Source organism: Leguminivora glycinivorella, chromosome 18 (assembly GCF_023078275.1).
Source record: "Leguminivora glycinivorella isolate SPB_JAAS2020 chromosome 18, LegGlyc_1.1, whole genome shotgun sequence".
NCBI classification, from domain to species: Eukaryota; Metazoa; Arthropoda; class Insecta; order Lepidoptera; family Tortricidae; genus Leguminivora; species Leguminivora glycinivorella.
Window position 1 is genome coordinate 25472 of NC_062988.1, and position 288358 is coordinate 313829.

General features: G+C 39.0%; 10 protein-coding genes and 1 long non-coding RNA gene across 14 annotated transcripts; 6 read left to right on the forward strand and 5 right to left on the reverse strand.

Moving 5' to 3' along the window:
* Window positions 1-4682: 4682 nt before the first annotated feature.
* LOC125236086 lies at window positions 4683-6482 on the reverse strand. Its single transcript, XM_048142780.1, has one exon. The coding sequence runs from the start codon at window positions 6480-6482 to the stop codon at window positions 4683-4685; it is 1800 nt and encodes a 599-aa protein (XP_047998737.1).
* A 29708-nt stretch (window positions 6483-36190) lies between these two features.
* LOC125235716 (mucin-2-like) lies at window positions 36191-123907 on the forward strand. Its single transcript, XM_048142287.1, has 9 exons — window positions 36191-36271; window positions 103805-103857; window positions 110447-110715; window positions 111752-111911; window positions 112301-112468; window positions 112741-112919; window positions 113353-113488; window positions 113675-122300; window positions 122677-123907. Exons 2-9 carry the CDS (start codon window positions 103825-103827, stop codon window positions 122880-122882), a joined length of 9777 nt encoding a protein of 3258 aa, XP_047998244.1. The 5' UTR covers window positions 36191-36271; window positions 103805-103824; the 3' UTR covers window positions 122883-123907.
* A 740-nt stretch (window positions 123908-124647) lies between these two features.
* LOC125235717 lies at window positions 124648-125764 on the reverse strand. Its single transcript, XR_007178125.1, has 2 exons — window positions 125639-125764; window positions 124648-124710 (listed from the first exon to the last, which is right to left on the reverse strand). It is a non-coding gene; the product is annotated as an uncharacterized LOC125235717 (long non-coding RNA).
* Window positions 125765-127785: 2021 nt separating this feature from the next.
* LOC125235875 (probable cytochrome P450 49a1) lies at window positions 127786-162899 on the reverse strand. The gene is made up of 13 exons (XM_048142497.1): window positions 162796-162899; window positions 155688-155915; window positions 154246-154428; window positions 133188-133353; window positions 132344-132433; window positions 131671-131787; window positions 131383-131459; window positions 130840-131035; window positions 130182-130326; window positions 129618-129781; window positions 129040-129118; window positions 128632-128835; window positions 127786-128262 (listed from the first exon to the last, which is right to left on the reverse strand). Exons 2-13 carry the CDS (start codon window positions 155899-155901, stop codon window positions 128146-128148), a joined length of 1752 nt encoding a protein of 583 aa, XP_047998454.1. The 5' UTR covers window positions 155902-155915; window positions 162796-162899; the 3' UTR covers window positions 127786-128145.
* Window positions 162900-170207: 7308 nt separating this feature from the next.
* Window positions 170208-190335, reverse strand: LOC125235876 (probable cytochrome P450 301a1, mitochondrial). The gene is made up of 8 exons (XM_048142498.1): window positions 189753-190335; window positions 175695-175888; window positions 174116-174317; window positions 173443-173605; window positions 172838-173007; window positions 172473-172551; window positions 171930-172127; window positions 170208-171676 (listed from the first exon to the last, which is right to left on the reverse strand). Exons 1-8 carry the CDS (start codon window positions 190217-190219, stop codon window positions 171569-171571), a joined length of 1581 nt encoding a protein of 526 aa, XP_047998455.1. The 5' UTR covers window positions 190220-190335; the 3' UTR covers window positions 170208-171568.
* A 1008-nt stretch (window positions 190336-191343) lies between these two features.
* LOC125235880 lies at window positions 191344-193116 on the forward strand. The gene is made up of 3 exons (XM_048142506.1): window positions 191344-191775; window positions 192277-192399; window positions 192794-193116. Exons 1-3 carry the CDS (start codon window positions 191500-191502, stop codon window positions 193109-193111), a joined length of 717 nt encoding a protein of 238 aa, XP_047998463.1. The 5' UTR covers window positions 191344-191499; the 3' UTR covers window positions 193112-193116.
* Window positions 193117-193650: 534 nt separating this feature from the next.
* LOC125235878 (GDP-D-glucose phosphorylase 1) lies at window positions 193651-211647 on the forward strand. Of its 3 annotated transcripts, none has more exons than XM_048142502.1 (7): window positions 193651-193901; window positions 195863-195998; window positions 196271-196421; window positions 196681-196783; window positions 197787-198282; window positions 201700-201809; window positions 211606-211647. In XM_048142502.1, the coding sequence occupies exons 1-6, from the start codon at window positions 193716-193718 to the stop codon at window positions 201807-201809; spliced, it is 1182 nt and encodes a 393-aa protein (XP_047998459.1). In that variant the 5' UTR covers window positions 193651-193715; the 3' UTR covers window positions 211606-211647. The 3 variants fall into 3 exon arrangements, with proteins under 3 accessions (XP_047998459.1, XP_047998460.1, XP_047998457.1); XM_048142503.1 differs by lacking the exon at window positions 211606-211647 and adding an exon at window positions 206723-207123; XM_048142500.1 differs by lacking the exon at window positions 211606-211647 and adding an exon at window positions 202126-202752.
* LOC125235877 (lipase 3-like) lies at window positions 203271-205114 on the forward strand. Its single transcript, XM_048142499.1, is given in 2 exon segments — window positions 203271-204661; window positions 204663-205114. Coding segments are annotated over 2 exon segments (1524 nt in total). The 5' UTR covers window positions 203271-203416; the 3' UTR covers window positions 204942-205114.
* Window positions 211648-216573: 4926 nt separating the features above from the next.
* Window positions 216574-217503, forward strand: LOC125235881 (small integral membrane protein 20). The gene is made up of 3 exons (XM_048142507.1): window positions 216574-216782; window positions 216987-217043; window positions 217375-217503. Exons 1-3 carry the CDS (start codon window positions 216668-216670, stop codon window positions 217425-217427), a joined length of 225 nt encoding a protein of 74 aa, XP_047998464.1. The 5' UTR covers window positions 216574-216667; the 3' UTR covers window positions 217428-217503.
* A 442-nt stretch (window positions 217504-217945) lies between these two features.
* LOC125235879 (WD repeat domain phosphoinositide-interacting protein 4) lies at window positions 217946-254132 on the reverse strand. 2 transcript variants are annotated; one of them, XM_048142504.1, is made up of 8 exons: window positions 253953-254132; window positions 252076-252150; window positions 241727-241904; window positions 237320-237491; window positions 236682-236893; window positions 236030-236190; window positions 220383-220468; window positions 217946-219985 (listed from the first exon to the last, which is right to left on the reverse strand). In XM_048142504.1, the coding sequence occupies exons 1-8, from the start codon at window positions 254005-254007 to the stop codon at window positions 219956-219958; spliced, it is 969 nt and encodes a 322-aa protein (XP_047998461.1). In that variant the 5' UTR covers window positions 254008-254132; the 3' UTR covers window positions 217946-219955. The 2 variants fall into 2 exon arrangements, with proteins under 2 accessions (XP_047998461.1, XP_047998462.1); XM_048142505.1 differs by lacking the exon at window positions 236030-236190.
* Window positions 254133-254337: 205 nt separating this feature from the next.
* On the forward strand, window positions 254338-270077 carry LOC125235917. The gene is made up of 6 exons (XM_048142553.1): window positions 254338-254475; window positions 254614-254696; window positions 263359-263527; window positions 267318-267411; window positions 268996-269231; window positions 269945-270077. Exons 2-6 carry the CDS (start codon window positions 254632-254634, stop codon window positions 270044-270046), a joined length of 666 nt encoding a protein of 221 aa, XP_047998510.1. The 5' UTR covers window positions 254338-254475; window positions 254614-254631; the 3' UTR covers window positions 270047-270077.
* The last annotated feature ends 18281 nt before the right edge of the window (window positions 270078-288358 follow it).

Genomic DNA, 288358 nt, shown 5'->3' on the forward strand with positions numbered 1-288358 from the left:
AAAGGAAAATCGTAACTCGGTCATGTTTTAATTTATCGCCACTCGTTTCTAATTTCCTTTCTTTCGCACTTATCATATATATATCATATATCATATATTACTTATATAAAAACGAAAAACCAGAAAGGGTTAAAAAACGAGGGAAGAAACGAGATGGCGCCTTACAAATTTTAAGAACTTTTGGACCACGTTTCTCGGATACAGCGCAAGTATCGTAATAGAAAACTATTTAAATCTATTGTCTAAATATAGGAATAGAAAATGAGAATAAAAACTGCCGCTTACGCTGCGTATTTATTTTACAATTAGCTAACGAAAATTTCATAAAATTTACCATTTCAAAACTTCGGCTATGTTCGAGATCCAATCGGCACTTACCCGGTCTTTTGGTTTCGCGAGTAGTTTCGGTTGATGAAAGTTTATTATGTTTTGTGAGTTTGTTATGTTGGTACACCTGCAGTAGTATCGGTGTTTATTTTGTTCGAAGTGACAGGAAATAAAACGTACTGTAGGCCTAGCACATGATGGCCGCGGGAGTATGTCGCCGCGAGATAGATGACACGTCTTTGTCTAATTGTATTAATGACATAAGGACAGGTAGTCTATCTCGCGGCGACATACTCCCGCGGCCATCATGTGCTAGGCCTGCTGGTCTATTTTGTTCTGTCGTGTAGTTACTGTCAAGTCAAGTGTCAAATCAACTGTGGAAAAAACATGGCAAAAGCTGAAAAATTTATGTGACGAATTTTGGTTAGGCAATGCCTAAAATTGTAAGTAAATAAATAACTTATAATTTGTAGGTTTGTTTTATATAAGGTTTATTTAGTAGGCATTAGTTTTTTTTGCCTTTTATGTTTTAGTAGGCCTAGCACATGATGGCCGCGGGAGTATGTCGCCGCGAGATAGATGCCACGTCTTCTTCTAACTGTATTAATGACATAAGGACGGGTAGTCTATCTCGCGGCGACATACTCCCGCGGCCATCATGTGCTAGGCCTATAGGTCTTTAAAACTTTAAAACTTTTCGACTCTTGGTGGGACCAGTGCCAAAATGTGGGAAGCCTCCCTCCACAAGGGTGGTTCGGCCGGAGGCAAAAAAGAAAGATCAACGTAGTATTTAAAATAAGTTAGGCCGGGGTTTTCTTGCGACCCTTAAGAGCGAAAATGAGGGGGGACTCGGGGGGCGTATCCCCTCCCGCATAATAAGAAACATCAACGTAGTATTTAAAATAGATTAGGGTTTTCTTCTGCCTCTTAAAAGCTAAAAAAGGCAGCCCACTTTGCGGGCTAGCGTCGATACGATTACAAAACAAAAATTGGTAACAAAACTAACAGGGGGGACGGGGGGCGAAGCAACCACAAGGGGGACAGGGCAAGGCAAGCATGATAGCTCTGTAGTTTTTATAAATTTTGTTAAATGCAGTAATTGCCATAAAAGGGTTTGAGTCGAGTGCCTATAGCGTGCGAGTATTATGTCGCTTGAAACTGTCACTGTCGTGATTTGACTGCGATAATCACTAAATATTTTTCAGTTTTGCGTTCTCTAAGCATGTCGCGAAGGTCTACAGCTCCCAGAGCCACTAGTTCTATTTTCTATATCAAGGTCAATCTTACACGTGACTGCACATGAACAAAGAACTTACATAGTATAAGGGAAACCGTTTACTTTAATAGAGGATTGTATACTGGACAATTACGGCTTTCACTACTGTCCCGTAACGTAACGTTGAATTTTTTTTCTATATATGAATAAATCTGTCCAGTTTGCGCCTTGCGGTCAGAAATGTCAAAAATACATCACCTAGCACCCAGAGGACAAGCATTGCTTAGTTTGGGGCTAGGTTAGGTTACACGCAACTCATAAAAATACATATTCTGCGATTTTTTAACTGATTTGGGGTAATTTTTCTCAACGGATCGTTTTGAAAAAAGAAACGATCGAACTTGGTCGTGTTTTGTGAAATGTCAGTTCTTCCAGCTAGTTACGGTGTCCAACACAACATAACAACCACGCGCTTCTTTGCTGCGAGTATCATTCATTGAAGCCTAGCATGTGATTATTAACACATTTGATCCCAAACAATGGATCTTACCTAAACATGCCCAAGGTTTTAATACATATTGTTTCTCAAAACTGGTCATTATCATATCGACACAGATCATATTATTATTTTATAGATAGGGCATAATAATCTATGTACCTAGTTAGTTCACGAACATTCACAATTGCAGATTGCACGGACGCTTGTCCTTAATTCTGGACAAAGTAGGAGTTAAATTTATTTTCACATCTCATTGCTGCTACCTATATTAAATATACTTGTAGCTAAATTAATAATTATAAGGTCAATCAAGAAATACTATAAAAGTATAAATAGCTTTATTTACATGTGTTTTTCAAACGAGCAAGCGCAGCGAATCGATTTTTTATCGTTTAGTATATGGGTCCAACTGATCGGTACATTAAATTAATATATGTATACTAGTACAGCCGCTGCGTCGCTAGTTCCACGTGCGTGGTTAACACGTGCGTGCGGCAACAGGGCGGCTCGATAGTGGATATTACGTTCGCAAGTGCCGCCCTAGCGCGCCGTGTACAGAAATGGGAGGTACTAGAGGGGGTCGAGACACTGTCGGATCACCGTTATGTCCGGTTTTGTGTCTCGGCGCCCACAGCGCCCCCCTTCCAAACGGGAGGGACCCGGCTGGAAACAGCCCTCGCTGGGCACTTAAAAAGCTGGACAAGGAGGCCCTTGAGCTGGCGGCCATTGTACAGAGCTGGGTAACGGAGCCTGAAGGAGCGATTGACGTCGAGGCCGAAGCCGAATGGTTCCGCCATTGCATGACCGAGGTCTGCGACGCGGCCATGCCCCGAGCCAAGGCGTTCTCTCCCAGGCGCGCCGTGTATTGGTGGTCTGCTGAACTTGCGCAGTTGCGTGATGTGTGCGTGCATGCCAGACGCCAATACACACGACACCGAAGGCGACCATTGCGAGATGAAGCAATGGAAGCGGCACTGTACGCCGAGTACAAGGACGCAAAAATGGCACTTACAACTGCCATTGGAGAGGCCAAGGACCGCTCGCGGGAGGAGTTCCTCAGAACGCTAAACGACGACCCGTGGGGGAGGCCGTACAAGCTAGTCAGGCAGAAACTTCGGCCCTGGGCTCCCCCACTCACACAGAGTCTGCAGCCACAACTAGTGGATGATGTAGTCGCGACTCTCTTCCCACACCGGCCACCTCAACGCCCACCACCTATGGCGATACCGGGTGCAGCTGAGAGGCAGCGGGAAGAGGAAACCGAGATACCACCGGTGACCGAGGCGGAACTGGGAGCTGCAGTTCTCAGACTCCGCGCAAAAAACACGGTGCCCGGGCTTGACGGAATACCGGGTCGAGCGTGGGTCATGGCGATGGGCGCCTTGGAGCCGAGGCTGCGGTGGTTATACAGCTCATGCCTCGAGCAGGGTCGCTTCCCTAGCAACTGGAAGATTGGTCGGCTGGTGTTGCTCAGGAAGGAGGGTCGTCCTGCTGACTCGCCGTCAGCCTATCGGCCCATTGTGTTGCTTGATGAGGTCGGCAAGCTCTTGGAGCGGATTATCGCCAATCGCCTCATCAAGCACCTAACAACGAAAGGGCCAAACTTGGCTGACTGCCAGTATGGCTTCCGCAGTGGCCGCTCAACAGTCCACGCGATCCTGCAGGTGAAGAGACTGGCGAACGAGGCAGTGTCCCAGGGGGAGGTGGTATTGGCGGTGTCCCTTGACATAGCCAATGCTTTTAATACCCTCCCCTGGGACTGTATAAATGAGGCCCTACTATTCCACCAAGTGCCTCATTACATGAGCCGAATAGTGAAGGCCTACCTGTCTCGAGTCGTGGCCTTCCCTGGGCAACGCGAGTGGGGAAGAAGAGAGATGGTGTGCGGTGTTCCACAGGGGTCGGTGCTGGGGCCCCTCCTGTGGAACATCGGATATGACTGGGTGCTGCGAGGAGCAGTCCTGCGTGGGGTCAACCTGATCTGTTACGCAGACGACACCCTGGTAGCGGCGCGGGGGGCCACCTTTAGGGAAGCCTCTATCCTAGCCACGGCGGCAGTAGCCCACGTCGTTGGAAAAATAAGACGGCTAGGCTTAGAGGTCGCCCTAGAGAAATCGGAGGCTATCTGCTTTCACGGGCCCCGCAGAGCGTTCCGGTGTTCGCGACGGCCAGATTCGTGGCTATCGACCACTCCAGGAGGGCACGTCCTCGTGGGTCCGTCACTGGGCTTCCCCACACCGGGTGTTTGGCGTTGAAGTCACCCGCTATAATGGTCGGTTTCGGATGCAGCCGACCTATTAAGGCACCGACCTCTGTGAGGAGCCCCTCAAAGTCCGCCAGGCTCTTGTTTGGGGAGAAGTAGATGCCGATGACTGCCATGTCCCCACAGACAGCTGCAAGTGCTGCAACGTAGCCGTGGCCTTTTACAACGCGACTAAATGGATTGGAGCCGGCAGCGCTCCGCGTTGTTAAGGCCACGGTGCCATCCAGATCCCCAACCCAGTCATCTCGGGCGGGCACTATGTAGGGCTCTGCCACTACGGCGATGTGAATGGACCACTGTGCCATACTCTGGTAAAGGAGATCCTGGGCCCTAGCACAGTGGTTGAGGTTCGCCTGTAGAAATTCCACGGTCGCCATTTATCCCACGACCATATCAGTTGGATCCTCCTCTGTCACAGCCTGTTCGATAGCTTGTGGTGGGACCAGCTGCGAGGGGACCCGGGGGACTTCGGCAGCTTTTGTCGTCTTCTTATTTTTGTACTTGGGCGCAGTGCACGCCTTGCTACTGATTCGATGCTCTGACGGCTTGCCAGCTGCTGCGCATTCAGCGCAGTGCGCAGGGGCACTGCACTGGGCCGCCTTGTGACCGTCCTTCCCGCACTGGAAGCAGCTTTGGGATCGGTCAGTAGCATTCTGACACTGCGCGCTAACATGCCCGTTCCTGAAGCACCTGTAGCATCGCAGCGGTCTTTTCTCCAGTAGTTTTACCTGGGCGGAGACCCAGCCGACTAGAAGGCGGCCCCCGGACACTACCTTTTGCGCAGCTCCAACAGGGCACTGCACCCATACTGCACCGAGTCCCGAGAAACTCTGCCGTGTTTCCCCGACTTTTATCGAGTCGGGGGTACAGCCTTCGGTGCGCGCTACGGCAGCAACTACCTCCTCCGTGGTGACGGATTCGTCCAGGCCTGTGACGCAGATCTCGGCACTTTTGGAGGGCCTGGATACTCGCACATTTTCCTCGCCAATCTGCTGCTTGATAGCTTCTGCCAGCTTATCAGCTTTATCCCCGCTGGATGCACCAGGAATTTCTAGGATGCAGGCTCCGGTGGCTGCTCGCCGGAAGCGCAGGCCACCCGAGATATCCAGATCCGCCAGCTGGACCTTGTTTTTCGCCTCTGACATCACCTCTTTGTAGGTGACGCCTCTATCCGCCGCTCCCGGTTGCAAGGTCAGTACTACAGCAGCTGACCGCGGGGGTTTGAGCTTTGAGGCTTTCGCTTTTCCCTTGGGCTGCGATGGGGTAGCTCCCTTCTTTTTGCTTCCCTTGCTCGCCACCACGTTCCAGCCCTCTTTCATGGAAGTGGGCGCAGGAGGTAGCTCGCGGGCCGCCGGTGTTTCTTTTTGTGGCTGGATCCCAGCCCCACCCTTGTTCTTTTTAGCCGCCCTGGCGGTTTTCTTCTTACCTCCAGTAGCTGGAGTGGACTGCGGTTTTTTAGTGGCATCAATGATTTTTGGCCCTCTAGAACCGGCAGTCGGTTTCGCCGCGGAAGAAGCTGTCGACGGTGCGGCCTGGTTCTTCTTATCCGCTGCCAGTGCCGGCCGTAGTTGTTTGGCTGGCAACAGCCGACCCTCGGCTTCCAGTCCTGCGAGTCGTGCGCTTACGATCGCACCCACCTGGAGAGACACTGCCCTGATGAATTCCTCGTCGTGAGAGTCTGGTGCGAGATGAGTCGCAGATTGACTCGCACGCGGTGGCTTTGCCACTGGAGGAGGTGTAGAGGGTCGTGTGTTTTGCGTCGTTTCCGGCATTTCCGTGTCCATCATGTGTACCGGTGACAGAGTCTCACGTGGGGGGCTCTCTCTCCGCTTTGTACTTTCCACCTCTTTTCTCAACCGCGCCAGCTCCTCTCTGAGGTCAGCCATTTCGGCTTGCAGGCGAGTATTTGCCGCCTGTAGTTGGCGAGTCTCGTCCGACGTCGTGCGCTCGCTCAGTTGCTCAAAAGCCTCTGCGATGTCCTTTGCTGCATGCTTGAGAGCCTTGACGTAAGTCCCTTTCAGGTTGCCGGACTTCGAGGTCGCCACCTGGGCCGCGACAGACTTGCTGAGGTCTGCCGCAGACCTATTGTGGTCTTCAGCTGCCGAAGACGACTCTGAGAGTCGACGGACGCGCACCCGTAGCTCCCTGGCCACTTTCGCCTGGCTCGCTAGGTCCATCTCCGCCTCAAGTTCTAGGGCCTCACGCTTCGCAGCGTTGAGGGCTCTTTGTGCCGCCGCTAAGCCGACGTATTGCCCTGTCGTCGGCGGGCGCCCTCTCGAACGCTGGGGCTCAGCTTCCGTCGTCGTTGGATTCTGGGAATCTTCTCCTTCCGACGAGACTGAGTGGCGTTCGGAATCCAACCTGTTCGCCCTTTTGGATCTGTTCCGGGCCCACAGCCGGCGTGTGCCAGAGTCTGCGGAGGAGACCGAGTTGGATCTCGATCTCGATCTCGACCTGACCGATACCAAGGTGCAGTCTGATTGGGCGCTCTCATCGGATCTCCTGCGAGCGCGACTGCAAGGCTTTCCGCCATTTTTTCAGCGCCTTCGCCAGTGTCAAGTGTCTTCCGGCTGCGCTTTCCTACCTTTTTACCCAATATTTTGGGTTTATCGCCTTTTTTGTAGTCTTTCGGCGTTGGGGGCGGGTTGCCTCCCCTCAGCCTCAAGATACCTGCATTCTCCTGCTTCTTCATCAATGTTTCGTTTGATCTCTTTTGTGACATAATTAATATTTTTCAACTTCACTCCCTGTGCTCCTCACCCACCACGGAGCCCACACTGGGGATGCACACAATGTGCACCAAGGCTGCCCAGGAAGTATAGATGCGAGAGGTTGGAATTGCTGCGCGACATCGGGAGCTGCAGACGTGTGGCTGGAAGAATCGATCTTATTCCTCCAGTTGTTCCACACGCCCTTGCCCCGTCAGCATGGCAGAATTCCACTGTCCCAGACAGCCCCCTCGCATCTAGCCTGCAACTCACGCCGTCTCATCCCATGATCGTTGCGTGTCCAAATACCCTGCAGTGGCTAGCTGCAGGGCTACCGTTTAGCGAGAAATAAGGGCCGAAGAGGGCGTGTTGCGTTGCGAGAGTAACTGACCCGACTCCGCTCGGCTCAACCCTCCAGGATCCCGTCTTCCCCACGTACGGCTCGCACTGTGCAGGACATACACAGGTAGGTGACTGAGATGGTAGAGGTCAACCTACTCCCTCCTGTGGTTTTTGAAGAGGTGTCCTTCCTCGCGATCCCTGTCCGGAGACAGCGACCGACGTGCCGGCCCCACGGGCCGGGTTACGAGTCGGCCGATGACTGACCTGAGTCAACCACCGCCCTCACAGAGGGTGACTTTTTATAGAGGTTTTCTTCCTCGCAGCCCCCACCCCGAGGAGAGGCGGCCCCCGCTCCTGGCAAAACGTGCCAAGTTTGCGGTATGAGCGACGCACACCCGGCATCGCATATTCGCCACCGTCTGCGTCCTCTATCATCTCAGGGTGGCTAGCCGAATGGCACAATCGCTCACGAAACGCTCACGAAACGAAGCGCTAGTAGATATCTATCTCTATCGCGCTTGCGTATTGGCGCGACAGAGCCAGCGGCGTATCGCTTTCGTTTGGCGTCGGAGAAATGCCATTCGGCTACGGGGCCTGATGAGCTGAGATATGATGGGAGCAGATTACCAACACGACACTGAAGTCAGCGCAGGAGCAACAAAGCTCAACTACAAGCACGCCCCACGACTGGTAGTTCGCAGAGGGAGAATAGCGAACGCGCAACTGAGCGGCTATCCTCCCCCTCCCAGGATGTATAACTTGGCGTCCAATTCGTGGAACTTCTATGGGAGGTCATCTATGCATATCGAAGATCTTAAGGCCGTAGGTAATGATAACTGAACCATTCATATTGATGATGAGGTAAGGATTTCAGTCGCAATCGTGACGGCGGGCTGGGGACCTTGTCTATCGCTCGGCATTCAGAAAGCTATTAGTGAGGCATCTTACGGTAAATACAGTTATTTCATCTAGCTTTGTGTTTCAATTGTTTTGGGGTTCCGTCCCTCAAGAGGAAAACGGTCTGCAAGTGCAAAGTGCGAGCCGAACTCGCTTTAGGTGGACTCCACTTTACAGGAATCTAATCTACTTTTAGCTTAAGTTATACTAGTTATAGCTTAAATCTAAAAAAACCATGAGACATTGTACCAAGGACGCTGGCGGCATTTCTCGCTGTATCACAATACTCATACATTGAGCGAGGAAGTTGCCAGACGTTTCGCGATTTCTGTAAAAGAACTTGTGGACGCTGCGTGCGACCCTATGTACCTAATAGTTAGTCTGATCAGGTTTTGATTTCAATTAGGAGTAGAGTACTAGATAATATCTGTGCTTTTAAATCAGTCGAACATTTCCATAGCCGCTAAACAGGTTAACATGTTGACAGTGGAACAAATGAATGTAGATGCTCACATTTGTGGCCATCCGGCTCGCGAGCCGCGCCGTCGCTCGTCGCGGGTCACGGCCGCTTTGATTGATTTAAAGTTTACGAGGCAGATAAAGAATACGCTAATTTCGATGAACACCGCTGGGAACGGGTCGGTAATTCGATGTATTGTTTTGGGTGCTCGTTAAAGCGCAGATTTTAAATATCTGCATAGTCTAGAATGCATGAATAGGATGCATGACTGCCGCAGGCAATACAAATACTTGCAAATACTTAAGCTATCAAGTGTTTTTGATCACACTTTATGCGAAGAAAAAATGAGCTAAATGCGAGTTGGTCTCGCTTACCGAGGGTTCCGTACAAATAGAACTTGTTTTATGTTGCCCACTACAACTCCCAAAACGAGTGATTTTTTTTACAACCTGTACTTCAAGCAAATTGGTGAATGCATTAGGACACGTCCGCACAGCAAGTAAGTATTTTGAATGAGTGAGAAAGCTACCTTAGATTTATTGTTGTTCCATCGTCAGTGGATAAAAAGAAATAGCATATTAAATATTAGTAGTCTATTACACTGTTGGGAATGTTCAGCATTTTTCCCACGGCGCGTCATCTATTTGTCATCAGAATATTTTAAAATGAACATCTTTGCCATAAATAGGCTTTATTAAAGTCACAATACAACCATGTATAAGTATGTAGCAATATACTGCAATAAATTGAATAACCAACGATGTTTTTATTTCTGAATATTATTTAGTAGAAATAAAATGTAAGTACTTAATAAATAGTCGATGTGTCAGACGGACGGGTGAGACCTGAACATGACACGTCCAATGATGGTTGTGTACGCTGCACGCTGCCCGTCACGTTAGATCACGACAAATTGGTCAGAGCGGTGACCTCCGGCCTGATGCGGCCCGATATGGCCGGCGCTCGACATGAGTCGGGCGGGCCATGCGCCGGGCCGTTGCCAAATAATCGCGAGTAACATTTCGCGAGCATGATCTTTTGCCAATGATGAAACGTCTGCAGAATAGAAACCTTATGGCGGATTTCGATTATTTTAAAATTGACGATGTTCCAACAGTCCTCACATGATAGATAGGTTGATTAAGGGCCAGTTGCATCAACCACAGTTAAACACGATATGTCGTCACGTCTATGGAAGTTCCCATACAAAAAAATAAGTTCAGTAACGGAGCGTTAGGTGTAACCGACAACCGACCCCGGCCGGGGGGTAGTCAAGATGACAATCGTCGAACGAAACAGAAATGTGTGTCGCACGTGACACTAATTTCATTTGACATTTATGCGGCAAGTTATTTAAATTATAGATTAATCCTTCTCCGTCTAGATCACATGGAAAGGTTGAAACATTTTAATTAAGATTTTAATTTTTAATCTAATTCAGTGTTTTATTTCCGGAATAAAATTAGCTCTTCATTATTCGCGGACGATATTGTAATTGGCACTAATTTTTAGGTAAAGTTTTATTTAAATGATCATAAATGGGCGATTCTCAGAGATGACGTTCGGTGCCTGATTTCGGTGCTGATTTTTATTTACTACTTTTTTGATATGTCAGTCTATTTACTAAAATCTAGCCTAAATATAAAAAATATTGGTGGTGGAGGCCTCCATTAGAACCTTATAGTTTGTAAGAAATCTGACATTGAAATTATGTATGGGCACTGTAATCAATTTGCGCCACCGAATTCAATTTTTTACACATTATTCCAAATTTTCATCTTTATATATAACTTATTATTCGATTTATTGATATTTCTCATTTTAATTCGATGACAGGTGATGTAAAAAGGCTCATAATCGCACAATTTTGCTAAATTTAACATGGTAATATACTAGTCATTATCGAGTAGTGAATTTTGTACCCATAGTATGGCTTAATTTGCTTACAAACGTAGTTTTATGTTTTTACAAAGTATTTCCTACTATTTAAGTATTAAATGTTAGAAAATAATGCACAATCAACTAGTTTACAACGTGGCAATCGAAGTCGGTGGCCACTTTTTTTGATATCGGTGGTCAAAAAATCCACCGAAACCACGGAAATCAACTCCACTGATATCAAATTTTATCGCTTTTTTGGAGATAACTGCAAAAGCATACATGATACAGAAGAGAGGTCACAATGACGAAATAACATACTTTCAAGGATTTATTTGTACCTTACATGACGACAAATGCACTAAAACTGTGGGAGTAAATTGAACCACCGAATCTTAAAAAACATGGGACCAAACCCACCGAATGACTGAGAAACCTTTAAAAAGTCCCCGTTATAAAATGGTACTGCATCTCCTCTACACTGAATGGTTAAAACATAGTTAAAACTTACTATATTTGTGCCACTATGTCCCTGATCTACTAATTTGTAACAGTACTGTCATGTTTAACAAATGACACCGAAATCAGTCACTAGCCCGGGACACATCGTAAATTTGTCTTTACTCGATGAGCTAAGCTAACATATTATTTTTATATAGAAAATATGATAGGTAAACTAATACTTTATACGTGAATATCTATAACAACTGCGATCAACAACTCCATCTTGAGTTATGATTTTTTGTTTCGCAAATTCTGGGTGCGGGACACGCCCACCGAAGGTCATTTTCCGCATTAAATATTTTATTACTTATATTATACAAATAATAAATAAATCATTTTATAGTGTACCAAATAGAACAAAGGCTAAATATTATGCCTGAATTAATTCAGATTTTTAGAACAGTCCGTTTTGACGTTTTTTGCCCCGGACACGTAAAAACGCGCCTCCTGAGAACTGCTCAAATATAAGCAGTAGAGACGTGACCTTGTATAAACATATTACCTACACGTGCAGTAGTTTTTAAAGTATGAAACTTGTAATATTTTTGGTATCATTTTTTTGCGATCCCAGAAATCACAATTCACATCACTGTTCGTACAACAACATGTCCAAAATGAGTACCTGCAATTCATGGATATATTGGATATAACTAGCCGGCTAAGACGGCTTTGCTTCACAACACGGAAGTGGAAAAATCATATTTTTACGTGTTCTTTATTTTTTTTTAAACAATAAACCACATCCTATGTTTTTTATCATGATTATCACCTCAATACACATTTTGATATGTAGTATAGCATATAAATATGTTGCCACGCCCTAATAGGGTCCATGAGCACGTATACCTACTTTGTAACATCTTGTAACACTATGGATGCAATAAATAAATATGAATATGAAAAGTAAAATGTAAGCCTCAGTGTAAGTACCTACTATTGATAGTCTTTAATATATGGCACGAACGTACAAGTTACGATGATAATTATTTATATTATAATTATCATCCTTGGTTGACCAATTCATTAATTTAACTATTTCTACGTGTTCACACTATAATGCCGTTTTCGATTAGAAATAATCCTACTGGGGACGATATCACTTCAATAAAACTCAATATCCTTCTAAAATAAATAAGCTATCGGTTGCATCTCATCTTTCAAACATCCCACGCACGGAGCCACGGATGCGTATGACACAACCGCCGATTGTTCAATCAATAAGCAGCCGAATTTATTAGTCAGATGACATAAAGCGATACTTAAAATGGACTCCACGTGACTTCAATAAAATAATATTACAGTACCTATACAGACAGATGTAACATATACTAAATCTAAACTTGTGAATCAGTGATTCATAACACTTATTTACTTTATTTATCTTTCTTCTTAAGTTAGGCTACTTATAATATGATTATAAAAGTAAAATACAAAACCACATACAAAACAATACAAAATATATAAACACATTATAAAAAACCTAACCTAGGGTGCCGCCAGCAGCGGGGCAGGGCCCAAGCTGCCGGTGGTTAGGGCTGCAGAGAGAGGAACCGTCGGACTATCCGCGCTGTGTCCAAGATCACTGCCTTCTGCATCTGGCCCTTGATCCATCCACCTAGCGAGAGTCTCTCGAGATGTTGGTCGAGACTCTTCGCTATGAGACCGTTCGCTGAAACGACTATCGGGACAATGATCGTCGAATTAACATCCCACATGGCGGTTATCTCGTAAGCCAAGTCTAGGTACTTACTGGACTTGTCCTTCTCGGCTTTCACGAGATTCTCATCATGGGGGATGGTGATGTCGACGAGCACGGCCCGGCGTTGCGATCGATCTATTATGACAATGTCAGGCTTATTGGCCACAATAGTCCTGTCAGTGATAATAGATCGATCCCAATAGAGCGTGGCACGACCATTTTCGAGAACTGGCGCAGGTATGTACTTGTAGTACGGTACTTCGCGTTCCACAAGGCCGTATTGAAGAGCAAGCTGCTGGTGAATGATCCTGGCTACGAGATTATGCCTGTGCAAGTACTCACCGTTAGCTAGATGAGAACAACCGGAGATGATATGCCTGAGTGACTCTCCGGGACGGCGGCATGCCCGACAAATGTCGACCGTACCGTCCTTCAGGATATATTTCCGGTAGTTGTTCGTCATCACAACTTCGTCGGCAATTGCACAGGCAAAACCCTCGGTTTCTCCGAAGAGGTCCCCGAATCGTAACCAGTTCACCGATGCGAGCAGGTGATGCGTGAGGGCCTTGTAGAACCGCCCGTGTAACTGCTTGCTCTCCCATACCGCCCTGCGGTCCGCAGTACTTAGTACCACAGGTTTGCGCCAGTTCTCTTTCGCCAAGGAGAGCGGCGTGAGGTTTCCGTCCACTGCCACCACATCACGATGCATCCCGCACTCGTTGTTAAGGAAGTAATTCCTGAGATTGTACACCTCACGGTTGTGGAGATTTTTGGCGTTTAGGAAGCCTCGACCTCCGCACTTCCGTGGGATGTACAATCTCATAACAGACGAGCGCGGGTGTAACATGCGGTGTGTGGTAAGCAGTGAGCGGACCCTCCGGTCCAGGGCGTCCAGCTCAGTCTGGGTCCACCTTAGTATGCCAAAGGAGTATGTGAGTAGAGGCATTACCCAGGCGTTAAAGGCGCGCACTTTGTTGCCTCCTGACAAAAGACTGTTAAGGACTTTTGTGAGCCGACTGAAAAAGCGCTCCTTCACCGACCGTCTAATGCCAACATCCTCAATACCCAACGACTGTGACATACCAAGGTACTTATAGGTTTCTGATTCAGAGATAGATCTGAACGACATCGTCTCAGAAAGTTGTAAATTTTCTGAATTTACAACCTCCCCCCGCTGTACATGCATAACCGCACACTTATCGACACCAAACTCCATTCTGATGGCGGTACTGAAAACTTCTGTGGTGTTCAATAGCACCATCAGGTCTTGGGTGTTCGGTGCAAATAGTTTGAGATCGTCCATGTACAGAAGGTGAGAGATGACTTCACCCTCTCTCCGAAGCCGGCAACCTAGCCCAGAATCCTTCAGCAGCGTGCTGAGGGGATTCAGAGCTAGGCAGAACCATAATGGACTCAAACTGTCACCCTGGAATATTCCTCGCTCAATCCTTATGAAGTCCTGCGGGCCAGGGGGGTCATCCCTGCCTCCTGGTTGACGAAGGACTGTGGTCCACTGCCTCATACATGCAGCCAGGAAGGATATTAAAGCTGCATCAAGTTTATACAGCTCCAATACCCTTCCCAGCCATGAATGAGGCACCGAATCATAGGCCTTCTTGTAGTCAATCCAAGCGGCCGAGATGGCCCCCTTGTTCCGCCGAACTTGTTGGAAAATGGTCATGTCTATGAGGAGGAGCTCTTTAGTACCACGGGACCCAACCTTACATCCATTTTGAGCGGGAGCCAGAATGTTGTTAGCGACAATATGCGCGTTAATTTTTGCTCTCAAAATGGATGTAAGGAGCTTGTAGAGTGTAGGCAAGCATGTAATGGGTCTGTAGTTTTTTGCTTCCGTGGTACTACCGGACTTATAGAGCAGGAAAGTAACACCAGTTGTTAGGGAAGGTGGAAGAGAACCAAGATCGAGGGCTTGTTGAAATTGCGTTGCCAAACGCGAGTGCGAGCATCGAAACCATTTTAGCCAGAAGTTGTGCAATCCGTCCAGTCCAGGACTTTTCCAGTTCTGGGCAGTACGGGTAGCACAACTTACGTCGTCGGGGCTGATGGTGATAGCCCCCATAGGTTCGATGTTCTCGCACTCGCGTTCGACAACGGTCATCCACTCACCCTCCGTGTGTTCGACGGGCACCGACCAGATGCTACGCCAGAAATCAGACATGGCAGTAGCATCCGGCAGCCGCACGTCAGACACACGAGGGTCGGTTTCCTCCCACCTTCGGTATACTTTCCTTTGGTCGCTTTGAAAAAGACGATTCTGCTGGAATCGGTCCACACGCTTTCTGTAGCGGCGAATACGGTTTGCCCATGCATAGACTTTCTGCTTCAGGAAGTCGATGCGCTCTGTGACATTGGCCAAATAGTCGCGGGGTCTGATGTCCGTCCCCGCGAACGCCTGGTTCACAAAGCGCATTACTCGGGGGCGATTATTACCCCCTCTGAAGCAGATCAGCTTTGCAATGAGAGTCCTAAATGAGTTGATACGTCGCTCGATCCGTACTTGCCATGCAGGGACACCTCCGACGGTCCTAGTTGCACGGTCAGCGACACTTATTTACTTATTATTAATGTTCATAGATACGGACCTAATCTAAAGTGCCCATACCTCTTTAGGGTTCCGTAGTTAGGTAAAATGGTATCCGCCCTAGCGAGTTGAGCGAACTTGCTGCGGGCGGACTCTTAAAAAATAAGCCGGAAAATCGATTGTTTTAAGTTCAACAAAATAAATAATTGTTAGATATTAGTGTGTGCATATTGAAGCATCATCCTTCGACCTAGTGTTGTGACAGCGAGTTGCGCATCAATGGGTTATTATATTAACACATTGGTGTCGGTGTCGGCGTTCGGTGCACGTTCGGTGCTAGTGACGTACCGTGGTTACGATATCGACACGTTACATCAAATATGCTCATTGTGATTGACGCTGGGAGGATTTAATTTGTTTTCAACTTTAGGTTCTGTTTCATCTATTTATGTTTTGTGTGTAAAGGCATCATTCCCATTTAAGCTAAACAAGAAAAATCTACGTTTCGTCTTGTTGCCACATAATAAGTCATAATCGGATCTGTCACGATCAATTGCATTGGTTTAAAAACATTATTATTATCTAGTCTTTTTTTTCAAAATGAATTAGTAAACTGTCGGGCAAAAAGAAGCAAAATCTAATATCTATTTAAATCTTAACATATTGTAATGACAATACTTTCGGCAGATACTCCTAGACCTCACTCACCTACTATTTAAGACGCTACGGGAGCGAAAATGTTAAAATGGAAAGGAGCCCCTTTCAATTTGGAAATTTCAGTTAAATATACTAGTGTTATTAACTAGATTTATCGAAACAAAAATGTCCATTAAGAACAACTCAGTTAAAAGATATTGCGAAAAAATCTTTAAAATCGAGGTTCCGCTCTCGACTGTTTCCTCCTTCAAAACTTATATAAACGGAACGAAATTTGAGAATCTGAATAACAATGAAATAATCTGTGTCGGACCGTTTAGATTTTTTGGCTAATTGTTACTGATCTTGAGTATCACACATTTTTTTGAGCCATATTGAAAAAGGCCGTTTTTAGAAATCTTTGATTGGCTCTAAGCGTCTTTTAAAATAAAAATAGCAAAAAAAATCAAAACGGTCCTACACAGATAAAAATAATAATAATCTGTGTTGGAAAAATCATTGCTCTTTCTTCAAAAACCGGAAAGAAATAGTCGAGAGCGTTTGTATGGAGAATTGACCTGACATCGTATCGTCTTAAATATAAAAGTAATTTGTCATATTATATTCTCTTATTTGAAATCTATGATATATTATGTTTGTTGCATGTGACTTATATTTATCTTTTAGGTATCTACTTATAGGTAAAGGATAATGATCGTATGCCATCGATGTGGGAGCATCACTACGCGGTGGCCGCGGTCAGCGCGGGCGCAGCGCAGCCGCAGCGGCAGCGGCCTTCACTCGCGCCCTTTCAACTCGCGGGAAAAAACAGTCGCACGCGCATCCGTACTCACACACCTGCGGCTGGAGACGAGCACGTCCGATCGGACTTACGGTTGCCATAGTAACCTTAGCTGTTGGGCAATAGCAACTTGTTATTATAATGATTGATAACGCTAATTTGATGTAGGTATAATTGCATGTTTGATCATTGTTAATTGATAGTAAATATTACGCAATACTAGCTGCGACCGCAGCTCCGCCTGCGCGGGATCGATGTGTCTCTAAAATATGTTTTACGTATCTTATGTAGATGAACATCAAAAATCAAAAGTATTTGTTAAGAAATGTTGTATCGGAAAGTCATTGATATGTTGATTTGATAGTTGATAGTAAAGCCTTGAATCTTCTCTATCTCTCGTCTGTCTGTGTGTTTCTGTGTGTATGTCTATTCAGTAGGTAGGTTAGGTAGGTCTTTTTGACTTATTGAGTTTACCGCGAACACACATATGTACATATGTACAGTACTGAACGGATTTTCATGCGGTTTTCACCTACGAGCTATATATATTATATATAGAGCTATATCAAAAGAATGTATGGCGAAGGCGTGTCTCTCTCATAGGTCTACAAAACAAATCCGCGATGGCATATGACTATCTTTTACGGATAACTTACTATGAATCAGACTAATAACATGCGTAGCCGGAGCGGGCCGCTAGTATGCAATAGTCCGAAGTAAATATTACATACGAAAATTACGAAAAGAAAAATACAAAGGAAATACGGAAAACACTATTTAGTTGACAAGTTCGATTCCGACTGGGCAGTTGGAAGCTTCTGAACTATATGAGTGTATATTTTTAAATTAAAGGAAAAATGGAAAAATTCACACCTCCGGCAGGACTCGAACCTGCGACCTTTGGCCTTGCCGGGGCCATCGCGCTTACCAACTGCGCCATGGAGGCCTGCTGGATGTGTGCGAATTTATCCATGCCTTCCTTCAATTCTCAACCGCCTTAGGGTGGCGTTATAACAAACATCTACCCGTAAGAATAGATCTTAACAGGGTAGATATAGAGATTTCTTACGGGTAGATGTTTGCTATAACACCCTAAGGCGGTTGAGAATTGATGGAAGGCATGGATAAATTCGCACACATCCAGCAGGCCTCCGTGGCGCAGTTGGTAAGCGCGATGGCCCCGGCAAGGCCAAAGGTCGCAGGTTCGAGTCCTGCCGGAGGTGTGAATTTTTCCATTTTTCCTTTAATTTAAAAATATGTAATATCGCTCGCAGACGTTTCGGCATGATAAAAAACAAAATTTATATGAGTGTAGTTGTGAGGTTTTAAGGAGGTAAATACCTGTACTTGATGACAGATTACATGATACAGATTCAAAACCAAATATTTTCATAATCTGTACCTATGACAATCAATCGATAACGCGAATCATTGGATCTACATTTACCTACAGGGGGCCGATTTTTGAGTCTCACTGTCACTAAAATACCGGTTGAAAACGGTGAATTGCCTATTATTTTCAGTGACAATTTTCTGAATTCGAACGCCGTGAGACTCAAAAATCGGCCCCCAGAGCTTACTTCCTTAATCAGGGTATCAATCAAACACCAAGATCGTGATTTTTCGTACTGTTTTTAGTTAATCCTCCACGAGCCGATGTTTTATCACGAGTTTGTATAACGAGCGTTAATCAGGTAAACACACAAAAACTGCAACTTTAACATACAATCACACACGACGCAATGAGATCATAATTGGCATTTGGCGTCATTATGTGCCTAAAAAATATTATTTGCAATAAAAACTAACTGTGCCACGAATACTTATAGATAAGGATTAAAAAAAAGGAAGTATATGTACACTAGGTGCGTAGCATATTACCTAATGCTTACCACTTCGAGAGCTTTTACGAAAGCCATTAACTTACTTATCTTAAAAACACTCTCAGATATATGTGAGATTTTACGAAGCAAAGTTATGTGTTGATCTAAATGACGCGATGAATATAAATCAAAGTCTCATAGGTTACAATACAAAAGATGGTTGATGGCTGTAACATCAGGCACAATGAGCCCATCAAGGATGCACCCTTCATACATACACATACGTAACGCCCGCACCCCGCACCGCACGACGCACACGAAAACTGAGAACACTGCTTGGTACTTACTAGTGAAGACATAGGGTTTTACGTAGTGACTTTACGCTATCGATTGCTCGATATCGCTATCGATTGGTTGGTATTCTAAAACATTAAAAAATTCATGGTAGTTTCTTATCTAGAGTCATATATCCTATTCTATGTTTATAGGAAATAAGGAATGTGATGTGGTGAGCAAAACTTGACGAGCGCAAGACGCTGTGCGAGAGACCGAAAGACGCAGGTATGCAGGATGCATGGTAACGATATACAATGGATAATAAATGAAAATGAGATTGAGCATAAGTGCGTTTTCACATTATCCGATCCGATATCGGATATCGGACCGATATCCCATACATTACAGGCGCCATCTTGGATTTTGCTATTGAAATCCTTCCGACATCCGATATCGGATCGGATAATGTGAAAACGGTCTAAGTCGTAAGAAAACACATAAGATCGCGGTAATCATGTACCTAGAACTCAAAGAAAATACATATTTAATCGTTCACGTTTAGTTTAATGTTTAGATTGAAGAATTTGACGTTCCATTATTATCCAAATGGATGCCACAACTTCTAGGACGTTTAGAAAAGTAGAAATTGTGAAAAATCTGGAGAAATCCGAAATAGCTGTTCTTATGTTAATAACCGCTGAGCCATACGCCATACTCATGAAATCTGGGGTTCTAATAGTTAGCTTTAAGGGTCTTATATATTTTTTAGTTTCGGCAAGGTTTCGAGTTACTATATTTTACATTAAAACTATTTTTGAGTGATACTACCTATAGATAGAACGCCAAGTCCGCAGCTCTTGTACTCGCCTGTCGATCTCGGTGGAATCCGCCTTTGTTTTGTGCACAAAAGGACATTAGATGCGTATCGAAGGAATGCCATTTTTCCAAGCGCAACCTGCTTCGCCGCTCCACCGGAACCGCTTCTTCTGCCTTGTGATTGTGAGTAGCGGTAACTAGATTAGGTTCTAATACGAGTAGACAACGAGGCATATTGAGGGTGGTGTGTGGTTGTAAGGTGTTCACTAATAAACATTATCAGGCACTCACAAATGCACACTTGCACATTTTTATCCCATTAAGATTATTAAGTATTTTAAAATATCATTAAATTCTTCCATTGAGATTGATAGGATATTCATTAATTACCTTTAGTTTATTAACTTTATATCGTATATAAATTCTTTCAGTGCCGTGCTGAAAACATTTAACTATATTATGCTGGTATAATGATGAAATGAGGCGCGACACACCTTTGACGAGCGGCGATAAAACTATTATTTATGGCCACATTTTTATGACATAATACTTAATACTCATTAAATATTCGTTTGAAACGCCGAACATATTTTGAAAGGTACCTATTAGGGTTTGCTCCCGGGAAATACCGGTACCGAAAGTACCGGGAATTCCCGGGATTTTTGGCCAAGCAAAGAACCGGGAAATCAACTTGAAAAATCCCGGGATTTTCGGTACTTTCGGGACTGGTCAAATTTTTTCGCTTTTTCAAATATAACAACATATTTTTTGGCATTTTACATCTTTTATTATTATATTTCCATAACCAAACCGCACCGGCTTCGCTCGGCGTATTATTTTATCTGCCTTTTTTATTACAATGAATTGGGAGTCGGAAGAGCAAGCAAAAAGTCCTGAAGAATTCCGCCTAAACCATAGGCACCAATGGTTACCGTTGCAATACATTGTTCCGATTAAGCGATCTGCCATTACTGGGAGATATTTAATCGCTTAATAAAAGAAATAAGACAAATACTATTAAAGAAATGTAATAATTGATTATAGACCGGCAGTAAAACCTCACAAATTTTCCCCACACATGTAATTTGAAGCAAAGAATTTAAACTAAAGGAAGCAAAACATTTGAGATGGTGCACTATTTTTTTGCTAGGCAGAGGGAACGTTCTCGAGAAAATTAGTCATTTTATTTGATTTTATTAGATTATTAAAACATGACGACATGTGCTAAAATCGGTCGGTAAAAATCACGCTGCTTAAGAGCTTCAATCGAAAACCCTGCCCATACGTACCGATCGACTTATAACAAAATAATGTATGGTGGAATTGTCGCTCTTATACATAAATGTAGATCTAGAAAAAAAGTCGAGGATGGCTTATGAGTTATGTCTAACTTTTAAGGATAGCTGTTATAAACATGCTTAACTTTAAAAAAATGTTTACATATAATGTGGTATTACGGTATTCCACAGAAATTTCCAGAAAATGACTAATTTTCTCGAGAACGTTCTCTCTGCCTAGCAAAAAAATAGTGCACCATCTCAAATGTTTTGCTTCCTTTAGTTTACATTTTTTGCTTCAAATTACATGTTTGGGGAAAATTTGTGAGGTTTTACTGCCGGTCTATAATCAATTATTACATTTCTTTAATAGTATTTGTCTTATTTCTTTTATTAAGTGATTAAATATCTCCCAGTAATGTCAGATCGCTTAATCGGAACAATGTATTGCAACGGTAACCATTAGTGCCTATGGTTTAGGCGGAATTCTTCAGGATTTTTTGCTTGCTCTTCCGACTCCCAATTCACTGTAACAATAAAAAAGGCAGATAAAATAATACGCCGAGCGAAGACGGTGCGGTTTGGTTATGGAAATATAATAATAAAAGATGAAAAATGCCAAAAAATATGTTGTTATATTTGAAAAAGCGAAAAAATTAAATCAGTCCCGAAAGTACCGAAAATCCCGGGAAATCCCGGTTCCACATTGCTCCGGTACCGAAAATCCCGGTTCTTTAAAACAGTACCGGTACTGCAATCCCTAGTACCTATGTCACCTACTGATACTGGTGACTGTACATTCGCCGTCAGATATATATCGGAGCTGCCCCAGCTCTCACTAATACCTGAACACGCACTCTCGTCTTGACAATAGAGGCGGGCTCTGATATTTTTGAGAGCTTTTATAATATACTAGCTTTTGCCCGCGGCATCGCTCGCGTTAGAAAGAGACAAAAAGTAGCCTATGTCGCTCTCCATCCCTTCAACTATCTCCACTTCAAAAATCACGTTAATTCTTCATTACGGACGGACAAACAAACAGACACACACATTTTCCCATTTATAATATTAGTATGGATTTGATGGTGATTGTACATAAGGTACACATAGCTAGTGTATAGACATTATGCTGAGAATACACAAGTGAAGTATATTAGAATCTCCAAGGATGAATATGCCAACATAAATTTCCCAAGAGCTTCACTGTGTATCCTCATCGTGACATTTAATATTATCACTTCATTATTTAAACTGGTATAATAATGTTATGTCAATACAACATGGCATTTAAAGCACTAAGGACACTACACTACGGCGTAAAGTAACATGATTCCAATCAACAATGTTAGGGCACCGTTGTGATCAGCCTTTATGTACTTCCAATGAAACTATAAAAATATCAATTAAAATCTGGGTGTGTAATGATTGGTATAACTTTTTTTCATATAGTAACATTTGATATAACAACATTTGGTATATATTTAAAGGATAATCACTCATTTGACATAATTAACATTTGGTATAACCACAAAATATCTACTTTTATTTTGTATAATCTTTATTTCGTATAACACTTATTTATAATAACCGTTATATGGTATAACTATCTATTGATATACGACGTATAATATAACTAGCAAACAGTATAAAACATTTCATGAATTAATTTTATTCTTTTTTGAAGGGATCACAGTTCTAACCTAACCTAACCTACTTTTCTGATAGCAGTACATAATTATGTTTAAGGGTCACAGTTCTAACCTAACCTATTTTTCCGGTAGCAGCGCGGTGTGTGTAGGGATCACAGTTCTAACCTAATTTACTTTTCTGGTAAATGATGGATTTAATTTATTGTACAATTTTTTTTGTTCTAACTGTGTTTAGAAAGAATTTGTGTTATATAATTTATTTATTATAGGAAATAACCATTATACTCAAAGTATGTTATGATAAATGTTATTCGAAAAAATGATCATTATATTAAATAAGAATTATACAATTTGTTAGTATATTATTTGTTGTTATATGTTTTAATAATTATATCAAATGGTCGTTATAACGACTAAAAATATATCAAAAAAAGTTATATCGATCGATACGCACCCCAGTTATATCACTCATATCTGTCTGTCGGGTGTTTAATAATTTGGATGCTATTTTATATGTCATAAAGATGCTTTGTTAAAGTGAGTGATGGAGCCATGTAAGAGTGTTTAAAAGTTACTCTTGAAAGTTGAGTAAGCAAAGTCATAGTTCATCATTATTTTGTAACCCGATGTTATAATACTTATAATTGTATATTATGGACAACAATCTTAATTATGAATCTGTCTTTTGTTATGTCACATGTGTTGTGTTGTGTTGTGTTGTGTTGCTTTGTGTCCCGTATGTGTAGACGAGTCTCGAGACGAGAAGAACAGTTTAATTGGAGGGTTGACAATCGATCCTTTCTGATTTATTAAGTGAAGACAAACAAAGTGGGTACCTAAAGTACATACATATAAGTAAATAATATGGTTAAATAAAGCTTTCGGGTCGCTACAGCCATTTGTGTTCTAAATTCCAAATAGGTAAACTTGCCCAAAATGATAGCCGTTGTGGATCCAAACAGATAACTTCCATAAAATAGTAGCAGAATAAAGTAAAGGCTAATCAAATGTAGAGGTAGGTGTTGTTCGCGGATAGTAGCAAGTATTTCGAAAGCGAGTCTGTTTTCGCTGCATTGTTTAGAAACAGCGCGGTTAACGTTCGGATGTTAATTGAAAACGCATTGACTGTCCGAGATCTTATCTTTGCCATAGAGTAAAACAGACCATTCAAATACGCATCCAACGACTACAATAAGTACCTACAATGATAGTACCTATTCATTCATATAATGGCCTTAGCGTCTATTTCAGACGATTTATGGTGCAATGTCCGAGAGACAGCATCGGTTTTGATGGCTAAACAGACCTATGCGAGAGCGACATATTTTGCCATAATAAATACATATCTTACACACACTTATTCTTACACAAATTCACTTGTAGCGTATAGTAAACATGATCGAAAGGGAAGACATGTTTTTTATTTTAGGTACAAGACAGTGGGTACCTAAAATTCTCTGTGGGTACCTAAGATTCAGGAGGCAACACCTGTGAGCAGGGCTACTATTTACTATTTACGAGTAGGTATGTACCTATGCGTTTAATTTAAGAAAGGTGTGTGGTGTGTGTGTGTATACAAAATGTATGCGTGTTAGTTTTTCCTATTATTTGTAACTCGGGTTTTGTTGCTTATTGCAAACTTGGACCTAAACTAAGAGCATAATTATGTTTAATAATAGACATAAGGTACCTATCTACTGGGCGTAGTTAGGGTGACCGAGTATCGTGCCTATTTTGAGTAGTTTGAGAACTCTCAGAAACATGTGTTCTTACTTACAGATATTCTCTGCTGAGCTAACGACTAATCTTTTGCTAGCTAAGCTGTGCGCCCGAATCTTACTCAATGCGGTATGTATTATGTGTTACTAATTTTATTGTTTCCCGGCGAAGCGCGGGTGGAGGCGTAATTGGCGTAATTATTTACGGATTAAAGTTCAATGTTTATTGAGATTGATATTCTTCCGATTTTGTGCCTTTTCAAGGTATTTATGTCGAGTTTATAGTGAAAAAAACCAACAAAATACTGTATATTTTGTCTACACAAATCGGAACAATATGTTCTGTTTGCACACATCGAAAAAAACGTATTGAGTTATGTTTATAATAAATACAGTAAAATAACAACAAGACCACGGAACGAACATAACATTCAAATGTCTATTAAACCTTTATAATTAATATAATAGTTCTTTAAACTCCAGTATAACTATGTATAATATGAGAATAAAATGACATTTTGACATGTTTTGATTTAAATAAAACTGTAGCTATTTAAATGTCAGCCGTCATAATTAAATCATCAATAAATAATGAAGGATCCATGAGCAGATCACTCATAATGAGGCTTCACGCGTATTGCAATAAATATGTAAAGGAGACTTTTTGATGCGCTTTATGCGAGACTAAGGTTACACTACATCCGCGTTTCAATGCCTTGTTGATCATGCATTATTGGCATTAGTAACAAATATTCTCAAATACGTGCGGAAATATTGCTAATGAAGTAACAAAATAACTGTGACTTAATTGTTGATAAAAAGTCTCCTTGCAGGCGCGTCACGTGCTACACTACACGCGGCACCAAAGTGCCCCGAGCGGTGCCCGATTGATATTCCGAAACAAAATACGCCGATTTTCGGTACGCCGGCAACGATTCGCCGACGTCTTTTTTGGTCGAATAACGATTGGAAGATTCTCATTTCGCATAATATTCGTTCGTAAACGGAGTCGGTAAGCAGAAATTTGATACGCCGATTGACTTTTCGTCGAATAATCATTTAGTAATTGTAAAAATTGGCCGACAAACAATTGGTCGAAGTACAATAGGTCGACTGATCATTTGGTTTTTTTTTGGTGAGTTGGCTGCGTACAAATTGTTCTGTGGATTCAAAAATCTAGTTATTAGATCGTTTATAAGAAACTCACATTTATTACGTGTCAAAATGTTCTGATTCTAAGGATTAATTTTAGTAAATTATGTATTGATATTTTCAACTCAACAAATTTTTACTTTTTAAATTTTTAGTTTTCCCATTCGGAAATTAGCACTTTTCTGTTCAAGAACTTAATGTTAATTGCCAGAATATGTAAATTATTACCGCAAGTAAGTATTAAGTTTACTTCTTCGAATTTGCTGACACCTACTGACATTATGTAAATTTATCAATTTCCGCTACCTTAAGGTTGTCTGGAAGAAATAGCTCTTTAGCGATAAGACCGCCTGTTGTTTACCTTTGTTCGTGTTGCTTGCATGTTTTGTATTGTTGTATTTTATCAAGGTGTGCAATAAAGAGTATTGTATGTATGTATTATTACCGCAACGCAAATTATACATTTAAAAAAAAAGTGTGTATTAAGTGCGTATTTTTTTTTACAATTACAATTCATTCATTCGAAAATATTTTAACAATGTATAAAATGTGAAACGTTATTCGACTAATCGCGGCCTAAACGAAAATATTACTTTGCTAAATGAAAAATGTCCAATAATAGTTCGGATAATTTGCACAGAAGCGAACTGAACTGTATGCGAACCAAGATTCTACGTAACGTTATTCGACCAAACGTGACAGCGATAGTTTGATTATTCGGCTAAATGACATTCGGCGAATTGTTGTCGGTGAATCAATAATCGGCTAAAAAATTGTCGGAGAATCATTAGGTAGCCGCCCCGAGCGGATATCAATGTAACGAAACGAGAATGGAACACTGCCGCGCCGCGGCCGTACCTGTACCTACAGGGTTTGATAGCCTCAACTGTTTATATTAGCAACCCGTACTTTTCTACTATTTTTTTAATACCACGTGGTGGCAAACAAGCATATTGGACCGCCTGATAGCAGTCACCATAGCCTATGCAAGCTCGCAATGAGAAATCTGTACACTTTTTGAGGAAAGCCCATTTGAGGATTGCATTTTGAGTATTGTAATTGCAATCAAATTCCTTAATTTGTATTTGTATTTATGAAAATGATTGTAATTTCAAAGAACGCGACATAGTATAATTGAATAGTATGGTAAGGTGCACTAGGGTAATTCCGAAAGTCGGCTAATTTCAAAAGTAGCACAAAAATCACCATTATTTTCATCATATCAAGATTCCCCTTTCGGAATTACCAGAGCATTTCTGTCATTCAGAATTACCCTAATGCACCTTATAAAGTTATCAGTCAAGATTTTCGAATGCATCTCTATCTATTATTAAGTCACGACAACTTTTCATGTGACTTTCTATTCCTAAAGGTTCCTTATAGCATATAAAGCATATACCTCTATATCATATATGGCGCGATGTTTAAATACGTTTGATGTAGGTACTTATTCACCAAGCAGTCACATAATAACTATTTCAATACGAACATATTTGCCAAAAAATAATTTAATTACATAAAATTATGAATGATGTCGTTCGCTAAATCGCTAGTTTACAGTAGCGACATCTAGCGAAAATTATTATAAATAATTTAATTGATAGATATCATGTTCTTTTCAGTTAAAAATAGCTGAACTTCACAAAAATCTCGTCAAATATAATAAAAATTAAAAATTATCTGTCTAATAAACAAGACAATAAAATTGTTAATAGTGAATCAATAATAATGTCAATATATTTCTGTACCTAATTTAAAATTACAACTTTACCAATTGGAATTTCAGTGCCCTTTCACAGGCATTTTAATTATTACGATAGATAGGTATTTGGGCAATCAAAAAGAAATAAACCTTTACCTTATTCCGATTATGCACGGTATTTATAATTTGTAGTTGATTACTGATCATTACTTGGCGGCAATCAACGGTACAAATTACTTCACCCGATATCTTCGTTAGCCACATTTTTGCCATCGATATATTGAAGGTCATGGAAAAATCTATTAATTGATGTGACCTAGAATTGCCCCGTGGAAATTCTATAAAAAATGACGTTTATTTTTTACAGTTTCAGTAATAAGTACTATATATGTTCGTATTGCTCACACTGTGTTCGCGGTAAATATGTATAAGGTACAGCGGTGCAAATGTAACTGGTCCATTTATTCCATGTTTACAATGTTTGCATTACCTATTAAATAGAGTGTCCACCGGTTATATATGGTAGGCGTCTTCAGTGGATACATGTAGAACTCAACACCATAGTGTAATAATGGAAAAAATAGATTAGTTACAATTGCCCCCCCAGTCGAGATTTTTCCCGCTGTACCTTAACGGAAGATAATACTTCTACTCACGGCAATATTTGTAGTTCATACCTTCTAACTATTTACCAGCGGAACTGTATTATCCATAAAGGCACAAACGTCGACTAAAATAACAAAAAACCGGCCAAGAGCGTGTCGGGCCACGCTCAGTGTAGGGTTCCGTAGTTTTCCGTATTTTTCTCAAAAACTACTGAACCTATCAAGTTCAAAACAATTTTCCTAGAAAGTCTTTATAATGTTCTACTTTTGTGATTTTTTTCATATTTTTTAAACATATGGTTCAAAAGTTAGAGGGGGGGGGGACGCACTTTTTTTCCTTTAGGAGCGATTATTTCCGAAAATATTAATAATATCAAAAAACGATCTTAGTAAACCCTTATTCATTTTTAAATACCTATCGAACAACATATCACACGTTGGGGTTGGAATGAAAAAAAATATCAGCCCCCACTTTACATGTACGGGGGTACCCTAATAAAACATTTTTTTCCATTTTTTATTTTTGCACTTTGTCGGCGTGATTCATATACATATTGGTACCAAATTTCAGCTTTCTAGTGCTAACGGTTACTGAGATTATCCGCGGACGGACGGACGGACGGACGGACGGACGGACGGACGGACGGACGGACGGACGGACGGACGGACGGACGGACAGACAGACAGACATGGCGAAACTATAAGGGTTCCTAGTTGACTACGGAACCCTAAAAAACCGGCCAAGAGCGTGTCGGGCCACGCTCAGTGTAGGGTTCCGTAGTGTTCCGTATTTTTCTCAAAAACTACTAAACCTATCAAGTTCAAAACAATTTTCCTAGAAAGTCTTTATAAAGTTCTACTTTTGTGATTTTTTTCATATTTTTTAAACATATGGTTCTAAAGTTAGAGGGGGGGGGGGGGGGGACGCACTTTTTTTCCTTTAGGAGCGATTATTTACGAAAATATTAATATTATCAAAAAACGGTCTTACTAAACCCTTATTCATTTTTTAATACCTATCCAACAATATATCACACGTTGGGGTTGGAATGAAAAAAAAAATCAGCCCCCACTTTACATGTAGGGGGGGTACCCTAATAAAACATTTTTTTCCACTTTTTATTTTTGCACTTTGTTGGCGTGATTGATATACATATTGGTACCAAATTTCAGCTTTCTAGTGCTAACGGTTACTGAGATTATCCGCGGACGGACGGACGGACGGACGGACGGACGGACGGACGGACGGACGGACGGACGGACGGACGGACGGACGGACGGACGGACGGACGGACGGACGGACGGACGGACGGACGGACGGACGGACGGACAGACAGACATGGCGAAACTATAAGGGTTGACTACGGAACCCTAAAAACAAACAATGCGGTTGTATGGATGGAGCTCCCATGAACATCAGTATACTCTTATTTTTTTATTTTATTTTTTAATACTACGTCGGTGGCAAACAAGCATACGGCCCCCCTGATGTAAAGCGGTCACCATAACCTATGGACGCCTGCATCTCAAACAGTGTCACATGCGCGTTGCCACCCCATTAGAAACTTGTAGATTCCCTTTTGCTGTGTTAAGTACACAGCAAAAAGGAGTGTACAAGTTCTAAGGAGGGTTCGGGTTGCCGACGACTCAAAGGACAATAGACGGAACAAGTTAGTTCCGTAAGTCCTCCCGTCATCAGCCCACCGCACCCTCGTTGAGCTCTGGCAGCCTTACCCACCGGCAGGAACACAACACTATGAGTAGGGTCTAGTGCTATTTGGCTGCGGTCTTCTGTAAGGCGGAGGTACTACTCCAGTTGGGCTCTGCTCTAGATTCGAGCGAGACGATATCCGCTGTGCTGTGCCCCATAGAGTATATTGAATCTGTACCCTACCACACAAAGCGGAATATCATTCGCTATGCCCTACCTCCTACAACCTCCTACCTCTTATGTTGGAAAGGGTGCAAAAACCTTTATACGCTTTCTTTTCCGTAAACTCTATGGGTACTATCCGCATCTGTATCCCACTCTTTACGTCCTTGGGATGGTAAATTACAATTCTCTAGAGTGTAGAAGAAATATAGCTCTCATAAAGTTCTTCTTACGTTTAATACGCGGCCAAATTACTAATACTAACCCTACCATGCTATCTCTGATTTCATTAAAAGTTCGCCCTATTACTGGCATAGAACTCAGCCCCCGTCCACAAACTCTATTCGCTATCCCGACAGCACGAACTCATGCTCTATCACACAGATCACACTCTCCGCTACACCATCATTCCTGAGAATTCGATTCTTGATGTCATTCCCTTGGCGTATTTTTTTTAAACAAATTTCTTTATAGTTGTATAAAAATATGAAATTATATTTAATCATAAGCATATTTATCGAATAGGCATCACTTTCAACTAATTTAGTTCAAAAAGCTTAGGAAAATTATCATTACCCTGTTTAAAATCCAAGGGAATGAGAAAAAAGTATGTTTTTTGTCGATTTTGCAGAAAGTGTCATTAATATGAAGATAGCTAAATAATCAATACATGCAGTCATCCATATACTATTATTATGACTAAAGACGCTAAACTTATTGCAAGTAATATATCTTATATAAAAATACAGGGTAATGATAATCACAGCGAACCACAGCCAGGGATATGATATATTTACCTTTATAGCTCAGAACCCCTACTTGCTTTGAAAAGTGTTTAAGTAGGGGTATGCATGTTGTTGTTGTAGTGAGGCACCAAGGGAATGATAGCTAAGCTCCGGAGTCTCCGGACAAACCTTTCATTACAGATGCTCAAGAAAATACAGTAAACACAAGAACCGTTTTTTTTTATTGAAATCATGAACTAATGCTGTAACGATTTGACTTAAAACTAAATATAGTTGATTTCAATCCCTGACTTATTCTTTTCGTGGTAGTTTACTCAAAAAAAGACGAATGGACGCACCAGGGTAATGATGTTTCAGGTGTTTGATTTTTAATTCTACTAACCTTAAATAAAAATGCATTCATGCCCCAGTTAGATTATGTGGTACTATAATGATAAAAAAAAGTTTCATGATTTATTTCAATGTTATGGGTACTTTCTTCACCAGGACGGGGAAAATTGTCACTTTCAAGAATCACCCATATTTAAAAATCTTAAATAATCACCAACAAAATACATTAAATGCATACATATTTTATTGATATCTCGCATCTACGAATTATGCGATATTTATATAAAAATAGAAGTCTGTTTTTACGATGTGACCTCCTCGAGCCCAAAATTGTTGCTTTCAAATGTCAGTGCAAATATTGCAGCAAGAAACAGTTTTAAATCTGCGAAGCAGTAAAATATGATAGTTATGGCAAATTATAAGTCTTCAACGACTTTAAGTTGTCTATTTGATTAGTTTTAACAGCAAAATATGAATTTAATATTAAAATGTTATTACACGACTCGATAGTAAACCGTAAACTAAAGTAATAATACCTTAGTATTCTCAGTCAGTATACCAATGCAGAATATAATAAAAAAACCGGCCAAGTGCGAGTCGGGCTCGCGCACAAAGGGTTCCGTAGCAGCAAATATAATAAACCAATAACTTAACCAAAATTACAGTTAAATCAACCTATCTCAAAAACTATAAGAGATACTTTGATCAAACCAAAAATCGTTGAAAGAGTTAATTAGCATGCATCACCTCTATTTTTTTTTTAGAATTTTATACCCCGTAGTTATAAAAATAGAGGGGGGGGGGACATACTTTTTACGACTTTGAGAGCTGATATCTCAAAAACCGTTCACTTTAAGAAAAATGTTTTTTAGAAAACTTTATATCATTTTAAAAGACCTTTCCATTGATACCCCACACGGGTATGTACATCGAAAAAAAAATTTTCATCCCTCAGTTACATGTATGGGGGGCCCCACCCCCAATTCTTTTTTTTACTATTTAGTGTCATAATTTTGTAGCGGTTCATACAACACATATTCCCATCAAATTTCATCACTGTAGTACTTATAGTTTCCGAGTAAATCGGCTGTGACAGACGGACAGACGGACAGACGGACAGACGGACAGACGGACATGACGAAACTATAAGGGTTCCGTTTTTGCCATTTTGGCTACGGAACCCTAAAAAACTCTTAATACGTTTTCAGGGTAACGGGTTTTTAGTTGACTAATATTGCACAACATGATCTGATGACAAAGGACCCAACTGTTAAGTAGAATCATTTAAAAGGTTCCATATTGAGAGGCTTCTCGATCAAAATAAAGTGGACATTGTATCGGCGGTCGGTGATGGGCTGATGGGTGACGGAGTGAGTCAGTGACGTCTGACGCGTGACCCACTACACTACGCGGCGGATTCGCATTAACATTATTACGTTTCGCAAACGGCCGAAGGTTTGTTCCTTCGCGAACTCCCAGGAGTCACAGGCAAGGATATCCTACATCCGATATAAGAGAGAATAATGTGAAAACGAGACAACTCCAAAAACCTCGAATTACACCCGTGTCGACCTCCTGTCTACATCAGTGTCTACCATAATATTCCATTGTCACCGGATTTATCTATGGTCAAATCTATGTCTGTAATATGATAGAATATATCACATACTTTAATTACCACCCCACGTGTTTGCCGCTAAAGTACCGCATGGGTACCGCGACCCAGCAAGACATTATATTTCAAACGTCGTGTAAAGAACAATGAGGTGGCGCGCAGCGGAGCACTCAGCCTGAAACATGTCGACCTTGCGAGCCCCCATCCAACCTGTTGTGTCTAAAATTAATTTACAACAGAAGAAAACAAGGAAAAATAGATATTTTATCAGTTTTATCTTTCCATTAGTCGAATGTTTACGACAAGGGCTGATCATTAATTAATCCGTTGGTTATTTATTTCATGCTCCTCTCGATGACGGTGAGACCGATCTGTATTTTTTTGCAGTATTAAACTTTGGGCGTATATTAAAACAGAAGTTATTCCTAGTATAACCTAACCACAAAATTAAAATTTTGAAAAAACCTCCGACCCCGACATTGGACCGGTTTTCATGAAACATGGCTCAGAACACTCCCGACTAACTCAGCTTTCAGACAAAAAAAAACTAAATCTAAATCGGGTCATCCGTTCAGGAGCTACGATGCCACAGACAGACACACACACAGACAGATAGACAAACAGACAGACAGACGGACAGACAGACAGACGGACAAACAGACAGACAGACAGACACGTCAAACTTATAACACCCCGTCGTTTTTGCGTCGGGGGTTAAAAAGCAAGGTTTTAGGTATTTTAAAAGATTACCTTTCTATTAGATAATCGTATTTTAATTTAGATTAAAATGCCTACAACTGCGAATATGGTAAGTTTATTTTCCACCCACGTGTTTACATAACGCGCCAGTGTCCGCCGCGCCGCGCCGGCCTATTGCCACACGAGCTGTAAGTTCCACGATTGTTATGTGGCCGGTTAGTTCCACCTGTCTATTATATGCAATTCACTATTTTTGGCAGGTGCATATTGTTGGAGTTTTTATCATGACCGGATGTTATTTAATAGCTCTTTCCACCGTTCAGGGGGGTGTCAGCCTTAAATAAGAGTCGGCAAGTCTGGAGCTACGCTACGTCTACGATACGTGTACGTCGTGGCAGTGGCACTTCGCCCTTAGTGTCGTCTGTCGTGGGACAAGTGTCCACGAGACTATCCCTGACGATACCTACTTCAAAAGAGTAAAATATACCGTTTATAAAATAATGTCATTATTTCGTTACTAAGCGTATAAAAGCTGCATTTATAACAAATGCTGAGTAAAAATATTACCATTTGTCACAAAAACTAATTTATATTTTAATTAAAACAGTCTCATCTCGTAATGAATTCATGTAACATTTAAATCCTGCCCGGACCGCGAGCTGCGAACGAAAGACAAATGGCCAATTCTTTCATTTGACGGCAATCTTTTGTCTTCTACTTAATCAACTAGTGTCGACTGACTATACTTTCAACTTGTGTCGTTCTAAACTGTCTTGTAAAGGAACAAGGTATATAATTGAATGTGTTTTCGCATGTATTACAACAAAATCAAACGCAGTGGGTGCCTATTCTCAGCTGCAACCTGCCGATGAGCAAATGTTCGGTTATTGTTCGACTGAGGAAATAGTTTCCGCGTGTGCAACTGCAACCGTTCAGTAGCTCGCCTTTCAGCTGTGAAATCTTACTACAAAGACACATAGTCGTTAAAAATCTACTAGTACCTAAGCGATTTCCCTGAACTGAGAACTCATATTCGTTGAAAACTACCAACGCACCCTTAGGTTTTGATGAGAATCTACCTCTATCGGCCGTAGAGAAGGATGATATTGATTTAAGTATAATAAAAAGAAAGTTAAAATATGTATTTAAACTCAAATATCTCTACAAAAATTATTGTTTCATAATACTTGAGATACCTGTAGCGATAGCGTCGAACTAAAGATTGATACATAGATAAGAAGGTTATGATTTCTGCAAATCTCTTGAATAAAATCGTATATTTTGTGAGCTCAGATAAGATCTTATTGCCAGTCTCATTATCATGATGATGGCTGTTTTTTTTATGTGATTGACCATTTTTTTTGTAAACTTAGATAGAATAGACGATACTATGCGGTAAAAGTTTGGCCAACTGGTGAAGCTTACACAAATGCACATTGTGGAAGGCCTACCGCGAATCTCGTTCGGCGTGTTGCCCCTGTGTAGCATTTGTAAATTCGCACAAGCCAAATATTTAAGAACCTCGGTTTAGTTTAGTTGAATAATCTTAATTCGGTAACTTTGGTTTAACTAAAGCTCATATTATGTGAATACCGCGTGGTGAACTCCCAAAACATATCTTGATAGAGCTCTAAAAATATATTCATGTAAAATGTTGCCAAGATAAGACCGAGCGAGGAGCGAGAAAAATTTGTGTGTATTTATTTATATTTATAAAAATCATGTCGAAGGGGTCGACACGGACAGGAGCGTCCAAGTGGGAGTCGGGGCGCTCGGGACAGAAGCGGTGTTTATTTACAATTTTTGTCAGGGTTAGCAAGAACTTTTTCTTAGATCCTGTTATACTGCCCTATTTACCCAATGGTGTGGCGCTCATGCTTTAGGAATGAACCTTTTTCGCATAAAAACTCTAAGGTGTCTATAAAAAAAATAGCTGACCGTGGAGACTGAACCAGGGAGAATAGAGGTAGACTGAACATTGACGTATTGATTGACAGATTGACAACTGACTTTAAAGAATTCATCGCACTGATACTATTATCGGGACGAAAATATGAATTATTCTTGTTGATTCCGCTCGGACAACTGCAACCCCGCTAAGGATTACAGCCGCCGCCGCCGCCGCCGCCCCTCCCGCCGACTACCGAACATGTGAACATATTTGTACAAAGACAAGGATAATATAACCTACTACGGGTAAGTCATCTACGAGCATACATTCATATTTAGATTTAAATCCAAACATAGTAGTATCGGTACCAGCTCCCGTTCAGTCCCTTTCCTGAAAATTCTGAACGTTTTCACAACCACTCTGTTAAAGTTGTGCAGGTAATACTACCCCAGCCTACACCCATCTCTGATGCGATAGGGTGTGATTGGATGTGTATCATATCCCCTAAATAATGTGGGTGGATCTAAGGGGAAATATGGCTAACACTGCTTATAATAAGGGTGCTTTTCCAGTTCTACTCGATATAATTACGCTACGTGTGTGTTTGATACCAATCAATCGTGTTCATTGGTACACATTGTAGCATAGCACGGGAGGGAACGGGTTCAACTAAGCTGGATTCTGTTTCGTTCCGGTGCCCGAGAACAAATATTTTATTGCAAAAAGTTGACTGGAAATAATAGTCCTTAGATGACACACCTCGGCCTGATGTACGAGTAAATAGATGACATGTATATTGAATTACATGTGATCTGATTGTTTCTTATTTGCGGACCGGAGCATGTAGAGGTATAATATTTCTGGGCTGAAACTTTGACGCTTTCCGTCTAACTGTATACCTGTGGTAAAGTGAGGGCCGGTCAATAAAGGATGCACCCTAGGGGGTTCATCACCGCCCTTGGGGTGTAGCGCTCTAGGGTAGTTGTCGGCTGGAGTGATCCTCGGTTCATCACCGCCCTTGGGGTGTAGCACTCTGGGGTAGTTGTCGGCTGGATTGATCCTCGGTTCCTCACCGCCCTTGGGGTGTAGCGCTCTGGGTTAGTTGTCGGCTGGAGCCATCCTCGGCTCATCACCGCCCTTGGGGTGTAGCACCCTAGGGTAGTTGTCGGCTTGAGTGATCCTCGGCTCATCTCGCGAACACGAAGCTATATAAGCACTTTCACTGCGTTGCCGCGCGAGTCTCGCGCCGAAGCCCCGAGAGCGCGCCGCGACCGCGACCCGAGAGGAGTCTAGTGCAGTGCAGTGAATTATTATTTTGTAATTAAGGTGAGTTGAGGATGATTTCGGATGAGTAGGTATTGATGGTGAAATTATCGGTTTTGAATTTAGGAGGTTTAATAAAAATTAATTAAATAAAAGAGCTTTAAAAACAATTCTGAATTATTAAAAAATATATAAAATAAAATTAATAGAAAATGGAAAAGAAATATATTATATGTGGTTAATTTTGCGTAAAAAAGAAAAAAAAAATTTTTTCGAAAAATAAAAATAACAGCAAAAATATACATTTAGATCATTTCTATAAATTACAGAAGTAAATACTTACGTTCCCTTGCTCAAAATCTTGCAAATATTGCATATTTTGACGAAATAATGTGAAGTCGTAAAATACGCAAAACAGTGCGTGAGAATGTCGGCGGCGCAACAGCGGTGCCGGCGCATCAAATAGACATCAACGCGTCCGTCATTGTGCCTATTTTATCTAATTTCGTACTCCATCTTACCCACTTTTGAGACTTACATAATATCTCATTCCCATTTTATTTACTTTAATTTATTTGTTTTTAGAATTAGGTCAAATGTGTTAGTAAATTGACAACACTTGGGCATGTCTTAAGCTTTTAATATCAGGCAGTAGGCACAAAATCTAATATAAATAACTAATCATATATGATCTTAATGTTTAAATTGCTAACAAATCGATATAAATGTAAAGTATGTGTACTTATTAATTTTTGATAGTTAACCATAAATTGACAGTACACATGTAACGTATGCAAATCGTCTCCAATTAGTTATGAAACGTGGTGACTGTTCGTTAAACATCGTTTATATTCTCCGACACAGATTACTTGACCGTCAGGAAACTGAATAAGTGCACAATAATTAAGACTTATTGTGTAACTAAAGTTTTCCTTTAGGTATTATTGTTATATTTGACGACCGGTCTGGCCTAGCGGGTAGTGACCCTGCCTGCTAAGCCGCGGTCCCGGGTTCGAATCCCGATAAGGGCATTTATTTGTATGATGAGCACAGATATTTGTTCCTGAGTCATGGATGTTTCCTATGTATGTAAGTATTTGTATATTATAAATATCGTTGTCTGAGTACCCACAACACAAGCCTTCTTGAGCTTACCGTGGGACTCAGGCAATCTGTGTAAGAATGTCCTATAATATTTTTTTTTTTTTTTTATGTTTATTATTACAAAAAAAAACAAAGTCAACGGATACTTTCGTACTTACGTGTAATTTTAGCAGCATTTTGCCGTACTTTTCAGAGCATATATTTTTGTGCCAATTTATGTTGGTAATACATAATACCTACCTACAACTAATAACAACTAGAGGTATAATGAAAAATAGTAATGTATATACACATGTTCAAAATATAACCGAAAATGTATGTACTTATTTTGTACACATTGTGCAACCCTTTGTTTCAATCCAGCCAATGCTAAATGTAACCACAATAAGTGTTTATGAGCTGCGCTGAGAGATGCGCACGCACTGACACATCGATCACCTATCACAAACTCATATCTTACTTGCAATCATCAGTCCAAAAACAACGTCACTCCCCGGTATTAAAGACTATATTCAAAAATACAACTATCGATACTTACGCGCTCGCTATGGTTACCGATTGATGCATTAGGTGTGGCTTAGTTAGCAAACTCGTATCACACATACCAGCGATTGAAAAACGTACTTTAAGATAAACCATTAAAGTAGAAATTGGCGGTAGACAAGTGAGATATGTGTTAGGGGCGCTTGAGTGACCTTTAGCCAGGGACGCCGCGAGTGCTGAATAACTGGATCCGTCTGCAGGTAAACTGATATTAAACTGTGACGTGGTCATTGTCGATGAGAATTAATTCAAGTCGAGCAGGATTCACTAATCAGATACTCCACTATCCATTACACACTTTGTTAAATATTCCTCTAAGTAAGTACCTATATGTTTAATTTGTTGTGTCATAAATTATGATTTTTATTAATAGTCTTATATTTCTTATGTTGATTGATTAATTTACGATTGTGTCCTTCAGCTATATTTTTACCTATTTGTTAATATTTAATTTATTAGGTACTTATTTAAGATACATATTCGTCACAACATTTTTCAATGGCACTCCTTCACATAGATTTAGTTTGTACCGTCGTTTTACCGTACCTCACCCTAGTCTGGATGAAAGGGAATGCAGAGGTCGCCAAACCGGTAGTCGACGAGTCACTGTCAAAGGTCGGGAAAGGAAAAGTGAGTTCGACGACTATCGACTATCTTCGCCATCTTTTAGATATACCTTTAAACTTACTGTTGGCATTCAGACTGCAACTGCGTTACTGCTGCCGACTAAATTGCTGCTACAAATGATAATCCGGATATCATCATTAATTTAGTAATAAGTGACTTTGAACAATAAAAACAAACACCATTTTATTAAGGTATACATAGTTCACCTTTATTAGTAATCAATACTGAATTTAACTACGGAATTAGGGAAAATTACCTATGAAAACAAAGCAAGAAACTTCAAAACGGGATCACTTGTTAAAGTTTAATCAAAAATAACATAAAATAATATGCTGTTTTTGGAAACTAACAAATTGAGAAAAACCCTAGAAACACGCGATCTCATTAAACGAAGACTAGTAGCGGGCCATTAGCATGAGGATGCGCGATGCGAGATACGGCTCGCAACACAATACCCCGCTCATACATCACCACAACGACATGCACGTAGTAAAGACTGACGTCTTCATACAAAGCCACTCGCATAACTGGCCAAGGTATTTCCGGACCAGTGCAGTAAAATTACCTTCAAATATTCAAGATAAAAAAAGCGTCCTTTATTACCTACCTTAAATGTAACACAGAAAGTTCCTCAAGTGTTATATGTATTATACCGGGTGCCCGGTAATTAATGGACAACAGTTTAACCACCAAGAGGGCACCTTATACTGATCCAGAAAATCGACATTTAAGGTTTAGTAAAAGTCGCCTGGTTTTCGAGATTTTCACACTTTTTAAAATTTTAGGTAGGTAGTATTAAAATTTTAAAAAGTGTGAAAATCTCGAAAACCAGCACGGGAAGCATGGTCGCGCGATAGACGATAAAATATCAGGCCGTCCCTATCGCACTTACAAATAGTGCGATAGGGACGGCCTGCTATTTTATCGTCTATCGCGCGACCATGCTTCCCGTGCAGGCGACTTTTACTAAACCTTAAAGTCGATTTTCTGGACCAGTATAAGGTGCCCTCTTGGTGGTTAAAAGGTTGTCCTTTAATTACCGGGCACCCTGTGTATGTATATTACTTAAGCATCCAAACGCGACAGTTCTTGATTGACATAAGATGACTTGTGTACTTAAGGCGATACGATACAGTTCAATTCTCCATACAAACGCTCTCGACTATTTTCTCCCTGGTTTTTGAAGATAGAGCAATGATTTTTTCAACATAGATTATTATTATTTTTATCTGTGTCGGACCGTTTTGATTTTTTTGCTATTTTTATTTTAAAAGACGCTAGAGCCAATCAAAAATTTCTAAAAACGGTCTTTTTCAATATGCGTCAAAAAAAGGTGTGATACTCAAGATTACCGATCTTAGATTACCAATTAGCCAAAAAATCTAAACGGTCCGACACAGATTATTTCGGCTACCTAAGTAATGATTCTCCGACAATTTTTTAGCCGATTATTGATTCGCCGACAACGATTCGCTGAATGTTATTTAGAATAATCAAACTGTCGCTGTCACTTTTGGTCGAATAACGTTACGTAGAATCTTGGTTCGCATAAAGTTCAGTTCGCTTCTGTGCAAATTATCCGAATTATAATTGGACATTTTTCATTTAGCAAAGTAATATTTTCTTTTAGGCCACGTTTTGTCGAATAACGTTTCACATTTTATACATTGTTAAAATAATTTCGAATGAATGAATTATCGCTGTTGTAAAAAAATTACGCACTTAATAGACACTTTTTTTCTTAAACAATGTATAATGTGAAATTCATTTCGTTGCGGTAATCATTTACATACACTGGCAACATTATGTTAGAAATAAAAAAAATTAAAGTAAAAATTTGGTGAGTTGAAAATAACAATACATATGTAATTTACTAAAATCAATCCTTAGAATCAGAACTTGATGATTAATATAAATAAGTAGTTGAAATAAATGTTACTCTATAAACGATCTAACTACTACATTTTTGAATCTGCAGAACAGTTTGTACGCAAGTTCCAGCCAACTCACCAAAAAAAAAATTACCAAATGATCACTCGACCTTTTGTGTTTCGACCAATTTTTTGTCGGCCAATTTTTACAATTATTAAATGATTATTCGATGAAAAGTAAATCGGCGTATGAAATTTTTACTTACCGACTCCGTTTCCGAATGAATATTATGCGAAATGAGAATCTTCCAATTGTTATTCGGCCAAAAAATACGTCGGCGAATCGTTGTCGGCGCGGCGTACCGAAAATCGGCGTATATTATTTCGGAATATCAATCGGGCACCGATTATTTCATTGCTATTCAGATTCTTAAATTTCGTTCCGTTTAAATAAGTTTTGAAGGAGGAATTTTTTCGAATATCTTTTAACTGAGTTGTTCTTAATTGACATTTTTTTTTTTCGATAAATCTAGTCAATAACACTAGTATATTTAACTGAAATTCCCATATTGAAAGGGGGACTCCTTTCCATTTTAGCATTTTCGCTCCCGTAACGTCTTAAAAAAAAAACAGATTTAATTGTATTCGGGGCTTCTTATAGACATATTATAACTGAAATTCATACAAGTTTGCCTGAATAAAAGCTCAAACTAAATTGTAACAAATAGAAACTAAATTAAGTAGCAAAAATGTTTACAAACAAAAGATCTAGAAATAACTTTCGGTTACCAATTATTTACTTACATACTCGTACCCGTGCCACTGCATGTTTATAAATAAACTGTTTATGTAATGAACTTGTCTCTGATGAGATGACTGCCGATGCCGAGTGCCGTGCCGATGCCGACCGATACAGAAAGCTTGAAGAGACGAATGGCTGCCAGCCTCGCAACGTGTAGGTCGGCGAACAGAGTGATGCATGCCATCTATGTATGAAATTACGTCTTAGGGAGAATCTATTCGGGTTCAAATATTTACAAAATGATATATGAAGTTGATCGTTTAATTTATTAAATATAATGTTGAGACGTACACCATGCCCTCATGTCGTGTCATTTCCTCATGTGCCATAGAAATTATAGGCATCAAACAGAGATTTACGATACATTGTGATCTAATGTCTGGGATCTAGGTTATGAGATTAATAAAGCACAAAAATATGAAATCAGCATTTCAATTAGCATTTTGTGTCGATTCTAGTAATTTCATCATTTATTTCTAATCTGCATAACAAATCGTGGGAAAACATTAAACTAGCATACCTGCGAGTATGCACATTTCATTAGGCAGTTAAATTAGTAGCGTAGCTTTAATGTTAAATTATAGGCATTTAATCAACGTAATTGATGTAAATCTTCAGATGTACAAATTCTTGCGACTGTGCATTAGAAGCCACTAACGAAGTAAGTAATACACAATCATTAAACTTACTTAGATGTAAGCTGTCTGGATATTTTAGGTACAACTGCCCCTCTAGCACAACTTGCCATGTCGCGGGCGAGTCCATACTTGAAGTCGCGCTTGATGTATGGACTCGCGCGCGACAAGGCAAGTTGTGCTAAAGGGTCTGGAAGAACTATCCATATCACTGACCTGACACAAGTTTTGAAAGTAATTCCCCATTATAGGAAGGATTAGAAGTATTCCTCAATAGAATAATACTTAGCCTCCACTCCATTGTGTCACGTGTTCGTATAAGACGTCGTCTGTGAATAGATATAACAACAAACAGGATTCAAATGTGTAAGCATTATGTAACTTAATATTACGGACCAAACCACAAACCAGTAGAATTTAAATAATATTCATATCGTTCACACAATTTATGTATAAAAGATTTAATTACCTAATAAGTATTAACCTTGTAACGAAAACAACAAAAAACACTAGTTTATTTAGTATCGGAATATCAAGAATTCTATAAATATTATTAAAGAAAAGACTTAAGTCCATTATGACTCGTCTAATAAGTTGGCCCCGATTGCTAAAATTGCTAAAAGTACCTATTAAGACCCTATTTTACTCATTGGTACTCGTAACTGCAATTGGTGCGGGCTGCGGGCGTGCAAGTGTTCATGGAAGTCCCATCGCATCTAAAACAATATTTGAATCGTCGCGTCGTGGTCGGGTCGGGTCGAATAGCTCGCTCTCCTAATCAGATAATTTGGCAGGAGCATAAATCTCGAACATCATTAAATAGACGTTGACATAGATGTTAACCTAGACGGCGAAGCGAAGTGGAAATGTCACGCGGTCGCGCCCACTCGCCCACTCGGCCACTCGGCCACTCCACATCCACACTCTGACCCTAATGACCATTTAAATTCAAATTAACTTGAGTCATCATTGTCACTCAAAAGAATTATGTGTAACTTTTGTCAACGTTGAATCCATCATGATGGATAAGGGTTTATTGGTTGGCTATCGCAACATTTGCTATAGTGATGTGTGGGAGAGCGTATAAATACTCAAAATTGCGCGTTTTCTCAAAAATACAATCTTGTTGGATAATTTTCTTATTTCTCCTAAATATATTTATAAAGGTTTTACCTTTTTTTTAATAATCTCAAGTATATTATAAAATGTGAAGATGTAGTGCCGAAGTACAAAAACGATTTCTACATACAGATAAGTCAATAGTATATTTATCAATAAGTCACAAATATTGAGATACCTAATCAAGTACATAACAATAGTACTCGAATAATGAATCATCATAACACTGGCATATAATAATGTAACGACTGTATACAAGCCGTCACATGTCACTCGGCCAGCGGCTATCTGCAGATAGCCGTAATTAAAACAAAGCGAAAGCATAGAGGAGAGCCAAGTGCCAAATGCGAAGTAGGAAGACAATATAGCACTAATTAAAAAAGAAACAACGAAGGCATTGTTATCATTTGTTTAGTAATTTAATTGTAATATCAAATTAAAAGTTACAACATATCCACCAGAAAATGCGAACCATTCCTTTTACCTAACTGTTGGTTGTGATGACTTAGCAAAATAAAACGAAAAGCACTTTATAGCAAAATAAAAACAAACAAACGGAACTTATCCTTAAGTTTGCAGACCTACAGACATATATTATTAAACATGAGGACACGGTGATAATTTCCAATTACGTCGGTACAATAACAACATAGATACAATATGTAAACATAAGCACTTTACATTATGTAAGGAAACATCAAACTTTACGCAACTCACGTCAAGTACTCAAATTTAGATAATTGCCTTTTAACATTTGTATAAAAACATACTTTCTGCTCTTCGACATTTAATTCTTGCGCCAACAAAAGCGCTATTGACCGAAGCGTCAGTGTAGGTCTATGGTTTGACTGGGGAAATTTGCTTTTGTGGTCTTTTCTACAATTAACTATTCTCAACAGTTTTTCGTAGATTTTCTTGCGTTAACTTCGATAAATGTATGTTGAGCATGTAATAAAAATAAATACAATACACTAGTACAATTTTAGGCCTAGCAACAAGAACTTCGATATATTCGCTTAACATTATATGCTAATAATACTCGTAAGCACCTACATACATAACATACATTAACTCACACCCGACCTCTAAAGGGGTAGTAGCTAGGTAAAGCACATGCAACTTCTCAGGTTTTGGTGGCAATACAATACAATAATAAAACTATACGTGTATTGTGTAATGTACATAAGTACAATACACACAAAATAGCACACAAGTGTAATTAAAAGTAAAACAGTCAGAGAGGCATAGATCATACCGATCTTAGCGCGAGTATGTCAGAGGTCGAGCGAAAGTGGAGATGTTGCGTGCGCTTGCGCAACGTGTCGCGTGGCCGCCGCACCGCCCGGTGGTGCATGCACTCTACCGCGTCGGCATGAGGCGCAATATCGGACAGGCTGGACTTGTGGGTCACTGGGTAAGGATGTGCCCGGGTTTTGTTTATCCTTTGTTCAGTGCTGGAGTTTCAGTCATTGACGTGTTTACTATTATTTATGGCGTGTCATACTTATTTCATGTTTGACATACATAAAGCATAAACTTATAATTTTACACTCTCAGGGGAATCAGGATGAATAATGGACTTCCCGTTGACCTAGAACAAAGAATTTTGGCAAATAATATCGTCTTCACTACATGCACTTACATACATACTTACAGGAAAACATCAAATAACTATATTTCAAAAAAATATAAAAATATACATACTATTATATTAGTACGGAAGTTTCAGTAGGCGAGTTGATCGGTTTATTGAACGCCAAATATTGTTTCCATTAGTACTTGCTGTTTATGAAACCAAATATCTAATTCCTATTAGTTAACATGATTGCGACATATATTGTCTTTAAACTTGTAGCAATAGGTAACCTAACCTAACCGAGTAACCACATAACATAGCGACTACATACACATATATTCAGCATGTGTATATGTCAAAATAACTAATTGTTATCCAATTTAATTTATAGATTTCCCTAATTAATATTCATAAAATGACTAGTAGAACATGGCTAATCAAGAGGCACGGAGTCCATTTCTTGTGCTTTTTGCTTGTTATTGCCCAATAAGTTTCAAAACGAATACATTACATAGGTAATAAAGGTTAAGTCTAGATGTCTGTGATCATATTGACCACTCCGCTACGTCTGCTAGCGGGTGGACGGTAAAAAGTAAGAGTCGTAGCGCAGCGCAGGTTGCACAGTAGCGCGAGTGAGACAAATGTGTAAGTGTGCCGCGCGCGCGCATCTTCCGTGAGAACTGTACTACAATATGTACAATAGCGCAGCGTAGCGACCCCGCACTCAGCCGGGGCCGGCTCCTACTTGATTGGCTCTCATCTCATTTTGGTCGCACGCGCATTACAGTCACTGCAACATCTAATAAGTGTATCTGTCTGGTTTTCGTTGACCGAAGCACAGCGTAGGTCTACGGTTTAAGCAGGGACATTGAGCTGTAGGCAGTCTAGGTCCAAACTCCACCATGGAGTTGTATTTCCGTTGTATTAAATTGAGATTATTAATTATAGCTATGTATTTTTAAAAGGCCACAGTAGCAGTAGCCTTTTTGTTAAATTTTACAAGAACTATGAGTTATTGCAAATTTCAATAGCCTCCTCATGAAATTGTCAGACATGAGTGTTGGCATTTAAAGTTCAGCCATAATGCGCCGTCAACATATTGATTGAAGAATTGATTTGACTAGTCAATATGCATTTATTAGATGGCTTATTTAATGGCCGTAGATAAACAACAATATACAAATTATTTCCAATGAGAGCAACTTTTAAATATTGCAACGATTAAACGCAAAATGTTTGTTAGCATAGAGTGTGGAAGGGTTATAAGAAATGTGAAATGACACATAGACATGCGAATAACTAAGTGCCTTTATCAACACGGCGGTTACGTGTTTACTGTAGGTCGAGAGATTCGCGCTGTGCTCGTTTGGTTTGTTTTGTTGTCAAAACAACGGTTGTCTATTGTTTGCCCGACAGTCATTTAACATAATATTCATTTGCCCGAATCTAACTTGCCTGAATTTCATTTGCCCGAATGATTTGTTTACCATAAAAATCATATGACATACTCGTTGTTTATCCGAATATTACCTTCCATAATCATACAATGCCATACTATTTGTTAGCCATATTATTAAGTGCAATAATATGGTTTCATAGAATATTCAAACGCCATAAGCAATTATTGCCATATTAATTATTGCCCATATTATTACCTAACCTAACCTACTTTCTGATAGCAGTTTCATTTTCCAGGGGTCACAGGTTCTAACCTAACCTAACCTACTTTTCCAGCAGTTTCATTCTCCAGGGGGTCACAGTTCTAACCTAACCTAACCTACTTTCTGATAGCAGTTTCATTTTCCAGGGGGTCGCAGTTCTAACCTAACCTAACCTACTGTCTGATAGTATTTTCATTTTCCGGGGGGTCACAGTTCTAACCTAACCTAACCTACTTTTCAAGCAGTTTCCTTTTCCAGAGGTTCACAGTTCTAACCTAACCTAACCTACTTTCTGATAGCAGTTTCATTTTCCAGGGGGTCACAGTTCTAACCTAACCTAACCTACTTTCTGATAGCAGTTTCATTCTCTAGTCCTTCTAGTACCTATTATAGTAGTTTTCGATTCTGCCAAAGCACATTATGGAAATTGACTTTTCTGGACGCTAATTTGTATGACAAATGATGGTATGGAATGTGGTAATTACGGATTTCGATGATTCTGACAAATGACATTATGGAAACTGACTTTATGGGAAACAAAGTTTCTGGCACTAGATTAATATAGTAAACAATGATTATGGCATAAGATGTTATGAGAAACAATATTATGATTGTTGAATAGGATGGCAAATAAAATTATGGCAAATGAAATTCTGGCAAATGGGGGTATCCCCAAAACAACAACAACAACGAAGGAACGCAAATACTAGGTTTCTGAGCGGGTTCTATACGTAAAAATAATTCAATTGTTAAGTTGTTCCGCATTTTAGGTACTCTGCAGCATCTTAATGCCATTAACGTTCATGTCATACACAAGGTCATGAGAAACATTGAATATTACCAAAGCTCCTTAGTTAATGAAGCAGGTAAGGTAACCTCCATTATTCAAGAATCAGCTTATTTTCCCACGAGCCTGATCTGAATTTAGTATTGTTAATGTTCATGTTGTCTTTTGTGTAAGTCTGTAAGTCTACCTGGGAGCTCGAGATAGGTAATTAGATTACAATTACTCAAATAATGACAAAACTTTAGACTGAAAGATAGAATTGCTTTGTCAACAATACAGTTTTAAGTTTTAAAACGATTCATTAAACAATACTTAGCTAGTACTTTTGTATTATTTAAAAGGAGAACCCGACGAATGGTGGGAATAAGTTGGGAGTCGAGCATTTTGCTATCTCGAAGGTTTAAACTTTTAAAGACATATGTGAGTGTGTTTAGTAAAACGTCCCTCTTTGTCGGTTACCATTAACGCGAAATTTACTTGTATATTTATATTAATAAACTGACAAAGCGGCTTTATAGCAATCGACATAGTGGGACGTTTCCCCGTGCACACTCACATACACTATGTAACATAATTGCCGAAGATAAATCCTACGGCTTATACATTACCTTCTATAGTACCTTTAATTTTCATGGTGTTTATTTAAAAAAAAGGAAGTGGTATTCGTAACCGCTATTCGATACCGGTTATGCTCTTAAATGGATCACCGGCATTAATGTTACATCCTGTATGCCGAAATGCCGTGCAGTGCAGTGGCCGACAATTTCCCTAATAAATATACTAAGTACACATGTACTCGTAAAATACCAATAATTACAGCATATTGCTTTGTACACCAAACCATCTGCATTGTTTTTATTGTGTGCACCTCATTTATAAATGATAAATTAGATCAATCACCATCAGAGCAGGTGAATGAACGTTAAACCACAGCCAATTATGTGCCGCAAACCATCTCCAACGAGTCTTTCAACAATGCACGCAGACACTTGACATTCACATAATCGTTACGTTTTGCAATCCAAATAACATGATTTATGCAATGGCTATCATAATAATTACAATTTAATCACAATGAAGCTTCATAAAAATTATTCGATTTCTCTAATCGATTAACAATCAGTGTTGGTATTTACGTATCTATCCTTTGACTTTTCAAATATAATAATATATAATGGTTATTCAATATTGATTGCTTGACTGTGATGTTGTCATTTATAAACGTTGTTATTTTACTCGCTAATAGTGAATTCGTGAAAAAGGTGTGTCAAAACTTACTGGAGCCCTTGGCCCTAAAAATGAAAAATTATCAGCCGTCAAATAAAACTGATGATTTTTTATAATTTAGTTAAATAATGTCCATAACAATTAGGTATGCTACTCTACATAGGGGTTAGCTTCGGAATCAATATAACTGTTGCTAATAAATATAATTTGTCGTAATATGACGATGTTTTCTCATGAAAAAACAAAAGATAGATGACACCTTAATTTTGCGATTTTAGAGTTGCTTGCCCTAAAACTATTCAATATTGTAGGAGTAAATTGGTTACAACAACCAGTAGCAACATTATCCAAGCAGCAGCAGAGCAGGCGAATACTAAACAAGCACCATCATTTGTCGGCTGGAAACATTGCCGCCACTCCGAGCTCCGGCCAGCGAGCACAATAGCTCATTGTTCATCTGTATTAGGGCTATTGAATCTTCCAATAAATTGCTTTAATAGACGGTTATGAGACAGGGAAATAACATTATACTCATTTAAGATTGATTACGTATTTTACGAAGAATTGTTTATACATTTTAGGTTATTTGAGTTCAATAGAAAGAGGCAGCTATCACGAAATAAAACGAAGTCTAACACATGCACATACATACATACATTTTACATCATGTCGTCTTTTGTCAAGAAAAAATCACTAGTTTATCATTTATGTTTAAATATAGAAATATACATAAAACCTAAACATTAATACTTTTGTCTTTTATTAAGTCGTATGCTCATTATGATAGATAAGATAATAAAGCCATCGTAGTTTCATTGGACGGGTAAAATGGTTCCGAAATACTTGACTTACCGGTAGAAGATGTCGCGCACTTTCTTCCCATTTTAGTAGTATGAAGTGCACAAGTCGATTACATATGTATTAACGCATTCACTACCTAATACCTACCGGGGGCGTGACTTGTAGCAGGTAAGCTTTGCTAGCATATTAGCAACCTTTGAGCACATCGTATTCGTATTTTTTAATAAGTTTACAAACTATCATGTACAAAAAAAATGCTCCCATTGCATATAATGTTCAATCAATAATGTTGATAATTTGTACGGCAGTAATATTGACGCCACCAATGACACACAGCACGGTGTAAGAGTGTTAGGAGATATGGTAATGATCTAATGATGGGCAGCTTTCGCGGCCTATGGCGCTTGCTCTTTCACGACTTCCCAGTCAACATGTGTTTGTGAGTTTTAAGTAAAAAATACTAAAATGAATATTATCAAACTGGTTTTTAAAAAAGAGTTAAGAAGGATAAAACAACGCAATTTTTAATCCGAAATAATTTTGGAAGTGAATTCTTGAATCGATTATAAACACTTGCACATCTTTTTAAACGTCGACTCCGCTAAAAACCATCTTCTGATTATTAAATTTCAACACTAATAGAACATGTGTGTTGCGTGTAATCATGGACCGATTGCATATGTAGGTAAATCAATATTTAGTACTTTATCGCCCACATTATTAACTGAATATTGAATCTAATTTCAACGGCATAAAGTCCACGGATGCCAGATGGGAAGACGAGACGTTTGCTTACATGAAATTAGTAAATACAATCAAGTTGGCGTCGATACTCGATGGGCCTTAAATTATAACCCGAGAACACGTGCTAATTACATTTAGTTATACGAATATTAAGTAGCGGGATATATTTCTGTAACTCATGTTTCACCATACAGTCATGTACAGTCGACTACAAAGAGATGTATCCATTTTTTCACCTTATTGCATTGTAATAAGGTGAAAAAGTGGATACATCTCTTTGTAGTCGACTGTACTATCAGCTGCAAAAGTGCATGGAGATATTATGAATGAATTCATTGATAAATTCGCCATGCACTTTTGCATCTGACAGTACCTACTGTCAACCAATTTGAATCAAGCTAGGCCACTGTAGAACTTTCTCACAGTGAATTGATGAATTCCATGGCAGCCCGCACGTAATCACGGTGTCTACAAGACAGGGTTCGAGAGTGGCCTAGGATTCGAATTGGTTGAGCGTAGGTAAACTGATGCTTGTTTTACCAAAAGGTGTGGTTAGATCACATGAAACCGCTCAAGTTGTGTGACACTTCTAATTAGCAATGTAGAAGTTTAAAGAAAATTAAATCGTAACAGTTTGCTAGCCCATCCTCACCCACGTCACAACGAGTCCCACTGCAGTCTTCTTCCACGACACCCACGGAAGAGAAGCGGGTGGTGCAATTCTCAACCCGTCACCATACAAATACTCAAAATACGCAAGATAATTATTAAATTTTCAGTCTTTTCGGTCCTGCCATAACTTGAGGCGTGGGAATATTTACCAGCTAAGACAAATTAAATCCTTTACTGATTCTGATTATTCATTACATATTATAATTGCATCTCAATTAAAGCACAGAACATAACACATTAATGAGATAGTATTTATAATGCGCGGACACTTGAAGGAGGAATGTTGGGAATGATTTAATTACGCGCATGTTCGTGTAACGAATGAGTTGTTGGTGGGATGCGATGCGAGCAACGCCGGGTCAATGGCTATAGGTCACAAGCCTGCCGCGAATTTAAATCTCGTTTGTGAATTATTACATTCATTCATTAAGTCTTCTTCTCTCGTCTTTGCATCCTGTTACCCTCTGCTGGGGTGTAGGGCTCGAATCATATTTCTCCATTTACTCCGGTCTTGGGCATTTATTAAGTACTAAGTTATTCTACAGGGTGGTTTTTTGAACGTGCAATATTTAAAGATGTGAATATTATTGGATGAATATACTTAACAGCTTTTAATGTGGTCTAAATCCAAATTCATGCGATATTATATGCTACATGTGTCATAACGGAGCAAATTTTTTTTAACGTTTATTGAACCCTGAGCTTAGGGAGGTATTCAAATGTTGACGTCCAAGGTGATCTCTTTGACCACTTGAGGTAGCCGCTTTGATCGTTTCTAGCTTTTATTTACTAACACAACGTCTATGTTGAGTTTGCGGTTCAAGTTTACACATAGGTATAATTCATCACCTATTTTTGTAGTGTATTGTATTGTATTCTATAAGTTCAGTACAAGTAGTTATTAGTTCGTAACTATGACATTTGAAGTTGTCGTCCCCCGCGATAATAGTTCAATGCACACATTGCAACACGCATCACATGCACGTGTTAACTGAACGCGCGGCTGAAAGGCCACTCACGCAAGGGGAGGAGGGAAGGGAGGGGGGGAGCTTTTACAGGTGCAATCATACTAAAATAGTTGACATTTTGTATGGCTTAGGACATATGTCATGCTGCAATATAAATATTAAAGTTGTAGTCAATAAAAACTTGCGTTCACTGACATATTGGCATAATAATATGACTGTATCTGTAAAGCCTGACCTGATATATAATATGATTATATTGGTACGAGCGCGATGTTACTCTCCTGTAGGTATGCGGTGACAGGTCAGTATATAGTATGTACGACCCGTGGTCATATGTCTACTTTTAGCCAGGCTTTACTTGTACGCCTTGTACCTGACTACCTGTTAAACAGGTTATAACATTTTGAGCAGATTACAAATTTAAATTCATTTCTTTTTAATCACTTTAATTTATAACTATACTAACTTATATTGTATAACTAGCTTTATTAATAGTGTGTGAACCTGCCTTAGAAATCTATATTATTTGTGGTCATGGTTCATTAATATTTCTTCTATGTGGGTAGCTTTTGCACATTGTAATTTTTCCTCAGTCACCCGTTGACCACGAACGCTGTAAAGAGTTCGAAACGTCGGGATGTATTTTAAATTCATTATACGCGATTTAATCCGTTTCCATAGTTTTATTTCATGAGTAACTATCGCGGTAACCGAAGACAATATCACTTTAATTTAGTTTACTTCAATGTTTATAATATTCGTATTATTTTATTATGACTTATAAATTCTAATCGAGAAGACATTGATGTTATGAGATGCGTATGTAAATACGAATACGTGTTAATATGCTAATAATTTGTAATGTAACTTATTGACAAAAATGAATAATGACGTACCAAAAAACCCATGAGAAACTCAACTGGCCATAGTGGCCATTGCATGTCAATCATGTAAATGGCCACAATAAAGGTCACACACCCACACATACATACACACATACATTTAGTTCCTTGTCATCGCAGCTCTCATACAACTTGACACCACGCCAGACCGCCAGAGCGTCTCAAAACGACATACTTCTCCTTACACACGTAAATAAAAGATAAGTGAACAATACAGATTGCTCATCTACATACCACGCGTCGCGTGACTGTTGTGTAGTATTTATGGCACCACAATTTGCTCTAAAGGTCGGATCTGCATGTTTCCTAAACAACTTTGACCGCGGAGGTCAACCTTAACACCATGTACGGATTATTAGTTATAGTTACCTACACCATGTACATTGTACACCGTAGGGCTTGATTGGGTGGGTTCAAATAAATTTTTGCTGTAGGCATAATAATGCAATTTTAAGATCCGAGACCTGACGAGGGACCGTGTAGTTTCATTTTCTACCCTCCTTATTCATAAACGTACACTAAAGTTATCAAGCCGATAAAGTTCGTTTGTCCCTTTCTATCACACCAATACGTCGGAAAGGGACAAACGAACTTTACCGGCTTGATAACTTTAGTGAACGTGTATGAATAAGGGGGTACATATTTATTGATATTTATGAACAATACTTGCACACTCGATAAATTTAATGAATATCATATCGAGATACATACCTATATCGAGCGTGTAATATTCGCCAATAAGAACGCGACTTGCCAGTCTTCAGTTACTAATCTCTGGTAAAGCCCAACTAATCGTTTTCAAACTATGACTCATTAGCAGCTGTACAGTAACGCACATGTAACTCTCTCACTCGCACCCAAAACGACGTATCTACCTCAAAATTCCAAGCATGTACGTCATTTTGCATATTAAACGTGTGCATAGTTGGCAAACTATCCGATTCGTCTCGCCTAAGCGAAAGTGAGTGGTAATATTTGTGTTTGTCTATAACACCCTGTATAGTTTATGCAATTGTTTAGGTCATAGGATGAGTGTACGGTTTGTGAATTGCGTAACTGTATACAATTAGTGTGATAGACAACATGGGAACTCATGGTAAAGTTCATGTAACCGAAGATGGTCTTATCGGATAACGTGAGGCAAATGTTTAGGCATTGTAGTTTAAATGCCTTTTTATTCAGCTGCTAGCTGATACGTTCGTGAACTTAACTATTTTTAATGATCATGGAATCTTTACGTTTGTAATCAATTGAACTACCGAAGTTTATACTCCGTGTGCTATTTATATCTATTTATACTTTTTCTGTCCACAACTTCGACTTTGCTTGAAACAGTGTCATTTTAACTAAGGACTAACATACCCGGTCCATTTTATTTGTTTATATTTTGAACATAGTTATCTGTTTTGAATGATTGTAACAATTAATTTGTTTTTTTCAGGTAATTATGCTGAATCCAATCTAAGCGACGAATCCTATACTAGAATCACCACTAACATTCCACTGGTTTTCCTAGACTTCCTAGAGGGTTTTGCAGTGAGTACTCAAAATAACACAGATACAAATAATGCCCCAGTAAACCAGTACAAGTCTGCAAAAAATCAAAAGTACCGGATTTGACGCATACTGCCAGGCCATACTTTCAGGCGACAAAGTTACTGTACTAGTACATAAACGTTAGCATTTATGTCAGTGTTGACACTGAAAGTAACTCGGTAGGGATACACTCAGCCAAATCAGTGGTTTACCACTTTTCGACCTTATGTGTTTCAAATAGAGTTGAAAAGTGGAAAACTATACTTTCGTGGCTGACCGTACCTTCAGAAGTACCTAATATTACCTACCTTTTGAATATGAAACTTTGATGACTTATTTCCTTGTTTATGAATTGTGAATATAAATATTGATATTCGTCATCAACTCAAGGCAATTCTAGTGTTTAGTAAATGACAAGTTTAGTGTAAATAAATTAAAAGTCTCAGTTTCTAGATGACATTTTGGAGACCAAGGTGACTCTATTAAAAGTAATTTAGTGTTATATGTAGAAGGAGTTTTGTTTTTATTGGACATGATTTTGTTCGAACGTTGAACAAAAATAATCTAAGTATTTTATTAAATAATATTACTTACAATGAGTACAAACACTTAGTAGAAACATATAATTGTTTTTTATTACCAAAGATCTATTTTTATTTCCTTGTAATCTCAATGTGTTTAATATTAATCTGGCTATTAAAATACGAGTACCTATATTACATAGTTCATGGTATATTCGTAAATTTGCTTTCTTTATAGTCTAGTAGCCATAAACCGGCATACTTATTTCCGGACGCTATAATATCCATACTTAGTATTTAAAATTATTACTTTTGATCATAAAATGCAACGGTGCAAGGACAAATTGCAAAAACCAATACAAAATAAAGACAACCATAAGTTTGTATGCAGTTGGCGAAATTTGGCAATCCCTAATACGCTTATTTCTCAAGCCGGCCCGGCCATTTGACCCGAGGCCGGCGATAATACACTGCACACAATGGCTAACTATGATAGGTTAACAATGTGTTCAAGTACCCGCTCAGCCGGCGTTTTGTTTCAAAGGAATTACTAATAATGTATCCCTACATTAATTACTAGCGTTAATTAAATGTGGATGAACATTTTTTTATTATTTCGACCATTAAGCTTTATATATGCTCTACATTATACGTACAGAGCCTAGAACCGTATTAGAATAGAATACCGTAGTAATATAATGACGCAGTTTCACCAACACTATGACTCCACCGACAAATATGACGATATGTTACTTTATACTTTTCCCAAACTCCCGATCCTCACGTGACCGCCTCATTTCACAAGAACACGATGTGTGGGCGTGAAACAAATGACTGCCTTCAAATAATAGCAACTGTTTGATCGCTGCTAATATACTAATTAATCGTTGATGAAATTATGATTTCACCTTTGACCTACTACCGGTAAGGTGTTCTCATATGTCATTGTTGTATTCTTTTACGATTTTCGCCTATCAAGAATGTTTTTTATAGTCTACCGACTTTTTTTATGGATTATTGACGTTGTTATTTTTCAAATAAGGACAACCTCAAAATGCTTATTATTCAATCGACTCTTTAACGTGTTCCTGAATCTCTGCAGAATATTAATTTGTCAGATTTACGTATATTCATAATATTTACATAATTATATTCTACCTTCAGCAGCCGCATCGTCAGAAATATCCGATTTCGTCAATTATAAATAGTGTAGGAGGCCGTTTGTCTTTGATTGGGTGACCATCTATGGACCCTGAGTCTGAAATAAATGATTTTTATTTTATTTTTATTTTTATTTTTTTATTTATTTAAAGTTGCCAGTAGCATCTGATATTATGACAACATTATGTTAGTGTCAGTAGGCCTAGCACATGATGGCCGCGAGATAGACTACCCGTTCTTATGTCATTAATACAGTTAGAAGAAGACGTGACATACGCTAGGACTACTGGTTATACATAGAAGTAAAGCCATATCGTATACATCTTTATTTTGCATAATAATGACATTTATGACAGGATGGAAAGGCAAATTAACCAACTCTAATATTTCTCGTTTATGTACAAGTATAGAGGAATGTGAAGTAAATGTCATCAACTGTTACAAATTGTAATAGATCCTAAATGGCCATTTCAAAATTTATAAAAAAACCAATTAAGATGTCATGCACGTTTGTTCGATAGTATGCAGGTTGTCTAATCGATTGTCTTCTTAAACAACATAGTATTTATTAGATAAATGCAAGATCCGTCTTTACTTGTCCCAGTGGGGTAAAAAACCATTAGCATAGTATCTTCTGGCAGGCGGTAATAGCAGCGCATCAGGAAGCAGCACTGTAAAGTATTGGATTGATGCGTTACTGACCTGCGCCTGCGCCTGCGGCTCGCTAAGCTTCCTACATCTTATATTATTCCAGTCGCAGGCGACTGCAAGGCTCAAACGAGATATAAGGGCTTCTCCCATTGTATAACGTATCGAAAAAAGGCAGAGAAACGTAACATGAAAAAAGGACACTAATTAGGGTCACTTGCACCAACGAGAATAGAGGGTTAACACGAGGGTTAACTAGTATATATGTAGGTAACTCGCCGGGTAGGTATCAGTACTTAAAGAAAACACACGCGTCTCGTTCCATAGATCGTTTATTACTGACGTGTGTGCGGCAGCGACACGCACACCACTGCACGCTGCATACATGCATACACAGCAATTCCTCCTCCTTTAGCTTCAAACTCTGTTAACAACAACATAATATATTGTTATATTTACCTAAATACTTATACTTACACCTTATAGTTAATGTTTTTGGTTCTTGGTCTCAGACGTTGTTCATGGGAATTGCGCAGTGGACCTTGGGTGGGTAAATTGTTATCGCTTTGCTCATTGGTCGATGTGGCCACTGTCTCCGCGGTCGCTTCTGAACCTATCTGCTCAGTTCCCATGACCGGACTGTCCGTGTCAACCATCGTTTCCTCTTCCACAGCTTCTTGCCATTCATCAGTTCCCTGGTCGCAAGAAGCTTCACTCCCCACCACTTGATTTTCCTCAACATTATCGAGAGGACTGTCGGGAGGCGACGATGGTAGACTGGTGGTATCAACAATATCTGGTTGAGGACCAGTACTGTCCTCATACGTCAACGATGAAGGGGACATTGTACATTCGTGATAAGGCATGTTGCCTGTGTATTTCAACAATTGGTCAATATGGCGCTTACAATTCACATTAAGTACTTTAACAATATATAATCGACATCCTACTCTTTTTACAATTGAACCTTTTGACCAGAAGGGTTTCCTGTTATGGAAACATTTAACCCATACCACTTCCCCAACCGAGAACGACCTAGCCTTGTTTACATTCTGAGGATCGGAACGATCCGCACTACTTATTCTCCTCCCCTTTCCTACGAGGCAGAATCAAATCTAGCCTGCATCGCAAATTACGGCCAAACATCATTTGAGCCGGCGACTTCCCCGTAAAGGAATGACTTGTATTGCGATACTCGAATAAATATTCCTGCAACTTCTCATGAATGGTATGACTACAAGTATATTGTTGAATTATACACTTAATCATTTTTTTACAAATTTTAACATAACCCTCAACTTGGCCGTTGCTACTAGGGTGGTATATTGGGGATGTAACGTGACAGATACCATTGCTTCTACAATATTCTTCAAACTCTCGTGAAGCAATTTTGGGGTCATTGTCAGAAACAATTGTTTGAGGTAATCCGAACCTTGAATTTAAGGTCTTAAGAGTTCTAATTAAATGTAATGTTGAAATACCAGTGCCCATATCTATACATTCTATCCACTTAGTCAGTGCGTCAACTACAACCAAATACGTCCTATTCCCTATAGACATATAATCAATATGTACTCTGCTCCACGGCTTATCTGGAGTCGGCCAGCTGGCGGGCGGCGCGCGCGGCGGGGAGGGCCGCAGTGCACTACAGACCTCGCACGCGCCGATCAGCTGTTCAATATCTAGGTCAATTCCCGGCCACCACATGCGCGCGCGGGCCCTGCTCTTAGACTTTACAATCCCTAAATGAGAATTATGTAATTCTAGCAATAACTTATTTCTATAACTCGATGGGATAACTACTCGATGCCCCCGGAGTAAACAGCCGTCCGCAATGTCATTTAAGGTTATGAACATCGCTAATCTTCCCGAAAAAATCTTCCAATCTTGAGTTTTATAATCAAAAGTCCCCAAGGTACCAACGTAGACACTCATTTTGAAATTCCGTGTGGATTCTTCCCTCGTCGTCGCCAAATAGTATATATGTAGGTAACTCGCCGGGTAGGTATCAGTACTTAAAGAAAACACACGCGTCTCGTTCCATAGATCGTTTATTACTGACGTGTGTGCGGCAGCGACACGCACACCACTGCACGCTGCATACATGCATACACAGCATTAACCCACCATTTTATATGGAATTTGACAGATGACAGCCCACTAACCTCGAGTTAAGTGGTGGTTGGTGCAAGTGGGCCTTATAAACATAGATTTTTATTTTTTTTACTGTACCGCAGTACAATTCGCAAATTATAAATGCAGATACATGTCAATCGCAATGAAAAAAATCAACAGTGATCAACTCTAGGTGATCCTCGTACCTAAATCTTTGGATTTGGACCGGTAATCTAAATGTCTTCCTGAACAAAAAAGCGAGTGTAATACTCCCATCTTAAAAGTCGGTAACGCACTTCAGACTTCTGGTGCCGTAGCCGAATGGCATTTCTGTGACGCGAAACGAAAATGAAACGCCGCGAAAAGTAGTATGGCTCTGTCGCACCAATACGCAAGACCGATAGAGATAAATATCTATTAGAAATAGACTGAATTCTGTTGTGCCAATAGATTGCCATTCAGCTAAGGGGGCTGGACACGCGTCGGCTTCTTTGTCTTTATCCCAAAAAAATGTAGTCCAGTGCTCGGTAATAGACGAGAATGTGCGATGTGCGCACGAGACGACTTTCTCACGCACTCGCCAAGAAAGCTTGGTTACATCCTCGGTGACAGCAGGTAATAGCTTTTGGATAATCCGCCTCGTCGCCACTTTATGGAGAATTGCATTAGCCGTATAGTGGTTTAAGCGGAATGCATAAGTCATTGCTTGTGTATTCTAAATTGCGTGCGTTTCTGTGTGCATGTGTGATTCGTCATGCCACGAGCCAACTCTGCACCGGAGTTCGATACATTTCACTTTGATACATTGTGAATTTTTTAGATCATGTAGGTACGTATTTTTGGCTTGTGTTTATCGTGACAAGAAGTAAATGGTTTCATTAGTCCTTTATACTGGGATTGATATTGGTGATTATTATTTGTTATTTTCGGTCGAAGTCAATATAAGTCTGATGAAGCTAACTATGAATCATTCAAAACTCTCATAGTAAATAGTTTATTAATAACTTAACCACAAAATTAAAATTTTGGAAAAACCCCCGACCGCGACATAGTGGACCGATTTTCATGAAACATGGCTAAGAACACTCCCGACTAACTCAGCTTTCAGACAAAAAAAACTAAATCAAAATCGGTTCATCCGTTCGAGAGCTACGATGCCACAGACAGACACACACACACAGACAGACAGACAGACAAACAGACAGACAAACAGACAGACAAACAGACAGACAGACAGACAGACAGACAGACATACACACAGACAGACACGTCAAACTTATAACACCCCGTCGTTTTTGCGTCGGGGGTTAAAAAAACGGAACTTGTTGAACTTCTTAAAGAGTAGAAACGTGTGATTTACAATATATTTAAAAGTGGAAAATTACTGCCCTGGGTGAAATTAGTACTCACAGCCTCTGCTGATCGATGCTCAAATTTCCGATCGTTTACAAAAGAGTGACGTATAAAACGTCGAATACTCGTGGTAGGGGGTAACTACGTTGCTACAAATGCAATAATAACCTTATATTTAACCGAACATCACCACTTCGCATCTAAACTAAAATTCACAATTCTGCGGACTAAATTGACAAATGACTGACAGATGAAATGTTACCAGGAACAGTGAAATAAAAATAGTGAAGGGTATATGTCGATAACAATATATCGACAAGTTGTAAAGTACAAATAACAGACTAGTTTAAATCAGAAAAATACGAATGTTACTTTTAAATACAAGGTAAACATTTTGGTTTGTTCGGTTTTCGAGGTAGTGGATGGATAAAATGCGTTTTTACCCACTAGTTTTATAGCATAAAAAGGTATCCGAACCAGTAAGTAAAAAAAATATGTTGTCCGACAATGAGTAGTCTTTATTATAAAATATTATTCATTTCCAAGCTCAACGTCATCTTCATCATCATCATCATCATCAGTTACATTTATAATAAAACGATTTGTCCACTAAATGGTCGAGTTGTAACATTTTGTCCTCGATTTTTATTATGTGATGTGATTTACACAATCTTTTCGTCTTTCGGCTGTAACACGATAATTATTGTAATAATTCATTTGTAAAGATTCAATTATCTATCATAATAAATATATAAATTTCATTTCCGTTATTGCTGGTTTGAAATTAACATTTTATATCTAATTAGGGGTCTACAGACCTTTCGATCTGTCGAAATCACAAAAAAAGTTGGTATATTTATTAAAATATCAAATTGCCAATTTGATTGTACCGTCTGGGTGCACCTTAAATCTACAGTGTAATAATAATTTTAATATCGATAAGAACGACACTGGCCAAACTCTGGCAACATTTGTTCACACTTACTTGTCAATTTGGTCCGTAGGATTATGAATTTTAGTTTAAAGTATTGGCCCATTGACCCCCCACATTAATAAATACTTACGTGTTGAAAACAGCAACGTATTACGAGCGCGAGCGCGAGCGCGAAGTGCTAAATCCGAATCCGTCACTTGCTCAATGTTTGCATACATTACAGGTTGCAACACTCATCAAATAGATCTAATGTCGCATGCCTTCGGTAGCTGAAATGTTAACATTATTATATTTGCTGACAGTTACGTGCGCAGAAAGAATTTCGAGGGGTAAGAGGTAAAACCCGATAAGTCATTTACATTCGAATAAAAACGTAGCGGAAATTACATAAAGTTCAAATTCCAAAAATCTTTTTCTCTACTTAGTTTGAGTTACGAGTTTCTTGTGAAAAAAGAGTTGCGGAGAGATCATTTAAACCTACGGAAGAAATTGACATCTTCAGCAGCCGCTCGAGTAACGAATTGCTAAGCATTTCTACAGCCCATTACGTCTTTATAAAAAGCAATCATATAGGCACATTAATAATGATGATAAGTATATTCAGATATTTGTTCCTGAGTCATGGATGTTTTCTATGTATATTATATATATCGTTGTCTGAGTACCCACAACACAAGCCTTCTTGAGCTTACCGTGGGGCTCATGACTGATGAGTGCTTTTTATCATCAGAATATATTAAACATTATTATATTATAGGATATTCTTACACAGATTGACTAATCTATATATTCTGATGATAAAAAGCACTCATCAGTTTATAATTTCAATTCCGCGTTAGTTATGTACCTGTATAAGTATTAAACATCTAAAAAACATAGTATCATAATGTTGTGAGCATCAAGATTCAAAAATTAGTTTTGTAGAAGAATAAACAGTGTTATAAATATTTGAATGAGGAAGTGTTGACATAATTATTGAGTTCTATCACCTTGATACTTGTTTCGATGATCCTTCACTTAGCAAGTTAGCAGTGGTAAATAGGTATATAGTCAAAAGCTCTTCAATAAAAAATATAGTTTTTATGACTTTTAATATATGCGGTTCGGATGAACTGAAACATATTTTTTAACTGAACTTTATGCGCACAAGAACTTCAAGGAATTTGATTATGTATTAGTATTACATACAAATATTGCAGATGTACAGATTATTATAATTATTACCTATACAAAATCATTTATTCAGCAAATAGGCCACAGGGGCACTTTTACATGTCAATATAAATATATACGTCACTGAAACACAGTGACACATATTTGTGACCTAAGATAGAAAACCCCCAAAAATTAAATAGGTACCTGAACGCTACGCAACCATCTTCTACCTTACAAACAAATAAATCAGTCAATTTAGCCATTTTAGCTTTTTAATTTGGCCCACAAGATTGAATTTCCATAACTTTGTTTATTTTCGCTAATCATGTCGTGAAGTGTCTCTCGGCCGTGTACCACGTTGTTGCCGCTTGACCTTTTCTTCGCGACTGACCGCAGCATCCGCTGACCTTGGTGTCTTTGCCAATTAATTATAGATATTCTGAGCTTCAAACGGACGCTATTAACGTGAATGGTGATGCTGATGATATTTAGTGTAATAGATACATTACATATTGTTAATTGTAAATAAAATAACCGGTTTAATGTTGATTTTTTTACGATAAATTAACCAGTACAAAACAACATGATGGGAAAATGGGGGATCAAGTTTGTGAACAATTGAACAGATAACTGAAGCTTACTAATTGTCTGCAAGATCATCCCATTTAGATCTTTGAACCACATTTTTTTCCTGATAAAATATTATTTTCACTTTGTGAAGTTCGGACGAGTTATTCTATAAGGCAGATTTTTGTCTAAACCTACGAGTAGTTGCGCGACTGTAGGAGGTTCATCGCTGCTGTTCACGCTTTCGCTGTTGCACCGACAGCGACAATTGCACTCATTTATTTAATTTTGCACAACGAATACTGGGGACGCTATTGCTATGTCTTGTATGGGAACCCTGCATTTTATGATTAAGCACTGAGACTTGGCACAGTTGTTCATTGGGTGGCCCTGAGTAGATAAAGATCGGGAGGCATCGAGAGCCCCCCTTAATTTAGGAGGGAGGAGGGGGGGAAGGCTGGCGCCTCCGCGCTTCCTTTGAAACCATATTTCTCTAAAACTATACAAAATAGGGCATGCGATATATCATTTTCGGATAAATGAAGGACGAGTAATTCATTTTTGCAACCAAAAATTGTATTTTAGAACAAAAATACAAAATAAAATGGGAAAATCTAAAAACGAGATTTTTTTTTATACATATTATTGCACATTTTATGAAAACTGTAATGGTTTTTTTTAAATAAAAAATATTATTTAATAGCTACATTTATCTAGTTTTAGAAAATGTATAATTTGTTATAGAAATATATTATAGAACGAGTGATAAAAAATAATTTACATCGCCCGATAGGGTGATTTGAATGCTCATTTCAATAAGTTTTGTCAATGATTTCAAGAATAATCACTATTTTTAACACACGAAAGCCGTATCATTGTAGTTTATGGCTATTTTAATGATTAATGTACTTAAAATAAAAAAAATACAAAAATTTAAAAAATAAAATAAAATGTGATAACTTTTTATAACATTATCCTATTTTGTTCTTTCTATACAATATATATCTAAAAGCAATAAATATGAATGAAAAGCCACATTTATGTAGTTTATAAAAATATATAGTTTGTTATTTAAATATATTACGAAATGCGAGATAAAAAATAATGAAAGTGACGTGGCAGGGCGATCTTGATGTACGGTACGGGTCAGCTTGTATGATTCGATGAGGTGAGGTAAAGGTACTCAAAGCTCTCAAAAAGTGTAGTTATTTAGAGTACTTCAAATTAAACAACATACTCCTATATAGTCTGAATTTAACTATTCATATCACATGAAATGATCGATTGATATGATAGGTCAGATATATAGGTACATCGGATCCTAATACATCTTGTGAAATAGTAGTTATCTATATGATTTGCATAATTTATGGATAATTCTTATTTGACATATTTATTATTCCAGATCTGCGTCCTGTACTTTGGTTAACGAGTGCCGAAAATAGTTATTAACCAAAAAAGACCGCCAAATTAACAGCATTTCACCGACAAAAGCTGCCTTACACCATTTTTGTAAGGGTTATAGGTATATCAAGGTATTCAAAATTTGCCATTATTTGCTACTTGTGGCTGGACAAAAGTCTGTAACAATTGGGATTTGGGAGCCTACTTGCTCGCAACGTTGCCTGTTGCTGCAGAAACATGCCTCGAAATTGTCGGATGCAGGTGTAAAAAACAGTGCCGCGTAAGGTGCAACCGTAAAAAAAGGCTTTTTAAATTAAATGTTCGCCTGTTCGGAGCTGATGTGCTTATGCAGTGGATGTTGTGATATATACATAGTTAAATTCAGACTGTTCATGTTGTTTTATTTGAATAACTCAAAACAGCTACACTTTTTGAGAGCCTTGAGTTAGTACTCAAGGCTCTCAAACCTAGTGCCCCGATACACATGTTTTCGTCTAGTCAGACCATTTTTTGAGGTTCTCCTTTGTACAAAAGCAATGTCTTAGTTAAAAAATCATTAATGTTTAATGCTAATACGAATCTAGTTCATTTTTTATGGCACTATTGCGCAATAACTAACTATCATTGATACTGAAAGGAAGAATATGACGATTTTTATTTTATCTTTTATGGATGGGTAAAACCGATTTAAGGGGGCCCAAAGGAAGTAACTAAGTTCTGCTAGTAAACTAAAAAATCTTTAAGCCTATGCATGCAGAACTGCTTTAGGAGAGGAGAACGACGTGATTAAGACATTTTTTTTACAATATAAGTCACATGCAATTTTATTTTACAATCAAAATAAACTATATTATAGTACTTTACAATTTTCTGTACTGGATCGTGATATACCTACATGTGTAAACGTTATTAGAATAAGTATATTTCTGTATTACTACACGAACTCCACTGCATAGGGGGTTTATCTCACCTCATCGAATAATGCAAGCTGACCCATACATTAAAATTTTCATTTTCATTATTTTTTATCTCGCGTTTCGTAATATTTTTATATAACAAAGTATATATTTTTATAAATGTGGCTTTTTATTGATATTTATTGCTTTTAGATATATATTGTGTAGAAAGAACAAAATAGGATAATATCTAAAAAAAATTTATCACATTTTTAATATTTTTTTAAATTTTTGTATTTTTTTTTTTATTTTAAGTACATTAATCACTAAAATAGCCATAAACTACAATGATTACGGCTTTCGTGTGTTAAAAATAGTGATTATACCTGAAATCATAGACAAAACTTATTGAAATGAGCATTCAAATCATTATCGGGCGATGTAAATTATTTTTTATCGCTCGTCTTATAATATATTTCTATAACAAATTATACATTTTCTAAAACTAGATAAATGGAGCTATTATATAATATTTTTTATTTTAAAATAACTGTTACGGTTTTTATAAAAAGTGCAATAATATGTATAAAAAAAATCTCGTTTTAAGATTTTCCCATTTTTTTTTGTATTTTTGTTCTAAAGTACATTTTTTTGTTCCAAAAATGAATTCCTCGTCCTTCATTTATCCGGAAAAGATATATCGCATGCCCTATTTTGTATAGTTTTAGAGAAATATGGTTTCAAAGGAAGCGCGGCGGCACCAGCCTTCCCCCCCTCTTTCCTCCTAAATTAAGGGGGGCTCTCGATGCCTCCCAATCTTTATCTACTCAGGGCCACCCAAGGAACAACCTGTGCCAAGTCTCAGTGCTTAATCATAAAATGCAGGGTGTTGTGCAATAGCGTCTCAGCTAGAACTGCAATTTTGTCGTTGACGCCATTATTATTTTACCTATCTTATAAATTTTCCCTAGAAACTTTTTGCTGCCTGCGAATTTTTACAAACTTTTACTGACGTGACTAAAATAAGCCAAGAAATAAAAAAGAAGCAATTCATTCATTTAAAAAACAAAACGCTTAGCAACAAAATTAACTATATTAAACGAAAACACCAAAATTTGCATTTAATTTTAATAAATCGCGAAATAATGTAAATAATTGTCCATCTCGTAACAAAAAAAAACTGCTTATCGATGATCAAATTATTATTCAAGTTTTGACATTAGTTGAGCAGAACAGTGGGTGGGTCAGCATCAGCATCCTTGACACGGCGGAGTCAAGCAATAAAGTTGTATTATGTGTCTGTTTTACGATTTTATTTGTATGCCTATGAAACTCTAGCCGGAATCGATCAGAGGTTTGGCACATCTTTAAACATGATTGTTTCAATAAAAAAAAGTCAAGGATTTTAATCAATTGACTCTGATATACCTACATGATACATGAAAAACAATTATCATGTTTTGACCTGACCTCCGATAGCACGGGTTTTATTACAGGTCATTTCCGGGTGTTTTACACTTATATTTGATAACATGGGAAGGATTTTCGTATTTTAGGTAGGTAGCTATATATGTATACTAGAAGGGTTATAAGACATAAGAATTTCACCACCCCCTTTTTTCCCGTGTGTATCGTGGAGCCCAACTGTGGATGTGGGTTTAATTTTTTTGCTGGTTTAATGGCAATCTGTCACTGCAATGTCACTATTTCGTATTCTTTCAACCCCTTAATTGCAAAAGTGGCGCTGAAATTACAGCTCCCATATACATATATGATGGCGACTGTACCAATACGATACCTACTGGTACAATAAAATAATTTATACAAATGCAAAGGAAGGTCGATGACGTGCTATTATAGGAATTTTAGTTACGCATCTTGAAGCAATATAAAATTATACATTTCATTAATCACTCATTAATGCATATTATAGTAATTACTGGAATATAAGTAAATAACACAATATTGAATATAAACACAAAAAAACGCTTCAGGTACGTATGTGTGTCTGTCTAAAACTTTCACAGAAAATGAAGCGTCTTAAGTATTTCTGTTCGCGATATAACAACAAATTCCAAAAAGAATAAAACATATAATTGCTTAAGCAGGATTTGTTCTCATACATGTTTATTTTGCCGATTTTATAAATAGTGTTACTGGCACTTACCAGTTTTGTTGTCCATGATTTCAGAAGTCTTGCATTAAACCAATTAAACTTGAACACTTGAATAAGGAAGCATGTTTACTGGCATTCCTTCCCCGAGGAGAGATCGAGAAGACAATGAGATGAGCATTTGATCGAGATGCAAATCGTTCGGGCACGAGGGGAAAGTGCACTTTCTGACTTAATGCACTTTTTGAGACCTAACTTTATTACTTATCACTTGAATCATCTTTCCTTTCATGATAGCTATACATTCTCACAGATTCGGTATTTGGTATAAATTACAGTTTGATACCTCCACGCGTTACTAAGAAAAAGGGCTGCACTCGTCAAACTAATCGAATGTAAAATAATTAAAAATAAAGTCTAAAAGAATTAAAAACAATGATTCAGGAAACAAGTGCTATACCTAAGTCTAAAATCCCCTGCGGCATCTCTGAAGATGAAACCAAAAGGTCAAACTGATTGGAGATCTTTTTATAGATTGACTCATGATTGGCTATCATGGAAACTAAAGTGTAAAGTTTATGTATATTGGGCATGTGACGTAACTCGAACTCCACATTTTTTAAACATTAGGTAACATTTATAACAAGAATTAACAAAGGATAGTTCTTCTATACCTACCGGTTATTTGACTAAAAACTGGATCCACTGTGTATATAATTATTATTTTGTCGTTTTCCCACTGACCTTTTTTATATTAATTAGATGTAGATTTAGATCTTGTAGTAGTAGAGATAAAGATTTTGATGGCGATTTTAAAGTCAATATCATTTTACGGTCTGAGTTAGATGAGCAGTAAAAACAAAAACATTAAATTGTAAGAAAAAATAAATAAATGAAGAGTAATCTGTAAAATATTGATACAAATTGGTTTAATATTGATACAAATTATTTATACCTCTATATATTTAGGTCGCCAAAAAAACTATTACAAAAAAACTTGACAAAGTCACATCAAAAAAGCAAAAAATATAATTAGAACTAAGTAACAGCAAGCTCAAAATATTAAATGGCATACTTATAATTTTTGGCAACATCGAATACGATGAATAATGCTGAACTTGGCAACATATTAACTCTCATCATTAAGATCGTAATCGCAGCGACACGATGACAATACTCGTCGCGTTGATCTCCAACCACCGCCGTGGGCCGCACGAGTATGTTCCCAAATGTCAATATGGAAAGCTAGCCTAGTGTGGCGCGGCGGTAGCCTGATCAAATGTACATTCACTTATTTATAACTTTATAAGGACGGGGCACACGTGCACCAAACATGGTGACGGCATAGTGGTGTCAGAAACATCCCTGTGGGTCTACCGGACGGATCGTTGACGCTAGATGCCAATTGAATCGCAGTCTGGCTCTACCACGCCAACACGAAACTGCAAAGGAGATAGTTTGGGCATTTGTCTACGTAGTACATACCGTGAGTAAGACTGCGAGCCAAGCGTGCAGTCTATGGACGCGTGATGCGAACTCATCGGATGAGCGGTGTAGTGTTCCATGATGCGCGACTGTTCAATAGATGTTATATTAAGTCCATTGCCTTATCCTTACTTTAAATATCTTTGATGTAGATACTGTTCCATTGATCGTGGATCCATTGTGCCGATACTTATGTAACTGTGATATAACGAGTGATCTATGGCTGTGTAGAGTAATCGGGTTTTTATAGTCCCGCTATCAGATCTGATTGTTCTCTATTACTCGGGCTTGATTGGGTATGTAAATATTGAATTGTGATTTGCGAATGAGCATGATTGCAATTTTGATGAGTGGTATGGTATAAGAGACTAGTGACCGTATTTTTTTATTATTTAATGAGTTACTCTCTTACGATGTGATACGGTACGATAGACTTCAATAAAACAGTTTGAAATAAGTTAGTTTAAGTAAATAATTACAATTAGTCGATTTTAGGCCTAATTTTGACTAGTAGGGTAGGATAGAACTGTAAACAAAAAGATATTTTTAAGCCGAGGCTAATTTTAGCAAGAAATGTATGATGAAACTGATCCTTTTTTACCAAAACTTACCGTTCTTGCTGCTACTAAAGTCAGAATACGCATGTTCTGCATTAATATCAAAAGCTTATGATTAAAATAAGGTAGACGTCCGAATGTTTGTCACAATACGCAATAGAGAGAGATACTGAGCACTTTACTTTACTTCAATGACACTAACACAACTCCATGTAAGATCTATATGTTTATAAATAAAATATTTATGATTATGTGCACATAATGTAGGTAAATGATAAAAACCACAACCAGATATAACCACCAAATTCACCGAAAACAATTCTGTGGTCACTGTTTTCAATAACCATAAACATGGCTTCTTCAACCGTGAACCCGTAACCTTCATAATTAATATACTCTTTATTGACGTGCCTGTTCACGTGCACTCATTATACAGTACTTAACACATGTTACACGATGTTTACTAATTGCTAATATAACGATTAGGCTAGCGGTGTGAACTGAACATAAGTAGTGTCTTTTAAAAAACCGTTAACTGCAATGGATGACTTGCAAGAACACCTTTGAACTTAAAAAGTGTTAAGGGTGCTACGGGACTAAACCAATCAGTATTTTTTTTACTTCTGTGGGAGTTCTCTATTTTTTTTAACTATTGACAGTGCGAAATAACGACCGGGTGCCACTTTTAGACTCTAACTTGCTTTGTTTTGCGAGACGTATGAATGGAAAATATTTTGTTTTGGTTCCAGTCCTAACCGTCTGGGGACGACGTGCATTGTCTCTAAAGCGGGCCACAGACCATCAGCTTTAACAGCACAGTTTTAACTGTTCAGTCAAAGTTTCAGTTAAAACGTACGTGTGTAGGCAAATCTTAGAACTGTGCAGTTGAACTGATGATCTATGGCCCGCTTAAAAAAATTCCCCAACCTAATTGTAAAACGTCAGAAAGTTTTGGTAGCGTCTCGTGCCTTTTGACATTAGCAGTTTGGACGGTTCAGCGGCGGCGGCCAGTGGGTTAATAGTTAATACCGAACTGCAGACGCGCAGTGATGTGATTACACACGGCCGAACGCGTCGTGGGAACTTGTAAATGTAAACGCTATCAAATGGCACCTCATTTGGGTTGCACTGGTCATTATTTTGTAATACGTTAATATAGATATGTAATGAACTGTACCGTTACCATGGGCTGCCCAAGTGAGAGCCGTATTACTTTACTCAGAAAGTAAGTGAGTTTACGTTTGTTTACAATATATTGTGCCTAACTTCACGCCAAAGAAGCTGCTTCTATCCCTTTCTAAGTTTATCAATAAACGGAGAAAGAACTATAGGCGAATGCTACGCCTCTGGTGTTTACGCGATGGAACTAAAATCATAAGTAAATGGTGAGTAAATGTAATTAACCTATCGAAATCTGTCAATATAGGGTCTACTGCAAATTTCAAAACATACGCACTGAGGGATTCTTCCTCTTTCACTTTATACTGATAAGAGTAAAAGAGACGCATGTCCACATTTCGATAACTTCGGTATTATTCCTCAAACTATCCTCAAACCATAGGCCAAGTCATTCTGACGTGACATTTCTGTCAAGTTATACAAAAATCACACGGAATTTTCAGGATTGTATTTGCAGTTTTAAATAAAATTATGACTAACATATTGCATTAATTTATAATATTACGTGAAATTCAAGATTAGCTAAAATTGAATAAAAAGATAAACCAGTGAACAAATCAAATAAGGTAATGAGTTATTTTTGGCCATCATATTGTACTATTTACAATTGAGATGATTATAATGCTCAAAGCAGTTTTGGTTTCAGAAAGATGACGGAAGCTATGATTGAAATCAATATTTCCGAACAAACCCGTATGGTATTCAGTCAACATTGAAGATGGTTCAATTGATATTAATAATACTGTGGCACTCTGGCAGTTACGCTACTCAAAACCTTAGGGCAGCAGAGGGGAGCAGTACCAATTTATATGTGTTTTTGTTCCGCGATGCACTTAATGGTATTATTGGCCATGATCATCTAAATATATAAAAGAAGAAGCTGACTGACTGACTGACTGACTGACTGACTGACTGACTGACTGACTGACATATCAACGCACAGCCGAAACCGCTGGTCCTAGAGATTTAGAATTTGGCACGTAGGTTCCTTATATAGTGTAGAGGAGCACTAAGAAAGGATTTTCCAAAATTCACCTCCTAAGGGGGTCAAATGGGGGTTCAAAGTTTGTATGGGGAAACAAGATTAGTTTGACTATTTTATTCGAAACTTCACAAGAAGACTCCTTAAGACATATGACTTAATACGTGTTTCAGATTTTTTGAAAATTTAACCCCTAAAAGGGTGAAAAGGGGGTGATAAAGTCAAAAAATCAATATGGGTAACGTTATTATGGTTTATCGGGTCGCTGATCACGATAAATACAACGTTTTTAAAATCTAACGAGGCTGAAGTGAAATACCTTCTCCCCTGTTGTGGTGCAATGGGGTTTAAATATCAAAAATATATATAAAAGAAGATATTGACTGACTGACTGACATATCAACACACAGCCGAAACCGCTGGTCCTAGAGATTTCAAATTTGGCACGTAGGTTCCTTATATAGTGTAGAGGAGCACTAAGAAAGGATTTTCCAAAATTCACCTCCTAAGGGGGTCAAATGGGGGTTCAAAGTTTGTATGGGGAAACAAGATTAGTTTGACTATTTTATTCCAAACTTCACAGGAAGATTCCTTAAGACATATGACTGAATACGTGTTTCAGGTTTTTTGAAAATTTAACCCCTAAAAGGGTGAAAAGGTGGTGATAAAGTCAAAAAATCAATATGGGTATCGTTTTTATGGTTTATCGGGTCGCTGATCACGATAAATACAACGTTTTTAAAATCTAACGAGGCGGAAGTGAAATACCTTCTCCCCTGTTGTGGTGCAATGGGGTTTAAATATATAAAAGAAGATATTGACTGACTGATTGACATATCAACACACAGCCGAAACCGCTGGTCCTAGAGATTTCAAATTTGGCACATAGGTTCCTTATATGGCGTAGAGGAGCACTAAGAAAGGATTTTTCAAAATTCTCCTCTTAAAAGGGTGAAATTGGGGTTCAAAGTTTGTATGGGGAAACAAGATTAGTTTGACTATTTTATTCGAAACTTCACAGGAGGATTCCTAAAGACATATGACTAAATACATGTTTCAGGTTTTTTGAAAATTTGACCCCTAAAGGGGTGCAAAGGGGGTAAAGTCAAAAACACAATATGGGTATCGTTTTTATGGTTTATCGGGTCTCTGATCAGGATAAATACAACGATTTTAAAATCTAATGAGGTGGAAAAGAAATTTTCTCCCCTGTTGTTGTGCAATGGGGTTATAATATCCAAAATAGCCATAAGTATAGCTTTAGTTTTTATCTTTACTTCTGGTCCAAGAGATTTCAAATTGACACGGAAGTTCCTTAGAGGAGCACTAAGAAAGGATTTTTCAAAGTTCACTTCCTAGCATGATAATTTGACAGGGGCAAGGACATGGACAGGGCCAGGGCCAGGGCCAGGGACAGGGACAGGGACAGGGACAGGGACAGGGACGGGGACGGGGACGGGGACGGGGACGGGGACGGGGACGGGGACGGGGACGGGGACGGGGACGGGGACGGATAGGGATAGGGATAGGGATAGGGATAGGGATAGGGATAGGGATAGGGATAGGGATAGGGATAGGGATCTGGATCTAGATCGGGATCGGGATCGGGATCGGGATGGGGATAGGGATAGGGATAGGGATAGGGATAAAAATAGGGGACGGGGATAGGGATAGGGGAGGGACGGGGACAGGGACGGGACGGGGACGGGGACGGGGACAAAGATAGAGATAGGGACGGGGATAAGAATAGGGATTGGGGTCGGAATAATCGGTCGGCAATCGATATCTAGGCAGTGTAAAATGCAGGTGGCTCAGTGGGAAGGTATTAGTAAGTAGGCATCGGCGAGTATCCTGCATCCGTAATAACTATTACGTCTATTACATTCAATGTGCTGTAAGAAGATCGTTGTTTGCTTGCCTTTTATATGTTTACGTTTGCAATAAGTATAAGCAAAATGGAAAAAATTGTAAGCGATAATGCAAGGAAGTACTTTTTACCCTACCGACCATAGCGTCGAGATATTTATACTGGGGAATCTTCATACAATATGTGGGTTGTATGAAGATTCCCCAGTATAAATATTTATATAGGTAAAATACATACATATTCGTACCTACTACCTACGCTGTGGTCGCTGTGTAACAATTCTACAATCATTGCAAGAATTTCTTTAAAAACAATAGTAATATGTGTAAGGTACAGTCAGCCAAAACCGGACCGTACAGCAAATAGATCAGTTACAATGGCCCTCCAGTCGAGAATTGCCCCGCTTTACCTTAATCGAAATAATCGCGGACAGATGTACCTACAAAAAAACCTACGGATCCAAATGAAAATCTTATTTTTTGTAAACGTTTCAATAAGAATACTTTTATTACGCGGGCGAAGCCGCGGGTAAAAGCTAGTCACAGGTATATGTATAGAGTGCTCCAATAAAGGAAAAAACCTCAACTCCAAGAAATAATCCTGGCCCCGTAGCCGAATGGCATTTCTCCGACGCCAAACGAAAGCGATACGCCGCTGGCTCTGTCGCGCCAATACGCAAGCGCGATAGAGATAGATATCTACTAGCGCTTCGTTTCGTGAGCGTTTCGTGAGCGATTGTGCCATTCGGCTAGCCACCCTGTTACTAAAATAAAGTATTTCATTAATTGACTTTGTTTATTTGTGATGTTCTCGAGTAGTAAAGAAATAGAAATATTTTTTACAGAAAAAGGGTACATAGCATCTTATATAGAATTAGCTTTTCCCCGCGGTTTCGCTCGCGTACTAAAAGAATTCTTATTCAAACATATACAAATAATAAAATTTTCATTTGGATCCGTAGGTTTCTATGCAGACATTTGTCTGCGTTTTTTTCGATTACTCATATTACTATTGTTTTTAAAAAAGAAATGCTTGCAGTGGTTATACAAATGTTACACAGCGACCACAGCGTAGGTAGTAGGTACGAGTAGGTATGTATTATATATACACTGAGGAAACTACATATTGTATACAACAGAACACACATAGCTCCGTATCTCGGCACTATTGTCGGTGGGTAAAAAGTACTTTCTCGCATTATCGCTTACAATTACTGATTGCCGACCGATTAACCCTATCCCTATCCCTAACCCTACCCCTATCCCTATCCCTATTAGCGTTTGCTCCCGGGAAATACCGGTACTGAAAGTACCGGGAATTCCCGGGATTTTCAGCCAAGCAAAGAACCGGGAAATGAACTTGAAGGCTGTTATAAACCCTATAATTTATGAATTTATTATGCACACTATTGGCGCTTTGTAAATAATTTGTAATTGTTCAAAAATACTTCTTTTCATTCATAAAACATTGTATTGTGTAGTTACTAAATAGTCATAAGTTTAGCATTTCAATATGTGCAATATTATTTTTATGATTTACAAAGTAATTGTTATTCCTGTAATTGTTTCTTCTGCTGTATGTTGTATTAAATATTGTATGTTTGCGCTGATGGCCAAGTTGCCAATGCTCCCAATAAATTAAAAAAAAAAATTAGCTTTGTCAATTTTGACACAAGGACTTAGCTGAAATGTCAATCGTTGACGCTAAACCATGGACTTTAAATCTATGCGCTAAACGCCGATCGAAATTCAGTCTAGCTCTGTCATGTCAATACGGAAAAGTGATAGAGATAGCTAAGCTACGATAACGATGTTATCATAATCGTTTGTGCATTTGGCTACGTGCCTTGCCAAAAAATTAGATACAATTTTTACTTGTTTCAAAATGCTTTTTCTACTCACTTTTGTATCAAATTATAATCTTCATATACACCCCATAATGGCCTAATCGCCTTCAAAAGTTCTATACCTTACCTTAGACTTTGTCGTTACCTATGTCGATGTCGTTGTAATTGATGTTTGATATGTACGTAAACGCTGAATTTTAGGTTTTTAGTTTTCGTTTCACGTCAATTTATTAAATACTTAGCCTGTTACTCAAGAATATTACAAAATAAACAAAGTCACAGAATGAAATACTTTATTTCAGTAATAGGATAATTTTTTTGAAGTTTTTTCCTTTGGTTCACTTCTAATATATACCCACGAGTTATGGTGACTATAAGTACAAGTATTGTGCATTGAGGAACTAACATGCCCATGAATTGGTACTGCCTGCTGCTGTAGGTAATCAGTTGATTCTTAACTGCCTCATTCATTATCAATTTGAACAATCTTCTACGTTGGGTTTGCTGAATACCATACGGCTGGCATGGAAATATTGTGTTCAATAATATCTTCTTTTTCTGAAAGCAACCAATATAATCATCTCAACTGTAGCTAGACAGTACAAAATGATGAATAATAAAGCTAACTCATTACCTTTGTAAAAGTATCAAGCACTGGTTTCATCACTGGTTTATCTTTTTATCGAACTACTGACTAACTGCTACATTTAAGCTGTTCTTTAATTTCACGTAATATTATACATTAATACATATTAGTCATAATTGCATTTAAAATTGCAAATATAATCGTGAAAATGTTGTGGGATTGTTATATAATTTGACAGTAATGACACATCAGAGTGAATTGGTGGTTTACTTTTACGTTAGTGACTGTCATGATTACTCACGTAAAGTATTGAGTTTTCACTAGAGACTGTCAAATAGTTCTGGTTCTATTGACTTCATACAATCAGAAAGAGAGCGCCTTAGCTGTAAAGTTAGGAACGTATTAAAAACTCGGAGTAAACACGTTAATAACTTATGGTACCGATGAAAATTTTAGTACGTGAGCGTTTCCGCTTGGAGCGCTGTTCAGTTTTTCCATACATTTTCCGTAACTCTCACTGAAAACGTAACGTATTTTTTCACTTAAAAAAGTCATGGTAAGGCTACTGTTTATGGGCGTTGATAAACCTTTTCGATTTTGAATAATAGTAGTTTTCCTTATTAACACATACTCGTATTTTAGTGAGTATAGCTATACTACTATTTACGTTAAAATAAATTCATGTACTTATTAAATATGACTAGTCCCACAAACAGTTCGAAGAAGTACACAATAGTACTGAACTAATTAGACAATAATAACATCGCTTGTTGTATGATATTTATAATCTAATATGTTTTTTTCTTCTTTACAGGTATGTGAAAGCGCCGTAACGTATAAATACAGGTTTCAGTAAAATACCTAAATGACAAGGGTTGCTAGATTTCTAGGTAAGGTTATTTTTTTTCTATTTTGATGATTTAGGTGAAATGATTTTTAATATTAATGTCTTTATATCATGTAACAAGATCCTTTGTTAACATAGTAGAAGTCAGCTCTATAAAAGACAATAGTTTTACTTCAGTTACCATGACTCGAATTACATATGATAACTTTTTTTTGTGTTTGTACTGACGTCCCATTTTCCTATTCAAAGTCCGTACATCAATACACATGTTGTAAAGTCTGATAAGTGAGTGTTCCATACAACGGTAATGGTGCTGGTAATGACTAGTGGACTCATGGCGATGATTCTCACAGCCTCCGGCCGTTGTTGCGTCACGCGCAGCCGCAGCCGCATCACTACCTTGACTTTAACGTAAACATTTACTCTAATAAAACCAATTTTGTGGGTGAATAGTCATTTTAACTGCGGTAATAATGCAACACAATACGGCAGCTCTGCTAGGAAGCAGTAAACGACTTCAGGCCCCGTAGCCGAATGTCATTAATACGACGCGAAACGAAAACGAAACGCCGCGAAAGGTAGTCTGGCTCTGTCGCGCCTATACGCAAGAGCGATAGAGATAGATAACGAGCGTTTCGTTTCGTGAGCATTTGTGCCATTCGGCTACGCACACAGTACATTTATCCAAGCTCGTAGGGCAGATCTTTAAGTCAATTTTTATAAGCTTTTATATGATTTAACTATAGTTAAAATAAAGTAGCCCTTGAAAGATTTCGTCGTAGTACGCTACGATCAAGTATTAGATATCAACGCGCTTTCATGTCTCTTACGTTTCGTGTGTATCATACATATGTATTTAAGGTGCCCGTTCGGAAACTTCTGTTGCCAATTAAATTTGACCCTTTACATATACAAATACGGTTCTTGGTGAACATAGTATGCCACATACCTATTGTGAAACATAATTAATCATAAATCAGTTATTAAAAAGATAAAACGTTAAATTCAAGTATTATTGCTAATTATTGACATAAGGACCTACTGTAAGTAAAAGAGTTTTAAGTGATAATACCACACAGAAAGCCTTAATTGTGTATTCATAATAAATGAGTTGTACAAATAGCACATTTGGCCGTCGTCACACTGCGGCTAATTTGGTTAACCTCCTATTGTATCTCAGTAATGTTGTCTAAACACTTTGGCGTTGAGCTGTCAAATCAATTAATACAATAATTAAGGGCCTAATATATATTTAATGAGTTGCTAATTGAATGAGTGGCATCAATATTTTGATGGCATTGAAGATTTTAAACATGTGTGCTTAAAAATGTTTACTACTCTTTTATTAATTAACCTATTTTTAACCCCCGACGCAAAAACGAAGGGGGTTATAAGTTTGACGTGTCTGTCTGTCTGTCTGTCTGTCCGTCTGTCCGTCTGTCCGTCTGTCCGTCTGTCTGTCCGTCTGTCTGTCTGTCTGTCTGTCCGTCTGTCCGTCTGTCTGTCTGTCTGTCTGTCTGTCTGTCTGTCTATCTGTCTGTCTGTCTGTTTGTCTGTCTGTGTGTGTGTCTGTCTGTGGCATCGTAGCTCCCGAACGGATGAACCGATTTAGATTTAGTTTTTTTTGTCTGAAAGCTGAGTTAGTCGGGAGTGTTCTTAGGCATGTTTTATGAAAATCGGTTCACTATGTCGTCGTCGGGGGTTTTTTCAAAATTTTAATTTTGTGCTACCGTAATTAGATGTCTACTCGTAATAGGTACTAGAACTTAAACCAAAAATATTAAACTTTTGATATGCTTGAGAAATGGCAGAAACCGTTCATTTGTTAACCAACCGGTTGTTATTGGTTTCCAAATTATATAGACTTGTACAGTCAGTTATAAAAGTATCTATTTACATAAACGTAACAAAATGATTAGAATAAAACAGGTGCTTTTAAATTAGTTTGTAGATATATATTTCTAGAGATTATTTAGTTTATTTGATAAGTAGTTCATCTTCATAAATAACCTTAACTTTAACTATCGGTGAAGATTCATAACTTGCAGCGCGTCAGGCAGCTCACGCTTGCGCATGCGCATACAACGTTTGGCATTACCTGCTAATTTCACGCTCAACTCTTGGTACATAGTGCATCGCATGTTAGGTACTCGCCTTTAACCTGCCACTTTTCACACTATACGCCTTTGTGGCCTTCCACTCCTCCTCCTTCCACCCTTTAAGTGCCAAAAGGACATTTTCATATGAAATTCTAAGAACATTTCTGATAAATGGTCCTTTATTTCATCCAAATACATTGACTGCCACAAATTATTACTTAAATAAGTAAGATGACATGGTGTATCTACAGAATACAATGTCTTTATCAATAAGTCAGCTACAGTTTCAGGCCTTCACATGGCAATGCTTAGTGCTTACCATCTTCGTAATAAAGTACTTATATTACCTATTCAGTTATGATGTAGTTTTCAAGAATACGACTTGCGACATATATACATATTTTATTTAGGTCGCATTTTTTAATGATCATAAACACCGGTATCATCTAATCTATCAATTGAGTACTAACGGGTCACGTTGCACCCAATAATTTGCTTTCTACGCCGAAATAACCCGTCGAAATAACCACTTTTAGCAGTTTTGGTCAATACCGCCCGGTCACGAACTCAGCGCGTCCAACCACATAAATCACTGTTTTGAGGCCTTTTACGAAATATTTTAATTGAGGCCGACAAACATATCTTAATAACTTGAAATTATCTTTATGCATGATTAAAAATCTTTAGATGTAAATGCGATGGACTTTTTTGTTATACCAATAAACTCTTACTAGAACTGTAAATTTGTAGATTAAGGGCTTTTATATGTAATAAGTATGACAAAGAACGACCAGTAGGTATTGTTCCCTTTACGGCAAATGACATAAAACATGGTTAACATGTGCATTTGAATAAAAACAAAGAAGTAGCATTGTCGTATGTCTTAAAGATTCTTCCCGTAGTTATTCGCAGGTATTTTTTATGTGTCTTCTTCGCTTTTTAAAACAAATCAAATTAAGGAAGACGCCAATTAGAAATTACAGTAATAAGGAATTCGTACACTCTTTCCGACTCGACTGACAGCATTCAGGAACGATTGTATAATAAAAATACAGAAGCTTTTAAGTATAACTGTCGTAGCGAAAGTAAGCACTAAAATATACCATTTTTGTGCCAAAGGTGTCAAAGAAATAATTAAAAGTTCAATATAATTAAAAACTACAATTAATAACGTCGTCAATCATGTAACACAATGATATCTCCGGTAGCCACCGCAGCCACTGCAGTGACATTCAATTGTTTCGGCGCAAAAACTCAGATCTAAGCTCCATGTGTTATTGTCAGCAGCTGCTCACACGACGTCATTGTTAACAAGTCCCGGCAAGGAAAGGACAGTCATATCCTTCACTTATAATATAACATTTTTATATAAAATTTTGCCTGGCGCGACGATTAGGGTCGCCTGTCAAAAAGGTTCACAGATCTCATGTAGAGCCAAGGTCTATAACTTTATAAGCTCTTCACCCTAGTTATAAATGTAATAATATAATTATACATTGGCTACAAGTATTGATGTACTTAATAGGAGGTCCCAACCCTTTCTTTGTAACACAACATCTGTGACCAATAAACGATTTTTTCATTTTCATTTTCAATTATGAAATTTTCGTTATACTTCTTGACTTACAGTGTTATAATTACGTGCTAAATGGGTCAAGGTACAATGGAAGATGGAAGAGATCAGAAAATAGGCACAAAACCTGCAAGCAAATAGTTTTCATCTTGCTACTGCTACCGGCAACTTCTAAGGGCTTACCGAAAACTTCAGCTACTCTCCATAACAAGCCCTAAACTTCTCACAGCGTATCATTTTCTGTCATATTTTCAAACGCAACCATTTTGGATGAGAACGTTGGTCAAGTTTTGCAATTGTTTTTACTTTTTAACTCTGTGAGAATGATTGTGCGTTTGAAAAATGACACCGCCTCCGTTACACAAGTGTTTCCATTGTTTCTCAGATAACAAATTAATGTATGAGCACGTGACCTTGAGATTTCATAATTAATACGCTGATTTCGATGTCTGAAATATTGAATGGTCTAAGTATGGAGATTAGATTGCCTAAAGTGTTTAGACATTCAGAACATGAAGTCTAGAAGGTTGCTAATGATTATTAAGTACTTATGACATGTTTTTGTTTTGTTTTCTGAGTTTCAGGTGGTCAACTTGGCCTTTCAGGTGTGACTCTATACGAGTAATGAATACTATTCAGGCGGCGGCTAAGGCGGGTGTTAGTGAAGTTTTACGGTTCAACTTTGGCAAAAAATCTTAAGTACACTTATGTCCGGAATCCGGATATTCTCCCCTGTAGGTGTAAAATATCACATAGCTATTAGTATTTACTTAAGTATCTATTTAATATACGATCATTTAGTTAGTAAAGTGTTTATTTCGACTCTTAAAGCCTATTTGCAAACCACCTCATTCAATTTTAAAGACTAACGCCGGCTATTATGCAAATATTGCCAACTTAATATAATATAAATATTATTTGTCTGCTAGTATAGAGTTCATTCATTTATGTATAAATATGGCTGCGAGAGTCGCACACGCACAATCTCGTGAGCTTGCAAACGGCGACAGTCATTGACAATTCTACAGCGACCTTAGCGTCTAATAAACATGAGGTCAGAGATTCCCATCACATTCTCAAGTGACTATGTTTATTCTACATAACAGTACTGAATATCTTTATATTAGCTTAAAGAATATATTATAAGTAAGCTTTATTGTATCAATTTCTTACTTTTTGGTATGACCTTGACGTTTTTGGCACGACACTCAGTCCGTCTAATGTGCGCCAAAAAAATTTGTGGTCCAGCGCATCGCTGTAAGTACACGATCAACGGAATGCAGGAAATACAACTACGCTTAGCGCTTATAACAATACATCATCATTCGTAAGATTATCTAAATGCCACATTATTTCCGACGCATCGCGTTTATCGCATAAAACAACCATGCACTTTATTTATTATATTATACTAGCGTTTGCCCGCGGCTGCGCTCGCGTTAAATTCTGAAATTGCTGAAAGTTACAAAAAGTGTCAGAAAGATACAAGTACAAACATGAACGCTGAAGACAATACACTCTTTTTTTGTGGCAGTCGTGTAAAAAGTAGCCTATGTCAATCTCCATCCCTTCAACTATCTCCACTTAAAAATTCACGACAATTCGTCGCTACGTTTTGCCGTGAAGGACGGACAAACAAACAGACACACACACTTTCCCATTTATAATATTAGTATGGATGAATGATTCAATCTACAATAGTTTATATTGACATCATGATTTATATACTAATATCATAGTTAGCTGTTGGCTCTCGCTGAAAATAAATATAGACGTATCGAAACTAAACCAATGCTTAAACAAATATGTAAATGAGAATCTCCCCGCGTGTCGATAGACTGTAGCCCTGCAAGTGTGTCAACGTCGACCTTTCCTGTCGACTGTCGAGTCGAGAGTCGAGACACTCGAGACAGCGCGGCGCCGTCTGCTCTCGTTTAAACAGCCGCCGCGAGGTGAACTCGATACGTACTATAATATCTACATATAATCAAACAATACGCTCGGACAATGCCACAAAATATGTTGCTTAAAAGTTGTACTGGACTTAAAAAAACACGCTTTTGATAAGTCCAGTACTTCAACTTTTGAAAAAAAACTTAAGTGTCAGTGCGTTTGCACATTATCCGATCCGATGTCGGAAGGATTTCAAAGGCAAAATCTAAGATGGCAGCTTAAATGTATGGGATATCGGTCCTATGTCCGATATCGGATCGGATAATGTGAAAACGCACTTACGTTGAGGCGGTTGAGGTCTCATTACCTTTTCAAAGGACTTAAGCTTAAAAGGCTTAAATATTTAAACTAATATTGATCTACCTAGGTACTATGTTTTGAAATCTTTGCCATAATTCAATATTAAAGCTGTGGACCTAGGTCACATAAATTAGGCTTCAACTTAAGGACGCTGCAAATGACAGATAGTCTAACAGCGGTTTCTGTGTAGATATTTGTTCAGTTGAGTCAACTGCTACAAAGACAAATACTTGCAAGACTCCAGCTTCACAATATGGCCTCTCAGAATTAACGCCATCTGTTGCATCAGACGTCAAATACTCCTCGCGACGCGACGCGACCCGAGGGAAATGTGAGATGCGAAACTTATTTCAATATTAGTGTTAAATGATGCTTCATAGTAATAAGTTGAACAAATAGCACAGTAGGTGGCGCTGATTTGTTCGCAACGATTCCTATATCACGCTGACATTTTTTTATCGACTTGATATGATACATTGAGTTCACCCATCCCTTATTTGTGTCTTAAGTTTTAATCGCATGATGTCCACATAAATAAGGACAGTCTTTTAATTCTCGATTGTAAATTTCCAATAACTATATAAATTATTACGTATGTTTATACATATTTCGTAATGATTATGTTACTCATCAAAAGCGTTGACCGCCTTTACCACTAACTATGGTGCAAATACTACTTCTAGGTCCAAAAAGATTTATCTAAACCTAACAGTTTAGCAACATAAGACTTTGTTCATCCAGCTTCGTTGCAGAGTTAGCTTGGCTAACGATTCACACGATACGCCTCGGGTGATGTTTAATTCAAATAATGCGGTTTGTTCCGGATGAGTAATTATTTCCTTTAAAGGTCGATGATTTATGTCTTCGTTGTAAACAATGAGCGTTTAATTCAATACAGATTATCAACATTCATATATAAAAAAAACTTGCCAGCCTTCCTGTTTATATCTACCTGATTAATATTGTATACTTTGTATATGCCACTTGATTCCCTCTTCACACAAAAGCTGTTGATCTAACTTTGATATAATACTTAAGACGCTACGAAGCGAAAATGCTAAAATGGAAAGGAGTCCCCCTTCAACAAAAAAAAAATCGGTTCATCCGTTCGGGAGCTACGATGCCACAGAAAGACATACACACACACACAGACAGACAGACACGTCAAACTTATAACACCCCGTCGTTTTTGCGTCGGGGGTTTAAAATAAAAAAAAATATAACTAGGACCTCTTAATAGATAACTGAGAACCTGTGTAAATGTTGCCGAGTTTTATGTAATATTAATTAAACCCGTAATTTTAAAATGAAATCGTTACTTCTATTAATAATTTCGTTTTAATTGAATCGTTTCATTGCTATAAATAGCCACATTAAATATTTTATTACCACATTAAATTCACTCAAATTACAGGTAAGGTAAAATACCCCATAATGGACGGTGATGCCATTATGGACAAAAAAACACAAATCCTTAAAAATAAGTATCTAAAATAAGTTTCTAAAAACTGACGGCTATGTACCATAAACTAGAGTTGTAGAGCTGTTTAATTTTGAAGTTTCAATTAATTCGGTTATTTCTGAAGAATTTGGAGACAAGATAAAATTCACCAGTTTAATGAAAAAAATATCAAGACGAATTCTTAGTAATGTTGCTAAGAGAGATGAGTTCATGTATAAAATAATAAAAAAATAACGCACGGTGTAATCTTGAATGCGTTTTACTTACTGCATTAAGCATGAGATAAGGTATAAAACATACTAGTTTGTTGCTCCAAAGATATAAAGAAATGACGTTATTTTGCGAGTGTCCATTACTGGACCCGAAAAACTGCCTACCTCCTATGATGGACAAGGAACAATTTACAAAACCAAAATTTACAAGAAACAATCCTATGTTAAAATAACCCAAACTAATTGTATTTATGGTGTATAAAATTGACTCATTGCGTATCAGTTGGCTTTAAAAGTAAAATTTTAAACTTATTTCACTGTCCATAATGGGGGATCCATTACTGGAGAACTGCCGTCCATAATTGGAGAAAAAACACCTAGTTTAAATTTGTTAACTATGAAGAAACCAATAGGAGTATCTATTCTGCAATACGCTTGAAATGTAGAAGAAGGATAGGACATTCAAAATTTAACACGCTTGGTGGTAGAAATTTTACATTTATCAGTGAAATATCAAAAACAGGCGAATTTTTTTCTTAAACTGTCCATGATTGGGTCCGTCACATAGCTCTTAAAATATTATTCAAATAATAAAAACTTCATTTCGTAAATAAATCGAAAAGATTCATTGATTTATAAACATTTTAATCTACTTATGATAGCATCTAAAGCCAGTTTATTTAATTTCATAGAAAAACTTGCAAATGTCACAGGTACTGGCATTTATCAAGTTTTAGTCTTATAAGAAAGGTCAAAGTAAATTAATTAATACCTATATCAGTATAATAAATATGTTTGTAGATTTAAATATCAATTTTTGATATGATGGGTTTTCTATCTCGTTTCAGCAGTTCTGTTTTGAACTACTTGTATCTTGTGTACTTATATTGTCAATGGCAGTAGATACACGTCTGAGAATCACGTCTAAAACCTTGAAATATTGCTACCTTTTCCGTGGCGATGATCGAGTAACGTAGTCTAACATATCACATACCCATGGTAGATATAGCCGGCCTAGCTGAATGACAAATTGACATCGTTGACGCTAATAGCCTCCGACCGACACGCAGTCCAGCTCGGTCGCGCCAATACGGAAGAGCGAAAGAGATAGCTAGCTGCGATAATGTTATTATAGTGAGCGTTTGTGCACTTGGCTACGTACCCTTTTCAGAAAAGCGGTCATATCACGAGTAGTCAGTGAACAAGTTACATTAGTACCTGGTGTGACCTACAGCTAGATTGATGGCGTCCCGGCTCCGGAGCGAGCGTGCGCGGCTATTTATGAGGTGATTTTACACTCGATCGTATCTCTCTGACCCTTGCGTTATTTAATCTACTACGTACCTTACAGTGTTGAAACAAGGTCTAAAGTATGTGTAAAAAGAAACGACTGTAAACTGAAAGTCCAAGATGCGCATAAGCGAATTAAGCATTACAGGTATTTATTATGGTACAATCATATTTATATCAGGACATAGCCATAAACTTCTACATATTTTCTGGACAGTCATTTACTTAGAAAAATCTAAAGCGCTTACTGATGTAGTGCATTTTATTTAATTATGTAGTTTTCCATTGTAATTTTTCGGAAACACTCGTATTAGGGTTCCGTAGTCAACTAGGAACCCTTATAGTTTCGCCATGTCTGTCTGTCTGTCCGTCCGTCCGTCCGTCCGTCCGTCCGTCCGTCCGTCCGTCCGCGGATAATCTCAGTAACCGTTAGCACTAGAAAGCTGAAATTTGGTACCAATATGTATATTAATCACGCCAACAAAGTGCAAAAATAAAAAATGGAAAAAAATGTTTTATTAGGGTACCCCCCCTACATGTAAAGTGGGGGCTGATATTTTTTTTCATTCCAACCCCAAAATGTGATATATTTTTGGATAGGTATTTAAAAATGAATAAGGGTTTACTAAGATCGTTTTTTGATAATATTAATATTTTCGGAAATAATCGCTCCTAAAGGAAAAAAAAGTGCGTCCCCCCCCCCCCTCTAACTTTTGAACCATATGTTTAAAAAATATGAAAAAAATCACAAAAGTAGAACTTTATAAAGACTTTCTAGGAAAATGATTTTGAACTTGATAGGTTCAGGAGTTTTTGAGAAAAATACGGAAAACTACGGAACCCTACACTGAGCGTGGCCCGACACGCTCTTGGCCGGTTTTTTTTCATGCTAGTTCAATCAATATCAGTAAACTTCATGTACTAAGACTGACTGAAATAGCATAACAAGTTCGCACGTTTCCATAAAAATACGAAGGAAAAACATTTCACACTTCATATGTGAAGCCCTTATTCAAAGAATTGAATTATAATTTATAAATAACAGAATGGAGATAAAATAAAGCTTCTAGTGGTTTTTTGAGGTTTCTAAAACCCTGATATTCGCCAAGTCGGGAGACAATTTAATGAGAGGTTTTATAAATTTTAATTTTAATTACACGACAAATAAAAAATATATTGAAATGATCAATTGAAATCTTGAGCTATCATTTAGATGCCTTATAATTCCTTCTCATCTCAATCATAGCATTTATTTTTAATCGTTATGGCATTGATATCGGTATAGATAACCGACCGTTTGAATCGTAACCCACAATTACTACACCTGACACACTTCGAACAACCAGAAACAGAATCTTCAACAACTGAATGGAAATACGAGCTTGCGAAGTTGTATTGAAAGAATAGTAATTAGTGTAATCACTATTAGTAGTGTACTATAATAACTGTTTGCATACGAAAACGTGATCGTTTTGAGTGTTTTACCTACAGTACTGATTCGTATGATTCGGTGATGGTGTTTTAATGTACTGACCGCATTTTATTGTTTATATAATTTTACTTGTTAGGATTCTATGTAAGTACATGTCATATAGTGAGAGTGTAGATAAATTATAAATATGTTTTACAATTTGTGTAAATTGTGCATTTTAGATTTCTTTCCTTTTGAACAGACTCTAGCCTTGTACTATTATATATTCTGTGCTCTAGCCGAGAATCAAACAAAGGTGTATCGCCATCTAGACGAACGTACAGTCAACAAAATTAGAATCTAAGTAATAGATTGTGTTCGGCTGCCTATGCTGTCAGAAAGATAAGACAAATTACGGATGAAGAAACAGCTAAATTAGTTTATTACAGTTATTTCCACAGTCTCATGTCATATGAAGTCCTCGTTTGGGGAAGATCTGCAGATTTTGACAGTATATTTGTTCTTCAGAAGCGAGCAGTGAGGGCAATATATAACCTAAGCCCGCTTACCTCGCTAAGAGACCGTTTTAGGGAAGTCAACATTATGATGTGTTATGACACTGCCCTCGCTTTTTATTTATGAAGTTATCATGTACGCCAGAAAAAATTATTCAAATTATAAAAAAATTAGCGACATACATAATTATAATACACGAAACAAAAATAAACTTGCAGTGCGCCGCATACGGTTGGCCAAAGTGAGGAAGTCGTTTATAGGCCAATCGATACATTATTACAATAAGATACCTAGTCACATTACAGACTTACCAGACAAAACTTTCAAAACAGTTGTAAAAGCACGATTAACTGAAAGATCTTACTATAATGTGTCAGACTATTTGAAGGACAAACTTGTTTGGGTGAATTGCAAAATTGTAACTTTAGAATAAATAGGCATTAGTGTACTAGTAATAAGTGTAGTAGTTATTAGTTATTAGTAAGTAATAACAGTTGTTTTAGTTGTATGGAAAAACCTGACGGACATAAGTGTATCTTGCATACCTATATGGGAAATAAATAAATAAAATAAAAAAAAAATCCTAGGCCACTAGAACCATGTCCTATTGACACCGTGCTTTATTTGCTATATCAGTCTCTTTGACTTCTTCTGTGAAAGGGTTCTACAGTGGCCTAAATCATTATTAGGATTCAGATTGGTTGACTGTACATTACTCTTGACGTACGTTTTTTCTTGGACTTTATCTGTCTATACGGAGCTATGTTTTATGTCTTTCATACATGCTGACACGTTAAATTACCCGCAGCATATTTGATCTTTGATGAATATTCATACACACTCGTGTGCACGTAACTGATGGATGAAACAAGTACCTTTTTATACTGCCACAGCTTTTTCCTCGTTCGGTCATAAAAGTGAATGTGTAGAGCTGTTACACCTGGCATTCGAATGAGTAAGTAATGGCATCTTTGGGAAACTGCTTTATAATTAGCAATATTACGATTAGGTCATTAGACGTAGGTATTTAAAACCTGATATATTCTGTCACATAACGTGGGATAAGGGTAAGGAGGAAGAAGAAGATACTCAAGTGCAATCTTACATACCTAAGATCGAAATGTCATTTGATATACCTCTATTTTTCTGTGAAGGAAAACATTATGAGGAAATCGGACTGATCCTAATAAGGCCTGATGTCAGTCGGGTTGGAAGGTCAGATGTCAGTCGCTTTCGTAAAAACTGGTGCCTACGTCAAATCTTGGTATTAGTTGTCAAAGCGAACCACTTGAGCAGGAGGATGACAATGCTTCAAGTAATCAAATCAAAATCAAAAATCAAAATAATTTATTCAGCAAATAGGCCACAGGGGCACTTTTACACGTCACATGTACATAGGTATTTAAAAAATATTTAAAATTGAGTTGAAATTACAATTGATATTATTATATACTAATTCTAAGTTCTAACTAAAGTTAACACTATACAATTAATGGTCATATGGCCAATTTGAGTCACTCCTACTCGTACCGCACTTGGTTCACGAAACGCAAAATGCAACTATTAACATGTGACTCGTAACATAACAAAAAATATGATAACTTCCGTACAACCTTATTTATAAGGGCCCATGTGAAAAATAAACGATTACAGCCACGTTTGAACCCTTTAGAGATACATCCGCCGCTGTAACAAATGTCGGGTCATAAGTCACAACCTGCGCTTACGCACGTGAGCGATCACTTGATCGCCAGTCAGCCCCATCACTTACTATTATCAGTATTAGGCAACTAACGTGGTGGTTACGTTACCAGTCTTTTAGTTTTATTATTGTTTGATCAACCAGTTCATAGGTAAGAGTTTGAAATGATTCACAGTTAGTTTTATAAGACATATGGACGGATATATGTAAGGATAATGACGGTTTATATCCCGGTCAATATAAGCCAGTTTATAGGTATTTATTATGTTTACTGAGTTCAATCAAAGTTAATAAAATGAAGGTATGTCTATGAAAGAAAAATCTTTCATTACTTTTTAATGCCCAATGTAAAAAAAAGGGTTGCATGTTGTATCCTTACCTTGTTACAAGCACATCTATAGATATACATCCCTCCCGATTAGCTATCGACTTGTACACATATAGAAGATGTTAACCTTTTTAATCTAATGAATTGTGGTCATTCAGTTTTTAGTGAGTATAGTTGTAATGATTCAAGTAAGCAGTAAGTATAGGCGCACTCTTCCCTACAAGGGTTTCCGGGTAACCTTTCAGTAATTGGTTGCTTTGCAAGAGTTTAGGTTTACGATTTACACAAGTCGCATTAAACAGTGATTTATTCTTGCACACAACACAACTTAATGCAAATTAGTTCAGAGACTGAGCACTTAGATAATTTGCTACTTTGAAAAATGCATCTTACAGACTCGTAGCCTACATAGTTGGTAGTGTTTCTCCCAATGAACTAACTTATAAATGATTTTCGGATTCAAATTCAGATTAGGCAGGCAAGTATGGTCGCGCGATAAATGATAAAACATCATGCCGTCCCTATCGCACTTACAAATTGTGCGACAGGGACGGCCTGATGTTTTATCATTTATCGCGCGACCATGCTTGCCTGCCTGGGCAATTATTGCTGTGATCATCATAAATATATATCGACTTCTGTTATTTGAATCTTTGTATTACATTTATGAGTTTAGTCATTTAGATATGAACTCATGATCGGTCTTAAATTTATAGTAAAAATGATATTAAAGTCGCAATGAGTCGTTAAACCTTGTGGTGGGCTCATTCTAAGCGAAGTGGGGTCAGGTCGGGTCAGGCAATCTGTGCGGTCTGGCTAACTGATCATTACACGGCGGGTCCTCCGGTGCGGCGTGGTGCGGTGCGGGCCAATTTATAGCGTACTACTCGCGGATACGGGACACGTGGGCTAATATACTGAACGTGTGTGTTTCAATAATTTATTCCGAAATGTATAGGTTATAGGTGTATAATTATAGGTTCGAAATTAAGTTGTGAAACAGTGTAAAATCTGAGAAGTTATAGTACCTAGTAGTAAAATACTGCACAAAAAAACCTAAAACAGGAAAAATAACACACATATCATTTGTAAAAAAGCTGTTACAGGGAACCCTGCATGTAGGATTTCACTACCGTTCCTTCTCAGTATCAGTACTTTCTGAACTTTAACCCGACTCATTTTCAGTTTCAGCTCTCCCCATGTCCTATGTCGAGACTCATTTCTAAACTGGAAATCGGATGGCACGTTCAGCAAATGCTGTGCTTATATTAGCACAACGACAGGAATTATTGAGATCAAGGGAAGTCAACATAAAAGCAATATTACACAAAGAGTTTATTTAATATTACACAAAGAGTTTATTTATTTATTTATTATTGTGTCCCACTGCCGGGCAAAGGTCACCCCCTTCTGCTTCCTTCCTTTACAGGCAGTTATGGCCCATTTAGACGGTACGAGAACTCGCATACGAGTTTTATAACATTACTGTTTTTGATGGCTGTGCAAAATTGTATGTAACCTCAACAGCCTGCAATGCAACTAAAATCGCATGCGAGTTCGCACGCCGTCTAAATAAGGCCTTACAAACAGTTACATTTATATGCCCTGCTCTTAATAAAGCAGGCTAGTTCAAAAACCAACCGCTGACTCTTGTAAAACACACTAAGTTTTATAAGAAAAAACTCCTCCAACGAAGATTTTTCCTCGTTACGTAAGACTGGCGCGATCCATCCCGCTCCCTTCATTATAATTACAGGCTTGCTGCGCGCGCGCAAGCATGGCGCAAGCTCGGATCAGAAACATGGCAGATCACTGCTGCGCTGCGTCTCAAGTCTCAACTGTCACTTTTAACATAATTATTCAATTTATTTTTTATACTTAAATACCTACTTCATTCATTGGCTCAGTGACAAGTCTTCGGCACTGCCCTGTCCTGCGCCACATTATATTGTATCAGCTGCAAAAGTGCAAGGCAATTTATTTGCAAAGTGCAATTTATCAATGAATTCATTCATAATTTCTTCATGCACTTTCGCAGTTGATAGTACATATTATTTATTTCTTTGTACACTAGATGTCACTAATTGAACACTATAAAAACAGTAAAATTTCAACAATTGCTCGTAAATTATTAATTTTTCTACGAACTCCTTAAAATACTTAAAATGTCTCATTTGAACTGCAAGTGTTTCAGTCAGAGAAAAATCTACTTACCTTGTTTTTGGACGAGTAATTTATAGCTTAATTCAGCTCCGTCCATTGTCTATTATAATCCCATAAATTAAACAGCCGGCCAGTACATCAGCCTGACGCTCGGCGCAAACTTACGAAAAACCGCATAAATCTTCAACTTTTTGTTAGAAATAATTAATGATAGTCGAGATAAGACCCTACACTTCCATCGCCTTGGAAAAACAATCACATGTATGTTAGAACTTTGTGTTCTTATAAAGTATGTGTGACGGGAGCCATATTTATATTGGTTCTTTATGTAGAGGCGATGGGTTTGGTTGCATGTGGTATTAGGTGTGTCTTAAATGGAGTTTATAATTTGTTAGGGCAAGTGACCTTTCACGCCAGTTTTTGTATTGTTGTGAATCTTTGAGGCAATAATGTAACATTAGCACAATAGGAGTACAATATGTTCATTAATTTGATACTAATAGACTTGCATATCTGAATCCTATAATGTGTCTGTCAGACATCGAGTGCTTCTTGAGTTTTAATACGACATTGCTATTCGACAAAGAAGCCATTTTAATACCTAGGTACTCCAATATCAATAAATCACATATTTAGAAGAAGAAAAAAACATTCTGGAAAATTCAATCTATCAGTGACGGTAAAGAAGGTGTACGAAAACTACATATTTTGTGTAAGTTGTTGTCAATGTTATCGATCATCCACTCAAGTGATAAAATGATTTTTAGTGGTTTTTCTCAGGTGACAGGTACTTTAAGAATCAATTTGCCGCTGTGTCTAAAGTATTGGTTACCTTGACTTTTGTTTTGCGTATTCGTCATTATTATTCATCGATTTAAACTTCTCTAGATACACTATCACCTACAAATTCGGCACTCAAAAGTGTCCGATCGCTTAGTTGCAAATGTGTGCGTCCAGTTGACAAACGAAAACTTCGCAATGTAGTAAAAACTACTTTCATTTTTTTACAAAAACAACGTTATTTCTTAGTACTTAAAGTTCAATTTCAAATGCAAGCAATTGGCGGTTATGACATTAATGAATGTGATCATCGCGAAAGCCATAAAATTTTATTACCGCAGATCGCAGGTGTGCATATTTTTAAAAAAATCTACGTCTTATTGCAACCAACTTAAGTTTAATTTCGTTTGCGCTGCAACAATCTAAACGCCATTTTTACATTGGGAACGAGGATGGACAGAGGCATCATGGGAGTCGCGCTATGAGATGAAAGGCGAGAATGAGGAAATTTGCGGTATTTTTGCGAAAAACTGTTTTAAAAAATCCTATTAGATAGAAAATTTCTTAAGGAACAAAACGTTTGGTATAACATTTTTCGAGATGTTGCGTATTTTAAGCGAAAAAAAAATGAGTTTTTACTGTACGATATTTTTATTGATATTATCTCAAACAAAAAAATATATAAGGTACGGCGGGACAATTTGGACTGGGGGACAATTGCAACTGAACTGATTAATATCTCCACGTTTTGCAATGTTTGCATTATTAAATAGAGTCAACTGAGGTATATATATATATATATATATATATATATATATATATATATATATGTGTGTGTGTGTGTGTGTGTGTGTAGGTATGTATATATATAACATATGTGTGTGTGTGTGTGAGTGTGTGTGTGCGTGTAGTGAGTGTATGTGTAGCGATTATGTGAAGGTAAACAGTTGAGGGATTGTATGTGGTGTGTGTGATGGTGCACTTGGAGAATATGAATTAAGTAGCTATTAAAACAAAGAAGAATTGAACGATGACATTAATCTATTATTCTACGTATAATTTCTTTCAAAGCTTTGTTTGGGTAAATCTTCTCTCCGCTCCTCAGCTATAATCTTGCGCCATTTTTCCCTTTCAACGTCTTGTTTTGGGAATCTGGAATAAAAAGCTTTTTTATTACTTAAAAACGAATTTGCTATTCCCGGGTTGTTTCTTTTTATAATTAAAGTAATTTATAAGATATGTATTAATATTATTGAATTGAAATCATTTATTTCAGACTTATTGGTCCATAATAATAAATAAATACATACATTATTAATATGAAATAGGCTTCTTTTACAAAAAATATAAATTAGCGACTCCATCATTCCATTTTTAACTATGTTCCACTTCATCCATCTTTTGTCGCCGTCCGCTCATTACTAGTATAGCGCGAGAGAAAGAGACAAACTGCGTAAGACCAAATCAAGGAATTTACTTTAATTATTCTAGAAAATAAATGTTTTTTAACCGACTTCAAAAAAGGAGGAGGTTCTCAATTCGACTGAATGTTTTTTTTTTTATTTTTTTTTTTATTTTTTTTTTGTATGTATGTTATTCGATATCTCCGAGAATCGTGGACCGATTTTCAAAATTTTTTTTTTATCGAACCGGTATAACCCCGAGATGGTCCCATTGGCACCAAGTCAGGGTCTGATGATGGGATCCTGGAGAAATCGAGGGAACTCTTCAAATGTTATAGGCACATGTAATGTTTTTAGTCTATTTTTCAAAGGTACACCAGTATTTACGTCTGATGGTAATAATTTTATGTGGCTGAGCTGATGATGGAAGGTCAACTCCTCAATGGTTAGGAGTTTAAGGATAATTCTTTCACTACTGTACATGTATTCGGACTGATACATATAATATCACTAGGAACCACTAAAAATCAACAAATAAATAAACTTTTTAACAAAAAATAAAACCGCCTTCAAAAATAAGCGCGTTACAAAACACGGAGAAACTAAAAAGCCAAAAATAATAAACCTTTCAATTCAGATTTCTTATCGTATTGCAATAAGCTAAACATCCAAATTATAAACAAATCAATTATTTTTGGAGTCGGTACCAGCCTGTGTATGGTTGGGTGGGGCAAACAGGCAATAGCAAGGCGACGAACAGGTCTGGTACCGACTACAAAAATAATTGATTTGTTTATAATTTGGATGTTTAGCTTATTGCAATACGATAAGAAATCTGAATTGAAAGGTTTATTATTTTTGGCTTTTTAGTTTCTCCGTGTTTTGTAACGCGCTTATTTTTGAAGGCGGTTTTATTTTTTGTTATTGGCTTTTTAGTTTCTCCGTGTTTTGTAACACGCTTTTTTTGAAGGCGGTTTTATTTTTTGTTAATTGTAAGTTAGGAAGCCATTTTGACCACAAATGCATAACATTATAAAATTATTAACAATTACTTACCGGAAATACGATACGTCATCCTTTTTCAACGTATATAAGGTGTTATTTTTGCACTTTTTTACGGAGCACTTAGGCATGTTGCCGACACGGCGGATGAAGCGCTACTGACCGCCCAATTGTGCTTAGAACATTTTCAAGCACAATTTGCTGCGGACACATTCTAAGCCGTGATGGTGCATCTAGGTAGTTTAGATCGATGTTATTATTATCCAAATCGTCGTGATCACGCCTGTTTTAGCATTTTAAGTCAAGGTACTGCCATATTTGTATTGTGGCTTGCAGTAAGCTGACATAATCCACTGCTGTGTGAAATATTTGTCCTTGGCGCAGGATGTGGCTAAAACTTCATTTTTAATTGCCTTTTTCAAGCGGTGAGGAGATCTGATGTTGTGATGAGACAAAGGTCAAGAATAGAGGATGTGGTCAACTCAGCCTTTTGTCAAAACTTTGCAAGTACCTGGATGTTTTTAACTTGGATTCTAACAGTAATTATAAAGTAATTTATGATTATGAGGAAAGATGCGAATGACGCAAAGCATGTTATTATGTTTCATGATAACATAATAAAATAATATACAAGTGTAGGTTATTTTTGATTGAGACAACATTTAGGACAGGCATTTATTTTTATTTTCAAGCACGCCGTCCGACCGAACCGACGCGACGGTCAGTGTTTATTGCAGTCGTTTGCATAAACCGGGTGAACCAAATATAGATGGCAGCATAATGAGATACGACGTTATTTTATTGCTTATCGGACGTAATAACTGCTCAGACACAATGGATGGCATCATGGATTAATACCTATACATACAATATACAAATATTATAACCATTATTTACTAGATGTCTAAATTTACTCAATTTTAAAACCTGCAAAGATCGATAAAGTTCTATGCCCCATTAAGGGTTCTTCGAGTTCTTTGTACTTAGTCTTAGATATTCATAGACCGCTAGCGCTTACCGTGATCTAATTTATTTCGACGATGAACATGCTCCAAATTTATTTCTATTAAGCAAGGACGATTATAAAGGACCAGCAGAGTCCATACTAAACACCGTACCCCGTTGGCAGCCGTAAATCTATGTCGCTAGATGTCACTAAGAGTGTCATTTGAATAAAAATGTCGTTTTTTTTTTAAAGTACGCACGCGGTAGTTCAACGGCATTACAAGTGATACAGTGAAAAGTACATAGATGACGCTAGGGGCCCGTGTCATGTTTCGGTCCCTGTTTACAACGCAAGCCATCGTTCTTATTTTGAATTATGACAATCATGCAAAAGAGTACCATACTGTCAAATTTTCTATCTCTTTCATTTCAGCGTGACGTCAATGATTAGTAATATTACTTTCAATATATTTAAAATTTAGATTTTAATGAGGCCATTTCGAACGGTGTTTATGATAGATATCATGTTGACAATCAATCTCCTGACCGTCTCGCTCACACCAATCCAATCCTATATTTGAACAAGTGCGACCGAAACAGTCGAGTATTATTGAAGATTTTTGAATGTCTAAAATCTTATTGGTAGTTGTCGAAAACCCGCTTTTTCCATAAAGTGTTGGCGCGACGTCAAGTGGGTGATAGGCGTACGAGCAAGTACGCGTTGGATGGTCGACTACTATGCGCGGCGGTTTTTACGCGTACTTAGACCGTTTTCACATTATCCGATCCGATATCGGATGTCGGAAGGATTTCAATAGAAACAATCCAAGATGGCGCCTGTAATGTATGGATGGATTATCGGTCCGATATCCGATATCGGATCGGATAATGTGAAAACGCACTTACGGTGACACATAATCGAAAAAGGTCGTCGAGCCATAAGTACGCATACTTGCTCGTATCGTACGTCTATCGCCCACTTCAGACTGCGTTTCGATCGGCGTTTAGCGTCAATGATTATCAGCTCGGCTTCATGGCTTTACGAACCTTAAGCTCGGACCATCGAATATGAAACTTATAAACTTCTTTGTACACAAGGATATAAAGAAGTTTATAACCAGGTGCTCCATGATACCATTGCACCAATCTGTCGCCAGCACCGCTACACTTCAACGGCCAAGTCACGTCAAGTATAAATGGGAAAGTGTGTGTGTCTGTTTGTTTGTCCATCTTTCACGGCAAAACGGAGCGACGTATTGACGTGATTTTTTAAGTGGAGATAGTTGAAGGGATGGAAAGTGACATAGGCTACTTTTTGTCTCTTTTTATATCCCCCCACTTCCTTGTAATGGAGGATGGAAGTTTGTGGAGAGATTTTCGAATTTAACGCGATCGAAGCCGCGGGCAAAGGCTATTTAACTATAATAATAAAGAAATCGCAGTAAGGAACTTTATGAGATTTCATTACTTTTTAGAGATAAACAAGCAGCTCCATCGAAACGGCTATTTTTTACAGAATGTTTTTGGTGGGATATACATAGGCATAGATATATAACACTAACAAGGTATCTATTGTCTTAGTCCGTTTTCACATTATCCGATCCGATATCGGATGTCGGAAGGATTTCATTGGAAAAAATCCAAGATAGCGCCTGTAATGTATGGGGTATCAGTCCTACATCCGATATCGGATCGGATAATGTGAAAACGCATTAAATTTAGTCTCATTAATTATTAATTATGTCAGAGTTTAGGTTTATACGAGTACCAAACGAGTAGTATACGAGTAGAAAATATATTACCAAAACAATACAAACTATCATTAATTTATTATAAAAACGTAATCCAAAGTGCCACACCTAGTCGGCCAGTGCATGGCCTACGCTGCCGATGGTCAGGGTGCTCGGAGTGACATACAAGAAACGCTGAACTATCCGCGTTGTGTCCAAGACGAAGCCTGACCGACGAAGCTAGCAAGTCTCTCTACATGTTAGCTGAAATACTGTCAAACCGTTCACTGTGATTACTCAGATTATTATAAGCAAAATGATCTTCGAATGAACTTTCTGGACAATTGAGATGCATGGGCGCAGTCGAAACCAGCTCGCCCCTTCAGCCGTGTCCCGTTGAAAATCGGAAAGATTCTTTTCCTTAGCACATTTAATGTTTAAAAATTGGATTCGCCTTCTGTCACCTAAACTGGTAAATTTATGTATGAGGTCATTGGTCATACAATTATTAATTTATACCGTTATTAATTCTGTATCTCTACTCGCATTGCTACTGCGATTCTAAAATATTTAATATCCATATTATGAATATTCAATAAATCATACAATGACATTTGTGATGTGACATGGATGTCAGATGTAACATCTGTTGGCACAATGATTGCGTTTTGTTGAACGTATTTGAGCACAACATATAGGTTTATTATCACTAAGTATATTATTAATGAACAACGAAACGGATGTGACATTTTCCTAGTCCACCAACGTCATCTAGTCATTTTATTTGGCAATAATTAGACAACATGTGAACAAACTTAGCCAGCGAAGCGATCACAACTACGTCGAGGCCGACCAAAAAATATAATTTGTAAAAATTGTGTTTTGAGCCAATATTTTGATATTAAAATAAAGTTTTTTGATAGTTATTCATAGTATAATATAAAAACAAGTAAAAATATGTGTGAAAATATGTTTTTTTCCACTCCCGGGTTACGAAACAACGCCATCTAGTTTTAAAGCAAAAACTAAGCTTTTTTCAGGGGTACGCTTTTTTGTATGGGCTATATCAGTCTAGTATTAAATGGTCCTTGCTATTAAGTATTCTATACAGGATAATTCAATTGGCCAACAACTATACATACTATATACCCACATTACGAGTAAAAATGACGAAATGTATCGACATGAAGTTCTCACCGGCCGGAGCCCGGTCATCGATAGTATCTGCTTCTCGTTTATTTTATTACTTCTGACACTCGCGACTTGTAATCATCTGCCGTAGTGGTGCAAGCGCTACATTGTTATGTTATGAACCGTCTTTATTGATAACGGCTGTTAAACATACACTTCAGCGTTTTGTTTCTTCACGCGGGTCAGGAATTGGGAAACCAGTTTGATTTTGTGAGACATTACTATGATTTTATACAATCGTGTAATTTTACGATCGATTACGGTAAACATTTAGAAAGCTGTCAGTATCTAGTTTACATTATGTTTCTAACCTTTTAACAATCAATCGAAATAGTTAACTAAGTGGGACTGGTAGTATCTACATATTCATTTTTTCACACCTCATGCTCGACAAAGTCGGATTATATGTCATTAGAACTTCACGGAAAGCATGACATTATATCTCTTGTCAACAACCGTGATATAATGTTGTATAAAAATTCATTATTACACACGGCGCAATAATGTAATTGCCAAATAATTGCACCTTATTGCTATGACGATAAAGTTTAATTTCGTTAAGCCGTAATGCCCGCGGCGGGCATGGCCAACTCGATTTTCAAAAACCGAAGCCGCGACCGACTCGATTTTCATTTGACGCACGATCTTCATTTGTTGAAATGCTGTCAGAAACGAGTTGTGACAAGTTGCGGCGGTATCAAATAAAAATATATCATTATCTTTCCATAATTGGACTAATGTCTCAAATATAAACTTGTATTTCTAAATTATAATTATTTTCTTAAATATATAAATATAAACACTATTAATTTGCTGTTTTTTCTTGTCTCGCATAAGGTGAGAAAAGTAGAGTATATACCTCGGGAATAAAACTGTTTTTGTTTTGGGCGCTTGAATCCCTCACTGCACTCAGGACTCAGTCTTAATTCCCGAGCGAAGCTACGCTCGGGAGTAAAACTGGCAGTCCTTCGTTACGTTCAGGATTCAGTGTCGCACCCGTGACATAAATCGGTGTATAATCTACTATTAATAGGCGGTTCGCCGTTCGTTGGTGTCTTTTATTCTAGCTTTTTATTCTGCGGTTATATTTAATTGTATACCGTTGACATTTTAACACATCTATAATCAATAAAATACCTAAATAAACTTCTAAACAATACAAAATAACAGGTATTAATATATTATAGGTAGCTCCTTGACCGGCCACATTTAGGCGGAGTACTTTATGAAGTCATACGAGATTATATTGCCTAATTAACATACATACGAAGGCTCTCAGCTCATCAACAGAAAGTCCAAGGTTTTCTAAATTTATTTTATGGTTTTCTATAATATGTTATGATTATCAATGTCAAAATATGTTGAACTTACTCAACCTATTGTTTCTGTCAGGGTATAATAGTTCACATTGTTTATTATTTGGGTTATAATACTATGATAAGTTTTTCGGTGTTCAGTCTATTCTTATTAAAATTCGATATCGTTGTCGTCGCCGTCACTTACATGGATGTGATTTATGGTTTGGACCAATGTCAAGACGCGAATGAAATAAATAAATAACGCTCCAAAAGTATCTATTGCCCTGAAATTAGTTATCAAATTGAGACATAATATATCTCTCTATTGTCTCTAAGACTGGTTTTAGTGTCACGCGGACCGTCCGTCCGCGACCAATTTGTATGAAGTTGAAGTTGATGTTGTCGTCCGTCCACTAAAACGCTCCCTGAAGTTAACACATGTTAGTCCAGCGCGGATCGCTCCGCGCGGTCGGTCCGCGTGACACCAAAACCAGCCTAAATAAATAAATATTGTTCGTGGTCTAAATATTTATTCTAAATAGGTACATATTATAGGGGGAATTTGACGCATAGCCGGGTGTGAGTGGCCCCTTCCGCGCTGGGCGCTGTGGGGGCTGTGTCGGGGCGCGCCCCATCCATGTGGGGCGGTCTGATGCCGTCATTTTGTGGACGGCTTAAGCACCTAAAAGCGTGCAGGTTTGGATATTGCTCTCTCGTATGTAGTACTAAAACCTTAAAAAAGGTGAAGTACGCGCACTTCAAACAAATTACCGTAAACAACAATATCCAGTTCATTAACACCGCGTACAAATTGAAGTTTTATCGTAAACCTGCGTACGGATTGTGGCCCAAGTGTGCCACGGTCGGCCGTGACAGCGCGGCGCGGCGCGGCGGGTGCGGACCGGTCCGACTGGTCGCGCGATCTGTCGCACGATTTGTCGGGCAGATGCGCGAACAAGGTGGGTATTATGTACATTATAATCTTACCGTACGATTATCGCATTCAAATGAGGAATGTCTTATCTTGTGTGTGTGTGAATTTTCATAGAGAATTAAGCTCTTTTGAAAATATACTCTACAAATACGAAGTTATTAATATTATGAAAGACAAGTCTAACTGAAACTGAACTAGTGCAATCTACCTGTATATAATTAGATAGACATTCATAGCTCGGAAAGGATGAACTATTTATTTGCCATATTAATATGACGTCACTCAAGACCTCTGCTATAATAAATGGCTTATGTGAATTATTATCACTGAATTGTAAAACGATATTTTTTTAAAACAGCCTAGAACTAGGCAAGAAAACTATGCCTTAACGGTTGTTTGAATCATTGAATGAAATGACAACTATGAGAAAAATCAACAAATTATTAGACATCGGAATAGTCCATTTTCACAGTAATTTCCTTCCGGACTGTGTTATGAATGTTATTATCCAATACATTACACAACAATGCGCAAATCCATAGAGCCGAGAACCACTCACAATCCAACCGATTATAGGTAATCGATATTAGACAAAGGGACAATGAAACGAGTGTTTTTGTTCATGTAGGCAGGGGTCGGGAAAAACTTGGGAGTTATGAGACAATGCACACAAAGCATTTACTTCGCGCCATACATAAGCGTACATTTTGGTGGAGTTTGTTTAAACTTGCACGGATTTGAATAACAAATCTGTGTCATAATACTAATAACGAAATTCACATTTCTAAATATGACATTACCATACGTTGTCGATGCAAATGCAATGAAGAATTAGTTTGGTCCGACCATGTAATGACACAAAATGTAATCTTTACAATGAAGTTTTCGTGCGTGTATGTAGATACTGCGCGTATTTGTAATATCACGTCTCACTTATTCGGCTTATTTTTCTAATTGCACTCAATTAGTTTTCTGTAGCCCTCTTCCTAGGCCAACAGTATAGAGAGCAACAGCCGCCAGATGTGTGGATGTGGAAACACGCGGAACCCGGGGGTCGCCCCGCGACCTCACGGACGGAGCCGTAAGGTGCTCAATTAAGCTCGTGATCGGCCATTTGCACTATTACGTGATTTGTTTTATATACGAGAGTGTTTATTTTATCATTATTGAATGAGACAACTTTATACGTTTCAAGTTTAACACAAACGTTAGTGACGAAACAGGGCAGTTTCACGTAACTGTAATGTAAGTGACCACATATATGTATTATAAATTTATGATTCAAATTGAAGTTTTAATATTGATGTCTTTAGATAAGCTTACTTAAACTTGCACCATAAATAAAGAAATACGCAAATAATTGGTCACTTGCATTACTCTGTTACATGAAATTACTCAAAAGGTCTCTGTAAATTATGCGTCCTGCACATCCGATAATGGGAATATCCGATTCGATATAGGATGTAGAAAGTATGTCAAAGACAAATCAAAGATCGCGTCCTTAATATAAAGATATCGGTCCTAAATACGCCCGATATCGAATCCGATAATGTGAAAACGTTGTCACTCACTTAAACACATTTGCATATACCACAGAAGAGGACTTAATTTTTTTATAACTTGTCTTAAACTTACACAAACAACACTTAGTAACGAGAAAAGTCAAAGGTTATATGAAATTATGCATCACTATTACACGCATCTGTGCACGCATCACAGAATAAATTCCACCATCACCATGCCGTCAAACAACAGTGCAAAGAAATTACAAGTGTTATAACATCCGCGTTGCACAAAGATAAGATGATTGCCCCTAACCCACACGCACATAAACTGTGTCCAATGTAAACACCGCAGGTTGCCTCACAGATTTGGGCAAGAAGGCTTTTATCGAAATGTTTTAACCTTTATAAGGGCACAATGGTGTATATCGTACTGGGATTCCGAGCTAGGTATGTCGGTATGTTGCAGACCTGACGCGTTTAGAATGGGCTTTACGACGTAAATGGAGCAGTTTTGCTACTTTAGTGATAGCAATGTTAAGTCTGTTATGGAATATATCGTAGTTATGTGTTTAATAAAGATCGATTAAGTAGATCTAACTTAGAATCTGTAAGACAATGTCACACAATTTCTACAAATGATAGTTGCTCACTAACTTTTCGGTGAAGGAAGAGATCGTGAGGACGATGAATCCTACGAAGGAATTCAAAGTTGTATGTGAAGTCCACAACCCACAACCCACATTGGGTCAGCGTGGGGAATCCCCACTGGAGACTACAGCCCCAGCCCTCTCATGCGTAAAAAAACAGGCGGAGGAAAATTAGCAATTAGGATACAAAGTCTTTGCTCGTAATTTTTTAAGAAGTTGAAGGTCGGAAGGGTATTTCGTCTTTAAAGTCACATAAGTACTAACAAAAGCCGTATCTTATTAATAAGACAGGATGAGCACTGCTACCCGGAAGAAATAGATTAAAAACGATTTAACGCTCATTTCCACAAAGAACCATCAGATCCGTCTACGAAATTAATTCTTCAAACCGCGCAGTTCAAGAACCACCAGGTCAAGGAATTAAAATAACATAACAATTAAAAAAATTACCACGGTTTCTCGGACAGTTTGTAATACTTATATTAAAAGGTATAAGGTTTATTGTTGGTCATAGTGTTTGGCCGTGTAGTAGCGTGACGGATTAGTTAATAGAATCATGCTGTACGCGTGTAACGGCTCACGACGGTGTCCATCCATGATCTCATCCGCTTCCGACATTTGAAAGCCATGAAATTGATAATGCAATTAAGATATTGCTAATTAACATATAACTTATAGTGTCGGGAATTGTGAGCGTAGCTTGAAGACAGCACGTTCGGACTTTCAATCGTGGTTCACGAAAGCTTTCGGTGAAACACGGTTCTCATCTCATAGTATTTCCTGAACAAAACTGATTACACGTCACAGCATGACGTTACATTTATTATCTCAAGAAAACTACTGGATTAGACCTTGGAACAGCCAGCAACGTCAAATTCTCGCGTTCTCTGTTTAGGAACAAAATAGGTACTTAGGTATGATTATGTTTACTTTGGATTTTATATCCATCAGAAATCAAATATACTCGTTAACTCTAAATTATACAATAACCGTTAAAACGATAATTTTATTGTTACTATAGTAACGTATACGAGCTACCATAAAATGGTCATGGTTCTAATGTTAATTCACTGAAGACGAACGAGTCATAAATACGAGTAGACAATTTATAATAAGGATTAAGTTTCTGTATATCATTTGGTGTTGAACTTTAGTTCCATGGAGACGGGTTGACATAGCTGGCGAATTCGTCGCACACTCGTTGACAACGAGGAAATGCCCCTATACTAGCATCCTTGATACGCCTCCAAGGCCTATGTGTTAGGTTTAAACTACCTACATATTAAGTTGTATGTTTAGCCTTAAACAGCTTCAAATTATATTGATTTCAATAAGTAATAGTGTATTTTGTATTGTTGCAGGGCCCCATGAAGCGGCTGTCATGCGCATAGCGGCACTGATTGCACTTGTGCAGGTAAGATAGCTCAATATTAATATACATATAATTGTGCATCATATTTCATCCACATATTTCGTAGACCCCCACGAATCCCATCATGAAAAACCATTGGGTATTCCGGACCTTTGGGAGGCATGTGCGGAACCGAAGCCAACACGTAGAGCCCCTTTTGAAACTGTAATAAGTTAGGAGGTGCATCAAGCGGTTGCTGCCACTTCCCGTGACATGGGACACACAGGCAGCACCCGCCAAGATGTGAGGACTATTTGAGAGTTGATAGAATCTAAAATGAACTACGCCAATGAGGGGGTATGATTTTGATTAGTAATATTAGTATCAATCATAGCAGTTCATTTGAAGTATGTTTATGGGCATTCTAAAACCGACTGAACCCATATTTTTGATTCTTTTCATATTTATTAAACCCGTAGTTTCTAACAATAAACATAGACGCCGAACTCAAGAGTTCATTGACCCGCCAAAAACCTAGTCACCACTTGAAAGGTGAAGCAACACTTGTCACATGGACACCACGTTACAAAACTCCTTTCGTTGCGCTAATCATGTCAATACTTCAACTCTGACCCCGCGCTCGTCGCGTTTCATAATTATAGCGAAATAGTGGAATCTACACTTTTAGATTGTATCACTTCTATGCAAATCAAATTATATAGCTTTACGTAACGTTTGTTTGATACTTTTGGCAACAAAGCTAAAAGTTTTTAAGTATCAAAAGTTCTAATTTTTCTAGGTAGTAGAACCCATTCGTAGAATCCGTAGGTACATTTGGCTATTTGTATATTTTGCTTACTACCGAATTAGGTACGTAACTCTTACATGCACATGAAAAATTACTACTTATAATTTGCTGCAAAAGCTTATTTTAAATTACATACCTTCTTGAAAAGTATTAGGTATTTACGTGGTTATTAGAAATAAATTTTTTTAAGAGCTTCTTGAAATTATTTTATTATTAGCCCCCGTGAACTCTAGTGGCCGATAAGGAAATCATTTGCTATGTAACTAGTCACCGTGAGATCATTTAATCTATTTTATTACATTTATTTTATTATACTCGTATCAATGATTACGTGTATTAGAGACGGGACTAATACTTAAAACTACTTTGTAATACAATACATAGTTGTCTAGCCCGGTCGGTAGCGATACATACGAATCACATCTTAGACGTGCTACAGTAACGGACAGTAGACATAATTATGATTATCCACCACAGGTGCTTTTACAAAACTTTTATTACAATAGATGACAATAGGTAATACCTATTACCTTATATACCTATTAGGTATATAAGGTAACGGACCCAATCATGGACAGTTTAAGATAAAATTTTGCCTGTTTTTGATATTTCACTGATACATGTAAAAATTCTACCGCTAAGCGTGTTAAAACTTGAATGTCCTATCCTTCTTTTACATTTCAAGCGTATTGCAGAATAGATACAGGCAGGCGATTTTTGAATCTAGCATACCTACTGGATTTTGTCACTAAAATACCGCTTGAAAACGGTGACTTGCTTGTTATTTTCAGTGACAATTTTCTGAATTCGAACGCGTGAGACTCAAAAATTGACCCGCTGCTATTGGTTTCCTCATAGTTAACAAATTAAAACGATACTCAATGAGTCAATTTTATATACTCCAATTAAAATTAGTTTTGGTTATTGTAACATAGGATTATTTCTCGTAAAATTCGGTTTCGTAAATGGTTCCTTCTCCATCATAGGAGGTAGGCAGTTTTCCGGTTCCAGTTATGGATACTCGCAAATTAACACTATTTCTTTATATCTTTTGAGTAACAAACTAGTAGTAGTAGGTAGTACCTTATCTCATGGTTAATGCAGTAAGTAAATAAAACTCATTCAAGTTTACATCGAGTATTATTTATTTAGTATTTTACATTATGTTATTTGTCACTTTTTGACATTTATCAATTCTTGTCCCATGTTCAGATCTTGTCCCATAGTTTTATTATCCACATCAAAAAAACATTTTACAATAAGTAATACATAACACGGTGATTGTTATTGCCAAATGGTATTAATTCTGAAACTACGCGAAATATAAAAAGTTTTATGACATTTTTAACCAACTTCAAAAAAGGAGGAGGTTCTCAATTCGACTCAATTTTTTTTGTATGTTACTCGATATCTCCGAGAATCGTGGACCGATTTCAATTTTTTGTTTTTGATCGAACGGGTATAATCCCGAGATGGTCCCATTGGCACCAAGTCGGGGTCTGATGATGGGATCTTGGAGAAATCGAGGGAACTCTTCAAATGTTATAGGCACATGTAATGTTTTTAGTGTATTTTTCAAAGGTACACCAGTATTTACGCCTGATGGTAATAATTGTATGTGGCTGAGCTGATGATGGAAGGTCAACTCCTCAATGGTTAGGAGTTAAAGGATAATTCTTTCACTACTGTACATATATTCGGACTGATACATATAATATCACTAGGAACCACTAAAAATCAACAAATAAATTAACTTTTTAACAAAAAATAAAACCTTCAAAAAAAGCGTGTTACAAAACACGGAGAAACTAAAAAGCCAAAAATAATAAACCTTCGAATTCAGATTTCTTATCGGATTGCAATAGTCTAAACATCCAAATTATAAACAAATCAATTAGTTTTGGAGTCGTGGCCAGCCTGCGTATGGTTGGGTGGGGCAAACAGGAAATAGCAAGGCGACGAACAGGTCTGGTACCGACAACAAAAATAATTGATTTGTTTATAATTTGGATGTTTAGACTATTGCAATCCGATAAGAAATCTGAATTCGAAGGTTTAGTATTTTTGGCTTTTTAGTTTCTCCGTGTTTTGTAACACGCTTTTTTTGAAGGCGGTTTTATTTTTTTAGTCTACAAATATGATCGAAAACGTTACTAAAAATTTTCCGGTTTCCTCATGTTCAGTTACGCCGTCTATTGGTCTATCAAAACCCTTACTCACTTTCGCTGGCTACGAGTAGGTTAAGGTGAGTGGGGCGCAGGGCCTGTGGATGTAGCCGTCCTTGTGATGCCAGCGGTCAAGGGTTCGGATCTCCGATTACTTCTGTAGATAAGCTACTTAATTCAATTTGATATTAAGGTAGCTCTTCAGAGTTATTTGTTTGACTCGCTGTTAGTAAGTTTTCACACTTTCCGATCCGATATCGGATGTAGGACCGATATCCCATACATTACAGGCGCCATCGCCATCTTGGATTTTTCCATAGAAATCCTACCGACATCCGATATCGGATCGGATAATGTGAAAACGGACATTCGAAAAACTGCGGGGCACTTCTGGATGAGATTAGCCCAGGACTCCAAGCCCAGAGATAAGTGGCGTACACGAAGGGAGGCCTACTGGGCGATTAATGGCTGAAATGATGATGTTGATGAATGTGAAAACGGATTTAGTGTACCTAAAGATTGATTGTGGATCCGTAAGTATATTTAAGAAAGTCCGTGCCTCTTTTGTTTTTGACTTTAACAAACGAACTAGATCCCGTTGTGTACGAGACAAGGCGCTAGATGCATGTTACGATCTAAGTATGACTGAAGTGGCTAACTGCACCTCTTAGCTGTCAACGTTCACGGTCTTTGCTACTGATGTGTCGACGGAAGGTTTCCAAAATTCTGAAATTTTTACATAGGAAAACTTTGGAAACTTTCCATACTCTGTACCGACAATTGTATGTATGGAAACCTTCCATTTCATACTTATATTTAAATTCCCTTTATTTTTCGTGAAAGTTTCATGAATTTTTCATGATTTTTAGGGTTCCGTAGTCAACTAGGAACCCTTATAGTTTCGCCATGTCTGTCTGTCCGTCCGTCCGTCCGTCCGTCCGTCCGTCCGTCCGTCCGTCCGTCCGTCCGTCCGTCCGTCCGCGGATAATCTCAGTAACCGTTAGCACTAGAAAGCTGAAATTTGGTACCAATATGTATATCAATCACGCCAACAAAGTGCAAAAATAAAAAATGGAAAAAAAATATTTATTAGGGTACTCCCCCTACATATAAAGTGGGGGCTGATATTTTTTTTCATTCAAACCCCAACGTGTGATATATTGTTGGATAGGTATTTAAAAATGAATAAGGGTTTACTAAGATCGTTTTTTGATAATATCAATATTTTCGGAAATAATCGCTCCTAAAGGAAAAAAAAGTGCGTCCCCCCCCCTCTAACTTTTGAACCATATGTTTAAAAAATATGAAAAAAATCACAAAAGTAGAACTTTATAAAGACTTTCTAGGAAAATTATTTTGAACTTGATAGGTTCAGTAGTTTTTGAGAAAAATACGGAAAACTACGGAACCCTACACTGAGCGTGGCCCGACACGCTCTTGGCCGGTTTTTTTTTTTTCTTAGCTGTCAACGTTCGCGCTCTTAGATTAACGTTCATGCTTTTAGCTGTCAACCTCTCCTATTTACTGTTAGGTGGCTAGTAAAGGGCCGTGGACACGCGTCAATTTCGTACATTAACCTTTTACTTGCAATCTGCATGTCACTCGCGCGCAATACGTAGTAACGTGGCCTGATAAAGGTCGGCCCACATCAGTGCATAGTGCGCGATAGACGGGTGCGCTTTTGTGGTATATGTCGGCAGCTGTCGTGTAATATAACCCAAGTATTAATCAAAGATATATTGATAATTTTCATCTACACACCTATAACTCGTATAAGATAAATACTTATTAGTTAGAAGATAAGATAAATACCTCGGAATCACCAAGAAATATTACCTACCCTGGTTTAGATGGCGCAACTGATCTAACAGTTTTGACGGATAGGGTCAGATTGTCAAAACTGAAGATCTAAAATGTCAAAAGATCTCTGTGTTGACTTGTCGAGAGATGGCAGTATGTAAATGCATGATGATTATTCGCATTTTATGTTGATTATTAGTCCTCTGTAATCATGTTAGTTGTTTACTTTCAATAAACAGTATAAACACTTTAGTACCTCTTTAATAGCTGCAGGCAGATAACATCAAGCAATAAAATAATGATTCATCTCACGTCATGCTTATGATAGTTACATATTTTATTGTGAATTATTATTATAGGTTTAATCGGATAATAGACCTAACTGGGTAGCTATGAATTTACAAGGTTACGCAGACTTCATCTTTACTAGGAGCTTTGTAACGCTTCGTAGCGTCTATAATTATATCACTACGATACGACCCATCCTAATCTATTGCGATCGATAAAGTCCCTACTCCCCGATTCAAACTTAACATTTGTCAAAAACTAGATATAGATACGATATGGATCGGATATGTATTAACAGTGTCAAACATGACGTTTTAAAAATAAAGTCTTTATTGCACACCTCAATACAGGAAACAACATAGTAAGTATAAACATCAACTTAAAAGAAGTAAACAAAATACCCTCTCATCACCGAATCTACAAATATATTTTGTAAGAAGTAACTCCTAGATGAAAATAGGGTATCAAATACTGTAATACTAATGAATAATCATAACTTGAATTAAAAAGCGAATGAATCCGAAATCTAGCTAAAAGCTATTTAGCCAAAAAAGGCTCGCTTACCCATTTTTGGCTTAACAGTGAAGATAATGAAAGTCTGCAAATAAATTTAAGTTTGAAGTACAATAATTTGAAATATTATTCGATTTTTTTACAAATACAAAATACATGTGTCTAATTGACAAATGATAATCTACGAGTCACCCTCTAAATGTGTCTAATACACAAATGATAATTATCAGATTGAGACATGAAAGTAAATACGTAGCGCACCTCTGAATAACCCTGTCAGTATTGAATTATTTATAGACCTTTGGGTACAAATGACTAAAGTCTGTACATGATGGAACAGTCTTGTGCCTACGACTCGAGAGTCAGTTCGCGGCTTATCGCGCATCTAATATTTTATTGTTCGCGCAGACAATGCTTTTTGCTCACAAGTGATACATATTTCTAAGTTATTGTTGTGTAAAACTGTCATTGGTGAATTTTATGTAGCTGTCGACAAGTTTTAATTAGGTCATCTTCCTATACCAAAAACGAATTTAATACCTACGTATCTATACTAGACAAATACTTACCTATGACACGCGTATTCAGTGGCTCCATAATGAGTCATATGACAGTCTTAGTTAATTATCTAAAATATGGAAAGTACAAGAAGTGTCGCGTTGCTATAGGACTGTATAGTCATCAACAGAGATGCAGGGGGGTTACCATGACGTACTAAAGACGTTCAGTTTAGGTTGAGAGAAAAGGACACAGCTATAGCAGTTACATAGCTCCGTCCCTCTCTCTCAACCTAAACTGAACGGCTTTAGCACGTCATGGTAACCCCCCAGAACCCCGTAAACTCACGAGCGCTGCAACAAACATCTACAACAGATGCTGTGGTCAATGATGATGGAAAATAATATTAATAAATATTGGGGGACTCCTCTTACACTGATCAACCTAGCCCCAGACTAAGCAAAGCTTGTACTGTACTATGGGTGCTAAGCGACGATTGTGATATTTGTTACTTACCTAATAAACATTTGAGATACTTAGGTTTCTTGAGTGTAAAGTAATTTGGTATATTTCCTTGCAGCTGTCGCTCGCTACAGCTTCCGATGGCGAGACGCTCACAGCCGCCGAGCTGAACTACCAGCTCTCCGGCAACGCTCTCTCGCCCTTCTACGAGTCCTCGGAGGAGCACGGGGTGACTTTCATCCGCGGCTCGCGAGCGGCCGACTCGCCCCAGGCGCCTGATATAGACGTGCAATGCTCTGGAGACTTCATAGATGTCACTGTGGAGTTCGCTGATGTCTACGATGGAATCATTTATAGTAAAGGGTTCTTGAATGACCCTAAATGCAAGTGAGTATTGTGGAACTCTTTTGTGATTTTCTTCTTACATTAATGATAGTGAGCAATTTCCGTAAGCTATGGTCGCCTAAAACACTAGAATTGATAAATGCGCGTAGCCGACCACTACTAATGACCACGCCACGACCACGCATTTGCGAATGAAAGATTCAAATGTAGTTCTTCAAATACTGCTGATGGTACCGATACTCCGCTTTGACAACTAATCCCAAGATTTGGCGTAAGTACCTAGGCAATAGTTTTACGAAAGCGACTGCCATCTGACCTTCCAACCCGAAGGGTAACACGAATTAGTCCGGTTTCCTCACGATGTTTTCCTTTACCGAAAAACAACTGGCAGTGGTAAATATCAAATGACATTTCGCACATAAGTTTCGAAAAACTCATTGGTACGTGCCGGGGTTCGAACCTGCGACCTCCGGAACGTAAGTCGCACGCTTTTACCACTAGGCCACCAGGGCTTTACCTACTGCAACTGATTACGAATAATTAGTATAATTAATACAGTATACATAAATACGTAATACAGTAATAACTAGTATTCTAGGTTTATGTGGTTTTGGCGGGTGAAGTGGGGCACACTGAGTGTAATAGGAAGAGCGTGGGAACCGCATATTACGATAATACAGTTCACAGCCCTTCACTCTATAATATGACTTATTAGTGCGTATGATAGAGATCTGGGCGACAAGTCTAATAGATTCTAATTAAGAATTAAATAGTTAAGAATACGAAACAAACAAAGTATTATGGAATACTCAGAAGAAGACCATCTTTACTCATATTTATTTGTGTGAAAATGGCTATAGCAAGATTATTTTACTAAAATTTAACTAAAAAATTTATAACCTTCCCGTGTGGTGACGGGTTAAGAATTTCACCACCCCTTTCTTTTGTTCTAAAAATACCATCGTACCCATTATTGTACCTCCCTTTCTACAAAGTATTTAGATATACTTGCCTAAAGTTGGAACTCCTACCCGGTACTACCTTAACGTCCACTTTACGCAGTATCCGATGTTTCCAGATACGTGTCGCTGGGCGGCAGCCAGTCGCGCTACTCGTTCCGAGTGCCGCTGACCGGCTGCGGCTCGCGCCCGCTCTGCCACGCGTGCGGCACCATCGACAACGTGCTCGTCTTCCAGGCTGATGACTTCGTGCAGGGACCACTTGATTTTGCCAGAAAGGTACCAAATTTGTAGTTATAACTTTGGTTGCCGCCCGTTTTGCCACGCGTCAGCGCGCCGCGTGCCGGTCTCCCAGGCTGATGACTTCGTACAGGGTCGCTGCACTCTGCCTACACTACACGACCCAAGCGAAATAATGAAATGAAATGAAATTCTTTATTCTTCAATTTAGGTTAAAATAATGCTCTTATGAAAGTCGAGGTTTCATTTGTACGAACATAAATAAATTTAATAGAGCTGATAACTAGAAAAACATGTAAACTCCATCAGCTCGTGCTGCTTAATTAGCTTATTATTTTTGTTTCATCAATGAACGCTTGTCGTCTTGAGCTAGGCTGACAGTAATGTTGTATGAATAAGTGTCCTGATTGGTTTTCTCTGTGTTCCAGGTGTCATGCGCGCGCACATCATACGAGCTGTCGACCGGGCAGCGCCAGGAGTCGCACACACTCAAGCTGAAGCCGTTTATGGTGGACATGCTGGACGTGGTGGCCGTGGAGGGCCCGGCTGGAGGCGTCGAGTGCTGGATGGACATACAGAAGGGCGTGTTCCCCAATGTGAGTACTGCAGCCTAAAGTCTGAAGCCAGTTTATGGACTTGCTGGACATTTTCATACCTTCAATGAAGACCAGATTATTATGTACCCATTCATTTGTCATATTCTGGAGTAGCTGAATATTTGTACTCAGTCACTCTTTATTAAGTTACCCGGCTACCTCGTTTCCCGCGGCCCTCGACACAGGAACCTCTGAAGACGTCTGGTATTATCTGTTGTTGAAACTCGAAATAAATGTTCTTTATACTTAACTTGATAAATCATTGTTCCCAGACGACCCCCCTGAAGGACTCCATCAAGATCGGCGAGTACCTGACGATCCTGGTGTACCTGAAGGACGTGCGGAACCAGTTCAACCTGAAGATCCACGACTGCTGGGCCTACGACGGCGAGGACTACGACAGCCCCAACACCAACAAGATTCAGCTCACGGACAAGGAGGGGTGCCCCAAGTAAGCACCTCTTTTTCTAAAAGAGCCCAGCATGCTCTTGAATTTGGATACCTAATGCGCTCTCAAATACTGCAATACGATTTACTACCAAATATTATATCTTCCAACCTAAAACGAAAACACGCCTCATTTCGACAAAGAGTATTAGTAAATATACATTTTACTAACTTAAAGAGTTTGAAGCCGCCATTTCTGTTTATTCAAAAATCAGCGCACTTGAATGTACCTACTTGGAAAGATGATTAGGGATTAGGAAACATGTTCACTGAATTTTACTATGACAGGATTCTTCCATGAAACGCACATCAGCACCTTTAGTATCCAGAGACCAACGTTAAAGGGAAACTAATATATTGTTGGTCAGGACACAGGGTCGTGATTTTCTGAAATTATTAATTTATATAATAAACTTTTTTCATTCTAATATTTTCAGGAAGAGGAAGCTCATAGACTTGTGGCAGAAGAGCACGAACACCGGCAAGAGCGGCGCCACCCTCATCGCCTACAGCAGAGTCAGCGCCTTCCGCTTCCCGGAGACCGACCAGGTCTTCCTCACATGCAACGTCGAGGTAATATTGTCATCTTCGTTCACCACTAGCTTTTGACCTTGTATAATGTAACTACCGCCATCTATAGTTGTAGGACAAAGTTACATCAATCGCAAATAAATTCATTGAACTCTCACCAAAGATTTAAAATTAATTCTAATCGTATAACTAACATTTTAACTAAAAATCTCATCCATTATTCTTCAGCTTTGCACGAGTAACTGCGATGGAGACTGCAAAGGAATCACGACCGAAATAACAACACGCCAACCGCAAGTCAAGTGTTACCCCGGGTCTACCGACCCCAGGTGTCCCAAGGCCATACCGCCTGCTCCCAATTGTTACCCTGGAAGCACGGATGCTAGGTGCCCTCAGATACAGACCACACCGCCGCCGACTTACGTACCAACGACCGGTCGACCAAATTGTTACCCAGGTTCAACCGACCCTAGGTGTCCGAGACCTACGACACCTTCACAACCCAACTGCTTCCCTGGCAGCAACGACCCTAGATGTCCTAGACCCACTACTCCATCAGCTCCTAACTGCTATCCGGGATCAACAGACCCCAGGTGTCCAAGGCCTACCACACCTTCGCAACCCAACTGCTTCCCAGGCAGCAACGACCCGAGGTGTCCAAGGCCTACTACGCCAGCGCCACCTAACTGTTTCCCCGGCTCTAACGACGCCAGGTGCCCCAAACCGAACACCACGCCGGCACAACCCAACTGTTACCCAGGAAGTCAAGATCCTCGCTGCCCAGTGGAAACACCAAAGTGTTATCCTGGCAGCACCAACCCAGCGTGCCCGAGAACGACGCAGCAACCTAACTGCTACCCAGGCAGCACTGATCCTAGATGCCCTAGGCCGACCACACCGGAGCCGAAGCCTGCGTGTTACCCTGGCTCGCCAGACCCCAACTGCCCTCAACCAACTCGTCCTTCAACATTGGCGCCGCCGACGTATTTACCACCGTCAACGACTGGGCAGCCCAAATGTTATCCTGGAAGTAATGATCCTCGTTGCCCGAGACCCACCACTCCAGCGCCCCCCAATTGCTACCCAGGCTCTACGGACCCTCGTTGCCCGATACCCACCACCCCCGCACCTACCACCACTGCTCGTCCCATCTGCTACCCTGGATCCACGGATCCACGCTGCCCTAGGCCCACCACGCCCGCCCCTCCAAACTGTTACCCTGGAAGCACGGATCCTCGATGCCCTAAACCTACTACGCCCTCTCCACCAAACTGCTATCCTGGATCTACGGACCCTCGTTGCCCGAGACCGACGACTCCTGCACCTACAACTACTGCTCGCCCTAACTGCTACCCTGGGTCTACTGACCCCCGTTGCCCACGTCCTACAACTCCAGCCCCCACAATAACAAGAAAGCCGGTTTGCTATCCTGGATCCCCCGACCCTAACTGCACTCAACCACCAAGACCTACTACTTCGTCACCACCAACTTATTTACCACCCTCAACTACTGGTCAGCCAAAATGCTACCCTGGAAGCGACGATCCTCGATGCCCGAGACCAACCACCCCCGCACCTACCACCACTGCTCGTCCTAATTGCTACCCCGGGTCTACTGACCCACGTTGCCCACGACCAACAACTCCTGCTCCACCAAACTGTTATCCTGGAAATACGGATCCGCGCTGTCCGAGGCCTACTACCCCTGTGCCTACCACCACTGCCCGGCCTAACTGCTATCCGGGAAGCACAGATCCTCGATGCCCAAGGCCTACTACCCCAGCCCCACCAAACTGTTACCCAGGAAACACAGACCCACGGTGTCCAAGACCTACTACCCCCACTCCCACCACGCCAAGGAAACCTGTGTGCTACCCTGGATCCCCCGACCCTAACTGCCCTCAACCACCAAGACCTACGACTTCTTCACCGCCAACTTACTTACCACCCTCAACGACTGGACAGCCAAAGTGCTACCCTGGAAGTAACGATCCTCGCTGCCCCAGACCAACTACTCCTGCCCCACCTAATTGTTATCCTGGATCAAGTGATCCTCGTTGCCCCAAACCTACCACACCTGCCCCACCTAATTGCTACCCTGGATCAAGTGATCCTCGTTGCCCCAAACCTACCACGCCTGCCCTACCTAATTGCTACCCGGGATCAAGTGATCCTCGTTGCCCCAAACCTACCACACCTGCTCCACCTAATTGCTATCCTGGATCCACAGATCCACGTTGCCCAAGGCCCACCACCCCAGCGCCTCCTAATTGCTACCCTGGATCCACGGACCCACGTTGTCCGCGACCAACGACCCCAGCGCCCCCTAACTGCTACCCTGGAAGCACGGATCCTCGATGCCCACGACCCACTACACCAGCTCCCACCACGCCGAGAAAACCTGTGTGCTACCCTGGATCCCCTGACCCTAACTGCCCTCAACCGACTCGACCTTCCACGCTGTCGCCACCGACATATTTACCGCCATCGACTACTGGTCAACCCAAATGCTACCCGGGCAGTAACGACCCACGGTGCCCGCGACCGACTACTCCTGCCCCTCCCAACTGTTATCCTGGATCTACGGATCCTCGTTGCCCAAGACCAACGACCCCTACACCTACAACCACCGCCCGTCCTAACTGCTACCCCGGATCCACGGATCCACGTTGCCCAAAACCTACCACGCCCGCCCCACCAAACTGTTATCCTGGATCTACTGATCCCCGCTGCCCGAAACCAACTACTCAGGCTCCACCTAACTGCTACCCAGGGTCCACAGACCCGCGTTGCCCGAGACCCACTACGCCAGCACCGCCTAATTGTTACCCTGGAAGCACCGACCCCCGATGCCCTAAGCCTACTACACAAAAACCAGTGTGCTACCCGGGATCCCCCGACCCCAACTGTCCACAGCCCCCAAGACCAACTACTTCATCGCCGCCAACTTACTTGCCTCCATCCACCACTGCACAGCCTAAATGCTATCCTGGAAGCAATGACCCACGATGCCCGAGGCCTACTACGCCAGCACCCCCTAACTGCTATCCCGGATCGACCGATCCCCGTTGTCCGAGACCCACTACCCCTGCTCCTACCACCACTGCCCGGCCTAATTGCTACCCCGGATCCACAGATCCACGATGCCCAAGGCCTACTACCCCAGCCCCACCAAACTGTTACCCTGGAAACACAGACCCACGTTGTCCAAGACCCACCACCCCCGCTCCTACCACCACTGCTCGTCCTAACTGCTACCCCGGATCCACAGATCCACGCTGTCCAAGACCGACCACACCAGCGCCCCCTAATTGCTACCCTGGAAGCACAGACCCTAGATGTCCAAAACCGACCACCCAAAAACCTGTGTGCTACCCTGGATCCCCTGATCCCAGCTGCCCGCAACCTACGAGACCAACTACGCTGTCACCACCTACTTACTTGCCCCCATCAACAACCGGACAGCCCAAATGCTATCCTGGAAGTAATGACCCTCGTTGTCCCAAACCGACCACACCAGCACCACCTAACTGCTACCCCGGAAACAATGACCCAAGGTGCCCCAGACCCACCACCCCAGCGCCTCCTAACTGTTATCCTGGATCCACGGACCCTCGTTGTCCAAGGCCCACAACTCCTGCCCCACCAAACTGCTACCCAGGATCAACTGATCCCCGCTGCCCCAAACCTACCACTCCTGCCCCACCAAAATGTTACCCTGGGTCCACAGATCCACGTTGTCCAAGACCGACTACTCCTGCTCCACCAAATTGCTTCCCAGGATCAACTGATCCTCGCTGCCCCAAACCCACTACTCCCGCTCCACCAAACTGTTACCCTGGAAACACGGATCCACGTTGTCCAAGGACTACTCCCGTGCCTCCAACTACTGCCCAACCCAATTGTTATCCTGGATCTACAGATCCACGATGCCCAAGACCCACCACTCCTGCCCCACCAAACTGCTACCCCGGATCAACAGATCCACGTTGTCCAAAACCGACTTCTCCTAAACCTGTTTGCTACCCTGGCTCTCCCGATCCTAACTGCCCACAGCCACCCAGACCCACTACCCTAACTCCTCCGACTTACTTACCTCCTGAACCGGAGAAGCCAAAGTGTTTCCCTGGTTTCACTGATGCGAAATGCCCCAGACCTTCGACGCCGGCACCTCCGAATTGTTACCCTGGCTCTACTGACCCTCGTTGCCCAAGGCCAACCACTCCTGCACAACCTAGATGTTATCCTGGAAGCACAGATCCGCGATGCCCTAAACCTACTACTCCTGCCAGACCTAATTGCTACCCTGGCTCTACAGATCCTCGTTGCCCGAGACCCACTACCCCCGCGCCTACAACTACCGCTCGCCCTAATTGCTACCCGGGATCCACAGATCCACGGTGCCCAAGGCCTACTACTCCAGCCCCACCGAACTGCTACCCTGGAAGCACAGATCCTCGTTGCCCTAAACCTACTACACAAAAACCAGTGTGCTATCCCGGATCCCCTGATCCTAACTGCCCTCAACCACCAAGACCCACCACATCTTCACCTCCCACTTATTTACCTCCATCGACCACCGGACAGCCTAAATGCTATCCAGGAAGTAACGATCCTAGGTGCCCAAGACCAACAACCCCAGCACCGCCTAACTGCTATCCTGGATCCACGGATCCCCGTTGTCCACGACCTACTACTCCTGTTCCGACAACTACTGCTCGTCCCAACTGTTATCCAGGAAGTAATGATCCTAGGTGCCCTAAGCCTACTACCCAGGCTCCACCGAATTGCTACCCAGGAAGTAATGACCCTAGGTGCCCAAAACCAACTACCCCTGCTCCTCCCAGATGCTTCCCTGGAAGCAACGACCCTCGCTGCCCTAAACCAACCACTCCGGCCCCTCCGAATTGCTACCCTGGCAACAGGGATCCTCGTTGCCCCCAAACGACTCCTAAACCCGCTTGTTATCCAGGCTCTCCTGACCCCAACTGCCCTCAACCACCAAGACCTACCACTTTAACCCCGCCGACATACCTTCCACCTTCAACTGCGGGTCCAAAATGCTACCCAGGTTCTAATGATCCACGTTGTCCAAGACCCACAACGCCAGAACCTCCTAAATGTTATCCCGGATCAAATGATCCTCGCTGCCCGAAGCCAACAACCCCGGCCGCGCCCAACTGTTACCCTGGGAGCACAGATCCAAGATGCCCAAAGCCCACAACTCCGGCTCCTCTCAAGTGTTTCCCCGGATCAACCGACCCTCGTTGCCCAAAACCAACTACTCCAGCCCCACCGAACTGTTATCCCGGATCAACCGACCCTCGTTGCCCAAAACCAACTACTCCAGCCCCACCGAACTGTTATCCCGGATCAACCGATCCCCGTTGTCCAAAACCAACTACTCCAGCCCCACCGAACTGTTATCCCGGATCAACCGATCCCCGTTGTCCAAAACCAACTACTCCAGCCCCACCGAACTGTTATCCCGGATCAACCGATCCCCGTTGTCCAAAACCCACTACCCCAGCGCCTACAACCACTGCTCGTCCTAATTGCTACCCCGGCTCCACGGATCCACGGTGCCCAAGGCCTACTACTCCGGCGCCACTGAACTGCTACCCTGGAAGCACAGATCCTAGGTGCCCCAGACCTACAGCGCCTCCTCAAATCAAATGTTACCCAGGATCAACCGATCCTAGATGTCCAAAACCAACAACTCCTAAGCCTGTTTGTTACCCCGGCTCTCCAGACCCTAGCTGCCCACAACCTCCAAGACCCACTACTTTGACGCCGCCTACCTACCTGCCACCTTCCACTCAAGCTCCTAGGTGTTATCCGGGCTCAAATGATCTTAGATGCCCGAAGCCCACTACCCAAGCTCCACCAAACTGCTACCCAGGATCTACTGACCCTAGATGTCCTAAACCAACCACCCAGGCACCTCCCAACTGCTACCCAGGGAATAATGATCCTAGGTGTCCTAAACCCACTCCACCACCAACGACTCAAGCTCCTAGATGTTACCCTGGCTCAAATGACCCTCGATGCCCTAAACCTACTACTCAGGCTCCTCCTAACTGTTACCCTGGCAGTAACGACCCCAGATGCCCAAGACCCACCACACAGGCCCCTCCCAACTGTTATCCTGGTAGTAATGACCCCAGATGTCCAAGGCCCACGACACAAGCCCCTCCCAACTGCTACCCGGGGAATAATGACCCTAGGTGTCCTAAACCCACTCCACCACCAACCACTCAAGCCCCCAGATGTTACCCAGGCAGCCAAGACCCTAGATGCCCTAAACCTACTACCCCTGCCCCTCCTAATTGTTACCCTGGATCCACTGATCCTAGGTGCCCTAAGCCAACCACCCAGGCACCTCCCAACTGTTACCCAGGAAATAATGACCCTAGGTGTCCTAAGCCCACTCCACCACCAACTACTCAAGCCCCAAGATGTTACCCAGGCAGCCAAGACCCTAGATGCCCTAAACCTACCACCCCCGCCCCTCCTAATTGCTTCCCTGGATCCACTGATCCTAGGTGCCCTAAGCCTACAACTCAAGCACAACCAAGGTGTTATCCCGGCAGCAATGATCCTAGGTGTCCTAAGCCCACAACACCTAAACCTGTCTGCTATCCAGGTTCTCCCGATCCGAACTGCCCTCAACCACCTCGGACCACAACGGTTGGACCCACGTACTTACCACCTTCTACTCAAGGACCTAGATGCTACCCCGGGTCTAACGACCCTAGGTGCCCTAAACCGACTACACAAGCACCACCTAATTGCTATCCAGGAAGCACAGATCCTAGATGCCCTAAACCCACTACGCAGGCCCCGCCTAACTGCTACCCAGGAAATAATGACCCTAGGTGCCCTAAGCCTACTACCCAGGCACCCCCTAATTGCTATCCAGGAAGCACAGATCCTAGATGCCCTAAGCCAACAACTTTAGCACCAACGACTCAAGCTCCTAGCTGTTACCCAGGCTCAAATGACCCACGATGCCCTAAACCTACTACTCAGGCTCCTCCTAACTGTTATCCTGGTAGTAACGACCCCAGATGCCCAAGGCCCACGACACAGGCTCCTCCCAATTGCTACCCAGGGAATAATGACCCTAGATGTCCTAAACCCACTCCTCCACCAACGACTCAAGCTCCTAGATGTTATCCTGGCTCAAATGACCCACGATGCCCTAAACCCACTACCCAAGCGCCACCCAATTGCTACCCCGGCAGTAATGACCCTAGGTGTCCTAGGCCTACTCCACCACCAACCACTCAAGCCCCGAGATGTTACCCTGGCTCAAATGACCCACGATGCCCAAAGCCAACCACCCAGGCACCTCCCAACTGCTACCCTGGCAGTAATGACCCTAGGTGCCCCCGCCCCACGCCCCCGCCGACCACAAGAAAACCCGCCTGCTACCCTGGCTCTCCCGACCCTAGCTGCCCTCAACCACCAAGACCTACAACATTAACTCCTCCTACTTATCTGCCACCTTCCACGCAAGGTCCAAGATGTTACCCTGGCTCAAATGACCCACGATGCCCTAAACCTACTACTCAGGCCCCACCCAACTGCTACCCAGGAAATAATGACCCTAGGTGTCCTAAACCCACTCCACCACCAACAACTCAAGCTCCTAGATGTTACCCAGGCTCAAATGACCCCAGATGCCCTAAGCCTACTACATTAGCACCAACTACCCAACCTGCTCCCAGATGCTACCCAGGCAGCCAAGACCCTAGGTGCCCTAAGCCCACTACCCAGGCCCCACCCAACTGCTACCCTGGAAGCACGGACCCCAGATGCCCTCGTCCTACTACTCAGGCCCCACCTAATTGCTACCCTGGAAGCACGGACCCTAGATGCCCCAAGCCTACCACCTTAGCACCAACAACCCAACCTGCACCTAGATGCTATCCAGGCAGCCAAGATCCTAGATGCCCTAAACCTACGACACCAAAACCCGTGTGCTATCCCGGGTCCCCCGATCCTAACTGCCCACAACCTCCGAGACCTACCACTTTAACGCCGCCTACTTACCTGCCACCTTCCACCCAAGGCCCTAGGTGTTACCCTGGCTCCAACGACCCTAGGTGTCCTAAGCCCACCACCCAAGCTCCGCCGAACTGCTATCCAGGTAGCACAGACCCTAGATGCCCGAGACCCACCACTCAGGCACCTCCGAGGTGTTACCCTGGCAGCACAGATCCTCGCTGTCCCAGACCTACCACCCCCGCACCGACCACCCCCGCCCCTACAACCCCCGCCCCGCCCAGGTGTTACCCCGGCAGCCAAGACCCTAGGTGCCCTAAGCCTACTACACAAAGGCCACGTTGTTACCCTGGTTCCCCCGACCCTAACTGTCCCCAACCTCCACGACCCACGACAGTGAGTCCTCCGACTTACTTGCCACCTTCCACGCAAGGGCCGAGATGCTACCCGGGATCAACCGATCCGCGATGCCCCAAACCGACCACCCAAGCTCCCCCCAACTGCTACCCTGGAAGCACCGATCCTCGTTGTCCCCAACCGACCACCCAAGGTCGTCCGCGATGCTACCCAGGCAGTACAGACCCTCGCTGCCCGAAGCCTACAGAACCCACAACCCAGGGCCCGAGGTGCTACCCCGGTTCTCAAGACCCTAGATGCCCGCAACCTACGACCCCCAGCTCTTGCTACCCAGGGTCGAAAGACCCGAGATGCCCGCAGCCCTTCAGACCCAGTAGCACCAACCCCCCGTCGACTTACCTCCCGCCTTTCCCCAGCGAAAACGAAATCAAGGGCGGAAGAACTGCCAAAAATATAGATTACGACGACGAAGCTCAGGCTGCTATAGGTAAGAATCATTTAAGTACATTTAAATACAGAGAAATTTAGAGAAACTGTACTTAGGTACTTATTTAGAAATTATTATTTGCACGATTAGAAATGTCAAAGTTGTGAAGGACGAGAAAAAATTAGATACTGCAAGGTAAAACCATATAAATCTTTTTAGAAATACTTCCAATACATTCCAATTCACATTTCAGAGTCGTATTAAATTCAATTGTTTATTTATTTATTGTTAAATTCAGATGTTTATTTTAAGATCTAAAGGATCCTATTTCAGTCTACCTTTTTGATTTGGAACCTAACACCTACCTTTTTAACATGTCGCAGTTCATTAGCATTGTCTATCTTCTCTGTAACACTTTTTTGTTTTTATTTTTCAGATAACTTCCAGTTCACGCGGACGAAGCCTCTGTCGCGAAAGGCCCGTGACGTCGGCGGCGTGGCGGAGGCCGCCGCGCAGGCCGGCAACAGCTCCGCGGTCATCTACGTCACCGTGGGCTCGGCGCTGCTCATGCTGCTGTCCGCCACGCTGGCGGTGTATGTGTACAGGCATAACAAGAAACCAGCCGCGCAGAGCACTTGCTAAATAACTGCTTGTCCTGACTGAACTAACAATATTATTGTATTTTCTGTCCTTCGGCCGAAACGCGTCAAATTCTCGAACGAAGTTACCGCTACCTCCGTCGAACAGAAAAATAGTGCACCATAGCCAGTAATAAGATCACATGTTTGTAAACCTAGGCTCTGCCGCGGCCGACTATTACATGTGACCTGAGACATTTCTTACTTTACTGTTAATGGCCTTGGTATATAATATAAGGATAAATACATAAGTAAATGGTATTATGTTTTAAATATTATATTGGTACCTTTTTGTTTTTGTCACTATAGCAGTGCATTTGTCAATTCAGTCAGGACTGTTAAGAGTAATCATGGGACATTGTGATACTAGTAAGATTTTTTTTATATTTGTAATATTTTTAATGCAAATGGCTGCTTTTGCGTTATTATTTGTATTAGTATCTACCACTGCCGTATATTAAGCTAAAGTCATAATACTCGGATGCCTATTTTATTTCTTATAAAATAGTGCCATAAAAACTCCGTTCTGATCGCATCCTCAGAAAATATGTACATAAATATATCAATGTTTATTTATTTGCCCTAGTCAAGATATATGTACTTTTATTTTGAAACCTTCAAATTTCAAGCTTGATTTTGTGATATTTACATATTTGTAAATAATGAATATATGCCAGTATTTGTTTGTGGCCATTCGATGTAAACATATGTATTTTAGTTATATTTTGTAGTCTGTCAAACAAGTTGACTAGCCCAGTTATGTACAAAAACAGTTATGCAGTCGGCGGCAATTATTCCTGCTCGGGCGTAGTGCTCAAGAAGGCCTACACAAGCTCGGAGGTAGTTGAGTCGTGTTGAGATCGTCTCGGGCGCTGCGGCTGCGGCTGCGGCTGCTGGCTGCACAAAGAGTTGTAAGAAATGTAAAAATGAGTTGTTTAATTTAAGGAGACCGCTTTTGTACATTTCAGGCGTTTTTAAGATTTGATGTTTTGTATCAAATAAAACATTCTATGAATGTAAATTTATAAAGTATTTTGTTTTATTTTTAAAATTGCAAGGGTATTCTTGTCTAATTTAACCTACATTTTGGGTACCTACTATAAATAGACAACGCCTTAGATTCCTCAGGCAATCCATTTTTTATCACCACTTTATTGGAGTTTATAAAATGAAACACAGTTTTATTTTTTATTTTATATTCAAACATAAAGTCTTATAATAATATAATACAATACAACCACATATAATTATGTATACAGTACAAAATATAAATTACAATAATAATATTACAATACTGAATACGAAGTAACCTTAGGTACATAAATTCGTGTATAGTTAGTTACATGTATCTCGTCCTCAACTAAAGTCTACAAGAGTTATTACAAAGTCGATTTTATAAATGACTATCCTTAATCTAGTCTGGAGTGACTTAGATTTGTAGGATTCAAAGGAGTCAAAGAGTCGATAAGTGGAGTCGGTACCGAACGCGAATCCGGATTTAGTGACTCAGATCCAATCGCGGAGTCGAGATTACCCATCTCTACCTTAATTAAGAGAGACCAACGAAAATGTTGAGGACTTAATTACTCTATCTACTTCATATACCTAACACGTACTTAGGTCGTTTTTATTAGGTGGTACATGTGGGTAACCGTTTAAAGAGAACTATTCTCTTTTTGATGAGAGTACCTACCTACATGATCACTTACCATCAGGTATGATCGTGGTCAAACGTCTACGTTCATACTAAAAAAAAAAACAACATTTTCATGGGCATATATCATGTACGTAATATTTTAAAGACCATTATAAGAGCTAGTCGGTAAATATACCTACGACTAGAGATGGGTAGTGAGTAAATACTCAAGAGTAAATATCGAGTAAATACTCAGTATTTACTCAAAATACCCGTATTTACTCGTTTTTACTCAAATTGGTGGGTATAAACTATTTAGCGTGCTGAAATGGAAATACAAATTAGAAATATTGGTGTATTTTGTTATCGGCTACTAAGTTAAGTAATCAAATTTATATGAATTTTATTTTAAAGACGTGCTCTCCATACATGTAACTATTTTTCACAAAAATAAAATTCAGAAATTACCAGTATATTATACATCATCTGATAGGTCTTTAAAAACTAATTGAATGTTTCTAAAAAAGTTTTTTAATAATATGAACAGTTTTGGAATAAAACGATAATTAAGGCCGAAATAATGTTTATACCTTTATAACTTTCGAATTCGTTGTTGGAAAAATATCCAGAAACCGTCAAATTATTGCCCATATAATACAAAACACAAAACTAGTACTTTAAACGTCATCAGCTGAGCCATTTTTGAGTTTTCTTTAGAAAAACCTTAATAAAAGGTCGTATCGTAAGTGCCACATTAACAATCACTTCCGAACGTCATGCCGTTATCTAGAACATCAATTTAATTTAAGTCTCATACTTTTACTGTAAATACCTGCTTTTTTAAAACAAAACTGCTAACTAAACATTATCACTATTTTTTTCTCACAATGTTGACCTCTTTTTCGACAAACTAAGACTCCCATAAGCTTCTAATAATATAAATCTCATTTAAACATGTCCACACAGTTAAAATAAACACGACTAAATACTTAAATCTCATTTTTTAAATTATTTTTAGGTAACAGTTTCTACTCACCCAAATGAGTAAATACGAGTATTTACTCGGTGCTTTGAGTAAATTACGGGTAAATACTCAGTATTTACTCACCCCTACCCATCTCTACCTACGACGATACTAAATGACAAGAATAACATTTTCATTAAAAACCCAGGCAAAAAACAATTTCGTAAATATTCAATTTAAGTAAAAATATTTATTTATTTATTTATTTAACCTTTATTGCACAACATAAAGTACAAATGGCGAACTCAATGCCTTAAGGCATTCTCTACCAGTCAACCATTGGACCAAACAGAAACTTACAATTGGTGCGGAAAATAAAACAGAAATTTAAATAGATATAAGTCACTATCTAAATACTATATGCATCATCAATATACATACATAAATAAGTACAATCATACACATACATAAACTTACTAAAATATATAACATACATATATGTAGTACCCATTTAACCATTACTGTCTAACAACGTTGGTGTACCTGCGAGAAGTGTTTACGTAATTGACGTTTGAAGGAAAACTTGCTCTGTGCTTGTCGTATTGCGAGAGGGAGATTTATGTTTATTATAAGCACTATTTTTTAATTTTAAACATCAAGATCAACATCAAATATGTACAATGAATAACAAATTCATATAAAATAAAATAAAATCGTAAAAAAAAACCTTTTTACATACAAACTTAATATAAGGTACGCAGTGACCGGCGCGATTGGTACAACATTTATATTAGCACCAAACTTCCATATCTAACACCTAACCCCAATAAAATGTTGGATGGATGGGATTATGAAACATTCTCATATTCCTCCAGTCTCGTGGTGGTAGGTGCCATCTTTACCGCTGAGGCCTATGTGAGCTAACTACACTCTACCTACTCTTTTGACCTGTGACCTAACTACACTAACTTTTAAATATATAGTAACATTAAATATTTTACAACTGAATATCCGCAACACATGCTTCGTCATGAGGTTAGGACTACAGGCGTCGTCCTTATTACACAAATAAAGCTATCCGCAAGAGGGTTCGTCATAGGGATTGCAATCCGGTCTGATATCCAATCCGGCCGGATGCGGCCGGATTTTGGTCCCAATCCGGCGGATCCGGCCGGATCCGGCCGGATTGGCCTTGAGGATTAAAAGTACCCAAATAGTAAATTTTTTTGTATGTTTTCAGCATAATATGAGAAATATGATGGTATTTTGCTTCACTATTAGTAAACAAAAGTTTAAAGCTTAGAAATCAACATTATTAGGTACCAGGTAACAAGTCGCAAATAAAATTCTTTCGTTCTTTTTAAACTTTCATAGGATAACAAAATTATTTTTACTGTATTGTTTTACAGTAATACCTATAGAGCTTGTATCTTAAACAATTAAGAACGGACATTAAACATTACCTACATGCATTATGAGATAACTATTTAAAAAAAGATAATTATGTTTTGTGTTATTTTACAGTTAACTTTTCTCACACGCAAAGAAGAACTAAAAAAAACTACAGTAGCTAAATTAAAGTCATTAAGAGTAATTGACCTTAGTATTATTTGCTATTGCTGAAAAAATATTCATATTTAAGCTTTGAATTGTTTTTTGTGATTCTTGTAGCAATGTGCCCTCATACTTCTTATATCATGCTGAAAACGTTGTTATTCTTGTAAGTAGTCCTACGTCAGCACAGAGATGCAAAGGGCCTTCTCAGGCTCGCGCCATGCCTTCCTATCTTCAGCTACCCTCGTGGCCTCGCTCCAGCTCGACCCGGTCGCTCGTAGTTCATCCTCAACGGACCGCTTCCATGAGTTTACAGGGCGCCCGGAGCCAAGGCTCCTTCCAGCGGCAGGCGATTTCCAGCCGAAAGAAATGGTTGCGTTATTTCGTTAGAGGGAACTCTTGGAATTGTGTGCTACCAATGTACTTTTTGTGTCGCGGTTTCCTCACTAATGGGTGTTTGCTGGCATATACTCAATTGGTCTTGATTTCGGATAGTGTTTGGCCAGAAAACGCGAAAGATCGACCTCAGTGACATGTTAACGAAAAGTTTTGTCGTATGGCCCTTTGTCACTCTCCACTATTCCACATTTTGCATCCAAGCAAACAATTGCACAGATTTCACTACAGATTCAAAGACGGAAAGTTTGACGCGTCACTTGTGCACATTATTTTACCTACTTCCAAACGGCCTAGTAATGCAAAAAAACGTACGTATTAAATTATTTTTTGATTGGAAATCAAACCGGATTGCAATCCCCTGTTGAGTTACGTTCAAATGTTATTTTTTAGCACTATTCCAACATATTAAATTACAATACCGGATCCGGTACCGGATCCGGCGAATTTCACCGGATCCGGTAGCATGAAAAAAGCACCGGATCCGGCCGGATTACCGGATCCGCCGGACCGGATTGCAATCCCTAGTTCGTCATTTACCCATATGTGGGTTAATAACATACGCGTAATTTAACTAGGACACGCCCGCGTCGTACCGGGCACAGCACCAGCATTTCCACGTTGTATGGCCAATGGAATCCGCTGCACCACATACGACCCGGAAGTGACCCGGAACGTGGATCGTAGAACGTATCCCTAAGTCGGCGGCCTACTACACTAAGTACTCTCCCGGTCGATGAGCTTGATCCGGATAGGCCCGTCCGGGGTGTACATGGGGTGAATGTGGTACTCCAGCGGTTCGTGGTGGTACTCCAGCTTGAACGCCTGCACCATCTGAAGAGCAACAAAGTTAATGATTTACAATTGCTGATAAACTGTTAGCAAGCATTGGTAAGGGCCATTAAAAATATGTAGATTGAAACCCTTACCTATTCACAAAAAAATTTGGTATATTTTATTTATTTGGTAAATTTTGGGTTCATTGTAGTTATCTATAGAATCAGCAGCATTCTAAGATGAGAGAAAACGGATGATACTTCACTTTACAAATGACGGTGTGTATCTCTAGCTTGGCGAATCTTCTTCCAAGACATATCCGTCTAAAAAAACCAAAGAGCAGGAAGCAAAAGCGCCGTGTTTGTCCAGGGGGAGCGCTTGACCCAGCTCCGGCCGGTGGAATAATGATGATGGTGGATAATTCACCTTGCAAATGACGGTGTGTATCTCCAGCTCAGCGAACCGTCTGCCGAGACACATCCGTCGACCAAACCCAAAAGGCAGCGAAGCGAAAGCGCTGTGCTTGTCCAACGGCGAGCGCTTGAGCCAGCGCTCCGGGCGGAACTCGGCGGCGGCGGTGAAGTTCTCCTCGCTGTTGCCCATCACGTAGTGCTGGAAGATCACCTGCGTCTGGAATGATGACAATGTGGTTTATGCAGGCTGTTATGTGTCTGTGAAATTGTGATGTGTCCTATTTGGTCACATCTTGTGCAATGTGTAGTTTCCTAGTACAAAAGGGTCCTTAACGATTACGATCACGATTCAAGAGCAATTAGAATTAGGAACGTTTTTATCTCACATTCTAACAGATTTCATGATTGTCATAAAGCTTACCCCTTTGGGGATGTTGTACCCGCAGATGGCGGTGTCCTTCGTAAGCTGCCGACCGTTCCCGATCACCACTGGATACATCCTGGAAACATAAGTCACGTTTTGGGGATTAATCATTACAAAATTTCATGTTTATGAGAGCTAGGTGTGTTTTTAAAAACCATAATTTTCATAATTTCTTACATTAATTTTGTACGAGTGGAGTAGGTATCATAATATACCAACGATTTGATTTAATTCCACATTTCGCAATTACATGTGTTTTTTTTCTGAGACCGCACTCACCTCAACACCTCCTTGACACAGGCCTTAACCATCTGGTTGACGTCCCCCGGCCTTAAGTCCCTCCCCTGCAGCACCTGTGAGACTTCCTAGTAGATTCTCTCTTGCACGTGTGGCCTCAGCCACAGCTGGCAGAGTGGTCACTCACCTCAACACCTCCTTGACACAAGCCTTAAGGTACGGCATCTGGTTGACGTCCCCCGGCCTTAAGTCCCTCCCCTGCAGCGCCTGTGAGACTTCCTCGTAGATTCTCTCTTGCACGTGTGGCCTCAGCCACAGCTAGCAGAGTGGTCACTCACCTCAACACCTCCTTGACACAGGCCTTAAGGTACGGCATCTGGTTGACGTCCCCCGGCCTTAAGTCCCTCCCCTGCAGCGCCTGTGAGACTTCCTCGTAGATTCTCTCTTGTACGTGTGGCCGAAGCGATAGCTGGTAGAGAGTTGAAGCTACAGCGTTTGAGGTCTGAAATGTTTTTAGGTAAATGCTTAGAAAAAATAATAATTAAAACTATTAAGGCGATAACCCTTACAATCTGTACCTACTAATATTATAAAAGGGAAAGTGTGTGTGTCTGTTTGTTTGTCCATCTTACACGGCAAAACGGAGCGACGAATTGACATGATTTTTTAAATGGAGATAGTTGAAGGGATGGAGAGTGACATAGGCTCTTTTTTTTCTCTTTCTAACGCGAGCAAAGCCGCGGGCAAAAGCTATTAGTGTATAAAAGAAACATTGGATTTAATTTTACCCTGTCGGTGCCTACGAGAAACATGTCCACAGCCGCCACGGCTGCCACCCTGGTGCAGCAGCCCGCAGGTCTTGCAGCAGACTTGTTTCAGCTTGTCTCTGACTAGTGTCTCACCGTGTCGATGCCCACGAGGAACATGTCAAGAGCCGCTACAGCTGCGACCCTGGTGCCGGCAGCCGCCACCAGGTCTTGCAGCAGGGACTTGTTGGAACTGGCCTTGCCCTCCTCCAGTGCTCTCTCCACGTGGCTTAGAGTTACACTGAAAAATAAAAACAAGATGGGTAAATCCAGAGTACCGAAGTTTCAGGCCCAAAGGTCTGAACTTCGCTGTCTGTTTTATTGCTTAAATAAGTGAAATTCTTTCGTAACGCCAAAAACTTACAGTAGAGTAGAAGCTCAAGTATTCGCTCAAGAGAGCTAAAAAAGTGAAGCTTTTTAACAAATGTCTAAGAATGCTCATTTGACATGGGCAGCTAAAATCTTACATGAGGATAGTGTCAAGAGCATTAACATATTGCTTGAACATCCTGGCCCCGTAGCCGAATGGCATTTCTCCGACGCGAAACGAAAACGAAACGCCGCGAAAGCTAGTCTGGCTCAGTCGCGCCAATACGCAAGAGAGATAGAGATAGATATCTACTAGCGTTTCCTTTCGTGAGCGTTTCGTCACCCTGGTGTTCCAGAGCCGCCACCAGGGCGCCTTGAGCTCGAGCTGCCCCACGCAGAGAAGCTTGTTTAAACGAATAATCTGCTAATTTGACGAAAGTTTTACCTGAGGATAGTGTCAAGAGCATTAACATATTGCTTGAACATCCTGGTGTTCCAGAGCCGCCACCAGGGCGCCTTGAGCTCGAGCTGCCCCACGCAGAGGAAGAAGGTGTTGACGGCGTCGATGAGGCGCTGGCTCTCGGAGCCCGAGCGCGCCTGGAAGCAGCCCAGCCGCGTGTCCAGGGCTATCAGACCCAGAGCTGGAAACAAGCATTCATCGTTAGGCTCCTAACATTAAGACAATTTCTAATTGCGATACTTTCAACGAGAGCTTACAATCACACTCGTATCCCATAAGAGGTGGGCAGAGAAAAATGCAACTACTCAAGTTTTAGGCAAATTAAGGTGTCGCAAGAAAACGAGAATTGTGATGACGCTTTCAAATTTTCCAAAAGAACAGGAAATTGTTATTAATCGGGATGATATTTGGCTATACAAGGCTTGTCTTGATTGCTTGCAATACTTCAAGCATTTTGATTTTGAATCCTTTAAATATACACTTGTTAATACTTCCAACAGGTGTAAATATATCAACACACCTACTTACATTCTAAAGACCACTTGTGAACTTCATTTAAAAAGTCCTCTGAAGTTTCGTTGTCCTCTTTTCTGATTCCACGCAATCTGGAAATAACCAAGTACAATTTAAATTTTAAATGACAATAATTTTATTTGATATTCATCGAAACACTATACAAGGCAGGTACTAAAAGGAAGGCCAAGGTTTGGGCGCCTGCGCTGAGCAGAAGTTCTCTGTTCCAAGGCATATATTATTAATCTACGAAGATCCCAGCGTTTCCAGCAGACATTTGTATATAATATAGATTGCTTTTACCTGTTTATGAAGTCGTCAGCGACTTCGCTGACGGCCACGGTGTACTGCGCGGCGGCACTGGTGCTCAGGGCCACTCGAGACACCTTTGTGCGAAACGCGGACCAAGAATCGCCATGCCTGTAACCAGAATCATAACGATACCATAAATACAATCCTTTTAATCTTTTCTCAAGAATTACTTGTACCTACTTCTCAAAATTGGAATATAATTACATCCATATTTCTCTGTTTTGCTTTTATTAAAAAAATAGATTATAATAAAACTTTGAATGCCTGTGGGTTTTGACGAGCAAATCGGTGAAGATAATAATTGTCGTTACTAGAGCCTACTCATAGTTTTGTGTTCCTGCCGGTAAGTGAGGTCGCCAGAGCTCAACGGACCCTCACGCCGAGTGGGGTCGACAACGCGTATGTATATAACTCTGTAGTTGGAGGCGTCGATAGGCAACGGAAACTGCTTGACATCAAGCGGGCAATATGCTTGTTTGCTACCGATGTAGTATATAACCGGATTAAAGAATATATAGAAACTATAAAAACTGGTTTACTGGTTTGGTTGGTTTAAAACTGGTTAGGATACATAAAAACTGTTATAGATCCCTTTTAATTATTATTTAAGAAGAGTTTCAGTCATACATGTTAACATAGAGTATTATCAGTCTTGATAACTTACACAGCAATGACTCCTGCGCAGTTTTCCTCGGCGCCAAAAAAGTCTTTCCTCAAAACGTGCTTGTAATAATTTAACGACGGCATGGATGGCCTGCAAAGTTACAAAAACAATCATTTATTAAATAAATAAATTTAGGAATATTTTACTATTGGAAGAGACATCGGGGACATCGTGAAATAATCAGGCCCTATAGGCAAGCGCTACGCTCCGGATCTTTTCGTAGTTTCCTCTCATTTACGACGACGAATTCAACGATTATACGATTACTCCGGCAGAGAAAAAGCGCAGATGTGAGATTTTTTAATTCCTTAGTATCCTTTTTCACCTACCTGTGTGGCGCACCGTCCTCCGATCTGAACACTCGCAGCACCTCCCCCGTGTCGAATACGAACAGCATGTCGGGGCGGCCGAGCAGCCCGGCTATCTTGCCGCACTCGCCGTCCTGCTCACACGCACCTGTGTGGAGCGCCGTCCTCGGCCCGGAACACTCGCTCCACCTCCCCCGCGTCGAACACGAACAGCATGTCGGGGCGGCCGAGCAGCCCGGCTATTTTGCCGCACTCACCGTCCTGCTCACACGCACCTGTGTGGAGCGCCGTCCTCAGCCCGGAACACTCGCTCCACCTCCCCCGCGTCGAACACGAACAGCATGTCGGGGCGGCCGAACAGCCCGGCTATCTTGACGCACTTGCCGTCCTGCTCACACGCACCTGTGTGGAGCCAGGAGCGCCGTCCTCGGCCCGGAACACTCGCTCCACCTCCCCCGCGTCGAACACGAACAGCATGTCGGGGCGGCCGAGCAGCCCGGCTATTTTGCCGCACTCACCGTCCTGCTCACACGCACCTGTGTGGAGCGCCGTCCTCAGCCCGGAACACTCGCTCCACCTCCCCCGCGTCGAACACGAACAGCATGTCGGGGCGGCCGAGCAGCCCGGCTATCTTGACGCACTTGCCGTACTGCGCGCGCAGCGACAGGCACACCTTGTCCACGTGCTCCACGGAGTAGTTGCCTGAAAAAAGGAAAATTAATAATTAAAAGTTGCAGTAACTAACAAAAGAAAACAAATGGTAACAACACCAATTGCATTTGCAAATTGGCATTTGAAAGGCCTAGGTACCGATGGACCGTTGAGGACCAGAACGACCTGTGTGACTAACTGCTAATGGCGATCTAGTGTCAAGTCGCTGAGCCAGCGCAGTAAGTAGTAAGTAACACCATAGATGTCTCTGTACCGTAGTCCTTAATCAATAGAAGTTTCAAGAACACAATGTTCAACCTTAAGGTTGGTAAACAGCGCTTTTTCAGGTAGCTTTTATTTACGAGTACGAGTAAGTAGATCAACCAGTTCAACCACTAACATGTATATTTGTTTTATCACAAAAAGCTTTGTGTTAATAAGGACTAAGGACGTTTTTATCTGTAATTCCCATTTAATTGTGATATAAACTTCCTTACTTTGTACGTATCGTAGAAAGTCACGCTTATTTGATTTTTTCGAAAAGTGGGCGGCTGTCAGTACGTACTTAGCTTTTACTCACGTATAGGAAACATGATATATTAGCTGAAACTAGTTTCGAAAGTCATCGCCTGACTCGTTATAGATAGCTGAATGATCGAACGGTCGCTATGATCTGCTCAATCATTAGGTAGATTACTTGTGACTTAGCAAAGATTAATACTGATATTCAATGACGAGGTTTGTATACAAATGCCTAATAAGTAATAGGTAGGTCTTATTGGAAAGTTGTAAGCGATGGTACCTACGCTCATTTTATGCTATGGGACAAAAATAATGCTGTAAAGAAAGGACCTAGCTGTCCCGGATAAAAAAAGGTAAGGGAAAACTACCATTGCCTACGATATCAGCTACATACAAAGAAACAGCAAACCCAAGACCGACTGGCTCAATGGTACTATAAAACGAAGAGGGTGGACCCCAGATATGGATCAACTATTGGCACATACGATTCTACCATCTTGTAAAATTAACATATATTCCACACAACTTGTAAATAAAAATAATATTATTTATAAGTAGCAAGTAGTAAATAATGTTACCTTGGCTCTTCCAGTCTTCATAAACCTAAGTAATAATTCTAATTTTGTTCGCACTCCAGGGTCCCAAGATACAGGCTCAGCCTAGTTTGGGGTCCGCCAGATGTACCAATATGTTTATTTTGTGTTTGCTTAATAAATACTTTTTACTTTTACTTGTTTTTTTTTATTAAGCCCTTAAAGTTAGCCTGATCGGGTCATTCCAAGATGAAGATCACAATAGTCAAATCTTACAGAATCAGGCAGATCAGGCAGGTACATTAAGTTTAGTATGAACCAAGCGCGTCATCGCGAATACAACGCTCTAAGGTAAACGCAGTTATTAACGCCCAATCGAAAATCGGAAGGTATTACCGATCTATTTTATTAATTCGATATACATGTATATGTATTGCGGTTGCCAGAAATATTGCAGTAGCGGGTAGATGATCTTTTGCAAGCACAGTTTCTTGAGTATCGAGTACAGGGTTACCTATCAAAAAGTCGAAAATTGTAATGTCGAATATTAGTAGCCCGAAAACGCTTCCCATTTTATTAATTGCCCTAAGTTTTGTTTGCCCGAAAGTACTTTTCCCCTATTATTATTTTCCCTATTCTTATTTCGCTGTAATTTTGTTTCGCTTATGATTCGAATCAACACTTATTAAAATGCCTAAGAATCATTTGACAACTACTTTTTGTCGCGTAAAGTTTTTAATCCGAAATATTATTTAGCCGCTATATCAAAACTTCGAAATTCGAATTCACACTTGTTAAAATTCCTAAGTATCATTTGACAGCTATTTTGTATGGCATATAGTTTTATAATTCGAAATATTACTAAGCCGCTATATCAAAAGTTCAGTAAATCCTTAATTTTCTAACAAAAGTTTGTTGCCGACCCTCACGGTCGCAGTTCTTACTTGACTTAAGAATCCTTGCCATAAGGGTTTATGGCAAAGGTTTTTTTCTGTATGATCGCAGTTCTAACCTAACCTAACCCACTTTTCTAGCACAAGTTTGTTTCTGTATGGTCGCAGTTCTAACCTAACCTAACCCACTTTTCTAGCACAAGTTTGTTTCTGTATGGTCGCAGTTCTAACCTAACCTAACCCACTTTTCTAGCAAATGTTTGTTTCCGTGACGTAACCTAACCAATTTTTTTGTATTTTTTTTTACAATGATATTAGGGAACATGACATTTCGATGTCGCGTTAGCATCGGATTTATGAAAAGGTGGTTAACGAAACGGTTGTCAAGTGATAAGATTGGCAACCGTTCTTCTGGTTATTGAGTTTCTATAAAATGGTATTAGGGAAAATGACATTTCGATGTTACGTAGCATGGGATTTATAAAAAGGTGGTTAACAAATCGGTTGTCAAATGATAAAGTTGGCAACCGTTCTTCTGGATATTGAATTTCGGGAAAACGATAATGTGGGATAGCAAACTAGCGACATATTGAAAGTATGGTAAACAATGTATTTGGATTATAAAAATTCTGTCAACCGTTTTCGGACAAGTGATAATCGGACAAAGGATTTTCGAAACATCGATAGGTTACCCGAGTACAGTTACATTACTTTGAGGGGTACTTCGATAAAAGGATTATTTACTCTAATAAAGACCCAAGTGGCGAGAACGCAGGTCATCTCATAGTAACGCTTATGCTTTTAAGTAAGCATGTAACATATCTTGTTAAGATATTTATTTGAAAAATTGAGTACTGAGAGTTACCTTTTAATTTATTTTATTTTTATTTATTATGAGCCTATTGTGTCCCATTGCTGGGCAAAGGCCTCCCCCTTCTTTTTCCATTCTTCTCGATCTTGAGCTAAAACTGGCCAGTCTGTCAAAAAGGAGTCCAAGTTATCCCGCCATCGCCGGCGAGGTCTGCCGGATCCTCTGTTCGACTCATGGGGCTCCCATTCCGTGGCTATCTTGGCCCACAAGTCATTCGGCATACGGCAGACATGTCCAGCCCAGTCTCACTTTAACTTGGCCGCTTTTCGAGCTACATCAATGATCCGAGTTTTTGAGCGCAGCGTGGTGTTTCGGATTCGATCCCTTAGTTTCACCCCTAATTCCGGCAAACCCCGAGTTTGGACTTCTGAGCTTCCGTCAAAGACCAAGTCTGTGCACCGTAAGTGAGGACTGGAAGTATACACATGTCCATGAGCCTACGTTTAAGTGACAGAGGTAGGTTTCCCTGCATGAGGTGTTTCATTGACCAATAGCTCTTCCAGGCGTTCTCGGTCCGTCTGTGAACCTCTTTTTCTTGTCGCGCCTGGAAAGAGACTATTTGGCCCAAATAAAGGTATTCATGGACATATGCAATGCATATGCGTTCTCCGTTTACCTCAATCTTACGTTCTGTGCTGTTAGACATGACTTTGGTCTTTGACATATTCATCTTCAGTATAACCTCGAGGCTTGCGTTGCTGAGGTCTTCTAGCATTTGATGTAGCTCGGATGCCGTTGAGGAAAACAGGACTATGTCGTCAGCGAAACGAAGATTGGTCAACCTTTTCTCGCCGACAACCAGCCCCTTGTCTTCCCAACGCGGCGCAAGTTTCCGGAAGAGATGTTCTAATGTGCTGGTGAAAAGTTTAGGCAACAGCGGATCTCCTTGTTTTATTCCTCTTTGTACTTCGAAGGACTGGCCAGAAGACTGTAATTTTATAGCGGCTGTGCTATGTTTGTATATAGTGCTTAGGATTTGGATGTAGTTAGGTGCTATTTCTTGGTGACGCAGAGCTGTGAAGATGGCATGGTGTGATATACTGTCGAACGCTTTAGAATAGTCCACAAACGCTAAATAAAGGGGAGGTGGTGTTCGTGGCATTTTTCGATAATTTGGTTTAACGTTTAATTTTATATGAGAATATATAAGAAAAAAGTTATTTACAACCGTAAAACATGAAATTAACAACAACGCGGTGATAGCTTCACCGTTTCTAGTTGTAGCAGCTATCAACGACCCGTGAGTCGGCAATAACATCAACGTTATGTTTAGTTTTTCTGTCTTTTATATTATTATATTATATCAAAAGAAGTGTTTTTATGGACTTTTACAAATCCAAACAGGCTAATCTTATGAAAAAACGATGACGAAACGACCTACGCTTTGTCATCACATTTTCTTTTTCTGATGTTGTAAAGTTGACGAAAGTTCTAATATTTTCCAAGCAACTATGTTGAAAACACCAAAGTTTATGATAAGTTTTTATTATTTAAAACCAAGTATAATGTGCTTCTTACTTAAAATGTAAAAAAAAATATCAAACGTTTTTATAAATGGAAGGTCACTAAAATAAATAAAACATATTTTTTTATAAGTCGGTAATAGATTTTCCGTCTGTACTTAGACATTTTATTACCGACTCATAGGAATCGCTAACAACAGCCATATGAATGTATTGCGGATCATTTATATTCATACCATTAAAAAATATAAAATCAATCACTTTTTCCTGAAATCATGGAATTAAATAAGTTGATGCGAAGTACAATGTTACAAACAAACAAAAAATAGCACTGTAGGTATACAACTACAATGTATTATTAAGTATTGAATATAATAATTTATACGTAAGCAAATACATATTTTAATTCATATTAATTTGGGGTTACTAATGTATTACCGAAAGTTATTTGCCAGATTTTCACATCCCAAACAATGTATCCCAAAAATTTTAAAGGCAACTCATTATTTCCCAACTTATCGTGTGACATATACATATTTGCCAAAATAATGATATCCAAATAAGTATTTAGACTTTTCCTTACTTTGGCAATGTTCATTTTACCAAACTTCAATTAATCAAAATGATTAATTGCCAACCAATATTATCCCAAAAGAAAAAAAGCCAAATCTAACATTTGGTAAAACATTTCTTGGGCATTTTTTATTTTAACAAACCTTGTTTACTCAAACCGAGTAGTTGACAAAAATATAAATAAACCACATTTACTTTGACATTTTTTTATATTACCAAATCTTAATGTATTCGAAATAAACTTACTTTTTAGCAACATTTTGTGTGGGGGTCGCAGTTCTAACCTAACCTAAACCTACTTTCTTCGCAACAGTTTTGTGTGGGGGTCGCAATTCTAACCTAACCTAAACCTACTTTCTTAGCAAAGTTTTGTGTGGGGGTCGCAGTTCCAACCTAACCTACACCCACTTTCTTAGCAACAGTTTTGTGTGGGGGTCGCAGTTCTAACCTAACCTAAACCTACTTTCTTAGCAACAGTTTTGTGTGGGGGTCGCAGTTCTAACCTAACCTAAACCTACTTTTTTTAGCAAAATTTTGTGTGGGGGTCGCAGTTCTAACCTAACCTAAACCTACTTTCTTAGCAACAGTTTTGTGTGGGGATCGCAGTTCTAACCTAACCTAAACCTACTTTCTTCGCAACAGTTTTGTGTGGGGGTCGCAGTTCTAATCTAACCTAACTTAAACCTACTTTCTTAGCAACAGTTTTGTGTGGGGGTCGCAGTTCGAACCTAACCTAAACCTACATTCTTAGCAAAGTTTTGTGTGGGGGTCGCAGTTCTAACCTAACCTAAACCTACTTTCTTAGCAACAGTTTTGTGTGGGGGTCGCAGTTCTAACCTAACCTAAACCTACTGTCTTAGCAACAGTTTTGTGTGATGGTCGCAGTTCCAACCTAACCTAAACCTACTTTCTTAGCAAGAGTTTTGTGTGGGGTTCGCAGTTCCAACCTAACATAAACCTACTTTCTTAGCAAAGTTTTGTGTGGGGGTCGCAGTTCTAACCTAACCTAAACCTACTTAGCAACAGTTTTGTGTGGGGGTCGCAGTTCTAACCTAACCTAAACCTACTTTCTTCGCAACAGTTCTGTGTGAGGGTCGCAGTTCTAACCTAACCTAAACCTACTTTTTTAGCAACATTTTGTGTGGGGGTCGCAGTTCCATCCTAATCTAAACCTACTTTTAGGTTTTTAGGCTATGTTTAGGTTTTTAAAGATTATTTGACTCGTCATAATTATGGTATTTTCGTCAAAAGTGTTTGTGGGAAGCAAACGTGTAAGTAGTTGTTAAAATCTGTTTGGGAAATGAAATTCGGTAAATGAAAACAATCATGTTAAAACACTTGTCAAAAAGTGGTTTTACATGGTGTGTTTTTAAGGAAAAATTTTTTTACTAAACAAATTATTTGACTAAATAATTTTGTCCAGTAATTAATTTGACGAAAGTAAAGTTGAGCAAACTTTTCTAGTCAAAGTGAAACATTTGCGAAATTAACAGTTGGGGTTATAAAAGTTGCATTACAACAGTTTGGGAAATTATCATTTGACGGATTTTAACGTTATCAAATGTTATTATGGGAAAGATTGAGTTGACAAACGTGTAGTTGGCAAAATTCGTTTGGGAAATGAAATTCGACAAAAAAATCTTCGGTAAATTAAAAGGATCCCATTAATTTGTTTTGATGATGATCGGTATCATTATCACCGACAATTTCATACAATAGATTTTTTTGTGCAGCTTACTGAAGTTATTACATGGGAGATATATTAAAGTATTTTAGTTGTCCCGCTGTTTCACTTACCCACCCTTACAGTATTTTTTAAACGTGAAAAATAAGCTATTTATCCATAAGTAGGTATAACAGTTATATAAATGGGTTACTATATGCCACCTACAGGTACACAGGTAAGTATATACGACTTACACTGAACACAAATACCTTTTTAACCGACTTCAAAAAAGGAGGAGGTTCTCAATTCGACTGAATGTTTTTTTTTTTTTTTTTGTATGTATGTTACTCGATATCTCCGAGAATCGTGGATCGATTTTCAAAATTTTTTCTTGATCGAACGGGTATAACCCCGAGATGGTCCCATTGGCACCAAGTCAGGGTCTGATGATGGGATCATGGAGAAATCGAGGGAACTCTTCAAATGTTATAGGCACATGTAATGTTTTTAGTGTATTTTTCAAAGGTACACCAGTATTTACGCCTGACGGTAGTAATTTTATGTGGCTGAGCTGATGATGGAAGGTCAACTCCTCAATGGTTAGGAGTTAAAGGATAATTCTTTCACTACTGTACATATATTCGGACTGATACATATAATATCACTAGGAACCACTAAAAATCAACAAATAAATTAACTTTTTAACAAAAAATAAAACCGCCTTCAAAAATAAGCGCGTAACAAAACACGAAGAAACTAAAAAGCAAAAAATAATAAACCTTTGAATTCAGATTTCTTATCGTATTGCAATAATCTAAACATCCAAATTATAAACAAATCAATTATTTTTGGAGTCGGTACCAGCCTGTGTATGGTTGGGTGGGGCAAACAGGCAATAGCAAGGTGACGAACAGGTCTGGTACCGACTACAAAAATAATTGATTTGTTTATAATTTGGATGTTTAGATTATTGCAATACGATAAGAAATCTGAATTCAAAGGTTTATTATTTTTTGCTTTTTAGTTTCTCCGTGTTTTGTTACGCGCTTATTTTTGAAGGCGGTTTTATTTTTTGTTATCTCACATACGGTCGGAAATAGCTGCTTAAAAATCGTTAATAGCCTCACGTCCATTATAATTTCCATTTAATTCCGTCCATTTAATTATGAATTCTCCTTATTATTTTTTCTTTTTATGAACTATTGACTCAAACTAAATAAGAAATAAATAAAACTAACTGTTACTCATTTCAATTATTTAATAAAATTGTAATAGAACTATTAATTAGATAATATATTGTATAAGTCATAAGTTAAGTATAGCTTTAAGAATATTGTGTGTCCTTACAGGGCGTCATGTACCTACCTATATATACTTGTAACACCTACTGTATCATGCACATGACTACAATGAAATAAAGAACAAAGAATAAAGAATAATGGGGCGGTAATAGTAACAATCGACTCTTTAACTTTATAGTATGTTTTTTACATCTAAATCTACGATTTGAGCACAGGTCACTTAATATTTATCTTCCATAAACTTTCAATTAGCATATAAAATTAAAAAACAATATTTTAGGGCAATCTGTATACTTAAAAATAAGGGTTGATTGAAAAATTGCCTTAAGGGGGGCGTTAATAGCTGCGTTTACCTTACATTGTATAAATGAGCAATTCCCGTTAAGTTTGTACATTTGGATCACGTCTCCGATTTTGATAAAAATTGGTAGGCTGATAGAGTCCATGATGCTGAGCAAGATCCACTAGGTTTCCCAAAATGTCCTATGTAGTTTATATGAGACCTTCCTTTTTTGTTACCAGATTTCTATATATTTTCGGTAACAAAAAAGGAAAGTTTCATACAATCAACCTAGGTCATTTTGGGAAACCTAGTGAATCTTGCTCAGTATCATGGACTCGATCAGCCTACCAATTTTTATCCAAATCGGAGACGTGATCCAAATGTACAAACTTAACGGGAATTGCTGAAATACATTCATCAGTGATTTAAATCATAATCAATATGAATGCGGCATGTTTCCCTTGCGCGTGCGCGTGCACATGCTTGAAAGTGAGAGTGCGCAGCGCTTGCTGATCGCTGGTAGATGGACTGGTTGACTGCTCGTTGCGATGATGCGAACCATTTCACTTATTAATTACGGTAACACCCGCGGCATGCTAAGGTATTAGGGTATTTAGGGTATACGGCACATTAGTAGGGTACCACGAGATTTTGACGTTTTAGAAGACGTTACCCCAAACGGTTATAATTGACTGAAGAGATTCTGCACTGGGTGCGTAGCCGAATGGCACAAACGCTCACGACACTCTCACGAAACGAAATGCTCGTAGATATCTATCTCTATCGCTCGTGCGTATGTGCGCGACAGAGTCAGACTACCTTTCGCGGCGTTTCGTTTTCGTTTTGCGTCGCAGAAATGCCATTCGGCTACGGCACCTGCTAATGTCGAAAACACAAAAAAATCTACAGTCATTCCTACAAAAGCGCCTACGGAAATGATTCGCAACAAAAGGCTAAATGATGCCCCGATGCCAGAACATAAGCTTAATAAAACCGGAGCTAACTTCTGAGTATGCTTCTGAGCATTAAAAATCAATCTAAAAACTATTAGTGCGTCAAACACTAAGTACAGGGAATCTGAAGCGCTTTTCTCTGTGAAGATTTAGGTTTCACCCTATAATGAGCTTTTTTCATTATGCCATAGAAATAAATTTATAGTTTAAAAAACTCTAGAAAAACACGCTTTTATAAATGCACGTAAAAGCCAAAAATAAATTATGGATCGTTCAAGTTGTCTCTATTTCTGGGATGAAGAGTAAACTATGTGCTTTTTTATAATATTTGATTGTAAAAGCGTGGGGCGCTGCAGTCGTGCTGCAAGTCCAGTTAGCGCGCCAATCTGTGTAAACTGCTTCTCGTAGTTTAACTTGATTTCTCAGCAAGTTATACAAAAAGATTTTCCTGTTACAGCGCCCCACGCTTTTACAATCAAATATTATAATTAAAAGCACAGAGTTTACTCTTCATCCCAGAAATAGAGACAACTTGAACGATCCATAATTTATTTTTGGCTTTTACGTGCATTTATAAAAGCGTGTTTTTCTAGAGTTTTTTAAACTATAAATTTATTTTATACTTTTTAGTCGTTAATAATGAAATATCTTTAAAATTTAAACATAAATTTATTCCAAGTAGGCGAATTTCGCAAACCATTTGTGGCTAACACGTATTGCTACTTAATAATAATTAATACCACCTGATGTATAGGTACCAAACTTATCGCAATAAAGTTTTTCATTGATTCATTTAATTTTTATTTCAATTTCTATTTTATTGAGCCCACATTCTCTCCATCTCCGCCAGTGTGTCTGTATTGCATGGTGTTTTACCTTTCAGCTTTAGAACAATCTAGCTCTTCTATCTGGAGAGCACTAAGTAATTTTACTCTACTCAGGGCCACATGAGCCTGTCCAACCGCAAAAGTAAGGGACCCTAAATACACCACTGCGTAGTGCCTTGCATCTTGTGCACGGTATTTATATTTATTTGAAGATTAATGCAATACGGAACTTAAGGATTTCATCTTACTCTGTAAGAGGATAGAGACAAAGGGTTGAATTTTCTCAGTCACACTTTAGTATATTTACGTTGGGTTGAACCTGGATATGGAACGTGGACGCGACATTTTGCTAAGCAACTAAAAGACTGATAGTGGCTCTGGGAACTGTAGACCTTCGCGACATGCTTAGCAGTAGCGTGGCGTGAAATTTTTCGTTGATAAAGACACCCCCACCCCCCACCTTATTTTCGCTCTTAAGGGTCGCAAGAAAACCCACACCCACCTTTTTTATATACTACGTTAATCTTTCTTTTTTTCGGGGCCGAGCCCCCTTTATTTACTCTTAAGGGTCACAAGAAAACCCTAACCCAACTTATTTTTAATATTACGTTAATCTTTCTTTTATGCGGGGCTTCGCCCCCGAGCCCCTCTTACTTTTGCTCTTAAGGGTCACAAGAAAACCCTTAACCAACTTATTTTAAATACTACGTTGATATTTATTTAGGCAATCATGGTCGCGCGATAAATGATAAAACAGCAGGCCGTCCCTATCGATGCCCGATGTTTTATCGTTTATTGCGCGACCATGATTGCCTGGCTGGGCTGCATATTTAAGGGTCACAAAAAGACCCTAACCTGACTTAGTTTAGATATATTGATTCGGTCTTTCCTTTTTCCGCTCATAAGGGTCGCAAGAAAACCCTAACCTAGTTTAGGCCTCGCTTCGCTTCGGTCAATAATAGGTTTGTTATAACGTTGAAAACGTAACGTTCGAAGTTCATTACGTGGCCTTTCTCACAAGCGCAAACAGAACTATGATACGATATGCCATCATGGAATGCCAGTGCCTATCTTCGGGCTTCATTATCAGACCTTGAAACGTAATCGTGGTCAAAGTTCATTATAAGACTTTTCTAAGAAATCCAAAAACAGCTATGATAAGAAGTTCCATCATGTAGTTCCAGTTCATATCTTCCGGCTCCAACATCAGACCTTGAAACCTAATCGTAGTCAAAGTTCATTACAATACTTTTCTAAGAAACCCAAAAACAGCTTTGACACGATGTTCCATCATGTAGTTCCAGTTCATATCTTCCGGCTCCATCATCAGACTTTGAAACCTAATCGTAGTCAAAGTTTATTACAAGACTTTTCTAAGAAACCCAAAAACAGCTTTCATACGATGTTCCATCATGTAGTTCCAGTTCATATCTTCCGGCTCCATCATCAGACTTTGAAACCTAATCGTAGTCAAAGTTCATTACAAGACTTTTCTAAGAAACCCAAAAACAGCTATGATACGATGTTCCATCATGTAGTTCCAGTTCATATCTTCCGGCTCCATCATCAGACTTTGAAACCTAATCTTAGTCAAAGTTCATTACAAGACTTTTCTAAGAAACCCAAAAACAGCTATGATACGATGTTCCATCATGTAGTTCCAGTTCATATCTTCCGGCTCCATCATCAGATCAGTTCAACAGTACCATATTATTGCATTGTCATCAGGAACTGCATACAGCTGCCAATTTTCATTACGCTACGATCCTTGGAAGATGGTTAAATTAGCCTCCGTAGATTCCATTACATAGTTAGTTACATACACGACGACCTAATAAAAGCGTGTTAAAAATGAGAAAATTTAGATCTAACTACAAAGATTTGAAGAGGTTTGAAGGCCGTTTCGGTCCTAAATTACCGCAGGCGACAGTTCATTCCACAGTTTAGCTGTGCGAGGTAGGAAGTGTGGTACCTTTTTGTAGAAAACGTCTCAGATGTTCTACACAGTTTAACATGTTGACTAGCAGCCTCGCTATTGTATGGTAATGCGACATTTGGACAATTTAGGCCACGTTTTAATTACATACATACATATTTTAGACGGTTCCAGTTCTAAAGTCCTTAACGGTTAACTGAAGATCCGTAAAATCGTAATTATGTAAAATAACAGCAAACCGCTACTTTTTCGTACGGTTGTAAATAGGTGCGGACTTTTTTCCCCTCACTAGCTCGGAAACAATTGTTTGTCCTTTAATACCAGCGGGTAAAAACGCATTTTATCCACTAGTGGGTAAAGTAATTGGACCTTGAATAAAATCAAATTAACTGCTTTAAAATTGACAAAACTAGGTGAATCTAGTAATAAAGATGATTTACCACCTGTGAAACTATAAACGCATTTTTTGCGCTGTAGTTTCCTCGCTATAGTGAGGGGAAAAGTTTTGTGTTACACTCGGGTGCAAATGTATTTTACTTCTCGTGTGTTAAAAATCTCGCAAGTTCAGGATTCTATTCTCGAACCACTCGCTTCGCTCGTGGTTCAACTATAGAGTCCTTTCACTTGCTCGTTTTTCAATTCCACACTCGGCGTTAAAATACAACTTTGCCCCCTTGTATAACAAATAACTATTATAAATTAAAATTATACACAGAATATTGCATGCTTGCAGCTACATAAATATATGCGTGTTTATGTTTTATTTGCTTATTTTTTTTTATCGCATCCTTTCAAACTAATATAGGTAGGTACAATTATCAGACCCAATAAAGTAATCTAAGTGTTTTAATAGCTATTACTAAAGCAAATAAACAATGTTGAAAATTCCTCGTCACTGAGATATCAAGTCGATGATATCATCTTTATTTTTTAAACATATACAAAAAGTAAGACTTATAGCGGGAACCGGAACAGAAATGGCACACATTACCTATGTTGATAATAAATAGCCTACTCAAATTTAGAGGTCAAGTAAGGTCAAGACAGCTTAGTCGCAAATAAATGAAGCTTTTGGTAGCCAAATAAATTAGTAGCAATTTAGTTTTTGTTTTAACATTCTAAAATACTCGTACTATAGAATGTGGGGATGTTAATATACCTATTGAGTGTAACAAATAAAAAAGTGGTTAAATTAAATACAAATTTAGGAATACTTTAATGCTGAACTGGGTACGCCCGGACCTCAAAACTTTAAAAAAACTTTTTAAAACATGTAAACGTACATATTTAAAATATTTAACAACAGTTCAACAGACCTGGTCCTGGTACCTGGTCCAACAGATCTCATTGGCTATTCAGCGTGGTAACGCTGCCGGTGTGATGGGGACATTTGAACCGGGTACGATTCGGGACGGTTTCATTTAGCTTAAAGTTATTATTTTATGTGTGACGAAGCCTGTTGTTCAACAGACAAAGTTCTTTTAAACATAAACATATTCTTATGTGTCTAATATAGACCAATTTAATTAAAATCTTTGCAAATTTCAAAAACAACGATCGCAAAATTAATAAAACTTTAACTATGAATGAACGTACGGTACATCTTTAAGCACACGGTTAGGTACAGGTGGCTCCCTCCATACAAACGGCTCCCACATGACCTCACCATTCATTCACCATTTGCGAATCTCTGCCGAGCCTCTTTTGAGATTAGGCTGTTTAAGTATTAGGTTAGAAAAATACGTAGGTTTAAACTCTACGTATACATATATGTATGTATGTAGGTACAGAATAATACGAGTGAAATATGAGTGAAATGAATAAATGAATGTCGATTATAATTACAACCCAAATATTATTTTAGTAGGTAGCATTTTATTTTATAGAGGTAAGAGGAGACTTTCAAATCAAATACTTAACAATCATAAATAATACATATACCTTTATTTTACTTATCTCAATATTATAAACCTACCTCAAGCATGAATTAAATTGAACATCTGATACCCTTATAATACAGGTTCTTAAGGTGAATCACGACACGACCACGACAGTTGTGTGCGAATGAATCAAAGCGATTGTTTTTATTTAGGTTTATATCTTTTGCAAACTGACTTTCTATTGCAATATAACTTTGAAAGAAAAGTACCGCAAGATTTCCTTGAACGATAGAAACCTTTCCGTTTTGTAAAGATAATAAGATTAATAAGCCTACAAGCGATCGTTGTGTTGCCTAATGCCTAACGTACTTATAACGTAAATGTACTAGTCTTTGGCATTCTATTAAGACTACTAGACCGTCTATCAAGTAGTAAAGTAAGTAACACTATTTATAAGGCGCTTCGCTTCTAACGCTTTTGTACAAATGTACTTACACCCACGTACTCATTACAGATAGTTGCTAGAGCAGAAGGATTAAAACTTTTAACCCTTTACTGCCGATATGATATTGAACTGTATTGAAGTTTAACAAATATTTTTTAATTCATGCGGTAAGTAAGGGGTTAATTTCTAACCGGGTTCTAAATAGAATAGTTCTAGCCAGACGCCGCCTTTGTGTGGTATTTTCAACTGCCGAAAAGTTTATCGTAGCATTAACACAAGGCCATAAATAACTGTCGGGTAAGGTACAGCGGGGAAAAACTCGACTGGGGTATTGACATTGGTTAGTATTATTTAGAAGTCAGGAAGTTTAAGCTGAGGTGGCCGCGCGTTGATGTCTAATGTTCGACCGTGCGCAGGCGCGAGAAAATGAAGCTTGTTTGTAAATAAAGTTTTAATTTAAATTGTCATTTTTCCTTAAACATTTTTTTTTGCAAGACTTTTGGTTTTCAAATTCTTTCGTTATCATGCACAATCAAGTAGCTATGAGTCTATCACCAACATTCCATGTTGTCTATCGTTTTTTTTGTACAAACGCGAATTTTCAGAGAACTTGAAGGACCAACTATTTGATAAAAGTTTATTTTTATGACAAACACCACAACATTATGAGAATGTTAAGATCATCGGATTTATGCACTGAAAAAGGTTTACGATAAGTAATTTTGTACGCAATGTGACGACCAGCTTCATCAGTGCGGCAGTAAAAGAAAACGAACCACAAACCGCCAATCAAGTCTGAAATGTAACCACGAAGCTGATTCTAAATGAGCGACTTGTTAATACTGGGGGGTTACCATGATGTGCTAAAGCCGCTCAGTTTAGGTTGAGAGAGAGGGACGGAGCTATGTAACTGCTATAGCTGTGTCCCTTTCTCTCAACCTAAACTGAACGTCTTTAGTACATCATGGTAACCCCCCTGGTCGCGTGTTTATGACAAGACCGACAAACGGCTCGTAGGAACCAAAAAGGGTGAGATAATTACCACATATACCTACCTACTTACGTATAGGTATATACATACGTCACGGAAAATGTATGTAATTTTTTATTGTAGTACCTAACTGTTTAACTGTTTGGGGCGCTATTTACTTTCTTGGTGCAATGATTGTCATTTTTAACCTAACCTAGCCTAACCATAAAATTAAAATTTTGAAAAAAACCCCGACATTATGGACCGATTTTCATGAAACATGGCTAAGAATACTCCCGACTAAATCAGCTTTCAAATAACAAAAAACTATATCTAAATCGTACAACTAGGGAACAAATCAAATTATTTTATTGAATATTTTTGATTTGTTCTTTTTTCAAGTAGTCACACTACTATATGTATATAAATTATAAATTGAAACAGATATCATACACGAAAGAAAAAACGGCAAGGCCCACTGATGGCCGAGCCGGGAATCGAACCCGGGTCTTCAGCTTACGCGGTTAACGTCCTTACCACTAGACCACACGCCCGCCTAAGTGGTCCTCTAGTGGTAAGGACGTTAGCCGCGTAAGCTGAAGACCCGGGTTCGATTCCCGGCTCGGCCACCAGTGGGCCTTGCCGTTTTTTCTTTCGTGTATGATATCTGTTTCAATTTATACATATATCTAAATCGGTTCATCCGTTCGGGAGCTACGATGACACAGACAGACACACACAAAGACAGACAGACAGACACGTAAAACTTATAACACCCCGTCGTTTTTGCGTCGGGAGTTAAAGGGTTAAATTGAGCAACGGGAGTTATTGACAACATCAAAACGAAACTAAAACCAACTCAAATCCTAAATTGAGAACCGTCTCGTCTAGGGTTGTAAATAGAAAAAAAAACAAATGTTTTTTTTTCAGAATTGTGAAAAAAACATGAAAAAAAACCGAGCACCATGGTTTTTTTTTCTAAATATGGTTTTTTTCAGATGACCAAATAATACGACAATAACGGTTTTTCGTGAGTTGTAACGTATTTCAATAACAATAACTTACATTTTAATTAAATTAACATTCAGTATACAAACGTTTGTTGGGGAATCCCCGATGCTGCATGTATCGTGGAGAGGCGGTGGTGTTGCCAACAGTAAATAGCGATAACTACCAACTACAGATTTCGTAAATGTTGCTTTTATAAGACCAGAAATTAAAGTTATTTGATTAAATTCGTTTAATAGTTAACATTAAGTCTAAACAACCGTATAAAAGTTTTAACTACTTTGCATATTTTGAGATTTCTTACTTTAGAAAAAAAACATACTCCAGAAAAAAAACTGTTTTTTTTCACGGTTTTTTTTCATGTTTTTTTTCAAGCCAGAAAAAAAACCGTTTTTTTGCAACCCTAGTCTCGTCTCCACAATCAGCCATTGTCGGAAATACAAGACTTCCCTTGCAGTAACGATTGAACGCACATGTAGGCAGCTCGCAACATTACTGCTTCCTTGCAGAAATCGCGGACATGCGCATGCGGCCTCGGCCAGTATTGCACAGATTGCACTCAAAGTACCTACCTCCCGCTGTCGGATCTACACTACACCCGCTTGCCCTTATCCTATTCGATGAGAGTGGAAGCAGTGCGTCTTCTTACGAGTTAAATCTTTTTGGGTTTGGGTTAAAATCTGGCAAGTTACAAACTGAAATACAGGCTGTAACAAAAATGGTGGTGATCCGTTTAAGGGCGTATTCAGTATCGTATTCTCATCAGGAAAAAGTAGGATAAAAATTTTTTTTCGCAAAAAATTTTTTTATCTTTGTATGGAGATTCGACCGATTCGCGCGGCCCGGCTCATACAAAAGTGAAAATTTTTTTAGCGAAAAAAAAATTTTCTTCTACTTTTTCCTGATAAGAATACGATACTGAGTACGCCCTTAAACGGATCACCACCATTTTTGTTACACTCTGTAGGTAGATACCAAAAAGCGATCAAGTCCATTAGTGGCGGAGCCAGTAGGCCAAGCACATGATTGCCGCGAGAGTATGTCGCCGCGAGATAGATCATGCGTCTTCTTCTAACTATATTAATGACATAAGGACGGGTAGTCTATCTCGCGGCAATCATGTGCTAACCCTGCAGTGAGCCTTCTGTAGTGTCTATACTTGTATTATTATATAATAATATTCCGTGGTATGAGCTCACGTTCCATGTAGCCGAGATGATTGCCATATTTCCATGATTGCAGATAAATATGCCACAAAATTACTGCGATTGCGAAATCTAGACGTCGACAGGCTGAACAGTGAACAGGGTACGTTCACTGCAAAGCAAGGATGATTTATATAGGTAAAGAGGATCGAGTATTATGGAGAGTTACTGTCAAAGGAAAATGTGTAATCACAGTGCATAGACTGCCATCTCTCGACACAAGCTTCAAACTTTTGAACCTCAGTTTTGACAGTTTGGCCCATATTCTTAGCTTGATATGTTTTAAAATGTCAAATATTAATATTAGCGCCACCTAGCCGAGCGTACCCCAAAGGTGTAATGCCATCTAGGCCACCGTACCTTTTTTGTATGGTACTAAGATACGTTTTTTTCTTAGACTTTATCTGTCTATACGGAGTTACATTCGTCTTTGATATAGGGTTGACAATCTTCATACTAAGAATAGTACCTCAATTTTTTAGCGCCACCTATTAAATACTATCGTAACTACACTGATGATGCCTACAAATTTCCTTTTTTCAAAATGTGTATTGACGTGATATAAAATAAAGTTTGTAATTTATTATAAATAGAAATAGATACCATACCATACACTAAAAGAAAAAGTGATCAAGCCCACTTTACTTTACTTTGTACTTTGTAATTTATTTTCATAAAAAATGAAAACAAGCAAAAATATTTGGGGAAAATATGATTTTATCCACTTCCAGGCTGCGAGACAGCGCCATCTAGTTTTATCCCTAAAAGGCCCATACATTTCAGGGGTACCCTTTTTTGTATAGGCTTTGTCTTAGGCCTTAGATTAGATGGTAGTCCCATCTCTTCAGCCACTTCTCCTTGCCAACTGTAACCGCAGTCGCCGCGATGTCAACAATGCCATGTGGTAAGCGCCCTTGGCCGAAATATTGTAACGTGATTGTAACGGCACTTGTATTCGTATGCGGATCCTCAAGTGCCATCGTGCTTAGAATAACAATCGCAATCGTTTTATTTGGCGCTAATTTTATCATTAGTCGATGTCTTCTGGTTGCAAGCATACTAATAGATACTACATCTTAATGTTACCGGCCGTTAGTGAACTCCGCCCGATAGTTAAAGCTACTGTTTAATTATTTGAGGGTAGCCAGATCTGCCAGATAAGAAGTATATATGATGTTGGTTGCTTCAGCACAGCCTCCTACAACGAGATTTCGACGGTTTAAATAAATACGTTACTCGATAACGTAAACTTCCCTGTGTAATTTCTGCTATTTAGTTAAGTAGCCCGTTGATAGCCCTGTTACTTGTTACTTTACTTATTTTAGAGGCTCAGACGACCGAAGAAATTATCCAAAACTGAGAGACAGATTGTCAATCTGCTTAGTAAATTCAATGAAGGAATAGACATCATAATTGCAGCAGCAATGCAGCAGAGGGCTTCGCTCATTTCGGCTACGAAATCGTCCGAAACAGTGTTGCAGAGCAGCTGTGGGCAATTGCTATCCCATTATCACCTTACACAAGTTATCCAGTAATCTGCTCATAAAATAGTTACCCCACGAGATTTTAGTGCCAATTTATAGATTTTATTAATAACGATCAATTGAAAACGTTAATCGTTATCCATTCTATCGTAAAATAGAAACCACTATGGCGTTACTCGTAAACGCGCTAAGCCTCAATCGGCTATTAATTCACCTTAATTTGACATTGAGTAGTTGAAAGTAAGGAACTAAACATATACCTCATGGATTTAGATGTTAATTTTGCCTTCTAAAGGAATAATCTTCTATAGAAATCGCGAAGCCCTTCGCGAGAACTCGCCGTGCGGGTGGTAGGTACGCAGCAAATTATGAAGACGCAGCTTTCTTACCATTTACTGAGGTTTCTACGAGCAGCTGCCGTTTCTATCATTAAGTAGTAATGTCTAGACTAACCTACAGGCCTCCTTAGCCAGCTGAGAGGTCAACACGGGTTATGCCGTGAGCCACTACCGTGTTTTAACTATGAGCGTATCCATGGGTAAACGTCATACTTAGATATGAACATCACGGGAAATATATTTTTTGGTTCTAGTAAGTAAACGTTGCTTCTTATGCTTTTTCTTTAATGGGCACTGCCAAGGAGTGTAATTTCTGTCTATATTTCCCAGCTCATATTATATAACCCAGCAACCTTCAATCCAGGGTGACCAGGCACCTTCTGGGCGAGCTCGCCCCATCGTAGGCCACGTCTTCGCCTCGGCTAGTCTAAGAGTAAAAAACCGGCCAAGAGCGTGTCGGGCCACGCTCAGTGTAGGGTTCCGTAGTTTTTCGTATTTTTCTCAAAAACTACTGAACCGATCAAGTTCAAAACAATTTTCCTAGAAAGTCTTCATAAAGTTCTACTTTTGTGATTTTTTTCATATTTTTTAAACATATGGTTCAAAAGTTAGAGGGGGGGGGACGCACTTTTTTTTCCTTTAGGAGCGATTATTTCCGAAAATATAAATATTATCAAAAAACGATCTTAGCAAACCCTTATTAATTTTTAAATACCTATCCAACAATATATCACACGTTAGGGTTGGAATGAAAAAAAATTTCAGCCCCCACTTTACATGTAGCGGGGGTACCCTAATAAAACATTTTTTTCCATTTTTTATTTTTGCACTTTGTCGGCGTGACTGATATACATATTGGTACCAAATTTCAGCTTTCTAGTGCTAACGGTTACTGAGATTATCCGCGGACGGACGGACGGACGGACGGACGGACGGACGGACGGACGGACGGACGGACTGACGGACGGACGGACGGACGGACAGACAGACATGGCGAAACTATAAGGGTTCCTAGTTGACTACGGAACCCTAAAAAGGTTTCAGGGCGTTATTCGCTTTACTTTCTTTGTACAATGAATGTAATGTAATTTTCTGTGACCTCTACTCTATCCAGTAACATATCTATTCGTAAAACGTCAAAACGCCAAATAGTGGAGGCCCTGACTAATTTTAGAACGAATTTCTAAAGAGTTCAAAAGTTGTGCAAAATTAAAATCTACAAGAACGTATGCAAGGAATTTCCACAATTTTCAGTATTTTATTAATATAACTAGAAGACAGTGTAAACCAATGATAACTATTTATCGCGTGCTGTTCAGGCATAGTTAGTGGTTCTACACGAACGTGTAGTTAACAAATATCTTGAACACCTTTCACATACTTGTTCATAATACATGTACAATTGTACATGATGTATCAAATATATTGTCGTCCGTTGCGACGAGTCCTGCCAACATTATGCTACATGCATACCACAGTTAAACCCTGAAATCTATCCATACTATCAATCAAGAAACCATGGGACAAACAACCTGTCTCTACAATATCATACAATTTCGTTTTCTCCTCAGAGGAGTGTCACGGTCTCACAGACCGACGTATGTTTGATTATATGTATGAACTTACCTATATAGGGCGCGAACCTCCAAGTATTGCTGCCAACCAGCGGCAGCGGTCTAGGGCCTGGGACTTCTTCCCAGGGTCTGACGGACGAGGGGGTGACGGTCTCGAAGACCGACGTATAATTGTATGTATGAACTTATCCACACATAGGGCCAGCTTACAAACTTACCTATAAAGGGCGCAAATCTCCAAGTATTGCCAACCAGCGGCAGCGGTCTAGGGCCCGGGACCTCCTCCCAGGGTCTGACGGACGAGGGGGTGACGGTCTCGAAGACCGAGGAGTCGAGCACGGCGTGCGTGGAGCGCGCGCGGTGGCCTTGGGCGGGGCATGACCGAGCCGGGAGCTTGCCACCTAAGAGCATACATTCATTTTAGTATCTTGAAATTCCGAAAGAGTTTTGAGTTTAATGCAATATCAATAATATTGTGGGAGACCGAGCATGCTTGGATAACTTAAAAAACTGTTTTATATGTACAGTCAGCCAAAAAAGTGGTTTACCACTTTTCGACCTTATGAGTTTAACATAGAGTCGAAAAGTGGTAAACCACTTTCTTGGCTGACCGTACCTATATCGGTATGTTTTATTCCATAATAAGATTTAACATGATTTCGAGAAAGTAATATTTATATACTTTAAATTATATTTATCAAAGCCTTCTAAAAAAGAATAAAACAATTTTAAAATAATGATGAATTGATGATGCATAGGTAGATATTTAAAACACAAGCTTACACCTCAAGAATCTACTAAAAAAAAACAAAAAATTATCGCTGCTCTCGTTTTAAACAAAACATACTGATTCATTGAATTCTGACACATTCTTTAATATAATTTGATTAACACAATCTTGTTGGGAACCACGTGTGGAACCAGGATATCATAAAGCCATATAAATATACGGGCACTAAGTTATCTAATTGCTTGTTTACACCTACCATTGTTTCCATGCTCTATAAAACAGTGACATAATACCTGCGATACAAGGTATGTGTATGTATGAGCGGGTATGGGTTACATTGTACGTAAGGAGGTAAGGTACAGCGGGGCAAATCTCGACTGGGGGGCAAATGTAACTACTTATAGTCCATTTTTTCCATGTTTTACTATGTTTGCATTATTAATAGAATGTCCACCGGTTATATATGGTAGGCTGCGTGTTCAGTGAATACATGTTTCTATGTACATGAGCCCACACATCACACTATGATGTTGACTTCTGTCAACTGTGTAATGGAAAAATGGATTACTTAGTTACAATTGCCCCCCAGTCGAGATTTGCCCTTTATAGAATGTTATTATTCTTACGTTCTTAGGCCACTTGATTAATTTAGGTATTTCGGAAGATGCTTTATTTTCTTCCCTGTTAGGAGGGAGTAAACATTGCACTGTTCCATCCTTGATAGTAACTATTTTCTGTTTAAAAACACAATTTTGTAAAAATAAATATTTCCTCATAGGTTACGTGAAAAATAGTACGAGTCACAAGCTGTGAAACCTCGCTGTGCTCGGAATTCAATTATAGAAACCTACGCCTCGTTCAGGATTCAATAAACACTCGCCAATAATATGTCATTTGACTCCCTTGGAATACAATCTACTATTATCTTACTTTCCAAAGGTCCTTCAGCTGCCTGCCTGTGCCCGGCGCTGCTGGTGGTGACCTGCCGGCTGCTGGTGACCTGAAGACTTGTGGTAACCTGCCGGCTGCTGGTGACCTGAAGACTGGTGGTGCCCTGCTGACTGTTGGTGACCTGAAGGCTGGTGGCGGCTTGCCGGCAGTAGCTCTTGATCGGCCACTGCGCTGCGCGGATTTGACTCCTCATCTTCGACTATTAACCTGGCAGTGACGAGACATTTGCATGAGTAGTAGTTTTCATTATTATTGTGATACATTCGGATGACGGGAAGCATTATTGCTGAAAAGTAGCGGCCGCGAAATTGAAGCTGAAGAATATCATTCGAATTATACGTCAAAAGTTAGCTCTAGATACAGTATGGATCGACACATATAATCTGAACCGATATAACACTACACTATTTTTAAGTGCGATACGGACGGCCTGAGGTTTTATCGTTTATCACGCGACCATGCTTGCCTGCCAGATGTATAATATCATATCTACATGCATTTACATTACAATTTACATACATACATATAGTTAATATTTGACATAATATATCCGATTCATGTCGTGTGTAGAGCTAATATATTATTGACGAATGTTGAAAACTTCAATTGGAATTGTACTGTAAAGTAGCAAAAACGTAAAGAGTCACACGATTCATTAATTCACTAACATCACGCATGCGTCACATTAAAATCGTTTTGACATTCTATGAAGTAGGTACCTGAGCGATTTGTCTTGTCGCAAGACTATTATTTTTGTTTATGGGAGCCGCGAAGAATCTTCCCACACTGTTCTTTATAGTGAAGGGTAAGCTACTAGCTTGCTATCTAAGCGTCTGTCATGAAATTTTGGCGTTTTAGATTACGTTACTAAAGTTAGAGTCCAAAAAAATGTACATGTGTAGTATGTAATTTTTGCTTCTAGTTATACATTTGGGGGCGCTGTTCAGTCTCCATTCAGTGAATGTCATTTTCCGTGCTGTTTACGCTATCGAGTGACATATTCCTCAAAAACTTGTGGTACGATGTGTGTACTATATAATATAAGGTACTATGTTTTTATTTTATACTGCACAATGACAATACAACTGGTAGAATTAATGCTTCAAACATTACCTACTAGCAACAATGGTCTTCACTACACATAAGTACCTTATTAAATCATTGTTACAATCTTACAATCAACTTTCGCTTTCGTAATGCTCTTTTTGCTCGCGTCGCGTGCCGCGAGGAACCACGTGTGTGAGGAACGCCGCTTCACTAGGCGTACATTTCTCTTTTAGGATATACTCCACTCCTATTTTTTTATATACCATCGTAATATTATGCCATAAATATATAATACTAGAGGCTGTGAGCTGTACTGTAGACCTTGTTAAATGCTTAGAAACGTATTTAATACATATTAGGTATACCGGGGCAATTTCTACCGGGGGACAATGTCGACTAATAGAAATATTTTCTTATTTACTGCACAAGCGCTTCACAAAATGCTCACGAATCGCGAGCGAATCGTGAACGAATCGTGAGTGAATCGTGAAGCGTTTGGGCATTAGTCTATATTGTCCCAGAGCACCTTGTAACAATTATGTACAGTCGGCTAAGAAAGTGGTATACCACTTTTCGACTATATTTTTAAACATACAGAGTGTAACAAAAATGGTGGTGATCCGTTTAAGGGCGTATTCAGTATCGTAATCTGATCAGGAAAAAGTAGAAGAAAAATTTTTTTTCGCGAAAAAAATTTTCATTTTTGTATGGGCCGGGCCGCGAGAATCGGCCGACCGAACCGCCATACAAAGGTAAAAATTTTTTTCGCGAAAAAAAAATTTTCTTCTACTTTTTCCTGATGAGAATACGATACTGAATACGCCCTTAAAGGGATCACCACTATTTTTGTTACACCCTGTATAAGGTCGAAAAGTGGTAAACCACTTTCTTGGGAGACTGTAAATAATAATATGTACCAACAATTAACATCAATTTTTACAGAGCTGGTCAAACGCTTTATAGACGCGTCGGGTGACCGGAAGTCTGGAGCATATCTTGCCCAGCGCATCGGCATTGCTGTTCAGCGCGGCAAAGCCTTCTGAACACACCCCGGCCGGCTCCGAGTTAGGTACTATTTTTTATTTATAGTATTTTATTTTATAGGTAGATTTAGTTTAATTTATTAGTTCATAGTTATGTTTTTTTTTTTTTGTTACTTATAAATAATACATCAAATAGATGTGATTTGACTTGTAAGGTCTTCGCTCTTTAGATAAAAACTTTGTAGGTATTTAGGAAGGAAACAGAGAACAAACTATGTAAAGCTATGTATACTTAATAAAAGCCAAGTCGTGGACTATCCTCTTCAATTTTTCAAGTGTAGTACTAACCGCAACACTCTTAACTAACCATCGGTAGACTTTATGCATTTAGTGATGTATTTTGTGACTTATATTTACATACAAGTGTAAACCATTATATGTACCTTATTCTTGACTTGTAATTGACTTTATCAATAAATATATGAATATGAATATGAATAATATGAATTTGTAATAAGGTTTACAAATGTACAGCTGTTGCATAATGGTACCCCGTATTGTCATCATTGTGTAACGAAACAAGATGGAGATGCAAGATGACATGAAAGGTGGAATGACATAGTTATAGTGCTTACGTGACTCGGTACAATTATGACAGATTGTTGTCCGCCAAATTGTACGGTCAGCCAAGAAAGTGGTTACCACTTTTCGACTCTATTTTAAACACATAAGGTCGAAAAGTGGTAGACCACTTTTTTGGCTGACTGTACCCACCCAAAAATTATTTATTAATGTATTGACTTACATGGTAACAGACACGTATCAAAAAATAAAAATAGCAAAAATTTAATAGGAATCGTCTGACATTGGCACCAATAACAAAAAAAAACTAAACCTACTAGTTTCGGCTTCAATATATATATATATATATATATATATATATATATATATATATATTTTTTTTTTTTTTCTGGCTTCAAAGTAATGTTCGGCATGCAATATCCAGTATGTATATACTCGTAAGATTCTTGGTTTCGGCCATTCTGGGCGTAGACTACCTAGACCGGCCACGGTGGCCACTTTTTAAAATAAATTCTAAATATACCTACTTAGGCAACGTGACATACCTCCAGTTCCACAGTCCACACCTCTACCCCTCTCCCTCTACGCAATGGCTTATATTAGGTACTTATGAACATGTTACAATAGGGAACTTGCCTCTGCAGTTACAGTACAATTGTTGCACGAACTAAAGCATTAGATCAGCGGTGTCTGGCGCGGCTTCCGTAGCTCAATTGGTTAAGAGCCTTGCACGGATTGCAAATGATGCGGGTTCAAGTCCCGCCGGAAGCGTAAATTTTTCCATTTTTTCCTTTAATATAAAAATGATTAGATCAGCGGTTCTCAAACTTATTTTCCCATGGAACCCTTTTAGAAAGCAACATATCTGATGGAATAAATTAAATAAAAAAAAAATGTTTATTGCAATCTTTATTTTAATAAGTAATCATAATAGTAAACTCCAATCATTAGATTCTAATGTGAGGTATGAAACTGATATTTTTTAACGATTGGTGAATATTTGGTTTTATGGAAGAGAGTTGAAGTCGCATATCAAGTAACCAAAATTCACACGGAGCCCCTAGAGAGGCTTTGCGCAGCCCTAGGGATCCGCGGAGCACACTTTGAGTATGGCTGCATTAGATGATAAGATATTTGTCGACAATGAAGATATAAAGTGAGTTGAGTTGACAAATGAGTTGACCGTGACGTCACTCAACTTGATTTCATATTAATGCCATATTAGCAAATCGTTCAAGTTTGTTTTGGCAGTTCTTAAAAAGAAGCTGATTTTACTAGAAGGAAAGTAGCCTATATCGTACATTACACTAAAGCCGGAAATGGATCGATTTTAGTACTACAAATTGGTTTAATATTTAAATATCATTGGTATCATATGACATATTATGACTACGAGTTATATCGAGAACCATTTAAAATTAAATTTATTACCTAACTGTTCACATCGATTACGGTTAAATCTCGATTTGGTAGGTTAGTAGGTATCTATCCCAAACTACGTACCTGATAGAAATAATCAATTGTAAACCTTAATCTAATGAATTAAAGTTTACTAAAGTACATATTACTGTTTACCTGTGAGGTTGTTAATAAATAATATGAATAATTTGTATGAGGCGCGGGACGGAGTGCGTGGGGGTATCTTTTGTCATGTATGAAACTAGTTTTTTTTAGCACAGAGAATACCTATTAGACTTTATAATTTGTAATACATTTATATATGTCTTTATTGCACTCCTCACATAGTTACAATAGGTGTACAGTCAGCACCGAATGTGCTGTGACAGCCAAAATGTTAAATACTTATATCGTAACATACTTTGTTACCGTAAAATAAAGATGTTTTCCGATTATATTTGCTACTTTAGGAGTCACAGTATATGAATATCTTTATAAGGTACAGCGGGGCAAATCTCGACTGGGGATCAATTGTAACTAATCCATTTTTTCCATTATTGTACTGTGATGTTGAGTTCTACATGTATCCACTGGTCACGCCTAGCGCCTACCATATATAACCGGTGGACACTCTATTTAATAAAGCAAACATTGTAAAACATGGAAAAAATGGACCATTTACATTTTCCCCCGACAGATTTGCCCCGCTGTACCTTACATCAAATTTTGATGCTGAGTGTACATAAACATATATGTACCATCAATTATTTATTGGCTAGACACTCGGTCGACGGCGGTTTTTAAACTTTTTAACATACCTACGGTGTTATCGCTTATGAGAATATTTTATATCCTTTCATGCTTCGTTGGCGTGAAATGGGCCAGTTTTTTATTTGATTTAATATAGACCAATAGTGCGTCGGCTGTTGAAAACCGGTTAGAAGTTTAGATTTAGAAGGCGTAGGCATGGGTTTCAGTAGTGTTTAAATTTATTATGCGTATATAGGTACAGTTACAATATTATTGGATTTTGCTTTATGCTTGCGGCAACGGTGTGTGTTTTTTAATTGTATACCGCGTCGGTGGCAAACGGGTACACGGTCCGCCTGATAGAAAGCGGTTCCCGTAACCTATGGACGCCTGCAACTCAAGGGGTGTCACATGCGCGTCGCCGACCCATTAGAAACTTGTACACTCCTTTTTTGAAGAACCCCATAAGTACTGTAGTTCATGGGAAATACCTCGGCAGGGAGCTCATTCCACCGCCGAAGCGTCCGCGGGTGTGTGTACGGACATCACCCCTATAGATACCTCTAAATGTGTCGATTTAGAATAAAGAGCCAGTCGTTGCTACATTCTGATTAATATAGATAGTTTATTCCTTTCGTGAGACCATTTTATGATACATACAGTTACATTAACGGAGTCACTATACATATTTAAATCTTCTACGCGAAATATCAGAATTAAAGGATTAAAAGGAAAATAGGTTTTTGCTGTGAATATCAAATCGAATCAAATCAACATATTTATTTGCTAAAAAGTAAGCACAGGTACATACTAATATAACAAAATCCTTAAGATAAAAGCCAGCTAACATTAAAATAAATAGATTTCAAAATACATCACAGACACAATTTAAAAAATTAGGATAGAAAAAAAATTTAAAATATGATTTTATTATTTTGATTCGTTGCATCCTAAAGTAGCTCTCGGTAGCTCTAGGGTAAATTTCGCTTTGGAATCTGAAAAGTTCACTGAGATATTGATGGCATTGGTACTAATACTAAGTTACAAGTTCGTCTTCGTACTTCAATAAGATAAAAACGGTACCGTTTAGGATGACTGTCGGATCGGGCGGGACCGTGTATCAAATTGAGTAAGTTATATAATTATATATCCCATGGACATGTGAAAAATTAAGCTTCTAGCAAGTGAGTTGCCTCCTTTTAAGATATGAGCACGTTTTGTATAAGGAAGTTTCCAAAAGTATTATTGTAGCGATTCGTAATTTTCGCGGTAGTTCCGGACCAATACTCATATATTTATTCAAGAAACAACACAATACCTGTATTGTTTCTTGAATAAATATATGAGTATGAGTATTGGTCCGGAAATACCGCGAAAATTACGAATCGCTACAATTCAGCACCTATAGAAACAATATAAGCATAAGCACCTAAATAATTATATAGAGGTAGGTATGAGTATGTAATAATCGTGCCAATTACTCGAAACTTTCAGACTGTTTCCTTGCTTCGCCGATAGGAAATAGAAAATTGTTCAAACGGTTTTCTATTCATAAGTAATTCATACAGAATTTTTGTAGTATGAATATTTATGTTACCTACAACAATTTAGGTGTAATCAGGTTCGAGTTGTAGCCCAACACTTTAGAATAAACAGTATGGGTAAGTAAATAAAAATAGGCACATGAATGAAAAATGTGTCCAGTTAAGTTTCTTAACTTTCAAAATAATATTCAAAACTAAAACCGAAATAAATTACACATATGAAAGAAAAAGTGACCAAGTCCTCTGGTTTCCAATCGCGGGAAATGCCTCTTAATCCGCTCGGCCACCCAGGTCACAGCTGTCGAGGTCGAAATTATCTCTCATATGAGTAATCTATACAAGGACTCGTAGCAGAAGTTGAAATATTTTCAATAGATTATAATTTAGCTTGTGTTCATTAGAATATTCAAAACGGTAATATTTGTATTGCCATACACATCCACACAATATTTACCCATGTCAATCTAAATCACAATTATTTTCACAATTACACACTATAATCTATAGTCCAGTGTAGTCAGTTTTTTCAGTGGAATAGTTTTATAAGTCGAAATTAGATGACAAATTCATTAATATTTGGTAATTTGCCAACCAAAAATTAAATTGAAAATATTTACCCTTCTCAATCCAAAACACTAAAATATGGACTTCACACACTATATTCATAGTCCAGTACAGTCAGTGTAGTATGTTTAGTGAAATGGTTCTGTGACTCAAAATTAGATGACCCTCTCAAATTTACAAATTGTATTTCTAACTAAAAAATCATTAGACAATATTTACCGTTTTCAATCCAAAACACTACTTTTTTTCACTTGGCACACTATAGTCCATAGTCCAGTACAGTCGGACCAGTCGGTGTAGTTGATTGAGTGTTCCCTTTTGGCGAGCCGCGCGCGCACTGAGCGCCCGCGCCGAGGGTTCTCGTTCCCGCGACTTTCTGCGCACACGGCTCCATTGCCACGCGATACGATACGATATGCGCTGTTTTTAGAAGGTACATAATTAAGGTGTTTTTTCCTACCAGGGGCCCATTTCTCGAAGCTACAAGTTACAATTTACAAGTGGTAGTCAATGTCTAATATGACAAGTTGGAAAGAGACTTCCACCTGTAACTTGTAACTTTCAACGTAGGACATTTCTTGTCAGGACGAAATTTCAAAGGGCCGTATGTATTGAAAAACTTCGTAGATACACGTGCGAAAAGGAAATTCGTAACTCGTGTCGATTTAAAACAGTCCCTTCGATCGTGCTTTAATTTATCGCCACTCGTTTGGAACTTCCTCTTTTCAACACTTGTATCGTAATGTACTATTTTGTTACCCATAGCAACAACTGGACGATCAAACTTAACCCTTGATTGCATAATAGTAGCCATCGTTTTGTTTCTGCAATTATGAAACCAAATGAACATAAAGAGTCATAATACTTATTAAGAAAAAATCCTAAAAAGGCACAGTTAAATTACTTTCCATAAATTAGTGCTATCAGATGATTTTTACACCGGAAACAAATATTTGAAAAGTTAAAGAAAGTGTAATAAAACTATGGAAACGGATTAAATCGCGTATAATGAATTTAAAATACATCCCGACGTTTCGAACTCTTTACAGCGTTCGTGGTCAACGGGTGACTGAGGAAAAATTAAAACGTGCAAAAGCTACCCACTTACAAGAAATATTAACGAACCATGACCACAAACTATCGCGTAACCGAAGACAATATTAAAGAAAGTGTGTTTACATTTACCTACTTATAAGTTTCCAATTTTATTTATTTATTATTTTAATCAAGAAAACTAAGAACAAACACTTGATTACCAATTGATTTATTAATTTTCATCCAGCAACGTCTGTCTATACTACAAAACCGCAAAAAAAATTAAATAAAAAATAAAACTAACATCATATGTATAATGGAAACCCAGCCGGTATAAGAATGACATCGGACGTTCCGTCCAAGTGTAAGGTTACTACGTACTCCAACGAGATCGAAAGTGCTGATCCGACATAACGCACAAAATAAATAGTGTTCTATAGTTTCCACAATAAAGTTCAAGGTTTTAGGAGAGTGTGGAGAAAATAGCTATTGCCTTAGGGTCAGATTTGAGTCGCAATTTGCGTCGAGTTGCTAAATAGCTTTGTGAGATTATAGCTGTTGAGGTTTAGATATCGTCGCTTCCATAAGATTCTCTCATAAGTGTTTTCTGACGTCTAGAATATTTTACTCCATATAGTTTTTAATACAGCAGGGAAAATGGAAAACAGTCTAAATATGTAGAAGTACTCAGCGCTTCCACAAACGGGATAATTTTATTAGTATAACAAATAATTTTTAAGAAAAAAAACCGCCGCTTTTGTGGTTCTGGTGAAAGGTACTTGCGAATATTAGATTATGTAGAAATGTGTAGGTATTTTTTCAAACTGCTTTTAATTTAAATCTTTGATTATTTGATGGAAACACCAATGAATATACGTATACCGTTAAGGTTTGAGGAGTTTCCTCAATTCCTCATAAATCCGATTCGAATTTTGTTCAGGTTGTACCTATTTATTTTACAAATGTGTGCGTGTAACAGGTACAACAGGTACAGTCATTCATTGATTACATCTGGCGTACTTTTACTTGATACACATAATAGGTATACCCACCTACTTGTACTTTCTTTTTTTTAGGGTTCCGTACCAAAAAGGTATGGTGCGACTCTGTCCATCTGTCTGTCCGTCTGTCACATTCCTAAATATCTCGTAAACTACTAATGCTATCAACTTGAAATTTGGATGCTGCCCGCCCGGATGATGCCCCCGCGCTGAATCATTTTTGGTGCAAAAGTTATCCATAACCATCCAAAGGGGTAACGCCATAAGTATTATGGGTACTTTTGCGCCAGAAACGATAAGGAGCGGGGTTTAATAGTTAGTTTATTTGTATATATTTATTTTAAGTTACCTTTTATTAAAATGTTTCTTACACTTAACTGCTAATCTTAAATTAAAAAGATTTTTTGAGTTAAGGAGTCTAGGTACATAATTGTATACTCAATATAGCGTAAGCGCCACGGAAAATGTAGCTACGTAACGTATTGTTTGGTTCTAGCTTAACAATTTCATGTCGTCGGCGTCGTCGTACTGTCTCCATACAATTAATGACATTCTCCGTGACGATAGCTTCCTTCTAAGTATCTTAAAACCTCAAAAGTCATAGACATGGTAGTATTAGAGGCTCAATTTGTTTTTTTTTTATGAAGTTAGTCAAGTTAGTTCCACTATTGTTTGGTGTAGGTACTTACTGGTAAGTAAATAGACCACTTGTCGCCCCTACTTTTACAAAATTAAACGTATTAAATAGATACAAATTAGCCTACAAATAAAACTAAATAACTCTAAAGCTAAAAAAAAACCTTACATCATGTATAGTCGTGCCAACTGCATTGCTGAGTGGAGACCATTTCAGCTTCACATATTCTTTTCATCTGTTTGTATTGTTTTCTTCTTCTAGATTTTATAATTGTTTCTTTGTACTTTATTTGTTATTATGTAATGCAATAATGTGTGTTGCCTGAATAAACATTATTCTATTCTATTCTATAAAAGAACCTACTGGAAGAGGCCTCCCCGCGCAATCCCTGGTGCAAAGGTGCCCATTACACTCGCCGCGTTACCGCGCTGAATAGCAATGGACAGCCCTTGCAAGGTATAATAAGTAAGTAAGTATATTTAATAGGCGTGTATTTTGTTACTTAAGACGATACAATACAGGTCAATTCTCCATACAAACGCTCTCCACTATTTCCTCCCTGGTTTTTAGGGTTCCGTAGTCAACTAGGAACCCTTATAGTTTCGCCATGTCTGTCTGTCCGTCCGTCCGTCCGTCCGTCCGCGGATAATCTCAGTAACCGTTAGCACTAGAAAGCTGAAATTCGGTACCAATATGTATATCAATCACGCTAACAAAGTGCAAAAATAAAAAATGGGAAAAAATGTTTTATTAGGGTACCCCCCCTACATGTAAAGTGGGGGCTGATATTTTTTTTCATTCCAACCCCAACGTATGATATATTGTTGGATAGGTATTAAAAAATGAATAAGGGTTTACTACAATCGTTTTTTGATAATATTAATATTTTCGGAAATAATCGCTCCTAAAGGAAAAAAAAGTGCGTCCCCCCCCTCTAACTTTTGAACCATATGTTTAAAAAATATGAAAAAAAACACAAAAGTAGAACTTTATAAATACTTTCTAGGAAAATTGTTTTGAACTTGATCGGTTCAGTAGTTTTTGAGAAAAATACGGAAAACTACGGAACCCTACACTAAGCGTGGCCCGACACGCTCTTGGCCGGTTTTTGAAGATGGAGCAATGATTTTTTCAACACAGATTATTATTTTTTTTATCTGTGTCGGACAGTTTCGATTTTTTTGGTATTTTTATTTAAAAAGACGCTAGAGCTAATAAAAAAATTCTAAAAACGGCCTTTTTCAATATGGCTCAAAGAAAAGTGTGATACTCAAGATCGGTAACAATTAGCCAAAAAATCTAAACGGTCCGACACAGATTATTTCATTGTTATTCATATTCTTAAATTTCGTTCCGATTGATTAAGTTTTGAAGAAGGAAACAGTCGAGAGCGGAACCTCGATTTTTAAAAAAATTTTGAAATATCTTTTCACTGAGTTTTTCTTAATGGATTTATTTTTCGATAAATCTAGTTAATAACACTATTATATTTAACTGAAATTCCCAAATTGAAAGGGGGACTCCTTTCCATTTTAGCATTTTCGCTCCCGTAGCGTCTTAAATAATTATGTTCTTATTCTTATGTAAATTACCTAAACTTATAAAATTAAGATTGAACTTGGTAACTATTGCGTATACCTAACCAATGCTAACCTACCTACATGTAAATAACCATGTAGGTACATACTTATATATGTTTGTTGATGTTCTTTTGTTCACACTGTGCCTATAAGTAGTAAAATTAGTTAGGTCAGGCTAATATTTGTGCCTTGTGCACTAACACTAACAATTATACATATTATGTACTTATGTTAAAGACAAAGCCTCTTTCAGTGTGGACATTAAATACTGCGTTACACCTTGAACTCACTTCGTTGTACTTAAAATAATCTTCGTTGACGTTTACATGTTGTACTTAAGTATTATTTTAAAGTATTTACCTAAAATTGTTTATAAAATATATAATTGAATGTGCTTATACTTGTTCGCGGCACTAAAGGAACTGTTATATTGTAAGACTTGTTATAGTACATTTCGATACAAGTGCGAAAAAGAGGAAGGTCGAAACGAGTGGCGATAAATTAAAACACGACCGAAGGTTTGGTGACTTCCGGTGTTTTAAATCGACACGAGTTACGAATTTCCTTTTCGCACGTGTATCGAACGACGTTTTTCAGTACAGATGGACCTCCGAAGTTTCGACCTGACATATAATGAACCACTTCTCGCACTAGTGCGTAAAAAAAAACACCATCTGTACTGAAAAAGTTATTTTTACAATGCGTACGCAAACTTAATCTACGCCCTGACAACCTAGCAACATCTTAGAATATATTTCTTCTCCTCTTTTAAAAAGTTAGGTAAAGGGTACTGTACCTTCTTAACAAATGTTTTTTTAACAACGCTCACATAGTTCATGTTGTCATTTCCCTTACATATGTATGCGTGTATGTATACACTGTGGATGTGTACACAACTCTGCCAACAGTAAAACAAAGCAACTCGTCGGACGAAACGAGGTGTGAACGTAATTTCCAAACTATAACGAACGTAGTTTACGGTGTTTGTATGGGACGTTCATATTTGAGGTTTTCTTGGCCCAAGTTAGCATCGAGAGCGTAATTCCAATAAAAACTACCTACTGTATGTACTTACATGCAGGAAAAAAACAAAAAGTGAATCTATTTTTTTTATTATAATAATTTAACACTTTCGCTACCAAGAACCCGACTGTCGGGCACACCGCTCGTAGAAGCGTAGCCGATTACATGGGTTTCCCCGTATGTAGCGAAAATGTCGTAGCGCCGCGTAGAGCCCGGTTTCGAAAGTGTTAAGCGGACCTCGCGGAGCCTGGGGAGCCGTTTTGGTAACTGTGTTAATTAATTGCGTATTGTTAGCGATACTTACTCATTAAAAAATCATCGTTTTTAACCAAATAACCTCGTGTCGTGTATAAATTCCCCAAATCGCTTCCGCTTGTTACACGACGTCGGCCAGTGACACAATCCATTGTAGGTTTGTCAGCCGGAACTTGACGCTCCCACAATCAGTCTTACATAGGTACCTACTAAAACACATTCCATTAGGTACCTACAGATAGTGTCAAGATGGCTTGTGTTGCAGGTACACATAATATACAAATACTTATATACATAGAAAACATCCATGACTCAGGAACAAATATCTGTGCTCATCACACAAATAAATGCCCTTACCGGGATTGGAACCCGGGACCGCGGCGCAGCAGGCAGGGTCACTACGCGCTAGGCCAGACCGGTCGTCAAGAAAGAGAATATTTTTGAGCAACCTTTGTACCTTTCATCCATAAGTAATTTCATAAGTATAAGTTTTTACTTGATATAGGAAAATTCGATGAGGGTTGAAGTGATGATGGCCTCTGTTTCGGTACTACAAAGCTCTGTCAACTGAGCCACCGAGCCAGCGAAATTTTCCATCATACCTACATATAGGCACAGTATAATAAATATATAGTACCTCCTGTCGTACAGTATGGCCTCTCCCGCTCCCCGCTGAAAGTGCCACCCACCCGCTCTCGGTCACCTCACAGTTACCGCCTCAGTCGACTTGTTATAGCTATCTCACTCATACACATACAAGCATTGTACGCGTTCACCTACACGAGCTTAGACTGTGTGCGTAGGAACGCGCCTCATTGTATATGTGAGATATTGTAAATGGGACCTGTCCAAAGGCTCTCGTGATACTTCATAAATTCATGAGAAATATATGGATGAAGTTACGTCTTAGTATTCATTTGTATTTGTAATGCTTTACGGGCACTTATGTTCATTGGATCATTTACTATGTTATTAGTTTATTACTCTGTGTACTGCACTGCGAACAGCATCATTACTAAAAAGAAATGTTCGCCTCAATTGAAAGGCAGCCTTATAGAACATCTATTCAGGAAAGGAAACCAGATTTATACATCATTAGAGTAATTAAGTACACGTGTACCTACTATCCTTTCCTTTCGTAAGAAGCGGTTTCTCTACACTTGAGAACACTTTTCCAGGAATATCTAAACCAGTCTGGCTTGCGTTATCGACTAGTAGTTCTAAATACTTTCAATCTAATTTTGTTATTAGCGCCATCTATACGCAGTACTATGCAACTTAAACAGCGACACCTAGCGAGCGCTTTGTTAATTTGCACATAGATAAAGTAAAATTACAGAAGGGACACTTTACAGCAAAGACCTATATAACTTCGTATAGACAGATAAAGTCTAAGAAAAAAACGTACCTCAAAACCATACAGAAAAAGGTACGGTGAGCTAGATGGCGATAGACCTTTAGGGTACGCTCGGCTAGATGGCGCTAATATTAATATTTGTCATTTTAAAACATATCGGGCTAAGAATATGGGCCAAATTGTCAAAACTGAGGTTCAAATGTTTTAAGCTTGTGTCGAGAGATGGCAGTCTATGCACTGTGATTACACATTTTACTTTGACAGTCACTCTCTTTAATACTCTATCCTCTTTGCTTTACAGTTACACCTGTTAGTTTAGTATCAACAAGAACGATATAATACGGGACTGACAAAGCCCATACAAAAAAACGTACACCTGAAATGTATGGGCTTTTTTGGCTTAAAACTAGATGGCACTGTTTTGCAGCCTGAAAGTGGCCAAAATCATATTTTCCCCAAATATTTTTGCGTTTTTATTTTTTAGAAGATAAGAATAAATGACATATTTCTTTATTTTAATATCATGATTTCATGTCAATACACATTTTGAAAAAAAAAAGTGTAGGCATCATCAATGTATTAGTTACGATAATATTTAATAGGTGGCGCTAAAAAATCGAGGCAAGATTCTTAGTATGAAGATTGTAAATCCTATATCAATAATCCTTGGTATCAACTAAATTCAATATAGGTTCGAAATATTATATTTTACCTTGATCTTTTTTTAATAATACACGTTCATTGACTTGTAAAAAGAAACTTTATTTACATAATTTTATTCTAAATTATTAGGTACGTTTAAAGATGAAAAAAATATAACTAGTTTTTTACACACATGTAATAGATTATATTGAACGTGCAAGTCGCACAGTCAACATTTTAAAAATTAAATGAAAACCCTATAAGTAGTATCTGGTTGGTTATAATCACAATGTTTTTTATTCTTCATGTTAATAACTATGTTATCGTAAAAAGAGGTATGATGACATTGATAACACATAAGGCTCGGTATTCGGTGGATCTTTTATAATCATTATTAAAAAGATTATATACCTATGTATGTAAGTATCTACTGTAATCTAATGATTACAAACTACAACGTGTGATCTATTGCACTTTTTTCTGTATCTATATTAGCCTAGTTATATGTATTTAGTCATTTCAGGTATCCTGTTCAAAAAAGTTAGAGGCTAAAGTGTATTATTTGCCCGCTCCGGTATTTATAACTCTTAAGAACATCGATGAACTGTGAGCTTACAGCTTATATGTGAGTGTGAGAAAACGTCCCACTTTGTCGATTGCTATAAAAAGCTGCTTTGTCAGTTTATTCATATAAATACAAGTAAATTTGCGACCGGTCTGGCGTAGTTGTTATTTATTTATTTATCTCGCCTTAATGGTAACCGACCAAGTGGGACGTTTTACTAAACACACTCACATATGACTCTAACATTAACTTAAGTATTAGAATTGTATGGGTAACCAACACACTAAACCATTCGTGAGCCTTATTACAAGTACATAAGGTCTACTAACAGCCAGTTGCCGAGCCGGAAATCGAACCTAAGTATTGAGATTACGCGTCTAACGTCTTTCACGTCGTCAGTAGATCATCCAATAGAAAAGTATTTGGCGTATGTTGGCGGTGGGGTGGTACAGCAAGGACGTTAACCGCGTAAGTATAAGTCCCGGGTACGATTCCAAACTCGACTTGGTCGCTTTCACAGTTTATTAGAAAAAGAGTACTTAGAAAATAAAAAATGGCAACATCATAGTGTCGTCCCCTTTTATCAAACATATTGATTTAAAATGATGGATGACACGACGATGGTTCCACTTATTAATTTCTATATTTCTTTGCCAGGTTATACTTTAATGTGAATCTATTTCAGTTTATAATTTTATTCATATTATAATGTGACAACTTAAAGAACAAATCAAAGAATACTTGATGCAATAGTTTGATTTGTCCTGCAGTTGGAGGCAGTGTCTATCGAGGGCGGATCCAGCTTCGTACTTCGTACTCGGGGAGTCACATGGTCGATGTGTGCGCAGCCCAGGCTCCAGGCCCCTGTCCCCCCTGCCCCCTGGATCCGCGTGGTGTCTACCGCGGGAGCATGCGCAGGCGCAGCGGGCCCTCCGGCGCGTACATGAACGTGACGGCGTAGTCCAGCGGCTCGTGGTGGTACTCCAGCCGGTAGCGCCGGAGCAGCTGGAGGACAATAATACTTGTTAGCTACACAATTAAGTATAAATGATCACAAAATTTCACGAGGATCGGTTGAGACTTGCGACTTGTAGAGAAGAAATTCCTGACATACAAAAAAGGCAGACCCTGGCTCCATAACTATAAGATAGGAAAGTGAAGGAATAGCTCTTACATCGTCTCCTTCCAGCTTTCGGGCTTTAACTTCATCAAGTTAAAGATGAACTCCAGATATCTGCTACATTTGTTGCAATAGTACCTTGGCCAGCAGCACTTGTATCTCCAGGTCCGCGAAGCGCCGGCCGAGGCAGATCCTGGCTCCGAAGCCGTAGGGCAGGGAAGCGAAGGAGTGCAGCCGCCCGTCGCCCTCCAGCCAGCGCTCGGGCTTGAACTCCAGGGGGTTGGACACGAACTGCTCCATGTTGCCCGTCACTATGGTGGGGAACACCACTTGGACCTGGAAATTAATGATGCGAATTAGTAAGTTTCAAGATAAAAACGAATTCCTCAAGCTCCTGAGGCTAAGTTTATGTCTTGCGATACTAGAAGGTAGTTAAAGGCTACGTCTTACTACAAGGGATATATATGGGGGTTGGTGAATCCCCAAACATTCAGTTTGCTATTTTTACAAATAGGTATTCAAGCCTTTATTATTTGGGGATTATATTTCCCATATGATTTTGAACTTTATTTCATTTGTTTGCGTACTTAAGTTTTATATATTTTAGTTTTGTGCTTTATTTACCCGATTAGTAGGTATGCCTGAATAGTATGATTGAAGACATTGAAGTGAAATACTTACTCCCTTAGGAATATGGTATCCGCAAATGACATCGTCTTCTTGCAAAGTACGTCCATTGCCGATGACAGTTGAATACATCCTGCAAAAATACAAATAAAAAGACAATGAAACATTGTTTTATATGTTTTAAGGAAAAAATCTCAACTCGACAACATTGAAAATGCATTTACTGGAACTGTTACAAGAACAGAAAATTATCCAATTTAGTGCAGAATTAGCTTAGATTAGGTAGGTATATTGTTGATGGCCTTTTTTTAAAGTTATTTTTTAAAAAGATATAAATATTTTGTCGCTAGTGTCGCTACACAGACATTTAATTTAGATACTAGACAATAACGCCTAAAATAGTAGGTATTAGAACATACCTAAAAACTTCTCTAACGAAAGCCTTGGTGTAGTGCAGCTTGTCCAGGTCAGCATAATTGATAGGTTTGCTAGGATCGGGGAACACTCGCGCGATCTCGGCCGCCATCTTCTCCTGCTGCGGCAGGCGCGTGGCTGCCTGGTACAGGATTGAACATACGGCCATCGATATCTGGAATAGAGGCCCATATATTTCAACACTAATGGATATGAAAATAATTACATGGATAGGTTTTTGGCAAAAAGAAACATTTGTGATTGCTTACTGTACTTTTGTTTGCTCTGGCATAATTCATATCGGTAAAAATCCCAAACACAATTATGTTGCCTTCTCATAGAGTTCCAATCACCACCTATTTTCTCTTTTAACTGACCAGCTCGATGGTGCCATAGTCACATTATGTATGTTTATTTTTAGCTTAATCCAGAAAACGGATCAGATGAAAGTGATGAAACTCGCAAGATATGACCCCTATAAGTACAAACATAGGTACAAACTTATATTATTACTTACAAATTTATAAAATACTTTTTTATACATCTCTACTTAATAATCGAAGTTTACCATAGGTATTGCTTTTCTAAGGTGCCAAGAAAGCTAACTCACCGTGTCAATCCCCACCAGGATGAGGTCGAGCGCCATGATGGTGGCGATCTTGGGGTCGCCCTCGCTGGCCAGCACTCGCTCCAGCAGGGATAAGTCGTTCTCCGAAGTCACCTTCTTCGTCTTTAGCCTTTCCAGGGCTTCGTTTATGTACTTTGAGCATAACCTGCAAGAGAAATGAAATCGAGGTCAAGGCAATTCCCACAGGAATTCTGGTAAAATGGTGCTTATTGCTCTCAAAGCAGAGTACCCTTTAAAGAAATGCGGTTTAATACCTTAGGGTAAGGTGCTTTGCGCACACTAGCGTCCGCTCCCACTCCCCCGGAAAGTATACATTTTAATTTTTAGGAAAAAGAGGTCATAAAATATAATATTTTTTGGTATGCTACAAAAAAATGCACATGACCTTTTTTGTTCAAAATTTAATAAGAATTAATTCTCTCTAATACAAAAATGAAGAAAACCCGTAAACCAGGACCTATTTCGTGCTAAAAGGGTGTGTTGCGGCAGGGGGGCGGTAGGGGGCGCTAGTGTGCGCAAAGCACTATACCCTCAGGTACCATACATGAACTACCTACATTCAAGTTTAGCTGGTTTTTTTTTTAATTTCCCATACATTCCAACACAACTTGACCGAATCATATGCTTATGAAAGGCATATAAATTAGACACTTACTCGACAAAGAAGTTCATATTGTTAACGTATTTGGTCCACAGCGGCGTGGGTATGTACCGCCAGTAGGGCGCCTTGAGCTCCAACACCGCGACGTTCCTCAGTGCGAACTTGGCCGCGTCTATGATGCGCTGCGGCTGCGAGTCTTTGGCCAGCTCGGAGGACAGGCAGCCGAGCCGCGTGTCCAGTGCCACTCGTCCGATGCCTGGAATGTAGATGGCGCTGTTATCAACTTAATGCGTAAAGTAAGTCATGAGATTGTAAAAAAAAACTTGTTGGTGTGTCACATTTTTTTGACATATTAGAAATGCTCCTGTTACATAAATAACAATAGAAGGTGTAAAATTATATATTTACTGCTGAGGCGTACAATTTAATCCTAAACGAAGCAAAGGATTTTATAATCGAATCTTGAGCGTAGTGAGGGATTCAGATGTTAACGCCAAAGGTCGTGATTAATTTGCTGCCATCTGATAAGTAGTACCAAAGAAGATCGAGTATTATAGAGTTACTGTCAAAGTAAAATGTGTAATCACAGTGCATATAATAGACTGTCATCTCTCGACACAAGCTTAAAACTTTTGAACCTCAGTAGGCCTAGCACATGATGGCCGCGGGAGTATGTCGCCGCGAGATAGATGCCACGTCTTCTTCTAACTGTATTAATGACATAAGGACGGGTAGTCTATCTCGCGGCGACATACTCCCGCGGCCATCATGTGCTAGGCCTACAGTTTTGACAATTTGGCCCATATTGTTAGCTTGATATGTGTTAAAATGTCAAATATTAATATTAGCGCCATCTAGCCGAGCGTTCCCCAAAGGTGTAACGCCATCTAGGCCACCGTACCTTTTTCTCTAGAGCTTTGAGGTACGATTTTTTCTTAGACTTTGTCCGTCTATACGGAGTTGCATAATTATGTCTGGTAGTACCTACTTACTTATGTGAACATTATTATGCAAAAGACACAATCTTTATTTACATGAACATATTTACATAATTATAAGAAACTAAGACTAAACTTAAAAGCTAGCTAATGTTTAAAATAGGCTCTTGAGGCATTGTCCTTGGTAGATACTGGCGACATTTCCTCGCTGTATCGCATTGCTGATATGTACGTTGTGCGAGGAAGTCGCCAGCTCTTCGGTCACCAGTTACCTCAACCAGACAAATTATATCATTAAATCTAAAACAATCCAACATCCTCCTTACGTTTATCCCGGCATTTGCCACGGCTCATGGGAGCCTGAGGTCCGCTTTGACAACTAATACCAAGATGTGGCGTAGGCACCAGTTTTACGAAAGCGACTGCCATCTGACCTTTCAACCCCAAGGGTAACTAAAATATTGGAATTAGTCCGGTTTCCTCACGATGTTTTCCTTCACCGAAAAGCGACTGGCAAATATCAAATGAAACAATAAATCTATATAGATTTATTGTTTCATTTGATATTTGAAAACAATTGTAATCAAAAAAGAAAACATGTTACTTTTGAAGAGAAAAGTGTCACTTTATCCCTCACAACATCAATTAATTAAAAAAAACCTATGTTAAACGATTCAAGAGTTCAAAGTACTCACATTCCAAAGACCAGCGATGTATGTCGTTGTCGAACTCATGCGGCAGGTCCCCCTGCTCGTCCCGGGCGTTCTCCATGTACTGGATGAAGTCTTCGGTGACGGTCTCAATGGGAGCCACGTACTTCTTCACCGTCTGCGGCTGGAGGATCGGGCGCTGCACCTTCGAGCGGAACTGACGCCATTTCTCGCCGTGCCTGGAGCGATGGAGGGTGGTCAAGGTTAGGCAAAGTTGTAGTTAGCTCACTGAGCGGGCGAAAAGATGAAAATAGTAGATTGTGTCACAAACAAAGAATAGAATAGAATAGAATAATGTTTATTCAGGCAACACACATTATTGCATTACATAATAACAAATAAAGTACAAAGAAACAATTATAAAATCTAGAAGAAGAAAACAATACAAACAGATGAAAAGAATATGTGAAGCTGAAATGGTCTCCACTCAGCAATGCAGTTGGCACGACTAGGCGTTGCCAACGGCGCTGGTATTCTGTGGGGCCAGCGAGGAGTGCGGGACGGCATATTGCGCGACTTAAGTAATACAATTGGGAGCAAAATGGTGTATTTTAAGCAAGGGCGTTTATTAAATCCTGAATGAAACGAAGATTTTTATAATTTTATACTGAAGCATAATAGTGGATGATTCAAGTGTACCAAAAGTGAGAATAATTTTGCAACCGTGTGATTTAGTTTTTTTTTGTTGTTTATTGTTTATTGAATAAGCATCTTACATGAACATAAAAATAAATACAACGTCCCCCAAAACTGTTTACACAGTTTGACTGTGGGATCCACGAGTCTATACAATAACGTTAATACTTATGTGCGTTATACATTATCCGATCAGATATCGGATCGTATAATGTGAAAACGGCCTTGTAACACGCCATCACCATCATCGTAGTAAGGAGTAAGAATTATTGCAGGGAGAAAAGGTGTCACTCTTCTCCCTCCCACCAGTGATTAAAAAGCCGCTTCCCGGAATGGTGCTGTGAAAAATAAACTCTTGAAGATTTAGGTGCCTTTGCTAAATAAAAGACAGTTGGTATTTACAAAGCACTTATTTTTTTATGAGTCGCGCCGCAGAACCCGCAGGGGTCATCCGCGCCGACGCTGGAGAGACGACATCGAAGACTTCGCCGGTGGTACCTGGACTAGACTCGCTCAGAATAGAAAATCGTGGTCATGTATGGAGGAGGCTTTTACCCAAAATTGGGTCCCAAAAACGATGTATAATATTATAATTCCAAAAATTTAGATAATTGTACTAATTTAAAGGAAATAATTTGCTTAAATTTTAATTTATTTATTATTCACTTTCGAAGTTCTCGTATCATACGAGAAAGTTGTAAATTTTTAGTAAAAAATATTGATAAAACAATTTAATTTATTTTAAATTATTTAAAAATGTATAATTTCAGAAATGACTATTTTGCCGATCTTAAATTGTAATTTTTTTAATACTATTTTTTTTTTTGCATATTTTATAATGTTTTTGTGGGAATAAATGGCTTTATTATTATTATTATTTTTTAACTGATACCATATCTGCCGTGCCCGTACGCCATGTATTCTTACAGACAAATATATACCTACCTATAAGTCAACTTCTTATTATGTATTCGTCGAGCGATGTTTGCGTTCACCCCGTGATGGTCATTTATATGTTTGACTTGTCCATGTCGGAAATTCCATATACGTCGGTATGTACTTCAAGGTACCTTTTGTTAACACGTTGAACATACATTACTTACAACTTGAATGGAGATGTGTTCATGGATATTGTAGTTTTGTAAACACTGACACATCCTTATCGTTACCTGGCTTATATTTTATGTGTAAACGCTACTTTAAAATTTAGGAAGTTTTTATATATGTATATACCTACCTACAATACATGTGTATAAAGGTGTAATAATATTTATTTGCTTCCACGTTTATTTATCATCAACTGACAGTAAGTAGTTAAGGAACCCACCACTTTCATATGTAAGTAAGTACAGTCGAGTTCATAAATATGTGTACATTTCTTCACCTTAACTCTATGCAATAAGGTGAATTTCACCACCCCCTTTCTTCCCGTGGGTGTCGTAGAAGTAGGAGACTGTGGGATATGTGTTAAATTGTGGCGTAGGCGGGAGGCTGGCAACCTGCCACTGCAATGTCACAATTTGGATTTCTTTCAACCTCTTTTTGCCAAGAGTGGCACTGAAACTTAGTACCTAGTTCATGTGCTCCGCCTACCCCTTTGTGGGATACAGGCGTGATATTATGTATGTATGTCGTTCCGTTTCTGTAAGGCAGAAAAGCCATAAAACTATTAAAACTCGTTATAATATTGTAGCATTATTATTTGCAAAAGGTAAGAAGTTGTAATACGGAGGATACAGTTTTGACCCGAAACACAGTAAACATAAAGGTTAAAGTGATGGAAAGAAGTGATTGTGTCTGGCGAACAAAATAAATTTAATCCTGTATAGGGTTGTCACAAGTAAACAAAATAACACAACATTTTTTATATCAATCCTATTGTATAGACTGGCGTATAGTAAGCAAACATTCATTCAGGACTAAATTAGTTTAAATACTGAGGAATAATAGGCTAATAATAGGTCACATAGGTCTTCATATATATTCAGCAAGTATGTACAAGTAACATACTTGTTACATACACTACATGCCGTGGCCATGCAATTCATAGGTGTAAAGTAATTTAACCGGACTTCACATTCCCACGTGTTCAAATTTTCCAGTAGAATTTTCCCGTTCCGTGGTTTAACTATGTCCATCCATCCTCATATAATTGTCAAGTGATAGGTAAGTTTCAATAAAATATATTGATTCACTTCACGAATTATCTTTTACTGACAAATAGTCATATTAAAATGAACACATTTCCTACTACATACATTGGTCCTAGTACGACACTCCCGATGGTGGCACAGTGGCAACCCTACCCTCCAATATTTTTTATTGCTATTACAATTTTAGTGACGTTCATTTGACATTGAACCTTAACACATATTATTACGTTAGCTTTTTGTACATGTAATGAATGACTTAAGCTATTTCTAAAATTGATTAACTAATTATCTTAATTTTATGGCTCTTTTGCCTTAGCCCGCCGGACAAACTATATGTACGTGTATATAAATGAACTCGACTGTACATACGAGTATGTACCTAAACAGATCTAAGATGGAATGGTTAGACGTGCAAAACACTCAATTCCCACCAGCATGCCCTTTTCAAGACAGCATACATAAGTGTGTATTCACATTATCCGATCTACTAACCAAATTCGAGATTATTTTCTCAGTGTCGCGAAAGCATAGTCAATAACAATCATAAAGTCTAACACTGCTATTGACTTGCGAAGTGTGTTCAGCAAATACTCAAACAAATGTTACGTAGAATAAACACTACATACCTACTCGTACCGGACCTATCTCACTCTATATCAAAGCATTCATCGTTCTTATTTGTGTATTATAAGAGCCACATGGACCGACCAAATGAAGGCTTTCTTCGGGCCAACTTTTAAATCTGGGTGTACGCAACGTAATATCATATCGTACGATAGTACTCTTTATTATACTGTGGTATTACATAATATAGAAACATGGCGAGAAACATTAAAAAGGCCGTAAAACTATTCTACCACGCCTATTCTGACATGACAAGAGAATAAGACAAAGAAGGTTAAGAGTCGCACAAGCCTATTTAGTAAAAATACATTTTAGAGTAACTGCTCACCTGTGGCATAGTATAATAAAGAGTACTCCTGCGGCAATACAATAGGTATAACCTTAATAATGGTGTACTCACATGCCCGCAGTGTCCACGAGCGAATCAACGATTAATGTAATTTTGAATTCCGCTTCAACTACCACTAATGACATTCGGGCTTATGCCCATAATTCACCTTGTTCTATATAACGATTATCTGAACATTTATTTATCAACGATCTTGGAAAAAGCTCTAACGATTTCGCTGTTTGTTATGTGGGGGTTTTCAGGGGTGAAAAATCTATCTAGCTTAGTATTAGGTCCCTGGAAACGCGAATTGTCGAGTTTTCAAACTATGAGCGAAGCTCGTTCGCCGCCGGTATTGAACATAAAAGGCCGTTCGAATACATGTACACATACATGTTCATTCAACAAGGATTCTGCTCTTTACACTTCAGTCACGTATCATTCCCACATTCTTATGACTCGAATACTTGATTGAAACATCTCTGCCTCAAGGGAACGCTGAGTTTATGTGTAATGAATGTATACCCACAACATATACATTGTATACCGTTTAAGGTTCGAATCAACGATATTTTTTTCAAAAACTGCGTTTAGTATTTGCAGTTCCATTAAAAAAAATTGCAAGAATGTGCTAATTATTGGGAGAAAGATTTTTTAGGAACTTTTGTTTCTTCCTTTTTCTCCTTTCCTGTTTTCTCGCCCCATTTAATTCTATAATACCAAAAGTACATAAGTATCACGCTCATACTGATTACATTAAGTTTCTCGACCGTATACCTACAACATGTGCCAATGTCCTCAGCATTTACGGCGCCGTTGCGAAACGTCGGGCCATCTAAGATTAACCGGCGGTTTTGCAACTGTCTTAGCGGAGTGAGGATTATATAAAATAAATTATTATAGGTACTATCCTGCAAAAAAAAAGATAAAATTGGTAGAACTTAACATCTAACGACATACGTTTGCATTTGCACTCCTACTCTATTAGCCGGAAGGAAAAGTGCAACTTTGCTCCCTCCTATCAGAGAAGAAAGTGCCTCTTTTCGAAACACTAAAATAAAATGTAGGTACATTTTGAATAAGAATATAGGTACCCCTACATTAATACATACTTACAGATAGTACCTTAAACTAAGTTTCATTAATTAGTTAAATACATTCTTCTCACATAATTAAACAAAAGAAAATCGGAAAACCACAAAATCAGTGTTGATTAGTCATTACCGTACCGCCACTTATTTAAAATTCATAAGGTGCTATTCTTATTCAAACATTGAAGAATAAAATCTCTCCAAATAAAGAAGGGCAACCGGTAAAAAAACCGTTACTACAAGGTCGCTAGGGTTGTCACTTATCACTAACCTGACATGTTTTTTCCAATTTTTTTAAAACGATTTCATGATGTCAGAAGACGTAATGCGTTATGAAGAAAATGTCAGCATTCTTTGACATTTATTTTATAAGCAGATGACATAATCAAGGTTAATTTTAAAGCGTTCGTTGTTCTTGAAATGAAAGCCATCAGATTCCATGTCCTTCAGTTGACCGAAGTATCAGTATCAGTTTCAATACCTACGAGAGCAGAGGCTGTAGATCTCAATCCTCCACCTTTTATTACCATATGGTCTATGATTAAATAGATTTTTTCTGATCAAGTTTTTGGAAAATTTGCAAAATGCCGCAAAGATGCAATATTTATGTTAGTTCATAGAGAGAGAGAGAGAGAGACGTGAGACATTTATTTGAAAATGATGCCAAAAATAGGTCACGATACTTACGATTCTTAATATTAAAGAATATGGCTAAAGAAAGAGAACCAAGCGTTAATCCACTACCTTCTTGTTTAAGTACATACTGTCACCCCGCACCCAACTCTCTTACCACCAAATAGGTCCAACGGGCCTGTAGCCAATTTTATAATTGTTGACGCTTCGTAAGCGTATCGAAGCTAGCTCTCCCTATCGCTCTTCCTAGTGACACGACAGAGCCAGACTGTGTTTCCAACACCACGTAGGTATCAACGATTGTCAATTCGTTTTACGCAGCCAAATGCACACACGCTTACGATAACATTGTAGTTATAGCTATATATCTCTATCGCTCTTCCGCGATGGCGTGACAGAGTCTGACTGCTTTTCGATCGGCGTCTAGCGTCAACGATCGTCATTTCAGCTACGCCGGCGGCAGTTATGCGTGCTCGTCACGATCACGGCGCGGCGATAGCACGCGAGATGGGTGACGCTTTCGCCACGCCCTGCTTGCCATGTGGGCCACATATCGCGGCTGCGCACGCGATGACAACATTGTGGAGCATTGGCCTTCCTACGCACTTGTCTTGGCAGTGATCAACCGCTGGTCCGTGAACCACTGTCTCGAGACTCTCAACTTGTCTAAGGCATTTGAAGTAACTCCATTAGTTTGATGTCCGACCTGGCATAGGGTTCGGAAATTCGCCGGCTTATATACCTACAACTAGTAAATTCCCGGTAAAAGCTCAGCTAGTATGGAGTCGGCTTCTTAAAGCTTGCAACATCTCATGTAAACGTTGGGAGGAGCTTGCGGTTCAGAGATCAGAATGGCGCCGTAAAGTAGGAAAGGTGTAGCTGCCTTTGAGGAAGCTCGACTGGAGAACCTGAACTAAAAGCGCCTTCAATGGAAGTCTCACCCTAAACTGTCCTACGCATATACATTAACGACCAAGGGGCTTTATTGCGCACAGTGCGACCGAATATTTAAAACGAAGATCGGTTTTGCGAGTCATATAAGTACGTGCTCATCAGAGAAAGTTGTAAAGGTCGCCGTTGACGGATGCGACATGGAGGAGCAAAAAAATACTAAGTAATTGGTTTAATTTTGAATCACGGAAATGCTCGGATAATTTCGAAAGGGGAATCTTGAAATATGATGGAAATAATGGTGATTTTTATGTGACTTTCAAAATTAGACGACTTTCAAAATTACCCCAATGCACCCTGTTTGCGTGACGTTTAGGCTATCAAGCCCCTATTTTAAAACGTCAAAAATTCATCGTAGTGGCTCACACTTCAACGGATGCTGATTAGTTTCAAGACCATGCTCGTCTAGGTCTGACATAAACATAACAACGAAAGAAACAAAACAGTCAGCCTATTAGCGAAGGTAAATTGTGAGAACTCACTTTCAATGACTGGCGCTGACCTTGGGTATGGACATGGACGCACTCTGTGCAGTGACTTTACAGTCAGAACTACCTACGAGTAACATTTATGTAGAACTTGACCATCTGCAGTGTTGTGGTATTTTAACACAGTTTATTGTTGGTGTGCGCTTGGCTCACGATTCTGAGATTTCTGAGCAGTCAAAAGCAAAATTTATTTTAGTTTTTTACATGGTGTTTTTTAGTAAAAGCGAATGAATTTGCACATGGAATCTATATTTTTAAGGAGTGAAGATCACAATAGGTATTAAAAGGTCAGACTTTGTTCGAAATAGAAAAGAAACACGAAAACAACTTTAGAACCCGTTTGGTCATCAATGCACTGGTTTGGCCAAAAAACTTCTGGCTATTAGCGTCTATTACCGTTAAGACAAACTTAACTTAAACTGAGACCTAGGTTTATAATCTCTAGTAAGAAGACGACTCCGTTAATCCTCGTGAACCTGAACATGATATTCGTTAAGGAATATCATAAAAATTGTCAAATTAAGCGACGTAAAATTGTTGTGGTTTCAATAAATTGTAATGTTATGCTAACTTTGGTATCCATAAAGTTTATTTGCGTAGTAAGGGATTCAAGAGCTCCAAGATGGAAGTAAATTTGCTACCATATGACACAGTGCTTTTCACATCACTATTTATAGTATTTACGAGTATGAGGAATTATTAAATTATTTTTTAAAATATTATTTAAATAACCTAAATAATGTCTTGCAAAATACAAAAAAGTGCACATATTTAAACAAAAATCGTCACTTTTCTTCCCTCCTATAACAGCCCTAGCAGGTAATAAAAGTGGCACATTGATCCCTTCTTGAAATACCCCCTTTCAGAATGGGTGAAGTGAAAAATAATGATTGTCCGAGGAGTCCGTGGCCCATCCTCGACTCATTTATTATTAGTAACTACCTTGAAACTCATCACCAATGTCAACATCATTAACACAAGTATCTCCTAAAGCAAATAAAACCTGCTAACTAGTAACTACACAGACACTAGTCGATAAAACCAAAACTAACACGACTAGCACCTACTTACATATTATCTACTACATCTAGGTAAGTAGGTATCAATGCATGTCACTGTCAGCGAATTTAGCATGTTTAGCATCGACTAGCTAAGTGTTACCTCTGTTATCAGATCATGTGCATTAGTTGACGTTTGTGCACAAAATATACCTATACCTAGTGCAGTATATTACAGTACAAGTGCGGAAAAGAGGAGATTCGAAACGAGTGCCGATAAAGGGAGTGTTTTAAATCGAAACAAGTTACGAATTCCGTTTTCACACGTGTATCGTACGACGTTTTTCAGTAGTCCATCTGTACGAAAAAACGTCGTAAGCTGGCTAAGGATATAAATTTGCAGTGCCCTTACCCCTGTAATTAATAGCCATAGCCATGCAATAAATTACTGATACTGACACGTGCGAAAAGGAAATTCGTAACTCGTGTCGATTTAAAACACTCCCTTCGGCCGTGTTTTAATTTGTCGCCGCTCGTTTCGAACTTTCTTTTTTTCGCACTTTTATCGTAATGTTACTATTTCCATTGATAAACGTTTACGCTATCGAGTAACATATATAGTAGAAGCTCCGTATTTGTATGTACTATCAGCTGCAAAAGTGCATGGCGAATTTATCAATGAATTTATTCATAATTTCTCCATGCACTTTTGCAGCTGATAGTACATACAATGATGCAGCATTTCTGCTACACCGACAAGTTATCTAAGATTATGCGGCGCGGCGTGCGAGGAGTGAAGGCCAGAATTAAATGCTTAAATATATTATTTAAACTGAAGTTAATTTCAAACACCAACCATATTTTCAGATTATACTGAAACTATTTGCATTATTGCATTTAAAGTTAGCCAGTTTTTACTTTGCAGAATGCCAATGACGCGTTGACCGCTCTTGTTCGTTGTTCTTTCCTTCCCCATTCAAAAATTAATAGTCAAACCAAAGGTATTAAAGGTGTATGATTTTCGATTAAAAATGTGTGTAAGTATTTTTATTATTATTTAGGCCACTGAAAACGCTGTCAGCGATGTAGTGACGTCATCGAATTCGAACTTACTTCATGTCAAAACAATCACTGACATAATGAACTTTATCCTCATACGCAAAAGTCAGAAAATATTGTTTTCGACTAGAATGCCCTGATGCACAGATAATAGAGTAACATGACTGTGTTGTTTTCGCCTAATTACGTAAAAGTATACTTCAAAATATTTTTTTTGCTGTTTTTAGGTCATATTAAAATATGACAATATGCGCTGGTGGCCTAGCGGCAAAGGCGTGCGACTTTCGATCCTGAGGTCGCGGGTTCGAACCCCGCCTCGTACCAATGAGTTTTTCGGTTCTTATGTGCGAAATGTCATTTGATATTTGCCAGTCGCTTTTCGGTGAAGGAAAACATCGTGAGGAAACCGGACTAATTCCAATAAGGCCTAGTTATCCTTCGGGTTAGAAGGTCAGATGGCAGTCGCTTTCGTAAAACTAGTGCCTACTTAAATCTTGGGATTAGTTGTCAAAGCGGACCCTCAAGCTCCCGTGAGCCGTGGCAAATGCCGGGATAACGCAAGGAGGATGATGAGGATGATGATTAAAATATGGCAATATTTTATTTCGGTTAATTGGACAGTAATTAATCATATAAGACAGACTTTAAAAAACCGGCCAAGAGCGTGTCGGGCCACGCTCAGTGTAGGGTTCCGTAGTTTTCCGTATTTTTCTCAAAAACTACTGAACCTATCAAGTTGAAAATAATTTTCCTAGAAAGTCTTTAAAGTTCTACTTTTGTGATTTTTTTCATATTTTTTAAACATATGGTTCAAAGTTAGAGGGGGGGGACGCACTTTTTTTTCCTTTAGGAGCGATTATTTCCGAAAATATTAACATTATCAAAAAACGATCTTAGTAAACCTTTATTCATTTTTAAATAACTATCCAAAAATATATCACACGTTGGGCTTGGAATGAAAAAAAATATCAGCCCCCACTTTACATGTAGGGGGGGGGTACCCTAATAAAACATTTTTTTCCATTTTTTATTTTTGCACTTTGTTGGCGTGATTGATATACATATTGGTACACAATTTCAGCTTTCTGGTGCTTACGGTTACTGCGATTATCTGCGGACGGACGGACGGACGGACGGACGGACGGACGGACAGACATGGCGAAACTATAAGGGTTCCTAGTTGACTACGGAACCCTAAAAAGGGTCAAGTATCCTATTGTTAAGAGCTACTCATTGTTAAAGTTACTAAACAAAACAATGAACCGAACGTAATAATTATGCGTTGCTTCGTGTTTGGTGCAAAATTAGTATTTATTGGTTAACTCGCTTTACACATCTTTGTTAGATATTAATAGATGTTAAATCATGATTAAATCGGTAAGGAGAAGCCGCGGTTCAAAGTTTAATATACATGAAATATTAGATCTAGCCGCGATATGAATCGGATATGTCAATATCAAAATGTTAAGGTGCACTAGGGTAATTCCGAATGATTTTTGCACTAGTTGATAAGGTATGTGTTTCCATGAACCAGTCAGTATAGCAAAGTTCTTAGACGGAAATAGTGAATTACTTACTAGATGGAATAGCCTAACAATGGATTACAGAATTTTTCATAAATAATGTAAGATTTTTAAAATCATCAATCACAAGCATTTCAAATCTAGTTTGTTTTTTCGTTGCAAAGGTGCAATTCCGAATTGGTTCGGGTAAATCCGAATACACTTGGAAACGAGTTTTATGTGTATGTTGCATAAGAAACATATTACTTTTTTGATTGAAATTACCCTCCCGGCTCTTTTTACTCGATTTGGCGTATAGGAGTACTTATACATGTGTTTATCAAGCTTTTATTTCGGATTTACCCGATCAGGAATCTGTGGTACTCAAACTTTAATGACACATTTATATCCACCATCAATAGTTTCCAAGGGGTCGCCTTATGATAATGTACCTACCTACTTAATAAAAATCCACATATTAAAGGCTTAGTCTTTAACCTTTAAAAAAAAGCAAGTAATGCACATAAGCTTAGGTGGAAGGCCTTTATCAATCCATGTTGATGACACACGTGCTTCGTTGAAATTCACCGAACGGACCTGAAGGCAAATGTACATATTTTAGAATCGTTATATCCGAATAACAAAAGAACTTAATTTTGTTTGTTTGAGAACCACTGGCTATTACTTAGAGAAAACAAGGTCGGGTAATTCCGGTACACTTTGTGACACGGAATTCCCCACTTCGGGTAAATCTGAAAATGTAATAAAATACAAGCTAGAATAGTTTAAGCCGATTTAAAATGGCTAAAATACGAAAATCTCTCAAACACAAAGGCAGTCAATTCATTTACTCACCAAAGTACAGAGTTAGCGATGGTCGTCTAATTCCGAATGACAAAAAAGCGGGAATTTTTCACTCGCTCACTAATCTGATGCGCCACAAGCGTAGTTTCGCCGCTAGCGTCTCGAGCCAACTTACGCTGGGAGGGAGATACTTGAACGTCATAGGGTGCGTTGCCAGAGCAAATTATGTAGCCGCGTTTAGTAGATATTAGTAATTTTCGGAATATCCCGAATTTCGGAATTAGCCGAGTAAACCTTACCTAATTTATGAACTACATTTCTAGCAAATAAAAATATTACAATTTTGAAGAAACGTCACTTTAGACTTTTCTTTGTTCTATGCTACTTCCGTGGTTCTATGTACCTATGTTTGTTTGTATTTGTGACCATAAATAAAACAGCAAGCTTATTTTAAACATGAGATAAAAACCATGGATCATCTTAATACTAACTACAGACCATTTTTAGGATCCTAGTTGCAATGCCAGACTATAGGACTATTTAACTAATTTTAAGTACTCGTGTGTGGTAATTTTTAGAACTAAATGGGACCTAACCGCGTAAGTCCGTTTTCACATTATCTGATCCGATATCGGATGTCCGAATGATTTCAATGGAAAAAATCCAAGTTGGCGCCTGTAATGTATGGGATATCGGTCCGACATCCGATATCGGATCGGATAATGTGAAAACGCAATTACGTTTACATCTGGCCCATTTGGTTATTGGGTCGGATTGGGTTTTGGCGATGAAGTCCCGTTTAGTTCTAAAAATTATGAGTGGAGATCGTGTTAGTTATCAATATGTGTATGCGGTAAGTATATTAAAGGCGAGTATAGGTTAATCGTGTAGTTCTATAAATCTGTTAATGGTATGTATAAGCTACAATTTCACCCGCCGGTCGACTTTCTCATGCCACTGACTACTTTCCCGGCGATCAAGTGCCTCCAGTGTAGAGGTGGATGCAGGTTTGTTTACAACATTGTATCGAGTCGAGTATATTTATTCGTTTAACGGGGATATAATGAGTTTAAACAAAGCTAACAAACACATAATTTTCTGAAGTGACTCTTTTATCACACCTACTGGTAATGGCTCTTGATAGATATTTATTTCAAAAACGGTTCGAAGAAAGTAATTTCGTAAATTTTATTCTAAGTTTTTCTTATTTTATACTAAATGAGATTATCCTCCATAAAAAATACAGTCTGCGATAAAAGCACAGCAAACATTATTTCAATGAAACCCATCATCAAATAAAGCTAAACTTCCCTTAAAGTATTTTTTATAAAGGCCTTTAAATCATTTCCAAGGTCTAGCACATGTTAATAAGTTAGGTAGTTAGTTAACTAGTTTCAGTGTTCATTCAATGGCCGCACCTTGCGTGCCGATGCAACTTACGTGTGTCAAGGGAAGATATGATGAGATGATAGGTGAATATTCATAAATCATTACTCATTTTAGGTACAGGGGCAATTTCGAGTCCTGCCGGAGGTGTGAAATTTTCCATTTTTCCTTTAATTTAAAAATACATTTTGACCACTGAAAATGAAAATGAGACGCACGCAGAGGCAGCACCCGCCAGCATGTAACGACTATTTGAGAGGCTATTGGATGAAACTGATGGTCTAACGGTAATATGTGATAAATAATATAAGTAAGGTAACATGGGATAAGATTCAAATGTTTTTCTTAAGGGGTAAGATGAAAAATGTTTCGTATATCCCGTCAAAAAACCCTGTGTCTCCATGTGACCTTATAGGACATTATTTTTATACCTAATAAGGAAAGGAAATAGTCGACCAATTTATTAATTTATCCTTAGTTTCGAAGACCATTGCAATTTATCGTGAAGCAGATTTATACCGCGGTAATAAATAAACAATAAACCTTACCTAAGTACGTCATCATTTTAAAATGTCTGCTGGGCGGAAAGTGAAAGTTTCAAATTAAGAAGCGGCGCACCATTAGTAACGGTATTTAATGTGATGTCGTCATGGGGAAATAATAGTTTATAATGTAATAACTACCTATTGAACAACGGAATTCGGTAGGAATGAAGAAAAGTTTAATGATTTTTAATTATTTTAAAAATGTTATTTCAAGTTGCCAATAGGTAAGTATTTGCCTTTGGGTAGGTAGTTGATGGATGTAACATTTTCGGCACTCTTTCCCCATCGAACAACAAAGAGTATAGTTTTAAGCAAATTGCCCAGGATAGTTCCGTGTACAATAGTTATTTGTTTTACAAGGGGGCAAAGTAGTTGTTTAACAAGCGAAAGACTCCAATATTGAACCGCGAGCGTAGCGAGTGATTCAAAAAGTGGAATCTTGAGCGTTGCGAGGGTATCAAGGCACGAAGGTTTTTAAACAAATTTTGGCACAGAGTGAAACACAACATTTTTCACCACACCAACACGAAAATACTGACTATAAAACATCAAAATAAATCAAATCCATCAATTTATTCAATATTTATGATTCGTAATCATCATTTATAGGTAAAATCTAGCAGCCAGATTAAGACATCGTGTTAAAATTTGTATGAAATTACTTTGCCCCCTTGTGGATAAAATGCAATTTTGCTATCTGTTTTCGAATAGCAAAGACAGCCTTTACCAGTTGGTGTGGTGAAAATACATTTATGTAGAAATATTCACTCATATTCAGAGAGGAAACAAGGATAAAAAAGAAGGAGTAAGTAAACTAAAATTAAAATTAGATGAAAAACACTTACACCCCAACGACTCCCGGCAGGTCCCCAAAGAAGTCCTTCCTGACCTCCGACTTGTACTTGACGAGGCACGGCATGGCGGGCCGGAACGGCGTCGGGCCCTCCCGCCGGTACAACCGCTCGATCTCGTCCGCGTCGTACACGAACAGCAGGTCCGGCCGCCCGACCAGCCCGCCCAGCCGCACGATCCGCCCGTACTTGTCCAGGAACAACTTCGTCACTTTCGCGAACTCCGATATATCGTACTGCCCGATCACGGGCACCATTCGCCACGTATTCCCTAAAATCGGGATCGGTTTAGGCCCCGGCACCTCAGAGTAAGGTTTGGCGTTGGCGAAAATTTCTTCGCTGACCTCAGCGGTGGGGGCTATTTGGGAGCGCTGCCGTTTCGAAAACGGGCAGCCGGTGGTCGCGTATCGAACATTGTTGGTGGCGAACGTGTGGCACGTCTTGAGCAAGGAGCGACCCATGGCGGTGAAGGCCGCAGTCCGCAGCCGACTGAGCGAGCTCGGGCCCGCGGGCCCGCTCGCCGCACGCCGCACGCCGCGGTCGCGGTACCGTTGCCCGCCGCGCGCCGGTCATGGTCGACTATCTCGTAAACTGGATAGCAGTGTACGTTTTTTTACCGTTCTCTTTTTTTTAATGTGAGATGGTAAATACACGTGCATACCGAGTTTCGGCCTTACGATGCAGACGTTGAATCGTTCTTTTTATCTTTTTAGGGGATTGGTTGTTCCGTGTGAGTGTCCTTTAATATATTATTATTTGTTTAATATAAGTAAAAGTTGCTTTATATGAGAATGGGAATAAGATAAAAACCAATGAAATAAATTACTGACTCAGACTCTTCAGAGGATTAGTTACCTAACAACTGGGGTGAGGGGACGTATGGTTGTTTGCCACCGACCCTTTTGTCATTGTTCCTAGTACTTTTACGGAATTGTAATTATTTTTGAAATACATACCTATAGGTACCTACTGACTGTTGGATCCGCTACTGTTGATGCTGGCTGTATCTAATAAAATGAAATTAGTCATTAGATAATGATATTAGGTATAATTATTATATTTTAAAATTACATTTTGTAATCATAATTTTCTCTTCTATCTGAGGTAGGGAATAGGTATTTTTATATTTTATAATACTATTTTAAATTATTCTGTTATCTTTTTCTACTTCAGCACTTAAATCTGTCAATTAGATTATTGTCAGCGGTAATCAAATTAACTTCATTTAAGTAACGATAAGAAAGTGACCTAAACGCGGTACTCAACTTTTACAGCCTTCATAAAGTAACCATTATATAATATACTCTTTGTTTACAGGTGCCGAAAATGGGTTAAAATTTAAGATCTAACTACATTTTATTCACAACTACATAAATATATAAGAAAACTACAAAAAGTTTTCCTTGATATTGTCTATAAATTAAATTAAATAATATTGAATATAATAGCCGGTAAAACAAGTTTCTCACTAAAAACAACTACAATTTTCAGTGGAATGGCGAGTTCGATAGGATTCGCACCTACATTTTTAAAACTTGCGCTTTTTTTTCTAGTGGCGAAAATGGCTCAACAGACTTTAATTACGCAGTGAGTTTATATCAACAATTTTAAATAGGGCTCGAACAGTTTGTTATTTTTTTACCTGGCAATATTTTTTTGCTGTCAATGTTAAATCAACAAATATTTTGACGGGACGAAATGTAGTTTGTTTATTTCCTTTTTTATTCAATAATAAATACAAATGATATCAGATTTTGCCAAAGAAAAGGTCTTCTGGACCCGAAGGATGAACCTCAAATTAGTAAAATACATACAGAGTAAACCCAACATCTGGAACCCGAAGCACCCCAAATACACTTCCGTGGAGTGTAGGGACCGAACTTACGCAGAATTTGCAGAGAAATACGGCAACGAGTTCACGGGGCAAGCTGTGAAAGACCGGTGGACGAATATTCGCTCGACTTTTGCTAATTATGTGCGGAAAATTACCGCCAGTCGCATGAAAGGCGATGGCGAGGCAAGTGAATACAGCGTTTGTTTACGTTCACAGATATCCTTTTTGTCGCTGATTGATGGTGTTTTGATAGAATACAGACTACTACTTACTTAGATATTACTTTATTTGTTTTAGGTCACTAATTCCGTTCAATTAAGTTCAGACCTAGTTGTGTTAACCTAGTTGACCTAGACCTAGTAGTTATGCAAATATCAATAAATGTGAGTGTATTTAGTAAAACAACCCACTTTGTTGGTTACCATTAAGGCGACAAAGCGGTTTTATAGCAATCAACAAAGTGGGACATTTTCCCATGCACACTCATAAACAAATAAGCGGGGTGGGTCACTTCTCATTCTCACAAGGCCAGTTGTCAGACTAAACCACCAATAAATTAAATATAATTTTAAAGAATGCAGGCTATTCTTATACTGTTTTTGTAGTGTTGAAACATACTTTGTATTATTTACTTAGACATTAGCAGAAAAAAATTAAATGTATTTCTCCTTTGAATTGTTTCAGGAGTATAAAGTGAACTGGCCTTTATGGGAGGCGTGCCAGTTCCTCATGAAGGTGAACAGGAGAGCCAAAGCCGACTTGTCTACTAGTGTTGTCGCCCAATTTGAGGATGATGTTGAGAAAAAAGTATGTTTTACCAAGGATGATTTATATAGGATTGACAATCTTCATAATAAGAATCCTCCAGGCTGCGAAACAGCGCCATCTAATTTTATCCTTAAAAGGCCCACATATTTCAGGGGTACACTTTTTTGTATGGACTTTATCAGTCCCACTATATTTTGTCCTTGATTTTATTTTTCCAAAGTAGTTCCGACAGTACCAATCTTTTATGGTAATTCATTGGATTTGATATTTATGGTTTCCAAAACTTTTTATTTATGTGCTGAATGGTAACATAAGTTACTAAATGATGTCTTCAAACTGGAGGACTTGAGCATTATTCATTATTTATAAGCACTAAGGCATCTTTAATATTATAGTAAAAAGAAATCCTTTCACAATGTGTAATTTTTTTCAGGACAATAGTGTAATATCAACAAAAGAAGAGGAATGGAGTAGCGATGGCAACGATGCAGCCTCGGATAGTTCCACAACAAACACAAACTGCACAACCCTAGCAAATAACTTAGTTACTGTATTCAAAGGAGTCCAAAACGATGCCTTCGGTCTAGACAATTCTAGAAACGGGAGAATAGGCAGAGCTGTCAACAGAAAGCTGTCACAAATGAATTCTTATGATGCTGCTACAATGTCACATAAAATTATGGAAATATTGTTGCTCTATGATGTGAATAACCCGTTAAATCCAAATACATTAAAATCTAACTATTTGTGATTAAATGTTGTTTTTATTTTAATTATCTATTATTAGGAGGATAATTTTGTGACCGCATTTTTTAAGTTTGTTTTTCATCACTGCCAGAGTATAATTCATATTTTAAGAGCAAAAAAGGGATGAATATTAAAAATCGTAACTAATTTCTAAAAAATCTTCTGGTCTTTTTATATTACAAATTATCATTTACTTCACCCATTATGGCCATTATGCTCTCTGCTTCGCCCCATTTTCTATATTTTATTCATTCCTTGCATGTGCCTAGTTTTGTCTACGCTGTGGCTGCACAGCTGAGCTTGAGTATTGTGTAGTTACTAAATTGGCATAAGTTTAGCATTTCAATATGTGCAATTATTTACTTTTTTGTTTAACATAGTAATTGTTATACCTTATAATTGTTTCTTCTGTTGTATGTTTGAGCTGATGGCCAAGTTGCCAATGCTCCCAATAGATTAAAAAAAAAAACAGCTTGACTGACAGTAGTGACAGTTGACACTGACATTTTATTTCCACAGTGATTCGGTGTAAACTTTGTAAAATTTGTAAATAATTATTTATTCATAAGTTTAAATACTTATCATTGTTTAAAATTAACTCCTTAACAATGTTTACTATCAAAATTCCTTCAAATTGTTCAGACAGTGCCCAAGAGATTAAAAATATCGACAGCGAAACTTTCAAACAGCTACTTAAAACCAAGTGGGATGAAATTCACGACCAAACGGATGCTTTTCGCTATAAAATTAACAAAATGAGAGAAAGAATTGTGGACAACAGATACATACTTCTGGTACCCAGCTGTGTTGTATATTTCATGTTAAATTTAAGTTATAAGTTGCTAACCGCAAATCTTGGCTGTCCACGTAATTGATATAACATTCACATCCTCAGGGAATGGTTGAATTTCTTTCCTTTCATATTCTTCCTTTATTAGTGTAGAATGGAGCTCAACAACATCGGAAGAAATGCATTTCGAAATTCAACATTCTAGTTTCAACAAATTAGGTTAGGCTGTAGGCTGTGCATTATCCTTCTACTATGTTTTATTTTTTTTACCTTTATTGTACTAAAGGTAGACTAGAATAAGGCGCACATTTAACACAATCATTATATTTTGATTGTATTAGATTTATTTATCTATCTCACAAGTAAAAAATATGTCAATATCAATCAGATTCCCATCAATCCAAACTGAGATATGATATTATTCATTGTATTTATGATTGGCACGTATTTAACCGGGCGACTAAATAACCATAGAAATGGGTATCAAAAATAATAGTTTGGCGACTAAAATGGGGCCTCAAAATATTTAAATATGAGGTAGCATTTTAATGTCATTACGGCTACTGTTTATTCAGACGCGAGTACCAACTATTTATTTGGCAACTGAATTATTATATTGGAAACAATTTAAGACATACAGTTTAATAGGAAAACGGCTGTCTATTAATATAAAATATACAGTTCTTTTAAAATATTTATATAGCAAATTAACATAAAAAGTACATTTAAAATGTATACATCGGCACTCATCACCTGAGCTGTCATTTTAATAAAAAAAAGGATTCTTATAAAATATAACGGTCGACAAAATATTATACTTATGGGTAAGAAATTAGGTGTTTGGGGGTGCTGGCAACTTCGTCTATACAATTAATTTAACCTTTCATGACGTTTACTCTATCCAATCTAAGGCTGGCCATACGCAGTCTTAACATCACTCTGAAATATTAATTTTTTTGGCAGGAAAACCTTACTCAGAATATGCTTTGGCATAAATCATTCCGCAGATTTTATAATATCGAATCTTATGCTGGCATAATGTTAATGAGCAAAATAATCTTCTAAATTTTTGCATAATATTCAGGCGGTAAAAAGTTGTCCATCTTCTTCCTATTTCTGTTTTGATAGCGAGTCATGTGTCTTGGGGATGCATGCCTCTGGGACTGTATTTCATTTCCTTTTTGCTAGCAGAAAATAATTCTGCTCTTGTAATATTATACTATACGATTATCATGGCATTTTTTTAATACCACGTCGGTGGCAAACAAGCATACGATCTTTTTGCTGTTTACTTATTATAAAATGATTTGGTACGCTTTCCCTCGCTTGCAACTCGCTCGAAAATATTAGAAGTGAGATATTTAAATACTACCCGTGGTTTACGGGTCGCAAATACGATTTTTGGATAGAAGAAACATTTATTCGTGAACACAGGCAAGACAAAATACACATAACAACAACAAGACAGAAAGGAATGAAGTGCCACGAAATGGCCTCACCTCAGCGTGATGCTGGTGACTTCCAGCGCTGATCTGCCGATGAGACCATCGTTTCCATAAAGAAACGATTTTATATCTGTTTTAAGAAAACCTACTTCCCAATATTTTTTTTAGTTGTCTCCGCAATTTAAATACTACTTTAAACGATGAGCTAAGTATAATTATTTAGGTGCTAACATCTATATGACTCCAAATATTATAAATCTTACGCTTTACAATACTAGGTGCCAATTATTATTTTAGTCGCCAAAGTATTGTTTAATGTTCCTCGGAAACATTTTTGTCGCTTGAAATTTGCTGCCGTTTTGTCAATAATAATGATGCTTAATATTTGAGGCTCATGTATTTTTTTTGTCGCCACAATATTAAAACACAGCCAAATTATATTATTGTATGCCCGACATAACTTCCCGTTTAATATTTTAGTTGCCCGGTTAATTATATGCCTTTATGATTTTTGTTCTAGTTGAACCCAGAGCGAGGGTTCAAGAGAAGAGAGCCGGAGTTCATAGACAATATCCACAAACCATACAATCCCGATGAGTTCAACTTCAACAAAACTTCATCGAAAGAACATTTATTTACCATGCATGAAAACAACAGTACGTATTCTAGTAAATTGTTGTAGATATTTGTATGAAACTATTTAAAATAGATATTTTAAGTTGTAAATTGAATAGACTCATTTTTGTATGAAATAAAACATAATAAGTGAGACTTTAGACTCACATGCCGAGGGTTTTATTTTATAATTTTTATCTTCTACACTGTAGAATCTACAGAATCTAACATTTACATAAATTCTAGGTCAATGAGAAGTATTTTAATTTTCATTGCAATTCACACAATTTTATTATTTAGTTTTTATTTCTAGGTACGGACACTCACTTATTCCTAGTAAACGTGAGCCCCATATCCCGGTACCACACGCTGCTGTGCCCGTCGGTCAACAGACGTCTGCCGCAGGTGGTCACGGAAGACAGCATCAGGCTGGTTTTGGATGTCAAGTGCTTTGCGCAGGATCGGTGAGTTTAGGCAAGTAATCTAGGAAAGTGTAGGGATTCATAGCTAGAGAATTATTTAATATGCCTGTTTGTTTAAAAACAACAAATTATGAATTAACGCACATTATGAACAGTCAGTCTTCATCAAGATTTTTCAGAATTGTTACTAAGGCCTAAATTCAATATGTGAAAAGAGATACTCCTTTTTTTTTATTAGGGTACTTGAAATTTTCATTGTGAATAATCAACTAAGTAAAAAGTTTTATTCATTCAATTGCAGTGATCTAAAAATTGGATTCAACAGCCTCTGCGCTTTTGCTTCCGTGAACCACCTCCATTACCACATGATGTATGAAAAGAATACATTTCATGTTGCAACTGATGTGAGTATTATACATTTCATTAAAAAAAAACAGTTTTAGTTGTTTAAGCTTTGTAAACTTTTAAAATGTAATTACGACTTGATAAATATCGACCTTGCTATTTAATACATTAAGGCATTTAATTTTCTGAGGCAATATTGATTATGTGGTTTTCGGGTTCACATCACACACAGAAAGGAACGTCACAAGGCAACGTCCTCACGCGGCAAATAAAATAAAAAAAATTGCCTCACTCTGTATTAACTTTTCAACTATGTTCTGGGCAATCACTATGGCCAACTATGGCCAAGACCAGGCCCGGATCTAAGGGCCAGCGAGCCCATGGCCATGCCTCGAGCGCCAAGTCCAAGAGGGGCGCCATATTTGAACTCCGTCAAGTCCACGAGGCGCCACATTTGACATTTTTTAGTTTATGCCCCCCTCGAAAAAAGTCTTGATCGATACTGTGGGCACTGTGGCCATCAGCGTACAAACGCTTTCTAAGGTACCGTACCGATAAGGTAACAAAAAAAATGTGACAGACAGACAGACAGACGGACAGAGCGTCGCCATAAGGGTTCCTTTTGTACCTGAAGTTATTTTAGTTATCTTTTATTTGTATCAGTTCGTTTTTTTTCTAGTTGCTTTGTACTTTATACAATAATTTCTTGAAATTAATTTCCTGTGTTAATTTTTTTCATGAATATTTTTGCTTATTAAATTGTATCTTGTCTTTTAATGCATGTTAATTATAAGATGTAATGTGTTGAAAAGAAGTGGCCCGCCGAGTTTCTTGCCGGTCCCATAGTGGATACCCCCCTCCAACTGAGGGGGGACTGAAATCTTCTCGAGGCTGAGGCGTTGGGTTAGAGCCGGCGTAGTTTTATTTGACGTTAATAAGCGCATTGTAATATGCCTACTTGGAAAATAAATATTTCATTTCATTTCACCTTTTTGGTAGGGAACCCTAAAAAGGAACCCAAGTGGTTTAATTATTAATCGTTGATATTTTATTTTGTTTCAGAAATGCGTCCACTTAAAAGGTCCACTCTATTTAATAAATAATATCGTCCCAGCGTTCTGCTTCCAAGTTACGAAAGAAACGAAAACCCAAGCAGTTCAAGACATCTTCAGACTGACTGAATATCTAGTCTCGAAATCCATAGGACATAATATACTAGTAACCGATGGAGAGCCAGTGGTACCAAAGTGTAACAATGTGTTACCAGAGTGTAAACATGTGTTACCAGAGTGCAATGAAATGGTACCAAGTATCAACGATGTGGTACCACGGAGTAATGATAAGGTACCAGGTTGTATTGATAAGGTACCAGGGTGTAATGATATGGTACCGAGGTGTAATGATATGGTACCACGGTGTAATGATACGGTACCAGGGTGTAAGGAGGGTGGGGTGGTGAGAGTGCTGGTGACGCCGAGATTGAGCACTGCCGGTGTTAAAGCGTTGACCTCGTTCAATGTTGCCGTTTTAGAGCTGAGCGGGTGGTTTCCTGTCTTTAGTAAGTAATATTTTTATAAATATTAAAATACTAGCTTTTACCCGCGGCTTCGCTCGCGTTAGAAAAAGACAAAAGTAGCTTATGTCACTCTGGGATGGCCTTTCAACTATCTCCACTTAATCACGTCAATTAGTCGCTCCGTTTTGCCGTGAAAGACGGACAAACAAACAGACACACACACACACATTCCCATTTATAATATTAAGTGTAGTGCTCGCGGCGGCTAGATTCCGTGCACTGACTCGAAACATGTCGCCAATCCACAATATTAACGTTTTTTTTTAAATACTATTTCGGTGGCAAACAAGCGTACGGCCCGCCTGATGGAAAGCGGTCACCGTAACCTATGGACGCCTGCAACTCAAAGAGTGTCACATGCGCGTTGCCACCCCATTAGAAATTTGTACATTCCCTTTTGCTGTGTTAAATACACAGCAAAAAGGAGTGTACAAGTTCCAAGGAGGGTTCGGGTTGCCGACGACTCAAAAGACAATAGACGGAATAAGTCAGTTCCGTAAGTCCTCCCGTCATCAGCACACCACACTCTCGTTGAGCTCTGGCAGCCTTACTCACCGGCAGGAACACAACACTATGAGTAAGTAGGGTCTAGTGCTATTTGGCTGCGGTCTTCTGTAAGGCGGAGGTACTTCCCCAGTTGGGCTCTGCTCTAGATTCGAGCGAGATGATATCCGCTGTGCTGTGCCCTACCACACAAAGCGGAATATCATTCGCTATGCCCTACCCCCTACAAAAGTTTATCCGTATATTCCGTATATTTAAATATTATTTTCACAAGAATATTTTTGGAAAATAATTGCATTGGTTTTATTTATAGGAAAAGTAATTTAAAAATGTAACGAAGTGTGAATACAATTAATACTTAGGCATGTAAATGTAAAATTTGTTTACTTTTCAGAAAAAAATTGGCTTGAAACTTATAATACAGGGTGGATAAGTGATAAAGTCTCTTTTCGTCACGACCACTTTTGTTCACTATAAAATGTTGGCATATAAGAATGGCGTAATTAAAAAAAATGTCATACAAGCAAGCAATAAGTGCAGCAATCGACATCACAATATCTTCATGATTAAATTTTTAGGACGTACAATTTATTTCTTTGACGCAAATTTTAAATGTGTCTGATTTTTCTTTTAAAATACAAAAAAGTATGATTTTATCACTGGCCCATCCAGCGTTTATTTATTTTATCTTATACTTTTACTTTTAAACGAGCAATTCTTGTATATTTATTTATTTATTTATATATTTATTTACACTGACGATCTCGGAAACCGCTCTAACGATTTCGCTGAAATTTGTTATGTGGGGGTGAAAAATCGGTCTAACTTATCCTTAGGTCCCGGAAAACGCGAATTTTCGAGTTTTCATGCGTTTTTCTTCGCGCGCCATCTCGTGTGCAGTAGTTGTACTGTTAAGACAAAATTCTTTCGGTCGATGTAAGTACTATTTATTGCAAACACTAGATGGCGACACAGGTCAAGGCTAAAACGAATAGAAAAATACACTATTTGAGTTTTTGTGGCGAAATGCGCGCCATCTCGTGTGGAGTAGTTGTGTTGTTAAGGCTGAGAATTCTTTCGCTCGATGTAGGTACTATTCATTTTTGAACTAGATGGCGACACATGTCAAGGATACGAAAGAGAACCGAGCGAAGCTCGGTCGCCCAGATATTTTATTTAATTCACCTATTATTGCCTCGTTGATACTTACATCTAGGTAGAGTATGTTGACTTCTTACTACCATATCAACAAACCAGATTCGTCATCCTGCGGTCTGACACAGAACAAAACGAACATAAATGATTAATATGTTTTACCTACTATATAATATAACCTGCACCTTACGAGTATGTTAAATTTTACACGTTAAACTTTCGTGAGACATATTTAAATAATTAATTGAAATACGGTTGTACTCACGTTATTAGCGATATAACCGTACCTGCAACATGTTTCGGGCAAATTCGGAGGCCCCTCTTCAGGCATATAGGAGTTCACGCGACGGCTAAACTCCGCAGACTAACCGCGCCGCTCGCCGCTCCGCCCGCTGCGCGCGCGCTGATAGGACGGGGGCGGGGGGCGCAGCGCAGTCTGCAGCTGTAGTTGTCGTGTAGAGTTCTGGTAGCGCGGCTGTGTCGACCGATGAAGGTAAGCACACTGCACTCACTGTGTCCACGTGATTGTCAAAACACACTTTCTGCTTCACACTAGCTATTACCGGTGTCCATGCTGGTGGCAACATCCAGCCTCCGTCCCGATTGAAATTAGGGCGGTTTTTATATGCTTCGATAATCCATTGCTATGCTTCGATAGGCCATTGAAATCGGACGCCGCCCTAATTTCAATCGGGACGGAGGCTGGATGTTGCCACCAGCATGGAAACCGGTAATACCTAGTGTGAAGCAGAAAGTGTGTTTTGATAATCGCGTGGACACAGTGAGTTCAGTGTGCTTACCTTCATCGGTCGACACAGCCGCGCTACCAGAACTCTACACGACAACTACAACTGCAGACTGCGCTGCGCCCCCCGCCCCCGTCCTATCAGCGCGCGCGCAGCGGGCGGAGCGGCGGGCGGCGCGGTTAGTCTGCGGAGTTTAGCCGTCGCGTGAACTCCTATATGCCTGAAGAGGGCCTCCGAATTGGCCCGAAACATGTCGCAGCAATAGCGATATAATAACGTGAGTACAACCGTATTTCAATTAATTATATGTTAAATTTAATGGTTTAACACAAAGTGCAAAGTACAAGAGAGGATTTATACGCAGGATGTATTTTTAAATAACAGGACTAATTTCCTGGACATGATAGTTTAAATAGATTTTGTTCAATGTTTACTTAGACCTAGACTTCTGTCTTAAAAATACTCCAACGCATTGATCGGCCGAATTGGGCTAATGTTGGCCCTAAACTCTAATGCACCGCCGCACTATTAGTGTCCATAATTTGTGAAATTTCAGAAAAATTTGGGTAAAATTAACGTAAACTTTTTGTGTTATTTAGGTTCTGTATCGGCTAATATAATCACCTCTTTAAATATTGATACAGCCTGTATACAACTACTTACAGTTTATGATATTGATGACTAAGATATTGTAATCGAATTACAAAGTTCAATTAGGTATATTTACGTAGGTATAAGATATCATAGGCGATGAGTCATCAATGATGATTAATTGTTACTTGATAATAATTTACTAATAAGTAACTTATGGTTCTGACCGTTATACCAGAGACATATATATCGGGTGTTCTTAAAATCAACGCCAAAGTGAAAAGCGGTGATAAGACATTTCATCAATCATCAGCTATCACATTAAGCGAATTTGATCTTAATGAAAATGTTTTGGATTTTCAGATATGTAAGAATATCCTGAAATATTTTTTTTTTGTTGTAGATCCTGAGTATTTCGATACATTCAGTGCGGCAGATTTGGAGCAAGAGTTGAGTAAATGGAAATTGCCTCATTTTGAAGAATTATCTGAAGAAGTTAAATCATTGTATTAGGTAATGTTGTACGCCTGTATATTTTGTAAATCAAAAGATACCTACATTGTCGGTTGTCGATAAGATCGATTTCATATTCAGGTTATTATGGAAATATCGCCTTGTTGACAACATACATAAATGTACTATATATTGTAATACCTGAGGTATATGTGGTACTTACTTATACCTTACCACATATACCTTAGGTATTACAATAGTACATTGTATTGTACCTAAGCTAAGGCAAAGAACGGCAAAGTAAAAGTACAAACTAGAGTAGAAATTAAAATTTCATTATTTCCTTCCACCTTACATGTATACAAGTCGTTAACAGGTCTCTCAGGGGATGACCGAACCGAGGGCGAAGGGCATGCGTCCCCAACTCCCTATGCGCTGCTAGCAGTGCTAGCCCCTCCACATCTCACTCGGCGCTAGACTTACGTGCTGCTACTTGTTTAGGGGCATTTGCAGAATTTGGGACTCCCCAATTAGCGTAAGTTATTAACAAAAATTAACTCACTGTCAGTTTTGTGAGTCGTCACAAAACTGACAGTGAGTTCATTTTTAATGGGGGGTTAATTGTCGAACTAAGCATGAATTTTCAATAAAAACATTGCTTTTGTGCTAATTACATGAGCTTTAAGCGATAATCTATACTCAGAATGTGAAAAAAGTAAATTTTTGGACAGATTTTATGCTTAATTTTCGTCACAAAACTGACATCGAGTTAATTTTTGTTAACAACTTACGCTAATTGGGGGGGCAAATTCTGAAAATGCCCCAGGTATAAAGAGTAAGTACTCAGTCAAACTGTGTAAGAATGTGTCAAATATATATAAAATATGACCCAAATGACGTCTTCGTGATTGAAATTATCTATTTTCTACAATCAGTATTTTTTACTATCGCAGTCGACTGAGCAAGTGATGACCAACTTGAGTCTTACCGGAACGAGATAAAGACCAAATTAATTCAATTAAATATTTTGCTTGTTCTGTACATTGTTTTTTTCATAACAAGTTTATGATTCGTGCATTGTTTTGTGTTTGCGATATTTCTATCGCTTTTATGTGTCCAAATTAAACCAATGAAACTAGTTTCGCTGATGCAGCCAAAAACGATAGTAGACAGTATAGAAATGTCCGCTAAAAAGAAAAGAGTTGTTAAAAAAACATAGTGGCGTCGGATTTGGGTGTCTACCTGTAGGGCAGGACTACGAGGACCATTGTCTGGGCATTTTACTCGGGAATATTCAACTGAAAAGTGTATTATTGAGCTCTATTTATGTTGAGCAAGTTGGATGTAAATTATACGCTGGCATTGACCTTGTCATTTTCAATGGCGAGAACATAAAATAGCATTGAGAGTCTCAGACCGGTTTCGTCGGCATTACTCCGACGGGTTGTTACAGCAGCGCCCGTGCCACTTTATGCGTTGTTCTACGACGTTGCATTACACCTACTTATAAACGAATTCGCGAAGTCAGCTTCCTGAAGTGTTACATGAATCATCTTGCTTACAAGCCGGGTTCACTGCGTACGCGCACCCCTTGACCCCGCTCTAGAATAAATTACGTCCCCGCCGTCAGTAGGTGCAGTGCGCGCTCGTGAGGCGCACGCGGCGTCATGAAGCTCCCGGTGCTATTGTTGTTTACATTCGCGCTCGCACAATGCGGTCACTGCCAGACCACGTGGTTCCCCAACATGCTCGGCATGGTCCGGAACAAAACGATGGAGCTGAAGAATTATGTGCAGGACAAAGGGCAACACATCATCGACAAGGTCACCTCTTATTTTAAACCGTCGTCGGCCGTTCATTCCAGGAGTTTGGAAATCACAACGCAGGAGCAAGTCAAAGAAAGATTTGAATTGTACGTAAATGAAGCAGATTTGTCCGATTCCGAGTTGTTTGACGCCATCGCTCCGCCCGAATTGAAATATAACTGCACGCCCGACGACCCCGCCGTGCACATGTCGACGCCGCAGCTGATCGGGCTGCACGGCTACCCCGCGCAGTCCCACATCGTGGTCACCGACGACGGCTACCTGCTCACCGTGCACCGCATCCCGCACGGCCGCCCGGCCAACGCCAGCAACGCCCAGAGCCCGCACAAGACCGTGCTGCTGCACCACGGCTTGCTCGGCAGCTCCGCGGACTGGGTGATCGCGGGCCCGGGTAAGGCTCTGGCTTATATCCTGTCCGACGCCGGGTACGACGTCTGGCTCGCGAACGTCAGGGGGAACACGTACTCGAGGGCTCACGTGACCCTCAACTCCAACAGCCGGGCATTTTGGAACTTCACATTCCACGAGGTCAGCCAGCACGACCTGCCCGCCGTCATCGACTACATCTTGGCGGCTAAAGGGTTGGACACCAAGCTGAACTACGTCGGCCACTCGATGGGCACGACGGTGTTGTTCGCCTTGCTGTCCACTAAACCCCATTACAATAGAATTTTAAGGGCGGGATACGCTCTCGCCCCCGTGGCGTACATGACGGACGTCGTGAGTCCGATACGGCTGCTGGCCAGGTTCGCCGACGACATCGGATATTTATTAAATCTTCTCGGCCAGAACGAGTTCCTGCCACAGAACGCGGTCATGCGGTGGTTGTCGAAGCACGCTTGCGAAATAAATCGGTACGAGGAAGCCATCTGTGAAAATACCCTGTTCATGCTGTGCGGACACGACGAGAAGCAATTCAACAAGACGCTCATGCCGCTCATCCTGGGGCACGTCCCGGCGGGGGCGTCCACGCGGACTCTCATCCACTACGCGCAGGAGATCCGCAACAAAGGGCAGTTCCAGATGTTCGACTACGGGCACGACGGCAACATGATAAAGTACGGCAGGCCGGTGCCGCCGCAGTACCCCCCTGCAGACCATAACGCTGCCCATCGCGTTGTTCGGCGCGCAGAACGACTGGCTGGCGAGCACGGCCGACGTCGCCGAGCTCCACCGCCAGCTGCCCAACCTCATCGAGAACTATGTGGTGCCGCTGAAGGAGTTCAATCACATCGACTTTCTGTGGGCGATCGATGCGCCGAAGCTAGTGTACAAAAAGTTATTAGAACTCTTAGAAAAAGGAGGTACCAGATATGCGGACGTGGAAATCATAACTAGTGACAGTGAAGAAAATGAAGTTGAATAGTTTAGCTTTTAGGTGAGCGCATTTGTAGACGTAGTTTAGATAAGAGTTGATAAAACTTACGTTAGAGAGGAACTGAGCTACGAGTGGGTTCTTTTTTACTTTGTAAGACATTGTGAGATTAGGTTTTAACGGTTATATTAAGTTTCCGTAATAAAGTACATATTGTTCTAACAGTCATTTGTTTGAATTATTATTGAACCTACGGGGTGTTATTTTAAATTCTCAAAATTTGACGAAGATTTCAGAGTTGGGTCACTAGTACGTAAAAAGTTAAACCAATAAAAAGACTCTGTATCGCCTATAAAATCTGCCTAAGAGTCGAAAACACACTGCATTCACTTGACTTCCCACGAAGCTGGAGGGCGCGGGTTCGAATCCTGGTAAGGAAATTGGTTTCTGAGCCTGGGCCTTGTAGAATTGTCCTAGTTTTTTTTTAATCTATTTTACTGATAACATACTTACCCTCATTCAATCAATCGATATGATGAGTACAGATACCTATTTCCTGAGTCGTGGATGTTTTCTATGTTTGAAAATAAGTATTTGTATATTACATGTATGGTTTTCTGATGTTCGTTGATTGTTTCCCAAAACAAACTTGCCTTCTGAAGCTTACCTTGGGATCCGGTCAATCTGTGTAAAAATGTCCTATAATGCTTATTTATGACCGTCTTCATGCCTATATAAAAACCGACCAAAAGCGTGTCGGGCCACGCTCAGTGTAGGGCTCCGTAGTTTCCCGTATTTTTTTTTAAAGTGTTCAACCTATCAAGTTCAAAATATTTTTCCTAGAAAGTCTTTATAAAGTTCTACCTTTGTGATTTTTTTCATATTTTTAAACTTATGGTTCAAAAGTTAGAGGGGGGATATATTTTTTTTTACTTTTGGAGCGATTATTTCCTAAAATATTAACAATATCAAAAAATCATTTTTGATATTGAAAAAGTAGCACTCCCCACTTTACGTGTAGAGAGGGTATCAAACATGTTTTCCACTTTTTATTTTACCACTTTGTCGGCGTATGATTGATATACATATTGGTAATACTTACCAAATTTCACCTTTCTAGTGCTAACGGCCACTGAGATTAACCGCGGACGGATGGACGGACAGACATGGCGAAACTACATATATTAAGGGTTCCTAGTTGACTACGGAACCCTAAAAAATGCAGGTACCAAAAATGTCGGTAGGTATTCCTATTTGTCCCCGCCTCGTGTATGGTGGCTGGTGGCGAGGACCAATGGGAATTCCGCCAAATGGACATCAATTATCATAGACAATGTAATCCTTCCTCAGACATTAGTGGGAAGGAGCACATTTAATATGTACTATACATATAGGTAGAGGTATACGATTCATCGGACTCTTGAAAATATTATGTTTATCAATTTCCATATTTTGCTAAGAAAGATGAGAATGTATAGATCCTACAATGCTACCTATGAAACCAACCCCTATATTTCTTGTAAATTATAAAGAGACCTGACAGACCAAACTTAGTTGGCAGCGATTTATGACGTATAGTCTCTTCTGTTTGAAAAGGGATAGCTCTCCTACATAGATATTATTTGATAGCAATAAATTATGCAATGTTCGTACTAGTAGGTATGTGTTATGATCGTCAGTAGCTATTTTCCAATTTCAATGATTATGATTGTTTAGTAAACATTGTTTGGTCATCGAGTCTCGGTAACAAAGAGTGATCCGTTTGTTTACTGCACCGCCTGTGCTGCATTACGCAATTATTGAGCTAAACTGTTTAAAACACTTAAGTACAGTCAGCGTGTAATAAATGGCACGCACCGCGCACCCATGCCCTGTCGCACTCTCCGCTGCACCACGCTCTAACCCTTCTCAATGACATACTGGCCAGCGACAGTAAACTGGATATGTTTCACAGCACGGAATCGCAATTCCTTGCGATCAGAGTCTATCACGACTTCCTAGTTCGATCCACTTGTGAGTACTATTTTATGTTTCCGCCACACTATATTTTATATAAGTGTGTTTATCATGTTTATACCCTCCTGCACGGGAAGCATGGTCGCGCGATAGACGATAAAATAGCAGGCCGTCCCTATCGCACTATTTGTAAGTGCGATAGGGACCATGCTTCCCGTGCTGGGAAATAGGTCTCAAAACTGCACGGAAAGCATGGTCGCGCGATAGACGATAAAATATCAGGCCGTCCCTATCGCACTTACAAATTACAAATAAGTAAGTAAGTAAATATTCTTTATTGCACCATTTTACATGTTATAAATATACAGAATGTTGAGTGAGACTATAACTAGGTAACAGCAGGCGGTCTTATAGTGCTATAGGAACGGCCTGCTATTTTATCGTCTATCGCGCGACCATGCTTCCCGTGCTGAAAGTTACAAGTTACAAGCGGAAGTCTCTTTCCAACTGGTTATATTAGACATTGACTACCACTTGTAAATTGTAACTTGTAGCTTTGAGAAATGGGCCTCTGTACGATTGACATGTTTAGCCCCATTATTAAGCTACCAGTTAGAGCAACAAGTGACAAATTACTGTTATCAAAACATTACTTTGTCTCATTTATGTGACCTTATTTCAAAGGGATGTTATGATAGCAGTACTACATTAGTAATTTTATTAGGAAATAGTCTTAATGTAGATAAGCTTAGCATAGATAAATTGATGTCCACACTAAATGTTATTGAAAAATCTGGTGTGGGGAAAATTATATTATGTGCACTACCTTATGCAGAAAATGTATCATATGACTATAATTGTAAGATAGCTTACTATAATTCTTTAATGTACCATGCCATAGCTGTTAATAAAAAGTACCATTTCTTTGACTTAAATAAATTCATTGAGCGCTTCATGCTAGCTCCACGGAAGGTATTTTTGCCAAAGAAATTATTTGTATATTTAGTGGAGTTATTGGCCTTCAATATTGAGCCAAATAGATGTAATAGTGATTGAAAGATTTGGAAGAACAGAGGAATCCGACGTCAAAATAAAGTGCGATTATTTAGATCTCTTGTCTTCTCGATAATCTCGATATTTATGTATGGTGCCGAAACTTGGACCCTGATAAGTTTTGATGTGGCTAAGATTCACGCTATTGAGATGTGGTGCTGGCGAAGACTGCTACGAGTATAACTTGAAAAGCTAGAAGAACTAACAAACATCTTTATATATAAGTCTCAGTCAGCTGACAAAGCCAAGGACCCCATGCCTCATTTAAACTAGATTGTAAGACAGCGGAAAAACACCTGAATATGAACGTTGTTCACCAGAATATTCAGGGTTTTTCCAGCAAAGAATTAGAAGTAGGATTATTTTTAGATAGTAATAATGTTGAAGTTAGGTGTATTACTGAACATTGGTTGAAACAAGAACAGTTGATATTTGATTATGTTAATTTTAAATTAGCTAGTTTTTTTGCCAGAAAATCTGCTGCTCATGGTGGCTCCCTTATTATTGTTAAAAATTGTATGAAGTGTAAAGAGCGCAAAGATGTTGTAAAATATTCCATAGAAAGAACTATAGAAATTTCATGTGTTGAATTAGACAGATATATTATTGTATGTGTTTATAGACCACCATCAGCTGACTTCAGCATATTTGAATCTACAATGGAAAATGTTCTGAATTTAGTATGCAAGGGCCAAAAACATGTTATTGTATGTGGAGATTTTAATGTTAACTTGCTCGAGTCATCTAGTAATACTGTTAAAATGTTCTGTTTGTTTAAATCATTTAATTTATTTAATTTATTTCTTGAACCTACCCGGGTAGGTGTGACTAGTGCAACATGCCTAGATAATATTTTTTGTAACTGTGAATGTATAGATAAGAAATTATTTAACTGTTTTCATTCCGATCACAGCGGCCAAAGGGCAGCTTTCTTAAACGTTATTCATGATACTCCACAAACAATAACATATAGACCCATTACGGATCTCGCTTGGAATCATTCAAAAATGAAATTCTACATAGTTTGTCTATAATACCATTTTCGCATTATGACTGTAATCATTTGTATCAAGATGTTTTCAATGTAATTCTTAATCAATTTAATAACAATTTCAAAGTGAAATCTATTAGTGGGTCAAAAGTTAAAACAAAGTTTAGTGAATGGGCTACTGTAGGTATTCACAAAAGTAGAAAAAGACTTTATGAACTTTATGGTGAGAGAGAGCTGAACAAGAATTCAGAATTCCTGGACTATGTAAGAAACTACTCAAGAATCTTCAAGAAAGTGTGTTTAACTGCCAAGAAAAACTTTATTAGTTCTAAATTGAAAGTGTCGGACAACAAAGTGAAAACAACTTGGAGTATTATAAATAAAGAAGCTGGTAAATGTAAATCACGCGATTGTCAAGTCAACATTGTATCAGATAATCAACAAATAGTGTCGAACAGCGATGTTGCCTCGGCATTCGAAGATTATTTCTCAAATATAGCCGTTAACACCACAAAATGTTTACATTCTTCTGCGGCTCAAGCCCATTCATTACTTTGTGCTAATGTTAAGAAATGTAATAATTCATTTGAATTTAGTCAAGTAGACTCTGTAAATATTGTTAAAACATTCAAGTCACTCAATTTAAAGAAAACGGAAGACTTATGGGGAACATCAGTTAAAGTAATTAGTCATGTCATAGATATAATAGCACCTTACTTGGCCGTAATATATAATATTTCAATTTCACAAGGCACCTTTCCAGATCTTATGAAATGTAGCAAAGTCATACCGCTTTTTAAATCGGGTGATTCGAGTGATATAACCAATTTCCGTCCCATATCAATACTTCCTGTACTAAGTAAAGTCTTTGAGAAGCTAATGTTAAATGATCTACTGGGACACTTCAACAGACATAGATTACTTACAAGCAAACAGTTCGGTTTCACAAGGGGCCGTTCCACGACCGATGCTGCTTCGGTACTCATTAAACATATATATAATTTTTGGGAAAATTCTTGTGATGCAATTGGCATATTTTGTGATCTTTCAAAAGCCTTTGATTGTGTGGATCATGGAACGCTCATTTTGAAATTAGAACACTATGGTTTGTCTATAAATGCCCTAAACTTTATGTCTTCTTACCTTAGCAATAGAACACAAACAGTAGTTGTTAACAAAACTCGCTCTAGCGGGACTGTAGTCCAATTAGGAGTGCCACAAGGCTCAATTTTAGGTCCATTCCTGTTTTTGGTTTATATAAATGATTTGCCATGTATAGTGAAAAACTTTTGTGAAATAGTACTTTTTGCTGATGATACATCACTGCTTTTTAATGTTGACCGAAAATCTACGGATTACAATGTAATTAATAGCACGTTAGCTGATGTACTGCAGTGGTTTACTGTCAACAATTTACTTCTTAATTCTAAGAAAACCAAATGTATTCGATTTTCTCTGCCGAATGTTAAACCAATCGATACAAAAATACTTTTGAATGATGAATGCTTAGAGATGGTAGATACAACACTGTTTCTTGGTTTAACATTGGACAAAAATCTACAATGGAGTCCTCATATAAAGAAACTAGCAAGCAAATTAAGTTCAGCCGCATACGCCGTTAGGAGAATCAGGCAACTGACTAATGTTGAGACAGCTCGCCTAGTGTATCATAGTTATTTTCACAGTGTAATGTCATACGGTATTCTGGTTTGGGGCAAAGCAGCTGACATACAGACTATCTTTGTATTACAAAAGAGAGCCATTCGTTCTATTTACAACTTAGGAACACGTGAATCAGTAAGAGAACTCTTCAAAGAAATTAATATCTTAACTGTAGCTTCCCAATACATTTATGATAGTATAATTTATGTTGTTAAGAATTTAGACTGTTTCACTAAGAATTCTGATATCCATAATTATAACACTAGAAACAAAAATAAGCTTGCCATAAAGAAGTTTCGTGTCCGTAAAGTACAGAAGTCATTTGTTGGGCAATGCATTCATTTTTATAATAAGTTACCTGACACTGCTTTGAGATTACCCCTCCCAGCTCTTAAGAACTACTTAAAAAAATCATTGATGTTAAAGGCTTATTACAGAGTCGAGGACTATTTGACAGACAAACATGCATGGCCCGAACCAGAAACTACAAAAAACGAATAGCAATTAAAATAATTGTATTATGTATAGAGGACACAGTTCAGATAAGAAAGCACATCAAATATTTTATATCTTATGTTGTGTAGGTAAATTACATATTTAATGATATTGAGATTCATATTATCTTTTTCTTCTATGACAATTTGATATGTTTTCTCTGAAGAAGAACGACGTATTATTAAGCAATAATATAATTTATTGAAATTGATTTCCATAGAGTACCTAGTCTGTTCATATTCTTTGATGAATACTTTTGCATGTTAAATTGTATGTTGTTATTTAATGCATGTTAATTATAAGATGTAATGTTTTGAAAAGAAGTTGCCCGCCGAGTTTCTTGCCGGTCCCATAGTGGATACCCCCCTCCCAACTGAGGGGGGACTGAAATCTTCTCGAGGCTGAGGCGTAGGGTTAGAGCCGGCGTAGCTTTATTTGACGTTCATATGCGCATTGTAATATGCCTACTTGAAAAATAAATATTTCATTTTCATTTTCATTAGCTAGGCTGTTAATATTCATTTAGGGATTAAATAAATAAAGAATATTCTATTTTAGAATTACTTGTTACGCTCGGGATCCAATTATAGACTCCTTTGCTTCGTCGAGGATTCAATGTAAGTACATTTTGCTCCTTTGCGAGTTTGTGATACAGTCTAAGAAGCCGAGTCGCATATAGATTTTTTCAAGATTTAAAAGAAAACGAAAAATGTAGAGAATTATAGGCGCCCCTAGCACTTGACGAAGTTCTAATTTAATTGAAGTAAAATCTTCTACAAAATGCTTATTATCAATCGCTTAAAATATGATTTTATGATCTCAATTTACGATTACAACATTTGTGCGTCATATTGTTTTCATACTTGTTATAATTAAGTAAACCAAAACATATGAAGCACATACACTTACATATGTTGTGATGATCAAACTGACCTTTAGGTATGCTTATTCTGATGACTGGTATTTACTTCAACCAAAGATGGTCGACTATATAGAGAATTATTGTCAAAGTACTTATAAAATGTGTAGTCACAGTACAAAGATAGCATCTGTCAACACAGGTATAAAACTTTTGAACCTTAGTTTCAACTATTTGGCACATATCTATTCTTAACTTGATATGTGTTTAAATTGTCAAATATTAATATTAGCGCACCTAATTAACCGAAAATCAACCAAAGGTGTAGCGACATCAGTATCGATAACATGGTCGCGCGATAAACGATAAAACATCGGGCCGTCCCTATCGCACTTACAAATAGTGCGATAGGGACGGTCTGATTTATCATTTACTGCGCGAACATGCTTGCCTGCCTGGACGAATAAACGACCATACTTATTTATTGATGGTTTCTGGACACGTTTTTTTCTTTGACTTTATCTGTCTATACGGAGTTATGTCTTTGGTTCAACTTTAACAAAATACTTACATTCATATCATATGTTCACTGAGTCACAGTACAACGGATACTGATACTGCTTATCATGAAGATATACCTACGTCGGGATAAAGCAGGAATGTTTTGATGAGGTCATTGTAATTTAAGAATACCTACTAAGAATTTGTTTCTATTATAATTGTAACCGTTTTATATATTATAGTGTGTACTGTTTTATATTATAAACGCAAAACCTCAAACATAATTATCGTTTGCACACGGTGTACAAGCATTACAATAAGGACTGTATCGTTAAGTAAGGTAACGGACCCAATCATGGACAGTTTAAGAAAAATTTTCGCCACTTTTTGATATTTCACTCATAAATGAAAAAATTCTCCCGCTAAGCGTGTTAAATCTTGAATGTCCAATCCTTCTTTTACATTTCAAGCGTATTGCAGTATGGATACTCCCATTGGTTTCTTCATAGTTAACAAATCAAAAATAGGTGTTTTTTCTCCAATTATGGCTTATAAGGACAAAACAAACCTCGTCTAAATGTTGACATGTGCATAATTTTGTATTATTATGTTCCGAGAGTATGATCTGAAGGTATTGGTAAGCACTATTTAATATAAGAAGGTCTGATATTTTTTTTATTTTAGGGACATTATGGTACTTTCATTAAGGTCTAGCAAATAAATTTCGGACAACCCCTGTCTGGCTTAATTTGAGAATATTTCAATGACTCTTTGTACGATTTCAACAAACAAAGGTTAATATGCTGCTAAAATATATTCTTTAAGAGTCCTCTTCGTGGTTTTTCAATTGGGTACTCGCAGAATGAATGCGGTGAATTTATATAATTAAAAAAAACGCATTTTTGAGCAACGTTCCGGATTGCCGTAAATTTTTGATGAGAGCAGGATAAGAGAAACAGATAAAAAAATTAGCCATAGGCCAAAGTCTAATTGATATTCGTGGTGTTTGAACAGTGCCTAAACCAGATCGATATAAACAGTGTATGATAGTCAAATTCGACATCAAAGTCGGAGTTAGAGTAAGCACCATGCCACATTCTCTAAATGACCGCCATACACAGATCCTGAACTTTATATTTTTAAAATAACAGTGGCTAGACTATGTCCAGATATTCTGCTTTGTGGATCATGTGTCGTTGAGGTTCGCACCGTACAATTTTTTTTCACAATCGTATCGTCTTTTACGCACTTTGTGAATTTTCTAGTAGCATTTGTCCGGAATCGTAATTGGTACTCGGGAGGATTAAGTCAATACTGTCTAAACCATATGCTTTACGTCGAGTTTCTAGGACAAAATGTGTACCTTATTATGTGCCTTATTAAGCCCATGTCTTGTTATAAGAAAAAAAAATAATAGCAAATTTAAAAAATCCAAATTTTACCCGATTTTAGCGTACCGATTTAGCAGGGTTAGCAGCTTAGCACATGATTGCCCCGAGATAGACTACCCGACCTTTTGTCATTAATACATTAGAAGAAGACGTGTGATGTGATGTACGAGTATGTCGCGGCGATATACTCTCGCGGCAATCATAGGTGTAGATGTGGAAATTAGATAAACGTGTAACGTTTTTACAGTTATTACATATATATGGCGCTATATTACCGCACTAGTTAGATAATGATCTCATTACGCACAAAGTCAAAAATTGGGATAGCCATATTATTATTTTGTACCTATTGTAAAACTTCGTAGTCTTCATACGATACACGTGCGACACTCTTTTCCGCACTTGTAGCGTAATGTACTATTGGCAAACTCTAAGGTACTTAAGTACTTATACTTGCCCGTGTGGTGACGGGTTAAGAATTTCACCACCCCTTTCTTCCCGTGGGTGTCGTAGAAGGCGACTGTGGGATATGGGTTAAATTGTGGCGTAGGCGAAAGGCTGGCAACCTGTCACTGCAATGTTACAATCACAATTTCGTTTTCTTTCAACCCCTTATTTGCCAAGAGTGGCACTGAAACTTAAGTAGTTTCATGTGCTCTACCTACCTCTTCATGGGATACAGGCGTGATTGTATTTATGTATGTATAATACTTAATGTAAAAGCACAAATTTGCACACAGCCCGCCTGACAGTAAGCAGTCTTCGTAGTCTTGAAGGCCTGCAATTCCAGAGGTGTGACTAATAGATCCCATCATACCTCAATCTCGTTGAGCTCTGGCAAAATAAGACACCAACAGCAACACAAGAAAGATTATTTATCCATACTACTAATATTATAAATGGGAAAGTGTGTGTGTCTGTTTGTTTGTCCGTTCTTCACGGGAAAACGGAGCGACGAATGGTCGTGATTTTTCAAGTGGAGATAGTTGAAGGGATGAAGAGTGACATAGGCTACTTTTTGTCTCTTTCTAACGCGAGCGAAGCCGCGGGCAAAAGCTAGTTTATTATAAAATAAAAAGAGCTTCCGTGAAAAATTTTTTGACTTCAGGGAGTGTAAAGTTTTTGATGTTCGCGCCAATTTCTATTTAACTGTCAATTTGAAGGGCGTATTTCACTATAATAGAGTCCAGGGAAAGCTTTTAAAACTGCAACTCGAACAGTTTCAATACTTTGACATTGACACTTGATTGACATATCGTTTCAGTGACATAAACACTGGAGTGCTGAGCGGTCGACTCCCGGCCGATTTCAAAAGTCCCCGAATGCTGAGCGGTCGACTCCCGGCCGATTTGAAATGTCCGCAAGTGCCATGGCGCCGGGAGTCGACCGAATGGTCATTGCGTATTTGGCGGGAAAATTAAACGTTTGCGCGCGCACCTAAGCTACAAAAACTTTAACAATAGATAGCGGAAAACACAATAATTAATTGTCGCATCAAAAATAATTACCTGTAATATAAATATTATTAGAAAATCCTTATTTTAAAAGCGCCAGGCAACAGGGCCTTTGCTAAAAATTTGATGTTAAACAAATTGTGTTTTTATGTGTGTATTTCTATACAAAATTGTATACGGATTTAAATATAATGTGCCTGGGTAAGTACTAAACAGTTTACAATAGTTTAACCGTAAATTTGATTGTTTTCACTTATTGATTTGGCATTTTATTTCAAATAATCGAGTGATGAATAGGTTTGGCCCGAGGAATTGGGCGTTTATTTAGATATATCTAGTACTAATAACCTAAAAAAACACTTTAATCGTTAGGTTAACTATTTGATAACCAAAGTTTATAATCTTTATACTGAAAACTCGATAATTTTTCATCACCGAGACACAATATTCAAGGTCACGACCGTGGCCTTTTTATTCAATTTTCGATGTGGATAAAATGTGCGTAATAATTTAGACGAATTTTGTCCCATTTGTATGTCGTTTTCTATTAAAAAATGTCACTACTAAGACATTGTTATTTAATGTAGCTTTGAAACCCCCAAAATTTTAATGAAACCACTAAGAACTTGGTATTATGAAAGAATGTACGAAGGTCATCTATCTACTTTAGCTTTCGCACGCCTTATTTTTCAACTCATTTATTTTTGAAAATCAGAACTTTTGTTACTTGAGCCTGTGATAATACATATATCTTAAGACGCGCTACAAAACGAGTATATAATTTCAAACATATCATTGATAAATAATAACAAAACAAGATTTCAAAGTTACCTCAGTTTTTTTACGAGACGTATTTCATACCCAATTTTAATACGCTTTTAATATGTAAAATCTTAATGCAAAAGTGTAATTTTATTACCTTTTCTGATGTATATCTATGTATATGTTTGTAAAAAAAGTGTTTTTCTTAAGAGTAGTGCTTTTTTCTGTATTTTTTAGTCTGTTTTATACAAGAATCCGGATTATTTTTCCTTGGCTTAGGTTAAAATGAGGATTTGCTAATTACTTACATATCGACAGCAAATGTTTGTCAGTGTAATTAAAAAGCCTATTTTATACACATTATAGCGTCAAACTTTTTATATACAACTTTCATACAAAAATAAGAAACAATCATTAAATTTGTATCTCCCGCCAATATCTCGCTGATCACCGTTCAGACCAACTTCAGACCCTCTGGCACTTGAGCATTTTCGCGCAACATGGCGCCGCCACCTGACAGCTATTTGACGTATCCGTGCTGCCACCCGAAGGGATAACGAGTAAAACAAGCTACAACAGGATTTTTGTGAATTCCGAAGTTATTTCCCTAAAACTTATTAAATAAAGTAGTAAGAATATAGATAATAAACAATATGGCACTATTCAAAGGCTGGAGGTACGCTGCCTTCATCGGCGGTTTCGTAGGAATGATCGGACTGACTCTGTACCCGATTGCGTTTAGTCCTATGATGGATGCTAGTCAATATAGTAAGTTTTAATGGCCCTAGGTTTAATTTACAAACTTTGCTTACATATAATATAATTTCCTGTTTATAGTTAAATATTTTTGACAAACCATAACATATTAGACATAACCTAACTTCCAAAAACTTCCAAGTTAAAAATCTTAATTTCAAAGGCTACTGCAATATGTTAGTAAATATGAAGTTAAATTTCCTTTCGTTGTTTCAGAAAACATTCAGAAGGAGGCCAGAAAGAATATCAAAATTGAAGACATTCAACCTGGTAGTAAGTATACAATTATTCAATAAATATTTGTTCATGAAAGCCGACTGTCAGTGTACACTTCTACAGTCAACTGCAATTATATTTTACTCAATGAATATATTTGAATAGATGAGCTGCAAAAATTAATGAATAGCTGCAAAAGTGGACATTTTTTGAAGAGTAACTTAATGCAAGTAAACATAACTATCAGATCTGAAGATGGTAAAACTCCCATATTTATTCCAAATATAAGAGATTATAAAAAACAGTATTGGGTACCTACATAATATATTGTGTAATAATTAGTAGAATATGAAGATTACATTGATTACATTATTCTTTTTATTTGTAGATATGAAAGTGTGGAGCGATCCCTTTGACCGTAAGAAACCCCAGAGCGAGTGAAGATTGTATGTAATGTAAATAGTGTAATTATAGTTATTATGTTAATGTTATTATATTAAAGTTTCGTTAAATATTACTCTTGTTTATTTTAGTTTTATTCAATCTATTATATAACCTGATATTATTTTCACAAATGTAGAGAAGAAAGGCTCTGAATCTGGTTGTGAATACAAATAATAGCTTATTTACCATACCCTGCTTTTCCTAGCAACTGTCACATGAGTTGGAACAAGATAACTCAGCATATCTGCAGTTTCTCATTTTCTTCTGTTTACGTCAGTTCTGTAAGTGCTTAGGCATTAAGTTTAGGCCAATAGCCCAGTCCACACAGAGCAAGGCACGTCGCGGAGCAATGTGCGAGGCAGGTTGCTCAGCCGAATAAAACCCACGTGCTGCCTCCTATACGGCGTATAGGCGAGGTGCGTCTATACGGCGCATTTGTCACTCGAGGAATTTGTACCGCGACGTGCCTCGCTCTGTGTGAAAAAAGAAGTACCTACATAAAATAAAACCACAAATTAATATAAAGAAGTTTTTATTTTAGAATTTCCAAAATAACCTATTTGGGAACACCCCGCACGGAGCGCCCTAAAACTTTGTACAAAACAGCGGAGCCCCTGTCGCATGCAATTTTGTAAAAAAATAAACTGTCCTCTGAAACTCCGTGAAATTTTATTTACATTTAAAATGTGCAGTTAATAGTTCTTACTTGGATATACCACTCCAGTAGTCACCGGCAATAACATCGCACAAAAAGAAGGCCTCAAAACATCTGACATAATTTTATTTCTAGAGCCATATGAGTGTGGCAGATATTTATGCAGCCTTTTTGTACGATGTTATTGCCAGTGACTGTACTGTGGAGAATTAAGTCGAGATTTCATTATATCTAGATTTTTCTTGTGGTGAGATTATTGACTACCAAGAAGTACCTATGCAATACTTTTTACCACTGAAAAAATATGACCTGTATCCTGTATGTTTATGGACTAAAATGTTTGTATTTTAAAATGGTATAGTTACAGAATTCAATTTTCCAAATGTATGTAAATCCCAGCCAGAACTATTTTTACATCTATACAATTATTTTACACGTAGTTTTTACTAACAATTACTATGGATTATATAATAGGACTTGCCTCAAAGCTAAGAGCATATTAATGATTATAATTTCTCATCACAATTGTATAAAAACAATAATAATCAACCATATATTTACATATTCATAGTATACATATTCGACCAACTGAGATAGTAGATGACTGTGCTACTCATGCCATACAAAATTAGTAGTTTTATAATAAACACAAGGGGAAAAAGTGATAAAGTGATCTATGTTTTTATGCAAAAACGGTCATCAGAAGACGTCCCCTTTCCTCATAATCCTTTGACCGTCAATGTTCAACAATTTCTTATGCTCGGCGATTATTCAATTACTAATATAAGAGTCCCTAGAAAACAACGCGACGTGTGTGTACAAATATAAACAGGTAACCCGTAAAAACTGTTTACAAATGAATCAGGAGTGATTGCCACTAAATCAAAAAAATATTTCTGATCAGCAAAAATCATTTGAAGGCCATAGTGATAGTTTAGAATTTCTCCGTTTACCATTAAAATGAGCAAATGCAAGAAGGTACAATAGAAAAAATACATTTGAGCTATGACGAGTAAATATACTTAGTTATAACATTTATTACTTTCATTACCATGAAAACAGGTTACAAAATTAAAAATAAAAACTGATTCTATATCACAATTTTTGGTTCAAACTAAATAAAAATAATAAGTCTGATTATAAGTAATTAAACGTATGTGAACGTAGAAAACGTTTCATTCAATGAATTAAATTAATTGCAAACCTTTAAAATTAAAGAGTCACACTTTTTGACCCCTCAATTATTAGAATAATATCCATTGAACATGACATGCATCGTTGTCAAAGAGAGTGTAAAATGGGAATGTAAATAACTGAATTATGTTATCATATACGCGTAAGCGACTCATTTATTCATTCAGTTACATTCCCTTGAAGCCATTCATTCAATAGTATTCATTCACTCATTTTTATTGCCATAGCGAAATAAAGAACTTGTCTTTTATCATAAACCTAACTTTAAAAAGCCCTAGATCACATGTTTATATTAATCTAAACAGGTTTTCTTCTCTATCAAAAATGAAAACCTAGTGTGTCGTTTTACATAGAACACATTTTTGACAATTATTAAAGAACTATATAATAATATTTAAAGTTGGTAGACACATTCATAATTTACAAGAATTTTATATTACCGTGTAACTTAATCTAGAAATATTTACACAAAGATTATGGAATAAAATATAATAAAATCTACTAGTTACTGACATTCGTATAAAATTAATGTAAATAAATGGACACGATTCGTTTGCTTATATAACTGCAATTGCACACTTATCGGGTTATCTTAAATTATGACACTTCCGGATTTATTTAGTCCTTTGTTTCACTTAATAAACAGTTTTTGTCCAAAGAGTTTGTAGAAGATGTATCATTGCAGAAACTCGTCATCGTCACCCACCTGAAACAAATTAAGAAAGTGTAATAAACAGAACATACTTTGATTATGAGCCTACTTAGAAAATAGTAAAAAAAATGTACCCCGTACAAAATGTGAAACAGCCAAAATAATATTTGATTAACAGGAAAACTTCCATTATTTTGGAGTCTCACGTTAATCTGCAGAGACCCCCAGATTTTTTTGTAAACATTCCAAAATTCAATTCATCTAAATTCAAAGCAATGATTCTGCCATTCAGATGTCACAACACAGATAAAAATAATAATAATCTATGTTGAAAAAATCATTACTTTAAAAACCAGGGGGGAAATATTCGAGAGAATTGGCCCCTCCTGTTGCGTCTTAAAACGAAGCTGATTTGAGTAGAAGGGAGGTGAAGGTGACCTATTGTACTCACTTGCATGAAGTACTCGAACTCGCTGCGGTGGCAGTTGCCCTCGGCCGAGAACGTGAACTTGTGGAAGGTGCCGTCCTCGCATATCACTGCAACAATCCATCGGCTTAGGTTAGTCACTAGGTCAAACCTGTTACGTCGGTGGTTTATCGGATATACTTCCGTACCTGAGATGCATTTCACTGTAAGTGCCAATTTTGTGTCAAAAGATAATGAATTTATTTACTCGTATTTTCCTTTATTTTAGAAACAAACAGCCTTCTGTTTATTTAAACAGTATTTTCTTTAAAATCACACGTTTCATAATCGCTTAATGTACTATCGAGAAAAACGAGAATAGTTTTTTTTTATCAATGCATTAAACTTTCGTTCGCACACCAACAAACTCATAATGTAGTGTATGTGTATTAGGGAATGCAGCTAGAACCGAAAACCGAGTATCGGTTTTTTTTCGGTGAAACTCGAAACCGATTCGAATTTCGGTTCATAACCGAGTTTTTGTTACCTTCAGGTAAATTGTTAAATAAAACCGATTTTTCGCTTATATTGTGTTTTTATGGACTTTGTAAACACAGTATATAAATAAAAATCTCATAGGACGATTTGTTGACTGCTGGGACCAGTTTTTCTTAGGAATTGGTGAAGATTATTGCTTTGAAAAGTATATCTGAAGTTCAATCGACATGAACAATTTAAAAATGTAACGTAAGTGATGTTACATATTTCTTTATGTTAGACGCATGATATTGCGATGTAAAATGGGATGAAAAGACTCTATTTTCAACTCTCTGAGAACGAATCTCATCTATATTTGAAATGATGAAAGTAATCGTTTTGGCATCTTTTGTGTCCTGGTGAGTTCTTTCATTTTTAACCATTTCCAAATATCAATGGAGGAGCAAAATGAAATAAATATACTATAAAAAGAAAAAAATTACCAAGGCCTCCAAGTGTCCAAAGCTGATTTTAAGAGATCAATGGAGGAGGTAATCAGTTCATCTGTATTTTTTTAAATATTTGTTATTTGATATCTCCCTCAACTCTGAACAGATTTTTTTTTATCGAATGTATATATAGGTTGGTCCTATTTTTATCAAGTGGTGTCCAGTTCTGATGATGGGATCCTGGAGAATTCAAGGAAACTCTTCAAATCTTAAAGGTTTACCTGATTTTCGTTTGCTAAGAACGTTGGGGTTTTAAGCCACATTCTGGTCAAGCTAGTGTTGTGAATTTCAGCTTTGAGGCGTAAACTAAAAAACTCGAGTCGCGACTTCTGAGTCTTAAGGCCTCGAACCTTAAAGACTCGACCATATAAGCTTCAACCTTATAAATTTGCGTTGCTGCTTACGAGCACAGAATCCTCGAGTCTTTAGTCCTCAAGCTTTAAAGACTCCTAAGCTTTGAAGGTTTAAGTCTATAAGGTTTGTAGCATTTAAGTCTTAAGAGCTTTTAATAAACTAGATCCTAAGGTCAACAGAAGTAAAAAAAACAGGCCAAGTGCGAGTCGGACTCGCCCACTAAGAGCTCCGTACTTTTTAGTATCCTGAGATACATGAGGTACAGCGTGGTGACGTGACCGGGCGGACGGATATCTGAGTCTTAGTAATAGACTTACGTTTTTACCCATTGTGTACGGAACCCTATAGTCTACCAAACCGACACCGTCAAATTAAGGGTTAAATATAAATACTATCTGCCTATAAAGCTCGTTGTTTGAGCTCTTAAAGCTTGACACAGGCCTTCGAGGTTTAGGGGCTTGAGCTCTCTATGAAGCCCGAGTCTTAAAGACTAAAAAGCTTGAGTCGTTAAGGTTCTGAACCGTTTCTGAGCTAAAACCTTTAACGCTTGAGTCTTTAAAGCGTGAACCTTTAGGGTTTGCAAGTCTTTAAGGTTTAAAAGTTTTCAAGACTAGTCTTATAACAACACTAGGTCAAGCTCGTGTTTTGGTGGCGGGCTCCATGAAGAATCAAGGGAACTCTTCAAATCTAAACGGCACACCAATAGTGACTTTTGTATCTTTATCAGAAAAGGAATAACATTAAAAAGAATGGCATTTGATGAAGTGGAATCGCTGATGATGATCAGAAAGAAAGTTTTAAAGACGCATGACGCGTTGATTTGTTTCCTTCGTTATGTTTGTTAAGCATGTTGGGTTTTCAAGACGTAATTTTGTCAAGCTCGAGTTCTAATAATGGGATTCATGAGTATAAGGACATCACTAGTCGAACGTCCCCTTCGCTAGCATCGCTGTCAAAAATGGCGGCAGACGGACTCAGAGCGTCACTTGAAGATAGCTTGTCATTGAACTTGTATTTGAGATTCCGTTTAATAAACTGTATAATTAATAGTGGTATCCTGGTGTTTTTACTCTAACAGTTTCAGAAGCGCGATATTAAGTTACCCATATACGCCCGTACTATGAAATTTGTCCGAAATTGACAATGTCATCATTCTCGCGCCGCGCTCGTAACCATTCATTGTCATCCAACAGTATTTAATTAACACCAGTCGATCTGATTCGACGAGTAAAGACACTAGCACCATATACTACAGTTAAAAGTCTAAGGCAAAGGCTTTGATCAAATACCTGTCCGTAATTGTGCCAACAAAGAGATAGAACATGCCTAGTGTGCTGGCGTGTCTTGTGTTTTCTTTCAGCTTATTCATTGCAGTTTACGAGATATTCACACTTTGGAGTAATAATTGATCATAATGAGTGTGAAATCGGAAGTAAAAGTGATCCAAACACAGTGTTCTGGGGCTGAAGTGATCAACATCCACTATTAGCCAATAGTGTGTTGTTTCTTTCTTTCAGATCAAATTATGTACATGTTGAAGAAGTACTAATACTTGCTCCCAAAGTGTATCACAATAAGTATCACAGTAACCCATGGACTGTGAGATATGAACCACATCCAAGTTGTCATTCACAAAAATGCTCCGGGCAAAGAATATTATTAGTATAATATGTGTAGAGGGGCCGCAGTAATGAATAATCATTAGCTCACTTGTGTGTTGTGTTTTTGTGCTTCCAGATGAGTTTCAGATTCATAATACATATTGTACTTGGGATATATTGACAATTGTCACGGTGTCACAGTGAAACAGAGTATAAGATACAAGTACTTAGATCTAAATTACACCTAAATGATTCCTTATAACAGGTGACTTTATGAGTTTTATGATCTACAAAGAGAGATGATCATTATCTTGCCCTATTTGTCATATTAAATATAAGTTTGTCCGGAATGACATGGAATAAGGTATTTATCCTACTCAATAATATTGTACCATTGCATCTGGCTTATGTAAGTATACTGACAGTAAATACATTTTAAATTCACTACAGGTTGGTATAAAGGGATGAGTAAATAAGCATAAGAAAACTTTGACAACTGTCTTGTCTTGTTGTGTTTTGTTATAAGTTCACTAACACTTCTCCGGGGACTGTATTTTGAAATCTGTCTTAGTGACATTCTTATGCATATAAACTCTGTATGATCTTGCATTTTTCTAAATGAGGAAACATGTTGCTATATTACATGGCACAAATTCATCAAAAATGTTGATAAAATAATAATAATATTTTGATGAGGTTAATTATGCATCTTGTTAAAACCATAATGTGTGTTAAAATTAAGGGCATAGCACTGAAGTATAGTGTATTGTTGATGCTGTTTTGTTTATAATAATGCTGGTTTAGCATTGCAAACATTTTTGACAAGAAATGTAATCAATGTAATCATGTTCTAAATTGAACCAAAGACAAATATATTACCTAGACAGACATTTGGAACATTTATTATCATGACATAGTCCAGTGTCCATTTAATGCATTATCAGTGATATAATTTGTTCCTTAATTACATTCCTTTCCAGATTAATTTATTGATTACAGTAGTTGCCTGCCGGTAACCTGGTGAATATTGACCATAAGTTGAAAATACTTGCATTGGTAAGGCATGATTCCAGAAGTTCCTGAGGTTAAATCTTGCTAAAAGCTGGAAACACCAAACTGGATATCTATTGAACTATTTATGACACTGGTAAAATTTGTCATAGCTAATGGTAAGAGATTTTGATATTTATAGACCCGATGGACTTTAACGGTCTACATGCTATACTTGTCTGTTACAACAAATCAGTTTGATTTGGAATTGGGCTTGAAACATGCCAATCAGTTAAGTTTTTAAAAGATGTGCAATAATCTGAGGTAAATAACTTAATTGGAGCTTCTAATAATTTTAACCACTTCACTGCGAAGGAATGGCAACCCTGAAAGGATGGCAACCCTGGCTGTCAAACGATAAGCAGCTGATTTTGCTAGGTCCCTTTGAAATAATTATTTTTTAAGCATATTTTAAGTATTAATTAGTATTTAAAGCGTGAAATTAGTATATTTAACATTAAGTTTTGTATAAATATAAGTAGTGAAGTGCTTTAGTGACGTTTACAAGTGTCTTTGATGTCTCAGGTTTGTAGCCGTTATAGGTTATAAATTTGAAATATCTGTTCGCCTTTGTACACTTTCTGAGTCTTATTACCACTAGTTAGTACCGATTGTGTTTCTTTTTCAGTGTTAATCATTGTACAAGGCTAGAACAAGTGTAGGCATAGTGAAACGTCACTATTTCATGTAAGTAACCGCTGAGCTTGAGTAGGCTATTCCTTGCTTTGTTTTGTTTTTAATTCTTTTAAAAACCCATTTACAATGCAAACACGCAGAGCAGCTGCCGCCGCTGCAGCAGCGGCTCTCCAGCAGGAGCCTGAGAAGTGTGATAAGCTCCAACTTACCTTGCTGGAATTAAAACAATCCAAGGAGTTTAGTGCTCAATTGCTCAGTGAAAGAGAAGACAGTGAGAAGGAGCTATTATTGATAATTGATAAAAACGATAAGTTAAAAAAGGAACTGTGTACACTAGAGAGTGATTTTAATAATGTAAACTCGGAGCGGGCCCGGCTTCAGGAGACGGTTGACAGGTTTATGGAGTGTAATGCTGCATATGAACAGGCCCTGAAAGACATCGACTCATTGGAGAGAGCACTGCACGACGCCCACGAACACATCTACGAGCTACGGGAGGCCCAAAACCAAGCAGCTGCGGCACACACTCAGACCTTGTTCGAGGAACTGGTCCGGCCTGCATCTCAGTTGGTTACCGCAGCAATTGAAAACCCTTCAGTAACTACAGACTTAACCAATGATGCCACTACACCAAGGTTAGTAAATTGCAGCGGAAACAAACTAAAGAAGTATATAAAATTAAATAAACTGATCAAAAAAAATCAAAAGATGTCAAAAATTAATAAATTGTTTTTTAAAAAATTGAGATTTTGTAAAGTTAATATAAGTTTAGTAGATAAGTTAGATTTGTATACAGCTCAGTTAGAACACAGTAGATTACAGTATGAAACTGACACACAGGCATTAAAGTTAAAAATTCAAAGCCTAGAGGATTCAATAAAATCTTTAGATGTGATAAATGAAAGTTCAAAAAAAGTTATTAGTGAATATTCTTTAGCCATGGATGATTTAATATCCCAGATTAAGCATAATTCAGAGCGGTTTGAGTCGTTGACAAATACCCAGGCATGTGCATGTAAGCAAGTGACTGGAGATTTGTCGACCAGTGCGCTTGACCCAAGCCTGTGTGACAGTTTACCGCAGGGGCAAATGAATGATAATGGCCCCTTCCACACTTCACAACAAAGCACACCTAAACCTAATGTTGTTATGTACTGTGATGAGATTGGGAGCAATATGAGCTCATTTTTAAATTTTTACTTAAAGGGACTTAGTACAATCAATAACTGTCTGCCTCATAGCAGCTTTGAAAATATCATTAAACAAATTTTAAACGACAGTAATATCAATAGTAAGACAACACTGCTTATCTTTATGGGGAATAGGGGTAATGTAAACAAAAATAATTTAGTAAAATATTATGAACAATTAAACTCATTGGCAGTGCATGAAATTATTTTCTTTACATTCCCCTATTGTAACCAGATGTCAGAGGCAGAAAAAAAGAAAATAACACTAGACATAAGTTGAATGTAGCTTTATATAATCTTTGTACATATAGTAGTAAGGTTAGCATAATTGACACTAACAAATTTGTTAGTAAATACCATATGCCTATGGTGTTTTTGACTAAAGGTAAATGTTACCTTTCAAATTATTATAAAAGACAAATAGCTTTATCGCTATCCTATTTATTTGACATTTCTGCCAAGAATTTGGCAGACAACTCTGCTCCTATTGAGCAGCAAAGTATGAACTTGGAATTGGTTCCAGTCATAACCAATGATTTAAACTAGCTTCTAAGACAAAAGATTCTGTCTCTGGCAATTTAATTTTAAGTAACTATAAGAATCAATACTGTGAGCAAGGAAAGTATATCCACCTGGTGCATCAAAATATTCAATGTATTAGAGGAAAAGATTTACAAATTGAACTATTCATGAACGAATTTTATGTAGACATTTTATGTATTACTGAACACTGGTTAAAAAACAATGAATTAATGCCTCAATTTAATAATCACCAGGTGGCAAGTTCGTTCACCAGACATAGTTCCATACATGGTGGGTCGTTAATTATAATAAATAGCCAGTTAAAATTTAAGGAACGTAAGGATATTGTTTCCATGTCTGTTGAACGGACTATAGAACTAAGTGCTGTAGAATTGGAGCAATTTATTGTTGTCTGTGTGTATAGGCCGCCATTAAGTAATTTTGAAACTTTTGAAAAAATTATGGAATCTGTGCTACTTAAAATATCATCTTCTAGTAAAAAAATACTTATATGCGGCGACTTTAATGTAAATATCTTGGAAAATTCAACAATAAGTATCAGATTGTTGAATCTTTTCAAATCATGTAATCTCAATCATATTTTTATGGAGCCTACTAGAGTGACTGCCACTAGTGCCACCTGTATAGATAATATTTTCACTGATATTTTTCCTACTACTAAAGATGTAATTAGCAACTTAGAATCAGACCATTTAGGCCAATTGATAGTATTTGAGACATTAAGGAAAAATACTTTGAGAAAACAAATAACTTTTGTACCAGTAACCTCCGACCGCGTGGAACGAATGAAGCAAAGTTTGGTTCAGGCGCTACCCTCCCTGTCTTCCGATATGAGTCCTAATAGTATGTATAATTCATTCTTTCACACTTTTCTGCAACATTATAATGCAATATTTACTTCAAAATCGGTCGTAGTTAGTGGTGCATCAGTTTTTAGTGAGTGGGCTACTGCAGAGTTACATCAACGAAGACGTGCATTGTATGCCTTGTATGAAGAACGGCGGTTTAATACGAGTGATGAATTTAAAGAACATGTTAAGCAATATTCGAAGAAGTTCAAGATAGATTGTCATATCGCTAAGCGAAATTATCTTAGTAATAAAATAAAAAATAGCTCTGACATTATTAAAGCAACGTGGAAAGTAATTAATGTGGAAACTGGTCGCTCGAAACACGCAGTAAAAGATATTAAACTGAATATTGATAACAAAATTATAGATTCCAATTTTGAAGTAGCAACAGAGTTCGAAAAATTTTTCACCGAGATACCAGCATTCACAACTAAGGATTTAAATTCATCACCCTTATCTGCCGTCACATTATTAGAGGAAAACGTTCCTGAGTGTTGTAGAGACCTTTATTTTGAACATGTTTGTACCTCAGATATAGTAAAGGCATTTAAATCAATTAATGTCAAAAAAACTAGTGACCTCTGGGGGTCTCCGTCCATGCCGTAAAATCCTTAGTTGAGATTGTAGCGCCTGACTTAGCAGTTATATTCAACAACAGTGTTGACTGCGGCGAGTTTCCTGATCTAATGAAACATAGCAAAATAACTCCTTTATTTAAATCCGGCAGCCACTCTGACCCCACTAACTTTAGACCAATATCTGTGCTGCCAACTTTCAGTAAAATATTTGAAAAATTAGTTCTTTCTCAATTAGTACGACATTTTAACGTTAATAATTTAATGCATAATAAGCAATTTGGCTTCACACGGGGTCGCTCGACAACCGATGCTGGTGTTGAGCTAATTAAGCATATTTTCGATGCCTGGGAGGAGTCACAAGATGCTTTAGGTATCTTTTGTGATTTATCTAAGGCCTTCGACTGTGTTTGTCATGAAACATTGATCAGGAAACTACATTATTATGGAGTCAGAGGATCAGCACTAGATTTACTCAAGTCCTACTTAAATGGTAGAATACAAAGGGTAGATGTCAATGGACAGAGATCAACTGGGTCATTGGTCTCTATGGGTGTACCACAGGGATCAATATTGGGGCCTTTCCTGTTCCTTATCTACATAAATGACTTGCCATTCCTTGTAAAGACCCACCATGATATAGTATTGTTTGCAGACGACACCTCACTTATTTTCAAACTCAAACGACAGCAACAAGCTCACAGTGATGTAAACAATGCTATCTCTAAAGTAGTGAACTGGTTCAATGCTAATAATTTATTATTAAATGAAAAAAAGACTAAATGTATTAAGTTTGTCACTAATAGTAACGTAAGGAATGAGCAAACAAGTGTCGTTGTGAAGGATGAGGAATTAGAACTGGTAGATAGTACAGTTTTTCTTGGTATAACTTTAGATTCTAAACTTCAGTGGGGTCCCCATATTGTTAACCTCTCGAATAGACTTAGTTCTGCAGCTTTTGCAGTGAGCAAGATCCGTCAGTTAACAGACGTGAAAACAGCTCGATTAGTTTATTTTAGTTACTTTCACAGCATTATGTCATATGGTATTTTACTTTGGGGCAGTGCTTCAGAGATAAATACCATATTTATTCTGCAGAAGAGGGCTATTCGAGCAATATATAAAATGAACCATAGAGACTCACTTAGAGATAAATTTAAGGACATTAATATAATGACAGTGCATTGTCAATATATTTATGAGAATATTATGTATGTACATAAAAACATTTGTAATTTTAAGAAAAACTGTGATGTACATAATATAAATACTAGAAATAAACATAAACTCGCGGTGCCCTTCACACGGCTCTGTAAAATTAAAAAATCATTCATGGGTAATTGTGTTCGATTTTATAATAAACTTCCGAATCATATTACTGACTTGTCAATTAATAAATTTAAGAATCATGTAAAGCGTGTACTCATTTCCAAAGCTTATTATACAACACAAGACTACATGAATGATAAAACAACGTGGGATTAATTGTTATTCGAAATGGTTTCTTATTTTTACGTTTTTTATTATTATTATTGTTGATGAAATTAATATTGTATTTTTTTGGACATTGGATTTTTCCTAGAAATATTCTAGACATGTATTTTTATATATACATATACCTAATTATATATTTTTTGTTTAACGATTATTTTTATATGAAATTGTATATTATAGACTCAATATTATTATGAACAATAATTTACAACAATAAATTGCTCTGATAATTAGGTTACATTAAGATCATAATATATATGTAATGAACTATTCATAAGAGCTTGTAACTAGGCCTACATGAATAAAGATATTTTGAATTGAATTGAATTGAATGTTTCCGAACCGAAGCATGACAAACAGGTTACCGTTTGAAGTTGACAAGTATTGTCTACTTTTAATATGTTCTGTACCTTGAAATATAAAAATAACTGTACACTTCTATTGCTTTTTGATTTCACAAGAATATATATATTTTACATGTTTTGTGACTTTTGCAAGAATCGAAAATAATGATATTTTGTTATAAAAACTCAATCACCTGTACTAAGTATTCTTGCATATGCATAGTATTAACACAACTAACAAAATTATGTAGTTGTGCAGGTGGCAGCTATATGGATAATGTTGTGCTTTAAATTGCACAATATCTGGGCGACCGAGCTTCGCTCGGTTCTATTTTAATATATCACGTCTTTAGATAAAAAAAAAACTCTTATAAATACAAAAACAAAAAAAAAAGACAAAAAACAAAAACTTAATTTCTGACCGGGATTCGAAACCCTGACACCTACGATCTATCTGCGTACATTAGACCGACCTCGTGCGACTGAGCTAAGCGGAATCGATGCGCGCGCGGCGAAATTAAGGACCATATTTTACGTTTACAAATGCGAAAGAAAAACTCATGAAAACTCGAAAATTCGCGTTTTCCGGGATCTAAGGCTACGCTAGATCGATTTTTCACCCCCGAAAACCCCCACAAAACAAATTTCAGCGAAATCGTTAGAGCGGTTTCCGAGATCGTCGGTATATATAAATAAATAAATAAATAAATAAATAAATAAATATACAAGAATTGCTCGTTTAATAGTATAAGATATACCTACAGCTGGAGCACCTCTCTAGTGTGTCTGGCAAGCTTGATGGTTTAATTATTAAGCTTATGCACCATGCCTGATGATGATATATAAATACCTTTGTCAAGAACCATTTGGTAAGTAACAATGATAGATAAAATATTACATTATTTGAATGTAGTGAAACCTCGATAAGTCAAGCCAAGTGCCATATGATTATTCTTGCTTAACTGGAATGTGTTTCAATAATGGTATATATAGTAAGCGTGTTACCTTAGGGGCACGGGAAAAATAAGACAAGTTGCACGCCGGATTGAGAACCGAGTGGTGTTTTGTCTTATTAGTCTCAGATTAAGAACTGAGTTGTCATTACATATATGCACGCCGGATTGAGAACCGAGTTGTGTTTTGTCTTATTAGTCTCAGATTAAGAACTGAGTTGTCATTACATATATGCACGCCGGATTAAGAACCGAGTTGTGTTTTGTCTTATTGGTCTCAGATTAAGAACTGAGTTGTCATTACATATATGCACACCGGATTGAGAACCGAGTTGTGTTTTGTCTTATTAGTCTCAGATTAAGAACTGAGTTGTCATTACATATATGCACGCCGGATTAAGAACCGAGTTGTGTTTTGTCTTATTACTCTCAGATTAAGAACTGAGTTGTCATTACATATATGCACGCCGGATTAAGAACCGAGTTGTGTTTTGTCTTATTACTCTCAGATTAAGAACTGAGTTGTCATTACATATATGCACGCCGGATTAAGAACCGAGTTGTGTTTTGTCTTATTAGTCTCAGATTAAGAACTGAGTTGTCATTACATATATGCACGCCGGATTAAGAACCGAGTGGTGTTTTGTGCTATTACTCTCAAATTAGGAACCGAGTTGCCATTGCATATATACACGCCGGATTAAGAACCGAGTTGTGTTGCCTATACATGATGTTAATAATATATTCTGTTCACAGGGTTTCCTGATAAGCACATTGTACCTGAATCTTGTGGTATCCACGGTAGTGTAACTAATGTGATATCCACAAGTAAAAATGAAGTGATTTCCGTCACTTAAAGTGTGAATCATAATTATAATGATTACTTTAATGTCTGCTATACATTTGTTACTTTGATTATTGTTTCTTAAGTAGTTCTGTTTATGCAATGTTGGCCTTTGGAGACGGGCCATCATGTGTTATATAGACTATCCTTGCGAGGTTAGTTCTGTTTCTGGTATTTGTGATGCAGGTCTTTGGAGACGGACCATCATGTGTTATATAGACTATCCTTGCGAGGTTAGTTCTGTTCTGGTATTTGTGGTGCAGGTCTTTGGAGACGGGCCATCATGTGTTATATAGACTATCCTTGCGAGGTTAGTTCTGTTCTGGTATTTGTGGTGCAGGTCTTTGGAGACGGGCCATCATGTGTTATATAGACTATCCTTGCGAGGTTAGTTCTGTTCTGGTATTTGTGGTGCAGGTCTTTGGAGACGGGCCATCATGTGTTATATAGACTATCCTTGCGAGGTTAGTTCTGTTTCTGGTATTTGTGATGCAGGTCTTTGGAGACGGACCATCATGTGTTATATAGACTATCCTTGCGAGGTTAGTTCTGTTCTGGTATTTGTGGTATAGGTCTTTACAGACGCCATCATGTGTTATATAGACTATCCTTGCGAGGTTAGTTCTGTTCTGGTATTTGTGGTGCAGGTCTTTGGAGACGGGCCATCATGTGTTATATAGACTATCCTTGCGAGGTTAGTTCTGTTCTGGTATTTGTGGTGCAGGTCTTTGGAGACGGGCCATCATGTGTTATATAGACTATCCTTGCGAGGTTAGTTCTGTTCTGGTATTTGTGGTGCAGGTCTTTGGAGACGGGCCATCATGTGTTATATAGACTATCCTTGCGAGGTTAGTTCTGTTTCTGGTATTTGTGATGCAGGTCTTTGGAGACGGACCATCATGTGTTATATAGACTATCCTTGCGAGGTTAGTTCTGTTCTGGTATTTGTGGTGTAGGTCTTTACAGACGCCATCATGTGTTATATAGACTATCCTTAAGAGGATTGGTCTGCTTCTGTTATTTGTGATGTAGGTCTTACAGACGCCATCATGTGCTATATAGTCTATCCTTAAGAGGATTGTTCTGTTTCTGTTATTTGTGATGTAGGTCTTCACAGACGCCATCATATGTTATATAGACTACCCTTACGAGGCTAGTTCTGTTCTGTTATCTGTGATGTAGGTCTTACAGACGCCATCATGTGTTATATAGACTATCCTTAAGAGGATTGGTCTGCTTCTGTTATTTGTGATGTAGGTCTTACAGACGCCATCATGTGCTATATAGTCTATCCTTAAGAGGATTGTTCTGCTTCTGCTATTTGTGATGAAGGTCTTCAGAGATGCCGTCATGTGTTATATAGTCCTTAAGAGGTATATCCTTAAGAGGTTAGCTTGAGACCTTGTTTGTCAAAAGCATGTTTTATGACCTTAAAGAGTTGTGATCTCAAGGTTACCTTGAAAGGGTTGCTTGCACTAATACTTTCCAGAGGTTGCTGGTGGAATTACGGTTTCCAATAGAGTGCATGCTACAGGCTGCGCGACAACCTTGTCATGAAGGGCCAACGTCTGCGGTCGTTGCGCCGCCAGCCTCGAAAGCAGCCGTATCACCGTGGCTTGCGTATGAAGCTTTGATATGGTAATGTTTGTTGTCTTATAGCAAAATTGGTGGCTAGTACACATTTGATTATTACCTTTTATTAATTTTATCATGTTGATAGATAAATAATTAGCAGTTGTTAAAGGTCCTGCCAAGGAGCAGCCATGTATTCTGCTTAATATATTTTCATAAAAAAAGATTACATGACAATATTTTCTAATATCTTCATTGTCATTGTTTATTACTAAATTATTTTACGGCTATGTAAGCCGGATCTGTATTTGAGAGCATCGACTATGCCAATTGTACATTAATTTCTCGTAACCTTATCATGTTACTTGAACGACAGTTGTGTTGTACTGATTCTATCACCTACTGGCTTAGTTCCAAGGAAAAATTATCACGTTCTCGTTACATTAAGGAACTTAGTATTTCCCATGTATGTTACAGAGCTTTTTAATAAGAGCTTTCTTGCTGCTTGCTGTGTTAGAAGGCGGCTATGCTCACACATGGAGTGTGTCATGTTCACCTCTCACGAGTTTGATGTACGCGTTGTTGCGCGTGCGGGGAACTTCACAGCCTACAGTGACGGAGCCAACTGTGAGTTTGTTCCATGTATTTGCTATTTTAACAACGCCAATCATCATTGTTATATTTAGCGGTTAGTTTGGAATGCACCGCTCACGTAAGGTCTTACTTAGAACATAATACTTGCCTGAAATGAAATGTATTGATGGGTAAAGGTATTTACAAGCAAATATTGGGTGGTGCTTTGTACACCGGTAATTACCTGCCCGCCGCTATATGTCATATATTTTACATAATTAATTTGACTAATATATAGTATCGATCATGGCGGTAAAACATGTAGTTTTCGTACCATTGGCACCTTAATAGTTTTAAAGCCTTACTGGCCGTGGAATTGTTAAAAAAAAAAATGATCTGACTTACTTGTACTAGGCTAGTCTGGTCATGCAATCTTGAGTTAGTTATGTCATACTCTGATTCGACTATAAAATGAGACAAATTACATATCTTGGTGTAAGTTAGCCTTAAACTACACCGGCCGTTTCCAACGGTACTCGAGTTAATCACTTCAAAGGACCAGGGCCTGAGTGTATAGCTGGAGTATACAAAGTTCTTGTTCACTCCGCAGAAAAGAAAAGAACAAATGAACAGATGAAGTCTACCGATATCAGTTGGAGGCGCAGCCTGCTCCGGCTGTGTTGACTGCGGCAGTCATCAGTAGCAGCATGGATAGCAGAGACCTTCGGGACGAAAGGTCAAGGTCAGAATGGTCGAGTATAAGGACATCACTAGTCGAACGTCCCCTTCGCTAGCATCGCTGTCAAAAATGGCGGCAGACGGACTCAGAGCGTCACTTGAAGATAGCTTGTCATTGAACTTGTATTTGAGATTCCGTTTAATAAACTGTATAATTAATAGTGGTATCCTGGTGTTTTTACTCTAACATGAGGAATCCAATAAAATAAATAAATAAATAAATCCAGGTAAGTCCATAAACCTTAACGGTATACGTGTATTGTCTTTTGTATTTTTATCAAATAAAACAGTCGCTTTTGATGAAGTGGAAAAGATAAGCTCCTTAAAAAATTTTTTTTTATGATTGTTAAGCATGTTCCCCGATTGGCTCCGACATGGACCTGAACCCAGACCCGACACTGCATCCGCAAAACTTTACTTTTAGTTAATTTTACATACAGTGTCTCCGCAAAAGAAAAAAAAGCACCGAAATTTCTTCTTTCATCCTACAATTACGTGAAAATAGCATATTATGTTACAATTACAAATCTCTTAAACGCCGTTCAGTTGCCTTTTATAAAATATTAGATATTTGGCGTATTAGGTGAATCTTGAACAACGTAAGTACCTACTACAAAAACAAAATGTTCGTTAAAGTTCAAAAAGCGCTGCTGGCCTTGTGGTAAGAGAGTGCGAACGCGAACCCCGGTTCGTACCAATGAGTTCATATGTACGAAATGTCATTTGATATTTACCAGTCGCTTCTCGATGAATTAAAACATCACGAGGAAACCGGAATAATTCTAATAGGATCCTTCCGGTTGGAAGGTGAGACGGCAAAGGCTTTCATAAAGCTAGTGCATGTGCCAAATCTTGGGATTAGTTGTCTAAGCGGACCCCAGGCTTCAATGAATGCCGTGGCAAATACCGGGATAATGCAAGATAGATTAGAGATAGATTGATAGAAGTTCAAATAACAATTACCTACAAGTAATTTGAAAAAGTAAAGTGATCACTGTAATTTGAAATATTTGAACAAGTAAAGTAATCTACATTGGCTTTACGTCAGTTTCTAGGTGAGAATTTGCATCTTAACTAATGTATTTTGTATTTTTATTAAAAAATCCTTCAACGAAAAAACTCGAGTTTAACTCGATTGAAAACCGAGTTTCAAATCGGTGAAAACCGGACGGTTTTAACCGAAACTCGGTTTTTTCACTACTCGGTTGCATTCCCTAATGTGTATGTACTGACCTGCGGCCCGGTCGGGCGCGGTTAGCACGTACAGCGCGCGCGTCCGACACGCAACTCACCCGTTCAGCCAGCCCTTCATGTGTTCTTGCAGTTTTTTAATCAATGCATTAAACTTTCGTTCGCACACCAACAAACTTTGAATGTAGGGTACTGACCTGCGGCCTGGTCGGGCGCGGGCAGCGCGCAGTGCGCGCGCGTGTGCGGCGGCGCGGGCGCGGACGCCACGTGCGCGTACGAGCCGCGCGCCGCCCACACGTGCAGCGTGCCCGTGTCCGACACGCAGCACACCTGCGAGCCGCTAGGGTTGAACCTTATACTGCAACAGAACAATACTAGCTTACTTTTTAAGTTTTTTTTTTAATTTGGCTGGAATTAGGATGGTATATTACACACGTTAAAGTAAGATAGCTCAGCCGTCAGCTCTAGCCGAACTGACAATAATTTACGCTATATCGCAATCGAAACGATTGGCTCTGTGGCGCCAATTCGGAAAAACGATAGAGGTACGGAGCATAAATGATGGTAACATTCACATTGGCTAGGCCGGCAGAGTAGTAATTGTCACATAGCGCAGCTGGCAACGAGTTTAAGCTATAAAAAATTTCACGCAAATGCTGCAATTGGAAAAAGACGGAATTTTTATAGGATCACTTTGGTGTCCTCCCGTCTGTCTGTCTATCGAGACCCTTTTATCTCGATGCATGCAAAAAGTATCAAGTTGAAATGAAAACCATATAGGTACTCCAGTCTAAGTTATTTTGAAACTTAAAAAATATGATTAAGTACTTTATGAACCAGCTTTCTCACCAATAAACATTAGCGTAGTCGGAGCCCCGCCGGAGCTCGTGCAGCATCTGTTTGCTGGCGGTGTCCCACAGCCGTATGATAGTTCCGCGCGCCGACGCCGTCGCCAGCTTCGCGCCGCTCGCCGACAGCCCGAGGCACACCAGCTCGCTCTGGTGGCAGCCGAGCACTGCTGGCGAACTCGACTGGGCGCCTTTCACTGCTCGTGACACATCCTACAAGAACAAATAAGTATAATTAAAGTTTTTTTTTGTATTTCAAAGAATGTCATAAATGTTGCGGGGGACTTTAAACGGATTCGTAAATAGTGTATGGTACGTCAAACTGACTTATACATAAATGTTGAGCAACTCTTGACTGTAAAGCCGTGGTGTGGTTACCAATACGCTGCTACTTAGCGTTGGAATAATCTGCCACCACCTGCTTTAGAACCTGTAGGACAATAGGTCAATACAGACTTATATTTTGTGGCACCTCCAACTGTCTGTCTGTCTCTGTGCTTATCATAGCCTACCAGTAGCTGAGCGGAGCCCTTCCTCATCCCGGGAGCGACGAGTAGTACAGCGACCGGCTCGGTGGAGAGCGCGTACAGCTCTCTCTCTCTCTCTGTGTGTGTGTGTGTGTAGCCTCCTATATCTCACCAGCAGCTGAGCGGAGCCCTTCCTCATCCCGGGAGCGACCAGCAGCGCCGCGCCCGGCTCAGTAGACAGCGCACACAGCGGCCGCGCGCCGGCGGGCGTGCGCACTAGCGCCACGCGCTGGAACGACGGCAGGGACAGCACTTGGATGCTCGTCGACAGCACTACTGCCACTCTGGAAAATGTATGGTTGTGTCAAGAGATGGCGAGAAATTTTCACAGTGCATTTACCACTGTGAAAATTTTACTTTGACAATAATCATGTATGAATAGGTACATAACTCACATAACATAGTCTTTGTCTAAACTAAATAGGTTCAACGGTTTAAGAGGAAGACATATACAGAAAGTACTTCTACGAACTGAAGTAATTTTATTTGTGGATTAGTTTTATTTGTATAATAATTTAAAGAAACAGTGATCAAGTCCACCGCTGGCTGAGCCCGGAATCGAACCGGATCTTCAGCTTACGTGGGTAACGTCATGACCCACAAGACCGAAGCGATCGGATGATCGTCGAAGTTTTAGGCGCTTTTGAAAAGAAAAAAAAAACCTACGAGCTACGAGTTTATTTTGTTCCCTAATTAATTAACCCCCGACGCAAAAACGACGGGTATTATAAGTTTGACGTGTCTGTTTGTCTGTCTATCTGTCTGTATGTGGCATGTTTCATGAAAATCGGTCCACTATGTCGGAGGTTTTTTCAAAAGTTTAATTTTGTGGTTAGGTTATTTAATTTAATATTTGTTGTTGTACTATTTAATGTTCTGTTTGACGTTACAAAGTTGTAAATTAAACGATATCCGAGTTCATTTGACTCAGGTGGTGCGATCCATGAATAATAAGCGTGACGAGTTGATAACTCTTCGTATTCTGATACTAGTAATTAAATTATTCTATTTATACTATGTACAACACAACGGTAATGCTCAGTTGATAAATGAGAACGGGTCACGTTATAAAGAATTTTATTTGTAGAGTGGCTAGATTTCTTGCTTTTGAGTGTACGAAAATACACGTGTTGTGGACATCCAAGTGTTCAGTGATAACAATAAAATAACAATAGAAACGATGGAAACACTTATCTATGAATCGATTTCAATACATACATAGAGTTCCTATGGCTATTAAAAATGAGGAGTGTCTTTTCAAAAGGACTTATTTCTATAAGTCAACAAAGGTTATTTTTATCTATGTCTTCCTAGAGAAATAAATCTTGTTGACTTATAGAAATAAGTCCTTTTGAAAAGACACTCCTCAAATGTAAAATTTCAAAATTTTTAGCTTCATCAGGAAGAGGGTCAAATTTACAAGTTTTACCATGATTTGACTCAAAAAATGTTTACACACATCACACATACATACATTGCAAGTTAATAAAAAGCTATACAGAGAGCTAAAAGACTAAGGTACTAGTGTACTACCTATAGTGGCTATACAGGTTTTAAAAAATCTCTGAACACAAACACCAAGAGCTCACGCGACAAGGGTCTCGTGGTAAATGTGTGCCCAGCCCAGGCCAGACTATCGATAGAACCAAATACTACATCGGCATCATAACGGCCACTTAAATAAGTAAATAAACAACAGTATTCAGACTAGTAGGTTATTCGGCTAAGGCCCCCTTATCTTATCGTCTTTGACGGAGCGTAAAGAGTGAAAAAAAAATTTATTGCAGAAATAACTAATTTAATATTGATAGATAGATAGATAGATAGATAAAAATCTTTATTCTTCTCATTATTACATGGCTCTAATGGCAAACAATTTTGAAATTTATGTATACATACATCGTTATTATTTAAAAGTAAAGTTAAGTAAATAGAACATGCAGAATTAAAGTTATATGTAATTGGTAACATGCATTAAACTAAACCCTAAACGTATACAAACAGACACTGTAAGGTATAAAAATAAGTTGAGCCATGTGATGGTGCGAAGAAGAGGCGCTGACTCAGCATCAAGCTGCGGAGACCCGCAGCGCTGGTATTCTGTCAGAACCGAAAGAGTAGTGACGCTAGGTGTGCTGCACAGAGTGAACCACAAGCCGACTTCATCTGCTCGATAGGTATAAGACTGGAGGTGTGGTATTTATTTAAGGAGATAGGGCAAAAATTGGATATGACTAGGAATTTATTTATCTTAAGTATTTATGTATATATTATCTAGGTTAGGTGTAGTTTTAGTGGTGCAGGCGGTTTACATTGTAAGTAAAAGGCTATATATAAAAAAGGTTTATATCAATAAAGTTTCAAGTTCAAGACCATAGTTTTTGTAGTGTAAAGATGTGCAATTTGAGTTTTTGTTTAAAATACGGTTTAGACTTAATTCTGCGTATTGGTGGTGGAATATTGTTCCAACACTTCGTCGCTTGGTACTTGAAACTTCCGCGAAAAGATTGAGTTTTGTGAGATGGGATGGCTAAGACTAAAGCACGATTCGCTCTGATTTCATGGGATGAAGAGCAGAAGGCTAACTTTCTGTGAAGGTACTATTGATTCAATAATTGACTAAGCTAAGGGGTTTTAAAGGGCATTTCTACAAAAACGTGAGACATTCATAAACATTTTTTTATATACTTCATATAAAGGAATTGTTATAGGATCATTATCGAATAAGACGTGAGAAGTACCTACTTATAAATCAGTATGGTAAAAGTACCAGTGTTCGACAGTGTCAGTAGATGCCACTTCTTAAGTCATTGTCAATTTATGGGACAGTAGGGTGGCATCTATTGGGCGTTAGCATGTCGACAACTGGTACTTTTACCTTAACAAAAACACAGAATTAAATAATGTTATCAATACAGAGGCTCCTAGCCTGAACAAATCTACGCAGACAAAGTAAACCAAAGGCCAGACTTGAAGGCCGCTACGATTGAGACTAGATTAGGATTCGTACTTCCGTGTAAACGTCAAGCATATCAAATTGAGAATAAAACGAAATATTTATTGAGATAACACATTTTTTTTGTCGAAGTATTTAATAATGCCAGTTAAAGAGACATATCTCTAACAACGATAAGTTTAATAAATAATTAAGATAATGCCTAAATGGTTGTATTACTTATACAAACCGTTTACGTCTTAGTTTTACAAATAATTTATTCATGATGAACTTGTAATTAAAAGTATAACAATTAGATATGTAAGAATTCATTAGTTCACCACGATATCGTGACTTTCCATAAGCTGGTGCAGAATTTGCAACCAAAAATACGTGTATAGTATGTACATACATATATATATGTTCACGCCTGTATCCCATAAAGGGGTAGGCAGAGCACATGAACTACTAAGTTTCTCAAAAAGGTGTTGAAAGAAATCCAAATTGTGACAAGTATTTTGCACAAAACCTGTGTGTAACGATTAGACTAGAATAGATTAATGTTTATCCGGAAATACATCTTTAATATTACAATGCTATTCTTCTGTAGCCGCTGATAATTTCACCATTAACAATTGTACATTATAATCCACTATCAATGCCAAATACGCAGGATTTGCATACTGCGCAGCCCGCAACGATGCGTGGCTGACGTAATCAGTTATTTTAGATTACATTATTTTTATTTCAGTTAGTAGTTAAGTCGAATGTTGCATATATATCCATAGTATTGCATACTTACCTAATATGTATACCTATAATAGGTAAATAAATGTACGGAACATTTTAAATAAGCCGTTGGCGCAAGACATACGTAGTTAAACATAGTCGTACAGGGAATTATTCTATCTTTGCTTTACTATCATGACACAATATTGGGTACCTACATCGACCTTACAGAGACATGATCCTATTAGCTAGTGTGCAAAAAGTCCGTTGTTGGTTGTCAAACAAAATCAGAACTAATAGCCAGTTGGGTACCTAGTTATTTACGAGACTTCTATGGTCTTTCCTGGGAATAAATAAAATAAAATACCACAACGTCCACAGCCAGTGAACTTTTGTCTTCCTATCCAGATAACACGCACGCAGCGACCTGATGGGTCATGGGAGACTTGAAGAGCACTTCAGTCCGGAAGGCCCGCTGCTGGTCGTCCAACAGAAGCGAAGTCTTCTGGCCTTGACTACTAGGAGCAAGTTGGATACCTAGGTATCCACAAAACTTCTAAGGTCTTTCCTTAGATATAACTTTACATCCTAGCCAGTGTGCAGTCATCTGGTTACAAAGTTGTCCAGAGAACACTTGTCTCGACGTGCTCGCAACGCCCTGATGGGAGACTTGAAGAGCACTTCAGCCCGGAAGGGTCTGCTGGTCGTCCAACAGCAGCAGGGCGCACGGTCTTCTGGCCTTGACTACTAGGAGCCAGTTGGATACCTAGGTATCCACAAAACTTCTACGGTCTTTCCTTACATCCTAGCCAGTGTGCAGTCCTCTGGTTGAAAAGTTGTCGAGAAAATACTTACTTGTCTCGACGCGCTCTCAGCGCCCTGATGGGAGACTTGAAGAGCACTTCAGCCCGGAAGGCGCGCTGCTGGTCGTCCAACAGTAGTAGAGCGCAGGGTCTTCTGGCCTTCACTACTAGGAGCCAGTTGGTGCGAAACACCATCTCGCATAGTGACACCTCGCCCAGCTCTTCTTTGCCTAGAAATATAACATATACATACATAAAGTCACGCTTGTATTCCCAAAAGGGATAGGCAGAGAACATGAAAGTCAAGAAACTGCTCAAGTATCGGTGCTACGCTTAGCAATTAAACTGTCAACTGGTCAAAACTGTCAAAAGAAAACGACATCGTGATTGACATTGCAGTGACTGCTATTGTCCGTTACACAACACAATTGAACCCATATCCCACAATCGACTGCTACACCCACGGAAGGAAACGGGGTGGTGAAATTCTTAACCTGGGTAGGCTGTCACCACATGATAAAAAATATTTTGTACATATAATATGTATTTTTCAATTGTATGCTATTTTATTTGAGACACAAAATATCGTTAAACCGATCTAATATATTGCACGATCTCCTGGGCATTACTTTAATTAGTAGTCGACTAACATTCATTAGATACTACATACATACAATCACGCCTGTTTCCTATAAAGGGGTAGCAAAATAGAACCGTTTTTCCCCCGAAGGGTAAAAAACGGATATTTAGGTTCCTGCCGAAGCTTGAACCACTAATGAGATTAACACCTTCATAACTCGGCCCTAATCTAGTGAATTCCTCGACTAGTAGCGCCATCTGGCGCGCCAGTCAAGTACTAGTGTCGCCCGGTTACCAGCGCTCGGCTGCTTTTTCCTCAGTACCTTTAGCCGGCAAGGCCCTTAAGGGTGGTTCAAGCTTCGGCAGGAACCTAAATATCCGTTTTTTACCCTTCGGGGGAAAAACGGTTCTATTTAGGTGTCCGTGCCTTCGCTTGAACCACTAATGAGACGTGTTTAAACCTCTGCCGGCGCTGGTTAGGGCGTACTGTGACTGATATACTTTATTTATACAGAAATGTCATAATAAGAAATAAGAAGGTATACAAAGGGATGTTTCAAAATTTAGCTACTAAGGTTTTATGAGTTGAAACTGACAGCACAGCACAGTTATCCATTATGACTCTATGATGGTGGTGAATCACTTAATTTATATATAACATAAAACCGACAGGAAGCTAGTAGTTAATAGATCGGTATTACAATATTTACGGAAATAAAACCTGTTATTTCATTAACATTTTTGTGAGAAAATATCTGTAGCAACCCAAACTCTGAAGAGCTTCCATTCATCAATGGGTGTTACATCAACGTCGGCAAAATTTGTCTCACGTTTCCCTTACAACAGTCCTTAGTCAGAACAAGATCATATACATGTTTTTTGTCTTATAAATTCACCAAGATACTAGTCTTCTTCTGCTTAACATAACTATAATTATATTATGTAACTATAATACACAATTATATCATAGCACTGCCGTGAGCATTATGACATTATGTTGAAATTTTTATTTTTCATGTAAATTGATTACTGTACCATAAGTAATGCGCCTATATGTATCTCTCAATATGCACATATTATTGTTAGTATACTGAGTAATAAGCAATATTGACATAGCTTAAACATTGTCTTACATAGCCCACTGCCAAATGTCAACATTTCCCAATGCATAATGTGTTATGAATTCTGTATATGAAATATACATTTGCCCAAAACAATTGAAATGGACGCTTGAGTTGGGAGAAATTGCACGCTATCATATGTTAATTTGTAATGTATACCCACATTACGATAATGTATGCGTTACTGCTGGACTGGTAGCAAAACTGCAAATAAGATGATAATACATTTTCGGCTTCTGACTGAATTGATAATACCATGGCCATGATTAGCTAAGGATCCATATAATAAAAGGTAAGCTCCTACTCAAAGTCTTTACGAGAACGGAAACTATGTAAATTTTTCCTATTAAATTAAAATGGGTCAACTGAGCAAAAATCTTTGGGATACAAGCGATTGAAACGAATCAATGATCTAATGAGTCACACATACTTAGGCGAAGATCAAATGAAGGCAATTATTTCTAATTAAATTGACTTTGATACTTCCATGAATATACATGAATGTTAATGCGGGAATCCTCTCTACACTGTACTCGTCAACTTTATTTAGTCTTTTACTATGTCTAGCTAGTATGCTTTTTTCGATATTTGAAATATTTAATTTGTGTTTGAATAATTATGAATATGTGATGCATATATTTTTAGGCTTATCATTTTTATGACTTATGTGCTGACTAGCCGAATTTATAAAGGGAAAATTGTACGATTCGTGAGCTAGTAATTCTAAAACATTACGACTTATGGCTCTTTAGTCCATTTCGATATTCTAATAAGAATGTAAGACGACAGATAACTATTCAAATAAGGGTTAATGATGTACGATTACCCATTTATAATTAAAATTCAGTCATCAGCTTAAGATAGTAAATAGTTTTCTTTTCAGCACTTTCGTAATTTATCACCAAATTGCAAAGCAATATATTCTATATTGCTCTTTTGTGCGAATAATATAAATGTCTCACGTTCTTTATAAACTGATGTATACACATAAACATACGGGTTAATATTTACTGTATTCTTGCTTATTTCCCAAAATCCATATGCAGCGGGACTTCCCATAAACAAGATGCAACTGTTATGTAAGGTAATACCTGATTCTACAATTATATCGAGATGACAATTATTTATTTATCGTATGGCATATAATTAGGATTTTCTTAAAAGTCGTACGTACGCACGGCTGTAGCATGTAGCGCCACGGACGATGACAATGGTATTTACACTTGCCTGTCATTCGAGACCAATAGGTCAAAATATCGTAGCTATAAGTACCTACTGCGTACCTTAAGCGCTGAGCTTTTATTTTTTATTTAGGTCTCAAGACCTTACTTCTGATAAATAAAGTTCATCAATATCTATTTAAACGGCAATAATTTTAAATTTTCTGTTACCACTAGAAACCCATTTTGCCTAGAATCTGCGCTCCCTTTATGAGTGTCCTAACAAATTCTTGTATGTCAGGTATATTAGGAGTCCGAAGTCTTCTAAATTAAGTCTTATGCACAGTAATGTTATAAACATCATATTTCTAGTTCCTTACACTAAATTCAATTGGGACTGGGACTCGTCCTCTGGCCTTACGGACCGTTTTTTGAATAAGTTGTGGCGTCTCCTCTGTTACTGACAAATAGTCGCGCCGCAAAATTCTAATAAATGGCGCTTAGTAAGCAACTGCGGAAATGTGTACCGATCCTACAACGCGCTAATGGAGTTCCAAAAGTTAATTGTAAATATGCAACTTCTGTTAATCTCTCTAGGCCCCAGAAACCTATTTAGAAAACATTTGTCAAATGAAATAAACGGAACTTTCTGTTAGTAATACCGCAGTAGCGGGCGATAATTTTAGGATGCGAGCGCCTCTTTATTTGTAAGAGGAAAATGTGGTCTAAAATCGAAAGAGATTCATCCTTCAATTTCCGTTTAATTTATCATTTCAGAAACAGGCCTCCACATTCAGTGCCTTAGCAAATTGTGAAAATCGGCTTCTCTCGGAAAATGTATTGCCCTATTGGTTTTAATGAGATTAAAGTGTTTTCGATATATCATACTCATACAACAAATAAGCACTTTGAATACAATTTACCTACACGGTTTCTTGCTTTGTTTTGTGTAGTTGTTTAAGTTTAGGACCAACTTCATTTACTTCGGTCAAGAGATGTAAGCCATAGTTCTTCGCTGTAAATAGTTTGAGAATATTGTTCGGTCGTCTCTTTAATCTAATTCGTTAGTTATTTATAGAAACATAGGATTCGTAACATTACGCCATCGAACTGGACAACCGACAAATCCTTTTACGACGAGAGTCCGTCCTGAGTAACAATGCAACAAGGCATACTAAAATTCTATTGTGCTAAATAACATATCCTTTAAGTTATTCTGCCAAACTATCCACAAAATATCGTATATATTTGGGAGTCAGATTTCCGGTACGAGTTTGTTGTCTTTGTAATTAACCTCTTCAAGGATTGTCTGTAACCTTGGTCTAGCTAACGTTAGTAATAATGCATGATTGAGTATTCTAACCATTGGTCGATTAACGGCAGTTTGAGGTCAATTTGTAGTACATATATGTATATATCGTACTTAGAAAACTTTCCGAGCTGTAGCTTTTTATTTCTAAATGAATTGGTTCAGAAGTCTCTACTGGGTCGATTGCTACAGAAGTGATACTTTTGTCAGTTCGGTATACTGAACAACATATACTGGAACATTATCCGCCATTAGTCCGACTAGACGTTTCAGCCGGACAGCTATAAGTTTGCTGAAATACAGACTAATATCCAGGTTTCACAGAGTAATGAGCCTAGTACAAGAATTTTCCTTTGCGGTAAGTTATTTTGTAGCTAATAGTCAACATTTGCTAAGTACCTGAGTGGTTCTTCTGCATTTCTAAAGTCCGTATCAAGACCCAAGACCATGCGTCAATTATTGACGCCCGTGAGTTGATGAGACTAGAGCTCTAATCATTCATTTAGAAGAATCTGCACTCTAGGAATAGCGTAAAACAGTAGCATAAATTAATGGATTTTCTTTTTCCCATTGGTATTTTCACCGCCCCCTCTCCCTTTCTGATTGGGCAAGAAGGGCTTTGTAATATAAAGTGGTTTTTCATTCTGTTTAGCATCACTATTATGTATATTTCTTAATTCGCTTAGTATCTGGCAACAAAGTGCTAGTTAATTGCTACCGAAGCTCCACCCACACGTTTTTAGATGTGGAAGTGGATTTTCACAACGTCAAACCTGCTATATTGTAATAAACCTCTATCATGACGAGCATTCTAAAAGTTGACATGACAAATTAGGTTGGCAATAACGGCGTTGCTTTACAGTAATTGGATCACACATTCGTCATCATTATGGTCGTTCAGATATTCACGAGTGAGAGAAATTTGGACATTCCTCACAATCATTCATCTGTTGGTCAGGTGACCACGCTGATTATGTATTAGCTAATTAGGCAATTGAGACGACGCCGATGTCGTTCACTTTACCTGTCTAAAACGACCCCACTTATGGGAACCCATGACGTGATGATTTTTGTCTAATAAGACAATGACTAAACTGTGTAATTGTGTATGTCTCAGGTTAACACGTACGCTGTGGTTCTGATTCGAAAGACCTTCTACGAAGTATATATGTTTAGAAATACCTTATACAAAGTATGTTTAGTTAAGAGTTGTGCTAATTCTTATTTTTTTTTTTTGCATGATATTTTTATGCAATAAAGTTTTTTTCTATCTATCTATCTAATAGATCTTAAAGCGACATAATCTCATTGAGATTCGAGTACAAATACAACATTTTGCCTCTATCATAACGCTCGTCTCATGACACGAAAGGTGAATTAGTGCATAGCATGTAATAACCCAATGGGTTCTCACAGGATGTCGTAAATCATCGCATAGGGTAACGAAATCCAAATTCCAAGTCGCTGCAAAGTTCAATCTTTTACGGGGCGACGCTTGTCAATTTATATGACAGTGTACTTTTTCGCACAGCACAACTTTACTCATGTTGTCTCTAATGGCGAATCATGTCTGCACAATGAATGATTTCCTTCGTCATATCACGAGGCGATGCCCTATTGGATCGTGGGCCCTATCTTTTCATAGGCCAGGTTATCTAAAGGGACCTCATCTGTCGTTTCAAGACATCTCTTGTGTCCTGTCACCTCACGAGGCGAAGCTATGACTTTTCAAGGGACGAACCTATATCGTCTCACGGGACGTCGCTCTGTCTCGTCTTACGTGAGCGTAGCATTTGTCCTTTATATTCTTTATGACGGTGCATAGGATTACACTGCGTCCCATCGCTGTCAATTTTCTTCATCGTCTCCATGCCACCACACAGGAACAACCCTGTCGTCTCGCGGGACAATGCAATGTCGTCTCATTGGACGACGCCTGTCGTGTCACGGCACGACGCCATGTCGTCTAACGGGACGACGCTTGTCGTCTCACGGGACTACGCCATGTCATCTCACTGGACGACGTCATGTCGTCTCACGGGACGACGCCTGTCGTCTCACGGGACGACGTCTTTCGTCTCACGGGACGACGTCTGTTGTCTCACGGGACGACATCTGTCGTTTCACAGGACGACGTCTGTCGTCTCACAGGACAACCTCTATCGTCTAACGGGACGATATCTTTCGTCTCACGGGACGACGTCTGTCGTCTCACAGGACGACGTCTGTCGTCTCACAGGACGACGTCTGTCGTCTCACGGGACGATGTCTGTCGTCTCACGGGACGACGCCATGTCAGTCTCACGTGAGTGAGGCATATCTATCCGCGTACTTATGACGGTGCCTACAGGAGGTCACTGCGTCTCGTCGCTGGGCCAAAGGCACCGAGCGGAATATCACGAAGTTAGAAGTAATCGTAATCTTCTCGATGTTTTAAATTTCTCGAACTTTTTAAGACTTGCTTTTGTAAACGTGTTGCTCGGCCGAGTTACAAAAGCGTACTGAGGAAAAAGCAGCCGAGCGCTGGTAACCGGGCGACACTAGTACTTGACTGGCGCGCCAGATGGCGCTACTAGTCGAGGAATTCACTAGATTAGGGCCGAGTTATGAAGGTGTTAATCTCATTAGTGGTTCAAGCGAAGGCACGGACACCTAAATATTCATTAGATACTGTAATTAATTAATATAAAAACTATTAAACATAATAGTAGTAAATTAAATTGCACGCAAAACATAACTTGTTCTACTACCGAAGTCCGAATTGGACCTTATTTTTTCACAAATAAAGTCAGTTTAGATTGGCAAGAGCGTAACAAATACACGTATAAAACGTCATTTGATGATTCAATTGTTTTAATAGTCAGTGGAATAATATTATATTACGTTGGTTAGAATCGACGCTCTACCAAACACAAACAAACATTCTCTTATTTTTGTTTCAATGTATTTTTTCTGTATTTCCCTTAGGTTATGTACCTAACTCGGAAACTATGTAACCTAGAAATAAAACAGATAGATTGATATGAATAATATGATTTGCAATTGTTAATTGATGATTGAATTTGGAAATATTGAAATTAATCTATAAATGTACATTAATTTGTAATGAAAAATGTATATAATGTAAATAGTTTAGATTTAAGATTAATAATTGCATGCCGCCCTTGGCTAAATATGTGATACCGACTGCTGACTAACTAAACTAAACTAAACTAGAAATTGCGAACAATGTTAGCAAAATATTCAATGAACTTATGATATTCTGGCACAATTTTTTTAAATCGTGACATGGTAATAAATTATTTAAAAATATGGACTTATTTAGCCACTGTATAATGTTAATGACTTAATGTGGTAGAATGGAAATTAAAGACATTAGATGTTCGAAAACAAAGTTTGTTTACATTGTCTGCAAATTCTATTGACGGCGTGGCGACATTAGGACCTAGCACTAGTTATAATGAGACTTTTTACGAGGTCTACCCACAGCTCTTGCTGTTATACAACTATTTAAAGTATTCATCTCTGTAGCTGACTGTACAACGCCTTGCCTTGCCCCGCATACTCCGAATAAAGTAGCCGGGTCAGAAATTAGCCAAGTGTCAACGACCGGCTATATTTAGCTTGGCACAGATATTCTCAATCAAGTGTTATCTACGCAAGTGTCTGCGCAATGGACCTGAGACTTTTTGGGGTTTTTTTTTTTCGACGACTAATACGTACGTAGAATACTTTGATTCTAGTACGCAGCCAAACATCTGGCGCAGTTCACTTTCTCCATACAATGAGACAATTTTTTTCAAACTTATAGTTACCACGCTTAGTCACTACTGTTGTCAACAATCTGTTCAATCCATACTGTGTGTGGGTCTGTTTGTCCGTCGTTCACGGCAAAACGGAGCGACGAATTGACGTGATTTTTTAAGTGGAGAATTGGAGACAGTTGAAGGGATGAACAGTGGCATAGGCTACTTATTATCGCTTTCTACTACCCCCCCCCCCCCCCACTTCCCTAAAATCCTAAAATGGGGGGGGGGAGCTTGTATGGAGCAGCCCTCAATTTTCGTATATGTTCATATATCTATACTCGCCATTCAATATAATGGAGCTCCCAAAGTCACAAATACCGAAACAAATCTCTTTTATAATTTTTGAGAACTTTGGCAGCTCCGATATATCTGATGGAGACTGACTAGGCTGAGACTGTACGACTGCGTTCAAGTTTGCTCGATAATACCAATGAGGTATGTATTTACTCAACAAAATAAAATCCAAATCTAAATCGGTTCACCCGTTCGGGAGCTACGATGCCACAGACAGACACACACACACAGACAGACAAACAGACAGACAGACAAACAGACGGACAGACAGACAGACACGTCAAACTTATAACACCCCGTCGTTTTTGCGTCGGGGGTTAAAAACACGGGTTAAAAAGCACATCGTATCGACTATTTTTTTTAGTTTAAAATCACTATTGACGTCGGATAGGTATGCGAGCGATTTAAAATGGAGATTATGCACAACACAACACGATTCCATTGGTAAACAGTAGGTAGGTACCTAAACATAAACAAAGAAAAATACTGGATCACGATATTTTTTGTAGACCGAAGCGATAGCGTACAGTCTCACAGTCACCGGCATAAATAAGTGATGATTTCTGTACCTTGTCGTTTTAAATCGTTAGACAATTTCGTATGACATTTCAAGCCAGACGTTAATGTGACAAGGTATAGAAATCATCGCATATTTATGCCGGTGACTGTACCTAGCTCTAGTTTGAGCCATTTCTCGTGAAAATTATGACCAGATTCTTTGACTAAATATACTGTATTTGTTGTCGATACTGTTTTTGGATTTTCTACAAAACGCGGCAATAAAAACAAAGACTTGTATCGAGTTAAAGTGACTCTATCTGTTCTTAGCAGGTTCTTTTCGAATTTATAATGAATTCCATTCATTATAAATTCGAAAATATCTAACATGCGTATGTATGGCCACAACTAGCCAATTTAAAAAATACAGACAGACAGACGGACAGAGTCGCAACATAAGGCTTCCTTTTATAGCTTTTTGATAAGGAAACGATGGAAAGGAAATCGTCTCCATTTTCGGTATTAGTCCTCAACTGAACCATTAAGATCGACTTTACATAAGAGGCTTTAAAGAAATAATCTGTTGGCCTCTTTGTCGTTTGCATGACCCACACCACACTTACCTACCTTGTTTACAGTTATGATATTAATACTGAAAACAGTCATATTAACCCTAAAACAATGATAATGTGCGCTTAACAATGACATTGGTAACGTATCCATACAATCACAAACTTACATGTTTAATAAACACACACACACATGTTTATTTTACATGTAATTTAATCACATCACAAAATTATTTGATGATTTTATCTTTGGCTACTGGAGGGTGATGAATTGATGATGATGACAAATCTGTTTCTATCGGACTGTTTTCGTGTTTAAGATATTTTTGTTTTTCAGAGGTCTAAAATGGCACAATTAAATGGAAAACTCATATGAATTAGCGAAAAAGTTTTTTTTTTTAATAAAGAATGGACTTACTCCTGACCACAGACTAGCCACCTACATTTTCCATTTTTTTATGAAATAGGCAGCAAACGAGCAGGCGAGCCGCCTGATGGGAAGCAGTCATCGCCGCCCATGGACATAAGCAACATCAGAGGAGCCACTTATGCGTTGCCGACCTTTGAGAACCCTAAATACCTGCTTCTTGACGAACCCCATGTCATAGCGCAACGGAAACACCTCAGAAGGTAGCTCATTCCACAACTTGCATTTTCTGGGCAAAAACGAGCGTCAGGCCCGTTTGTTCTTGGTTTGCAACATGTCAAGAAAGTGAGGATGAACTTTGTTTCTTTTCAATGAATAATTGCCATGCCATTCTTTTAACGGGTCAATTAAAAATGTTTAGTAATGTTTGGCACTATGGATATGGGTGCAAAACTTTAACAAAACCATACAAAACAAGAATGTTCGTTAATTAAATGAACTTTAAGAATGTTCATTTGGCAAGTTTTGTTAAAGTTTTGCACCCAAAGGGCCAATCGCTGGATAGAGTCAGTCCAAGATAAGTTGGCAACCACTTTAATAGCCCAACCTCTGCAAGGATTGATTAAAAACGCTGTAGAAATTGTTGCCAACTTATCTTCGAGTGACTTTATATCGTGAATGAAGTTTAAACTCACTGTAGTGCGCTTTCTCCACGAGCGGGTCCACATTGTACACGCGCAGGCCCGATGTGAGGCAGCAAGTGAAGCAGCCTGCAAAGGAAATGAAATGAAATGAAATATTTATTTTCCAAGTAGGCATATTACAATGCGCTTATGAACGTCAAATAAAACTACGCCGGCTCTAACCCTACGCCTCAGCCTCAAGAAGATTTCAGTCCCCCCTCAGTTGGAGGAGGGTATCCACTATGGGACCGGCAAGAAACTCGGCGGGCCACTTCTTTTCAAAACATTACATCTTATAATTAACATGCATTAAAAAAACAAGATACAATTTAATAAGCAAAAGTATTCATAAAAAAAAAATATTAACACAAGAAATTATACAAAGTACAAAGCTATTATGATTATTAATAAGAGATGTTAGAGATGTATAGAGTCTCTAAGTGTCAAAGTACATCTAAAAAAATTATACAATAAGAAAAAAAAAACGAATAACTAAAATAACTTTAGAGTTGTAAAAGACTCTTGTTGTCTTAAGCAAAGGAAAAAATATATATATATATATATATACTTAATCTACTTTTTTCCTTGGAGATGTATATGGTCTCCAAGAGTCAGAAAGAAAATAAACAAACAAGGACCGAACAGAGTGCCTCAACGTAATCTCATTCAAAATTAATGTTACATAGAATAGCACAGGAGCGTTCACTTATCATTCATGGAAATTTAAGTTTTATAATGACAAATGGGTCAAGCTTCAAGATTTCGATTCCTAATTTATGAGGGTCATAATAATATGTCATAGACCTATTTATGAAGCAAATACTATCAAATGAAATATCAGTAGGTCTGTATTAGTGGGGAAAAATTGTAGCACATTTGTGAATCTTGAATCTATAGAGAAAATTATATCCTTACTTGCATTATTTTGCTGTTAAAGTACTTAATCTTTATAATGTTTGTTACCACACAAAGTTTAACGGATCAAGTTCAATGGATTGAAGTTTGAAGAAAGTGTTCATTTGATAGAAATATCACTGTATAAAGTATGTAAGTGTGTGTGTGTGTATGTGTGTGTTTTTAGCGTCCAATGTTTTTTGTTTGTATGACTTCTGTTTTATTTGTACTTTGTTGTGGAGATAAATAAATGTTTTCTATTCTATAGTAAAGTAAATATAACAGCTGCTTAACATAACCAATAGTTAAAACTGTAACTCATTTCAGTCCAAGGTGCTACTTTATAGCACTAGTGCAAGAAGGGGCACTTTATATGCCTATGTCGAAACTTCAAAGGGCCATATGTAGCTTGATTTAAAACCCTCCCTTCAATAGTGTTTTTTTTACCGCCACACGTTTCGACCTTCCCCTTTTCAGCACTTGTATTGTAATGTACTATTAGCATACTACATTATATTAGCAAATTGACAATAGCTTCACAGGATAAAAATTAGGATAAATATGTATGTGTCACGGAACACAATGAAATAACTTAACCTTGATTCATCTACCGCATTTATGCGCTCTAAACCTATAAGGAACCTAAACAACAATACATAACAAACTCTTCCCTGACGTAAGTAAAATACGTAAACAAAGATAGTTTACACACAAGTGTGTAACAATCTCCAAAACAATAGTGGAGCAAGCGAACGCGCGTGGGTGCCACTAAAAATAAAAACACGTGGAGAGTTTGATCATGTTGATACAACGTGGCGTAGTGTTTGCAACATGACACCATCTCAAACTTCAACATGTAGGCTTTAAGAACACGCTTCAGAAGGCACTCCTATCATCTACACACAAGTCACGTACCAAAAAACCACCACAACACAACAATAACCACGCTGAAGAACAAAGAAGGTGATCGAACTAGGAAGTGTCACTCCACGAACCTTGGTCCTGGTTAAACGCCAGGCTAGTTATCCCGCTGCCGCTCCGCCGCGCCATTGCTCTTTGACAATGAATTTATCATAAACATTGAGTTTTTTTATCAGTGGACATTTTCACACGAATAATTTAATACGCACATTTATTATGTACATGTTCCCTGTGTGTGATACACAGCTGATTTGATAACCGATGACAGAAAAACAAAACGGTGTTGGAAGCGTTAAAAAATGTGTGGCAAATTAAAGTTGCCAGCGTAAAAATTAAATTTATCCTTTAAAAATAAATTGTAAGAAGTTTGAATTAGAATATAAAAGTTTTATAAAAAAGGCACGTATAGAAAATTGTGACATTTTATGTCATTACAAAAAAAATATAAAACTTCAAAAATGTTGTCGTCTTCCCTATTCGAAGAAATTATCACACAGATAAAGTTTTTGGCTTCAAAAGTCATTCTAAATTATGTAGGGTGCTATTTAGCAAATATAATATTAATAAATCTGAAAAAAATCGACTTATTTGTATAAGGTTAGTGTTATTCACAACATATTTGACAAGACGCTTGAGTCGCTGGATATATTTATCACGTAGTTTTTCTTCTCATACTTACAAGTCTTACAACTAAGTACATTGATATTACTAAGACGACGTATTGCTTCTTTCCAGAAAAAAGAAATCAAAAAAATGGATTTCTCAACCACAGTATCAACCGAATACCAATGGCCTTTTCCAAAGCCCATCATCGGAAAGTAAGTAGATGGCGCCTATACCACGCCTATACGTTTTCATTAGCAAAGCTGTTATAATATCAATAAAGGTTGTACATCACTTCACTACATAGTATAAAACAAAGTCGCTTTCTCTGTCCCTATGTCCCTATGTATGCTTAAATCTTTAAAACTACGCAACGGATTTTGATGCGGTTTTTTTAATAGATAGAGTGATTGTAGAGGAAGGTTTACATGTAGGTATAGTACCTACCCGTGCGAAGCCGGAGCGGGTCGCTAGTTATTTATAGATGCAAATGCCGAAGTGAAATTAAATTCTTTGCTTGGTTGATGATTCACAAGATTCAGATCACACCTTCACCTTAAATGTGTAAATTTGCTCACATGTAACACAATCTCCTAATAAGGTGCATTAGGGTAATTCCGAAAGTAGACTAATTACGAAAGTCGCATAAAAATCACCATTATTTCCATCATATCAAGATTCCCCTTTCGGAAGTACCATAGCATTTCTGGTATTCCGAATTACCCTAATGCACCTTACAGTACAAAGTGCGCTACATCCTAGTCCCCCCATTAGCGTTCATTTTCCAAATGTGCATCTCTGAAGGAATATTTCCTAAATGTCTAAAAAAGTCCATTATAATTCCGGTTCATAAATCTGGTAGCAAATTTCAAGTGACCAATTACAGACCCATCTCCATTTTACCGGCCACATCTAAAATTCTGGAAAAAATTATTAATAATAGACTTGTTCAATACCTAGAGAAGCAGGCTCTATTAGCAAAGACGCAATTTGGCTTTAGAGCCAATTTATCAACCGCAGATGCTGTACACGAACTAACGGACTACTTAGTTCAGGAACTAGATAAGGGTAATAAGACAATCGGTATCTTCTTGGACCTTGCAAAAGCATTTGACACCGTTTCTACTGCAATCTTACTGCACAAGCTTGAATTACTTGGTATAAGGGGCACACAAAACAAATTAATCGCGAGCTACTTAGACGAAAGAACCCAATGTGTAAAAATAGATAACATTATCAGCTCCGACTTAAAAAACACAGTTTTTGGTTTACCACAAGGAAGCGTTTTGGCCTCTACCCTATTTTTGGTTTATATTAATGACTTATGCAATCTAAACTTAGACTGTGGCAAAATTATTTCATACGCAGATGATACTGCCCTACTTTTTTCCGCAAAGTCAACAAATGAGGTACACGAGCATGCCCAGCACGGATTTAATATTGTAACTAACTGGCTAAAACTTCACCTACTAACATTGAACTCTGACAAAACGAATTTTATAAGTTTTGCCATGCGGAAATCCTACCCGATTCCCAATAATCTAAAACTCTACGCACATACTTGTGAGGATACGACAAACAACCATTGTTTATGCCCGTCTATAGCCTGTACAGATAAAATCAAGTATCTAGGAGTGATGATTGATGAAACCCTCTCTTTTAAAAATCATATTGAAGTACTGTGTAATAGAGTTAGGAAATTAATTTATGTATTCAAGAAACTTCGTTCTATCAGTGATCACAACTTAATCAAGCAAGTTTACTTTGCCCTGTGTCAATCGATATTAACATATTGCATTTCATCTTGGGGTGGCACAGCTAAAACCACTCTATTAAACTTAGAAAGAGCCCAGCGAGCGGTACTAAAAGTAGCTACTTCCCGACCTTTTTTATCAGGGACCGGCCCGCTATCCCTTATACGGGGTTTTGTATGGGTATTTCGTTAGGCTTAACTTACCCTACCCTTTTGACGCGATACCCTTTCATTTTGCTTTTAAAGCCCTAACGAAAGCGCTTACCTAAAATAGCCCAATACCCTTTCAAAACCCTTATCATCGGCTCAGCCTAACGCCATAAGGGTGAGCCTTATATCGGGTTTTATTTGCTTTCCCTTATAGCATATCGTGCGAGTTTAAATCCTGTACCTCGCTCATAAAGCACACATTACTCCGAACGAAATAACATACGATCGTTACCTACGGCGGCACTGTGTGTGATATTTGCGCGTTTCTGTTTGATGGAAACGGCTGTAGATAAAATAAGGTTCAATTTTCAATACCAAATACTTATACACAGGCAAACGCTGCTTTTTAGGGTTCCGTAGTCAACTAGGAACCCTTATAGTTTCGCCATGTCTGTCTGTCCGTCCGTCCGTCCGTCCGCGGATAATCTCAGTAACCGTTAGCACTAGAAAGCTGAAATTTGGTCCCAATATGTATATCAATCACGCCAACAGAGTGTAAAAATAAAAAATGGAAAAAAAAAAATATTAGGGTACATGTAAAATGGGGGCTGATAATATTTTTCATTCCAACCCCAACGTGTGATATATTGTTGGATAGGTATTTAAGAATGAATAAAGGGTTTACTAAGATTGCTTTTTGATAATATTAATATTTTCGGAAATAATCGCTCCTAAAGGAAAAAAAAGTGGGCCCCTCCCCCCCCCCTCTAACTTTTGAACTACAAGTTTAAAAAATATGAAAAAATCACAAAAGTAGAACTTTGTAAAGACTTTCTAGGAAAATTGTTTTGAAGTTGATAGGTTCAGTAGTTTTTGAGAAACATATGGAAAACTTCGGAACCCTACACTGAGCGTGGCCCGACACGCTCTTGGCCGGTTTTTTTTATCGGACTTGTCTTGATGAGTACCCGAAGTCTAGCTGATGCTGAACCCTGGCTGCACCTAGGGGAACTCGAGTTAAGTGTAATACAGGCAAACGCTGTTTTCGTCATCGGACTTGTCTTGATGAGTACTCGAGTGAGCAGTACCCGAAGTCCAGCTGATGCTGAACCCTGGCTGTACCTAGGGGAACTCGGGTTTAGTGTAACACAGGCAAACGCTGGTTTCGACATCGGACTTGTCTTGATGAGTACTCTAGTGAGCAGTACCCGAAGTCCAGCTGATGCTGAACCCTGGCTGCATCTAGGGGAACTCGGGTTTAGTGTAACACAGGCAAACGCTGTTTTCGTCATCGGACTTGTCTTGATGAGTACTCGAGTGAACAGTACCCGAATTCCAGCTGATGCTGAACCTTGGCTGCACTGCACCTAGGGGAACTCGGGTTTAGTGAAACACAGGCAAACGCTGTTTTCGTCATCGGACTTGTCTTGATGAGTACTCGAGTGAGCAGTACCCGAAGTCCAGCTGATGCTGAACCCTGGCTGCATCTAGGGGAACTCGGGTTTAGTGTAACACAGGCAAACGCTGTTTTCGTCATCGGACTTGTCTTGATGAGTACTCGAGTGAGCAGTACCCGAAGTCCAGCTGATGCTGAACCCTGGCTGCATCTAGGGGAACTCGGGTTTAGTGTAACACAGGCAAACGCTGTTTTCGTCATCGGACTTGTCTTGATGAGTACTCGAGTGAGTAGTACCCAAATTCCAGCTGATGCTGAACCCTGGCTGCACCTATGGGAACTCGGGTTTAGTGTAACACAGGCAAACGCTGTTTTCGTCATCGGACTTGTCTTGATGAGTACTCGAGTGAGCAGTACCCGAAGTCCAGTTGATGCTGAACCCTGGCTGCACCTAGGGGAAATCGGGTTTAGTGTAACACAGGCAAACGCTGTTTTCGTCATCGAACTTGTCTTGATCAGTACTCGAGTGAGCAATACCCAAAGTCCAGCTGATGCAGAACCCTGGCTGCACCTACGGGAACTCGGGTTTAGTGTAACACAGGCAAACGCTGGTTTTGTCATCGGACTTGTCTTGATGACTACTCGAGTGAGCAATACCCAAAGTCCAGCTGATGCTGAACCCTGGCTGCACCTAGGGGAACTCGGGTTTAGTGTAACACAGGCAAACGCTGGTTTCGACATCGGACTTGTCTTGATGAGTACTCTAGTGAGCAGTACCCGAAGTCCAGCTGATGCTGAACCCTGGATGCACCTAGGGGAACTCGGGTTTAGTGTAACACAGGCAAACGCTGTTTTCGTCATCGGACTTGTCTTGATGAGTACTCTAGTGAGCAGTACCCGAAGTCCAGCTGATGCTGAACCCTGGATGCACCTAGGGGAACTCGGGTTTAGTGTAACACAGGCAAACGCTGTTTTCGTCATCGGACTTGTCTTGATGAGTACTCGAGTGAGCAGTACCCGAATTCCAGCTGATGCTGAACCTTGGCTGCACTGCACCTAGGGGAACTCGGGTTTAGTGAAACACAGGCAAACGCTATTTTCGTCATCGGACTTGTCTTGATGAGTACTCGAGTGAGCAGTACCCGAAGTCCAGCTGATGCTGAACCCTGGCTGCATCTAGGGGAACTCGGGTTTAGTGTAACACAGGCAAACGCTGTTTTCGTCATCGGACTTGTCTTGATGAGTACTCGAGTGAGCAGTATCCGAAGTCCAGCTGATGCTGAACCCTGGCTGCATCTAGGGGAACTCGGGTTTAGTGTAACACAGGCAAACGCTGTTTTCGTCATCGGACTTGTCTTGATGAGTACTCGAGTGAGAAGTACCCAAATTCCAGCTGATGCTGAACCCTGACTGCACCTATGGGAACTCGGGTTTAGTGTAACACAGGCAAACGCTGTTTTCGTCATCGGACTTGTCTTGATGAGTACTCGAGTGAGCAGTACCCGAAGTCCAGTTGATGCTGAACCCTGGCTGCACCTAGGGGAAATCGGGTTTAGTGTAACACAGGCAAACGCTGTTTTCGTCATCGGACTTGTCTTGATCAGTACTCGAGTGAGCAATACCCAAAGTCCAGCTGATGCAGAACCCTGGCTGCACCTAGGGGAACTCGGGTTTAGTGTAACACAGGCAAACGCTGTTTTCGTCATCGGACTTGTCTTGATGACTACTCGAGTGAGCAATACCCAAAGTCCAGCTGATGCTGAACCCTGGCTGCACCTAGGGGAACTCGGGTTTAGTGTAACACAGGCAAACGCTGTTTTCGTCATCGGACTTGTCTTGATGAGTACTTGAGTAAGCAGTACCCGAAGTGTAGCTGATGCTGAACTCTGTTTGCACCTAGGGGAACTCGGGTTTAGTGTAACACAGGCAAACGCTGTTTTCGTCATTGGACTTGTCTTAATGAGTATTTGGGTGAGCTGTACCCGAGATAGAGCTGATGCCGAAACCTGGCTGTACCTAGGGGAACTCGGGTTTGGTGTAACATAGGCAAACTCTGTTTGCGTCATCGGACTTGTCTTGACGAGGACTTGGGTGCGCAATAGCCAAGACAGCGTTGTAGCTGAGCCCTGGCGGTATCTAGGGCAACTCTGGTTTCGGTGCATTATAATATAGAAATATTTCATGCAATGTCAAGTTAGGCATAAAACATAATATTAACTGAACAAAAATCCTACCAGAAGTGAATATTAACATCAAGTAGTTAGAACAAATTTATTAATTTGCCATACATAAAACACTTTATTTATGTCTAAAAAAATACGTATGTATAACCATTTGAATATCAAAATTAAGTACAGTCGATTTCACTAATAGTAACACAGGGAATAAAGAGAATACTGGAGTTCCAAGCGTCCATAGACTGCGGTAACGATTTACTATCAGACGGGCTGTATGCTTGATTGCCACCAGAAAAGTATTTCTGTTTCAAACGATCTTCATAGAATTCACAACAATCAACAGAAATAGTTTGACAGATTCTATGGTACTAATCAACTCAACCAAGTACCAGTCATAAAGACGAGTCTAAGATATTTCACACGAAACATACTATGAACAGAAAACAGCGTTTATTTATATTGCACCGAACCTGAGTTCCCCTAGGTACCACCAGGTCTCAGCTACAGCAGTGGCTTGGGTACTGCGCACCCAACTCCTCATAAAGGCAGGGCCTATAACGGAAACCGGGTTTGTCTATGTTGCACCAAACCTAAGTTCCCCTAGGTACAGCCAGAGTTCAATATCAGCTTTACCAGTACTCATCAAGACAAGTCCGCTGACGAAACCCGAGTTCCCCTAGGAATAGCCAGGGTTCAGCATCAGCTCTACCTTGGTTACTGCTCACTCAAGTACTCATCAAGACAAATCCGATGACGAAAACAGCGTTTGCCTATGTTGCACGAAACCCGAGTTCCCCTAGGAATAGCCAGGGTTCAGCATCAGCTCTACCCTGGTTACTGCTCACTCAAGTACTCATCAAAACAAGTCCGATGACGAAAACAGCGCTTGCCTATGTTACACCAAACCCGCGTTCCCCTGGGAAAAGCCAGGGTTCAGCATCAGCTCTACCTTGGTTACTGCTCACTCAAGTACTCATCAAGACAAGTCCGATGACGAAAACAGCGTTTGCCTATGTTGCACGAAACCCGAGTTCCCTTAGGAATAGCCAGGATTCAGCATCAGCTCTACCTTGGTTACTGCTCACTCAAGTACTCATCAAGACAAGTCCGATGACGAAAACAGCGCTTGCCTATGTTACTCCAAACCCGCGTTCCCCTAGGAATAGCCAGGGTTCAGCATCAGCTCTACCTTGGTTACTGCTCACACAAGTACTCACCAAGACAAGTCCGGTGAAGAAAACAGCGCTTGCCTATGTTACTCCAAACCCGCGTTCCCCTGGGAAAAGCCAGGGTTCAGCATCAGCTCTACCTTGGTTACTGCTCACTCAAGTACTCACCAAGACAAGTCCGATGAAGAAAACAGCGCTTGCCTATGTTACTCCGAAACCGCGTTCCCCTGGGAAAAGCCAGGGTTCAGCATCAGCTCTACCTTGGTTACTGCTCACTCAAGTACTCATCAATACAAGTCCGATGAAGAAAACAGCGTTTGCCTATGTTGCACGAAACCCGAGTTCCCTTAGGAGTAGCCAGGGTTCAGCATCAGCTCTACCTTGGTTACTGCTCACACAAGTACTCATCAAGACAAGTCCGATGACGAAAACAGCGCTTGCCTATGTTACTCCAAACCCGCGTTCCCCTAGGAATAACCAGGGTTCAGCATCAGCTCTACCTTGGTTACTGCTCACTCAAGTACTCATCAAAACAAGTCCGATGACGAAAACAGCGCTTGCCTATGTTAAACCAAACCCGCGTTCCCCTGGGAAAAGCCAGGGTTCAGCATCAGCTCTATCTTAGGAACTGCTCACCCAATTAACTCATCAAGGCGAGTTGGATGACGAAAACGGCTTGTTTTTATGTTGGCAATTAACCTTTTCAATGTGTAATGTTAATGGTTAATTGTATTGATTTTCGGCCAACACTGTATATTTACATACATATTTACATAATTATATTCATACATACATACCTACATATACATTCATACATACCTACATACATTCATACGTACGAACGTACATACTGATCTATGGGCGGCGATGATCATTTACCATCAGGCGATCCATCACTTCCTTGTCTCCCAGTTCATTAAAAATAATTTCTAGCCGTGTTCTACTTTTATCCAACGAAAACATGTTTCGTTGCAAAATTAAAAATGGGGCGCATAGTGCGGAGTGGCAACAGCGCATTTTCCTTCCTGTTCTTACAATAGCTTAGATTCATAATCCTGTCTCTTTTACGCAAGGCTCGACTACGCTTTAACAAAAGGGAAAGCCTTATAAATAGCGCTTAAAATAAGGGTAACCCTTATTAAAGGCTTGCAAGCCGTATCGGATAGCGCTAAGCCAATGCACAGGGCTAGCTTTATTGTTTTGCTTAGTTTTTTGTAAGGGCTAGTCAAATGAATGGGCTTGCAGTTCGAAAGGGAGAGTCTCTCGATTGGGTCGTCCTTACGTTAGGGATTCCCAATGAAAGGCTTGTAGCGCGGAAGGGGTTGTCCGGTCCCTGTTTTTTATACCCTACAGATCTTCTTTATCAATCATGTCAAGTACTAACTGTTCGTCAATTGTTTATTTTAAGCACAACATTAAAGCAGCATGGCCGAATATCCTTCAACACAGATTATAATAACAAAAGGCGGAAAGATATCGTTTGTATTCAAACCGTACATAGAAAACACGTTTTCTCATCTAGATTTTTCGTCTTTCTGGGGCCATTTCTGTACAACAGGTTAAATGCAAAATTAGACTTATATCCACTTAGCTATGTTTGTTGTAAAAGTGCTCTACGACGAGGCCTGCAAAATATGACGTACGATGATACAGAAAAGTTACTTATGGTTGTAAAATAATTACCTATTGAATATACAATGAATATATATGTAATGTAATAGTTCGGAATCTACGAAAATAAGTCTTGTGTTTATTTTCTTATAAGTTTTATTTTAGTGAATAATTAAAAATAAATCACTAATTTAGTCCTTCCTCTGCCTGAAACACAGGAACTATCCTAGCTCAGGCATTTGTATAAAACATCTCTTATATGTATAACAATTCTTAGCCTTTAAGAACAATCACTGTACAATTATGTTTTTATTAATAAATTATTTGTATTTGTATTTGTATTATCGTACTAATTAACCAATGAGCTCACGCAACTATGTCACAAATTTAAATGACTGTACAGTATTCACTGTGAAACGTCGACAACGTCGTACGATAGACGTGCGAGATGGGAATTCGCAACTCGTGGAACACGTGTCGATTTAAGACTCCCATCAGCCGTTTCGAACTTCCTCTTTTCCACACTTACTTGTAAAGCGCCCTTCACACTCGCGTTCGCGGCATCGCGGGGCGATACGCGCGCGATTGTGGAGGGCGGTTACCGTAATGTACTAATTCCAGACCATGCCAGCCGCCGTCTCCAGACTCGGCGCCGCCGGCGCGGCCCGCGCCCGTCGCTCCGTACTGCCACTGCGACGCGCACTCCTACTCGCCGCGCGTCCAGCAGTACCAGCAGCTGCTGGAGAAGGAGAAGAAGCTGTGCGACGACTACGAGCAGTTGCGGAGACAGGTGAGCTCACTGCTGCTGCCCCCTGCTGCCCGTGCAGCAGTACCGGCAGCTGCTGGAGGAGCTGTGCGACTGCGAGCAGCTGCGGAGACAGGTGAGCTCACTGCTGCTGCCCCCTGCTGCCCATGCAGCAGTACCGGCAGCTGCTGGAGAAGCTGTGCGACTGCGAGCAGCTGCGGAGACAGGTGAGCTCACTGCTGCTGCCCCCTGCTGCCCGTGCAGCAGTACCGGCAGCTGCTGGAGAAGCTGTGCGACGACTACGAGCAGTTGCGGAGACAGGTGAGCTCACTGCTGCTGCCCCCTTTTTTTTTTTTTTTTTTTTTTTTTTTTTTTTTTTTTTAACGTTGGGGAAATGCATTTACGCATGCCACCTTGTCCGGGGGACCAGTGGCGATGACGGACTAACCAATGTAGGACTACCGTCTAAAACCACCAACGAATTCCGTCTCCGCCTTGGGTGGAGTGTCGCAGGGTCACTATAAGCATTCCACCACGTACACCCCGGCGGGCGGCCTACTGGCCGCATGCAGTTTGGGCGCCAGTTGGGCAGGCACCCCCATTCGCGTGGGCGTTTAGGCACGGGTACTCCCCCGGAGCACCGCGCAGCCCATTACGGCGGAGGCATCAGGTGCGCGTAGCGCCTGGCTCTGCCGCCAGCCCGTCGACGGCGGAGTGGGTGCGCGTCAGGGTCGTTCTCGCACGCACGTTCCGCTGTCTCCTTCTGCGACATAACATAATGGCTGAAGGAGACCATCGCCGTCCATGCCTCCTCGCTGTCAAGCATAGACTTCACAATGCTCTGCAGTGAGAGGTCTGTACCTATTATTGCCTGGAGGCTGGCCCGCTGGGGCCCCCATGCAGGGCACTCTTCGAGAACATGACGGGGCGCATCTACTAATGCGCCACACTCATGACACATGGGGGATTCTTCCCTCTCTATTCGGTGCAGGTATTTACCAAAAGACCCATGGCCAGTAAGTATCTGCCCGTGCAGCAGTACCGGCAGCTGCTGGAGAAGCTGTGCGACTACGAGCAGCTGCGGAGACAGGTGAGCTCACTGCTGCTGCCTCCTGCTGCCCGTGCAGCAGTACCGGCAGCTGCTGGAGAAGCTGTGCGACTACGAGCAGCTGCGGAGACAGGTGAGCTCACTGCTGCTGCCCCCTGCTGCCCGTGCAGCAGTACCGGCAGCTGCTGGAGAAGCTGTGCGACTGCGAGCAGCTGCGGAGACAGGTGAGCTCACTGCTGCTGCCTCCTGTCGGAGAAGGGGAAAAGCTGCGTACAGCCTGGCAAATAATGCGCCAATGTCTACATAAACCGTTTTGCATGTTACCGCTCTCTTATCAGCCTAGCCAAGAATCGTTCGTCGTGATTGGAAATCAGATTCCCTTTGGGAGCGTAGGCTCGTATCCTACCGACTGCGCCATGCAAAGTATTAGGGATCACACAATGATAACCTCAGCTGATTATAGACTGGTAAGACTGATTTATTATTATTGCTTCATGCCATTACCGCCTACCCTACAAATTATATCTACCCACATAGTAATATGTGACATATATTAGACGCCAATAGAAACGCAGTTTGGCTCTGTCGCGCTAATACGGAAGAACGATAGATATAGATAAGCTAGCGATTATATCGTTATTGTGGCTACAATGTTAAACATTTATATTTAAGTTAGATGTAAGTATTTAGATTTTCTGTGTCCTTACAGGACGTCACACAAAACCAACCACACAATATGTAACACCTTTATATCTGGTTTGTTTCATGCAATAAATGATTCTATTCTATTCTACAATAACGATATAATCGTAAGCGTTTGTGCATCTTGCTACATGCCCCGTAGAGGCGCGACCGAGTCAGATTGCGATTCAATGGCCGTTACCGTCAACAATTATCACATCGGCTAAGGGACCATCCACACTCATGACACATCGGCTAAGTGAGTCTTCACATTATCCGATCCGATATCGGATGTCGGACCGATATCCCATACATTACAGGCGCCATCTTGGATTTTTTCTATCGAAATCCTTCCGACATCCGATATCGGATCGGATAATATGAAAACGGTCTTAGGGACCATCCACACTCATGAGACGCATATATGTCTTGCGGCGCGCGCCACGACGCCTGGAGGCGCGTCTTACGTCCTTCCTATACAAAAAGGACTGAGGAGACGTCTTTTGAATTACATTCGGACGGCGTGGCGGACCGTCCGTTGCGCGCCGCAAGACATGTGTGTGGATGGTCCCTAAGGTGGCACAAAATAGCGTCTGCCATAGACTTGAACTATCGTGAGATTATATACAGATTCAGAGATTTATACATTAAAGAAAACTATTTTTTCCCCTCACTAGCTCGGAAACACGTGTTTTGTCCTTTAATACAGGTAAAAACGCATTTTATCCAATAGTGGGTAAAATAATTTGACCTTGGATAAAGTCAAATTAATAATAATAATAATAATAGCAGCTACACGGGCGGTTCTACAAGGCCCTCACGGGACCCGATGTAGATCTGCTCGCATCGGTGAACTGGTTACGATTCGGGGACCTCTTCGGAGAAACCGAGGGTTTTGCCTGTGCAATTGCGGACGAAGTTATGATGACGAACAACTACCGGAAATATATCCTGAAGGACGGTACGGTCGACATTTGTCGGGCATGCCGCCGTCCCGGAGAGTCACTCAGGCATATTATTTCCGGTTGTTCTCATCTTGCTAACGGCGAGTACTTGCACAGACATAATCTCGTAGCCAGGATTATTCACCAGCAACTTGCTCTTCAATACGGCCTTGTGGACCGCGAAGTACCGTACTACAAGTACTTACCTGCGCCAGTTCTCGAAAATGGTCGTGCCACGCTCTATTGGGATCGATCTATTATCACTGACAGGACTATTGTAGCCAATAAGCCTGACATTGTGATAATAGATCGACTGCAACGCCGGGCAGTGCTCGTTGACATCACCATCCCCCATGATGAGAATCTCGTGAAAGCCGAGAAGGACAAGTCCAGTAAGTACCTAGACTTGGCTCACGAGATAACCGCCATGTGGGATGTTGAATCAACGATCATTGTTCCGATAGTCGTTTCAGCGAACGGTCTCATAGCGAAGAGTCTCGACCAACATCTTAAGAGACTCTCGCTAGGTGGCTGGATCAAGGGCCAGATGCAGAAGGCGGTGATCTTGGACACAGCGCGGATAGTCCGACGGTTCCTCTCTCTGCGGCCCTAACCACCGGCAGCTTGGGCCCTGCCCCGCTGCTGGCGGCACCCTAGGTTAGGTTTTTTATAATGTGTTTATATGTGTTTTATATTGTTTTGTAAGTGGTTTTGTATTTTACTTTTATATTCATATTATAAACAGCCTAGCCTAAGATTTGAAAGAAATAAAGAGAATAATAAATAAATAAATAATAATAATAATAAATAAATAACCTAGCCTAAGATTTAAAAGAAATAAAGAGGAATAATAATATATACTTTATTGTGCACCACTTATTAAAAGGAGATTACATTAATAAAACGAATTAACTGCTTTAAAATTGATTTACCACCCGTGGAACTACTGGAAACAGTGATAAACGCATTTTTTGCGTTGTAGTTTCCTCGCTATAGTGAGGGGAAAAGTTTTGTGTTACACTCGGGTGCAAATGTATTTTACTTCTCGTGTGTTAAAAAACTCGCAAGTTCAGCATTCCTTTCACTTGCTCGTTTTTCAATTCCACACTCTGCGTTAAAATACAACTTTGCCCCCTTGTATAACAAATAACTATTGTTACAGATGGTAGACGTTACAAATGACATCCTGGACCATCCTTGCGACGATTTAGACAGCAAAATGACCACCATGTATAGATCCACATACCAGAAAAGATGTGAGTTACCTATAATTCTTTATTTCACAGATACTCTTATTTGATGGTGACCATATACTTACCTATTTGTTACAAACATGGGAGTATTTTAGGTAATGAAGTGACGTGACAATAAACGGGTGAATCAACTTTTTCTTGCCTGTTATTGCCATGGTTATGGTCCCCTGAGCCACGCTTGTTTTACGCATTATGCTACTGAAATTATGCAACCATGCATGTAGTCCATGTTTGTAGGTGGTTAATTAAGGAAAGGGCTTGTTAACATCAGAAAAATGCATGTTTGCATAGTTTAAGTAGCATCATTTTTGCGTAAAACCAGCGTGACTTGGGGGAACGAAACCATGGCAACAACAGGCAAGAAAAAGTTGATTCACCCAAACAATAACACTCATTTCCTTCTACTTACAAACATCCTAACTAATACTCCTAATACACATCATGCATAAATAAACTCACGTATGTATTCCCATAACGAGTAAGTGCGTTTTTATATTATCCGATCCGATATCCGATGGAAGGATTTCAAAGGTAAAAATCAAATAAATGCTTCCATGGGAAGGCTTAAATGTATCCATGGGATATCGGTCCTACATCCGATATCGGATCGGATAATGTGAAAATGCACTAAGGCGGAGCCTCAAGTTTCAATGTAGGTAATTCAGGGTGAAGTTACATCTACTAGTAATACCCGCATCGAGTTGCATTTTATGTAAATCGCTCGTTAGTAAGTTAGATATGACTTCATCTTAAGGCCGACAGTCCATTATCATATGTGAGTGTGCACGGGAAAACGTCCCACTTTGTCGATTGCTATAAAGCCGCTTTGTCAGTTTATCCATATAAAGGATACAAGTAAATTTCGCCTTAATGGTAACCGACAAAGTGGGACGTCTTACTAAACACACTCGCATATATTTATCATAGAAATATGTCAAATATGATCACAGGGTGGCTAGCCGAATGGCACAATCGCTCACGAAACGCTCACGAAACGAAGCGCTAGTAGATATCTATCTCTATCGCGCTTGCGTATTGGCGCGACAGAGCCAGCGGCGTATCGCTTTCGTTTGGCGTCGGAGAAATGCCATTCGGCTACGGGGCCTGGTGCCGTAGCCGAATGGCATTTCTGCGACGCGGAACGAAAACGAAACGCCGCGAAAGCTAGTCTGGCTCTGTCGCGCCAATACGCACGAGCGATAGTGATAAATATCTACGAGCGTTTCGTTTCGTGAGCGTTTGTGCCATTCGGCTACGCACCCTGGTCTGTATGCCTCCCTTTTTCTCGTGAAGAAAAATGATGTTGCCTATGATCTTATATATTTCTATGACAAACATAATGATAGTGACTTATATTGACCGGGAAATAGACCGTGATTACCTTTTTGATTTTGGTCGGGGGCTCGACAAAAATCAAAAAGGTAATCACGGTCTATATCCCGGTCAATATAAGCGTAATGAAAATAACCGTGAATCATTCAAAACTCTTATAATGATAGTATCTAGACTATTGGTCTAAGTCAGTCTACTAAAGAATGCGTCAAACGAAACATACCATTTGTATTCCTAACAAACCTTAAATTCCAGCATTCCCAATAACCGAGTACCGAGCCCTAATGGCCGCGTCGCAGTCCCCGGCGCCCATCCCGATGGAGAGCAACCGGCTCGGCGTGCTGCGCTGCTACAAGGACCCCACGCACTTCTCCGACCCCCCGCCGGTGGTGCGCCCCACCATCGAACCCCCCCGCGAGGTCCATACCGGCGTCTCGCCCAAGTCCTTCACGCTGTACAACGCGGACTTCCCTGGGAGGACAGAGTACCAGGCAAGTAGCCGCAAAGACGACGGAGTGATAAGTTTGACGTGTGTGTGGGAGTGTGTCTGTCTGTGGCATCGTAGCTCCCGATAAATCCGACCGATTTAGATTTAGTTTTTTTTTTGACATCTGAATTAGTTGAGTTGAGAGTGTTCTTAGCCATTTTTAACCCCCGACGCAAAAACGACGGGGTGATATAAGTTTGACGTGTCTGTCTGTCTGCGTGTGTGTTTGTCTGTGGCATCGTAGCTCCCGAACGGATGAACCGATTTAAATTTAGTTTTTTTTTTGTTTGAAAGCTGAGTTAGTCGGGAGTGTTCTTAGCCATGTTTCATGAAAATCGGTTCACTATGTAGTGGTCGGGGGTTTTTAGAAAATGTTATTTTATGGTTATTGATGGAAATCGGTCCAATATGTCGGGGTTTCTTCAAAATAGGGAACTTGACTGTAGTTAAAATAAAATATTTTATACCATGCACGAAATAAAGCATCAGATAATTACAAGAAAGACACATGGATGGAAGTTATTTTTTAATCCAATTTCTATTTAATAAGTCTGGTAGAAATATATAAAGTAACGGAGTTGACCGTGACGTCACTCAATTCGATTTCATATAAAGTCCATATTAGGAAGTCGTTCAAATACGTTTTGACAGTTGTTAAGAAGAAGCTGATTTGACTAGGAGGCAACTAGCCTATTGAAATGTTGTGGTTAATTCCAGGACACGTACAGTGCGTCGGCCAAGGCTTGTTGGAGGTCCATGCAGAGATACAAGGAGCCCCTGCCGTCGACGCGGCGGCGGGCCGATGATCCGTGCGTCTAGTTTTGTGACAATAAATGTAAGGGAAGACTGTGAGGCTTTTTCTTTTCTCACTAGTAGATTGTGTCACGAGGGAACAAAATTATATTTTTTTGACGAAGATTTTAATTGAAATCCGAGCGTCGTGATTGTATAAATTGAAGTAGAAACACACTTCCACACTTGACTGTTATAACTGTTATAGGTATAACATTATTAGTGTTATCAAAAACATATGTAATCCGTATAGACAGATAAAATCTAAGAAAAAAACGTACCACAAAACCATACAGAAAAATGGCCTAGATGGCGATACACCTTTGGGGGACGCTCGGCTAGATGGCGCTAATTTTAACATTTGACATTTTAACACACATCAAGCTTAAGGATATGGGCCAAATTGTCAAAACTGAGGTTCAAAAGTTTTAAGCTTGTGTCGAGAGATGGCAGTCTATGCACTGTGATTACACATTTTAGTTTTTATTTTGACAGTAACTCTCTATAATAAATAAATAAATAAATAAATAAAAATAAATAAATATTATAGGACATTCTTACACAGATTGACTGAGGCCCACGGTAAGCTCAAGAAGGCTTGTGTTGTGGGTACTCAGACAACGATATATATATAATATATAAATACTTATATACATAGAAAACATCAATGACTCAGGAACAAATATCTGTGCTCATCACACAAATAAATGCCCTTACCGGGATTTGAACCCGGGACCGCGGCGTAGCAGGCAGGGTCACTACCGACTGCGCCAGACCGGTCGTTAAACCGGTGCGCCAGACCGGTCGTATAATACTCTATCTTCTTTGGTACAACAAAGCTGAATTTCAGTGTACCTTTAAATTAATGAATAATAATGAATTAATACCAATCTATAAGTAATGAAAATAAAAAATAAAAAAGATTAAAAAAGTTTATTACATAAATTAACAAATTCAGTAACGAGAACTAAATATTATTAATGTAAAATCGAAACAGAAACTCCTTATAATATAAGGACCAGTATGATAACAGAATTCGAAATATTTGAAACCCGTGGGAATCTTCAGACGGGTCGTCTGCTTGTCACGCGGTACCCTGAGCTCGCCTGGCACGGCTGGCACGCTGGAGCCCCGCGGTCGAATGCTGCACGGGTAGCATGGTCACGCGATAAACGATAAAAATATCAGGCCGTCCCTATCGCACTATTAGTAAGTGCGATAGGGACGGCCTGATGTTTTATCATTTATCGCGCGACCATACTTGCCTGCCTCGACGTCACAGCTGTCTGAAACAAACGAATGAATGGTGGTGAGATTTGAGATTTGCCATTTAAGTACCCAAATGTATGAGTAAGTTTCTACACACAATGTATGAGTAAGTTTCATCTACAGGCGAACAAAATGCGACTGATTACCTAACGCCACAACATACACCAAAAGTACAGAAAAAGTCACAGATACATTTAAGTGATGTTAATAAGTCTGCGTATGAATACTTTTCAAGAAAAAATACACAAATAAAGATAAAAGAAAAAAAACGTGGACGATGCGGACGCTGATATGGCCTCTTTTCGGAGCATGTTACCAGACGTAAAAGCACCTCAGCAGACATCGTCAACTGGTGCTTACGGAGACCCAGAAATTCAGCAGATTCAGACATTTGGAGCCAACGGAGGTCGAGCACTTAAGCAGACGTTGTCAACTGGTGCTTACGGAGATACAGCACTTAAACATACACAGACAACTAGAATCTACGGAGGTCGAGCACCTCAGCAGACATCGTCAACTGGTGCTTACGTAGACCCAGAAGTTCAGCAGATGCAGACATTTGGAGCCAACGGAGGTCGAGCACTTGAGCAGACGTCAACTAGTGCTTACGAAGATCCAGCACTTAAATATGCACAGACAACTGGAGCCTACGGAGGTCGAGCACCTCAGCAGACATCGTTAACTGGTGCTTACGTAGATCCAGAAGTTCAGCAGATGCAGACATTTGGAGCCAACGGAGGCCGAGCACCTCAGCAGACATCGTCAATTGGTGCTTACGGAGATCCAGCACTTCAGCAGACGCGAACAACTGATGGAGCCTACAGAGGTCTAGCACCTCAGCAGACATCTTCAACTGGTGCTTACGGAGACCCAGAAGTTCAGCAGACACAGACAACTGGAGTCTACGGAGTTCGAGCACTTGAGCAGACGTTGTCAACTGGTGCTTACGGAGATCCAGCACTTAAACATACACAGACAACTGGAGCCTACGGAGGTCGAGCACCTCAGCAGACATCGTCAACTGGTGCTTACGGAGATCTAGCATTTCAGCAGACGCGGACAACTGATGGAGCCTACAGAGGTCTAGCACCTCAGCAGACATCGTCAACTGGTGCTTACGGAGATCTAGCATTTCAGCAGACGCGGACAACTGATGGAGCCTACAGAGGTCTAGCACCTCAGCAGTCATCGTCAACTGGTGCTTACGGAGATCTAGCATTTCAGCAGACGCGGACAACTGATGGAGCCTACAGAGGTCTAGCACCTCAGCAGACATCTTCAACTGGTGCTTATGGAGACCCAGAAGTTCAGCAGACACAGACAACTGGAGTCTACGGAGTTCGAGCACTTGAGCAGACATCGTCAACTGGTGCTTACGGAGATCCAGCACTTCAGCGGTTGCAGACAACTGAAGTCTATGGAGGTCGAGCACCTCAGCTGACTCAGCGGACACTACATCAGTGCAGACAACTGGTACTTATACTCATGTGTTTTTGCCGATGTTTTCTCCAGTTATCCGGCTTTGCCTGATAATGATGATGATGCTATTGACTTCTCTTAATTGATTTGAATTGTCGTCGGAACATCGATAAAATGTTGTTGATATTGATACTTTACATAATACGAATATTTAATTGTGTTTGAGAACATTTTCTTCTTAAATCGTTGTTGTATTTACTTGCATTTTTCTATGTAAATAACCTCATAAACCTTATCCAGGCTCCTGGAAACCATTAGATTTAAAAAAAAATCTTAACATAACATAATTTGGGGTGAGTTGGGTCAAAACTGACTTTTTTTACATGTAGCACGTTAAAAGTGGGGATGGTAATTTTTGGAATAGGTACTTATAAAAAGCTCTTTCATGTCATATGTAACACAATATAGTTCAAAAAACTTTAATTTAGAATTTTCACTATAAACCCCCAATACTGGCCGCTATAATTAAATTTTCGTAACTTAAATTACATGTCCGTCCTTGGGTCACAGATTAACATATGTGCGCCAAATTTCAAGTTTAGCGGTTCCGTTGTTTTGGAGAATCTTGATGCCTTAAGCTGATTGGTAGAATTTACCTATAAATGATGATTTTGAATCATAAATATTGGATAAATTGATGGATTTGATTTAGTTTGATGTTGTATAGTAAAAAAAAAACGACGAATCAAATTTTGTCCAAGACATTTATAGCTAAAGAATGTTCTAAATGGCCTAGACTATCGATCGCCTACTTTCGGCTTTTTCGAACTTCCTGTATTTGTAATTTTGTAATTTTTGTATATATAAATGCTTATGAGGTTTTCATAAAGTAAGAGTTTAAAATTCGTGTTTTAACCCTTAGATTTTGAAATGTGACGTCACGAACTTCAGGACCCCTCCCACCCCCATGTCACACATTGTCACACTTCGCCGACCCCCTCCCTCCCCCTTAACGTGTGACGTAATTTATGGATGATCCCAAAGATGCTACGTCCTTAACGTGGCTTGGCCACCCATAGTTGAACGAGGTAAGACGTCAATAACCGGACGAGGAGCCGCACTGCTGCGAGGGTGTCCTGACGATGTTCACGAGCTATCTAATCGGAGAGGCGCCTCGCGAGACGACCCTGTGATTCCTGTACATCGCTCATTGTGTAGGTCACAGACATCGTAAAGGTTTTATTATTTAAAAAAAATCTCTTTCAGAATGTCCAGATCTGAATTCGAGCCAGCGTCCTGCATCCTGAGCGTGCGTCTGTTTACCGGGCGGACACCAAAACCGATCGGTAATCTGGCCGCGGGGGTTTCAAGTACACGACGATTTCCCGGAGGCTTGTGGCGCCCCCTGTCCATTCGAGAGATGAACTTGTTCGCCGAGCCTCTAATAAACAAATTGGGAAAAATAAACCCGCTTCGCCTTAGTGAACTTGAGATTCCAGCTCAAAGCGAAAGGGGCCAGGAACTCAGGAGGACTTCAGTTGTTATCATCTGGCTCGACTATACTGAATTAATAGTGCTTGATTCGATCGTAGAACCTGATTTCATCAATTTTACAACTTTCGTAGTCTACAGAGGAAGGTTACACCGCTGCAGTTTCCAGCATTACCTCGTACAGCTGCCGATAGCTGTAGGCCAATCGCTCCTGTTTTGCTTGCATCTGCAGCCCGATAAGACCTTCAATAATCGTAACATTGTACGAAGTGAAGCTCTTCCGATGCAAAATAATCTTCAACGGGCGGTGGCGCTGGCGACTGAAGTGACATGCAGCTGGATTAAAGTTCGCATAGCACTATATATGCTATGCACAGTTCGGTTGTACGAGTATGTTATGTTATGCTGTACGATGGCAGGACAGGACTACATCTCTTCTGTTACGAGTAACTACGACAGTAACTGCTGACTCCAACAGACTGTCGTACGAGGTCAGTATGCACCCCCTGGGAGCCAAGGAAGTGACCTTCGGTGACCTCGCCTTCTTCTGCTTCGCCCGTCATCGTACCTCTTCGTCTGCGAGAGCCCTGCATTACGCCGTACAACGGTACGTATTAAGCCTCCGCCACACATAAAGCGCATTCCGCTTCGCTAACGCTACGCTATCAGCGCGCTGAATGCGCGCGCATTCCGCTCGCGTCCCGCGCGCGTTCCGCTCGCAATCCGCGCTCGTTAGTTCCCGCCAGCGCCCACTGGGCGCAACACCAGCGTTTGTGCGATGCACCGCCATTATTGCGCTCCGCCTACGCTCTCAAAGCGCGCATGTGTGGCAGGGCAGTGTTTTAATTCACCCCTTGACCTGCTACCACGAAGTGTTCATCAACCACCAGCGATGCGACACGGACGTCTTCACCTCTCAGTCTACTCTGTCGACCTTCATTGCACGAAGTAGAAATCCGTCGCATCGGGTTTTGGATTAGGTAATGGATCCCGCCATCAACAAATCGGCAACATATCGTCAGAGAACAACCAAAAGTCAATAATTGCAAAAAAACAAAGCGGAAATCAACCTGGTTAGTTAAGTTAGTTTTTTTTTATTAAATGGCTTCAGTCGATTTACTGAGGAACTATTTCGCCAGTGTCAAGGTGATATGAGCTAAATATTAATTAGTGATTTTGGTACGGTAAGTACGACAGTGTACGGTGAATTAGCACTTGTAAATTGATAGCCAGACTTTAAAAGAGCACGTGGACTACCGGCCGTTGAAGACAAAAAAGAGGCTAAACGCGATTCGAGATTAATTCTTCATCAGTTTCCCACTACCACATTACTTTACTACATAATACGCCATCGATATTACACTTTTAAACAATATTAATGAGCAAAAGAAAAAGGAATTATTCACGAGGCCATACCACTAAGATGGCTCTCGAACCGGAAGTCTGAAATCAACCTGAATTTGTAACAAATATTAGAGAGACCCCCGACAACCCTTTGACCCCTGATATGTTCGCCTGGGTACGGATATGTTGGCTACAACCTTCGCATTTGACTACCAGTAATCACAGTCAAGGAGATAGTAGGCCAAGTATCTGAAGGCACAACTCCGCATTCCTTGAAGGTGGCAGTGGGGGTGCCCAAGGACAGAGATAAAGAAGGAGAAAGCTCGCTTTTTCGGCAAAATGACACTAGGGATAAGATCGTATTGTACCAAGTGGCTACAGAGAAAAACATAAAAACTATCTTCAAGCACATTCCTCGTCAGACAATGACGAAGACGGAAGATGCCCTTTACAAACACCCTCTTCGCCATCTTTTAAACGCGTTCTGTGCAGATAGTGGGGACGTTTATCGACAAAAAGAGGCCAAACCTTTTTAGGGTTCCGTAGTCAACTAGGAACCCTTATAGTTTCGCCATGTCTGTCTGTCCGTCCGTCCGTCCGTCCGTCCGTCCGTCCGTCCGCGGATAATCTCAGTAACCGTAAGCACTAGAAAGCTGAAATTTGGTACCAATATGTATATCAATCAGGCCAACAAAGTGCAAAAATAAAAAACCGGCCAAGTGCGAGTCGGGCTCGCGCACAAAGGGTTCCGTAGCAGCAAATATAATAAACTTATTATGTCAATTTATACACCTGCCAAAATTACAGTTAAATCAACCTATCTCAAAAACTATAAGAGATACTTTGATCAAACCAAAAATCGTTGAAAGAGTTAATTAGCATGCATCACCTCTATTTTTTTTAGAATTTTATACCCCGTAGTTATAAAAATAGAGGGGGGGGGGACATACTTTTTACGACTTTGAGAGCTGATATCTCAAAAACCGTTCACTTTAAGAAAAATGTTTTTTAGAAAACTTTATATCATTTTAAAAGACCTTTCCATTGATACCCCACACGGGTATGTACATCGAAAAAAAAATTTTCATCCCTCAGTTACATGTATGGGGGCCCCACCCCCAATTCTTTTTTTACTATTTAGTGTCATAATTTTGTAGCGGTTCATACAACACATATTCCCATCAAATTTCATCACTGTAGTACTTATAGTTTCCGAGTAAATCGGCTGTGACAGACGGACAGACGGACAGACGGACAGACGGACATGACGAAACTATAAGGGTTCCGTTTTTGCCATTTTGGCTACGGAACCCTAAAAAATGGAAAAAAATGTTTTATTAGGGTACCCCCCGTACATGTAAAGTGGGAGCTGATATTTTTTTTCATTCCAACCCCAACGTGTGATATATTGTTGGATAGGTATTTAAAAATGAATAAGGGTTTACTAAGATCGTTTTTTGATCATATTAATATTTTCGGAAATAATCGCTCCTAAAGGAAAAAAAAGTGCGTCCCCCCTCTAACTTTTGAACCATATGTTTAAAAAATATGAAAAAAATCACAAAAGTAGAACTTTATAAAGACTTTCTAGGAAAATTGTTTTGAACTTGATAGGTTCAGTAGTTTTTGAGAAAAATACGAAAAACTACGGAACCCTACACTGAGCGTGGCCCGACACGCTCTTGGCCGGTTTTTTTCTTGACCAAAGCATGAAACTTGGCACAGTTGTTCCTTATATCAAAATAAGCCGATTAAGATCGGGAGCCTTCGGGAGCCTCCCCCCTGGGGCTCGAGAGGGGGGGTCAAAGTACCGCTTCACCCGGCTTGCTTTGAAAAGTTCTAACATAGCCCGTTTAGTTCATAGGTCATGTTTGGTATCGTTTTCGAGTAAATCAATAACGTAGAATTCATTTTTGGTACTAAAATTATAATTTAATGGTGTAGTGCCTAAGACTCTAGCAACGCGCCCCGGGAATCACAAACAACTCACGCACACACCTAACGGAGCGTCGACGCGGCACACACAGACACGCCGCGCCCCTATAAAAGACAGCCGTCGCAGCGCCCGGCATTCAGTCCACCGCGGCCATCCGTGACGGACAGAGCTCCCTGTAGGCCTAGCACATGATGGCCGCGGGAGTATGTCGCCGCGAGATAGATCACACGTCTTCTTCTAACTGTATTAATGACATAAGGACGGGTAGTCTATCTCGCGGCGACATACTCTCGCGGCAATCATGTGCTAGGCCTACTGGTACTACCGCGGCACCCGCGACAGTGCGAACCTACTCAGGCATCCTACCTCGGCCATCCGAGTGGACGCCTTGTCCTCTTTCGACATTTTGAAAGTAGTAATTCCCTTAATAAAATTTTTGTGAATATAACCGTCTCGTCTTCTTTACACTGGCGTCCAACGAGCGGCACGTTCCTCCACGCGCAAGATTCGTCACGAAGGCAGGGCGTGTCACAACAAGATACGTGAAAACAAAAAAAGAAGCTATGGCGTCCTTTAGCGAAGACCAGTTTACTCGGCTGATTTCTACACTGTCGTCATCATCACGCCACTCCACATTAGCAAGCTGCATTCACCATTATGATGGAACCAAGGATGTTGGTGTGGTGACAAGGTTCCTTTCGGCAGTGGACACATATATAATGGTGGAGAAGATCCCGGAGAAAGAGGCAATTATGGGGTTACCCTTAATCCTGGTGGGAGAAGCAGGCATCTGGTGGCAAGGCATCAAACACGAAGTCGAGACCTGGGAAGGCTTTAAGGAGAGGCTGCACGCTGCATTTGCGCCCAAAAAGGAAGCTTACCAGCTACTACGGGAAATAATGAGCAACGAACAATCTAAATCTATGCTCACAGAAACGTTTGTGGCTCAGAAGCGAGTCTTGTTCGCCCAACTGCCAGCCCCGAAGATACCCGAGATCCGTCAGCTGGACATGGTGTATGGACTTCTTCGCCTAGATATGAGGTCTGCCGTACCTAGGTCAGCCGTCAGCTCTTTTGATAACCTGGTACAGCTGGCAAGAGCCGCAGAAAACATAATGAAGGAGCGAAATGAACCTCTGACTACCAGTGCGAGCGAATCGAAGCGTGAAAGATTCGCTCGGGGAAAAGAGCGCTGTGAATTCTGCCGTGCTATAGGACATGACATGGCGTCGTGCAGGCGGAGACAAAAGGCACTTGGAGCGATAGCTGTACCGAAACAGGAAGCGGTGACTCAGGCTCCATCACCTTCGCAGCCCCGATTCTACTGCTATGGCTGCGGAGCCCCGGGAGTGGTGAGATCCAAGTGCTCCACCTGCAACAAAAAGAGGCCGGTGAAAACTGGTGCATGTTCCATCGATATTCAGCTGGATGTAAGGCCCCGACCTATGGTGTTTACGAAGATCGGCGATATCGAAGAGTGCGCTAAGCTCGACTGCTGCGCCAAGTCTAGCGTTGCGTCATACCAACTGGCCACGAAGTTACGAAAGAAGGGGTACGTCTTCCAGCAACAGAGAATGAAGATAACTCTCGCGGACGGCATTGGCAAACGTCAGAACGTTGAAATAGTCAGAGCCCCCGTGGAACTTTATGGGAAAACAACGTACACCACTTTCGTCGTTTTGCCCGGTTGCAAAAAGAACCAAACCTTACTTGGCGTTGGCTACATCCAAGATGCAGGGATACTGATCAACTTACCTCAATTCACGATGTTCTTCATTGAGCGGCCAGAAGAGGACTACGACCTATACGACGAGGGGTTTGCCACCTTCAAACAGCCTTCAATGGTAGAGTTCCAAATGCAATCACCTGTATCCGTTTTGACCTGGAATTCATCATCTACGCTGCCAGGAAACGTTTGCGCTTCACCATCCTTGCCGTCGTGTTCATCACCATCATTACCAGAGCCAGCAGATAAGGGAACAGAGGTATCAGGCTTTATGATGACAACCGAAACACCCGTAGAAAGGACCATTATAGCCCCGAGAACACCTGATTGGAACTTGATTCCCATAAAATCCCCGTCACCCAAGAAGTCACGGTTCTACGAGGCCAGCTCCCCAGATCTGGACTACATGATTCGTGATGCACAAATAAATGTTCATTCTCAGGCCGTTGAACTGACAAAGAAGACAGCTGCTTGGACCTGGACTGAAGAGCAGGAAAATGCCTTTACGGAACTGAAGCATAGGTTGACTTCCTCCCCAATATTACGTCAAGCTGACCATACTAAGCCCTACATACTGAAGACTGATGCCAGTAACTACGCGCTCGGAGCGGCTTTAGTCCAGGGGGAGGGAAGCGAAGAATATGTGGTAGAGTATGCTAGTCGACTACTCACTTCTCCGGAACGCAATTATTCAACCACAGAGAAGGAAGCCATAATACTGTATCCTCGTCGGGCCGCCATCGGATCCAGAGGGGGAGGATGTAGTGCCTAAGACTCTAGCAACGCGCCCGCGCCGGGAATCACAAACAACTCACGCACACACCTAACGGAGCGTCGACGCGGCACACACAGACACGCCGCGCCCCTATAAAAGACAGCCGTCGCAGCGCCCGGCATTCAGTCCACCGCGGCCATCCGTGACGGACAGAGCTCCCTGGTACTACCGCGGCACCCGCGACAGTGCGAACCTACTCAGGCATCCTACCTCGGCCATCCGAGTGGACGCCTTGTCCTCTTTCGACATTTTGAAAGTAGTAATTCCCTTAATAAAATTTTTGTGAATATAACCGTCTCGTCTTCTTTACAATGGTAAATAAAATAAAAAAAAATTAAAAGTTTGAAATTTTCATCTATGATTTACAAATTCAAGTCATCATAAATTTCAAACTGTTTGCTTTTTATACAAATAAAAAATATGATATGAAAGCCTATTTAATATAGATTATGAATAATATAATTTTTACCCACCTTTACTAACGTTAAGTTTCATAAAAAAAACTTTAAGCCGCGCGGCGTCGGGACGCTGCGAGCGTAATTTTAAAATGCCTTTATTTTAAAAAACTCTATTAGAACCCGTTTAGCTATTAGGTCATGTTTAGTATCATTTTCGAGTAAATTAATAACGTAGAATTTAGTTTTGGTACTAAAATGACCATTTGTGTCGTTACATGAAATTAAAAAAAAAAAATTGTTTGTCTGTAAAGTCGGTTTACGGACGGTAGTTTAACGTGATAACGTCAAACATTACAGTAGTATAGACAGGGGCGGTCAGAGTATAGCAAAAGGGGCCCGATTCTGGGACTTTTTTCACGTTTTTTTATTTATTTATTTATTTATTAAAAATACACAAAAGTTAACAGTATTTCACCAAAGCACTTATGTGGTAATATAATTATGTACATGCATAGCTGGGCACCGTTAATCAAATAGTTAACTTCGATAATCGTTAATCCGTTACTTAAAAAGTTAACTTCGTTAATCGTTAAAGCGATATATTTCGGTACATTTAACGGAAGTTAAAGTTAATCGATAATCCGTTAACACGTTATAAAAATAGGACTCCACTGTAGGTATTATGTATTTCTATTTACTAAGTATCCACCAAAAACCATTAAAACCTGTGACGCCAATCGGTAAAAAACCGAAATGTAATAATTACGGTCTCTTCGGGCTTTTACCGCCGTTGGTTGGCTAAATCCTAGGTTTTACTTCGGATTGGTAATTATTGGGTCATTCATGCGGTCGCGATCGTGGTGCGTCGGTTCTTCAGATTGAGATTTGAGATGACAACTCGATGTTGTGGGCCACGATAACTTGGTAGAGTAATCTAAGGCCCGCGCCGGACTCTAACTCGTTGCGTCGGTTGCGCGATTTGTCTGTCATGCCTGATGATTGCACTCTATTCCCAGGTTAGTGATCGATCTAGCACGCCTAATAAGATTTAGAAGATCTCGAATAAGTGATCCAAAGTCGCCAATTGGTCTTTAGACTGTTTATAACCGACGGATCTGCTTTTACCGATAAATCCTAGGTTTTGCCGTACTACGGGCTATTACAGTAGCAGTAAGAACGTGGTTTTCGCGGCGCAGCGAGCCGCTTGGGGTGCTGTATTAACGATTAACGGACTATGAAATTTAACGGAAGTTAACGAATCCGTTAACATTTTTTAAAGTTAACTTAAAAGTTAATCCGTTAAACGAAATGTTAACTTCGTTAATTAACGATTAACGGATTAACGAGTTAATGCCCAGCTATGTGTACATGTTAAATTGACATAAATAAAAGCAAACACACTTAAAAGTTAAACTATGGTTATTACATTAATCACCTAAGGAGTGTAGAGTCTATGAACCTTAAGAGTTTTCTGTAAAACACACCAACACTATCAGCAAATATGTCAATATCGTCTGTCTCCAACATGATGCCGGTTAAGAGCAGCTCGGGCTCGAGCGGTGCGCCGGCCGCCGCGAACAGGCGCCGCCGCCGCCGCGCCGGCACCGCGCCCGGCATGCCAACCACCACATTCGCTCTTGGCACTTGCAGCCCCATTCTCTCAAGCACGGATGCGTCATCTACTCTATGGTGAAACAGTTGGCGGTAATGCATAATATGCAGCAGTTTCCGTCTGGTTTCTAGAGTTTGAAGACCAACCATTCCTGTTACGAATAGAGATGGTTACATATATGGGTAATATCCGTACACTCGTTTGTAAATGTGCCTACAGAACTTCCTCTGCACTCTTTCTAGCATAGTGTTTTGTTTTTATTAGAAAGAATGCATTAAAATAAGCATCTTTTATAAATTAAAGTTTTTTTAAAACCTACTAATTTAGGAGTTAGAGTGGTGCAAAGTTGCAAAATTTTCCCGTAGCATTACTAACTTCGTACTGCTCTAACTCCTAAATAAGTAGGTTTTTCAAACAACTTCATTCTATAAAAGATGCTTATTTTAATGCAATCTTTCATGTTTTTAAATTACAAACACTCAAAAATAATAAACACGGGCGCGCCATCTGTCGCAGCTGTGGTGCTTTACTCAGGCCACACGCTACAACCATACCGACTTTTGTGTCAAAGTGACAGTCAGCAATGTCAGATTCCACATTGGTCATTAATTTTGGAATCAGCACCCCCTAAAACCTATTTTACGACACCCATGATGACTTTTGTGTCAAAGTGACAGTCAGCAATGTCAGATTCCACATTGTTCATTAATTTTGGAATCAGCACCCTCTAAAACCCATTTTACGATACCCGTGACGACTTTTGTGTCAAAGTGACAGTCAGCAATGTCAGATTCCAAATTGATTATTAATTTTGGAATCAGCACCCCCTAAAACCTATTTTACGACACCCATGACGACTTTTGTGTCAAAGTGACAGTCAGCAATGTCAGATTCCACATTGTTCATTTATTTTGGAATCAGCACTCCCTAAAACCTATTTTACGACACCCATGACGACTTTTGTGTCAAAGTGACAGTCAGCAATGTCAGATTCCACATTGGTCATTAATTTTGTAATCAGCACCCCCTAAAACCTATTTTACGACACCCATGACGACTTTTGTGTCAAAGTGACAGTCAGCAATGTCAGATTCCACATTGTTCATTAATTTTGGAATCAGCACTCCCTAAAACCTATTTTACGACACCCATGACGACTTTTGTGTCAAAGTGACAGTCAGCAATGTCAGATTCCACATTGGTCATTCATTTTGGAATCAGCACCCCCTAAAACCTATTTTACGATACCCATGACGACTTTTGTGTCAAAGTGACAGTCAGCAATGTCAGATTCCAAATTGGTCATTAATTTTGGAATCAGCACCCCCTAAAACCTATTTTACGACACCCATGACGACTTTTGTGTCAAAGTGACAGTCAGCAATGTCAGATTCCACATTGTTCATTAATTTTGGAATCAGCACTCCCTAAAACCTATTTTACGACACCCATGACGACTTTTGTGTCAAAGTGACAGTCAGCAATGTCAGATTCCACATTGGTCATTCATTTTGGAATCAGCACCCCCTAAAACCTATTTTACGACACCCATGACGACTTTTGTGTCAAAGTGACAGTCAGCAATGTCAGATTCCAAATTGGTCATTAATTTTGGAATCAGCACCCCTAAAACCTATTTTACGACACCCATGATGACTTTTGTGTCAAAGTGACAGTCAGCAATCTGAGGTACTACATATTTGTAATCTGAAAGTAATCAAGTCAATAATTTCAGTTATTTTGAATCGACTATGATTCCGAATTATTGGTAATAGTAATTATTGTATAGATGATTAGTGATTCCTTTATATGTAATGGTAATTTACCGTTTCACTTGATTACATTACAAGTAATCTGACACCCAGTAGTGGATTACAAAGTAAAATCAAGTAATCGTGTAATCCGGAATCGATTACGATTTGCCCATTTCTGCGGCGCTGCTGCAAGTTTTGAGACAGAAGTATATGCTAGAAAGAGATGCAGATATTTGCCACTCACTCTTACCTATAGTTGCGTCTCAAAACTTGCAGCAATAACTTGCTGGTCTAAACTCAGCTTAACGAGAACAACACACGGGCGCGCCATCTGTCCCAGCTGTGGTGCTTTACTCAGGCCACACGCTATAACCATACCGAGCGCATCGATCAGCCGCTTAGTTCCAACGCGCGCCAATAGATGGCGCAAAAACTATATTGCGAAACGGGACAATGACGTCATCTTTTTCGTGCATGCTGCCCGTAGTAACGAGTTATTAGACGTTATCACGTCAAAAAAAAAAATCTGTGAGTTGCAAATTCAAGTCACCATAAATGTCAAACGGTTTGCTTTTTCTATAAATATAAAAATATGATATTAAAGCCTATTCAAAAAGGATAGTACGCGTTCACCTACGCGAGCTTAGACTGTGTGCGGGGAACGCGCCTCTTTCATATATTTGATCGCCAGTGTCAGAGGTGTGTTAATGCATAAATAAATTCAAAAAGGATAGTACGCGTTCACCTACGCGAGCTTAGACTGTGTGCGGGGAACGCGCCTCTTTCATATATTTGATCGCCAGTGTCAGAGGTGTGTTAATGCATAAATAGAAAAAGATTCATTATTATTGACTCCGGTGTCGACAACGGCAACACTCGGGTCGGACCACACGATCTAAAGACTGACTGTACCTGTTATTTATTCATTGTAGTGAATCCTGAAAGAAATTTATATAATAGTATTTTATACAATCGTGATATAATACAAAACTTTTCAGTCGAGTACCATGTGTAGTACGGTACGAGAGTGAAAAGCTTAATTATATTATATCACTTTTGTATACAATACTATTGTATCAATGGACGGAAATATCACCATTCATGCAAGTTAAAATTAATGTCAATAGAGTCGTTCACCGTTGTATCAACATCGAATTACCTAGACCTAACTAAAGTCAATTATAATGAGCTTATTATAATTGAGTCGGAACTGCCATAGAGTATCCAACACTGAAAAGTTAGCACTTATAGTTTAGTCTGTGGTGTCCTATTGACAGATTACTCATACTCATACTATACATTCCCTTCACAGAAACATAGCTGGGTACATATGGAACTGCATAAAGAAGGCTCTACCCTCTTTATCCAGTTGCATCGGTTTTTGCAACCTGATTTACATTTACATCTTGTAACTTCTAAGCATATACTGGCCACTTCAGTGTTGTCTGACCAGTGTGGTACCCATTCGTCTCCTTCTTCCTTCCATCCCCAAGAAGACAGACTTGGCAAATTTTGGTGTGGCACCAACGCCTGACTCCAAACAAGAACGCATTGAGTCCCATTTCTCAAAACTGAAAGTTACAAGTTACAAGCGGAAGTCTCTTTCCAACTTGTCATATTAGACATTGACAACCAGTTGAAAATTGTAACTTGTAGCTTCGAGAAATGGGCCCCTGGTACACTGTGCGCAGTATATGCTGATGCAAGGCAGCCTCTGAAGGAGGTATGTTCTCCAATTGTCCATCTTTTCTGGTACCTAAAGAGGTAGGTACTTCGACCACTCATTCACCGTTGCGCAACGACTTGGTCTGAAACAATATGTGCATTATCATTTTAGAGTCTACAACTATAAAATTACAACTTTTTGGTGGATCACGTAACCTTTAGTATTACCCACTTACGTTACGTATTATACAAAATTATTACAAACTTTAGTAGAATCTGATTTGCCTCTGATATTGCTCCATCTTGTAATAGTTTGACACCTTGAGTGGCCTGGCTAAGCTTCAAAGCCAAAAGAAAACGTTTCTAGATTAGACATAGTATGGGATAGGTACGATAAACGCAGCTTGAAACGATCAACAAGGAAGAAACATGGCCACCCAAGGCTTCAAACTATTACGAGATGGAGCTATATCATAGATAGGCTAATCAGATTCTACTAAAGTTTGTAATTATTTTGTATGATAGGTAAGTGTGTAATAGTGAAGGTGATCCACCAAAATGTTGTAATTTGATAGTTGCAGAATCTGTTTAAATAAAATGACAATGCACATATTGTTTCAGATTAAGGGTCCTTACGCAACAGTGAATGAGTGCCGGAAGAACCTCTTTACTAGAAAAGATCGACACTTGGAGAACATACCTCCTTCCGAGGCTGCCTTACTTCATCATATACTGCCATTTGTCTAAGACTGGGGCTAAAGACATGCCAACCACACCCTTGCTGCCGACTTAATTGTTATTCGAAATGGTTTCTTATCTTTACGTTTTTTATTATTATTATTGTTGATGAAATTAATATTGTATTTTTTTGGACATTGGATTTTTCCTAGAAATATTCTAGACATGTATTTTTATATATTCATATACCTAATTATATATTTTTTGTTTAACGATTATTTTTATATGAAATTGTATATTATAGACTCAATATTATTATGAACAATAATTACAACAATAAATTGCTCTGATAATTAGGTTAGATTAAGATCATAACATATATGTAATGAACTATTCATAAGAGCTTGTAACTAGGCCTACATGAATAAAGATATTTTGAATTGAATTGAATTGACGCATTAGGACACCACGGACTCCACTGCCAGTCTATTGCTGGCCGAATTTTGTGACACGCTGCACTTAACGATTTAATCCGCAAGGCTCTCGGCACAGCGAACATACCGACAACCCTCGAACCTGTCGGCTTGTCAGCAGCAGACGGAAAGCGGCCTGATGGTTGCTCGCTTTTGCCTTGGTTTCTGGGACGACCCTTGGCGTGGGGCGTGACCTGTGTGGATACCTTGGCTCCGTCCAACGTCTAACGATTGTCACGTAGCGACACCTAGTGAGTGTCTGTGTCACTGACGTGGTATGTGTTTTTATCAAGGACCATTTAATACTAGACTGATATAGCCCATACAAAAAAGCGTACCCCTGAAAAAAGCTTAGTTTTTGCTTTAAAACTAGATGGCGTTGTTTCGTAACCTGGGAGTGGAAAAAAACATATTTTCACACATATTTTTACTTGTTTTTATATTATACTATGAATAAATATCAAAAAACTTTATTTTAATATCAAAATATTGGCTCAAAACACAATTTTTACAAATTATATTTTTTGGTCGGCCTCGACGTAGTTGTGATCGCTTCGCAGGCTAAGTTTGTTCGCATGTTGTCTAATTATTGCCAAATAAAATGACTAGATGACGTTGGTGGACTAGGAAAATGTCACATCCGTTTCGTTGTTCATTAATATAATATACTTAGTGATAATAAACCTATATGTTGAGCTCAAATACGTTCAACAAAACGCAATCATTGTGCCAACAGATGTGACATCTGACTTCCATGTCACATCACAAATGTCATTGTATGATTTATTGAATATTCATAATATATGGATATTAAATATTTTAGAATCGCAGCAGCAATGCGAGTAGAGATACAGAATTAATAACTGTATAAATTAATAATTGTATGACCAATGACCTCATACATAAAATTACCAGTTTAGGTGACAGAAGGCGAATCCAATTTGTAAACATTAAATGTGCTAAGGAAAAGAATCTTTCCGATTTTCAACGGGACACGGCTGAAGGGGCGAGCTGGTTTCGACTGCGCCCATGCATCTCAATTGTCCAGAAAGTTCATTCGAAGATCATTTTGCTTATAATAATCTGAGTAATCACAGTGAATGGTTTGACAGTATTTCAGCTAACATGTAGAGAGACTTGCTAGCTTCGTCGGTCAGGCTTCGTCTTGGACACAACGCAGATAGTTAGGCCGCCAGGTGTGGCACTTTGGATTACGTTTTTATAATAAATTAATGATAGTTTGTATTGTTTTGGTAATATATTTTCTACTCGTATACTACTCGTTTGGTACTCGTATAAACCTAAACTGAGATAATAAATGAATAAAAGGAAATAATTAGTGAAACTCTGACATAAGTAATAATTAATGAGACTAAATGCGTTTTCACATTATCCGATCCGATATCGGATGTAGGACTGATACCCCATACATTACAGGCGCTATCTTGGATTTTTTCCATTTAAATCCTTCCGACATCCGATATCGGATCGGATAATGTGAAAACGGACTAAGACAATAGATACCTTGTTAGTGTTATATACCTATGCCTATATATATCCCACCAAAAACATTCTGTAAAAAATAGCCGTCTCGATGGAGCTGCTTGTTTATCTCTAAAAGTAAAAAGTAATGAAATCTACATAAAGTTCCTTACTGCGATTTCGTTATTATTATAGTTAACTAGCCTTTTCCCGCGGCTTCGCTCGCGTTAAATTCGAAAATCTCTCCACAAACTTCCATCCTCCATACTAAGGAAGTGGGGGGATATAAAAAGAGACAAAAAGTAGCCTATGTCACT

What these genes read in the sequence shown, in the direction of transcription:
- LOC125236086 (XM_048142780.1), bottom strand. Translation starts at nt 6,482, where the DNA reads ATGGACCTAGCGAGCCAGGCGAAAGTGGCCAGGGAGCTACGGGTGCGC.
- LOC125235716 (XM_048142287.1), top strand. Translation starts at nt 103,825, where the DNA reads ATGCGCATAGCGGCACTGATTGCACTTGTGCAG. An exon ending in CACTGATTGCACTTGTGCAG is followed by an intron (nt 103,858 to 110,446) that starts GTAAGATAGCTC and finishes ATTTCCTTGCAG; the next exon opens with CTGTCGCTCGCTACAGCTTC. An exon ending in GACAAGGAGGGGTGCCCCAA is followed by an intron (nt 112,920 to 113,352) that starts GTAAGCACCTCT and finishes TAATATTTTCAG; the next exon opens with GAAGAGGAAGCTCATAGACT.
- LOC125235875 (XM_048142497.1), bottom strand. Translation starts at nt 155,901, where the DNA reads ATGAGGAGTCAAATCCGCGCAGCGCAGTGGCCGATCAAGAGCTACTGC. An exon ending in AGCTGAAGGACCTTTGGAAA is followed by an intron (nt 154,429 to 155,687) that starts GTAAGATAATAG and finishes GTATGCTCTTAG; the next exon opens with GTGGCAAGCTCCCGGCTCGG. An exon ending in GGTACAACATCCCCAAAGGG is followed by an intron (nt 128,836 to 129,039) that starts GTAAGCTTTATG and finishes TCATCATTCCAG; the next exon opens with ACGCAGGTGATCTTCCAGCA.
- LOC125235876 (XM_048142498.1), bottom strand. Translation starts at nt 190,219, where the DNA reads ATGGGTCGCTCCTTGCTCAAGACGTGCCACACGTTCGCCACCAACAAT. An exon ending in CTGCCGGGAGTCGTTGGGGT is followed by an intron (nt 175,889 to 189,752) that starts GTAAGTGTTTTT and finishes CCATCGCTCCAG; the next exon opens with GCACGGCGAGAAATGGCGTC. An exon ending in ACATCGCTGGTCTTTGGAAT is followed by an intron (nt 174,318 to 175,694) that starts GTGAGTACTTTG and finishes TCTACATTCCAG; the next exon opens with GCATCGGACGAGTGGCACTG.
- LOC125235880 (XM_048142506.1), top strand. Translation starts at nt 191,500, where the DNA reads ATGATATCAGATTTTGCCAAAGAAAAGGTCTTCTGGACCCGAAGGATG. An exon ending in GCATGAAAGGCGATGGCGAG is followed by an intron (nt 191,776 to 192,276) that starts GCAAGTGAATAC and finishes GAATTGTTTCAG; the next exon opens with GAGTATAAAGTGAACTGGCC. An exon ending in AGGATGATGTTGAGAAAAAA is followed by an intron (nt 192,400 to 192,793) that starts GTATGTTTTACC and finishes AATTTTTTTCAG; the next exon opens with GACAATAGTGTAATATCAAC.
- LOC125235878 (XM_048142502.1), top strand. Translation starts at nt 193,716, where the DNA reads ATGTTTACTATCAAAATTCCTTCAAATTGTTCAGACAGTGCCCAAGAG. An exon ending in ACAACAGATACATACTTCTG is followed by an intron (nt 193,902 to 195,862) that starts GTACCCAGCTGT and finishes TTTTTGTTCTAG; the next exon opens with TTGAACCCAGAGCGAGGGTT. An exon ending in CGGGTGGTTTCCTGTCTTTA is followed by an intron (nt 198,283 to 201,699) that starts GTAAGTAATATT and finishes TTTTTGTTGTAG; the next exon opens with ATCCTGAGTATTTCGATACA.
- LOC125235881 (XM_048142507.1), top strand. Translation starts at nt 216,668, where the DNA reads ATGGCACTATTCAAAGGCTGGAGGTACGCTGCCTTCATCGGCGGTTTC. An exon ending in GATGGATGCTAGTCAATATA is followed by an intron (nt 216,783 to 216,986) that starts GTAAGTTTTAAT and finishes TCGTTGTTTCAG; the next exon opens with AAAACATTCAGAAGGAGGCC. An exon ending in TGAAGACATTCAACCTGGTA is followed by an intron (nt 217,044 to 217,374) that starts GTAAGTATACAA and finishes TTTTATTTGTAG; the next exon opens with ATATGAAAGTGTGGAGCGAT.
- LOC125235879 (XM_048142504.1), bottom strand. Translation starts at nt 254,007, where the DNA reads ATGGCGCGGCGGAGCGGCAGCGGGATAACTAGCCTGGCGTTTAACCAG. An exon ending in CGTGGAGAAAGCGCACTACA is followed by an intron (nt 241,905 to 252,075) that starts GTGAGTTTAAAC and finishes TTATATTTCTAG; the next exon opens with GCAAAGAAGAGCTGGGCGAG. An exon ending in CGCGCCCGACCAGGCCGCAG is followed by an intron (nt 220,469 to 236,029) that starts GTCAGTACCCTA and finishes GGATTGTTGCAG; the next exon opens with TGATATGCGAGGACGGCACC.
- LOC125235917 (XM_048142553.1), top strand. Translation starts at nt 254,632, where the DNA reads ATGGATTTCTCAACCACAGTATCAACCGAATACCAATGGCCTTTTCCA. An exon ending in CCAAAGCCCATCATCGGAAA is followed by an intron (nt 254,697 to 263,358) that starts GTAAGTAGATGG and finishes TACTAATTCCAG; the next exon opens with ACCATGCCAGCCGCCGTCTC. An exon ending in CTGGGAGGACAGAGTACCAG is followed by an intron (nt 269,232 to 269,944) that starts GCAAGTAGCCGC and finishes GGTTAATTCCAG; the next exon opens with GACACGTACAGTGCGTCGGC.